The sequence below is a fragment of the Molossus molossus genome, unplaced genomic scaffold (genome assembly GCF_014108415.1).
Source record: "Molossus molossus isolate mMolMol1 unplaced genomic scaffold, mMolMol1.p scaffold_m16_p_4, whole genome shotgun sequence".
NCBI lineage: Eukaryota > Metazoa > Chordata > Mammalia > Chiroptera > Molossidae > Molossus > Molossus molossus.
This window is the reverse complement of record NW_023425377.1, coordinates 88,097,099-88,385,456: the sequence shown is the minus strand read 5'-3', so window position 1 is coordinate 88,385,456 and position 288,358 is coordinate 88,097,099. Positions and strand designations below refer to the sequence as shown.

At 38.9% G+C, this 288,358-nt stretch overlaps 4 protein-coding genes and 1 long non-coding RNA gene across 10 annotated transcripts; 3 read left to right on the top strand and 2 right to left on the bottom strand.

Annotated features, from left to right (window-relative positions):
• The first annotated feature begins 47,305 nt into the window (after positions 1–47,305).
• GALNT7 (polypeptide N-acetylgalactosaminyltransferase 7) lies at positions 47,306–180,632 on the top strand. Of its 4 annotated transcripts, XM_036282101.1 has the most exons (13): positions 47,336–47,486; positions 116,237–116,697; positions 149,093–149,259; positions 160,519–160,649; positions 160,896–160,975; positions 162,950–163,132; positions 163,274–163,456; positions 166,280–166,397; positions 167,863–167,985; positions 171,140–171,358; positions 175,117–175,215; positions 175,901–176,029; positions 180,339–180,632. In XM_036282101.1, the coding sequence occupies exons 1-13, from the start codon at positions 47,361–47,363 to the stop codon at positions 180,474–180,476; spliced, it is 2,157 nt and encodes a 718-aa protein (XP_036137994.1). In that variant the 5' UTR covers positions 47,336–47,360; the 3' UTR covers positions 180,477–180,632. The 4 variants fall into 4 exon arrangements, with proteins under 4 accessions (XP_036137991.1, XP_036137994.1, XP_036137992.1 ...); XM_036282098.1 differs by lacking the exon at positions 162,950–163,132 and having other exon boundaries at positions 47,306–47,486; positions 180,339–180,482; XM_036282099.1 differs by lacking the exon at positions 163,274–163,456 and having other exon boundaries at positions 47,338–47,486; positions 180,339–180,630.
• Positions 180,633–190,676: 10,044 nt separating this feature from the next.
• On the bottom strand, positions 190,677–193,309 carry HMGB2 (high mobility group box 2). Its single transcript, XM_036241484.1, has 5 exons — positions 193,172–193,309; positions 192,453–192,621; positions 192,059–192,204; positions 191,803–191,977; positions 190,677–191,210 (listed from the first exon to the last, which is right to left on the bottom strand). Exons 2-5 carry the CDS (start codon positions 192,600–192,602, stop codon positions 191,058–191,060), a joined length of 624 nt encoding a protein of 207 aa, XP_036097377.1. The 5' UTR covers positions 192,603–192,621; positions 193,172–193,309; the 3' UTR covers positions 190,677–191,057.
• Positions 193,310–195,382: 2,073 nt separating this feature from the next.
• LOC118643723 lies at positions 195,383–201,472 on the top strand. Its single transcript, XR_004962036.1, has 5 exons — positions 195,383–195,433; positions 197,484–197,613; positions 197,703–197,975; positions 198,465–198,583; positions 201,411–201,472. It is a non-coding gene; the product is annotated as an uncharacterized LOC118643723 (long non-coding RNA).
• A 5,049-nt stretch (positions 201,473–206,521) lies between these two features.
• Positions 206,522–280,011, top strand: SAP30 (Sin3A associated protein 30). Of its 3 annotated transcripts, XR_004962035.1 has the most exons (9): positions 206,522–207,146; positions 208,680–208,805; positions 209,209–209,307; positions 212,246–212,347; positions 213,465–213,623; positions 225,467–225,529; positions 237,966–238,005; positions 254,887–254,987; positions 279,832–280,011. XR_004962035.1 is itself a non-coding variant. In XM_036282102.1 (4 exons), exons 1-4 carry the CDS (start codon positions 206,832–206,834, stop codon positions 212,366–212,368), a joined length of 663 nt encoding a protein of 220 aa, XP_036137995.1. In that variant the 5' UTR covers positions 206,522–206,831; the 3' UTR covers positions 212,369–212,583. The 3 variants fall into 3 exon arrangements, 1 of the variants encoding a protein (XP_036137995.1); XR_004962034.1 differs by lacking the exon at positions 237,966–238,005; XM_036282102.1 differs by lacking the exons at positions 213,465–213,623; positions 225,467–225,529; positions 237,966–238,005; positions 254,887–254,987; positions 279,832–280,011 and having other exon boundaries at positions 212,246–212,583.
• On the bottom strand, positions 225,120–251,239 carry SCRG1 (stimulator of chondrogenesis 1). Its single transcript, XM_036282104.1, has 3 exons — positions 251,066–251,239; positions 227,943–228,191; positions 225,120–225,349 (listed from the first exon to the last, which is right to left on the bottom strand). Exons 2-3 carry the CDS (start codon positions 228,176–228,178, stop codon positions 225,295–225,297), a joined length of 291 nt encoding a protein of 96 aa, XP_036137997.1. The 5' UTR covers positions 228,179–228,191; positions 251,066–251,239; the 3' UTR covers positions 225,120–225,294.
• Positions 280,012–288,358: the final 8,347 nt, after the last annotated feature.

The following is a 288,358-nucleotide window of genomic DNA, read 5'->3' as shown; positions in this document are numbered from 1 at the left end:
CTTAGCGGGAACCAAACCCGGGACTCTCCAGTCCGCAGGCCGACCAACGCTCTAACCGCTGAGCCAAACCAGCCAGGGCTGAAATCATGTGATTTTAGATCATATAATTATGTATCCCCATCACATCCCCACACACATGATCATCTAAGCATTTCACCACTTTAATAAGCTTGGAAAAACTCGATTATGGGTAAATTTTGTCAGGATTGACTCATTTTAGCCAATGTCCTGATGTTGGATATTTGCTTTGTCTATTTTGTCCAGGTAAATTTTTTTGGCTATTTATAAAAAACCTGTGAACATTTCTATGTTTCTGATATTCTTAGGGTTCTTTTTTTTAAGATCTTGATGCTTTTATCATTGCTTTCCAGAAGTTTCAGTGGACACAGTAACAGTGTGAAGGATTTTTTATTTGGTTATAGACTCATATTTTGCTAATTTATGCAAATTAAGATAGTAAATTTTGTGTTTGACAACTAATGAGATTGACATTTTAATATTTGTTAGCTGTTTATGTTTCTTCTAAGTTGTCTTCATATTCTTGGCCTATAGGGATGATGGGATTTATAGCCACATTTCATCCATTTGAGATTTGATTTATGAGGTCTACTTTGTTCTGAAATAATTTTTGTTAGAATCAATATTCTACTGTCTCCTAAAAAAAGAAAACAAACACCATGAAAAGAGCACCACATTCAATAAGGAGAGAAACTAATAAAAAATAAGCTAATAGAGCAATCAGAAGAATTCTGAATTCTTTGGGAAGACCAATAAAATAAGCAAACTTTTGACAAGAAAATAAAAGACACAAAGTAAACAGCATTAGAAATTAGAACATAGCATGTCCCTGATATAGACAAGGTTTATTTTTTAATTATAAGAGAAGGTAAAGTAAAATTTTGCTTCAATAAATCTAAAAATCTAGATCACATGGAAAATTTCCAAAGGGAAAAACTGACTTAAAATCAGGTAAAAACTTAATATATGAAGAAAAAAAAAAAACATTAAAAAAATTTTAAGGACAAAACAAAAAATACCCTTAAAAGTATACCAGGACTAGAATGCTTTTAAAACAAGTCTACCAAATAAAGAACAGATCATTTCTGTATCAGATATACCAGTCTAGAGTGTAAAAAATATGAAAAACTTAGCAGGTAATTTTTTTTCTTTATTGATTTGAGAGAGAGACAAAGGGAGAGAAAGATAGAAACATTGATGAGAGAGAACATCAGTTGGCTGCTTTCTATATGCCCCCCACAGGAGATAGAGCCCACAACCTGGGCATGTGCCCTGAATGGGAATCGAACTGACGACTTCTTCCTGCATGCATCAACACTCAACCACTGAGCCACACCAGCTGGGCCTTAGCAGCTAATTTTGACACCAAAGCTGGAAAGCATAATGTAAATAAAAATGTAGACCAATATCACTTGTAAATGTCACAAATAAGAATCATAAATAAGATATTAGCATATAAAATCCATCACTCTACTCATAAGTGGGGTTTATACAAAGAATGTAAGGATGATTTACTATACTAAAGGGGAATTTGAAAAAATAATCATTAAACTTGGAATAAGAAGACTTACATTACGGTCCTAGAACATGCAGAACACTTAGCATGTCTGAGCTGTGGTAAAGTTAATTTTAAAAATCTCATTCAACTATAAAAACAAATGTTGAAAAATAAGATTTTAGAGGAGAAAGACTTTTTTATAATGCTCTCATCAAGGATTATAAAATTAAAATATACACTTATATAAAGATGAAAGTGTCTTCTGAGTGCTAAGTGTAGGGCTACTCCTAAACAATTTAATGAAACATCAAGAATTCTGAAGTAGAAAGAGAATAAGAATTAACGTTAATTACAATAGGCTGATACTCACAAAGTAGTTATAGAAGGTAAGTAACTAGGGTGGACCTGTAAATTAGTAAGAGCTACTCAAGCACATAATTCTCCAGAGTGAGTCTACAAAAAGCCAGATGAATCTGGAAACCATTTAGGTCAAACACTGTATTTTCTAGCCACAGAAAGAAATATCTTTTTGCTAACACCTTCAAATGCTCTAATGCTTCCAAATTAGTCATCTGTCATTGACTCTATGAGACATTGGTAATGCAGTCTTCTCATGTGACTGTATAAAGCATCATGACATCATGTGACATCTGCGAGATAAAATATTATGCAACTGATAAAAATAAAGTTTATAAAGGATAAAAATATATATCTTTAGAGAAAATAGCTCTAAAAGAATGTTAAGTTTTTAGGAAGCCAAATATAAAATTGTAAATACAGTGTGATATCCCTTTATTAAAAATAAACACATGTTTAGATACATAAGATACATTATATAGATAAGCTTTAGGTCTTCATCCACTTTTGAATATGCTTTCCCTTCTTCTACCACCACTTTCTCATCATTCCTGAGAGTATCACTAACATAAGGCTGTTAAGTGTGAATATTTTCACTAAGAGTTGAGAATTACAAAGGGGAATTACTATATCACATACAGGAAATTACCTAAAACTAGCTAGGATAAGAGGAGGTTTTCCTACTATGTATTGTGTGTGTACTGTAAAGCTACAAAAATTGAAGCATTGTGGTACTGCATCCAGAAGAGATGGATGACATAAATATTAATCTAAAAATTAAATCCAATATAAGAATTTAGTGTATGATTAGGAAAGCACCCCCAAAGCATCAGGGAAAGGACGGATAGTCAGCAAGACAACTGGAAAACTCTTTCCTCAATTAAGTTAGATTTCCCTCCCATGTTGCATCCCCGAATAAATTTAAGATGGTTTAAAGATGTATAAAGAGAAAATTAGAACATCCAACATTAAACATTAACAAAAGAGAGCATTAATAAAATTTTGGAGTAGGGGAAGAAATTTCTGAAACACAAAAGAAAAACTGGAAACCTTAGAAAGAAACGAGCAAGTACACTATTATTAGTTTGAAGGAAATGATAAGACCAGAAAACAAAGCTGTACTTAAAAATGATCCTTATCATAGAGCTTATAAATCTTTGGGTTTTTTTTTTATTCTCACCCAATGATACTTTTCCATCTATCTTCAGATAGAGTGGGCAGGCGGTGGGGGGTGGGGGGACATCAACGTAAGAGAGACACATCAATCGGTTGCCTCCCACACGACCCTGACCAGGACCGGGGACCAAACTGCAACCAAGGTATGTACCCTTGACTGGAATCAAACCTGACTCTTTGGTCCAAGGGCTGACTCTCCAACCGCTGCACCAAACTGGCCAGGGCTATAAATCTAAATATTTGAACTAATTTAAACATTCATTGGAATGACATTGGTCAATAAAATTATATAGGTTTCAGGTGTACAATTCTATAAAATATCATCTATATATTGTACTATGTGTTCACCACCCAGAGGTAAGTCTTATTCTGTCACCATTCACACACACACACACCCCCACCCTTTCCTTCTTCTACCTTTCCCCATGCCCCTTTCCCTCTGGTAATCACCATACTGTTGTCTGTGTCTGTGAGTTTTTTTTGTTGTTTTTTTTGGCTTAATCCCTTTACCTTTTTCACCCAGCCCCCAGCATCCCTCCCCTCCAACAGCTGTCAGTCTGTTTTCTGTACCTCTGAGTTTATTTCCATTTTGTTTGTTAGTCTATTTTGTTCATTAGATTCTAAACATAAGTGAAATCATATGGTACTTGTCTTTCTCTAACTGGCTTATTTCACTTAGCATAATACTCTCCAGGTGCATCCATGCTGTCACAAAAGGTAAGATCTCCTTCATTTTTACAGCTCAGTAGTAGTCCATTGTGTAAATGTACCACAGCTTTTTTTTATCCACTCATCTACTGATAGGCACTTGAGCTGTTTCCAGATCTTGGCTATTGTAAATAACACTGTAATAAACAGAGGGGTGCATATATTCTTTCAAATTGTTGTTTTGGGTTTCTTTAGATATATTCCCAGAAGTGGAATTGCTGGGTCATATGGCAGTTCCATTTTTAATCTTCTGAGGTAACTCCATATTGTTTCCCGTAGTGGCTGCGTCAATCTTCATTCCCACCAACAGTGCACACGGTTTCCCTTACTCCACATCCTCACCAACACTTGTAACAACTTGTTCGTTTCTGGCATTTTTATGGTCTTTACTATTTAAAGAAGAATTAATAGAAATAAAAAAAATAGTAAACAAAAATGGCTCATAATTCCACTTCCCAAGACAACCTCCTTTAAGAAATCAGTGTATATACCCTTTCACAATTTATGTCTCTATTTTTTTTTTTTTTTTTTTACAAAAAGTGGCATTATAACAGAAATTTTCATCAGATTAGCAAAATTCTTCTCTCTAAATTTCTTATCAGGAAAATTTAGAACATTATTTCTTTTCAAAATTCTTCCTGCGTTTGACCTAGCAGGTTTGACTCAGCACTTAGAATGTCGGTCCTCACACCGAAGAGTATTGGGTTCAATTCCCGGTCAAGGCACATACCTGGGTTTTGAGTTTGATCCTGGGTCCTGGTGGGGTCATGCAAAAGGCAACCAATCGATATGTTTGTCTCGCATCAATGTTTCTCTTTCTCTCTCTCCCTCCCTCCCTCCTTCCCTTTCACTCTCTCTAAAAGTCAATGAAAAAAATATCCTTAGGAGTGAATTAACAACAACAAAAATCTTCCTGCTTCCTTCCCATATTATACCAAGCATTTGTTTTTAATTTTATTTGACTCCACTCATCAACTCTTCATTTGCCAGGTGCTTTCATTATGAGGAGGCAATACTTCACGGTGATTCAGCTGGTCTGCCAGAGCCTGCCTCTCTGTCTGACTCACGCCTGTCACCCTTTGGACTTTCTCATTACTGGGCTTAAGTTGTTCTAATTATGTATTAATGAGGTACACACAGAAATTCAGTAACTATCTTTTAAGCAGTATCTTAAGATCTGCAGAAAGAGAAGTTGGCTGGTGACTGAGTTCAGTGTCTTCATGAGTTCTGTTTCCCACAATCTTTGTCACAGTGATCTCTGGATCTCAGTTTCTTGAGCAATGCTGATTGGGTGGACAGCAGGAATTTGCAAATTGCGCTACAAATAGTGCTAAGATCCTGAGAACATACCCCAAAGATTTCCACTAGAAGGGTAGAAAAAGAAGTATTTAATAAATAATTAATTAATAGAAAATCATAGTTAATCAAATATCTTATCTTGAAAATTACTGAGAATCATAAGACAATGAATGCAGCGTTATTATCTCTAGTGCCTACCTTACAGGTGAAACCAAATCTCTTATTTGTTAAGGAATAACATTTAGGTACCATCAAGCCTAGTCTCTAAACTGGTATCTTTAAAGTTAAAGTGCATCCTTTGGTTTATCTTTATCTCTATTACCTGCTTCCCTACCCCCTAACCCCACTCCAATCTCTTTCAAAGTACATTCTTACACTAGCTCAGTCTCCTCTGAGTTTTCAAAGTTTCTAAGTTCAATGAAAATAGAAAAAGCATTGGGTTCAACCAGTCAGAGAATTTAAATCTGAGTCTCAATCTGCCACTGATTTTTCACTTGTTACTCTGGGACTGTTCTTTCATGTAATCATTTATCAATTAATTCTGAGCACTTGCAGCACACCTGCTACTAAACCAAATACTACAATTAATATGTCCCAGCCCCCTCTCCAGGAGCTTACATTGTGATAAGGGAAAGATAGAAAGACAAATAACCACAGATGTAAAAGTCAGTGGGAATGAAAGAAAAAAAAGACAGCTTTGAGGGAATATGACCACAGGATTGCCTAATCCCTTTCAAACTCCCATAGTCTACAGGTCCATGGAAAGAAAGTAGCTGCTTTTCTTGTGATCCTAAATACTCTACAAGTCTTCTTCTCAAATGACTGATAAAAGGGGATAACATTACAAATATGTTATGGAGCACCACCTCCAATAGCCCTCCCAAGCTGGTCTAAAACTAATCACACTGGAGGGAGGATCTTATCACAGTGTCTTGCACTTGGGAAGGGCTCAATAAATATCTGTTGAATTGCCCAGCTGGTGTGGGTCAGTGGTTCAGCATCAACCCAGTGGTTCAGTATGCACCAAGAGGTCGCTGGTTCTATTCCAGTCAGGGCATATGCCCAGGTTGTGGGCCTGATCCCCAGTGGGGGGCATGCAGGAGGCAGCCAGTTGATGTTCTCTCTCATTGATGAGTCTATCTTTCCCTCTCCCTTCCTCTCTCTCTAAAATCATTAAAGAAAAATTATTTAAAATATATATATATATTTGTTGAAATAACTCATTAATGCCTAGCAGGCCAAGTAGGTCAAAGCAGAGGCAACTTTTAGCTTTTTTTCTATTGGTATGGATTTGGCAAAAGCTAAGTCACAGAAAATGTGACTCCAGGAACAATAGTGGAACATCAACCTGAGCAGTTGTTACTGTGTTTCCAAAGCTGATTTTCCAGCAAATGAAAATGATGATAATGATGGTGATGGTGATGACACTACAAGCTTGGAGACATTACCAGTCCTTATAGACTTATGGATGAATGTTTTGGCCTATAACAAAGAATTGTTCAAACATGAATGTCTTTAGATCAAGAAGGCATATCTCAGATCTCTAACTCAATAGAGACGTACTTATTTCGGCAAATCATTTACAGATGTCTGTGTGTTTCAGATATGCCTAGGAAGAAGCGATGATAGACTTATCTGTGGCATGCCTCAACCATGGGGTTCATCCATGGCATCCTGGGCTTCCAGGTGTGGCTTCGAGGCAGGAGAGTGTTCTGCAGGGCTGTAGACACAGCAGCTGGCCGCTAAGCAGATTCAAAGCACAGCTGTTTGGCTCAGAGAGCAGCAGATACAAAGAACACTACTGCCTGCCACAGAAGTCAGCTGGGGTATCTGCTATTCTTGCAAATTGGTCTATATTAAATATGTAATTCAAGGGCTAAAATTAAAACAAAAATGAACCCACGATTTCTGGAACCGTCTTCAAACATTCCAGTGCTTCTTTTAATATAGCCAGCCATATTCCAAGGCTCTAAAGGAATTTCCTCTGAGGAGAAAAGTCTGAAGAGAGTTCTTCAAAGATCCTCGAGAGAAACTCATTCTGATAGCAGGAAAGGAAGGCTCAAGATGCCTCAGAGATGACATGGATGGAAAAACACTTTAGACTATCAAGGGAGAGGAGGTCATCTTAAATGGTACATGAGAATACAGTAATCGAGTAAGAAATCCAGACCAAAATTAAAAGAGCAGGAGTACTATTAAAGACATAACTTTGTACAGCAAGGACCAGAGAACACAAATACCTCTACAGAGTACATTATATGTGTGTGCATGTACATCAAAGCAGGGGACGCTAACCAACCAGAATAGAGGTTAGCTAAGCACAGCCATGGGGCATCACCTATGCCAGGTCTGACCTCACATCCTTGTTATCTGAGGATGTGCAAACTGCATAAACCCTGGGATTCATGAAGTCCAGTGTCGGGTTCCTCAAATTTCTCCTGCCTCTGTGCCTTTGCACAAACTGTTTCCTCCACCAGAGAAATCCCTGGCCAGCACCTATGAATTCCTGCCAGAAGATCTCTCGACCCTTCAAAACTGAATTAGGTACATCTCTACAGGTCTTCTCTAGCACTCCGTATTTACTCTTACGTTCATAATTTGGGGAGGAAAAGTAAAGCAGAAAGTCATTGCCAAAGAAGTGAACGTGTTTATCTCACCTCCAAATTCTGAATCAAAATAATCTTATCACAGTTGGTAACATTCTCCAGGGAGCCACTAAAAGCTATCTGAGGCTTCTGTTCATATTTCTAGGGTCCCAAGCAGAGCATAAAAATAAATCTGAATCTGATGATTTCAGGCACAAGAATGAAGACACACTGTCTCTGAGGGTCTGGGCCACAGGTCTGCGCCACGGCCCTGGTAATAAGGAATATTTTCTTCAGATTAAGTTAGGCCATGTTGTCACTGTGACAATAATTACTGTATGTCCTTGAGAGCTGTGATTAGTTAATAAGGCACTGGCAGACCCAGAGCCCCGACGCAGAACTGGAGGGACTTTGTGGACCCTTCCCTGCTCCATAGGCCCATGGCCCTCCCAAGGTCTAGTGTTGACACTGCAGGATTAAGGAAAGAGCCAGAGCTGAACATTCTCCTTCTTTGGAAGGGAGCAGAGTTTACCCAGGGGTGTGACCTGAAGGTGGAACCAGGTCAAGGATGGGAACACCTGTAAGCACTGGATCAGTTAGGGTCCCATTAGGAAACAAATGGCATACTGGTAACAGGAAATGTCAAGGAGAGTTTAATAAAGGATCTGTTTGCAAAGGTGTGGGCAGGGTGTAAAGAAACCACAAGAGATTAGTGCTGGCCATAGTACTGCAGGTGTTACCATCCCTGAACAAAAGGAGAGAATGTTACCAGAACCCAGAGGCAGAGAGTGCTGAGCGGAGAGAGCTCTTTGACAGGAGCTTGGCAGCTGTGGTAGGGGACTCATCCAGTGGGCAGTGACAAGGCAGGAGGGAGCTGGCCTCGCTCCTCTTCTCCCTCCCAGCCCCTGCTAAGGCTCCCCCGGGGGCCAAAGGGTGAGGGAGCCATTGACATAATCCAAGGTCAGTCCCTGGGTGCACACAGCAGAGTGGAGAAATGTAGAGAAGGTCTGGAGGACAAACAGAAGATGACTAGCACATGGACACTCACATTGTGAAAGTCTGGTCACTTCCCTAAAGTGTGCAAAGAAAATTCCAAACCACTTAGAACCTTGGCAGTAGTTCAAAGCTCTGGTGAGAATGCCTAAATTAAAATCTTAGCTCTTTTTGTTGTTGTTAATCCTCACCTGAGGACATTTTTCCATTGATTTTTAGATAGAGTGGAAGGGAGGGAGGGAGAGAGGGAAACATCGATGCTCTACCTGTGGCTCCATCTCACTCAAACCTGATTTACTCACCTGTAAAACAGGCACAATAACAGTACGTATTCATAGAGTTGTTGAGATTCAGTAAGGCAGCCAACATAGTGAATGGTGGATAGCAAGTGCTCAGTAAATGTTAGTATTAATTTTCCAGTTATCGCTATTATTGTGTTTTGATAAATATAACACATGCCTTGTCATCTGATGTTTTTCCAGTTGAAGAGGCTGAAGAGCCAAGAGGGAAAGGGGAAATGTAAAGGAATCTTTTTCATCCCATTCTCTGTGGCCCCAGGAGAAAGAGAAATCGGGTCGTTGAGTGTTTGGACACAGGCCATTGTGTCAGACAAGAAACCTCGCAAGTCAGAGACCCCAGAAAGGATACTTGCAGAACAGACGGTATGGCCAAACTTCCTAATTGACTTGTGTGGTTTAAAACATCCACCCACAGGAAGGGATTGGGAGGCTCACACATTCCTGTTATACCTAAAGGAGGAAACAGACCAGAATAATGAAATCGCATCTGTGTAGGACAATCTCTGTATTACACAGAGAAATTAAATCTCTCCAGCAGTTCAGTGGTGATCTTAGCCTGTGTCTGAAAGCGCAAAGAAGACAGGATAGCTCTGACAACACAAGCTCATGGTCTGCAAAAGTTTTTTTATATATATCTGGTCGGCCACAGCTTGAGTGCATTGGCAGAAATGGATGCCATTCAAGTGTCCCCTATACTTTGGGAGCACAGGATTTTCGTCTCTGTGTCCTACCAGAAGTATAATCTTTTATAGTTAAACTACCTGTTTTGACAATCTGACGTGGGTAAGTTAAAAACAGAGAATTAGTATTGGCAAGTTAATAGGATTCTATGGATCTATAAGTCACCAAGTTCAGCAACAGAAGAAGTCAAATACAGAGAAACCAGAACACAATTTCTGCCAAGGGGTTAGGAATGAATCAGGATCAAACAAAAGACTAATACCAAAGACACACATAACAATCCCTGGGCTTAACGTTTAGTCTTTGATTAATTTACCTGTTTCCATTTACAAAATTTGAATAGACATTGGTAAGTGGTAGACTACTCTTTTTCAGATGATTGGTTTTAGAGTTTTGTTTTGTTAAATAACAGCTTTACTAAAATATAATTCATATACCATGCATTTTATCCATTTAAAACGTGCAATTCAGTGGGGTTTTTTGTTTGTTTGTTTGTTTAGTATATTTACACTTATATGCAACCATCGGCACAATTTTAGAACATTTTATCACCACAAAAAGAAACCGCATACCCTTTAGATCTCATTCCTGTCTTCTCCCTTACCTAGCCTGAACAAACACTAACCTAGTTTCTGTCTATATGGATTTACTTATTCAGGTGATTTTATATAAATGAAATGCTATGAGAACTACTATGGCTATCTTCTTTCACTTAGCAGAATTTTTTCAAGATTTATTTATGTTGTCACATATATCAGAGATTCATTCCTTTCTGGGTAGAATAATACTTTGTTGAAAGGATATACCACATTTGGTTTATCCATTCATCAGTTGGACATTTGTGTTGCTTCCACATTTTGGCTAAGATGAATAGCACTGTTGTAAACATTCTTGTGTGAGTTTTTTTTTTTTTTTTTTTTTAATGGATGTGTGTTTTCATTTTTCTTGGGTAAATACCCTGGAGTGGAATTACTGGGTCATTTGGTAAGTCTGTGCTTAACTATTTGAGAAACTACCAGATTGCTTGTTAAAGTGACTGCACCATTTACTTTCCCATGACACCTTCATTTTTTTCTACCACCCTTATAACTGTGGTCATCAACGTAATATCCAAGTGAAAGTACAAAATACAGGCTTGGTCTCTATGCCAGTCACATCCACAAATAATTCTTCTCACTTCCCCAGCCATTCCCAAATGTGTATTGAGTATCTATGAGGTAAGTCAGAGTGACTCTTATGAGGATTCAAATAAGAACTATGTAGTCCTTTGTGTTATCTCTCTGAGATGAATTTCTCCTATTTATTCTCCAAAAACAAAAAACAAAAAAGTGAGATAGTCAGGATGGGTGTGACTATCTCCATCAATCTTATCAGGAAACAACACACAGGAAAGTGCATAATTTGCCCTAAGACACATCTAAGTAGTGATGCCAGAGATAGTATCGCATATTTCCATTTCTTTCCTTTAGTAGGAATGATAAGATATTAACATAAACAATAACAATACTATGAGTCAAGTGACTAACAAAGCCAACATGTAATGAGTGTTGTAAAAGGTGAGAGCAGGGGGGATAAACATGTACTGGGGACAAAGAAGAAAGTCTTGGACACATAAGAATTTGAAAGTTTGACAAATTGAGTTGAGAGAAGACACCTCTGGCCTACAAAGTAGCAGGACCAACAATGTGGAAACCACCAGCAAAACCAGGGAGCAATGGGTAGTCCAGTTTGAGTGAAAATTATTCCTTTATGTTTAGCTGATTAGTAATAGGTTATGGGTTTTAATACAGAGGTCAGAATCTGGTTTTTAGTTAGTCAGCAGTACAAAAAAATTGACAAATTTACTAAAGGATTTTTATCATCAATGTAGTGCTTTAAGAATATTATTGTGGCAGTATGGTATGAAAACAAAAGTAAAAAGATAGATAATGGAACTACAAACATTAATTAAAAGATGATAACAACAGCCCAAGTGTAATATAACAAATGTCTAAATCAAAAATGTTCAGCCAGAGTATATTTTGCCCCTCCCCACCCCCACCCCGGAGACACTTTTGGTCCTTACATAGAGAGAATGCTTCTGGCATCCACTGGGTAGAGACCAAGGATGCAGTTCATATCCTACAATGCACAGGAGAACACTACACAACAAAGAGGCATCCGGCCCACTTTTTCAATTGTGCCACAGTTGAGAAAATCTGGTCTAAATTAAGGCAGTAGCAGTGAAAATAAAAGCAAAGGACAGATAATAGAATTATTGTCAAGGAATAAGTGATAGCATTTGGTGATTGATTGGATCTGGAGGTAAGAGGTAGAGGGAGCAGGTGGTTTTTAACTTGCATGATTGGCAAAACTATAGTAATAGCAAAACCAAAAATTTTTAAATAAATTAGTATTATGACAAAGAAAGAGTACAGTGAATGTGTTTTTATCTTCTCATTATTTCTTTCTTTGTAAAGAACCTCCTACTACTACTACTGTAATGAGATTTGGATGGGGAAGATCACACTCTCAATCCCATTCCAAGTGGTATTTTCCTGACCTATGTCTGGCCAGTCGGAATCCATTATAGACTTAGCCTAAATGAATGGTTCTCTAGGTGGGTATGTGATCCAAGCAGATCAATAGGGTTCAACCTGGAATTCTACACATCATACATGAAGCCTATCTGAAAATTAAATTAAACAAAGGCAAACAAAGCACTTGGCTTTGGGAGGGCCGGGGGAAAGAGAGAGAGATTGTAAGTGATCTCATTTAAGCTCCCAGATCCAGCTATGCCTGAAATACAAGATTTAGATTCCTTGGTTATAGTAAATTCATTTCCTTCTTTGCTCAAGCTAGTTGAAGTTGGATTTCTAATACTTTCAAATGAAAAGTATCTGCTAATAAGAATGAGATTAGTTTTTGATATGTTAACAGATGGAAATTTTATTAAATAGATATAAGTGGGGGAGCAGCTAGAATTTAGAGGACTAGGTTTTTAGGAGACATATCTTGTCATTTATGTTTTAGAGATGACAGATGCCAGAATAGCAACAATCTTTTTAAACCAGACCATAGATAAAAAGACTTGGTGTTTCTCGCCCTGGCCAGTTTGGCTCAGCGGTTAGAGCATTGGCCTGCGGTCCGGAGAGACCCGGGTTTGGTTCCCGCTAAGGGCATGTACCTCGGTTGCAGTTTGTCCCCGGCCCTGGTTGGTCGTGCAGGTGGCAGCCACTCGATGTGTCCCTTTCACATCGATGTTTCTCTCTCTCTCTCTCTCTCTCTTCCTCTCTCTCCCTCCCACTCTATCTGTACAAAAAATAGAAAAATGTCCTCGGGTGAGGATAAAAAAAAAAAAGACTTGGTGTTTCTTCTATAATTAATAATACATTAAAAGAAATTATAAATTATTATTTAAGAAGTCTAAATTATTAAGCTGTCATCATTCAGAAATAATAGTTTTAGTAAAAGTATTGAAAACAAGTTACTCATGAATTATTTTGAACTATTTGTACCTTCACCCTTATAGAACAGCTTTGAATTTGTTCAGTTCTAGCCTGTCAATGTGCTATCATTGGCTCTTAGATCCCTTTCATCTATTTTCCTTCTCTGTTCTGCACCACAGTGGGTTGATTTCTGCAAAACACACTGACATGGCTTCACTGCCAGTTGGCTTCTGGTTAATTTGGCCAATAAGAATCATTGGCAGGAGTTTGGAGCGTGGGAGGTGGGACGAAGCCAGAACATGTCTCTCCTTCTTTCTTGGCTTTGGCCAGTGTTTCTGGTCGTGTCTCCTCTTTGGTCCCAGTTTCCCCAGGGCAGCCCTACCCTTGCTGGCCTCTGTTCCTGCCGAGCAGACCCACCTCCTAAACTCTGGTGAAACTACCTACCCTTTTTGTCCCTTCAGCCCTGGAGGTGTTGTCAACTTCTCGCAATTGATAATATACAACTTCACTATTTGTGGTTTGCCTTTTTTGCTGTCCCAACACCTTCATCAATAGTCCCCCATCTTAAATCATTTCTATCAAACCACCTACTTTGGGTTCTCTGACTGTACTCTAACTGATTCATTTGCTTAGAGTCTCAATTCAGACTGTATAACAAAAACACCCTAGACTGGTGGCTTAAATAACAAGTAGTTATTTCTCATACTTATGGAGGATGGAAGTCTGAGATCAGAGTGCCAGCGAGGTCAAGTCCCTGGTGAGAGCCCTCTTCGTGGCTGATGGACAGCCACCTTCATGTTGTATCCTCACATGGTGGAGAGAAACATCATCTCTCTGGTATTTTTTTATAAGGGCACTAATCTCATTTATGAAGGTTACACCCTCATGACCTATTTACCTATATAGGCCCACCACCAAATACTATCACATCGGGATTAGGGCTTCAGCATGTGCATTGGGAGTGGTGGGGCACAGACATTCAGTCCATAGAACTTAGTCTCCAATTCAAATCACCAGAACTGGGGTGATGGGCAGAGGAACAAAACAAGCCCATTTACAATTTTTGATCCTTCAAATAAGTAAGATGTATAAATGATTGTGTTGCTGGCAGTGGATATAAAAGTATAAAATATAGCTCATAAGGATCATGTAAAGTCATATAAAAGCAAAATAAAAATATAAAGTAGTATAGATATCAGTTTCGAAGTTCAGAGGAGGGAGAGATTCACGTGAGCTGAACTCCAAAGGAGGGAAAGGCGAATGGTGGGAAGCAGAATTCTAGATCGTGTTATGTGGGGGAAAGGGCAGAGCACCAGCAAAGAAGCAGCAATAAGCACCGGGTGCTCATGGAAATTCTGACTGAAGTTCAGGCGTGTGTGAGTAAATCAGTTCAAATAAGTACGAAAAGGCCACATTGCAGGGGCCTTCGATAGCAGGCACAGAACTGTGGCAAAGTCTGTGCAGTCAGTACCAGAGAAACTGAATGAGTGACCATCCTTCAGAAAATAAAGGCTATATCCCCTTTTTCATCTGGCTCATGAAACACAGAAAAAGGGTCTGAAGCTGGCTTTCATTCCCACTTTCTGACCCATTTTATAATCTTGAAATCTCCGAGTTTAGGTCTTGGTTGCCTAATTGTAGAGGAGTCCATAATAAATATAATTCATCTAAAAATAAAGATTTTAGTTGTCTTGTAGATGGCTAAGGATTTTTAAAAGATATTTAGACACCTAATCTTGTGCTAAGCCTAAAATTATGAGGTCAGTTTTATTTTTTCCAGTGACCGATGTAATCCTTCGTAATAAACATGACTCGACGTGGCATGAGAGTAACCAGGAAGAAGGGTGTTTTTCCCAGCACCCAGTTCTAAAACATGCTAAATTGAGTGGTAACGCTGACCTTACTAAACCAGACTGGAAGAAATGAAGCAATGCTTCAATATAGTCTAATAATTGCTTTTTAAAAATGAAAGTACACAGCAACCCAAGAGAGAGTTGTGACATTCAAAATTTGATGTGTTTTTTGAGAATGAAAATGGAAACATAAATGCGAAGAATAAAATTTTAGAATTTGTAAGTGGGTTAACTTGACAGATGGCTGATGAAAAAAAACTCTACATCCCCTTTTATATTAAGGTGAGTTTGCATCGTCATGTGTATTATGATTCCCATTGGGAAACTAGTAATCACTCTGCTGGTACCTTCACCTTCATTGTGGGAAGCACCTGCTGAAGGCTATCTTCGCTCTCATCCAGGGACAGAAATGGATTGCCGTCGTCAGAACAAACAAAAGACTCAATCGTAGCCTTTAAATGAAAGCAGGAATAGTACACGTGGAACTGAGATCATATCCAAGACAAAATTTGTAAAAGGTGGAGAGGAGAGAATAAAAGAGGTGAACTGGAATTTTAGCTTTGGAAAGAAGAAACTAAATTTAACGTCTACCCTTCTATAAATTGACATCAGTAAAAAAGTAGCTTTGGCATTCGGGGTCTTTGAAAGGATTTTCAACTGATTTTGAGTCTGTTTTGTTCACTTTCTCCCAAATCGTATTTCAGTGCTGATAATAAATAGGATTACAGTAGATACGGTCAATTTAACTTTATGAAAGAAGGACCTATATGACTTCAGCATAGTTGACAAAAAGGTGTAACTTCATTGATGGCTAGAGCTGTGGGGCAAAAGGTGTTTAATAGAAACCACATAAAAATAAACCTGTTAACAGAAGGCAAGTCGAAACTTGCCAGTCACAGACTTCTGTCTTTTGGTAAAATGAGCAGGCCGAGAATGAGGAAACAGGAACTGAAAGGGCGTTTTCACTTCTGGACGAGACGTAGGCAGTTTATTCATGGTTCTTCTACAAGGATGATACTGAGCAGTCTTCCAAGTTCAACAAGATTCTCAGCTAACCCTTAATTGTTAAGTCATTCTAACAACTACTGAGGTGTTATTTGCATTGCAATTGCTTTAGGCTTTTCGCAGCACCTGTTTTGCATTTACTGTTAGAATTAAGAGACTTAACACAAATATAAAATGAGACTATTACTTCTGTTAACTGCATGTATACATTTGTTACAAAACATTTTAAACACACACACAAGACAATGGGAATAATCTCTTAGCACTGTACAGATGAGACCTGCTCTTGGGGCTCTGAAGGTCAATAATTATAAGAACAAAAATAGCCCAGCCCATGTGGCTCAGTGGATTGAGCAAGGTCCCATGCACAAAGAGGTCACCAGTTCAAGTCCAGATCAGGACACATGCCGGGGCTGAGGGCTCGATCCCTAGTAGGAAGCATGTGGGAGGCAGCCAATTGATGTTCCCCTCTGTCTCCCTCTCTCTTCCCCTCTCTCTCTAAAAGAAATCGATAAAAAACATATTTTAAATAATAATAATATAATAAAGAAACGCATGCAGTCAATCCTCAAACAATTTCATTAAAACCTTGAAAAGAGAAGAAAGCAACATTTTTCACATGGGCAATTTTCTGCTAAGGTAAAGGATACACCTCAGTAGCCACTACACGCTCCAGGCCTCCTAAAATGCCTGCTCCCCATCATTACTTATGTGGCCAAGCTTGCTTCCCTCTCAGCCTCATGACCCATGAAAGGACTAGAACACAGAGGCTGAGAAGTCCTGGGAAACCGAGCCGCTTTCCTGACCATGTCTCCTCATCTCATCCCACCCCTTGGTGCCTGGGGACAGCTTGTAGAAAGAACGTCCTTGATAATCACCTTTTTACATTCCTGTGATTTCTCTACAAATAAAAGTTGTCCTTAGCTAGACAGGTTTAAACTGAACATATTCAGAGAATTTACAGAAATATTTTGATCTCTACTGATTGAAGTGAGAGATTGTGGAATCCAACCAGAGCCTCTGTTGTCAAAAGCCAAAATACTATTAGCCCCGAGTAACTCATTTCCACCACAGTATTAAAAATATATGGATCGGGATGTAGCTTAGCTGTGAGATCAAGACACACTTAACTGAGCTTTCCTCTCTTGTCTTTCTCCGCAGAGACAAAAGGCCTTCACTCGGACCACTGGGTCAGCGTGGAGCCACAGACCTGGCGGCTTGTGACAGTACTTCTGTGAGAATAACTGTTATCCTTTAGCCAGACTGACCTGCAGAGCCTGCAGAGTTCACACAGTCCCCCGCTGGGTATCACTTCATGTTGATGTCCCAGAGCGAGTGAACAACTGATCATCCACAGAGGGAAGGCTTATCAAAACGTGGCGGGCTGGCCTCTGGAGCTGAGGTGATCTTGTTTTAGAGCAGATGTTTGAATTCTTTCTGTAACATTAAAGCACAATGGATCAATAGGAGTTTTGAAAATCTGTACACAGAAAGATGTATCTACTCCAGTTCATTTAATCATCACTGGAGAAGAGTTTAGAAAGTATACTTTCTGACATGAACAATCTAGAAAAGAAGTGAAAATAAACTGCTTATAATAGAGGAATTACATTAAAGAGAAACATAATGACCTACAGTGGCTGTTCAGGATCTAATTTTTTATATGGGTGACAAAAAGGAATATGGAACCATGTCAGCGCAGAAATTGTGGATACAGAGGGACAGCACATCTGATAACCAGAAGTAAATAAACTTGCAATCCTTAAAAAAAAAAAAAAAAAAAAGCCTTTAAGCCCGGCGGGTGTGGTTCAGCAAATTGAGCATCCTCCCATGGACAGAGAGGTCCTGGTTCAATTCCCATTCCAGAGGGGAATGTGCAGGAGGCAGTTGATGTATGTTTCTCTCTCACATTGATGTTTCTATCTCTTTCCCTTTTTCTGTCTCTAAAAAATCAATGTAAACATATATTTTTTTAAAAAGCCTTTAGGTCCTGGATGGGTTGGCTCAGCGATTAGAGCGTTGGCCCTCAGACCAAAGAGTTGCGGGTTTGATTCTGGTCAAGGGCATGTACATTGGTGGTGGTTCGTCCTTGGCTCTGGTCGAGGTTGGTTCAGGAAGCAACCAATCAGTGTGTCTCTCTCACATTGATGTTTGTTTCTCTTTCTCATTCTCTCTCTCTCTCTCTCTCTCCTCCCATTCTGAAAACTTTTAAAAATATTTTATTAAGCCTTTATATTTTTCATACAAAAAACACTATGCTGACAGGTCTCGAAGATTTTTTCCTAGTCTTACTGTAGTAGATAAAGGGTAGTATATATTCTACAGAAAGATAAATCAATTCCCAAAACACCACGAGAATAAGAGGATTGCTCAGGATTGCACAGCAAGACCCTTCTTGACTTTCAGACTTCAAACACGCCCCTCTAACCACATTCCTGCAGTTGTTCTAGGCGTCATTTTTACATGAGAATGTGTTTTCTTTCATTGCCAAAGGAAAAACATGAAAGATTCCACTAGACATATAGGAGTGGGTTTAGGTCTTAGAGAAAAAAAAAATCACTCATTTTTTGTTACAGTCGACTTAATAATGCCCTCTGGTCTTGTTTTCTTAATGCCACAAGCCACTAAAATGTATTACTCTGCACCTTCTTGGAAGCCCGTTGAAAGTCAGCAGATGGTGCCTTTCACTACAGCCTTGATAGGCACGTTTTCTGATCTCTAGTTTCGTGATGGATGAGGTATAATTTTTAACACAAAAGTCATATGGCCGACTGTGAGGATAGAAGAAAGAAACAGGTGTTGGGTGATGGAAATACATATAAGATCAAGTTAGACTTGAAATACCATTTCCTTTTTTTTTTTCACTTGAATGCCAAGAAAAGGGCTTACTCAATACAGAGAGGAGATTTTGAAGATGAAAATGCAAAGTTGGAGATTTCAGACTAAAACTGTCTCTCCATCATTAAAAAAAAAAAAAAGCATGTGTTTTTATGGCTTTTGGAGAAGAATAAGGGTGAGATGGGTCTTTGAGAAAGGCCTGTTAAGGATATGAATTGTTACGACAGAACAGTGCAAGAGTGGCAATTTCTTTTATTCTCTGGAACTACTTGGAAAGAGATATATAATTGTGTCTGTGGACTTAAAAGGCACTCTAAAGATTTATGATTTAAAATGAATGTAAAACATGAGTCTAGCAATGTCTACTTTTCTGCAGCTACTGTAGGGTTTGATTTGCAAATGCTTTTGGTTTGGAGAAATGGCACTTTGCGATTTATCCACTGGCATAATAGACGATACAATATTCATTTAGTCCTGTTCCTCATACCATTAACAAAATCTATTATGATTTAGTAAAAATTACCTGGTATTAGGAGCAGGGAGCTAGAGAGATTAGAGGTGAGAAAAGGTTATATTACAGAATGATGTCTTCTACAAAATAACCCTGCCTGAGGGTGATATGAAAGTTACAGAATATCTCATATTTGTGTGTGTGTGTTTTTCGTTGTTGTTGTTGTTTTTCAGCTGAGACCAGTAATACTCAATAGTTGGCATTATCAGTATACACACATAATTATATTGCATTTCCCTTGGTTTTGTTCTTTATTTAATATTTCTTCATAACTTTTCACTTAAAACACAACATGGAGATGTAGAAAGAATATCATATGGATGCATCAATAATTTATATGCACCCGAAGGCATGAAAATCATGCTAGACAAAAACAAGTAGCAAGAAAGGTGAACAAGAAGTTAAATTTAAATGTTGTTTTAAAAAACACATCCTGGTGGAAATCTAACTGAAGGAGTCTGAAAACTAATGAAAAATGACATCACTTTCTCAATGAAGATGTATGAAACCTTACTCTTTGGCCCACATCATGCTAATTGACTAATTCATCAGGGATTGTCTTGAACTTGAATAACTTGAGTGTGTGGAAGATTGTTAATGTTGAGCTATAATCAGTTCTATGCAAAGAGATTTCCAGCTCTATTTACATGGTGTTCTTTCATACATTCTAGGATAATATTCTGATCACTGCCCATGCTCCTTGGACATGCCTGTCAATCCATTTACAAACTTCAATGGCATTTTGTCTCCAGACTTTATAACAGTAGAGTTTCTCATACTGAATGAGAGATAGTGACTTCACTTTTTAAGGTAAGTGCACATATTTAAAACATAAAACTTACTTTGAGGGAGAAAAACATTTAACAGCCTTAGATTTTATGATATTTTGCAAGGCATTTTGTGTGCATTTCTAGAGAGTGGTGATATTAGTAGCTTATTTTCCTATAAGTATTGAAGCATATACAGATATTTAAAAAATAATATATAGTAATAAAAAAACTGAAAAAAGCAAGTGTAGAGATAGAAAAGGCAGCCAAATTGCCTTTTTATTTATTAGTTTTTCACTTCCCTATGTCTCTAGTTTCTTTTATTTTATAGATGATAGATTACTGATAATAATAATAATGGTTAACATTTATTTAATGCTTACTATGTGTCAGGAGCTATGTTAAGTACTTTACAAGATGTATACCTTTGAATCTTCTCAATAGTCCAATGAGTTATCCCCATTTGATAGATGAAGGAACCTAGCATAGGTGAGGGGACCTAGATAAGAAACTTGTTCAATGTGATGAAGCTGGTAAGTGAGGGGGTTGGAGTCTAGTAATCTGAATCCTGAATATATACTCTTAAACACTATGTTATTTTCTGGGCTCATCACTAGCCCTATTGTTATCAAGTAAAATTAGGTCTATGTCGAGTCTGTCTTAGATCCTTACCAATGGATCTATTGAACTGGAAGGACTTCGGTTTTAAGATGATTTTACCTATCAAGCAGTTGTCTCAAAATATGCGTATCAAAGATTGTGAAACTAAAATGATCTGTACCACCATTACCCCCCAATCATACTATATCATTCTTTATTCAACAAGCATTATTGATCAGCTACTATGTACCTGGATTTTTTTAAATGCTAGGAAAGATGGAACAGAAGATACATATATAGATGTTTTATCAAGGTAGACATCTTTCTGCAAATTTTAATGATATTTATATGCTCACCTTTATTTAAAAAGTAATGAACGCTATTAATGACATAATTATCTGGAATTCAGATCCACTACACTTTCTTTGGGCCTTTAATCATTCTTTCTTCCTTACAGTGAAAGATACCTCTAGCCAAGAAAAAGGGGGATCTTGGGAAGTGATTAAAAGGTCACATCCCTATCTAGAATTTCTTTCCCTGTGATGGTTAAAGTTTGTCTCTTAATCACCTTCAAAGTGGGGAAGGAAGAATCAAGGAGAAACAGCTGCAATTCCAGACTCCTCCTGAGGCTGGAGGTACAATGGGCATCAACTGCCTTGGACTGAAGGGAGTAAAGAAAAAGAAAGAGAAAGGGCCAGGGCAGAGAGAACAGTAACGGTGTACAACCACGGGAATACTGCCTAGCTCTGCAATTTCTCTGTGCTGGTCAGTGGAAAACACTTTATCTTAATCCTCGTGAATTCTCTCAAGGATGAAAATATTCTTCTTAGGGAATTCTTGATTTATATGAATAGTTGCTATTTTAAAGCAGAAAATGGAAGTATATTTATGAAAGAGGTGGTGGGAAATTAAAGGGGTATTATGTCCCCTAAAAAAGCAGTAAAAACACAGAAGGACGTCTGAAAAGAAATACAGTGCTTTCTCTTACACACATACACACACACACACACACAGCAACAAGATCACATTAAAAATTACTTAAACCATTCACCAAAGGAGGACAATTTATGAATTCTGAGATTTCTTAATTAATGTCCATCCACTTCTTTGAGAAGGATCGAGGAAAATAATAAATCCTCTTTGTTCTATTCCAATCCTGCTGATAGTGGAAGTGTGAGGCTGTGTTTTGATTCTTCAGAATGAATGTCTTACTGACCAGATCTTGGAAGCTCTAAAATAATAGGGCAGTCTTCTAAGAAAGGCACCTGTAAACTCTTCGGAGAACTATTGAAATTTCTCTCTTGGAAATGGGTTCTAACCACAGGCAGTTAGTCTAAAATACAAATCCCTCCTTCAAAAGTTGGTATAATAGAAAGTGTTCCTAACAGAATCTTCCCGTGCTTTTTACATACTATACCATCATCTAAACTTGAAGCTGGAATTAAAGCAGAGATCATCCAAGCAGGAGTCTCCTCTAAAATTCCCTCAGACACATTCCACCTCCGTAAGATAATCATTTCTTCCATATTTGGAAATAAAGTCTGTCTTCCTTCACGATTCCACTCACAGGTACTAGACTGACCTTTTGCAGCATCAGAAATTTCCACTCTCTGCCACACAGGGTCCCTTAACATTTGAAGACAATTATTTTTGCATAAGCCCTTTAAGTCTTCCTGTTTGCAGGAGAAAACAAGGGACGTGGGCTCAGTTCTACATTCAAAACCCGGCTCTACCATTTACCACTTGCACGGACCTGGATATAATGTTAAATGTCCCTAAGCCTTGGTTTCCTTAATGAAAAAGTAGAAGAAATAACACCCATCCTATCTGGGTGTTAAATGGATCAAATTAGTTCAAGGTATGCAAAGTGCCTGACCTTGGAGGTCCTGAGATAACTGTGACTCATATAATTATGAAAACTGTGGCTTTGGGCTGCCTCCTTCCATCCCAGGTGTTTTTCTCCCAAAATGACACAGAAGACTTCACCAACAGTGTGTTACATGTGTGCCAAATTACTGTCATTTTCTGTGGGTGTCATGGCTTTGGTGTGTGTGTGTGTGAAAGCACCACATTGATTTCCTTGTTCTCTCCTGTGGACCTCAGCAGTTTTTTAGAGTTAAAAAAAAACTTTCTCTCGCTGGGCTGGTGTGGCTCAGTGGTTGAGCGGTGACCCATGTACCAAGAGGTCACTGGTTCGATTGTTGGTCAGAGCACATGCCCAGGTTGTGGGCCCAATCCTCAGTGGGGAGCATGCAGGAGTTGGCCAGTCGATGTTCTCTCTCATCAATGTTTCTATCTCTCTTTCCCTCTCCCCTCCTCTCTCTCCCAAATCAAAAAGAAAAAATGTTTTTCAAAAATTAAAAAAAAGCCTCTCTCCATTGTCATATAAATATTCCTTCATTAGCAGCATTTAAACAGCAACTTTTGTTAGAAATAAAGGATTCTCTAAGAGAAACATGGTAGTTCTTGACAGTGTTTTAGTCCCTCAGCCCCAAGAGTGACCCAGCAAGGTGGTGGTGGTGTTTTTTTACCCACTTGTATCTTACAAATATTGTTTTCTGAGATCACCAAAGTAAAAAAAAAAAAAAGGGAGCATTGGCCAGTGTGATTCAGTGGTTAGAGTGTCAGCCTGCACACCAAAGGGTCGATTCCCAGTCAAGGGCACATACCTGGGTTCAGGTTCTATCCCAGTAGGTTGGGGCGCACACAGGAGGCAACCAATATCTCTCTCTCTCTCTTTCCCTCCCTTCCTCCCTCCCCCTCCCTCTCTCCCTCCCTCTCCTCCCTTTTTCCTTTCCACTCTTTCTAAAAAAAATCAATGGAAAAAATATCCTTGGGTGTGGATTAACAACAACAAAAAAGTTAGAGAAACACTGCAATAGACTTTATTAGTGACGATGGTACTAGAATTAACTAAATACTATCCTCCAGAAGGCTAAGAAAGTTGAATGGATTATATTCTTCATTTGTCCTAGATCTGACACATCTATCACTGCTGTTTAAAATGGCATTGGGGTTTTGGGAGAGCCACATCAGACTGTTACCTAACATCGACCTTACATTTGATGAAAACTTCTAGCAAAAATATAGGTTCATTCATTCATTCATTCATTCAGAAAATAGTTTCGGTCTACTTACTCTGGACACTATTCTAGATACTGCGGACATAGCTTTAAACAAGAGCAACAAAGATTCCTTCCCTCTTAAAGTTAAAATAATCAACTTTCAATAAAGTCAGCAGTATCTACAATAAGAATTTGAATTTTAAAAATAAATAAATAAAAGGACTCCCAAGATGCTGGCCAGGCTCATTTCTGGTAAGGAGAAAAATATCAGAGTCCAAAGGAAATGGGAATAAATTAATTTTAAAATGACCCCCTAATATTTTCTTCCTAATCATTTAACATAAGTAAAGGCAAAAGAATGCTCAGCAGGCCGCCTGATGGGTCATTCTTCCAGCTGTTGTGCACCATCTAGCCCCTGCTTCACCAGTTACAGCTGTGTTCAAGTCAGATAAGTTGACAGTTTCGGATATCTTTCTCCGAGCAACTGCTGGTTATTTATTTTTTTCTTTCTTTATAAAACCTGTCTGTATTCACTCTTGATAATGACGTCCAAGTTTCTATTTTTGTATACTCTCATGGATGGTATTGTGACACCGTGGCAAACTCCACAACTTCAGTGGGTTAAGGCACACATTTTACTTATTTGTCTCTTATGCTATATTTCTATTGCAGGTAGCAAGTAGGCGCCTGCCCTCGATACAGCCTCAAAGCTCCCAGCTGGTTGAGCACCTGCCATCTTAAAAACTGTCAATCACAAAGCCAGAGGGAAGTCCGGTGTGGTGAAGGGGACATTGCCTCTTAGGGCTTTCACTTTCTTTACTCAGAGAAACTACTTGCCACACCCAATTTCAAGGGACAGGGAAATACAATTCTGCCATGTGTTGAGCAAGACGGCCTGGAATTTGTGAACCACCATAATGATTATCACAGGAGCACTATGTGCTCATTATAGTCTCCCCTCCCAAGGTAATATTACTTGCAGCCGCTCAGGATCTTACTTTGACTCTTACTTTGACATTTATGCTAATATGATCAATTGAACAACTTATAATAATGCATTAAATTTAGGGAGTTCTTGCATTATCTGTCAGGTGTCTTCATAAATCTTGAATATATTCTCTAATTAGACATTTCACTTTTTTAATGTTACAGAAGTAAATCATTTCATGCTTTTGTAGTAGACGGATACTGACATAAAATACTTAGGCCTCTGAAGGCATGAATAAGTCTATAATGAGGTGGGCATGGGTTGGAATTTTCTCAACTGCTAACATGAATTAATTAACTACTATATGTGATTATTAAGCAATCTTTGGAATATTTCTCATATAGCTTCAGCCATAATCCATCTCACCCGTGTTTATATGGGGAAAAAATATGAGGCAAAGATAGTTTTTCAATAAATTCGGTTTTAGGATTTTATTGATTGGTTGTGGGTGGTTTGGGATGGCCCTATGTGACAGTGGCAGCACATTTTGGGGAGCTTTTCTGTTCAGTGTTTACACGGTGCTGTTGCAGTCCTTCTAAACTAAACCACTGTCTGGAACTCGGCTTGTGAAGAAGGAGCTGGCTAATAGCCTATTCAGGCTTGCCTTTCTTTTAGAAAAATTCTGTTGCAAATAACACTGCATTTTCTTTATACCGTTCACCTGTAAAACCCTGATTTTGATCTTTCTGTGGTTTCCTGCAGGCTTTCTGGTTTGTGCCTGTTTTGTTTGCGTTGATGCTTTATTGCTTGCACCTTTGATAGAAGTGAGTATTTTTCTCTTATTCTTTTGTTCGGTACAGAAGGCTGCACTGTGCATTCTCCTCTGTTCCTCCAGTGAATTCAAACAGTCTTTCAGAACTCCCACATCGGGGCGACAATGCAAGTCGTCAGTAATTGTTGATGAAAGCTTTGTAACTTCTGCATCGTATAACAAAATTGGATTGTGAAGAACAAAAGCTGGTGGTCCCTTATCCTCCTTTGTATTCGGAGAGGGCTTCCAGAAAGCTTAGGTAAAGTCTGAGTATGTTATTCTGCCAATTTCGCATATGCAATATAAGACACAATCTGATAGAAATTAATGAGATAATTTGACAAATTGAATTCGTAGATAACTAGAAAATATTATCTCTTCTTGACAGATTTGGTTCTGTGTCTGAGATTGTAGGATGTCCAGATATTCCAGAACTGAGTAGTTGGAGATTTATCACTATGTGCATTTGTTACTGGCCTAAAGTCTCCATAAATTATCATTTGTTTATAATAAAATTTTTATAACTTTTTGAAGGCTGGAGTTATAAATACTTGTTTGTTGGGAGCATAAACTGAATCTATGCTTTGTTCAACTTTTACTTATTTATTCCCTACCCCATTTGTTTTTGATGTAACTTACAAAGATACGACAGTACAAAAAGAAAACAATAATTGAGAAAATTCAGGATATAAAAAAAAATCTGCATGAGGAAAATAAGGGTATGACATCCCTTAAAACCAAGCATCACAAAAAATTTTGATTTGGAACCCAGTCACTGATTCTGTATTTCTAAAGTTTGCACCTACATTGCATAAATAATGGAGTTTATCAGTCATATTGCTTTCTGTAAAAATTCTTGTTAGTAATATAATATTTAAGAGCAAGAAAGAGAGAGAGTTCATAGCAAAGCCAAATGTTCTCATCTTTTCTTTTGTGATTTGTAATCTTTGTGTTTTGATAAAGAAATTCTTCCAAGGTCATAAGGATAATCTCTATGTTTGCAGCTAAAATTATTAGAGTTGTGTCTTTCATATATAAGCCCTTGATTCATCTGGGATTTTACTGTTTTAATATTGTGAAGTAAGAATCCATTTTCATTCTTTCTCTACATGGAAAAAATCAGCTGTCCCTAATTATTCTAGTTGAAGGAAAAAGTAATCCCACTTTCTCACTGTGTCCAAGGTTGAAACAATTTAGTACCAAAAGCTGGAGTGCAGCCTCACCAAAGAGTGGAGAACTCTGGTGGTGTAATCCTGGCAGAGACACACACTGCTTAGAACTATTCCTTGACTCCTAATTCATGATTTGAGCCTCTCCAGTTCCTTTATACATAATAAAGCTTCATTATTTGGGGCTTCACTAATTCTGAAATTGTTAGAATTTACACAGGTACACTACTGAAGGTTATTTTTACACCAAAAATAATGGCAGCCCACGCCAGTTTTGCTCAGTGGTTAGAGCGTTGGCCTGTGAGTTGTGGATTCAATTCTGGTCAAGGATACATACCTCAGTTGCAGTTCATCCCCAGCCCTGGTTGGGGTCATGGGGGAGGCATGACCTCCCTCCTCCCTCCCTCCCACTCGATCTGAAGATAAAATAGAAAAATATCCTCAGGTGAGGATTAAAAAAAAAAAAGAATGATGGCAGACATTACAAATGATCTCAGAATATAAAGAAGAATGTTCACAAGACAAATCTATCCTAAACTACCTTCAAGTACTGCAAAAAATCTTGTTTGGTTATAATATCATGCTTAAATATATTTTAAAGTCACTCCATCACTCAGCAACTTCTACTAGACCATTACTATATTATTACACATTGCTGAAAAGAAGTGAGAGTTTTCAGACTAATTTGAAGTAGCTCCTTCCCCACACCAGAGTCAAGTAACATGTTTTTTTAATAGAAACAAATATACTGTAATACTGTTTAATGAGTTTAATAAAACAGAAAATAATGCTGTGGTTACATTTTAATTCCCCAAGCTAATTGTTAATGTTTCTAATGTCCTGCTGGTAACCACTTTTAAGATGTTTCACTGAAGGAATTAACTTTAAGGAAAACAAGATGAAACAGAAATGTCAAAACTTGTCAAATCATCTAATTTACTAATCATTGATCCATATTGCCTTTATTTACATGCTATGTGTTTTAATTATCTGTCGTATCACACATTATCCCAGAACTTAACAGAGCAGCTTAAAACAGCAAACATTTGTTGTATCACATGGTCTCTGAGATTTAGGACTCAGAAGGTGGCACACCTGGGAGGCTCTGGCCCAGCTGTCATTTAAACTGCAGTCATCTGAAGGCTCAACTGGGGAATGGTCCGTTGCCAAGCCCACTCACAGGCTCGTTGGCAGGCCTCCGTTCCTCGCTGAGTCCCCAGTCCCTTGTCACGTGGGCCTCTCCAGAGCCTGCTTGAGTGTCCTCCCACAGGACAGATTGCTTCCCAGAGCGAGAAATTCAAGAGAAAAAGAGTGCGAGTGTCTAAGATAGAAACCACGGTCTTTGTAGAAACCACAGTCTGTGTAATCTAATGACGAACCATTACTTCTGCTGTGTTCTACTCACAGGCTGGGGCAAAGTGGAAGGAGACCTCACGGGGTGAACTGGAAGGTGGGGAACGTTGGGAGATGCTTTGCTATCACAGTCTGGCATTAAACAAGGGATACAGAGCCCTGGCTGGTTTGGCTCAGCAGTTAGAGCGTCGACCTGCGGTCCAGAGAGACGAGGGTTCGGTTCCCACTCAGGGCATGTACCTCAGTTGCAGTTTGTCCCCAGCCCTGGTTGGGTCCTGCGGGTGGCAGTCACTCGATGTTTCACGTGGATGTTTCTCTCTCTCTCTCTTTCTCTCTCTTCCTCTCTCTCCCTCCTGCTCTATCTGAATAAAAAATGAAAAAAAAAAAAAAAAAAAACAGGAATATAGACAAGGGAATAAAACACAATATAAGGAGCAGGAGATGTTCTCTCAAACAGAAGGCTCAGAAACCTGTCCACATAAATATAAAAACATAGTATACAAAAAATGGTAATTATATATGTTTGAATATACTTCTGGGTCTTCTATGTCAATCCATTGGTCTGTCTACCGTGGCATCATCACTATTGTGGTTTTGAGTACCATAGCATTGTATTATTGCAATATCTGGTAGGGGGAAAAAAACACGGAAGGAAATGTCAATTTTTAACGATAAAAAAATTATAATCTTTCAAAGCTGTCTTTTATTTCTATGCTAAAATAATTGCTTCTATCTTCCTCCCCTTGCAAATTCATTAATTTTAAAGGAGTGGTTATCAACAACTTATGAAAACAGAAAATAATATTAACAACTTGGGGAAGGAATACAGGATAGTAAAGCTAGATAATCAAGGGGGAAATGTTGAGTGGAAGAAATGAACAATTGGTTCGCAAGGGCAAGTTCGCAGCCATATGTTTGGGGAAACCTTAATATTGATTGGTTTGCTAACTTTTTGTTTATGTCTGGCACTTAAATTTTTTGGCTTTGCTATTGCCATATCCATTTCACGCAGAGTAGTATGGCAATAGCGGCGAACTATAAAGCAAGGATATTTGCTTTCTCATTCTACTTACCATCTCCCTTTACCAGCTGTATTAGTCATCATGTATTAACTGCTACAATAAATAGCCCCAACCTGACCAGTGTGGCTCAGTGGTTGAGCATCGACCCATGCACCAAAAGGTCGCCAGTTCAACTCCTGGTCAAGACACATGCCCAGGTTGTAGGTCCAGATCCCCAATGGGGGGCATGCAGGAGGTGGCCAATCAATGTTCTCTCTCATCAATGTTTCTCTGTCTCTCTCCTTCTTTCCTAAATCAATAAAGAAAAACAAACAAACAAACAAAAAAAAACCCCAGACCTCAGAGGTATAATGCAATACAGGCTAATTTCTTGCTCAAGTCGCAGTCCAATGTAAATGCAAGGGGAGGACGGTGGGAGGGGAAGTTCACACACTTCTCAGAGTGCCTCTTCCATAGCCTTCATTTCAGTCGCCCCCTGCGTTCTGTACAAGGTTAAAGGAAAAGACAGCACTTCAAGGCCTGTGCCAAATGGCATGTAGAGTCCAGGCCTGCAAGTCGTGTACATAATTTCCACTGGCCAGAAGTCGGTCTCATGACCCCAGTAAGAAAATCTGGGAAATGTGGTGCAGCTGTGTGTCCAGGAAGAAAAAGGGATGGAGGTTGGTGAACACACAGAAGTGTCTACATAGCATCCATATGTGCTCTGATGAAACCACTCCCACAAAACTCTGCTGTTCAGTCCTTCAATTTATAATTTTCTTGAATTTTAGGCTTTGAAACAGTTGTTCTTTAAATTTATACAAATAAGCCCTGGCCAGTTTGGCTCAGCAGTTAGATCGTCGGCCCTAGGACTAGAGAGTCCGGGGTTTAATTCCTGCTAGGGGCACAAACCTCAGTTGCAGTTTGTCCCCAGGGGTCATGTGGGTGGCATCCACTCGATGTGTCTCTCTCATGTCAATGTTTCTCTCTCTCTTCCTACCTCTCTCCCTCTCGCTCTATCTGAAGATACATGCAAAAATGTCCTCGGTGAGGATAAATAAATAAAAAATAAAAAAAAATAAATAAATTTATACAAATAAGAAGGTACTTCACTAGATCTTAGTTAAAACTCCACAATAAGCTTTGCACAGGATGGTAGACGAGAGGTAAAGGACTCTTTTGGAGCTGTTGTGAGTTGAGTGAGGTTGGGGTGCTATTAAAACCACTTGTGCTCACCCCAGCTGGTGTGGCTCAGTGGCTGGAGTGTCGTCCCATGCACCGAAGGCTTGCAGGTTTGATTTCCTGTCAGGGCACATACCCACTGTTTCCTGAGAGGATCCAGGACCAATTGGGAGCCAACTGATATGTTTGTCCCCTCTCTCTCTCTCTCTCTCCTCCCTTCAGAATCAATAAAAAAACAACATGTCCTCGAGTGAGGATTACAAAAATTATAATAAATAAATACATACATAAATACCACTTGTGCTCAAACTCTGGGTTATGAATAAATGCAAGTTATGGAAACTCTAAATGGAAAAGTTCCTCTTTTAATTCACTGATCCTGAAGTATGGGAATGCATATTTAAAATGATGTACAGTTTTTAAACATGCCTACTTGTATGCAGGTATAAATTCTTATTCATAGTACCTTCTACCTGGGCAACCACCATTTTAAAGGAACCTAGGAAGTAAAACAATCTGCACTTTAAAATTTCAATGTATAATACAATGAATTCAATACACTGTCACTTGAGACTGGAAAAACAGAAATGTAATAAAAAATTCTGATATCTAATACTGAAATTCAAAAATTAGAGAAGCAAAATAGATTTGGACTATTTTTCTCCTTGAGTGATTTGGGTTTGTTATCAAGCAGCAAAAGACTAATGAAATAAAACATCACATATTTTTTGCAATCATACATTAATTGCCCTATTTCTAGGCAAGACATAGTTCTTAGTCACTTAGACTTCAGAGTTCACAAGGGCAATTGGTAACTGTAATTTTACTTAATGCTGAATTAAGGAATTGCAACAAGTTATTTCCTCTTGATAACATACACAATTTAAGGTCTTCTCAATCCTTAGCTTTTGTAATTGAGGATTTTCCTTAGATTGCATTGATGAACCTTCTGTTTTTCCAACTTTACTTAAAAAAATAATTCTGATTTGTTGTACCATTCTTTCTATATTTCACTTTTCCTTCTTTCTATGATGCAAAATTGCTGTTCTCAAAATATTTTGCTTATTTTTTTTACTCTTTTTATATATTATCCGTAATTTCATAGGCAGTTTGCTCATTAACATTTCCTTCCTTTCCTCCTTTCTTTCTTCCTTTCCTCCTTCCTTCTTTTCTTTCTTTTTTGCTTTTTTTAAACATAAGAAATTAACTAGGGTGAACCACTGCTTTGTGTCTCCTTGATAAGAAATAACATGAGCCACTGTGGCATGATACTAAATGAAAGATACTCAGAAAAAGAGTGCTTTTACCCAACTCCAATGGGGGAAAAAAAGAGATATTTGAAAATGCATACAAAAGGTAGCCTTAAATGTTTTTATTAAAGGTAATAGTGAGGAAGAATGACCAAGCAAAGGAAATACTTTCAATTACCATAAATCATTCCATTCAGACTTTCCAGGCAGTCAGCTTCTAAGAGCAGGATGTAGTCTCCGCCGTCTGGCACAGTCACTCGATACTTGCTCAATGAATACATCAATGAAAGCATATATGAATAGTGAGGCTTGTAATATCTTTGCATGCTTCAAATACAACCAGAAACCTTGCATGTTGAGATATGAAAATTGGTGTATGGCACGTAAGATGGAGGCTAAACAAATGCTTTTAAAACTATAAATAGGTTAATTAAGTCTCTTAAAGAAAGAAAGAAAACTGGACATTCTTATAAAGTTTTCCACAGAGGCTAGTCCATTGGTTGATTTTCCTTAATCTGTGCTGATAGAAAACTGTCTAATTATACTGAATCAGTCTCCTGATGATTAAAACAGTTTCGTTTGGGGCATGCCATTTGCTACCTATCCCTTTTCTGATTAAACAAAGATTAATTCCCCGAATGGGAAATGATTGATCACTTTTATAATTTTATTAGACATCTTATTCTATTTAGAACATTTTAGAAGAAAACAGGAATGGGGTGGATTTCAAGCATTTTATGTAAAATTGTGTCAACAGAAAAAAAAACTACAAGAAAAGCATTTCTCTCATTTTTACAGTGTGAGCAAACAAAGTAGGTTTACATTGCTTTAGCTCCTTTCTCTGGACTGCAGGCCGACGCTCTAACCGCTGAGCCAAACCGGCCAGGGCTAAAATTTTTTTTTTTATCCTCCCCCGAGGACATTTTTCCATTTTTTGTTCAGGTAGAGTGGGAGGGAGAGAGAGGAACAGAGAGAGAGAGAGAAACATCGACGTGAAAGGAACCCATCGAGTGGCTGCCACCCGCACTACCGACCAGGGCCGGGGACAAGCTGCAACCAAGGTACGTGCCCTTAGCGGGAACCGAACCCGGGTCTCTCTGGACCACAGGCCGGCTTTAGCTCCTTTCTTATTGCACATCTAACAATAATGTACTTGTTCGTATGTCTATAGTTCATGTGTCTAAATACATCACGTTTTTTCTTATTTGTAAGCTTGCCCAGAGGCCAGGGACAATGTCCTCAGTTTTGTCTAGCATATGCTATGCACTCATATTTTTTTAGCAAAAAGTAATTTGGTGGCATAAAACTAAAATTTGTTCTTAATCTTTTTTTTAAAAACCAAAGCCAAAAACTATCTTATTTGTAGATTTAATCCTGATTATCAACTGGCTTGCTTATTGAAACATTAAGCGTTCTGCACAATATGTTTGTAGACAGGCCCCATTGTCTCATTTTGTTTTGTCTTATCTTCCCATCAGATTACTATAAATAAGGCCCTCCAATAATCACAACTCTAAGAGTGTAATGGGTAAGCAGACATTTACTTGCTCATTGAATCTTCGGTAGTGCCTAGTATAAGGTGCTATATGCCCTTGAATACAGCAGCTATTCAATGGACATGTATTGAATACATTGAAGGATAGTATCAAGTACTGACTTCTCTTTCCTCCAGTCTACTATGTGTATTCTTAACACGATCAGATAAGATGAGGTGAGGTCCTCTAAGCTAAATCATGTATAGTCTGGGGTGTTTAGTCAATGTCAAGTCTCTGTGGCTCTCAAATCCACCCTTTCTCACTGTCCCTAGGATTGCTTCTAAAATCCTTGGTTTAGCTAGTGCCCACCCTAGAACACTCACACAAGCCATAAGGACTTGTTTCTTTTCCTTTATCTAATTTCAGGCATTGGGGACATTCTTCTTCCCACCTACCTCCTTGATGGGCAACACCTATTTGTCTGTCAGTCTCCTATTAAACACCACTTCTTTCAGGAGACTTTTTTTTTTTTTTATCAACTAGATTAAGCATCATTAAGTATCTCCACCACATTGTGTCCTGGATCTGAAGTATCTCTCACAATACACATTATATAACTTAATGTCTACCTTCCCTTGGGTCCTATGAACTGCATAAAAACAGAAGATTTTTCTCTGTTGTCCACCACTGTTTCTCCAGTACCCATGCTTAGTTGACAGCCACTTAATTACATTGAACAAAAAATGAATCATGTCTTCAACTTGAAATAGTAGCTCTTGTAGAGTAAAGAGAAACCTGGACTGGCAGTATATAGAAATGGATTCACTTCCGATTACGAACACAGTATATGCTCAGGTCAGTTACTTTGTCCTGGTTCCCCTCTTCCAACAACACGAGCAAAACAGCTTAATTTAGTCTGCTCACATCACAGTTTATGAAGCTAAGAGAGTCTTACATTATGATAAATTGAGGAGAGGTACTTTGGTGCCCCTGAACACACTGTTATTTATGCAATGTAGCTGCAAAGACCAACAATCAAACAATGTCTTTCACACAAAGCAGCGAGGACTGTCCTTGTTGTGCAGCTGGAACTGTCACAGTGCTAACAGCCGGTCTGCAGCTCTGCCTCGTGGGGATACACAGCCCAGTGACTTCTCCAGCTTACTGACCAGAGTGAGCCAAGGGGAACATCTGTCTGTTGCTTCCTCGGCGGTCCATGCAAGAGAGAATCATTTCTATTATTTTATTTATGAACTGCAGTCATTATTCCTTGGTGCCAAAACAACTGAAATATACATTTGTAGGTCTCTGTGATTCCCATTGAAACTCTAATGAGGTCAGTCAAATCTGAGGCCCAATTTACCATTTATAATTCATCATTTGTATCCAACTTCAAAAACGATGAGGCAATTAGAGTAACACGTGAAACAGGCTGTTTAAATCATATATTAAGAGCAGAAAAGATCAGATGCTCTCAAAGGAGAGGGAGGACAGTGTACCAGGACATTTGATCCCTGAAGCTACATATGTAATAGGGGTTAGAATGCAAGCATGTGAAACGTGGGGTAAACGGACATTTACTATGGGCCTTCAATCCTGAGTGTTTCATTCCCCTATTTTTTCCCTCTTTACCTTTATCTTGTAGGTGTATGAATATTTCTTGTTAGATAGCAAAAGAAAAAGAAAAGCAATTCATAGTTCTTCACTAGTAGGACAATGCAGAAGGACTGGTAATTCTTCTTAGGTGTCCTCCTTTCCAATTATTAATTTCTTGGTTCAATAATTAAAATCCACCCAATGGTTGAATCACATGATGGAATGAGTATATGTAATGGAAATTCATTCACATCTAATTTGTGATAATAACAAATAGCTCAGGTAATGTGTTTGTGATCATCAGTATTCAGGAAAGGGCTTATTCCAAAAGTCTGTGCCTCACAAGGAATGCTAATGTTGATCAGTCAGTTGTCCTTTCATGACACAGAGCCTTCAGAGTCTTTATAGATGGGATTTGTGCTGAGATTTTTATTTGTTTTTTTAAAAAACATGGGAAAAGAAAATCTTGTAGATTTTTCTTTTTTACCCTAACCTATCTAAAGTAACTTTTTAATTCATTCTGCTTGTCTCTGGCTCTTAATTATTATTTTGCTGACTTCAACTTGCCTTGCCTTGTTCCCACCCCTTTCTTAATACTTGGCTTTAAAAAAAAAATGAGAGACTTGAGAATAATAACCACAGAGCCAGTAATAACCAAGGAACCACACCCCACTTTTTAGACAACACATAAATCATCCCAGACAGATTCTACCCTAAGGATTTCCTCAAAGTAGAGTCTACAGTTAGTTCCCTCTGTAATTTTTATTTAAGTGTCATAAAACTCAAAGATTGTCTTTTCTTTGCCATGCATAAAGAAATCTTCATCCAGAGTAAAATTATTGACCAACTTTTATTGTTGTTACTTATCATCTCTGGGAACAGGATTATGATCTCGAGAAACAATAGATACTTCTCTATTTTACTTATTTGAGCTATGAGCACACCAAAGAATTCTGGTCTTTAAAAAGTTTCATATATTAACTAACTTACTATGTTTTGCTATAGAAACATTCCATGTCTTATTAGTGGGCTTCCATTGAAAATGGGGTGGATGGGTGGGTAGGAGACAGAATATTCATTGTTTAAAAGAAATTAATTGTTAAAAAATACATTAATCTATACATAGCACCTATTAAACATTCACTTTTGGGTACCTATACATGAATATAAATCACAAAACCAGATCATAAATCATAAAACTCGATATTCTTTCAGGCAGACAAAACCTGTATAATTCATGATCCCTGAACATATAGAGAAGCTTGAACCTAAAATATTAAATAGGTAAATATAACACACAGGTCAGATATTTCTGCAGTAAATATGGGAGTAAAAAGAATAATTAAATAGAATGAAAATATTTTTAATTTTTATAATTATTTTAATAAGTGAAGAAAAATTAGTTCCACAATCCTGTGATTTTACTGGTATCATCATTTAGTGCAAAGCTAAATTTAAGTTTATAAAAGTATATAATTTTAATGAAAAATGTTAAAGTGATAATATATACACTATGCTAGGTATGACTAAAAATGGTATAAATAGTACAAAGACAAATAAAGTTTAGAAAACACTAACATCATTAATCCACTAGCACTGGTATCACACCTACTACAGGATTTAAGTAAAACTGAAATCAAGGTATCAGAAATCAACAGTGGTAATTTGGCTTATCAGCTAACATTTAAATAGGATCACTAGGGAAATAAATTTCTTAACATTTTGCTCTTAGGCTTTTTCCATTTGATTACTCTATTCAGGCATATCGGTTCAATCAATGAATATGTAAAGTATCTACTATGTATAAAGCCTTTGATAGGTGATTTCCAGGAATATAGAAATCTTTTATAAACACACTGTTTTCTTTCTTTAACAAAATTGTATAATGTTTATTTATTTGTTTTAATAATTATTTTTTCTTTATTGATTTTAGAGAGAGGAGAAGGGAGAGAGAGAGATAGATAGAAACATTGATGAGAGAGAACATCGACTGGCTGCCTCCAGCATGCCCCTCACTGGGGATTTGACCCACAACCTGGGCATGTGCCCTGATGGGGAATCAAACTGGTGACCTCTTGGTGCATGGGCCGGGTCAAGGTTCTACCACTGAGCCACACTGGTTGGGCTACAACGTTTACTTTAAAAACTAACACTTTCATCGTTACTAATCTAGATGAGCCCTGGCTGATGTGGCTTAGTGGTTGGGCATCATGCCATACACCAAAAGGTTGATAGTTTGATCGCCAGTCAGGGCACATGCCTGGGTTTGCAGGCTCAAACTCTTAAACTCAATTCCTGGTAGCGGGCCTGCAGGAGGCAGCCCATTGATGTTTCCCTCTCACAGCAATGTTTCTCTTTCTCTCTCCATTCCCTTCCTCTTTCTCTCTCTCTAAAAATAAATAAAAATGCCTGCAACCCAGGCATATGCCCTGACCTGAAGTTGAACCAGCAACCTTTCAGTGCATGGGATGATGCCCAACCAACCGAGCCACACAAGCCAGGGTATAAATTCTTGATCTGATGTTTTCCTAGCCATCTACCTTGTGTGCTTCTGGTTGCAAACCAGCATGAGAGCCAATTTATGATCATTAATTTTTTAGATGGATGGATGGTATGTGTAGAGGGAGGTTTCCCTTCAGGGGATAAGGGGACTGGATCTATTTTTGTTCTCTCTCACCTTGAGGATGGAGCCCTTTAGGGATTCTAAGTTTTTAGGTCTTGTTAGACTTCTCATTTTGGGGTGGGCCCTGAATTTGTTTTCTGTTCTTAAACTCTTCAACTCAGAATACAAATGACCCTCAGGTACCTTAGGTTTGGCTGAAGCCCTTTAAGAAAAAAGCCAGTGTCAGTGGTTAGTACTCAGTTTACTTCCTTTACTCAATCTTTTGACATTAGTATTCTTTATTCTCATGTTCCCATGGATGCATTCAGAAAGATTTGAAAACATTTTACCTAGCATTTCCCATCGTTTTCATCAGGTCAGTTGATCCAAGCACCTACCCTGCCATTGCTGCATGGGAGGCTTTCTTTCCAAATACAGGTTGTTCCATTTGAAAATCTATTGTGTACCTGATACTCTAAAACAAATTGCCGAATAATCACTTACACAGTTTCTTAAAATACTGTGTGCTGCCAGTGTGTTTTAAGTGTTTGTCCTATAGGTTTTTAATTTAACTACTTACAGAGCATATGAAAGCAAAAGAAAAAAGAAAAAAAGAGAAAAAAAAAGCTTAATTATTTGGAACCATACTGGTCAAAGAATAATTAAAATATATTCTTACTCTGACCGATTCTAAGCACCTCCACACTCCTAACCCTAGTCCATGCTACTATGATAGCCCATCCAGACTATTAAAATAGTCTCCTAACTGGTCCTTGCTTTCATCTTTCCATACCTAACCCAGAAACCAGAGGCTGTGGTCCTATTTAGATGTAAGTTGGGTCATGCACACTGTCACCCTCTGCATTGTCAATGGCTTCCCATCTCTCTCTAAATAAAGTCATAGTCATTACTAAGCCCCTACAATCACCCCTCACTTGATTAGCTATAGCTGTACTTATGTCCTTGCTTTTCCTGAAACAAGCAGAAATATTCTTCCTTAAACCCTTCGTTCTTGCTGCCTCCTTCTGCTTGGAGCCATCCCCTGTCAGAAATCCATTTGGCTTATTCCTTCATCCCTTCTGGTTCATTCAGATATTGTCTTCTCTCTTTTTCATTTTTAAATAATTGTGCATAACTTTTATTTAAAAGAAAAAAAATTTTTTTTCTTCATTGATATTTAGAGAGAGGAAGGGAGAGGGAGAGAGAGAAACATCAATGAGCGAGAACAATGACTGGATGGCTCCTGCATGGCCCACAACCTTGGCGTGCGCCCTGCCTGAGAATCGAACCGGCGACCTCTTGGTGCATGGGTCAACACAACCACTGAAGCACACCGGCTGGGCAGATATTGTCTTCTCAATGAGACCTTCTTAGACTATTTAAAACTGAAATCTCCCCTCACTTCCATCCAGCATCCTGTATCCTGTGTCCCTGCTTTATTTCACCCCATAGCATTTATCTTCCATTACTATCTAAATAAATGAGTTCATCTTTGTAAACTCTTAGAATAATGGTTCGCACATAGTGGTTATCCTGTTGATTGGATAACAATAATTTACATATCTGATTTACAATCTGACTCCATGAGGGCAGAGATTTCTGCTTTTAGTTTACTGCTGTATCCCATCATATATAATAGTCAGCACACGATACACGATACATGTTCAAAAATATGTTGAATAAATAGTAACAACTATATACAATAAAAGATCATAGAAAGTGATTCCATTTGTTTCAATCATTTTCCATGGTTTGAAAAATAGAAGCCATTCCGTAAGACCAAGTCCTCAAAGACCATTCTCCAAAAAGAAATGCAATTAAAATTTAAATTTCAAGTCTTTGAAATATACCAAAAGGTACATTTATCTAAATTACAGTATTTTGAGCTCCTCTGAAGAGCAGCATTGGCTCATATCTCCCTGGTATAACTCTCCAAGCAGTCATTTAACATAGAGCCATACAATGAAATAAAGAAAAAAATGTACTTGTTCATTGCTCAGCTGTTAGAAAATAACTATGGAAAAGATGAAGTTTCAGACATCAGCAAGATGTAGTATGATATAGTTGGAAAATATAAGGTTTGAAATGACCAGATATTTACTCCATGTCCAGCCCCTAATTTCTGGATAATTTAGGACGATCTCTCTATAGTCTGAGTCTCAATTACTTTATTTGTATGCAACTTTGCTTCTCTCCTCTGAAACTTCTGAAAGGGCTTCTAGGCATAGTCCATTACTAAAAATAATCTGAGCTTATATATAACTAATAAAAAACATTCGGAAGGTGTGCAAAGCAAGTCTTTGTTGTTTCCATCATGTGCCTTTTAGGCTGTCAGGTTGGCCTTGGACAATCAGAAGAATGTCCCACCTGCTTCGCTCATTACCTCAGGTCTACACATCTTCACATCCCTCCAGAGATCCGTTTATCCAGCTACATCCATTGTGGTCATGTCAGAGATTCAGCAAAATGCATTGCCCAGAATCTCACATTCTTTAATATGGGAACTTGATACCTTCAACACAAAGTAGCCTGTTTCGGTAATCCTGGTCATTTCTTTGAGTATAATTTTGATGCAACAAGAAATGGAAAGAAGCTATGTTGGTAAGAGGGACAGAGACCCCAAACCTGTCATATATAGAATGAAAGATTTGGCAAGCCCCTAACAGAATTCTAATTTCCCTTCCAGTGCTAAAATTTCATGAAATTAAGGTATGACATTCACAGAAGAAAGACTCGGGTTCTCAGCTGAGTGTGGTTAAATGACATGAAAAAGTCTTCATAACTGAAATTTGTTAAGGTATTACTATAAATCCTATTACAGTTTGTGCGCATAATCCTATCCTTCAGTGGGGAGATTGGTAGTTTCAAACAGCTACCAGTTTGTTATCTAAGAATTATAGTATTCACTTTGGTCAGATCAAAATATAGCACAGTGTACCCTCATTTCCCAGCTCCTAAAGAGGGCAAAGCCACCTACCCCTAAAATCCTCCTGTAAAACATTTAGTATCACCTTCTAAGATCTGTTAATTTTAAATGATTAAGGCCTGGGGAAGAAAAAGCATCTCCACTCTATACACATTATCAAGTTGTATAAAGACACTGAAGCTATAAAGACTAGGGAACTAAGGTAAAGAATTTCATAGCTGGGGTGGAGTGGGGGCAACTGTTAGCAAGAAGAGAGCTTCAGTTCCTAAGATTTTTAGTTTTTAGTGACAGGACAAACTGACATACTTTTTGACTCGTTATAAAAAATATATATATGAGTTATTTTTAGCAATGGACTATGCCTAGAAGCCTCTTTAGGCATTTCAGAGGAAATAAATAGAATTGCATAGAAATAAACTCAGGTCCACACTATAGAGGGATCTGCAGGGAGATTATCCTAAATGATCCAGGAATTAGAGGTTGGACAGAGAGTAGATATCTGGTAATTCCAAACCTTTTATTTTCCAGTTGTCATACCACATCTTGCTGATGCCTGGGTACTTCCCCTTTTCTTTAGTTATTTTCTAACAGCTGAACAGTGAACATGTACATTTTCTCTTTGTGTACATATATGCAATAAGTCTTTTATTATACAATGCTTCCCAAGCTTGCCTATGCTTAAAACATGGAGTAAACATATGAAATATATTTTCATTCGTTCACTCTCAAATATGGAGCAGGCTGTGACTATCTAGGAATACAATGCCAAATAAGAAGAACATGGTCCTTGCCCTTAAGAAACTTGGTCTAATGAGGGTGACAGACCATTGAATAAGCAAGTACAAAGTAGAGCTCTGTAGGCCATGAGAGAGAGTAGACGGGGTGCTCTGAGCATGAGAAGCAGGTGTTCCTAAGGCAGCAAGGGGTAGGGTCTGAAAAGAATCCAATATTTCTGAAAGAATTGATGCATAAATTGAAATCAGAAGGATGATCAGGAGTTTGGTAGGAGGGAGTTGGTGCTGATAAGAGAAAGTTCCCGATAAGGGAATATAGTTGTGTGCCGCTTAACGACCAGGATACGTTCTAAGAAATATATCAATAGGTGATTTTATCCTTGTGCGAACATCACCGAATGCACTTACACAAACCTTTATGGTATAGCCCACTACACACCTAAGCTGTATGGTATACCACCTTTGTATGCACAGCCCTCTGTTGACTGAGATGTCATTACACCGTGCATGACTGTAACATGCATGAGGCCTGGAAGTGAGAGAGAACTTGGACTGTTCTAGAAATGGGGAGAAGGTCAATGTAGCCATAGTTTAAGTTGAAAAAGGGGAGGTAACTGACCAGCTATGAGGCCATGGAGGAAAGGAGAGGCAAGCTCACAAAGGTCTTTGTAATAAATTGGGAGTTTGGGCTTAATTTTAGGAGCAATGGGAAGTTGCTGAAGAGGTTCCAAACAAGAGTGGTAAGAGATACAATTTGTTTCAATTACCTCTTAAACAAATGATTATATCAGAAAAGCACTTCTGAGATGTGAGAGTCCGAAAACAGTACTGAATTATGAAGAGGTAGGTTTTTCTTACAGTGTTAAATCTAAGAGGGCTTTTAAATAAGCTCTTTTTTGCCTTCAAAACACTGTTGGAGACCATTTACCTCATCAAATGGAAGCCCTAGTGACAACAGTCTTTCACTCCAGATGAGCACAACCCAGGAATTATCCATCTCTTAAGCTTATGAAATCGTCATCTATGTCAGAAAAAAAAAAGTACAAAGACAGAATGTGACTTTTTTGTATTCTACACAAGTACAAATTTAAAAGTCCCAATGATATATTAACATCACAGGACCATCTCACAATTTCACTGCTGGAAGGGATATGAAAGATCATTTGGTCGAACCCCTTCATTTTACACATGAAGACAGTATACAGAATATTTTTTTTTGCAAGATAATCAGAAGGAAGCAATTATTTAAGATTTGGATTCTTACTGAATGTCTTCAGCATATTATAATGGTAGCTGAATTACCACAAACAATAACTGCAAAAAGCTAGTTTTCTGACCCAGATATTTGATTCCTAATACTATTTTCAAGCCTCCAAAATGGCTTCCAATGATCCTCACCTCTTATCATTCATATCCTTGTGTAGTCCCCTCCCACACTGCACCAGGCTGTGGCTTCTGTCTTGAATTCTCCCGTGTCCCCCCGCCCCTACCCCATACCTCAGATCCTTCACTCCAGTGGAAGCCAGCAGCCAGGTCACGAGCAACCCTAGGAGAGGCCCACGTGACAAAAAAAGTTTTCCACTTTCTAGCAGTGAGGAGCTGAGGCTTGCCTGCTGGCCTTGTGAATGAACTTGGAATTAGGTTCTCCAGGTTTGCTGAGCTCAGCTGACCCCCGAGCGGCAGCATCTTGTGAGACCCTGAGCCAGAACCACCCAGCTAAGCCAGTCCTTGATTCCTGATTTTCAGAAACTATGGGAAATAATAAAAGTTATTTCCTTAAAGTGCTGAATTTTGGAGTAATTTGTTATGCAGTAAGAAATAACTAACAGCCTGGCTGGGGTGGCTCAGTGGTTGAGTGTCGACCCATGCACCAAGAGGTGGTCGGTTCAATTCCCGGTCAGGGCACATGCCCAGGTTGTGGGCCCAATCCCCAGTGGGCGGCATGCAGGAGGTGGCCAACTGATATTCTCTCTCATTGATGTTTCTAAATCTCTTTCCCCATCCCTTCCTCTCTCTCTAAAAATCAATAAAGAAAAAAAATACTATCAAACACTATACAAAATCAATATATGTTTTAAAAAATGTTTTATTCTTCAACTCCAGTTGACATACAATATTACATTAGTTTCAGGTATACAACATAGTAATTATACATATATATAAATTATGAAGTGATCACCTCAAAACAATATTTTTTTAACAAACTTAAACCACACACACTTTAAAAAATATCTAAATACTAATTCTTTTCTAAATGATAAAATACATTTTTAACTTAAATATACTACCACTAGTGCTCTTCTTTGAAAGAGGTGATAAAATAGTTTTCAGAATAAGTAATAGGATATTTAACCATTAATGTATAGATCACCGATTCTAATTTAGTCAGAGTTTTTGGCAACCAGACATATTTAAAATTAAAATTTAGTTGCAGATAGTAATTGCTCATGGCTACATGTTCCCATTTCAATACAACTTAATTTCTTTCTTTCATTTGAAATCTCAGTAAATACAAAAACCTGAATTTAAATTAAACAATCACTTTCTTCTCAGTCCTGAGTAGCCAAGTAGGATGCAGAATGAGAAGGAAACAATCTACTAGCTAATAATGATGAAGACATGTAAAATAATCTTCTAATTAAATAAAAACTCTAGGTGAGGAGAAACAGTAGTTGAAATAGCCCTGGTCCCTCTTCAAAGTTTTACCTTCCCTTTATATTCTCAATCCAATTATTCATTCAGCATTTTATCAGACGATATAAAATGCACACCGGACACAGGAATACAATGATGAACTGGATGGACAAGGCTCTACCCTCATGTACTTTTCTGTGGGGGTAGAAAAAAGCAATTAAGCGATTACAATGCTGTGGTAATTATTAGAGAAGGAAGGTAATTATTAGATAGGTACCTAGCAAGGTACCTATCCCAGTATGTTGGTGGAAAGGGACATGGAGCTTGGGGACATGGGAGGGAGCGTAGCAAACATTTTTTTCTTATGGTGTCACATCAGGCATAAAGAACTGCCTGTTTAAAGGCCTGAAGGTAAGGGGGCTCAAGATACATTTAGAAACAGAAGTTCAGCCTGGTTGTAGCATAAGGAAGGAATGATGAGAGACCAGGGAGTCCACAGCACCTTTAAGTTGCAATCCAAGAATGGGCACAATTTCTTTTGGTGGGTTCCCTTTAACAGGGCAGGTATAGGGAAGAATTAAAAACTAAATATATATATATATATTTAGGTGCTGACCTTTTGCATCTTGTCTGAGAACACTTCTTTATACTCCAGGCCCAGAAAACTAATGGAGTATTGGCAAGGCGTATATGCGTAGTGGCAAGAAATCTGAGGTTATGAAAGCCTGTTTGGAATCCCAGCTTGAAAACAGTAATACCAACCTCACTCAGATTGTTTAGATTAAATGAAATAATTTATGTAAAGCATCTTGCACACAATCGACACTCAAAAAAGTCTCTTTTCTCTTATTATCTTGCTTCTAAGCCCACAGCTGGCCTCATAGCTGAAGGTAACATGTCACCATAGACTATATGTGACCCCATAACCTGGCAGAAGACAGTGCTCTCCTGGCCATCTCCTATGTCTCTACAATTCAGTTCTGGTCTCTACCCTCTTCTTCTGTGAACCCTTTGTTAGAGAAACCAAAAGTATTCCAGCATAACAATCTCTATTATAGGACAACTGTAGCATTCATGAAGAAAAAAAAAATTATACAACTGAGACTTGCTCATCACATTATCTGTACTTTACATTTTTATATGTATTTGACCTCCATTATCCCTTTTGGCAATACTGTGAGGTGAATATTATAATCACTATTTAGCAGATATGAGTCCTGGGTTCAGAGAGGTTAAGGGACTAACCCTGACCAAAGTTGTGAATGTAGCTCATTTTCTAAACAAAGTTGTATTAATCCTACGGTGGGTGCCTCCCAGGAATGTTGCAATGGGTATATATTTTATTATACTTATTGCTTCTTTTAAACATTAAGACTCGGAGAAACATGGGCTTTTACAACTATATATCCATTCCTCAATGTCTAAGTTTGTGTCCTTTCACACATATTTTAAATTATGTGTAAAACTGAAGGGTGTGGCAGAATTTTCCCAAAATACTTCCTTTTCTGCTCAAGAACCATTCCAATCACTTTAGTGATAAGTATCACTTTCGCTTTTCATACCTGCCCAACCATTCTCACAATAGTAAAACTAAAGCTTCCTATTTTCTAGTAGTAAAAACCTGTCTCCGCTGACTGTGAAAAAGAGAGCACAAATGAAAGGTTTCATTACTTCGGGTGGACTTCAGCTGCTAATTTCAAATGGAGTTATTCCCTCATAAGATCTCTTGAAGGTCACCTCTTTGAAGCCTAGTCTATGTTTAAGGAACTGTCGGCTTTACAATGGAGTCCTCCTCATTTCTGCCTTCTAATATAATCTTCCCCTAAGCACTCCTTCCTTTCAGTGTTTCTCCAAAGGTGGTACCCAGATGACCCCAGTCAGATCCACTAGGGTACTTATTAGCAGGTGATTCCTGGGTTCCAAAATTGACTTGAGTCATCACCCAGGAGTGGGGCATTAGTTTTTCACATTACCCAGTAAGTTCAACACATGATCAGTCAAATATTCCAGATGTTTGTTTTTTGTTTTTTGTTTTAAAAAAAGATCTTCATCGCCCTGGCCAGTTTGGCTCAGCGGTTAGAGTGCTGGCCTGCGGTCCAGAGAGAACGGGGTTCGGTTCCCGCTAAGGGCGCGTACCTACCTCAGTTGCAGTTTGTCCCTGGCCCTGGTTGGTCGTGCAGGTGGCAGCCACTCGATGTGTCCCTTTCATGTCAATGTTTCTCTCTTTCTCTCTCTTCCTCTCTCTCCCTCCCACTCTATCTGAACAAAAAAATGGAAAAAATGTCCTCGGGTGAGTATAAAAAAAAAAAAAGATCTTCATCAAAGTCTCCCTTATCTTACACTAAAAGCAACTGGTTTTTAACAAGTGGCTGATAAAAATGCTGAGTTAGACAATGATTTGTATTAGACTCCCGATACCCCTACTCCAGGGGCTCTATATGTTGAGCTTTTATGAAATACTATGTACAGTTATTCAGCCAACCGTGATTATATCCAATTATATTGTCATCCATTCTACATTTCTCCATGTTGTTCACGAGGATAGCTCAAGTATTTTGTGGAAATTCTTAAATTATTGCATTCACAGAATTCCCCAAGATACAAGGTAGTATAACCCAAACAATGAAACGGGTGAAGTTAGTTTGGTACTATTCTTCATTTATCTTGATTCAAGTTCTTTATTTTATTCAAAAAAGTTAAATAACCAGGGTTTACTTGTTTTAAAGTACTTGCAAATATGAGATAATATTAGGAAAAAGGATCAACTTTCACTATTCTAAAACTTAGAATATTAAACACTCTGTTCAACTTAAATCAGGCAGCTTAGTAACCTAATAACATAATGTTACGCTAATAATGTAATTACATACACTTCGTCATACAGTAAAGTGACTGACATCTTTACTGGGAGATATGTGCACAAAAATGATTTCTTCCGGGTGCTGGCATTTGGCTAAACATTTGTCAATATCCTTTCCTGTGCAATTGATGTCTCAGGCTGAAAAGGCGTTTGAAACACAGAAATCAAGGGACCTTGGCAAAAATCTGATCCTAAGAACTGAAACTTACCAGCCCATGAACAAGGTTGATATTGTTTATTGCCATAAGACTAGCTTTCTTGTAATTAGCTCAGAAGAAAGCTCAGGAGATACTGGCTTTCCAAGTGAGCTTCTCCAGTTCAGTAATATTCGCACGTCCCACCTGGGCCTTTTGGTTGCAAATCTACCTCCTTAAGGAGCCAAGTGAAAAAGCAAGAACAATCAATAAGAAAAAAAAAAAAACCACGAAAAAAAAATTCCTCCCAGCTATAAATCAGCCACGTGGAGCTGCTGCAGCAGCAGCGATAGCCCCGACTTCCTGGTTTGCTTCCTGCAAGCCCAGAGGCGGGGGGCTCTGGCAGCGGGTGTAAGAGAGGGAGGGGCAGCCAGAGCAGCTCTAGGACAGCGGGAGGGGGCGGCAGGGAGGCGGGGGATCCTGCAGGGCACGGGCATTAAGGACAGAGTTGTGGTTCACAATTACAATAAAAGTTTGGGAATCTGAAAGCTTTAAGAGCTGAGCTGTGGGGCAAAGGCTAAAGCTAAGGACCAGACCTGGGGAAAGAATAAGTTAGTTACAAGGTAACGGGGGATAGCGAAAGAGATTCGTGTGGACAGTGGGAGAGAGAAGGGGACTGCGGATCTGGAAGGGGGCAGGTAGACAGTAAGGAAGCTTAGAAGAGCGAGACGCACGGGTCGGTTGGAGCTCTGCGGAGGCCGCCGGAGGAGGGGGAGTACCGCGGCCGCGGAGCGCGGTCCGAGCCGCGGGGCCGCGGGGAGGGGGTGGAGGGAAGGGCCGGGGGGAAGGTACAGCGGAGGGGAGTTCCGGATCTGGAGCTGGAAAGGGCAGGCAGCGGAGAGGGCGGCAGCCGAAGCGGCAGGGGTGGGGGAGGGAGGAGGAGAGCCGGAGGAGGGGGAAGGAGGGAGGGGAGAGCAGTGGCGGCGGCTGCGCCCGGCTGTGTGTCTCTAGCCGCCGGAGGAAGATGAGGCTGAAGATTGGGTTCATCTTACGCAGTTTGCTGGTGGTGGGAAGCTTCCTGGGGCTAGTGGTCCTCTGGTCTTCCCTGTCCCCGAGGCTGGACGACCCAAGCCCGCTGAGAAGCACGAGGGTGAGTGACCCGCCCGCCCCCTCCGGTGGCGACGACCTGCAACTTGTTTTGTTTGCGCGCGAGAGTGGCGGGAGCCGGGAGCGGCGGGGTTGGACGCGGCGTTGGCGCCGCAGCTCCGCAGGTGGTGCTGGCGCAGCGCGGGCGGATCGGGGGCGCTGAGCCCCACGCACTCTGTCCCCGCTGCCCGCCGCCGGCCCGCCCCTTCGCCGCCCCTTCCTCCCGCGCTTCCCCGCCCCGGGCTCCGCCGCCGCTATTCGCGCTGTGGCTGCGGCTGCGGCTGCGGCGACCGCGCTCCTCGCCGGGACTGCTGGGTGGGGCGGGAGGAGAGCAGTGTCCCTGGGAGCGGGGTGAGGGGCGCGGCCGCCCAGCCCCCGACTCCTCCGGGCTGGGACCGCTGCGGTCGTGGCCGGGGGGCACGGGGTTGGTCCAGGCTGCGGCCTGTGGCTCAGGCAGGCCTGGAGGAGGAGAGATGCTGCCGTTGCCATCACCACCGGTCGGGACCAGGCCCCTCGGTCCCACCTTCCCTCCCGCCACCGCCCGTCCGGGGGTGCCAGCAGCCGGGTCTCCCACAGCCGGCCTGTCCGCCGGGGAGTGGGAGGGAGATGGCGCCCCGCCTCCGGCTCTTACGGACAGCGCCTGCTCCCCCCTCCACTCCGGCGGCCGGGAGATGGGGTGCGATGTGCGGGCGAGGCCTCGCCCTGGACCGGCCCTTCCTCTGGCTTCCTTGGCAACAGGAGGGGCCGTTGGTCCGGTGGGGGAGAGGGGCAAGGGGTGTTCCTGTCCCGCTCTCCGGCCGGGTCCCCACCGCTCTGGGGAATCCCCGTCTCCCGGAGCGACGTTGCTGTCCGGGGAACGTGGAGCCGGTCCCTCTTCCCTGGCTGCGGCAGGGCTGCTCGGCCAGAAAACTAACTTGTGCCGAAGCCCCGCCGTTCGGCGCGGCTGCCTGCTCGCCCAGCCCAGTCCAACGCTGATGGGCGCCGAGCTCCCGAGGCTCCGCCGGGAAGCGTTTGTCTGCCGCCCGGGCAGCGAGCATTAGCCTTGACACTCCCTTGCTTAGTTTAAAGGGTTTAGTCAGGCCCCTCGGAACAGGAGGGCCCGTGGTTATTGCGACTTCGCGGTGACGGTGACTAGGTCACAGCAGGTTGGAGGGTTAACCGGCCTCGCCCTCCAGCCTGACCCGCTCCCCACCCCCTAGAAGAACCAATACACTCCTCTCCTTCCCAGTCCCGGACCCTGGGGTAGTCCCCTGGGCCAGCTGCCCTTGGGGTGAGGGAGGGCATGAGAAGTTCAGAGCCACCAAGTGGCCAGGGGCCATTGGAAGAGTTGGTACTATTGTGAAGTATGAAGTGCCTTTTGCAAGTATTTTCTGCATTGCATCTGTGTGATCTTTATTAGCTTTCCTTCTGGAAAGTTAGTATCAGGGAGTGGAGTGAGAAGGATTTCTTTCTTGAATAAAAATCCTAGAAGGGGATTTCCTTATCGATTGCACCCTCTGTGATAATTGGATTTACTACTAAGTTTTTGTATCTGAAGTCTTGACTGCACCTGGAATCTCTGTGAAATCTGGGGTGGATCCCCATCCACATCATCTAAATTCAAGTTAGTTAAAAAGTGCCAACTCTTGCTTCTGTGGTTTTAAGCCTCTCAGCTCTGGTGAAGTGGTGGTGACCTTTTTGTGATTTTACTTTAAAAATGATTCATTGACAAAAAATAATTGAATATTACAACTGGTTGAGAGTATTTGTTTGAAGTCAAGTGGCCTCTTACAGAGAGCTGGAAATGTTAAAACCCGTTTCCTGGGAGAGAAATTGAGAAGAACTGACAAAACTAGCCATGTCCAGGGTGCCCTGCAGTTCATATGGCAGGTCTTCTGAAGCAATGGCAGAGCATCAGCACCATCACCCAACCCTGACACATTTTATTTGTGCTGATATGTAAATACCGAGCCACCACGCCCATTTAATAGCTACAGGAGGTGGTGATATCTTCATTTTTGGTTCAAGTTACAGTCATGTACTACCTAATGACATTTCAGTCAAACAGGGACTGCATATACAACGGGTCCCATAAAATTATAATGGAGCTGAAAATTTTCTATCACCCAGTGACATGGTAGCCATGGTAATGTCACAGTACATCGCATTACTCCTGTGTTTGTGATGCTGGCGTAAACAAACCCGTGCTGCCAGTTGTATAAAAGTATAGCACATCCAGTACGGTACATAATACTTGATAATAAATGACTATGGTACTGGTTTAAGTATTTAGTACACTATACTTTTTATCATTATATTAGAGCATACCCTTTCTACTTATTAAAAAAGTTTGCTCTAAAACAATATGTGGTGTGACCCTGGCAGCATCCTTATACATCTCCTGTTTACCTTGTCTGTTGATGGCACCATTTTCTCTCGGGCATGATTTAATCTCGTGTTGTTTTGTACAGTAATGTGCTGCACAGGTCTGTAGCCTAGGAGCAGCAGGTTATAACACATAGCCCAGGTGTGTAGTAGGCTAGGCCATCTAGGTTTGTGTAAGCACACTCTGTGACATTTGCACAATGACGAAATCACGTAAGGACGCATTTCTCAGAAAGTGTCCTCCTCATTCATCGTTAAGCGACGCATGGGTGTATTTGATATCATTTGTCAGTGGATCCAATGTAATTTCATTTGCCAAGACAGAAGCTAGCTTTAAGACTTTCAAACATAATTAACATTGAAAAGAAGGCTGATGGATCAGAAGAGCCAAGCCCTTTTATTAACTTCGCAGGCAAACAGTAACTAAGGTGTAGAATATAGATTATAAGTTGTAAGATCAGAAATAAAAGAACTATTGCCATTAATGTAAACTAAATTAAGAGTTTCTGAGATAAAGCACTAGAAAAATATCTTCTTTATGGAAGATTCTGACCAGTATTCAGTTTCCCTTAACCTCTGGTTATTTTACTTTGACTATGATTGCAGACTCCTCCACCTGCTGTGAGACACCTGCCTCTCTTTTAATGCTGATCCACATATGGACTTTTTTGGATTCCTATAAATGGCCTGAGATAGGCAGAAAAACCCAGTTTTTCAAATACAGGTTCTGCCTCTATTTCAGCCAACTAGTACTGCCCTGTGCCACTGTCCTTGTACTTTCGGTGTTCTAGGTACTAAAGTCTGTTGTAACCTGGTCCTTTTTTTTTACCTGGACTACTTCCTTGCTTTAGATCAACCTAGGTACTATTGCAAAACGCGTTATCCATGGTCAAGACAAGAAAAACATTTATCTTCTTTCTATCTCTGGGCCTCTTGTCATTTCTCTAACGTGAATGGTGTGAAAAATGATTTTACTGTTCAAATTATACTCTGTTGTATACGATTTTATAGTCAACAAACATTTTTGAGTGCCTACTATCTATCAGTGCTAGTTGAGGAAACATTCCTTGCCCTAACCTTAAGGATCTTGCAGTTTAGTGAAAAAGACACATTAATTAAGACTCCACATATCAATCAATAAAAACTGTGCTACACACTGTGAAGAAAAACCATCGTGGGCAGGTGTAAGAAAATGGAGGAGCTTGGTCATAAAAGGCTTACCTGAAAATATGAGTTTTGAGTTGAAATCTGAAGATTTGAAAAAGTAGGGGGGCCCTCCTGAGGGAGAAGGTCCTGAGGTAGGAGGCAGCATGGTTAACTGAGGCACTGGAAGAAGGTCAATGTGGTTAGAACTGGAGAGCCAGGGGAGAGGGAGAGTGAGGATGCAAAGGTAAGTGTGGGTCTCATACACCCTGCTAAGGATTAGGTCTTTAGAACAGTGGGGAAGCCATTAAAGGATTTTTAAGTAGCAGAGAGATGCTATCAGCCTTGTTTTGAAAAGATCACCTTGGCTTCCTGCAGAAAGTATGAATTGGTTTGGAGCAAGAGCAGAAAATAGGAGTCCTGTTGGAGATTATGATAGTTCAGGTGGGACATGTTGTTGCTCGGATTGGCAGGGTGGCGGTGGAAGTGGGGAAAAGTAAATTGATTCGAGATCTATTAAAGATGCAGAGGCACCAGCACTAGGTGACCGGGTGAGGGAGTGAAGGAGAAGATGTCAGGAGGTTTAGGATGATAGATTATTTGTTACATTACTGAAAGTTCTGAAGACAAATTTCGTACATTCTTATGTCGTATTTTATGGTTATAGGAAAGCTTATTTTTTTAGGCTTTCTCCTCTGAATATTTTAAGGTCAGCATTTATTAAGGCCATCTGTTTAGCACTTGCAAAGTACAAAAAGTTCCTTTCATTAAATAAATTGTATTTCTCAGACCATGTATTCCAGATTTATCCCTGAATGAGGGTTTTAAGTTGAATCATAAGGTCTGAAAATAAAGGTTTTTTTTGTTTGTTTGTTTGTTTTTTAATTGTTTTTCTTTCTTAATTTGAAAAAGACAAGAAGGGAGAAGGCGAGAGAGAGAGAGAGGGAGAGAAATATCGATGAGATCGACCACCTCCTGCATACCCTGCTTTGGGGATTTGGCCCACAATCTGGGCATGTGCCCTGACCAGGAATTGAACCAGCGACCTCTTAGTGCACAGCTCAAGGCCCAACCACTGAGCCATACCGGCTGGGCTAAAGGTTTGTAATGGAAATGTTGAAAGATCTTTAGTGGTTCTATTATAGCGAATTCAGTACTGGTGAGAAACTGCATGTAAGCTGATGATTTTCTGTGCAGTTGATACTTTGGTCAAACCATTACTGCTAGGAGCCATTCCCAGGCTAAGACTAGTTGAAAGGAATATCACTTAAACAAGGACTTGATTACCCTGTCATAGTCAAATTTCACCTTACCAAAGCCATTTTAACTCAGTGATGATTGGTTGCCACCTAAGACTCTGCCCTTGACCATGAGATTTTATTTCAAATGGAAGTGCTATTTATACTATTAGGGAGAGAGTTACCACCTAGCAAAAGAGTGTAGTGTCTGAGGTCCTAAGTGGTTACTTTTGCCTCAATTCCCCAGGCAAAATGCCTGGGATTGTTTTTTGTTCTATTTTGCTGTCCTCCCCCAACCCCACAATGAAAAACTCCCCTGTTAACCAAATCTAATAAATTCAAGCTTTGTAGACCTCATGAAATTAATGCATATTTTTGTATACATGTATATTCTTTTGGGTCAGGAATCAGAAGCTTTCATGTTTCTTTAAGGTGCCTGTAAACCACTAACAGAGCCCTTTGGAGGCAGGATTTGTGTTTCCTGCTCATGGGTTATCTCCCCCATCTGCTGAGGTGCTGAACCACTCACAGCCATTCACTCATGACTCTCCCATAGGTCAGGACACCTGGAAATGCAGACATTCCTGAGAATTGCAGTATCTGTGGAAGTGTTTCCCACCTAGGGGTCAAATATCAGGCATCAGAACTGTTACCACCATACTTTGCTCCCTTCCCCCACAATAGGACCCATTGGAAAGTACCAAGAATACCTGAGGTCAAAGTCCCTGCCCTCAAGGGATCACATCCTACTTGAAGAAAAAGGTGCAGTACTCACATGGCCTGGATTCCTTACCCTCTTCCTTAACCCAAGCAGTATACAAAAACAATATGAGAGCTAGTGCAAGGATATGCTTCATTAATAGCCAAACCAGTTGGTGATTTAGAAAAGCCATTCAGGGAGAGCACACTTACTAGTAAAGAATGAAAACTGTTGAACGGTCAAATTTGGATAACTATTTTGTGACTTAGGCTAGCTGCATGGAATGAAAGATAAGGCATGGGCGGCGATTTGGGTTCAGTATAAGCTGCATTAGGTCATTTAATAGTAAATTAGAGACAGAGAGAGGAAATAATGCATCATGAATGAAAATCAGAATTCTGAGCTTGGACCATTTGTACACAGTATTTGTGAGTTCTAACTTCAGAGTTATAAAAAAGTTGGTCAGCAAGTTTTGAATAGCTACTTAATGTAGTAAAATGGCTGTTATCTTCAGCTTTAGCCTAAATCATTATCTTTTGTTCATATTTTGGATTCTAACTTTTATTCCTGAAGAATGAATTTATAATCCAACAGGAGGAAAAAAGTATTTAAATGCATGGTGTGGCAAAAGTAGGCTTACAGTTATTCTATGGAAAGTAATACAATCATTAATAAATAATAACACAAAAATAAACTTTCACATACAACTACAAGCCTACTTCTGCCCCACATGCATAGAATTTAAAATTTCAGAATAAAATGAACATAGTTCGTGGCTATGAAAGAAATGATTTTATAGTTAGATTATGTATGGTGGAAGAGGGAGAAGGGTAAGAAAGTGGAATATATATTAACAATGTGGACGCATTTCTTTGTAAGAATTGGGACATAATAATATAAACATGGCACTTATTCCATCAACAGATATTTCAGATATTTTTTGAGTGTTCAGGGTGTGCCCATCCATTGCCGTGGGCAGTGGAGACACTACACTGTACAGTGGAGGAGGTGAGACATTTTGACATTACAAAGATGTTACTTAGGTTTTGACCTAATAACCACACAGTAGGTGTTGTTTCTGTACTAACAGCAATTTTCTTTTGATGTGTAAAATCAGGCCTTTTTACAGTACCTCCCAACCCCCAACCATCTATTCGTTCAAAATAACATATTGAGGGCTTTCTGCCCTGCAAGATGCTGGTCTGAGTGCTGGAGGCGGCGAGGACACAAGCTCCAACCTCCTCTCATAATTGAGATGAATGGTGTGAATATGTAACAGAAATAAAGAGGAGATTCTTACAGGGCTGTGGGAGGTGGACGTTCAGAGGCAAGAGTGAAGAGTGTGGCATTTGGCTGGACCTAGGGTGTCAGAGGGATTTTGACAAGTACAGATGATGGGAACAACATTCCAGACCAGCAATTTTCAACCGGTGTGCCTCAAGAATTTCTCAAACATGCAATACCTGACTGTGTAGTCAGGGGCACTGACTTCTTTTTTCTTAGATTGTCAAATTAAAAAATGACAACAGCCAACACAACCATAGCCATCTAGTGTGATTGAATCAAAACTATACCTATTTTTTTTGTCAGATTGGCAAAAAATATATTTTTTGATGTGCACGGAATTTTATTAATTAGTTTATGTGTGCCATGAGATGAAAAAGGTTGAAAATCGCTGTTCTAGACTAACGGAATGTGGTGAGATTTGAAAGAAATCTGGTTTGCTGGTGAAAAGTGGTAGAATTTAAGAAAAGTAAATTTGGACCATGCTTTGCAGGGAATTAAGTAGTAGGCTAGGGAACTGGGTTGGGGTTTCTATTCACCAGGTAGAAAAGCACTTGGGCATTTTTGGAGAGTATTTGAGGGATTGGTGACATTCGTTTATTCATCAACTTTTGATTCACTAATTCACTCAACAGATATTTGAAACATTAAGTGTCTACTAAGTACTATTAATTGGTCTAGGCCAGCGGTTCTTAGCCTGTGAGCTGTGACCCCTTTGGGGGTTGAACGACCCTTTCACAGGGGTCGCCTAAGACATAACAGTAGCAAAATTACAATTGTGAAGTAGCAATGGAAATAGTTTTATGGTTGGTGTTCACCACAACATGAGGAACTGTATTAAAGGGTTGCGGCATTAGGAAGGTTGAGAACCACTGGTCTAGATATTGGGAGATACCATAGAGGAGTAAATAATACCAACCACTACAGAGAACATACATTGAATTCTTACTTTGTGCCAGGTACCCATTCTACATGTATTATATTGTTTCATTGCAACAATAACCCTCTGAGGCAAGTCTGATATAATCCCCACTTTATAGATGAGGCCCCTGAGTTACAGAGAGGTAAACTCTTTGCCCAAGGTAATTTACTTAGGGTATGGTAGAGCCAGGATTCAATCTCGGGTGTTCTGACTTCAGAGCTTTGCTCTCTGACCTGCTGTATGGTTTTTACAACATAGACAAGACCTTGTGGACTATGTTGAAAGGGAGACATGGAGATGATAGAGAGGTCATTTCAAATAGCGATGATCACTGCGAAGACAATACAGGATAATATGAAAGAGAGAGAGGCACTGGGGACCACTCCGGAGGTCAGGGAAGGTGATGGCTGAAATGAGGACGAAAGAGTACAAGCCTGTAATTCAATTCTGAGGCAGAGCACTTCAGGCGGAGGGAACACTAAGTGTGAACCCCTGAGTTTGAAACAGGCGCCAGAATGTCTGAGAAATAGAAAGAAGGCCAGCATGGCTGGGGCATGGTGTTTGGAGGGAGTACAGTACTTGATGAGCTTGCAGATGTAGGCAGGGCTCTGGGTTGGATGACAAATTATATGATTATCTCACTCTGCGAGATGGTTCTAGATCAACAAAATGAGCAATAACTCGTTTTGGTCACAGGTTTGTGGGCCAGAGGAACGAACAGCAATTGCAGTGGGTGCGACAGAAACTGTATTAACGAAGTCCACTGGGTCCTGTGGGATCACATCTACTCTGCAGGGCTGGTGCAGTCTGGGAGCTAATCTTAGGGCAGGTGGCAGGGACGAAGGAACTGTGTGCAAAAGCATGAAAGGCTGAAGCACAGCCTGGGGACTTCATGGCTGGAAGATTAGGATGGAGGAGACCCCAGAAAGATCAATAGAGTCTGAACCCCACATGACTGAACACTGAATGGTGAGAGCCAGGGCATAAGGAATGATCTGGAGTCAGGTGCAGGCTAGATTTCAGTGAGGAGAGAAATGCCTATAGAAGATGATGAGACCTAAACTGGGAGAGGGACCAAGAAAAGGAATATGAAGAGAGAGAGTCTGCAAGTAGAATTCCCCAGTGTAGCTGATGGGAGGAGGAATCCTACAAGATGGAATAGGAAAGGAAGGATGCCTTTAGAAGGACCAGAACTGTCTGAAGCAGTGATTTTCAACTACAGCAGGCATCAGAATCACCTCGACTATGTGGTAAAGCTCATTACTCAGCCCGACCGGTGTGGCTCCGTGGTTGAGCATCTACCCACACATCAAGAGGTTGTGGTTCAATTCCTGGTCAGGGCACATGTTCAGATTGTGGGTTCCATCCCCAGTAGGGGGCATGCAGGAGGCAGCCAATCAATGTTTCTATTTCTCCTTCTCCTTTCCTCTCTATCTAAAAATCAATACATAAATTTAAAAAAATAAAATAAAACACATTATCAGCCTCATGCCCAGATGTTCTGATTCAGTTGGTCTGGGGTAGGGCAGAGAAATTGCATGTCTAACTAGCTCCCAGGTGATGCTGATGCTAGTGGTTCAGGGACCACACTTTGAGAAGCAGTGGTGTAGAGAACGTATTGGGTTTGGGAATATGGTATTTTATGGACCGTAGGTCAGTCGAGTGAAGGTGTTTACTCGGTAAATGGAACTCAGAATAGAAATCAATACTGGATGCAAAAGGTCCAGCTCGTTGGCAGGAACATGATGTCTGCAGCTTGGGGAGCAAATTGGTAAATGAAGGGAGCTGGTGTGGATGGAGGAGAGAAACATGGGTAGGAAAAAAGAAACATAGAAGAGTCTTATTTTAGATGCTGGGAAGGGGAGAGATGAAAGAAGGCACAGGCAGAAGTAAAATGCTTTAGAGAATATTGCCCTGTAGAAGACATGGGCAAAAGGTCATTTTTTTTTAAGGGTGGGACCATCAACAATTTCAGATCCTACAAGATTTGAGCAAGATCTGATTAGAATTAAGAATGCAGCAGGTGGCTGTGGAAATACGTTTACCTGCCTGGCAAACTAAGCAGTGATACTGGAGAGGGACTACGGTAGCATCTTCATTGGCATCTCAGTAAATAAGATGACCCAGGAAAACTGGATCACATGAAAAAGTAGTTCAAAGGGTAAAGGAAGGGTTTTATCAGATAACTGTAACTGTCAAAGGGAAACGTGATCCATATGGGGTTGAATTTCTTCTGCCTTCACCTCTCCCTACCCATCACTCTGTGTGGGTTGTGTCTGTGTCTGTATAGACATATGTATACAGAGTAGGGCAAAAGTAGATTTACAGTTCATATGGAAAATAATACAGTAACAAATCATAATACAAGAATAAACTCTGTTTCATATACACTATAAAGCTAGTTTTGTCCCACTCTGTATATATTTTAAGTTGAATCATAATCATATAGTTGTGATAATATGTAACATATACTATATATAATATAGACATTATATTAAGATATGATTATAATACACATTAGATGTTTTTTTTGTACTTTTAGTCCAAAATCCAGTAACTTGTAAAGCTGTGATAAGAACAACATTTTATTTATTTATTTTTTTATCCTCACTCAGGGATATTTTTCCATCTTTTGTTCCGATAGAGTGGGAGGGAGAGAGAGGAAGAGAGAGAGAGAGAAACATCGACGTGAAAGGGACACACCTAGTGGCTGCCACCTGCACGACCACCCAGGGCAGAGGACAAACTGCAACCGAGGTACGTGCCCCTAGTGGGAACCGAACCTGGGTCTCTCTGGACTGCAGGCTGACACTCTAACGGCTGAGCCAAACTGGCCAGGGCGATAAGAACAACATTTTAATATTTGAAGTTGGAAAAGAAAATGCAGAATAGCAAAACAGTATGCTCAGCATTTCAGTTATGTTAGCTAAAAAAATGAGGTCCACTGTTGAATTCTAGCTCAGCCCAGTGATTCCCGAAAGCAACAATGAGACAAGTAGAGCTGCAGTTACCCAGGACTTAAGTCTTTTTTGGGAGAGGGAAGAACTAACTTCCAGTTGCTAAGAATCCAGAGTATTTCAAAATGAGAAATGCTCTCATTTCTGCCCCATTATAAATTCTCTTCTGGGCTTCCCAGCCTTCATTGCATTTTTAAGTATTGCTCCTGAGAAGCATTTAAACGTGCCAACAGGGAGACCTGATTGAGTTCACCGAGTATAAGAACCAGTACACTGAAATTTGAGGAAAAAATTAACTTTGCATTATCTAATTAGGTTTATGGACTTGCTGCAGAGCACCCTGGTTTCCCAACCCTAGAAGGTACAATTAGCTACAGTATTACATCAATACCAACTAGTCTGCTAATAGGCTTCCAAGCAAAGCGATTGGAATTTGTTATTGCCAAGGATATTTTAAACTGGATGAATTAAAATGAAATCACATACTATTGGGAGCACTTCTGTTCGAGAACAGAATAGAATAGATGACCTAATCATTTTTTTTTCACCTTTAATCTTTTATTGAGTCCCAGGATTTAAAAATGCATTTGGGCCTCAAGAGAAATGCTACTTTTTTCAATCGTAAACGTACATGCTTAATGATTATTTGGCTCAAACATAATTTTAGCATTTGTAGTTCTTACCTTTATAAAAATAATATGGTTTGCTGCTTAAGTATTAAGGTACTTATTCTGAAAATATACATTCACTATTATGAGTACATAATTCTTTATAAAAATAATTGGTGTTAATTAAAGAGCAAGTATGTCTTAAATAGACATTAACTGAGAAATTGCCAAACGTTCGTCACTCTGTGCGAGGTGGGTATGTCAGCACTTCTGTTAATTAAACTGTAATTATCTTTAGATTCTTGATTTCCTTTTTAATAACCCCCCCTCAAAAGTAAAAATAAAAATAAAACACTCGTGAAAAGATATTCTCTTTAATTTGAGGAAGGTTTGCAAGTCACTTTTACAACAGTGTGAACGCCTAACCCTTCTCCAGCTAGAGCCCTGTAAAATCTGACTCACTGGGTCCAGCCATTGAAGTGAAACAGTAGACTCAGCTTCTTAATGTAGTAGGAGTCACGTTTGAACAGTTTTACAGAATTTTAAGAATGAACACATGATATCATAAGAGTGCATTATCTTTATGCTTCTGTGAGATTTTTTTTTTTTTTTCAGGATAGTTTATTGATGTTTAGAGAGACGGGAAGAAAGAGGGAGAGAGAGAAACACTGATGTGAGAGTGCGACATCCATCAGTTGGCTGCTGGCTCTCCTGCACACCCCCTACCAGGGATGGAGCCTGCATCCCAGGCATTTGGCCTTGACCAGCAATCGAACCAGCAACCTCTTGGTGCACGGGACAGCGCCCAACAACTGAGCCACACCAGCCAGGGCTGGAATTTCTTTTTTATAAATTCTTTAGAAGGGCTAAATAGAAAAAGTAGAACAATAAGGTACAATTGTACTTTTAGAAAAAATAAAGTCCTTAAGCCATGGTGTTTGAAGTGCTCTAAAGGTTCATTACTTGTCATCATTTACTGTTGCATTTGAAATAATTTTAGTCTGTTGAATTTGAAGTAAATATTTCACCTATAGTTTATTAACATCTATTATGGAAAAATAGTTCCCCATAACGCTAGCACAAAACGAAAGAATTAGTATACTTAAGTTAGTCACCCAAATTTTATTTTGCCAGAATATATCAAAGATAGTTAGACAAAGATGTTCAGATATAGAAAATTGGGAAGGGAGGAGCATGATATGTAGATTCTATTTCTATTTAGATTTGTAGTTAATTAGTTGTATAAACATTTCAAAAATGATTCAGGAACACTCCAGTGGGGTTAAATCAATTAAGATATTTTTATTTGCTTGATTGTTTAATGCTGCTGTGAAAAATAGGTATTTGTGATGGAAAATATTTGCCTAGAAAAATTCACAAAGCTGTATATTATACGGGCGTCTTTGTCAATGACAGCCCATGTACCTAATTTAAACACTTTTCTAAAGTTTTTGGCTTCTTAGGTATAGGTTTAAATATGCTTACTTGGAATGACTTAAATCCAACCCCCTCCCCCCAATATTACTTCTGGAAATTCTTATCGGACAATCTGATCACTATGTTTCTTAAAATTTAATCCGACAAAATTAGTTTTTTAATCTCTAATACAGCAAGGTGTCCCATGTTAATCTTAGTATTTGTTACCTTTATAATCTGCTTGCAGGATGTTTTTTCAGTTATAGTTGACATTCAATATTATATTAGTTTCAGGTGTACACCCCAGTGATTAGACATTATGTAACTTACTAAGTGATCATCTCGATAAATTTTGTACCCATCCTACACCATACATAGTTATTAGAATATTATTGTCTACATACCCTAGGCTGTACTTTATATCCCCTTGACTATTCTGTAACAACCAATTTGTACTTCTTAATAATCCCTTCACCATTTCCAGCTCCCCCTACCCCTGTCCCATCTGGCAACCATCAAAATATTCTCTGCATTTATGACTCTGTTTCTGTTCTGCTCGTTCATTTATTTTGTTTTTTAGATTCAATAGTTGATAGATATGTATCATTTTTTTTTCTTTTGAAAGAAAGCATTTAAAACCCACTGTTCAAAAGTCTGCTAATTCTTGCCAAAGTGATTTAAAATGAATAAAAAACCCATTAGATTTTTGGCAAATAAGCTCTCAATTATGTTACAGAATAAATGACTGCAAGTGCTTTTTAATGTAATGGCCTAGAAATGACTGAAATCTTATTACTTTACACATGGAGATTTTTCTCCCATGGTGGGTGGGGTGTTTCATTTTTAAGCTAAAATATCACTGTCAAGATTGGAAATTTAAAAATATATAATTACATTTTAACATTTAAGCAAAGATCGGTAGAATTTGGAAATATAGGCAGGCAGCTTCATTAACCGCTGCTCTCTGCATGATGGCCTCAGAGGAAATTCTCAGTCCAGTATTTGTAAAAGAAGGCTGGAGAAGAGTGTTTTTATTACGGTGGTCAATTAAAATAAAGTTACTTATAGTCCAGGGAAGTTCTAGTGGGTGGTAAAGAGAAGAATACTTTTAGCAAATAGTTTTCTAAAATCCTGTATTCTAAAAATGTGCTAAAAGAAAGTGATTTCCAAATACCTTGGTATTTTATAGAAGCACATTTTCTGTATGAAATTAAGATAACTCTTACTCTTCTTTTCATAGTTAACTTTTAGACTCTCAAACCCGGCACACATTTTATTGCATGGTTGTTAACTTAGGCAATTTGAAGAGCGATATCAAATCTTCAAAGGTAATAGAGCCTCAAACACTACACCTTTTCCTGGGTCCTGATCTTGAGGAAAGAACTGATATCATCTCAAGTATGAGTCAAAATATGTATAGGCCACCTCGGTATGCTCAGATTATTTTTTCCCAGCATCCTCTTTGAATTCTGAGGAAGGTTTTAATAAATGTGGCTTCATTTTACTTTCCATAAATTACTGCCTCAGGAAGAGTGCCAGGCACTCTTGTTTGAGCATCCTATACTTGTGTCTAAATTGAAGAAAGTTGCAGCCAGACAGTCTAATAAATAACTTCACAGCAATACAGTCATGTTTCATAAGAGGCAGTTATTGTCCCTGACCTCTGCTCAATTAACTGCTTACACCAAGAGAAAAGTAAATGTTAAAATCTTTGTTATGTTTTGGCAAAATTCATTTCCTGACAATCAAGTGAATGGCTTGAAACATTTATTCAGATTTGCACGTACTTTTTTTTTTTTATCTCTAGTGTTAGGTATTTGTGTTTAAAAGTAAACATACCTTTTGTGATGATTTATGACTTGGAAGGGCTGATAAAATGCAGAAGGAGTAGCTAAAAGGAAATTGTTGTAAGTCACAGTTGAGGAATAGGTTTTTAATGTTATAGAAAATCAGAAACTTAAGGTAACTGCAAAGATAATGTATAGATATTTGTTCAGTATTTTTTGTTTTCTAATAAAATTGTGATTCCTTTCCTGCTACTCCTTCCATACTTCATGAAAATAACTGCAATCTATTTAACTTTCTTTTTCTCCCTCTGGACAGAGGATTCTGTTCTTTGATTATGAGACATTTGTTGAGTGGTCGTCAGTTTCTTTGAATCCCAGTGAGTGCTAAATGTGAGAATGATTTCTTCAAGGTTAAAAGGTCAGTCATGTAGCTAGATAAACCAAGCCTGCCATTTGGGCACACAGCATGTAGCCTTTGAAGGATGAGGCTAGCAGCTTACTCATAATTTTCTAACACACTCAGGTTGCATTTTTCTAAATATACCCAATTCTTTTTAATTAAAAATAACTGAAGCTTCACAGTCCTCTGTCATACCCATAATTCTTGTGATGACTCAGTCCTAATGAGAAAGTGTTATATTTATAAAATTAGGTATAATGAACTTTTTTTTTTTAACTGCATGCTCTCCCTGTCATCTCTGGGCACCCCCGCCCCAAAACTCCTCTCACGTGCCTCACTTTTTAAACAGAAGGTTTTAAGAAGCACTTGCTTCCAGTGAAATGGCAACTAGGAATAGGAGACAGATTGGAGATTGGTTTCCGTGCAGGGGATTTTCTGCCCAAGGACTGCCGGTTTTCCTTGGTTGGCATAGACAGTTCAAAATGGCCTCAAATGTGCAGTGATAAAAGTCAAATCACAAGGAAATTACTGAGTCCACTTAGTAATTTTTCTGATAACATTATTTAAAAAATGAACAGCAGATTGAGAACAGTGTTGTTTCTACTTTGAAAAGTTAATATTCTGAAAGTTGAAGTTTCAGTCTCCTCTCTATTTCCATTAGCTCTCATCAGGTTACTGTAGCATTGGTTCACTTCTCAACATTAAGTAGTAAAAATGATCAGAACATATACAGTGCCTTATGAAGTCCTGAGTTGTTTCTAGTGCCTTCCATCTAGATATATATTGGATTTACTTTTTTAGGTCCTAAATCCATGGGCCAGTACTAATGCTCCTAGCTCCTAGCTGTTTTTATTTAGGATATTGCAAAATGTACATTTAAAAACATAAATGGTGATGGAAGGAGACTTGGTTTGGGGTGGTGAACACACAAACAATATACAGATGGTGTATTATAAATTGTACACCGGAAACCTATATAATTTTGTTAACCATTGTTACTCCAATATAGTCAATAAAAAAATAAAAATAAATATATTTGTAATAGATGACTGACACCCAGTAAAGTAAAACAACAAACAAAACCCATCATGCTTTCATCAGTTTATGGTGAAGCCAAAAACGAGAAATTTGCTACGTTTCAGTCTGCTTATTATCATTTGGAAATCAACTTCTTGCCAGAGAAGCCTTTGTTGGATTGAATTCTCATTGCTCTGTGGAATACGTTTACGGAGTGATTGGTACACCGAGTGGCACCCGGAATCCTGAAAGGACGGTGTCATTTAGATGCTTAACTTACTGCTAGGAGTTGAAGATCAGTAAGTTGCAGAAGAAAAGTGGAAAAATTCATTGTGGGGAGGTAAAGCTAGTATAATTTAGGACTTGGGTTACTATAATTACTTCCCTGAGTGAATTCCATGATCATCTACCAATACAGGTACTACATTCATATGATTTTGTAACATTTCTTAAGTGCTTCCTATCCCAGTCTCTGTAACGAATGAAAATATTTGGATATTTAACACAAGCTACAGCTCAGGAATACTAAACTTGGAATTTTGTACTGCCGGCTAGTTACCAGAAAGTAGTAGAGGTCAAAGCTTGGCTGCTGGAGAAGTTTTTAATTTCCTTGTGTAAGCCCTAGTGCGTTCCCATTACCAACTTCTGCTTGTCCTTGTGTGAATGGTAACAGTTTCCATGGTTGTGTAAACTGTATGCTAGTCAAGTAAGAGACATAAACTCTAAGTGCAAGAGATTCAGCAGTCTCATGGTTTTGGAATAATCTGATATTTTAGTGGTTTTCTTTTTTTCTTTTTGTCATTGTCTCATGGAGAATTTGAAAAACTCAAATACGTCCATAATTAATAAAAAAGATTCCTAGGGAAGGTATGTTGACATTGATTATAGCATTCCCTACTAGGGTTTGGGTGTAGGAAGAAGAGAAGGGTGTGCTAGCTAAAAGGAGAAGGAGACTTGCTGTAGTACAAGGTCATAGTTTAGGCCAACCATCTGTGTTGGGGGAGGGGACAGGTAAGAAAGATGAAGGCATCTAAACCACATACATGTTTCTTCTTTTTAAAAATAATTGTATTGATAACTCTGCACATTAATCCCCATGAATACTAAGTATCCTGGGGAAATTCTGTTGATGTTTAATTTACCTTACTGTGTCATATTTAGCTCCCCAAGGACAACCTGGTGGATTAAAAATAAAAGCTGTTAAAATCCTGGTGTAAACACTGTTAATAGCTTTAGTGAGCTTCACCTGATGACTTAACCTCTCCAAGCCTCCTTTTCCTCGTCTGTAAAGTAGGCACAAAAAACACCTCATAGCAATGTTCCTGTGCTTCCATCAGGTTGTTTCTCAGAGCTCCTAGGACAGTGTTTAACCTGCTGTTTTACACACGTTGTTTTCCCTTCTTGGATGAGCATACTAATTTATACATAGTTTCAAGAGTGGTTAAAAGAATGAAAATAATTAAGTTATGCAAATTTGTTATGCGTTCACTGTTTTGAATTATAAGTGAAAAGGTGTTGAGTATTATTGTCTTTTCTCCTGGACTTTCAGGCATTTGCCTTAAAAGTCATATCCTTTGCCCTGCCAGTGTGACTCAGTGGTTGAGCGTCGACCCATGCATCAAGAGGTCGCCAGTTTGATTCCCAGTCAGGGCACATGCCCTCGTTATGGGCCAAATCCCCAATGGGGGGCATGCAGGAGGCGGCCAATTGATGTTCTCTCTCACATCGCTGTTTCTATCTCTCTCTCTCTCTTCCTCTCCCTTCCTCTCTCTCTCTCTAAAATCAATAAAGAAAAAAAATTTTTTTTTAAGTTATATCCTTTGATGCACCAATATTCTAAAATAGGGAAAGGGGAAAATGCTATCATTTATTTACTTTAACAATATAGTCTTTTTAAAAAATGTCACTGTATGTTCATTGTAGAAAATATAAAAAAAGTAAAAGCAAATAAGAAACTAAAAATCACCTATAATCCATCTTATTCAAGGCTAATTTTCATAATCTGGTGTATGACTTGCCCAAATTTAAGTAGCTATAGACCATGAATATTACTTTGTGGATTGCCTTTTTTATTTTATTGTAGAAGATTTTAATGTATATGTTATTTCTAGGGTATATACTATTTTGTAAACTAATCTTTTAATATCTGGTAATTTTAACATTGAGATGGTTTAATGATTAGGGAAAAAAGAAAATCCTCAATTGTTGTGTACAACACATTTGCAAAATTGTTTTTTATCTGCTCCTTAAAAAACATATAGGTAGGATTCTGACGTATAAGATGGTTATAAAAGTTGCTGTTGAAACTAATTTGGGGTGCTTCCTAGCTAAACCAACATTTAAATGGCAAAAAACAGAAGTGATCTGAGGGAGAGCAGCACCAGAAGAGCACCTTTTCTTGGCAGTTACTTAGTGCACCATCTCTTCCTTATTCTTAGCCCTAGCAAAGTCCACGGCTTGATTTTTAGTTGAGGTTACTGAACACCCTGCAGCTTTCAAACTTCTGCTTAGAGAATAAGAACTAAGAAATCGAAGTCACTGTCATGGGGTTAATTATGCTGTGCAGTAAATACATTGTTAATTTTTTATTTGTTAACCTTGTTCCCACTGTTGTGAAGAATTTTTCTTTCTACTTATTCAACTCTGCCATTTCTGTGTTTTCTCAGATATTTTTCTCCATGTTATAAACATTTAAAAAATAAAAATGAAAATCATGCCCTTTGTTTTCAGTCACTGCGTGGCTGCACTACACCTATGTCACTGAGCAGTGATGTGGCTACTTTTCCATGTCCGTGAGTCTTATTTTAAGTTCACACACACACTTGGCTTACATGTGTCTTTATACTTATATAACAGGTCAGCTCTGTCTCTTCCTACCCACGCAGGGAGACACATTCTAGTCTGAAAATTAATGGATAAAGATCAAATACTAATAAGGAACTTTGACTGAATTCTTGCTGTGCCCTCTGCTAGGCATGTTTATATTCTCAATATAATCTTCTGATATTTTACAGATGAGGAAATTTGCAGTTAGAGAAGTTAAATGCCTAGTTTGGGGTCCCCTGGCCTTGTAGGTAATAGAACCAGAGTTCAAACCCAGGCTGACTGCAGAGCTCACCCGCTCAGGAAGGGTTCAGTCCCCCCCAAAAGCATTTTCTGAACTGTGTTGTGTGAACCAAGGTGTATAAGCAGGAAGGACTTTAGAGAGGGTTCTTGGGCCAATGAGGCTGAGCAATGTTGGATGCTGTATCAGCCCCTCAAGGATGCACAGTGCACATTGGTTAAAAGCTCTGAACTGTCCTACAGAAAATAAACTTTAAGAATTTAGCTCATCTTTCACAAACTGACCTGTTCACTGATTCCATCTTAAAGGAACTAGATTGCCATAAGAAAAGACTTTGCAAATAGCTGAATCAGAGAAAGGGAGTTGCCTGGGTGATGTGATGTTGCTAGCCAATGCTTTGTGGATACATGCACCTGTCTCCAAGGCAGGAATCTAGCTGCCTGGGCTTGCTGAATTCTGCCCTTACTCCGTGTCCCTGTTTGGCACATCACCCAGCTGTCTAAATCTTCTCATGTTTCAATATCCTTCCAAGTTCCTCCTCCCCTCTGAAGCTTTCTTGAACAACTTTAGACCACATTGACATCTCCATTCTCAGAAAGGCTCCTCATTATGGTGCATGATTATAAATGTCCATAATACTCTTCAGCACATCGCTGCTTCCCAAGTTGGTCCCTACGTGCCTTGAGGGCAGGCCCTGTATTACACTATTCCCTTGGACCCCTGCTAATTAGCCTCTGGTCTTAGTGTCCCAGAGAAGAGAGGTTCAAGTTTCTAGTGGCTTTTGTTCAGTTGACAAATACTCATTGTCTTCTGGTCATGGCCCCCTGAGATCTGCGCTTCATTCTTAATCCTTAGATTTGAGGAACTCCTGTAATCATTCTACGAAACACTGACCTCAGTAGTCACATTCCCTTTATTGCTTTCCAGTGGGACACAACTCTCTGAACTTGCTGTCTTATCAAAAATTATTTCAGCTCTGTTGTAAATTCTCATACACAGAGACTATTTCACAATTATGGAAAAATCCTACAGGTCAGTTAAAATAGGTTTCTTAGAACAGCCCCTGTGAGGCATTTACCTTGCTGCATAGCCTCAGCAGCCCAATGAGTCTGCTGAGTATTTATATTTAGGAGTTTCTTTTATGCAGGTATTAAACAGAAACCTTTCACAAGCCTAAAGCTTTTCTGAAAGAAAGGATTTATTGATCCAAATGCTAGCCAGAGAAGGACCAGGTCCTGGTGCTTCCATTCTGAACCACCAGCCGCAGGACTGGATGGAGAAGACAGCATGTCTGCCTTCTTGGATTTGGTGGGCTCTTTTATACATTATGTTCTGGGGAAGACGCATGTAAGTTGTTTTGAAAGAATATAAATTGGCTCCGGATAAGGGGGGTGGGAAAAGGTGAAGCAGGGACAGTTCTGGGACAGCAGCACAGTTCGTGAGGAAGAAATAGTTACTGCTTTTTATTGGTTGCGGGCAACAGTCCTGCAAGTTCATGCATTAGCGGGATGGTGGCATCTGGCTGTCCGCTGCTGCTCTCTAGATAGCTGCCTGGACGTTGATTCAAAGCTCCAACGTACATCCAGGAATGTGTGCGTCTGTTGTTAATTGGTCCATAGTTCTTGTTTTTTTCTTTCACTCTCTGGCCTGCTGTCCTTTCATTTAGGACATCTCTGAATTTGTCTCTTGTCACAGGGAATCCAACGAGGTGGTTCCTTGACTTTGGTTGTGAGACAAATGGCCCTAATAGCTATTAGATTGATATTCATCTAGAAATAGACAAATGTTCAGTGTTTAAATTGTTTCAGTACTAGAAACTCATTTCAAAGCAGGTCCCCCAAACTAAATAAATGCTTTTACAAACATTCTTCAGGCACATAGAACATCAAAGCCATTGTAGGGTATATGGATGCATTTGTCTGCATAGGCAAGATGGAGTGAAGCTTCTTAAAATATGAGTCTAATCAAGTTTGCACTGCAAGTGCCACCTTTTTCTTTGGAAGGTCCCTGCAGTAGTCATGGATAGTCTCCTTTGCTCTAAGGAACTTCTGTGTACAAAATTAACATCATCTGTCTTGACCAGGTTCACTCCGTATTCAGTGTGCACAGTGCCCCTGGAAGTCTTTGTATGGTACCTGCTGGGAAACAGATGATGTCTACCACCAGGCCAGCCGTCCCTGGGGGAGTACAGGAAGAGCAGACCAAAAGTTAAATTATCAGTTGGCTCTGTTTTATCTATGTGCATGTTAAGGGGTGGTAACTAGATATTTGGGGTTTATGTCATTAAAATATAGATTTGACTACTATAACAGACATCTAAAAGTTAGGGTTTTTTTCCTCTTACAAACACCCAAACTGATCCAGTAACTCTTCATAGCCCCGTGTGTGGCCTGAGATTTCCCCGCCTTGTCCACACTCCAGCAGTAGGAAGGAAGGAAACAGAGAGGGGCATTTGCTTCCCCCAGGTGTACATACCACTTTCAGTCACATTCCACTGGCCAAAAAGTAGTCACTCTGTGGGAAGTTGGGAATGTACCTTTATTCTGGGTGGCCATGTGTATAGCTGAAAATCAGTGGTTAGGAGGTGGTAAATTAATGAGGAGAAGGAGAGAAAGGATATTTGAAGGAAAAGTAGTCTTTGCCACAAGGTATTAGCATATAAGTTTTTTTTAATGATAAAGTTGCGAAAGTAAGGGTCAAAAGTCACATTAGCTCAAATTTTATTTTTTTTTATTTTTTATTTTTTTTTGTCCTCACCCGAGGATATTTTTCCATTTTTTGTACAGATAGAGTGGGAGGGAGAGAGAGGAAGGGAGAGAGAGAGAGAAACATCGACGTGAAGGGACACATCGAGTGGCTGCCACCCGCACGACCAACCAGGGCCGGGGACAAACTGCAACCGAGGTACATGCCCTTAGCGGGAACCGAACCCGGGTCTCTCCGGACCGCAGGCCGACGCTCTAACCGCTGAGCCAAACTGGCCAGGGCACATTAGCTCAAATTTTAGCTCCACCTAACTTCTCCTTCTCTAAAGAGATCAGCATGATCTTGATATCTGGAGTAGGTTTGATCTTCTTGGCCAAACATAAAATTTGTTTGTTTCTGTATTACTTGATTAACTGTTGACTCCAAAACTCTTTTCAGATTTGTTTGCTAAGTTCACATCAATAGGACCAGGTTTGAAGTTTCTCTTATGTACCCATATCACCAAGCAATGCTTTCTAACATAGGTGTTCATTAAATTTATATCACATGGGATTGTGACAGGTTATTAAAATTCTGCCTCTTATTTATGTGATTGTGAATAGAGTCAGTGGTTCCCTCTCTTTGTCTGCCAACTAGAACAGTAGACTCCCTGCATCAGATCCTTTACCCACTCTCAGAAATGTGGAGGAGATAGGGGATTTTCAGGGTTGGTGAAGATGTGGTATCCCAGGTGCTGACAGTCAAGGGACCATGGAAAGGGTTGTGGGTCATTGGAGGAGGTAGCAAAAGTCTGGATTTGCAAAGCAGCATTAAGAGGTAGGTCTTTCAGTGGGCAGAATGTATTGGAGTGAACTTTGGGGCTCATCTTCAAAAGTAGAAATTTACCAGTCTGAGAGAGGACTGTGTAGGTGTGTGTTGTGGGGGAGGGCAGCAAGTAGAAAATACGAATTTAAGAGGAAAGAAGGAAATAATTACTAAGATGTCATACACTATAGATTTACCAGCTACTATATGAAGTGTTATTTAGCTGCCCTACAAAGAGTCCTCTTTTCGGCTTTAAGGGAGTCTCCTTGTGTCACAATGTTGAATTTGGTGAGCATCCTCCTCCCACCCTGGTGCAGTATGATTTTCTGCACTTCAGCCATATACTTGCTGAGATAATTCACCTTTATAATAAAAAAAAGTACTATTAGTATTATTATTATCTGGGGGAGGGTTAATCCTCACCTGAGGATATTTTTTCATTGATTTGTAGACAGAATGGAAGGGAAGGAGAGGGAGAGAAACATCGACTTGAGAGAGACACATCAATTGGTTGCCTCCTTCATGACCCCAACCAGGGACGAGGAACGAACCCGAGGCACGTGCCCTTGACCAGGAATTGAACCCACAACCCTTTGGTCCACAGACTGATGCTCTAACCACTACCCGAACTGGCCAGGGCAAGTACTATTATTATTTGTGTTTTTTTAAATAATTTTTGTTGTTGTTGATATTAGAGAGAGAGGGAGATAGAGACATTGGTGATAGAGAACATTGATTGGCCACCTCCTGCATGCCTCCCACTGGGGATCGGGCCCACAACCCCAGCATGTCCCCGGACTGGAAATCGAACTTGGTGATCTCTTGGTGCATGGGTCAACATTCAGCCACTGAGCCACACCAGTCGAGCAAGTGCTATTATTATTATTTTTTTTGCTTCATTTTCACATTGAAGCTGCCTCATTTCTGTTTTTTATAGGAGTTGTCCCTCACAGAACAACTTCTGGTTTCTATATGTGAGGTCTCCTTACTTGATGAAAGGCTGTCTGGAGAGGTATGAGAATTACCACCCCATGAAAGATGCCCTGGCTGCCAAACCACCAGAAGGAGACATGCATTTCAGTATTTCTTAAAGGACACTAAAACAGTTCATAAAACGTGTAGGCAGAACAATTCCAAAGATTGAAGGGGATCTGAGTGACTGGCTCTAGTCCGAGGCTAACTTTGAAGTGAGTTTTGTATTTGGAACAGTTCTCTGGATCCATTCTTTCCATCCCGGAAGACCTTTAAATGCTTGGGGTGGTTCTCCATCTTCACTGATGTAAACTTGGTAACTTCTCCAGGATCTTGGGATCATTCTGCAAAGAAACAAAAGTGGCATAAAAACCCCATCCACTTCCTTGTGCCTCCACTGTCTGCGTGGAACTCAGGAACCTGCTTTCTTCTCCCGGAACACGAGATCCTGAAGATAAGTTCTCTGTGTAAGAGCACCGTTGTCCTTACCCCGAGTAATCTCTTTGCACACGCTGTGATTACTGTTAAAAATTTCTGTTTCATTCCATGCTTACAGTGAATGTTGTTCCTTCTAAACAGACATTCATATAAGTTGATGACATGGATGAGGTAGGAAAGGAGCTTCTGCTTGGTCTACTCAGATGCGTCGTCTCTTAGACAGTACTCACTAGATCTGACATGAAATCCAGCGGCGCTTTCAAAAATGCCATGTGGGCCCTGGCTGGTTTGGCTCACCAGTGAGAGAGTTGGCCAAGGACTGAAGGGTCTCGGATTTGATTGCCAGTCAAGGGCACGTGCCTGGGTTGCAGGATTAATCCCTGGCCCCAGTCGGGGTTGTACAGGAGGCAACCAATCCATATGTTTCTCTCACATCGATGTTTCTCTCTCTCTCTCTTTCTCTCCCCACCCCCCTTCCACTCTCTCCAAAAAGCAGTGGAAAAGTATCCTCAGGTGAGGATTAAAAATGTCATATGGGATTTAATAATGAGGATAAAGAATACACATCACCACATGGTTTCTATTGACATTTTAATTTAAACCCTAAAACTAAAACGTGCCAAGAGCAGCAGCCTTCAAGTTAATATGGAAAGTACGAATAACCCCAACTGCTTACTTTGCTTGCTTTCAGACGTGAATGAGATAGTGATGGTTATTTGATAATTCTCTACTTAATAGGAAACAATTAAATCTTGGACAATGCATTACATTAAGTTACATAAAACAACATTACTATTTCCTAGTTCACATTTTAATAACAGGGAGAATCTGAAGTTGGAATGTATTAAAGTTGTTTAAAATGAAAGCATGTATTTGTTCCACAAGACCTTCTAAAAAGAACTTGGAATTTGGAGCAAAGATAGGCATTTTTCATTGGTAATATGAAGATTGTTGTTTGGTTGTCATGAAAACAAATTAGTTTGATGATTATGGTGCAATAGTGTAAAAATGGCTAACGTCAGAACCCTTTCCATATTTGAACTTTGCTTTGCTTCCTAAGGTTCTCTTCATTTATTCCTGTTGTTTATTAAAGTTGAGTTCTTGGCCCAAGCATCTAGAGGTACATTTGAGAGGTATTTTGCATTTCAGAGAAAGTGACATTTTTAGATCATCTTTTTTTGTTGTCTTTGCAGGGAAACACAAGGACCTCTCATTCAGAATTGTCCAAGATAGGTGTAGCAAGGATCTAATTCCATGATTTTTTATTTTTTGGTAAGCTCTGGAAAGTAACCCCAGAATTTCAGACTCTTATCATTGAAGTTTTATTCCTGTCTTAAACAAAATAGCACTACTCCGAAGGATTTCTGTAACCTAAGCTTTAATAAATTTATATTGCATCTGGAGGCTATTACAACACGTTCTCTTAGAACAGTAAAGAGATTTCATGTACATGAGGAAAAAAGGAAGGATAGGAATGGTTTTGATAAATCCTGGACCAGACATTTATGATAAAAAATAATTCATTTCCTAATCAACTTAATTCAGAAATGTGAGAAAAAAAACCTTTCTTTCTCAAATCTTTCCTGTAAAGAGATGAAAAGTGATTATACTCCTCATCACCAGAGATGTTCTTACTTTGTTTTGAGCTTAGATGCCATAGGACCTAATGTTCTGGAATATTAAAAAGAGAATAGAAACTCTCACTATACTTTCTTCTTGGCTGGGAATTGAACCAGCAGCAGTGTAAGCACAAGTAGGCAGGGGGGAGTGTGGTCTCCGCTCTGCTCCACTCGGTCTTAGCTAGCCACACCTCACTCCGTCATCCCAAATCCCAGACTCAGGCATGTCCTGGCTCTGGCTGGGAGAAGGTGGGAGGTGAAGAAGTGGGGTGTACATTAGTAAGAGGTGGATAGGCTTTAGTGCCAGAAAGCTCTGAATTTGAGCCCTGATCCACCCTCTTAGTTCCTAAGTGAATTGGGACATATTACTTAATCTTCCAGAGCCTCACCCTCCCCTGTTTGTAAAGTGGAGATTGTACCACCTTCACGGGGCTGCCAAGAGGATTCCAGGGAGCTTAATGCATGGTTCACGTGTTACAATTCCTGGCCTCCCTCCCCCTGTTGCGTTCTGCGGAATGGTTAGGGGAGGAGGAAGCAGATGAGGTTTGGTGCAGCAGAAGCAGAGGACTCTGCCTGTGAGGAAGGAAAGGAGCAAATGGGAAGTGGTTTCAGGAATGTAAACCCCAACTTAAAGATCCCGATTTCCATAAGATCACAACTGTGGAAAATAAGTCAATGCAGAGAAGTGGCAGATACAAGCCAACATTGTTAGTCGAGAGTAAGAACTCTGTCTTGCATTTGGCTACTGTTATTTGTTCTCAGATATCTAAAGGAAAAGCTCTCCCTTTCTTTTGGTTGGTTTTAAGTTTTTAGACTCATAAAAACGTGAAAATTGGAGGAATCCGACTTAGTTTATCAAGGGGAAGTGGGAAGTTTATCAAGTGGGAGGCATGCAAATAAGTTAACTGAGTCCTCAGCCTTGTGGCCCTGAATTCTCTTCCTAAAACTGCTGTTGTCTTGCTTCAGTGATCTTACAGAACCTGTTTCTTTAGTGGAAACAGTTGAGAAGATCACTTCTTAAAGAAGTATCCACAGAAGTGTTCAGAGTAGATACATCTCTGTGTGGTCCTCTCAGTGTCTTCCTGTGAGGGGCTCCATTAAAAGTACAAGAAATTGCCCTGGGCAGTGGGGCTCGGTTGGAGTGTCCTCCTGTACACCAAAAGGTGGTGGGTTTGATTCCCGGTCAGGGCACAAACTCAGGTTGCGGGTTCGATCCCTGGTTAGAGCGTGTGCGGGAGGCAGCCGATCGATGTTTCTCTGTCACATCAACATGTTCTCTCTCTCCCACACTTTCCCTCACTACCCTCCCCTCTCTCCCCCTCTCTTTCAAATAAAAAACGAAAAGTACAAGAAATTCCCATGGCCAGATAAGCTTGGCAAAAACTGCCTATTATACCCCTGTTTTAAGGATTCAGAAGTCTGAAAAGTCTAGAAGAAATTTCTTTAACCCTGTTATTTCAGTAAATAATGTTTGAGAACTTTCTGCATGTCACAGACTGTCACAGGCTGCCCCAGGGAGACCTGGGGAGAGACAGGTGAAAAGATTATGAGACGATGATTTCAGATAATGATGAACACTGAATATCCTAAATCAGTGTGAATAGTGTGGGCGAGAGGTAAGGCCTGTCCTAATTGGATGGTCATAAAAAGCCTCTTGAAAAGGTGATATCTGAAGTGGCATCTGAATGGTAACTGGAATAGTCCAAGTTGGTACAAGTGAACTTGGACTTGCCAAAATCTCAGAGGGCAGAACCTTCAAGGAAGAGAGAAAAATAAAAAGGGAATTGATGTTCTCTGGAGGACACTGAGGAAAATATGGGCAAAGAGCATATGTATAAGCAGTATTTCCTCATCAGGATTTTGTATATATAGCTCATCTTTATTGAGCCATATGTGCTACATTAATTCAGAGGAGAAAGATGCAACATTTCAGGGACAGTGATAAGCTGTATGATGGAGTTAGCATGTTGTAGTGATGGAGGCTAGAGCCAGACTGTCTGAGTTCAGCTCTGCCACTTACTGGCTTTATAACTGTGGGCAAGTTATTAAACCTCTGTGACTGAATATTAGGGACCCTGATAGTGCCTCTTGCAGTGGATTGTTAGTAAATGCAAAGTTCCAGTGCCTGGAACACAGGCACCATTTGCTAACATAGGTGATGACGGTGTGATACTCCTGTTACAATCATCATTGTGGACATTGTCACCATCACCAGAAGGTAATGGTGATTCGTCATTGTCTTCATCATAGAAGAACTGCCTCGTGTGTGGCACAGCCCAGATGCCTGGATAGCTTCCATTCCCTCCTAATGGGGCCCAGGCTTGCCCATGCGAGTCTGATACTAAATCACCCGCCATGCAAGCACCATCCTTACCCAGGGAAGGAGATTAAAACTTGCTTCATCTGTTTTCTACCCAAGTTAACTTTTTTAATTAAAAAAAAAAAAGTCCTTGAGAATTTATGTATTAAGTCTGGTTATCTCTTCTATTTTGAGCAAGGACAGAGAGGTTGTGGGTTGAGGACACCGTAGACCGAATCAGAATCTGCAATTAGCCATTTGCCCTCAGGATTAGATTAGATGAGAATCCTAGTTCTGTAATGATAATGGACTATCCTAAGTGATCTCAGGGCACTAAATGATATACCATGTTCCTTCAGAATCAACAGAAGTTAAAATTAATCTGGAACAGTTTTAGCATTTTATTGATTTCTAATTCTTAGAAAATTGACAATCCACTTACAGAATAGGAAAGTCTAGTTGCTGCAAACATTGAAAACCTGAAGAACTCATTTCCTAACCATTTAAATAAATGAGAGATTCTGATAAAGCTGAAGAATTTATTACAATTCTATTTGTACATGAAGAAGCCGTTTAGCTAACCAATTATATATCTAACTTATGTAGCAGCCTTTTGGAATTAGTCTAATTGCATCCTACTGAAAGACACTCGCCTTTTGTAACATGCCAGTTTTATGCCAAGAGAATGAAATGTCAGGTCTTTCCATTACACAGAGCCAGACTTCCCCTTGATCATTTAAGGCAAAAAGAAAGCCACTCAGTCAGAGTAAGTTGTCTTAAAATCATTTTCATTATCCTTATGTCATGTGTGCCGCCATGTTCTAAGATCACTTTACTCTTGGATACTGCTTTCCAAAATCTATAGGTTTCTACTCCTTTAAAAAAAAAAAGAAAAACACTATTAACTCGCTTGACATACTATTTTATCTTGGGGGATCCTAATTACGCACTAATGTCGGAGAGCTGACAACCACCTACATATTATTTTAGGACTCTGTGTACAAGGCTGTTATTGCAGTTACTTGGATAGCAAGCATGTATTCTCCACAGCTTGCTAATAGTGGGTTTATTATTCTTTTTTTATTTATGCCAGTCTGGTCGTTAGAGCATGCTAAGGAGTGGGAGGTGAACGTGTGTTCTCATAAAGGATGTTGAAGCAAATTGTTTTGCAGGGTATATAGTTATTTTCTTTTTTTGTACAAAGATTCCGTAATCCTGGGATTCTATATCATAGAGTGTTGAATGTTGCTTTTAATTTCAGTGAGATGAAATTAATATTCTGAATGAGAAAAGGATTAAAGTAGCATTTCTCCAATATCACTTTTGAGCCACAGCTTAAAATAGAGAAATGTATCACAGAAAAGCTTAAGAGAAAGGGGAGAAAAAGAAAATGGGGCAGCTACTGTGTGCTAGGGATTTCATAAAGGATTTAATTCTTACCACAAACCTTCAAGATCTGTGATATTATCCATCTCAAATAAATTTGTTCACGTTAAGTATGTTGCCTAATGGTTTTGTAAATTATTGTTTTGACATTGTTTTATTATCTTTCAAGTTCAGAGCCAAACTTTTTACTTACTTTTACTAACTGTGTAATACTTAGTAGAATGAATGTTGAATTTATCTTCTTTTCCCCGATTTTCCTGCCTTTACTTCTCTTTTCTGCCTGATATTTTAAAATTTTTATTTTTGTAATATGTTTTTAGATAGAACCTCATATGTTTTTCAGTATTAATTAGGATTATTAAATGAATGAATTCATTTATTACAAACTTGGCCAGAGTTGCATATATAGGAAATGGAAGAGCAAAATATTAATATAAAACAGAGTATGAGTAATTGCAAAGTGCTTGCTATCTCCAGTGCGCCTTGCTGCCTTATGGAATCCAGGTAAAAATAAAAAAAATTAACTGCTTTGAATGAGTTCACAGCTATTTGTATGACTAGAATACAATCTATTTTGAGCAAAGAGAACTGGGTTATATTCTATTTCTATGCTGAACCAAACTAGAAAATCATTTTCAGTCTGTAGGATTCAGTTTAACATTGTATTAACTTAATGAAGTTGCCAACTCCCATTCAGGCAGATGACCAGCAAGTGATATCAAAGAGGACATCTTAGGAAAAGCACACCTTTTCTAGTAATTACTGATTGTGTATTACAACCGTCCATGTTAATTGGCTTGGAGTGCTTAGTCATGCTACAGCCAGGTTTCCGGAACGCCCCATTTTTTTATTGACTCCTATTAGGATACCATTTTGTGGCCTTTCCTTAATAGGAAGGTAGAGAACTTTCAGATTTCTATGTCTCTTAATAGCTTTTGAAGTTTTGAAAAAGGTGGCGGTTTTATTGTAAGTGCATGCCTGATCTTATAAAGAGAGGAAGAAAGGAAAATCTTTTTTTTTCGGTACCTGCCTCTAGCGGGAACCGAACCCGGGACTCTGGTCCGCAGGCAGACGCTCCAACCGCTGAGCCAAACCAGCCAGGACAGAAAATCTTTCTTAAACACATACACACACACCCCCAGAAGATCCTATCTTTATAAATTATTTATTACGAAGTCTAATGTTCAAGTTCATAATAGTCATTGATTTTTCTTCTTTATGATCACGATTATTGCTTTTTCAAAGCAGCCTCGGTACTGTATGTTTGTTTGTTTGCTTTTGCCAAAGGGTAACACTTCTGTATTTCTGAAAACTTGAGAAGCAAACATTATTTAAAGTGCTCTTTCTGGTTTGTCCCCAATGTCGGGATGTGGCCTGGTACTAAAGAAAGCTTCTCAGACATCCAGGAGGAATGCACGTTCTCTGAAAGAGAAGCACAGGTCATATGTGTCCAGCCCTGCAGCAGACGTTACAGAAATCAGAGACCACCCACTTCTCCCTGAACTCGGTGGACGGTGGTCGGAGGCGGGAGGAGAGCCTGAGTTGATTCCTAGTGTAGGTGAGCAGTGGCTTGGGCCAGCGAAGTCACTAACAGGGGGGATGGGTCTGTCTTTCTGCCTTTGATCTTGCATGCAGTTGCCTTTTCTTGGGTGACCCTCTTCACTTTTTTCCTGCCTTCAATCCTTATCTAGCTGCCAAAGTCTAGTTCACGTCCTCCTCTTCCTCTAGGAAACCTTCCCGGCTCATTCTAGCTCACGGTGATTTTTTCTATTCCTGGCCATTTACAGAATTTGTTTCGTCTCATAATCTAGACCTTGACTGGATACTCTCTAGCATTTTCTAATAAAAGCCATCAATTTATTGAATATAGACCAGGATCTTGTTTTTATTTCACGGCAACCCCTCGAAGTTGGTACCATTATTATCCCAATGTACAAAATGAACTGAGGTTCAGAAAGGTTTAATCTCTTGCTGCTCACAAAACTGTGAAGTCATGGAGCTGGGTTTCAAACCTAGGTCACTGAGTGAGTCTTTTGGTTCTTCAAGAGTTTTCTTCCTCTTATGTCCTAAGAAATGGGAAATGGAAAGGGACACTGAAGGATGAGGGGGGACTGTCCTCACATCTGCACAACCGGCACTATTCCCTGGAAGTCTGTTGCTGGGGGCGATGGGGTAGGGACAGGTTGTCCTTAGCACCCAGTCCAAAGTCTTCTTCCCACTGGAGTGGTTCTGGACTTACAAAACTTAGCTTGCAGTCCAGATGTGAGACTGTCTCTGCTGCAACTGTCTTTTAGAAACTGCTGCTGTTGCTTACATGGGCTCTCTGTGGAAGAGGGCGTTTTGCTTTCTGTCACTGTGACCATCATCAGCTTCCCTGTGTACATCTGCTGGGGTTTACCAGCCAGTAATGGTCTTCGTGTGGGCTATCTGTATCACTTCGTATGCTGACTTGGAATGTGGTCATTTGCCTTTTCCTTCCTTTTTTTTTTCATCACTGCCCCAATCAAAATTATTTTTGGTACCTGAGACTGTGTCGTGGGCTCTAGAACTTTCTCCAAAGGGGACCTATTACTCTGTCACTGGGGCTATTCATGTGCTACCCCAAATATCAATGATCCTGCCATAAGAGTGTCCATTAATTGATTTTAGAGAGAGAGGAAGGGAGAAGAAAAGAGAGAAACATCGATCAGTTCCTTCCCATATGCACCCTGACGACAAGGGATCGAACCTGCAACCTACAAATGTGCCCTCACCGGGAATTGAACCTGCGACTCTTCAGTGCACAGGATGACGCTCCAACCAACTGAACCACACTGGCCAGGGCATACATAAGTATTTTTCTTGATTCACAAATAATACGTTTTTAGAGAAAATACAAAAATGAGTAAAATAAGAATTACCACCCCAAGATAACGTGCTAAATTTTGGTATATAATAGTCCCAACATTTTCTCACCTCTATGTATATATTTTTCATATAGACTGTATAAATACTTTTTAAAATATGTTTTCATTGATTTTTTTAGAGAGAGAGAGGAAGGGAGAGAGAGATAGTAACATCGCTGAGAGAGAAACATCAATGGGCTGCCTTCTGCATTGGGCAGGGACCCAGCCTGCAACCCTGATGTGCACTCTGATGGAATGGAACTGGGACTTCTCAGTCCATGGGAATGACGCTCAGTCCACTGAGCCACACGGGCCCAGCCATAAATACATTTTTAAAGGGAGGGCTCATTTTACACCTATAGTTTAGCAGTCTGATTTTTTTCTCTTAAAACTATTTTTCATATCATTAAATACTTTCTACATCATTTAGCAGTAAAATTATTAAGCCAAACCTCTCTTTAGGTTGTTTCCCACCTCTGCTGTGGTAAATAGTTCTGAGATGAGACAGAGCTAATCCTTTGTGTACATTCTTACAGACTGTATTTTTCTCCTTTCTTTCTGGTTTCTTTTTTATTTTTAAAATAACATATGTACATCAGAGGAATAACTAAGTTGCCCCCATCCCATTATCTATAGCGTCATGATTTCCTTAGGTTAGGTTTCTGGAATTTTAATTGTTGGGCCAAAGGGTATATAAAATTCTAATAAATCGTTGCTTTTTAGAAAGGTTATATAAGTTTACTCTTCTACCAGTAATTGAAAATCTCATCAACACTGGATATTATTATTTCAGATTTTTTTCATTTTATAAGTAGAGAAAAAAATTCAATTGTTTTTAATTTGTATTTTTTTAAATCGTAGTGAAGTAGAGCACCTTTTTAATTTACTTATTGACCTGTTGAATATTATTTTGAAGGTTGACTGTTTTTCCCCATTATTTCATAGATGTGTTTATTTTTTCCTATTGAGTTGTAAGAAGTAATTTGGAGGGTGAGTTGGGGATAGGATTTAAGAATATTAACACTTGGGTTGCCATATACATGACAAATATTTCTTCCTTCTTTTGCCTTTTATTTGTGGTATTTTAAAATTAAAATATTGCCCTGGCCAGTTTGGCTCAGCAGTTGGAGCATTGGCCTGCGGACCAGAGTCCCAGGTTCAGTTCCCACTAGGGGCATGTACAAATAATAATAATAATAATAATAATAATAATAATAAATAAAATTAAAATATTCATAATTAAAGAAGATTTTAAAACCAGACATTAAAAACTACAGTCTATGCTCAAGTAAAGAAATACACAATTCATCCTATTGATTTAACCATAGAAAATTCCCATTTACTCCTTGATTTAAAAGGTGCAAATCCGGCCCACCCTTTTCTGTTCACCTTTCATTTGGTTAATAGTTGAGATTGTTCAGAAGTTCTTCTCTTGTTTACCTTTATGATGAGATAATGCACCTGATCCTGTATTTTATTACCATTCAACAGCAGCTCTCGACTCCCTGCTTTATAAAATTAGAATATTAGTATCTCTCCCCTTTTGCTCCCCTTCTCTCTCTTGCACGTCTGCACCTGGGGACTCGAGCTCTCCCAGGAGCTGCCCTCTCCTCTGTCGCCCACACAGGACCAGCACCCATCTCCACTGCCTCGCGTTTCAGCTCGGCTCAGCCCAGCCAGCTCTCACCTGCTTCCTGTCTTCCAGGAACACTCCTTTTCTGCCCTCTGCCTTTCTCTTCTCTGTTTCAGGTTTTCCTCCTTTTACCTCTGTCTTTTAAGTGGGTTTTCAGAAAGATGAAAGGAAACGCTCTCTGGCCTGCCATCTGGAACTGAACTTTATGGTGGCTTTGGATGTCTAGAATTTACATTTTTTTTCCTGCAATCAAACCTACAAATGATTTTTTGGTTTCTGTCATTGATGCCGCGTTTAGAAAGCCCTTCTTTAATATAAGATTGTTTTCTTTCAGTACTTCCATAAATTATTTCTTACATTTAAATCTTTGTTAATTTCCAGAATGTATTTTGGTAGGTGCAATAGTTTAGAGATCTATCTGTTGTCCAAATGGTTAGCCAATTGCTCCAATATTATTTATTAAATAATTCAAAGTTTCGAAGTACTACCTTTTATGAAATATAAATTTTTACATACATTCATGTCTGTTTCTGAACTTTGTTTCATTAACCTGTCACCTATCTACACTGGTGGCAGACTTAGTTGTGATTTCAGAATTTATTTTATTATCTGGAGGGTAAGTCTGTCCCCATCTCCCACCATTGCTCTTCTTTTTCCAAATACTCTTAGCTGATGTTGTGCTCTCTGTTCCCTTCTGCATGAAACAAAGGTTTCTGTATTGTACATTTTGAATGAGGTTGCAATGGGTCAGCCCATGTCTTCGCTCTTCTTCAGAAATTTTTTCCAGCTGGGCTGGAGAAATAGAATATCCGTGTTACACTGTTCCCTGTCCCTTTTGGGTTTTGTTCTCACTCACTCCCAAGACTAGGATTGAAAAATACAGTGCATTGCCAATAACTCTAACTCCCTCTGATTTTGTGAACATACACCTTTGCTCACTTTTTTGTGTAGTGACTTGGAGCCAAAAGGAAAAGTGGTCACTTAACCAGATTTCACTGTCAACACTGCAGGTGTTCTTCCACCACCTGGCACCTGCCAGTACCTCCGGGCACCTAATCTGCCCTCCCTATCTCTGGCAATCTCCCCCAGCCTCCATCACTGCCTCCCTCCGGAATGTGTAGATGGCCTTGAGGTCATTTCACGGCAGGTTCCTTCCCCACCCCACCTTGGCCTTCCCTTCCAGGGTGTGAGCACAGAAAGTTCCTGACCTCTGTGCTCAGGCAGAGCTGGGCACCTAGCAGTTCAAGAAATACTTACTTAATTATACTTACACAGAAACATTTTTGCAGCATGAACATGACTCATTCTAGCCAGAAGAATGAGTACTTGTTTCCCGGCAGGAAGGATGCCAGGAAACCTATGCTTTGGAGTCTCTGTGGGCACAGAGCCCGTGTTTGAGGTAGATAGGATTTCAGCTGTCGGAAACTTGCCTTCATTGATTCTTTCATAAACATACTTAGAGCAAATTGAAAAATAGTCACTTTTGCACAAATCTCTACCAGAAGCCATGGTGAGCAGGAAATCGTTTACACTATTTATTTTTCCTTTTACACTTGTATCAGTCACATACTCCTTTTTGATTCTTTGACAAAAAATTAAAATGTTAAAAATAATATTTTCTGTAGAAGATACTTTACTGAAACTCTAGGCTGGTGCTATCCAACAGAAAAAATAAATGCAAGTCACATATACAAATTAAAAATCCTAGTTGCTCCATTAAAAAGCTTAAAACACCCAGGTGAAATTAACTTTAACATATTTAACCGAATAGATCTAAAGTAATACCGTGTTTTCCATATTAAAATATTGAAGTACTTTAAATTGTTTTTCTTTGAAATCTGGTTTGTATTTTACACTTAGAGCATCTCACTTTGGACTCGCCCCATTTCAAGCACTCAATAACCACTTGTGAAATCATCTTCTAAATTTTGGATTTTCTTACTTCGTCCTTGTATCAAAAACAACCATTTCTGGAGTTCTTACCTCTAGCAGTGCTTGTCTAGAACCACCTGGCAACTTTTTCAAAATAGACGTTCCTGTCTGAATCCCCACTACATCTACTGAAGTAAAAATTCACTGTGTGGTCCTGGCAGATGCGGCTCAGCTGGTCGAGCATCATCCCATGAACCGAAAGGTTGCCCGTTTGATACCTGGTTAGGGCACATGCCTGAGTTTTGGGCTCAATCCCCGGTAGGAGGTGTGCAGGAGGCAGTCGATATATGTTTCTCTCTCTCTCTCTGCCTCTCCTTTCTTCTTTCTCTAAAAATCCATAAACCATTCATTAAAAAAAAAAAAAAAATTCTGTGAGTGAGGCTGGACATGTGTGTTTTCCAAAAGGTACATACATAGGTGATTCTGACCAGTACCTTTAATTAAAAACCACTGAGTTAGTCCAGTTTTTTTGTCGTTGTTTAATTTTATGTATAACTAAACACGTTCATTAATGGATAGTAATGATATAGACCTAAGTCTTCCACTGACAAATCTGGCAACCTTTTTGCTGTACCATCATCTTATCATTTTTTTTTTTATCCTCACCCAAGGACATTTTGCATTCATCTTCAGATAGAGTGAGAGGGAGGAAGAGAGAGAGAGAGAAACATAGGTGTGAGAACGACATCACTTGGCTGCCACTCACACAGCTCCAACTAGCGCCTGGGACAAACTGCACCTGAGGTACGTGTCCTTAGCAGGAACCGAATCCGAGTCTCTCTGGAGTGTGGGCCGACGCACTAACCGCTGAGCCAAACCGGCCAGGGCCATCTCATCAAATGTAAAATACCATATTGGTGCATGTGCAAGTGTGTATGTGTGTGCACACATTGTCTAAATACTCTTGTAAATTGAAGTTTCATTGTGATGGGCATCGCTGTGTGGGTTTTATATGTACTGCCATTCTCTTGATGTCTTTTAAGACACTAGCATTACTCTTAACATTATGGAGTGCTATTTTGAAACTGCTTTTAACAATCTATATCAAAATAGCAATCAGGTCTTTTATAACTATTTGAACGTGTCTCTGGACAACATGACCTAATGTAAAAGATTTTCACCCTCTCAGTTTTAAAGTGTGAGAAACACATTCAACTCTTTCAGTCTTCAGATTCAAATTTCATCTTTAATAATAAGACTGCCAGAAGTCGGTTGATGTAGCTTAGTGGTTGAGCGTCGACCCATGCACCAAGAGGTCACCAGTTCGAGTCCTGGTCAAGGCACATGCCTAGGTTGTGGGCCCAATCCCCAGTGGGGGGCATGCAGGAGGCAGCTAGTCGATGTTCTCTCTCGTCGATGTTTCTCTCTCTCTCTTTCTCCCTTCCTCACTCTCTAAAAATCAGTAAAGGAAAAAAAATAAAAACAAATAAGACTGCCAGATACCATCAAGCAGTATGGTTGACTGTGCCGTAACTTTATGGGGATTCTTTATAGGCTGAGCCACAACAGCTTTCTTCTCTTTCACACACAGCTGACAAGGGAAGCACTGCACTGAAGACCATCAATCTCAGAGCGGTCACCCAGAGGTGATGCCAGGGTGATTTTAGATGAGTGGGTGATGTGGAGAAAAAAATGTTTGCTTTTTTTACACTAATTTTGTATAAAATGACTAAACTGAATAGGTTATCCAACAGTTTTATTTAAGGCAAATGAATTTGACAGTGAAATATTTTCACAGTTCTTTCATTGATATCCTTGCTCATTAAATATCAGCCCTGGCCAGCTTTGCTCAGTGGTTAGAGCATCAGCCCACGGACCAATGAGTTACAGGTTTGATTCCAGCCGAGGGCATGTACCTCGGTTGTGGTGCGGTCCTCGGCCCTGGTAGGGGTTTTGCAGGAGGCAGCCAATCAGTGTGTCTCTCTCTCACATCATTGTTTCTCTCTCTCTCCCTCCCTCCTTTTGTCCCTCCCACTCCATCTGAAGGTAAATGGAAAAATATCTTCAGGTGAGGATTTTAAAAAAATCAGTTTAAGTCAACAGAAATAAGTAATTAACAAGGCCTATTAAATAAAATAATGGCACCCATAGTGCCCTACAAATAACTACTAGAGTTTTAAAAAGCATTTTAAAGTTCCAGACTATTTAAATAGATCTTTAACAGTAATCAGGATGGTTATATAGCTCCCAGTTGAGTTGTGAGTTTAGATTATATAGGTTAGCTTTCCTTTTTAAAGACAGTTTTGTTTTGTTTTGTTTTTACAGTAGTTTTAGGTTCACAGCAAAAATGAGAGGAAGGTACAGAAATTTCTCATATATTTTCTGCTCACCACCAAACCTGCATATAGACCTTCTATTATCAGCATCTCCCACCAGAGTGGTATATTGGTTGTAAGTGATGAACCTACATTGACATACCATAATTACAGTTTATGTTAGGATTCACTCTCGGTGTTACACATTCTACAGATTTGGACACATATATAATGGCATGTATCCATCATTATAGTAAATTACATTGTATTTGCACTGCCCTAAAAATTCTCTGTGTTCCACCTATTCATCTTCTCCCTCACTGATCTTTTTACTGTTTCCATAGTTTTGCCTGTAATTCTTGTTTTACAAATGAAAAATTCAGACTGAAATCCAGAGAGATCAAGGGATTAACTCCAGGTCACTTAGAGATTCCTTCTGGTCTGCCACCATCTTCTGACTCACTTCACTGTCTTTTCTTTTTCACTGGCTATGATGACTTTTCTTGTTGGAACGTAATACCATATTAAGGTGTGATATGCTATAACAAAATGATTAAAAATATTTTGAGATTTGTTTGTTGGATTTATAAATACGATAGCATGACGACAATAGCAGCATGACTTCAGTGTTCAAGGTTCAGCTGTACTACAGCCTTCTGTTTGTGTGCCATTGGGCAGTAAGTAGACAATAATTATTCCTTTAAAACAGCTTTCTTATGACTGAAGACAGTAGACAAATTTTAAAACACCTTTTATGGAAAATACTAAAACTTGGGACCACAATGCTGTTTTTTCCTTTTAACATACTTGATCATTTCATAATACACTGAAAGTACAGATTGCTCTTAATTGACTTCTACTATATTAAATATATGAGAAAATGTGCAGATTAATCATTTTAAGTTGACCAAGTGATAAACAGAAAACTCCTTATTGGGAGTGCTCTGTGTATTCCTTGTATTCAAGATCCTTTATCTAAACAAGAAGAAAATACCATTTCACTTCTAATTCTGTGGTATTTTTGTGATGCCAGACAGTGTTTTTATTGTAGAATTAAAACTGATAAGCCTGATCCTTAACACTGTGCTCTTCACGTTTCCCCCAGTCAGGAACTGTTCCCCATAAAGCTGGGCGTTTGTCAGAAGCTAAGCAATTGCCATCTGAGAATGTGAAGGGTGACTAGGCTGAAAGCTGGCAAGAAAAAAGGAGTTATGATTTCTGTGGCAGTGTTTGTAAAACTGGTCAGGCAGTGAGCAGTAGTTTCTAATATAATTGGACTGTGATGCACAAGTATGAATAATCATACATTGTCTTAAAAGAGTTCCAGATACTTAAAAGTGTGTAAAGCACTTAAAACTGTGCTTTACAATCAAACAAGAAGCCTGTTTGCACACACCCTGAAAACTATAATTTGACAACTATGTGGTGATTATTTCTTAGTAATTTTTGAGAATCTGCCAACCAAAAAAATGTGTAATAGAATTCAGTCTTACTAAATTAAGAGTAATTACAAAAAGTACCACTGTTCCAATAAATATTAAAGCACCAATAAGCATATAGCATATCAAATTTCATTGTATTTTTCAACTTTAGCTTTAAAAGTCTTTTTTCTCCTTAAATGAATTACATGGGCATTATTTCCTATTCTACTAAAAAGGATTCTTTGCAATTTTTTATAGCAACTTTGATTTTAGTCTGAGGGCTTTTTGATACATTGAAATGGATTCTTCTACCATGTGATTCTGAAATGTTGACCCTTGTACTTTCCTAATCTTGTATATTTGACTTTATAAAGTGTTAATATAAGGGCTTTTCTACTGCTTCAGGCACATTTGGTAAATCCCAAACAATATCTGGTTCACAAAAAGATCAGGATACCTCTGAAAATAACATACAACCCAGTGTTTTGAAGGTTTTGGCAAGATATAACTAAGATGTAATCATTAGACTATATCATTTAATCTTGATGTTTTAGTAGAAGTTCAAGTGCTGTTTCCTTTAAACCATAAAGTTCAGTTCAAAAGACAGGATAAATACAAGGCTCTTAAAAGAGTCCATATTGTGATAAGTATTTCAGCCTCTGGATTTTGATAACCTAAGAAGCTTTATTTTGAGAAGTCATTAACTTATGGTTTGACCCAGATCACTCTGTAAAGTCCAAGTAGTTTCAGGCTTATCTCTAACTAGTCTTCCCCTTGGGACGCAAAGTATATTTCAAGAGAAAGAGCAAGATCTCAGTGTGATTAAATTGAGTCTACAGGGGACTAAGAACACTAAGAAAAAACAGATTTAAAAAAATCTTCAAACAAACAAACAAGACAAAAAAAGGGTCAGACAGACCCAGATGAGCCCTCAGGAAAAGTGAAATGCTTGGTGCATGTATTCTTTATGTACACTCTGAATAGAGCTGTTCCGACCAGGAATCCAAATCAGGTCCTCCAGCCTCAGAGAGAGTCAGATTACTGGCACCTGGCAGCCGAGAGTGTGTAGTAACCTGTCGCCCTTGCCTTTCATTTGCTCCCAAACTTATAGCTTTATTGATTTTTTTTTTCCCATTACATTAATTCCAGCCCCAATAGTTGGACTGCATTTTCCAAAATGTTATTCCACACCTCTCTAATACCAGAGGCAGTATCAGTACATCCTGGCATCTAGCCCATGGTTGTACTTCAGGAATACACTGGTTGCCTCGGTGATGGTCAGATGCCAGTTCCTGAAGCCAAGTTGTGGTTCATTCCTTTCTGTAACCCTATCATAATTGCCTGCTTGCTTTCCCCACCCCCACCAGAATCTAAGCTCCTAGAAGGCAGATGCTATGACTTTTGTCTCTGTTATCGCCAGAGCTGAGTCCACCAGGGACGTGGTGGGTGCACAGGGAAGGTAGGTTGTAAGGGGCAAATCCAACTATCCAAAAGGTTCTGAGTCAGTCCCCTCAAATCCCAGTTTTTCTTTGTTTAATACCCTCAAGTCCTAGGGATTACTGGATTGAGTAAGGATTAGAGCTGCTAGCTGGGGGAGGTCCCATTGCCAGCCCAATACCTGACAAGTGCTGGATATGAGACCTTGTTGGGCTCAAAGAATCCTTTGAAGGAGCATCTGACAGACCCTTGGGCAGTCAACTTTTGGGCTCCTAAAGAAAGTCCTAGAGTTGGTCCACGGGCTGGAATTACAGTTCCAGCAGCAGTGATAATTGTATCTCTCTCTAGCTGTAAAGACAGTAATCTTATATTTATTTATTTATTTATTTATTTATTTATTTTTTATCCTCATCCGAGGACATTTTTCCATTTTTTGTTCAGATAGAGTGGGAGGGAGAGAGAGGAAGAGAGAGAGAGAGAGAGAAACATCAACGTGAAAGGGACACATTGACTGGCTGCCTCCTGCACGGCCCTGACCCAACCAGGGCTGGGGACAAACTGCAACCGATGTACGTGCCCTTAGCGGGAACCAAACTGCAGGCCTACACTCTAACCGCTGAGCCGACACTCTTAACTGCTGAGCCAAACCGGCCAGGACAGTAATCTTATATTTAAAACAAGCAAAACAACCAAACCAAAATTTTGAAAAAGGCTGTGTGAATCTGTTTCTCTGGACAACCTAACAAAGGCATACAATTAAAATATGCCTTAAATTTTTATTTCTGAGAAGGATAAAATTACATAAAAATGAAATCAATCTGAAAAATTCAGAAAGCAAGTTCATTTTGTTGTAGAAATTTAATAGTGCTTTAGGTTTAATTGTCATTGATAGAATGCAGCCTCAAGCCTCCTTCAGGTATGTGATACAGTGAACCTTTACCTTTTTAAATTAACTGAGAAGCTCATTTCCAGTTAATGAAATGTTAGAGTTATAGAACCATCTACAATCTTTTTGACAGTTCTTTTCAAATTGTTACAGTATTTAGGAGTGGGCTAGATAATATAGACTGCATTTTTATAACCATCGGTCTTTGGAAGACTAGCTTCAGTTACTACTGAGAATGATGTTTATATGTTGCTTCTACATAAGATGGTTCAGTATGTTAACTTTTCCCTCCTATAATATTTTTTTCAACCCCTGATTTACTTTAACAAACACTTCATAAAAAAGTACAAAGGTAAACTTAAACCTTTTAAGTAATAAACAATTCCAAATCTGTAAAATGTAAATAAATGAAATGTTTTCTGCATCCTACTTTAATTTTTAAAATGTCATTTTCATATTTTGTGGCAACTGTCTATTTATTAATTTGCCCTACTAACCAGTAAATATCTGACATCTACAAGAATGTAAAGTTGAAGTGAAAAGCATTATTTAGGCATGCATTTTATGGTTTTGCATTTTAAAACAATCTTCTACAAAAGAAAAAGAAAAACAGTCAAAATTACCCTTCTTATTTAAGTCAGATTTAATATCTGCATTGCCCAAAGATTCAGGTGTTAGTCTTCTGCATTTCTTTGCCTAAATGATAGGAGGTGATGGTTTTGCCATTTGTATTTTTTCTTAAACTTGTCTACCCATACTTATTCAAATATATTTCAAGACCCACAGTAAGGAAAAAATGAATTCACATTGAATTTCTGTGCAGATATAGTGAGGCACAGATAGTTTGCAGCCTGACTTTATTCTTTAATTAAGGATTTTGCTGATCAACTTGCAACCTTTTTTATAGAAGATTGTCACTACTATTAAGATGCTCTGTCTTAAAAGAAAAAAAAAATGCTGATGGTGGTGACAGTCGTTTATAAAATACCATCATAAAGCCATCAGGCTCCCCCGAGTTCTCTGATTAAATTTTATAATAACCTTAATTTCTCTAACTGAATCACTTCATTAAATGTTCTCCTGGCTTCTGGAGATAGGGTAGGAAGATAAATTAAATTCCAATACCTTATACTATTCATTGGGCTTGGCAGAGTTTCTTTAAAAGTTCAAATGATAATAAAGATAGATTACAAACTCTGGTTTATCCTCAAACCTTAGCATAGATGTTTTCTGTAGATTAGAGATCATTTCATTTGTGAATGAAATATGGCTTTTGATATTTAAAAAAATGAATCTTACTCAACTGCTCCAGGCTTCGATGAGATTGTTGGAATTTAGGGTTGGATGAGTAGTTTTATTCTAACTACTTCTCTAATTGAAGAAACATGAGAAAGGTTTTCTGAAGGCTCAAAAGCTTTATCTTAAAGTAAATTTGAGAGGATTTTTTTAATGTGGAGAACAAGATAGTATCACACTTACCTAAAATTCTCCCTGCATATTTTGTTTCCTTTGCTATAGAAACAACATCCAGTGGTGGCCATGGAGAAGGATGTGTGTCTATTTTAATGGAGGGCTATTGGAAGGAAACTATATACTTACTCTAAATAGAGCAACCTGGGCAAATTTCTCAGCCACTTAGATTTCCTGTTTCTTTTTAGTTAGAGCCATACTATTCCACTGTGTTGATTGTAGAAGGATTGATAGTATACAGCACAAATAATAATAGTAAAATAAAGTTTTTCTGCTCAGAATTAATTGTAAATATTAAAATATTTTAAGTGGAGAGTGAGAAGCATATGTGTACTTTTCAATTTTGGCAGTTGTCCAGTGCTTTTATTCATGCATTCATTCATTCATTCATTTCAACAAACAGTTACTTACCCCTGCTGTTCCTAGCACTGTGCTACATGCTCAGCAAAGACGAATGAGACGTGGTCCCTTCTCTTAAGGAGTCACCAACTTCCAAATGCTTGGTCACTTTGATTGTTCTATTTTAAACTTCTTTTCATCATCTATGTTCCTGCAGATCTGTTAGGTACTAGGGCTATAGCAGTAAAAATACAGTAGTAGTTGTTTCCTTTATGAAATTATTCTCCAGTCCAGTAATAACAGATAACATAAGTAAAGTAAAGAAGCAACCAATCCTGAGCTGAACTTTTCAAATAGAGTAGAGCTATCAATCATACTAGTACAGAGATCATTCTTTTGTGAGAAGCTAATTAATAATGAAAGAAAATTAGAGGTTTTCTTAAAAATAGACTTTTTTTTAGAGCAGTTTTAGGTTCACAGCAAAATTGAAAGAAAGGTACAGACGTTTTCCATATGTCCCATGACCCCACACATGCATAGCCTCCCCCATTATCAACATCCCCCGCCAGAGTGCTACATTTGTTATAATCAGTGAAACCTATAATGAGATGTCATTATCACCCAAAGTCCATAGTTTATATTAGGGTTCATTCTTGGTGGTGTACATTCTGTGGGTTTGGACAAATATATAATGACACCTATCTACCATTATAGTATCATACAGAATATTTTCACAGCCCCCCAAATCCTCTATGTACCACCTATTCATCCCTGTCTATCCCCGCTCCTGGCAACCACTAATTTCACTCTCTCTATGTTTTGCCTTTTTAAAAATGTCATCTAGTTGGAATCATACAGTATGTAGCCTTTTAAAACTGGCTTCTTAATAATATGCACTTAAGATTTCTCCATGTCTTTTCATGACTTGATAGCTCATTTCTTTTTAGTACTGAAATATATTCCATTGTCCTTATGTAGCACAGTTTATGTATCCATTCACCTACTGAAGGACATCTTGGTTGCTTCCGAGTTTTGGCAATTATTATGAAAATAGCTGCTAAAAATATATGTGTACAGGTTTTTGTGCGGATGTAAGTTTTTAGCTGCTCTGGGTAAATACCAAGGAGTCTGTTTGCTGGATTGTGTGGTAAGAGAATGTTTAAATTTTATAAGAAACCACCTTATTTTTTTAAAAGAAAAGAAAAAAGAAACCACCAAACTGTCTTCCAAAGTGGCTGTAACATTTTGCCTTCCCACCAACAACGAGTGGGGATTCCTGTTCCATATCCTCACCAGCCTTTGGTGGTGTCAGCGTTTTGGATTCTGATCATTCTAATAGGTGTGTAGTGGTAGCTCTTTACTTTACTTTACTTTCTCTGCTAACCTGTGATGTGGAGCATCTTTTCATGTGCTCTTTCCCATCTGCATATCTTCAGTGAGGTGTCTATTAAGGTCGTTAGCTCATTTTCTTTTTTTAATTGGGAAGGGTGATTTTTTAAAAACTAGTTTACATTCAGTATTATTTTGTATTAGTTTCAGGTATATGACACAATGGTCAATGTATTCCTCCCTTATATTTCCAGTACCCACTACATAGTTATTATAATATTATTGGCTATATTCTCTATGCTGTGACTATTTTTGTAATGACAGTTTGTATTTCTTAATCCCTCACCCTTTTCACCCAGTCTACCAACCCCTCTCCCCTCTGGCAACCATCAATTTGCTCTCTATATCTATGTGTCTGTTTCAATTTTGTTTGATTATTTATTTTTTTCTTTAGATTCCACATATAAATGAAATCATATGGTATTTGTCTTTCTCTGACCGACTTATTTCATTTAGCATAATACCCTCTGGGTCCATCCATGCTGTCACAAATGCTCAGATCTCATTCTTTTTTATGGCTGAGTAATATTTTATTGTATATATGTAAGAAGGGTGATTTTTTTTAAAAGAGACTAATTTAGTTATAGAACCATCAATAGAAATAACAAAACTACATTCTAAAATAGCAGTTTCTAGATTCAAACTTGGGATATTTCTTACTTAGCATTTGACTTATTAAGAGCTTTAATATTTCAATAATACTTCAATAGTATTAACTATTAAATGGTTATCAAATTGACTGACTTTATTTGAAAAAGGTAAAGGGCAAATACCAGTTTTAAAATTCAGCTCTGGCCCAGCCGGTAGGGCTGGTGTGGCTCAGTGGTTGAGCGTTGACCCATGCACCAAGAGCTGACCGGTTCGATTCCTGGTCAGGGCACATGCCCAGATTATGGGCCAAATCCCCAGTGGGGGCATTCAGGCAGCCAGTTGATATTCTCTCTCATCGATGTTTCTATCTCTCTCCCTCTTCCTTCCTCTCCCTAAAATCAATAAAGAAAAAGAATTTTTTAATAAATAAAATTCAGCTCTGACTCAAATGTTGGCATGTTCCACTGTCACATCAGACTTTATTATTTAGGGAAGGACATTAATTAATTGCAGTTACTTCAATGTTGTGTCATTCAGATTTACTTGACTCCACCCTCTCTTTAATTACTACTGTTCAAAGGGATTGATCTAGTGAGAGAAAGGTAGACTTAAATTTTACCATGAGTCATAAAAGGGCCAGACACTTTGTTTTCCTCACTTTAGGCTTTACAGTACTACTTCTCAGACTCTCTGTGTGGAGGAACTACACCTGTATTTTTTAGTTTTTTATTTCTACCCAGTCACAAATCAATACTTCTATACAATAGAAAAATAAAAAAAAAATTTTAAACATGCAAAATGCAAGTCCTAATTAGGTTGCGAAGATACAAAACTGAGCTATCAGATTGCTGTAAAGTTTCTACTTGCTGCCTTTTACCTTCTGTACCAACCTCCTTATGGATCCATAGCACAGTTCCCTCAGTCTCCCTGTTCTGCAGCATCAGCACGTTTAGTGGTCCCTCAGCACATGTCTGCATGAATGGAGCGTGTGTTCCCAGAGAAGATAGCAGTATTGTAGCAGTCTGTTCCCTACACTTATGTTTGGTATTGGTTTGTTGTAAAATCAGTTGTTTGTTTTTTTTAATTATGGATATGAAACTGCCAAAATTTTTACCTGCTGAGCACTTCTTTCAAAATTTTAAGCTACCCCTCTCCCTTCTTTTTTTTTTGTTCTTTTTGTTTGTTTGTTTGTTTGTTTTATCCTCACCCGAGGATATTTTTCCATTTTTTTTTTTTTTGTACAGATAGAGAGGGAGAGAGAGGAAGGAGAGAGAGAGAGAAACATCGACGTGAAGGGACACATCGAGTGGCTGCCACCCGCACGACCAACCAGGGCCGGGGACAAACTGCAACTGAAGTACGTGCCCTTAGCGGGAACTGAACCCGGGTCTCTCCGGACCGCAGGTCGACGCTCTAACCGCTGAGCCAAACTGGCCAGGGCTCCCTTCTTAATCTGTTACATTTAAATAGGTATTTTCATAGAAAGTGCTCTCCCAGGCATTATCTCACTTGATCCTCTTGACAGCTCTGAGGTTGGATACTTATTATTTCCTCCATTTTGCCAATGAGTTGACTGTGATTTCTCTGAGATTTTATAGTTAATTAGTGGAAGACAAGGGCTGGAAACTAGAATTTCTCACTCCTGTTTTAGAGCTGAGACCAATCTCTTTCAATCATTGACCTCCATCAGTGTTTTAAATAAAATTGCTCCTGAGGTCAAAGCACCAGACGGCTGGTTTCTGGCTCTGGATCTTTTTTGGCAATCGTAATATAATTTTTTTCACAGTGAGAATCTTCCTTTAAAAAGAAATTTTATCCTAGCCTCAGCACTTCTAAATCAGTTCTAGGAACTACTGTACTTCAAACCTTTCTTTGTTAAAACACCCCCTTTTAACACTCAGCATCCGTTCTTCATCCCATGCTTTTCTGATGTAGGAAGGTACTGGCTTTGGTAGCCTGCCCCCCACCTGTCCCAACAGTCTGTCCTCTCTATGAAGTTGGAGGCAGAAGGGATGCCTGCTCTCTTACCCCCTGTTCACAGAGATCCACTTCCACCTGTTTGCTTTGGCTCTGTGGATGCAAGGTATCAAATATGATGTCACTGATGACTGCCTGCCACACACCTGCCCGGTGTACCTCGTCCCTTTTGTGGGGGAATGAGTGCAATGAGTGCTTGCAGCCAAAAAAATGCCTCATTATTTTCATTTGACTGTATATTGTTAATGTCCTATTCGTTAACTTCTTGCTTTAGAGGTATATCTCTGGCCTTCATTTTTATTGGAGGATCTTAAAATACTTTCAATATGTCTGTTGTATAGTTTTAAAAATGTGGTCATTTCTCAGTGCACTGAATTTTGGCACCCAACAACATACTTTCTTTGCTTAACAGTATTTTCTCAACTAGAAATGAAATGCTTTAAAATTAGGAACGTCAGATATATTTTAATACGTGGTTAAAAGAAAATATAATTTTTGAAATGACCTCAAAATTAATGCTGAAATCCAATCGTTCCTTTTAACTCCTTCTTTCTAATTTACCATGAATACCTTCTGCTCTAGAGAGAAATCAAGATGAGGACTTTTCATTTAACCGCTTTAATTTTTTAAGTTTAATTTTTAAAAAATTTAAATTTAACTTTTTTTAAAGAAGTATCTTGAATATGAATTGGGAGCAGGTGTAAGTAGGAGAGATCAATAGAGAACAAAATGTAATAAAGGATTTAAAAAAATAATCTGCATCTTCACATCAAGCATGAGGGTGTAGGACTTGGGCTTCTGCCTCAGGAATGTCTCCTTTTAGAACGTATCATATGACATAAGTCACTCTTCTTGGCTTTTCAATGATTGTTAATTGATTGAGTGATTAATAATATAGCATTATGTTTTTTGTGCTTTTTATAAAAAATCTACTAAAGCCCTCTCTGGTGAGGCTAAGTTGGTTGAGCATTGTCCTATGCACCAAAAAGTTGCCTGTTCAGTTCCCTGTCAGGGCGCATGTCTGGTTTGCCAGCTCAATCCCCAGCAGAGGGCATGCAGAGGGCAGCCGATCAGTGTGTCATTCTCACATCACCGTTTCTCTCTCTCTCCCCCTCTCCCTTCTCTCTCAGAAAAAAATCAATAAAAAACATATATCTATCATTTTCACATCTCTGTTTCTCTCTCTCCCCCTCTCTCTCAGAAAAATCAATAACATATATCTATAGATGATAGATAGATACATAGATAGATAGATATTTTAATTTGATAAAACTGGGGGTTTTTGTTTTGTTTTTGCTTTTTTAAATGTTATTTAAAGTTTGGTTCTATCCTCGAATGAAAAATATTCCTAGCTATGCCCTGTGTATGAACTTTCAGCTTAATCCATTTGTGATTGTATTATTTCTCTGAGCCTTCTCTCAACTGTGCTTGGTATGTGTTCTCTCTTTGTACCATGATTTCTCTGGCAATCAGCCAACTTTATAGCTCACTGTGATGTAGAGCCTTATGGGGGAAAAATCTTCACTTACTATATAAATAGTTTTCTAACAGGTCTTTTTTCAAATAATTTTTAAAACAAGTTTAAGAGGAAGCTTGACAATTTTTAAAAACTTTATTCAATCATATGCTCAACATAGGAAATAAGGAAAACCATGAGATAAGAAAAATTATCATCTCACTACCAGAAGCAACTACTACTTTTAACTTTCTTTGCTTCTAGTCATTTCTATGCCTTTTTTTCTTTTTCATATTTGAGAGCATATGATGCAACCAGTATGTATAGTCAATGGATGTATACTGCTTTTATTTATTTATTTATATTTAGTTTTTGCATTTATTGAGATAGAGTGGGAGGGAGAGGGAGAAAGAGAGAGAGAGAGAAACATCGATGTAAGAGAGAAACATCGATTGGCTACCTCCTGCGTGCCCCCTACTGGGGATCGAGCTCGCAACCCGGGCCTGTGCCCTGACCAGGAATCGAACAAGGACCTCTCAGTCCATGGAACAGTGCTCATTCCATCGAGCCACACTGGCTGGGCAATGTGTACCACTTTTAAAAAGCTAACATTATAGCATAAGGATTTTCCACAAGAATTATTTTTCTTAAATACCTTTATAGTTTTGTACTATTCAGTCATGTAAATGCAGCATAATTTTCTTGACTATTCTCTTATTATAGGCATTCTGTTTGTTTCTAGTATATTTTCTGGTATATGCTGCAGTGAACATTCATGCATAATGTCTTTTCTGTAATTAGAATGATCTCCCTTGCATATATTCCCAGTTCTGACATTTTGTAGTCAGAAGGGATGAATGTTTTTGAGGCTTTTGATACATACAGCCAGATGGTTCTACAAAGGACTCTACCAACATTATACTGTTTGTCCTTTTTTTCTAAGAGAAGGTCCAAGATCTCTGTCACCCCTAAAAAGGTTGAGAACCACTGATGTATGTTTATAAAAAGAGATTTTCTGTTTCTTGAAGGTCCCTGTCATTTAACTTTCTAGAAGCCTAGCAACAAGCATAGACTGAAATAAAGTGCAAGAAATTTGTTGAAAACATGATCGTAATGAGACCTACATGTGATCTCCACTAAGGATGCCCATCAGGAATACCAAGGTGCCTCAGGGAGTAGAAATGGTGGTAACTCTTCCTTAGTGTCAACTTGATAAACCTTATATTATTTACTTCATTTGTCAGTGGCAGACAAATAGATTTTTGAAAACCATTCCATGCTTCTGTGAAATCAGAATAACAAGCATAGTGGATCGGTTTAATGTTTGTATATGCTAAAGTGACTAACCGAAAATAACTTCTTTTCTGTTTTTCTCTGTAGGAATAAAATCACATGAGATGAGCATACCATTCTAAGATGTGCTGTATTACATTTTCCTACATCCTGATAGTTACCTAAGCTACTGGGCCTTATTGTTAGGTTTTATTACTCTTTGAAGTACTAATGGGAAGTTTAGTAGTTTCAGAAGCTTAGCCCTTTCTGGGCTATTTTATTATTAATTCTAGTTAATAGCATTGTATTGGTTTGAAAATAAAGGAAATTTTTATTGAAATGAAGTTACTAAAAGTAATAGTGATTATAAAGAGTATATTTAGGTTTTTGCATTTTAAAAATCTTGAGGGTAGTTACCAATTTATATACCTAAAAGTTATGAAAAACTTGTGGCTGCCCCCCTCCCTGGAGAGAAAAAGTGGTTAACATGGGCTCTGGAGTCAGAGACCCTGGGTTTGAATTCTTCCTCAACCACCTCCTCAGGGTATGGCTTTCAGCAAATTACTTAAACTCTGTGCCTCGGTTTTCGCCTGTGCAGAATGGGATAATGATCATACCCAGCTCAAAGGGTTATTCAAGCGTGAAAAGAGATAGGTATAATGCAGTTGGAACAGTTCTTGTTACATTGTAAGGGTTCTTCTACCTCTTCCTCACCCTATCATTATTGTCATCATTGTGGTCTTTGTCTTGGAAATCAGCATAAAATAAAACACCTTCAGCCCAGATGGTGTGGCCTGAGTGTCGACACAGGCACCAAGAGGTCACTGGTTTAGTTCCCAGTCAGGGCACATGCCCAGGTTGTGGGGCTTTATCCCCAGTGAAAGATGTGCAGGAGGCAGCCGATCAATGTTCTCTCTCATTGATGTTTCTGTCTCTCTCCCTCTCCCTTCCTGTCTCTCTAAAATCAATAAAGAAAAATATTTTTAAAAAAACAAAAACACTTTCAGTGATAAATTGATCTACCTCTTGGTTTTGTTTGTCTGTTTTTTATCTCTTCTATTTTTCTTGCCAAGCCTTGGGGAGTTCTGTACCAACTTTGACAATGCTTTGACTGACACCTTGCCAGGCTGTCTTTGGTGTGGGCCATAGCAACAGGGAACTTCTTTTTCTGTTCATTCATAGATACCAAGATAAATATGCTGCTTACCTTCATTGTACAAGGTCAAAGAAGAAAATCCTTTTTTTTTTTTTTTTCCTAATTTTTTTTTCTCTTTATTGATTTTTAGAGAGAGTAAGGGAGAGAGAGATAGAAACATCAATGAGAGAGAACATTGATTGGCCACCTCCTGCATGACCCTTACTGGGGATTGGGTCCACAACCTGGGCATGTGCCGTGACCAGGAATCAAACCGGCAACCTCCTGGTGCATGGGTTGACGTTCAACCACTGAGCCACACCAGCTGGGCAAAGAAGGAAATCTTTTTAACAGAAAAAAATACTAAGTGACTTAGTGTCAACAGAAGATAGTGGCAAAATAAAACTGATGTGTTTGGTTAGATTTGGCTGTTCCAGGTACTGTGCATATTATTTGCCAGAGTTTCACCCTTAGTTGCAAAGGGATATCAGCTTTCAGTTGTACCACGTTGGCAGCTTTTGTGTGACCAACTGAGATGGATTGGAAAGTGTCAGAGCTGCTAAACTTAGTGTATCTGATTGACTGGCTTCTCTCGACTAATTGATAGAATTATTTCCTGTTGCTCACCAGCTGCTATGGCTCCTTCTCCCAAAGTGCCAAAAAGTTTCTTGAAATGATCTCTCTAATTGTTTATAAGGTTTTCTAGAAAGAAATAAAGTAATTATGAATGTAGTTGTGATAAAATTAGAACATTGCTTTCCATTTCTAACAGGTAGAGGTTAGCAAGATTAAGAAATGGAATTGATAAGATTTCTTTTTTGTGGCCAATAACATTCCATTGTGTGTATGTACCAGCACTTCTTTATCCACTCATCTATTCGTGGGCACTTAGATTGCTTCCGTATCTTGGCTATTGTAAATAATGCTGCAGTGAACATGGGGGTGCATATATTCTTTTTAATTCCTGGTTTGGGTTTCTTAGAAAATATATGCAGAAGTGGAATTGCTGGGTCATAAGGGAGTTCCACTTTAAATTTTTTAGGAATTTCCACACTGTTTTCTATAGTAGCTGCACCAAGTCTGCATTCCCACCAACAGTGCATAAGCGTTCCCTTTTCTCCACATCGTTGCCAGCACTTGTTTGTTGATTTATAATAGCCATTCTGGCAGGTGTGAGGTGATATCTCATTGTGGTTTTAATTTGCATTTCTCTGTTGATTAGTGATGTTGAGCATCTTTTTATATGTCTATGGGCTCTCTGTGTGTCCCCTTTGGTGACGTGTATATTCAGGTCTTTGCCCACTTTTTAATTGGGTTGATGGACATAGAGAGTATTATGCTAAGTGAAATAAGCCAGACAGAGAAACACAAATACCATATGATAGTACTTATATGTGGAATCTAAAGAACAAAATAAATGAACAAATAAAATTTGAAACACTTATAGATACAGAGAAAAAAGCTGATGGAGGCAAGAGGGGAGGGATTTGGGGGGCTGGGGTGAAATAAGGTGATGGGGTTATGAAGTACTAACTGGTCATTACAAAATAAGCATTGGATGTAAGGTAAAACATAGGGATATAGTTAACAATATTGTCATAATTATCTATGGTGCCAGGTGGGCACTTCAGTTATCGGAAGGAACACTTTGTAACCTATATGAATGTTTGCTGCGCTGTACACCTGAAACTAATACAAAATAGTGTCAAATGCAAACTGTACTAAAAAATAAAATAAAAAATGTTTTAAAAGAAATGGAAAGCTAATTTTAAGTGAACTGCATCGTATTTGTAATGTTCCCATGTACGTATAATCTCTTTACTTCATGATAAATCAGAGAATAAATTAGGAAAGCACCAGGTATTGTTCTCTGTGAAAGCAGATATGGTACAGGATCCTGATACTTCTTTGCATTTCATAGTCTGCATCCTCATATGTATCCTAGAAAACAGACGGTAGTGTTTGTGGATATATACCCCGCGGGGGTTCCCTTGCTCCTTTCCCTAAATGTTACTTCTTACACCATGGAAAGGAAAAAATGGAGCTCTGGTCTTATATGTGGGCCGCTCCTCTGAGAAATGTAGTAAGTTCCTCTCTGATGATGTAATTATTCTCTGTCTTCTTCACAGAGCCATTCACGGAGCCATTATTTGATAAGTTTTTGGTTAGAGTAGAATGTCATAATCATGAACTTGATTGTGAATTATTTGATTTTATTTCATGGCCGCAACATACTTTTGGTCACAAAAAGGCAAGAGTGTCCTTTAGTGGGGGTTTGAGCAGCTCGGAATTCACAGCACTGCATCAGTCAGAAGTCAGCTCAGCGGAGGGCAAAAGCACCTTAGTTCTTACCTGTGAGAGAGACTGACTCAATTCTTTATGTAGAATTAGTTCAGAAGGCCCTGGCTGGTTTGGTCGAGCAGTTAGAGCGTCGGCCTATGGACCGAATGGTCATGGGTTTGATTGGTCAAGGGCAAGTACCATTCCTCCTATTTCACGTGCTTTTGGGGGAAACCATAACCTATTACATTGAAGGAGAAAAAAAAAAAACAAAACAACCTAGCCCATTAATATCTCATTGTTTAGAGTGTCAGAAATGGTTGTTTCTTTTGTGTAAGGACTTGCCAAAGACAGACTTTATAGTGTGAGGGGAAGCAGAACAAAGAGCCATTAATGTGTATATTAATTGGACATTTTTTAAAGGCCCTCAAATTATATTTTTGTAATTTTGTTTTGTAAATTTCTAGAAAATAGAAGTCATCATCAAGCAAATTTAAGTCAAGTGGGTTAGCATTGTGGCTAAATGCTCAGGATTAGGAGTCACACAGACCAGGGTTCAAGTCCTAGATCAAGCACTTACTAATTAGGTGACATTGGGCATGTTATTTCATCTCTCTAACCATAGACTTTCTCTATTATAAAATGTGAGAATAAAATTACAGAACCTATCTTAAGATTGTTACGAAGACTGGAGTATATAACATACTTAACAATGTCCAGCTTTTGTATTTTAAAAAAATCAACATTTTGTTGTCTCCCACCCCACCACTAAGACCCATTAAAAATAATAATAATAATAAAGTACACTGTCCTTTAGAAATGGGGAGCCCAGGAGACATCATGTTTCTTCTTGAACAGGTATGATTGTTTTCACGTGGGTGTAGGAATAAGGAAAAAAGGAATGTCAGAGAATTTAGGAGAAAAGACGTTATTATGCATAACTATATAAGATTCTTCTCAGCTAGAACTTTTAATCTGGATGAGGAAGAAAAAACTAACACATAGGATAGAGGATTATACAAGTATTAAGGAGCAGAACTTCATAAGAGGAAAAAATATCACTGGAAGTAGAACAGATGGCAGGGGCTGAATCTTTATAAATGGAATTGGAACTGAACCTAGGAAGAACGAGCAGGAGGAAACCAGGCCAGTGCTGTGGGCTGAGGTTGATAGCATGAGCCAAACTCTAGAAGCAGGACTGAGAACGCTTTTTTAAAAAAAATTTATTATATTTATTGGGGTGACATTGGTTATTAAAGTTATATAGGTTTCAAGTGGACAATTCTGTAACACATCACCTGTGCATTGCATTGTGTGCTTACCACCCAGAGTCAAGTCTCCTTTCATCATCATAGAGTTGACCCCCTTTTTCCTCTTTTACCTCTCCCCTCCCCCTTTTCTCTGGTAACTACCATACTACTCTCTGTCTGTGAGTTTTTGTTTGTCTTGTTTATTCGTTCATTGCTTTCAATGTTGTATCTCACATATGAGTGAAATGATATGGTTCTTGGCTTTTTCTGTCTGACTCATTTCGCTTAGCATGATGTTCTCAAGATCCATCCGTGTTATCACAAATGGCAGTATTTCATCTTTACTTGTGGCTGAGTAATATTCCATTGTATGTCAGTTATTAGCTACATAAAGATGTCTGCCAAATGTCTATTCTCCAGTTCAGACCCCTTTACTGAGATACATAATATATGTTCCCATCTTCTCTTGAATATTTCAGAAGCACTTCAAACTCAGCATATCCGAAAGGAATTTGTCATCTTCAATTTTGGCCCTGCTCAATATTTCTTCCTTCCGTGAATAGCATCCAGATGTACAAATTGGAAGCCTTAAAGCCATCCCTGACATCTCTGTCTCCTTCACTAGACATATCCAGTCCATCATTACATTTCTTCATTTCCTAATTAGCCCTCGTCCACTCTGGCCTCCTTCCAGTCTGTTCTCAGGCTTCTCAGCCAGTAGGCTCTTTTCAAAATGCTGCTGCCCCTTCCAGGAGCATTAAAACTATGAACTGGCTTTTCTTTGCTCTCATGTTAAGACCACACTCATTACCATGGACACCACACCTTGCTTGGTGTGGCCGCTACCTACCCTCAGCCTCACCTGGCACCAGATCCCCCTGACTGCACTCCAGCCACAGTTAGTCCTTCTTACTTACCGTAGGCCTTTTTTGTTGCTGTTTAGCAAGAGTTTTATTTATTTTTAATTAAATTTATTCTGGTAGCGTTGGTAATAATATTATGTACATTTCAGGCATACAACTTTATAATTCATTGCCTCTGTATTGTGTACTTACCAACCAAAAGTGTGTTTCCTTTCCATTACTATCCATGTGACCCCCCCCACCCCCCACCCTTTATCCAGTTTGCCCTCACCTATCCCCCACCCCCTCTGGTAACCAACATTCTGTTGTCTGAATCTATGAATTTGTTTTTGTTTTGTTAGTTCATTTGCTCCTTTTTTGTTTTAGATTCCATGTATAAGGGAGATCGTAGCATAGGCCTTCTTGCTGTAGGGACTTTGTAAAAAATGCTTCCTACCTTCCTGGAATACTCTTCCCTCCTCTCTTTACCTAGTTAGCTCTCCTCATCCTTCAGATCTCTGCTCAGTAATCCTTCATTCTCCAGGAAGCCTTCCCTGCTTCTTAGATTAGGTCAACCCTCCTGAAAGACCCTTATAGCACCATATTGGTGTGATTATTTGATTATACGTCTCCCCACTGGACAGAGCTGCACAAGAGCAGAGGTGCATTTGTTCATCCTTCTAGCTCTGTGGCCTGGCACAGAGAAGATGCTCAGTACATGTTTGTCAATCAATCAGACATTCCTTTCAAATGTCGAGGGCAGAACATGAGGATCTCAGAAATGCCTCTAGCACTCTAGATAGAAAATAGTAGGATATTCCCCTCTGTAGCTGGGTAGGAGATCACTGCGAGCAGTCCTGAGGCCCCTCCGTGCGCCTGGGGCCTCCTTCAGTGCTGTGTATCAGCTGGCGAGTGAGCCCTGCCGCAGAGCCTAGACTGAGAGACTTCCTTGCCTACACCGGCAAGCCTGGGAGTTCTCATTAATTTAACAACTTGCCTGCAGTTTTTAGCCCTGTTGACCCCTCCTTTCTTGAAATTCTCTCCCACATAGCTTTTCCCAGTGTTTTATTTCTGAATATTTTTTTTACCCACCTGAAAACATCTCGGCTCCTCTCCCCATTCATTTGCTCCATCAGCATGCTCATTCCAGAATTCGCCCGAGCTGGCATGCACTGAGCTGGCAGGCACCCCTCTCACGGCTGCCGTTTCTAAGAGGATGAAGTCTGAACCTCCGGCATTTCGTAAGAGGCGCTCTGAGGCACTGCCAGTATCTCCAGTCTCATCTCCAGCCACCTCCCCATCTGTCCCCTGTACTTGTTACACAAAACCGTTTGGAGTCTCCTGTATATCCCATGTTCTTTTATGCTTTTGCGCCTTTGCCTCAATCCAGAATTGCTGCCAAAGCCCCCGCACCCATGCCCTTACCTCCCAACCATTCCCACCATCTACGTGCTGGGGAGTGAGTGTCTGCTGTTTGTGGAAACATAGATCATGTCACTTACAGCCTTCTTAAGCACCCCTTTCCCCAGGCTGTGACTCCCTCAGAGGCAGGGCCTTTTTGTGTAAGTCTTGAGAGTGCTTGGCAGATATTAGACCGGTAATAAATATTTGGATAACTGAAAGGACAGTTCTTTTATCTTGTAATGATGCGTATAAATACTATTCCGAATGCCAAGTAACACTCATGACAAACTAGAGTATCGCTGGCTGAGCGTTCGCTCCTGAGATCAGGCTTGCTGATAACGGAACAGTAAAATGTCAAGTTTATTACATAAATAACCTTGATGTGCTCTGAATGTGTTTTTTTCTGTCTCACATAGTTATGTTTCCTTGTCACACCCTCCTAAAACGGGTTTCTAGTCGGGACATGGTAGTAAAATGTTGCTTCACACTTTAAATTGATATATCTGCCCTGAAAACATTGAGGAATTTTTTTCTTGAGGTGATTTTTTTCTTCTCAGATTTGCAAGAGAAGATTCTTACACCAATCAAAATGAATGTGTTCCGAAGTCCCACATGGCAATACTTTTTTATGAGCTGTTACGAAAGCCAAGCTTCAGGGCAAAGCAAGGAAGCTCTAGAGGAAAAGCTGTTTTCTGCATTTCCAGCTGCAAAACGTAGTAACATTTCATGTGGGAGTGATGTATTCATCCTAGAATTTCTCCCCTAGAGGGATAATAGGACATTGCTTTTTCAGCTTTCAAAAGGGTATTACAAACATTCTCTCCCAACACCAATAGCGCATTTGACCTCATTCTGCTCTCACTCACTAAAATGTTTTTTCCTTGCTATCATAAGAATTATTAATGATTCTGTCGGTGATGTGATTTCTGATAAAGTTTTCAGGGGGCTTTGGAAGTCATTATGTGCTTTCGCTGGGGTTGCCAGATGTGGAGCAGAATTAGAATTAAATGGTTTTGGCTTTGGCTGATATTACATTATGAAATGCATTGCTATTAGAAATGAGATTCAAGGGAGAGGACTAAATAAGCACTTTCCTGGTTTAAAAAAAAAAAAATGTCAACAGTGTGGGCCCAAGGGTTGATATTGGGATTGCTCTCTTAAATATTTCACAGATGACCTAGAAAAGAGAGTGAAAGGAGATTTTCAGCTCTTCTAGGTAGGATAGTAGAGCTGATTGGCACAAGCTGAAAGAAAGTTCCACAACATTATGTGAGTGGGCACAAGAGGAGCAGATGGGACCTCATTTCAATCAATTCAGCATTTAAGTCGTTCCGCCTTCTCCACCTGATGAAATGCTGTGATTGTTCTGTTGAAGCGTCTTATTCAGCAGGGTTAATTTCTTATTTCTTATCCTACTAAGCTATTTGGCTTTAAAACGTATTATTTTCTCTCTCCATGTGCATACATGACATATATGCATATATAAATTATTCAAATGTTTAAAAGTTTTCATAGATTTTATTTTTTAATCCTTTTCTCATTGCTTTGCTTTTATTTTTTTGTCTCCTCATTCATTTCCCAATACCTTTCTTATTTTTAGACAGGTCATTTTGTAGAATTAACAGGGTAGATCATTTACGATGAAATACTGACGTTTTTTATTATTTTTTATTTTTTATTTTTTTGAGAAAGAGAGAGGAAGGGCGAGAGAGATAGAAACATCGATGTGAAAGAGAAACATTGATCAGCTGCCTCCTGCACACCCCCTACTGCAGTGGTTCTCAACCTTCCTATTGCCGGGACCCTTTAATACAGTTCCTCATGTTGTATGTGTGCGCATCTGCATGTGGGCAGACCCGCCTGGAGACCGATAGAGGAGCGATGTCTCGGTTCCTTAGACCATCAGAAATATGTATTTTCTGATGGTCTTAGGTGACCCCTGTGAAAGGTGGTGCGACCCCCCTGAAAGGGTCATTCGACCCCCAAAGGGGTCACGACCCACCGGTTGAGGACCTCTGTGGGTATCGAGCCCGCAACCCAGTCATGTGCCCTTACCAGAATCAAACTGGGACCTCTCAGTCCATGGGACGATGCTCAGTCCATTAAGCCACGACAGCAGGGCTGAAATATTGACATTTTTATTACAATATTTTGTGTAACTTTTTTTTAAGAATGAAAATACCACTCAGGGGCTTTCTTTTTAAAAATGTCTTAGCTCCCACCCTGGCCGGTTTGGCTCAGCGGTTAGAGCGTCCACCTGCGGTCCGGAGAGACCCAGGTTCGGTTCCCGCTAAGGGCATGTACCTCGGTTGCAGTTTGTCCCCGGCCCTGGTTGGTCGTGTGGGTGGCAGCCACTCGATGTGTCCCTTTCACATCGATGTTTCCCTCTCTCTCTCTTCCTCTCTCTCCCTCCCACTCTGTCTGTACAAAAAATGGAAAAATGTCCTCGGGTGAGGATAAAAAAATAAATAAATAAAAAATAAAAATAAATAAATAAATAAAAATGTCTTAGCTCCCAAACAGAGAAAGTTAAAATATACCCACTATATCCTTTTATGATATATTTAAAAATATATGTTATATATTTTAATATTTTATATATTTTAAGAGATAGTATAATCTGCCTTTTACTACCAGCGGGAGATGGGGCTTTACTTTTTTTTCAATTCTCACCAGAGGATATTTTTTCATTTATCTTCAGATAGAGTGGGAGGGAGAGAGAGAAACATTGATGTGAAAGAGACACATGGACTGGTTGCTGCCCACACAACCCCGACCAGGGCAAGGGACCAAACCACAACCGAGGTACAAGCCATTGACTGGAATTGGACCCGCAACTCTTCCGTCTGTGGGCAGACGCTCTAACCACTGAGAACAGCCAGGGAAGAGATGGGGCTTTTAAATGACATTGCTGTACCTTGAATATATAGCCCTTTCTTAATGTCTATGCTCTCACAACTGCAATAAATAATGGCATAAATTTGACAAATAAGCTTCATCACCTTTTGAAAAATACTACAAAATTATTTATCGATCATTTGTTTCATATTCATGTTTGATTCTTAAAATTCAGTTCAAATCAGCTAAAGATTTAAGATTAAATATTCACGATGAGAAAGTATATATTCATGAGCTGAGGCATGACTATTTGTTAAGATCTCTGAAATAATAGAAATTATTTGGATTTATAAATGTTTAAATTTCATGTGTTTCATAGACTTTTGGCTAGCTGTCTATGATAATACTATAACTTTGATCTGGGCTATTACCCAGTCTTATGAATAAAAGTTTTCATAAAAGGATAATCAATTTGTTGGTGTTTTTTTCCCCTATTGTAGGCATTAACCTGTTTTTTTGTTTGTTTGTTTTTGTTTTTTGGGGGGGATTAATTGCCCATTTATTTTAATTCTCCCTTGAGTATTACCAGATATTTTTCTGACTTGACTTAGAATCTCTTTCCTATTACTGTTTTACAACAAGAACCATATTTAGCAGGAAACCATTTGCAAGATAAATTGGTCTGGAGGACCAAGACTAACTGCCGAAGATTTACCTTCTCGTGTTTAATTAAAGCACTCATTTGCCATATTTTACTTGCAGATATGCATCATTTATCCAAATCTGAAGAAAAGAAGAAACCAAAAAAAAGGATTGTTCAAATTTTAGATTTGTAGGGAGAGTAATGTTTTTTAGCTATCTCATTTGGAGTCCCAAAATGCTAGCTTAACCCAAACCAAGCAGTGGCATAGACAGGGTGTCCGAAGTCAGTTTATAGTGCAGCAGGTATTAACAGCTGACCCACAGCCAGGTGTTCTCCATTCCCTTAGTCCATGGACAAACACGCCCTGAGTACCTACTGTCTACTCCGTGCTTGTGACACATGCATGGATTAGTACACTCATGATTTTCAAAGAGCCCTCTATCCAAATGTTAACAGACACTAAGGCAGGGCCGGCCCAAAGGGCCCTGCTAGAAACATTCAGAGGACTGGAAGGAGACAGGGAGGTTACCTGGAGCCCGTTCCTGCATTATAGACTGCTGGCTTGAACCAGTGGGTACTTAAATGGTAATTTCACATTTATAAACTAGAACATTAGAGATTATAGTATTAATACAGAGATGGATTTTGTGTGAAATCTCCTTTTTTTCTATTGTAATTTTAATTTATATGATGAAATTGACTTTTTTTTATTACTAAGAAATTTGCAGTTTACCCTGATACCTTTAAAATTGCAATGCATTGACATGGTTTTTCAAATTTTTAATTTTACTGTAATTTTAAGTAGTTTGAACACTTACTTTAGCTTGGTTGAACTAAACTTTGTTTTTAATTATATTATTATTTCTGAGGAAATGTAATGGATTTTATTACCCATGCTTACTGATACTACTGTCAAAACCACTTTTAAACTATATCTAATCACTGGAATAATCTATAGTATAGAAGATCAAACATAAAAATTAGAATATTTTTGTATTTCAGTTTCCCTTTTTAGTATAGCCTCTTAGCTCTCAAACATTTTATCTCTCTCTCTCTCTCTCTTTTTTTAAAAATTGATTCGTTGTTTCACTTATTTATGCATTCATTGGTTAATTCTTATAGATCCCCTGACCAGGGATTGAACCTGCAACCTTAGCATATGGGGTGATGCTCTAGCCAACTGAGCTACCTGGCCAGAGCTGAATCATTTTAAATAAATGTATATTCTGTAAAGAAATTCATACTTGTTCATTCAGTATGGCTTCTAGTGAAATAAAGGTAATATTTCTTATCAGTTGAAGAGTGATTTTCCTGAACCTTGAATGAAAGGGCACCTTTTCATAGAGATAAAAAGAAAAATATACTCATATATAATGTTCACTGATATGAGTGATATTACATATCAAAACTTATTTTAAGAATTTAAACTTGAATACTTTAAGAATACCATATGAAAATCCAAATCTGCAAATGCTTAGTAACTAGTTGCACAATCATGAAATTTATTGGGAGACTTTTATAATGGAAATCTCTCTTTTATTAAGATGATTAACTGAATCTTCAAAAATGTGATATAGCTTACTTTTTAGAAAGAAGGCATTAATTTCAGTTTATTCACAATAGTACAGAATAGATCTGCATTATGTGCTGTATTTTATATTTTGCTTATTTGCTTAAGGAGGGGTGGCATTTAATTCACTCAGAGTGCCTTTTTAGGAACCTGGTAAAATCTCTCCAGCAGGTGGTTAAAACTGCAGCACTGACTCACCCATTTGTAACTGTGGTTGTCATAGTATGTCATATGTTTTGAGAGTAAAGAACAAAAGGTATAATCATTAGCTAGTATGCAATAACAGGTCTCCATAGTCCAGAGTCTCAGTGTTTCAGCCCCTACAGTAAGTCTGGGTCAGGCTGGCTTACTGTGTAGTACTTAGCCTTGGACTAGTGGTTGCCCTGCCAAAGTCTAATATATAGTGCTAGAGCTGCTGACCTGATCTCTGTTGGTGGAGCAGTTACTGTAATATCAACCATACTCTATTCTCCATTATGTTACTTTTTGGCTTATATCCTGGCCTGATACTTAGGGGGGGGGGGGGGGAAGAATAGGAATTTCTCCTGAGTCTCTTTCATGGGATAATTCTTCTATCAGAATGTAATTGTTTTTCTTACTGATAAGCCACACCCTTCTTTTATTTTCAGTTCTGCCCTAGCTGCCAACAGAGACATTGCCATTGGCTTAAATCTCTTCCTGGTTTACGGGTCTTTAAGTGTACTTGGAATAGGGTCCTCTTCCATCAGGGAGGACCTCCTAACTATTCTGTTTAATCTCGGGTTTATCCATTTTAAACCCTGATTAAACAAAGATAAAGTGCTTGCCCCTTGCCCTTCCTCCCATGCCCAGGAGGGCCACTGACTCCCAATGCAGTCAACTCTCAGTTCTCTGAAAGGAGCAAAAGTAGATGGTCTTCAGACTAATTTTAGCATCAAGTCAGCGGGGGACAAGTTAGCGTAGAAGCCAGCTCTGGGTAACCAGAGAGAAACAAAGGCACCAAGTCTGGAGCACCACACCCCCCACCCACATCCTGCCGCACATCATAAGAGTCTGGGCAGGCCCGGCCTACACCCTCACCCTGTTTCTTCTGAACTCCAGCCCCTCTTTGTTTTGATCACCTCCCTCCCTGCTCTCTGCCTGTTTCTTCTGCTCCTCTAAGGTGAGTACGTGCACCTAAGGAAAGGATGCTGATGTGATTTTTCTAAATAAAGATGTTTGGTGGTTGTTCTTTTTTATCAAGAGGGTTTTTAAATCATAGAATTAAATTTAGCTTGTTATGATTTCAAGTTCTGTGGCACATGAAGAATGATAAGCAAAGAGTGTGTGTCTTATTAGCAGTGGCCACTTTCTAAAAGTTAAGTTGTAATTTCTCAGTCCATCATGTGACTGCAGAAGCTTATCATTAAGAGCTTCGTTTTCCAGGGTTTCCCTATAATTTCAAATCCAAACAGGCTCATATTACTTTCGCTCTAAAGACCTTGTTTCTAAATCACTTCATATTCATATAATTTCTGCCAAGTCATGGACACACTGGACAAATATCACATCTGAGTAAGATAAAGGGTGAGGGAAGAACTTTGTAAATTGCTAGGTGTAAAGTGAACAGCCTGGCCTGATTTCTGATAATCCCATATTTCCATCTGGTGACAAGTGATTGCATTTTTTTTTTAGTACATTTCCACTTTTATGAACATACTGATCTTAGAAGATTATCTACCAATTCTCTTTTCCATTTCTCGTCCCCAATGATTCACTGATTTTTACTGTAAATCAGCGGGTGCTTATGAAGGTATCACAGTACCAGTGAGTCCTAAAGGCATCTGCTAATTTTCATTCACTCTCAGGATGGAGTAAGTAGTTTTCCTTCTCAGGGTATATACTGAGAGTGGTTATACTGCTTTATAGCCATCTTTTTAAATAGTATAACATTAAGATTTGACATGATTATTCTTGACTTGGGACTAGACAGACAAGTCTCATATTTGGGTTTGCCTTCGAATTTAATGACATACAGGCTTTGAGAAGTGAGCAAATGCTGTTTTCTTTCTGGTGAATATTACATAGCATTATTAAGAGTACAGTACTGTGCAGAGAACATAAAGTTATGTCCCATTCTCTTGCTGAATCCAAAGTATTGCCAAAAAGGTTATCCAAGCCCCCTTTCCCATTCCATATCCCCCGTTCTCTCTTTCCCTTTTCTTCTTAGAGTCGGTCTCATACCCAAAGAAGAAATTTCAGGATTCATTTATTTATTCAGTAAACAGTTACTGAGTATTTACACGCCAGGATAAGTACTGGTAGTCCGTGGTGACAGCCAGGATCCTTTTTTTTTTTTTTTTTTTATCCTCACCCGAGGACATTTTTCCATTTTTTGTTCAGATAGAATGGGAGGGAGAGAGAGGAAGAGAGAGGGAGAGAGAGAGAGAAACATCAACATGAAAGGGACACATCGAGTGGCTGCCACCCGCATGACCAACCAGGCCGGGGACAAACTGCAACCGAGGTACGAGGTACGTGCCCCGAACACGGGTCTCTCCGGACCGCAGGCCGACACTCTAACCGCTGAGCCAAATTGGCCAGGGCAACAGCCTTGATTCTTACACTTTTGTAGAATTTACAGTCTAGTACAGGGGACAGGGGTGGGGCTGGGGGTTGTTCCCATCACCTGTCTTTGTAAATAAAGTATTATTGGACTACAACCATATTTACATATCCATTCGTTTCTGTGGCAGCTTTTGCACTGTAATGGCAGACTTAAATAATTGCAGCAGGGACCCTACAGTCTGCAAAGCCTAACATGTTTTCATTTGCCCCCTTGGAAAAGTTAACCAACCTCTGCTCTAGCGGGTATGGTGGAGAAATCAGTGCAGGCTGACGCCTGGAAAGCCTTATCAACCTTGTTAAGCAGGATAAATTCTCCTGAGGGAAGTGGGCCAGTGGTGGAATGTTGTAAGCAGGGAAAGTAACATGTTCATATTTCAATTTTAGAAGTCACTGTGGTTGCTGTGTAGAAAAATACTGAAGAAAGACAGTAAGTGCATGGGTTAGAATGAGAAGCACTAAGCATAGTGGTTAAGAGCATGGGCTCTTGAGCCAGACCCCCTGGATTCACATTTTGACCCCACCATGTACTGATTCTGATGTTAGGTGACTTCTCTGTCAGATTTTCTGTCTATAAAATAGGGATGCTAATCATAAACCTAACTCTTGGGGTTAAATAAGTTAATATATGTGAAGCACTTAGACCACAGTGTTTGTCATCGTCACTGTTATTGCTATTATAGTAATCCTGTTAAGAGGTGAGAGTGGTGGAGAGAAGTGGGCAGATTCAGGAGCTACACAGGTGATAGAATTGACAGGAATTAAGTGAGGGATGGGATGTTGGTAACGCAGATACAAGAGAACAAGAAGTGAGGGTGAAATTCAGGTTTGTACTTGATCACATGAGTGGATGGTGGTTACAGTCCCCACAGTAAGAAAGACCATAATTGAAAGAGGTTTGTGATATGGGGTCAATAAGAAGTTCAGCTTGGGGTGTCATAAATTGAAGTACCAGATTGATATTAAGTAGAAATGTTCAGGAAGCAGTTGGCTATAAGGTCCAAAGATCAGAAGTGTGTTGTGGGCTGAGGAAATGGATATAGAAATGATCCATATAAATCTGGTCTCCCAGCTTGGAAGAGAATCAGATAACCCAGAATGAGGGTGGAATGACAGGTAGACTTTTAACAGAACTGAAAAGAACACCAACATTTAAAATTCAGATAAAGAACCCTTAAGTCAAGAAAAAAATCAAACAATTTTTGGAGGAAGATAAGCATGAAGTTTGAGTCTATTAAATATTCTCTTGTTGATGTGGCTGAATTTGAGAAATATTTCAATTTTCAATTTTTATGTTAGCATAGGCCATCCTACACAACTTGGCTATCTTGATTTCATGTACTAGCATATTCCACATTCTTTGCAATCTTTTCCCTGTGGAATATTAGGCAAGACAGTGGATGTTATGGTTATGGATGTTGACCTGTTCAATCTACTTTTCTATATTTTTGACATGGCTTTCCTCTCTTTTCTTTTTACCTCCCTAGTTAACCGATCCCCTAGGGCTTTAATGCAAAAAAAAAAAAAATTGAAGTTGGGGAGAATGTGTTTCTCTTTTTTGTGTTATATTTGCTTCAACATCAACAACTTGTGTCCAGGATCTTAGATTTTTGTAATGATTTCTCTATTTTAATTTGTTTACAACAATACCATACGTGAGTATAATTTTGTAAAGAGCCGGGAGATGAATTGGAACAATGGACCCTTTTTCCATCATCCAATCACTTCTCAGCTTCGGTGCCTACGTCTCTGTTACAGTTAAGCTTGGCTTCCTCTCCTTAGTATGATTTAATTCTCATGAGAACCCTCAGTACTTCATGAATACGAGATTTCTGGGAGGACTGCCTCCTACCTCTTCACCTCTGACCCTTAGTGGGGCTCACAGGCCAGGCTCCAGCGAAGTCCCTCCTGGAGGGTGGCTGATCAGAAAGGCCAGATCCAGAATCCTAATCTACCTATAACACATGCCTGAAGAAAGGCATCATATTTATAGAACCAGGCTGAGTGTTGCACTCTATATTTAGTTTTGTGTTATTAGAAGAAAATTGTGGAATAACTTTGAAATGGACCACAGAGATTACTGGCTATACTATCTGACTCAGCTGTCTACGTTATCTCTCCTTTTATTATCTTTGAGCTATTTTACAATCCTGTAAATGATAGAAAACTGATAGTAATGCAAAAATATTCTTATCCATTGAAAAGGAAATTGTGTACTGTGGAATACAGTTGGTTATTGCCTTCTATGTAGCAAACAAGTTTACCAGTTTTGCATCTATTTGCAATTCTTTGCAGTATTTTTTTTTTTTTTTAAGATTTTGTTTGACCCAAAATCTATTCCAATTGAGCAGCACCAAACTGGAAGTGGTCAGGAGCTTTCTCTCTGCAATATTCTTGATGTTTATGTATTTGTCTGTTTCGTAATTTACCTTTTGACCAGTTGTAACATCTTATGGATTCCCCATTTAATTACGGGATCAACTGAAATCTATGTCCCATGTTTAAAAAAAATTATCTTATTATAGATACACATGTATATTTATACAAGCATATAACCTCTGTAGAAAGATTCACAAGAAATTGCCGGCTATGATGGCCTCTACAGAAGGGGAGGCAGGTAAAATAGCTTTTTACTCTATGCCCTTTTGAATCCTTTGAATTTTGTATCATATGCTTATGTTGACTCAACAGATAGATACAGTTTTAAAATTCATTTCCTAACCCTCCAAAATCAATTCTTAGCTAGTCTTTACCAAAACATCAACATCAACTAAATTCCCATGTGAATTAACTGACTTTCTAAAAAGAAATTTTTGTCCCTAAACAAACTACCAGTAAATAGCAACCTACCTGTCAACGTCATACCCAGAGCCTTACTTCTGTACCTTTTAAAACAAAGTTTTTAACCTTCTTTTTAAGGTAGCTCTAACATTGTAGAAACATTTTGGTCAAATGGTACTAATTCTCTTTTGAATCCATTAAAGGATCACAATCTTAGCATGGAGTGAGGTGGCCGACCAGTTAGCCTATTTTGCAGTTGTTCTAAATTCACCTTGCCTCTTGCCCCACTAATGCATACTCAGTGATCCCCTTGTCTAATTATAGCTAGCTTCTCTCCCTTCAGCCTAGAGGTTCTCAAGCTCAGATGCATGGTGAAATCACCTGAGGAGCTTTTAAAACTAGATGCCCAGACCAATTCTGAGGCTTTTAAAACTAGATGCCCAGACCACAAGGTCTGAGGGGTGAAGCATCAGTATCTTTTAAAGCCACTGGGGTGGTGCTCAGGTTGAGAACGCTGCTGCATACAGAGAACCGGACTGGTTTAGCAGGAACTTCATGTGCCATACCTCAGGAGCAGGAGCACTGTGGATCTTTGACTGAAAATCTGCATACGTGATGAGGAGGGTCCACACAGAAAGGGGGGACAGCCTTTACCGAGTCTCTTTGCATATAAAATCTGTTTCTACCCGGGCTACCTCTGGAGTGGGAAAACTTAGGTAATGAGTGTGATGTAAAAGCCCAGAGTGACTTGGTTGCAGTTACTAGAGGTTTTTTTTAAAAAAAAAAAGTTATCAATTCAGCTGAGGTCTCACTGAGTGGAAAATACAAAATTGGGACTGTTGGGTACACGTCCCTGCCTTGTTCCTCTGCCACCACGGGCACGAAGCCAGCCTAGTGATGGGTGGCACCTAATACCACTACCCCACATGGTTATATCACTGACACAAAGCTGCGTTTATCGAATACCAGTCAGCTGCGAAACCCACATACTGTACAGCCTGACCTATTAAGTGTCTGTTTCTGTGAGAGATCCCAGAACCTCATTGCTCTGACCCACAACAATGTGCTTTATTCAGAGGTCTTTGGTAGAGAATTCGGTTTAGGAGGGGAGAAGTAAACCATGCATCCATTCATTCATTTATTTGGGGATGGTAAGGCAGGGAAACAGTCTCTCTTGGTATGCCCTTCCCTCCCTGAAAGGTATCTTTTAATGGGAAATCCTGATTACTGGCTTGCTTGTTTCATGCTTGAAACCATTTTATTGTTGCCTCAGCCTTTTTTAAAACATGCAAATTGGTATCATAAACTCTGCTGTGGTTTGCCTTCATGTACTCATTGTATATCCCCTCCCTTTTGTATAGGAAGACAGAGATGTCAATAACCCCATGCCTAACCGAGGAGGCAATGGATTAGTTCCTGGGGATGACAGATTCAAACCTGTGGTACCCTGGCCTCATGTTGAAGGAGTAGAAGTGGATTTAGAGTCTATTAGAAGAAAAAACAAGGCCAAAAATGAACAAGAGCACCATACTGGAGGAGAGAACCAGAAAGACATAATGCAGAGGCAGTATCTCACTTTTAAGCCTCAGACATTCACCTACCATGATCCTGTGCTACGCCCCGGGATCCTCGGTAACTTTGAACCCAAAGAACCTGAGCCTCATGGAGTGGTTGGTGGCCCTGGAGAGAATGCCAAGCCATTGGTTTTGGGACCAGAATTCAAACATGCAGTTCAAGCCAGCATTAAAGAGTTTGGATTTAACATGGTGGCAAGTGACATGATCTCACTGGACCGCAGCATCAATGACTTACGGCAAGAAGAGTAAGCACACATCCTCTCCTTTCTAAAATCGGGGCTGCTGTTGTTTTCATAGATATTCAGGTAGATGCTTAGAATGGGAAAAAATGTTATGCCTTTCTTTCAAGGAAATAAGAGGGTCTTTGGTCTGCAAAATGGCCAGAAGGAAGAGAGCTCTCCATTTGTGACATGATATTAAAGGTATGGCGTTTGGAATTTGGGGGTCTTCCTCGTGAGCCCTGCTCAAAATCTGGTCCTCAGACTGGTAGCAGTCTGTGAATTTTCTGTTACCAGTCCACAGAGAGAAAATGAGCTTGTAGCAGGATGTGAATCAACTTTTAGATACCTTGTTTAGTTCAACTGACAATTTCTTAGCACCAAAAATGTCTTGGTGTGTTGCTTTTCATTCTGGACCTAGCTCCTTATTTTGTTGTGGAACCATAGTAAATAGTACCACTGCTGTAGATGTCTTATATGATTAACTAGATATTTATGTTTCCTTTGCGGTTTCTTCCTCAGCACTGAGACTCTTGAGTATGCAAAGGGAGCACCCAGACAGATAAAACTATGGCCTAAACTTTCAAATTCTTTCCATGTAGTTTAATTTAAAATAAAGAATTTTCAAGTCTTAGCTTTTGATAGGTGGCAATTACGGAATGAACTCAAAGTTTCTCTCATTCAGTTTATTCGATAACTGGTTCTACTTCTCTAAGATCTAAATGGTGTCCATTAATGTGGGTGTGTATTTAATTCACTGCTACTAGAAAACTCTCAAAACGTATCCCTGATGATGCATGATGAACAAATCCTCATTTTAAAAGGTTAACCCAGCACTTGCACGCACACACGGCAGCATCCTTTGTGGACACAGAGTAAAATTCTGTGCCTAATGGAGTGCTACTCAGTGGACTTTGGACATTCATATGTTTATTGGAAGAGTGGGGGTGGGGGTGAATGAAATATGCACAAATAGCAGAAGGCATAGAAATATAGAGCTACGATGCTGAAAGCATAACCTCTTTTTTTTTTTCCCCTCACCTGAGGACATTTTTGCATTTATCTTCAGATAGAGAAGGAGGGAGAGAAGGACGAAGAGAGAGAGAAACATTGATGTGAGAGAGACACATCGAGTGGCTGCCACCCATGTAACCCCAACCGGGGCTGGGACAAACTGCATCCGAAGTACCTGCCCTTAGCAGAAACCGAACCCAGAACTCTCTGGTCCGCGGGCCAACACTGCTGAGCCAAACCAGCCAGGGCGAAGCTTAACCTCTTATACAGAGAAGAGTTAGAGAATCTCAAAGGACTGTGAAGGAAGAACATTGGAGCAATTCATTCCTAATCAAAGTAGAGATTTGCCTAGTCATAGGGTTGCCAGATTTCACAAATAAAAATAGAGGTTGCTCAGTTAACATTTGAATTTCAGATAACAATGAAAAGCAGGTAGTATAAGTATGTCCTAAACACAGTATGGGACATAATTACACTTTAAAAAATTATTATCTTAAATTCAAGTTTAACTGGGCGTCCTATATTTTATTTGGTAACCCGTCCAGTCAGCAGGGGTGAGGGTAGTTATTACAGAGTTAGAGCTGCCCTGGACGGACTCATAACGGGACCTGCAATGCCTCCTCTGGGGTTACCTAAAGTAGTTATCTAAAATATAGTGCTCAGTCCTGGCGCTCATCTCTGTTACAGAAGGTCCCCTGAGAACCTGCTGGTGGCGTGCACATCACTATACCGGGGAGAGGGAAGGGATGGGGGGAGTCTGACATGATTGACTTTCCACTACATGCCGGGACTTACTGTAAGTTATCTTACTAAATTCTCACAACCAAACTGTGAGAGCGTTCTTACGTGTGTTTGTAAAGTCTGAGGCTGAGAGCTGTGCCTGCTCTGTGCCTGCCTAGCAGAACGGCACAGCTGATCCACCCCAAGGCAGCGTGGTGTGAGAGCCTGCTCCTTCCAGCACACACTTCCACACGCCGTGTCCTCCGTGCAGTGCTGCAGTCACAGGGTGCGCCTAGCCTAGACACTGAGATTTTAGCCCATGAATTATTTATGAAAGATGTTTTTTTTAAAAACACCAATATGAATCTAGTTCACTTTTCTGTACAAGGAATATGCTAAGAAAGTCAAATGATGTATGAGACGGAGCAGTACACAGGATTAGAGTCACCCTCTCCGCCTCTCTCTCCTTCACCCCTCATGTCCATTCTAGCTGTAAGGTCTCTTGTTTCTACCCCCCCCACCCCCACCCCAGAATATGCCTCAGATCATGTCTGGGTGCCCTTCTTTCATCTCCACCGCCACCACCCAAGTCCAAGCCACCGTCTCTCTCGGGGTCCTGCAGAAGCCTTCCTCCTGGTCTCCATTTCTCTTGCCCCCCACCTTACTCCTACAGAAGCCAGTGTGGTGTTTGAGCCCAGAAATGTAGCTCACCCAAAACCATTCTTTGCCTTCCCCGTGCACTTGAAATAAAACTCGAACTCCTAACCAGCAGCGGTCCCCATGACGGGACCCTTCCCGCCTTGCCACCTCCTCCAGCGGTGCCAGCTTCTCCCGGTGCCTTGCACCTGCTCTTCCCTCTCCCGCGGACGGTTTTCACCTTCTTAAGGCTGTCTCCTTCCCATCATCTGGGTCCCAGTCGAGCCTCGGTAACCATGCTGTCTGATTTGGTGATGCCCAACTTTATTTCCTGTTACTGCTCTCGGGCCATTTCTTGCATAGCATTTGTCAGGTTTTATAATTATATATTAGTTTATTTAGTTGATTGTTGATTACCTTTCTTACTAGATGATAAGCTCCTGAGAGCAAGGAATATGTCTGTTTTCTTCACCAGGTACTTTGAATAACTGACGAGGAGCTTAGTAGTACTCAGTTGGTAAATATTTGTCGAGAGGAGAGATGAATGGGTGGATGGAGGAAGTCAAGTTCAAACCTTGACTTCGTTACCACATAGGAGATCTTAGACCAGTTACTTACCCTCTCTACCCCTCAATTCCATAATCCTTCAAACAGGTCTAACAATACCTTGTCTCTGAGGACTGACATTAGATGTAAATGACATAATGGACTAAAAGTCTTTTATCAAAGGCCTGATAGAAACTTAACTGTCATTGTCATTGATGTGGTACTTTCTTCAGGTCACATGTCTTCTTGTCACATTTGAATGTTTTCAGTTACTACTTAACTTTGATGTGTCTGTTGCTTTTTGAAAACGTAAAATGTCATACACTGCCTTATCTACATCATCTTGCTTTTACCTGTACCTTCCCCATTGGCAACGCCTTCCTTCGCCTTCGATAATTTCAGACACAACACTGCACCCCTCCCACCTCCCTGAGTCTTCTTTGATCTCGTGCAGTTCCTTCCTTTCTTTCATTTTTTTCTCCCTCCCTCCCTTCCTTCCTTTCCCCATTGCATCCCTCTTTCCTCCTTCTTTTCTTTTCTCCCATGTTTTGCCAGTTGTTCTCCATGTTCTTTTTTCTTGCGCAACTGGAGCAGTACCTGGAAATAGGGTCATTGCATGTCCCCGTGTATCATTCCTGTCAGTATGTGTCTTCAAGGGCCCAAGTATCCCTTGACAGATGCTCCTAAACCCCTCTTTAAAATTCTCTTTTCGAGAGAAAAGTTTTTTTTATACTTCAAAATACTCAAACTTAATAACCCTGCCCCCGAAATTTTTAAAAAACTGAATCCAGGTTATTTTTTAAACTTGATTCTTTCTCACACTTTTTAAAAAATGAAATGAGCTGCATTCCTCTGTGAATACTTAAAATTCAACATAGAGCAATGAATCATTGCTAAGAAAAGTTATTCATAAATTAGAATGTGGACAGCCATAAGAATTTTCTCTGAAAGCAAAAGGCCAACAACAAAGAAAACATCCCTAAGTTTTTCACATTATCCAATATGCACATTAGCACGTTTCTGCCTTTACTGGCAGCATGTTGAGAACAGAACACACGTCCACATCTCTCTCACACACTCTCCCTCACGCTCATCCCTCGTGGAGAATACGCACAGGGAGCCCACCAGAGACTGGCGTGGCATTGCTGACGTTCTGAAGCTAGCCTTGTCAGCCCTGTTCTCTTGCCTGTGTCAGGCATAGGGAGAGCCACCTGCCATGCGTGGAACCCCTGCTTGGGCAGTTTGTCCAGCTGTGACATCTGACGCTGTGGTTAACTTGTTCGTTTTTGTGGCTGCTCCATTGTCTTTTCAGATGAATGTTCTTTTCCTCACAAGCAGGACAGGGCTGCCCAGCTGCCAGCATGACTCATAGTTATGTATGTTACAGCTTTGGATTACATTCTCTGGCTGAGTAATTTACTGGCTGTTGATTACTTGTTAAGAGTGAGTAACAGTATTTTGAGTGAACTGGAGGCCAACTTCTTTTTTAGACTTGAGCCAAGAATGACTTCACTTGCCTTCACACTTATTTTCTATAAAAATATATATATGATTTTCTTCACAGTTCAACAGATACTGAGTATGTCCCATAAGCAAGGAGCTGTGCTAGCCCATCAGGGGTTGTACACTGGGAAAACATAGTCGCTGCCTTCCAGGGGCTCACCATCTGCCCCTGGGGAGAAGGGAAAGAATACGGTACTATAAGAGCCCTAGGAAAGGTGTGAGCAAAATGGCATGGTTCAGAGAAATGGGAGGTCAGGGGAAGTCAGAAAAGGATTCGTGGAGGGGACACTAGAGGCGGACTCTGAAGAATGAGTAGGGTTCCCCCAGGAAGAGGTTACAAGCATTGAGGACATGAAGGTAGGCATTGACTAGGAGGGAAGCAAGTGACATCAATTCCTTGGGTCAGGAAGTGTATGTGGAGAAACAAAGCTGATAGGTAAGGTCATGTTTAGAAGACCACTGTGCCATTTACAAAGCCTATACTGCACTTGGTAGTCAGGGATGACCCACTGAAGGTTTATAAAGGGAATTTAGGACTGTCAGAGTGGGCAAGGTATCAAGAGTGGACCAGGGGGTGGAGACCTATTGGAAGGTTAGTAGCATTAGAGTGGGGACTTCAGTGAAGGGTACAGACCAGAAAAGGAGACTCGATGTAAGAGAACAGAAGAGTTAGCATCAGTCAGCCTTGGCAGCTGTGGAGTGGAAGGAGGAATTAAAGGTAAATCCAAACCTTCAAAGCCTGATAACACGAAGAAGAATGGTGCCATTTACAGAAATAGGGTGGACGGCATTGAACAAGCTTCTCTGCCCAACACGTGGTTGCCGAAATCAGTTTGTGCCCTGGTTTTAGGTGAGTTCCCGCAAAGCCAGTCAAGAGGAGGAGCCTGTTTGTGGGAAGAGGGGGAAAGTTCTATTTGCAAATATATTACATTTTCTTCTAATAAAGTTTGGGATTTTATTTCCTTTACTGTGAACTAACTGCTGATGAAAACGCATGGAAATTAGTTTGCCCTCTTTTGGCCCAAGAAGACAAGACAGTCAGAGGTATATAATCCAAATGATTTTGTTTCAAACAAATGAATTAAATATTTTGACTTGTTGAACAAATTCATCTGTTTTTAATATTTAACCTTTCCTCCGACCTACACATCTATTGCACTTCTACACTGTAGAAAGCTATGTTAGTTGCATTTACAAGGTGAAATAATAGATATTAAGGTGCTTCAGAAATTCTAAGAGCTATGCAAATGTTAGCATGATTTATTATTTATAACTTTCTTAAGCTTGTCTGTGGGAAATTGAGGGGTTTTTAAAAAGATATTTTAGATGACACGTATGCTTTATACCCCAGAGAAGTCTCTTCTTACCTGATTACAAAATGTTGATTTTTATATTCTTAATTTTATTTAAAGTGAATTATGGTCATGAGCTTTTTTCTTTCTCTTTTCATTATAAAGGCTCTCCTTGATTCCTTTGTTTAGAAGATAGTGCTATAATTATAGAATAGTGACTATTTTCAAAATACTGATTTAATTGAAATGCTAGAAATCCTTTTTTGTTTTTATCCTCCCTGAGGACATTTTTTTTTTTTTTTTGCATTTATCTTCAGATGTCCCATGATGGACATGTTGCTTGTTTTATGTCCAAAAATTATTATTTTCTAACTGGCCTGAATATTTTTAGTCTTAGAAGCTACTAATTTGAGTTCAGAGGTTTTCCACATTAACTTTAAAGGAAAATTGTGTTCTGATGCCTAGTTCCTTCTTTCTCCCTAACACACACACAGACACAAACACACATGCATACGTTGGGATTGTCTTCGTTATGAGGGCAAAGGTCCTGGCTGATAACGAGAGGTGTATTTAGTCAAATTGAAATTATTATAGTGATCAGAGAGCAACTGAGTCACCCCAATTTCCACAGCAGTTTCGAAGGGCACCACATTCATAGAGTAAGCCTACAAAAGGTGGAAACAGAGGTGATGTCCTGCTCTAAGCCACCATTAGAAAGTAGCAGCCGTCTTGCACCTCCTCTCTCCTTGATGGTGTTCTGGGGTGGCTCACTTCCCTTGGTGGAAACATTCTTCTAATGCCAAGACCTCATATGTTTGAGAAGGTGCTTCCCACTCTCTAGTCATTTTCTAAGTTGCTCTATTAAAAAGAAACTTAGCTCCATTCCCCCTCCCCTTCCCTCCCCTCCCCCAACCCCCAATACCAATGTTACGAAAGTATAAAGTACACCTGATTTTTTTAAAAATTACAAACTCAGGTTACTTGTTTTGTTTTGTTTTTTTGCAGTTCTTTACGCCCAACCAGGATTTAAAATAAGTTCCCTGGAGGCTAGTTAGAAAAATACTTATGGAGACACCACTAGATGTCCCATAACATCCCACATCAATGATGCAATTTCAGGAAAAACCTGACCTTTTTTTCAAGCTAAGATTCCCACCCATCAGGAGCACTGACATGGAGACTAAGGGGTATTTTTGTACCTCTCCTACTGGCATCTCAGTTTTGGAACTAACAGTCATTTCAAGGTGTTTAGTCATTGTCTTCTGCTAAAAGGTATTAATTCCTCACCAAAGAGAGCCTCTGCCAACAGACCCAGACAGACCACCATCCAGCGTGGGTGTCGGAACACAAGCCTCTCCCTCAGAAAGTTAGCATGGCCCCCCTGGTGACGCTCAGACTAGTAGACACAGCCTGTTACTCTGATGTGTGTTACCCTGATGCATATTGACTCTCATGTGTTTAGCAAAGAGGAAATGGTACCAATTCAGTGTGGATGTCCTGGTGTCCCTAGATTTCCTCCTGCGTGTTAATGTGATCAGGAATGTGGACGTGATCAGGGCAAGGTTTCTTTCAGTGAAAGTGACCTCCATAAGAATAAATTCATGAAAAGTAAGAAAAATGCTGACAAGCCTGCAGAAGTCTTTCTCTTTAGTGTGAGAAAGGGGAGGGGTCTAGTGGCTGAGGTGCCCCTGCACTGTGCTGAGCTGCCCAGGAGGCTGCCGAGTGGAGGGGAAATTGATGGGTGAAAAAGGCTCTCTCTGGATCATAGTCTTAGCTTTGGTAAAGTTACTCTGTATTAGAAGTGAATGTCTCCAAGGACCTACAAAAAGGAAAACACAAATCCTTGGGTTTAAAGGTTTGTGATGCAAAGTGCAAATGTCAGTGGCGATTTTAACTGTACTGATTGATTTTCCTTAGGGCTCTGGCCCCAAAGTTCCCTCTGTTTTGAATGGTCTGGTCCTATCCCTGTTTTTCCTTTAAATCCTATTGTTTTCTTTCTTTCTTTTTTTTTCTAAAGCATGATTTAACAAAAGAGAAGGTTTACCAAGAACAAATAATATGTGTGGCACCATAGCAGAAGCGTCTGTATTGTATCTCAAGGGCAGTCGAAGCCAAACTGTTGGGCATCGGACAGAGTATGATTGCAAAATTATAACATAAGGTGTTTTCCACAGTTAAGATTAGTAAGTTATATGAAACTGGTTAGCTGGTTTTGTTAAGCCAAGCATGAACCAACATTTAAGAAAAAGAAGACCCCCCCCAACACACACACACACACACACACACACACACACACACACACCTTTCCATGTATTCTAGAAGCACAGCAACCATTCTGAGAGACTGCACTCAGCGAGTGAGAACCCACATTGGGCCACACATCCCGGAAAGACTGTCGCTTTAGAGCCAGGTCTCACTGCTGTGGTAATAGGCTGTAAAAACCACAGATGACACCCTCCTCCCATCCTATACACATGTAGATTTTATCTCTAGAATATCTGGTGAAAGGACTTGTTAGGAGAGAAGCAGAAAGTTGGGGTGGGGTGGTGGGGTAGAGAAGCCAGTCCTTACAAGTGGATGAACCAGGCCAAAGCCTTCCTTTCCCTGAGGTTGAGTTTCAGGCTGATGCCCACACCTCCATCCATGGAGCAATGTTGACAGCGCCCCCATGGCAAGGGCAAGTCCTTGGAGATCTATAAAGCAAGGTCATCACTACCAATTGTTTCTTTTTTTTTTTTTAACTTATCTTTATTGTTGAATGTATTACAGATGTCCCTCCCTTTTTTTCCTCATTGACCCCCCTCTTCCCCAGTCCTGCCCCCCCCCTTCCCCTCACTATTGTTTGTGTCCATTGGTTATGCATATATGCATAGAAGTTCTTTGGTTCATCTCTTCCCGCCCTCCCTCCCCCCTTCCCTTTGAGGTTCATCAGTCTAACACCCAATTTGTACTTCTTAATTCCTTCATCTTTTTCACCAATTCCCCCAGCCGCCACCCATCTGGCAAGCAACAAAAAGTTCTCTGTATCTAGGAGTCTGTTTCTGTTCTGCTTGCTCATTTTGTTTGTAGATTCAATTGTTGGTAGATATCTATTAATTCCCATTTTATTGTTCATATTTTTGTTCTTCTTTGCCTTCAAGAAGACCCTTCAACATTTCATATAATACTGATTTGGTGGTGATGAACTCCTTTAGCTTTTTCTTGTCTGGGAAACTCTTGATATATGCATCGATTCTTTTTTCTTTTTGCTGTTCTGATTGGGTGTTTTTTGCTTCCTTATATTCCAAATCGATGGTTTGCTTCTTGGCTTTACCTACTCTACTATTGATTCCTTGTAAAGTATTCTTCATTTCAGTTAGTGCATCCTTCATTTCTGACTGGTCCTTTTTTATGTTGTTGTTGTTCTCACTAAGTTCCTTGAAGGTCTCACCAAGTCCCTTGAATGTCTCACCAAGTTCCTTGAGCAACCTTATAATCTGTGTTTTGAACTCTGCATCTGATTGATTGCTTATCTCCATTTTGTTTAATTCTTTCCCTGGAGTTTTTTTCTATTCTTTCATTTGGGACATGTTTCTTTGTCTCCTCATTTTGGCTGATTCCCTGTGATTGTTTCTATGTATTAGGTAGGTTGCTATGTCTCCTAGGCTTCATAGGGTGGTGGCCTATTATTGTAGGTGTCCTTTAGGATCTAGTGGCACAGCCTCTCTGATCACCCCAGCTGGGCCCTCAAGGTGTACCCCTAGTGTGGACTGTACACCCTTCTGTTGTAATTGAGTCTTGATTGCTGTTGGCACATCAATGGGAGGGATTTGCTCAGGCTGATCATCTGCAAGGACTGACTGTGCCCACTGACCACTGGCCTCTGACTACTGTGGAGGATCAGCTGTGCAGGAGTCCATCACACAGAGCAAGACTTACTTCATCAGGGCTCTGGTACCCACTAGTCCACTCGTTGAGTGTGTCACTTGTGGAGGTGGTTGGGTGGTGGTGTTTCGATGTGGTCTGAAGCTGTCCACAGAGTGTGCTGGCTCTGGGGCAAGGTCAGCCACTGCCTGTGCTGTATCCAGGGCCACCAGGCATAAGCTACAAAGTGATCTCCAGATGGCTGCTTCTTGTGCTGGCCTTGGAGGTGTCCAGGAAAAGCCAAGTTGTGAACCAAGGCTGGCTGCTTCTAGGCCACATAAGGAGATGTATGGGGCTCACTGAAACTAGATGCTGCTTGTTTGAGAGATTTTAGGAAACTCTGAAGCAGGATCCTAGACAGGCCAATCCTATGGTAAAGCCTTTGGAAACAGCTTGGGTGGGCCCAAAAGTTGGGTGGGGTGGGGCCTCAGGGAACCAACAGGGCAGGACAAACTGTGTGAACCAGGTTGCTGGAGTCCCAGATATGGCAGCTTATCAAAGGAACAAAGGCCTCTACCAGCATGTCTGTCTGAGAGAAAGCTGCCTCTTCAGCCAAACAGCTCAGTTCTTCCCTGTATGTCTCTGGTGCCCCTCAAGCTTCCTCCCCTCTGAGCTCAGAGGGAGCAGGTCTGAGTAAATACATGCATGGGCCCTTTAAGAGGAGCTGCCTGGGGCTCCTGCAGCAGCTGCCTCCCTCAACCTCAGTTCCTGCTGGTGTTTACATCCAGACATTATGGGAACTTCTCTTCCTGGCACTGGAACCCTGAGCTGGGCACCTTGTGTGGGATGGGGACCCCCTCACTCCTTAGGGAGGACCTTCCCAGCCGAGGTGTCCCTCCTGATTTTTATCCACCACACGTGGGTGTGGGACCAGCCCATCCAAGCTTCCACCCCTCCTACCTGTCTCAATGTGGCTTTAATTCCATTCAGCTCGATTTCAGAAGTTCGGAATGATGGTTGTGTTGTAGTTTAGTTGTAATTTTGATGTGGTTGTGGGAAGAGGCGAGACCATGTTTACCTATGCCACCATCTTCCAACTGTTTTTCTTATTCAAGGATTGGGGAAGCAGTAATACGTTGTTGTACAACTTCTTTAATGCACTTATAAGTTAATTATCTTTGTTCATTTTAAGCTGAATATATAAAAAATGCACTTTGTATATTATAAACAGAATTATTCTTTCATCATTCTTATGACATAAGAGGAACATACTAAAAAGTAAAAGGCCAAGCTAATTACGTGAGTTAAAATGATATAAAAATAGAGTTTAATTCAGTAATCTCTTGTAGTGTATTACTGGGAAATGGCCCATAGTTTTGCTTTCCTCTTCACTGAATCATGTAGTTCATGTGTAGGAGGAAAATCACACTTTTGATAACTTAGTAACTTATTTTAGAATGAGCACCGCCGTTTTAATCAAAAGAAAAATATCCATGCATTCTCCGGAATAGCAAGTCCCAGTGAGCAAATCAAAAACCAGGATAAAGGGCTCTGGAGAAAGACTTGAGAATTTAAACTACACTTTCTTAAGACCCTGGAGATACACAACTGTCACTTTAAAGGAAAGAGTTGTAAAGTCTTCCGTGAAGGAGCATGTGAACAACCAGCTGCTGCCTTTGATCTTTGTGAGGCAGGAGCTCCCTCCAGAGCTGAAACATGCTCAGCTGCAGGCCTGCTGGCGTCGGTCCCGTCCGAGGGAGAATTTTAGCACTGGTGTCTGCTCTGAATGAAAGAGTGGGAGAGCAACGCTCTCCTAAAAGCTGTGTGTGTGTGTGTGTGTGTGTGTGTGTACCACAACATATTAGGTAGTAGCATCCGATATTCTTATTTAAATCAAAGAAGAGTCTGTTTTCTAAGCAGGCAGCGAAACAACCTAGATTAGGGCTTGGCTGGTTCTTGATCTTCTATCATATTCTGTCATCGTGGCGCTACTCTCTGTCCTCACTGTCAGAGACACATCCCATAGACACAGAGCGGCCCAGACAGGCAGGTTCCAGCCCTAAGGCGTTCTTTTACACTTGTCATGTGGTTTTGGGAGAAATAGTTCTCACTCGCTTTAAATGAAGGATAAGCTGTGTCTTCCACTTCCGTGTAATTAGCTCTGTCACCGTGATGGTGCTCGGTTCCCGAAAGAGAGCGGGGTCCTCAGGAAATGACAGTGGGATCAACAGCATCGTTGTCCATTTACTGAGCACCTACTATGTGTCTGGCAGTGTGCTGGCTTCTTTTTTTTTTTTTTTTTTTTTTTAATCCTCACCCGAGGACATTTTTCGATATTTTGTTCAGATAGAGTGAGAGGGAGAGAGAGAGAGAGAAACATCGACGTGAAAGCGACACATCGAGTGGTTGCCACCCACACGACCCAACCAGGGCTGGGGACAAACTGCAACCAAGGTATGTGCCCTTAGCGGGAACCGAACCCGGGTCTCTCCGGACCGCAGGCCGACGCTCTAACCGCTGAGCCAAACCGGCCAGGGCTGTGCTGGCTTCTTTAACACACTATCTCCAGTCCTTACAACCATGCTGAAGCAGCATACATTCTTTGCACCGTATTTTTAGACAGTGGAACTGAGGCTCAGAGAAGTAGACAAGTGGCAGTTCATAGAAGTAGAAGATGGTGGCACCAGGATTCAGCTAAGGCTCCCGCAGGCATTGCCTCATTAGTGGTGCTGAACTAATGGCCAAGGGGTACATTACAGTACACCACAGTACCAGAACTTTTTGGAAGAGAAAAACAAAGCTAGAAAAAGGTAACATGCAAAGGCTTTCTCCGTCATTTATGGCAGAACTGTTTCCTGCCTCTGAGGCAGGATTTCTCTATCTCAGCATCGTTGGCTCTTTGTCATGAGACTGTCCTGTACATTGTAGGATGTCTAGCAGCATCTCCGGAATCTACCCACTGGATGCCAGGGACACATACACACACCCTCCCCGTCCCTGGCTGTGACCACCAAATGTCTCTAGACTTTGCCACCTGTCACCCTGTGCAGCAAAAGCGCCCCTGATTAAGAAGCATTGCTCTAAGAGGTCAATCGAGGTGATGTTGGGGGTGGGGTGTAACACAATTTAAATAACAGGTGGGATTTACAGCCTTGTGGGGAAGAAAAGAGAGAGCTGTTGGTGTTTTTTTTACTTGTTTTAGCCACAGAATCCCCAGAATCCTTTCTTCAAATGACTTCCTTATGCTTTGATTCTTTCCATTTCCCGGGCTCCTCAACCCAGTTCAGAAAACACGAGACAATGTCTTCCAAGGTCTCTTCTGTTTGAAAATTCAGTTTTTCTATGTTTCTGCCCCCCCCCCAACTCCCACCCCCTCAGGTCTTGCGTGATGTTTCTCTAGATACAAAACCTGCAGAGCACCAGCCCAGAGCAGCTGGTGTGCAGCTGTTGTCCCTGCAGCTCAGCGCCTGCTTTCTGTTTGGGTTTTGCCTCTTCCTGCTTCCTGGAAGGGCTGAGCGGCCTGGCAGTGCCTGGGCCTGGGCCAGGTCTCACAGCTCTTCTTGGAAAGTAACAGTGGATATGGTGTCTATTAACTTAGCTGTGTGTGTCTGCAGAGGCAAGCCCTGCTTTGCTTCCAGCTCTTCAGCAATATGCAGTTTGGCAAAACTTGCAGTTGGTGTCCAGCCCCTGAACCTTATGCACGACCTGGCAGACAGAACAGCAGACTGGCTGCCAGGATACCAGGCTCACCCTTCTTCAGTTTCTCAGAAGCAGGAAGGGGACCAGGATGCATTAGCTAGAAGACAGTCAGCTACTTTACATTGCCAAGCTTAACCCTGCTAGCAGCCACATGCTTTCTACACACACACACATGTTTTCATGGCGTTTAGAATATCACAATTGGTTCTGACATGGTTAGCACTCTGTGGCACCTGGTCAGCAGCAAGGCTGCCAGCTGTTTATAGTGATGAGGTGGTACAGGCACTTCTCCCACCTCCTCTCCCAAGCCATTCAGAGTTGCCTTGAATTCTTCCCACACGCCCACTCCTAGTTTCCGCCTCTTCCATTCCATCCTTGGGATCCAGTTCTTTGCTTTCATCTCACTCCTCAAATGGCCCAGATACAGGGCTGATCAGAATGGATGCGAGCTGGGGGCATACAGTTGAACTTTGGGAGCTGCATGGCAGCTTTTAATGGGAATGGCTTAGACACTTCAAACCTTGCTCGTAATGTATTATTTCATAGACTCACAGAATGTTAGATCTGCAGGGGACCAGAGCGATCACTTAGTACTATTCCTCCATTCTGCGGATAGGGAAACTAAAGTCTAAAGAGTGATGACTGTCCAGCATTATATGACTGCCAGGAGTGAATCCATGTCTTCTAGGGCCCTTCGCCAAACCAGATAAAAGACTAGGAAAGTCTGCTTCCCAGAACAGTCATTCTAAATGTAGTATTTGCGGTATGCATTCATGAAACACTTTTATAGTAATAAAATTTTTACTTAGGAGCACAAGAAGTATGTTAATCAATCCCAAAGTGACTTTCTCTTTAAAATGACCACTTAAAATTCCAACTATTGTAGCGAGGGCCACTACTACAATCTGAGTTGAAAGGCTCCCTCCTAAGAAGAGAGCAGAAGAGCACCGAGGTGTGGTCCCAGGGCAGATGTGAAGGCAGTGGGCACATTTTATCATTGCACCATGCCTGTCACTTAGGTCGTGCTCCAGGCCGGCCTCGGAAACACTCACTTGGATACTAAGGAGAAGCTGTGAAAGAGCTTTTTACTAAAATGTCTAGAGCTCTGGGAGGGCAGTTTTCCACACTTGAGGATTTTTGGCAGATCACCATGCAGTGGGTTCTGCGGTGACAGGAAACCACGGCCATGGCACAGGCTGGCAAGCATCTTTGGCCGTGGCCTTACCTTAGAGTGGTCGCCGCAGTGAGACCAGCATCACAGGCCTCTTGGCAGCAGGTACCACCTCAGTGAGCCCGAGCTGGAGGAAGAGGGGGGCCCTGCATGGTAGCTGTGGCACCAAGTTCATGAGTGCACATGAGGTTTACCTTGGGATCCCACGCAGACTGAAAAGGGAAGGATGATTACTAACATTTAGAGACCTTTGCTTGCATCTTCGGGCAAATGTGGATAATACTTTTGGCTCATAAAGTTATTGTGAATATTAAATGATGTGATAAAGAGGATAAAAGGTAAATATTCACCAAACACAGTAGGAAACATGAGCCCTACTGGTTGGAGGTCACAGTGGTTGGAAGCCGTCCTTGTCCCTGGGGTGGCACAGAGAACCCTACAGAAGCTCTTTCTCCTGCGTAGGTCTCTCCTCGTGCCAGGGATGTAGTATTCAGACTCGTCTTTAGCGTATTTTACCCTTATTATTGTCCTTCATCCTCCTATACAAGAGGAGGAGGAGTCCTCAAGATAGGGAGAAAACACCAAGGTGTCCTTAATGTCAACATATGATAAAGAACTACTTGCGTAAAAGTACTGAGTGACTGAGTTTATGATTTGCATCGTTAAGTGAAGGAAAAATTGAGATACATCAGTGCCGTGGGGTTTACCATGTAAATAAATACTTCTTAATAGTAAACACCTTTGCCATTTCTAGAAATATAAATCTTTTTTTCTATTTTACCCTATATTTCTTTTAAGAATCTTTGTAGCCTAGTCTGACATCTAAGCAAGACACCACGTTGTCCTTTAAAGAGGTTTGTCTGTGAAAAGGCTCGTGGCTGGCTCTTGGTTACTACTGCTGCTCAGTGTGACTCAATCTCTCTCTCTCTCTTAGTTTTTATTTTTGGCAGCTTCCTGTAATTTTACAGAATGTTCCTGACTTACCCTGGCTTTTCAGAACCTTGCTGATTACAATTCTCTTTTCTGGCACCGTCATTGTTTTAGTTGAGAGAAAGTGATTGTCTGTCTCTTACATCTTGCAGGTTACGTTGGCAATCAGATCACTTGCCCATAGAATAGAAATCCATCCGCCTAGCATGCTTCCCCTTTATAGGGGGCAGTCAAAAGGTGCAACAAACTTGATGGCTGACTTTTTATAACTGTCCTTTCTTATTGGTGAAAGGCATGTGCATTTTGATATGCAGTCAGTTCTTGCTGTTAAGGTGGTTACCATCTCTAAAGTCATTGTGAATACTGGATTAGAATAACAGAAGCACTACTCCTGGGGACATGCAGGTTTAGGTTCCTGTGAGTCTCATTTTCATCAACTGGCCAATATATAACCTTGTTTTACATGTGCTTCTGTTGAAATGCCTTATTTAATGTATACTGTTGAGTCATAACATTGAACTCTTGGCCAGAGCTAGTAGAACTCATACCTGTGGGAAGCCTGCCTAACACATTTTCTCCATAAGGCACATCAGAGCCTTCTTGTGGTCAGAACACTAGATAGCACTTGAGCACTATGTTTCGGAGCCAGCGAAACCACCACCAAAATACACGAAAACAACAGAAACATGGCACTGAATAGTCTATGAGAAGGACAGCGTTGACAGTACCAGTGGGAAACAAGAAGGCAGGGACATCTTCTTGCACCTGCACGCAGGCAGCTCAGAGTGCGGCTCACGTTTTTCTTTTCTCTATGCATGTTCTCACATGACTGCAGAAGTGTCCGAGGGTTGATTTGTGGGTTACAGATAAATGTTAGGGAGTAGACAAGTATGGAATCCATGAATTATAATCCACTGTATTTTTGTATACTTGAATACAGGGTGCAGATGAATGGCAGAAATATTCCGTATATAGTTAATATATGCTGAATATAGTCCAATACCCCATTATAGTAAATGCAGATCTCAGTAACACTTAAAATGGTAATTCTAATAGACTTAATATGTTTTACCTGTTAATTTATGTCAAAAAGAAAAATCTGATAATGGCCCAAAAGCATAGAATATTAAGTTATTCCATTCAAAGAGCAGAAATAAACTGGCCTAGTTATTGTTCAGTGTACCCCCATAATTCCTCACCTCACCCTTCACCTCCTTAACTGTGTTTTACTGCAAAAATGGGCTCGGGAAGGATGTTGGAATCAAGCCAAGATGTGCTCCACGGAGGCTGCTGCAGTCAGCGGCATGACCAGTGCAATGCGGGAGGTTTGCTGCTGTTTGAATATGTATTAGATTTAGTGCTAACATCGTCCCTGTTGATTAGCAGGCCTAATCTGAATCTCAGAGGTACTGATGACCACATAAATGTGATGGTATCTTACTCTCAGGCCCCAAGTACATCACCTTACCTAAAGGGTTAGATGCTGTATTGAATCTGTTTAATTTCCTGGTAACTAGCCTAGACCTTTATCTTAAAAAGAATATATGAACTATGTTAATAGTTACTTGCTAAACACTTACTAATTTAGATTGTATCTCCCCTCCTCCTCCAGGGAAGTGATTTAAATTCTTTCCATCTAGCACATAAATGAAAGAATATCACACCTGTTTCTTACAGCAGTCTTGGTCTCAAAGAAACATACAACAAAGTCTAATAGAGCATGACCAGGAAGTCCGGTTGGAATAACACAGGAAAAGAAATGAATGGTGTTTGAGGATAAAAAGTTGCAGGCATGATGCTGGGAGGGGGGTTTTCACATATTCTTGGGATCAGTAAAACTAGAGATATTTAACCTCTGGCTGATTGTGGGGAAGGTGTTTACAAAAGTCCTGTGAAGAAAACAGCAAGATAACAACAAATGTGTGCATATTTCTAATATAAAATGCTAATAAAATGTACTTTGAAATATAGCTACAATTTTAACAATTCTGCAGAGGCACAGAGCTACTGTTATTGACAGTATGTTAGGATATGGATACTTTTGTGGAGAAATCTTTAAAACTAAATTGGGAATAATTTGGAGGTAACTATAGGCAAACTCTTTATTTCCTTTAAACTGTAACAGTAACCCTTATAGTTGACTGTGGTCCCTGGAGTCAAGACTTAACAGATTGACATCAGCTTTAGAAAACTAGACCTGCAATAGCCAAGGGATTCAGTTAAATTGCTTCTGAGGTCTTGAGTTTAGCAACTTGATTTTTTTTTTAAAGCCGTGTGTGTGTGTGTGTGTGTGACAATTGTTTTGTGACTAGAAATTTTAAGTGTTCTGCATTCTAATGTCTCAGGTAATAAGGAAGCTGCAGAAACAGCTTCCTTTCTTTCATTGAAAACTTTGGTGTCAAAGGTCCCCAGTGGAGGTCGTAGTGGTGACTCTAACCCGGGGCAGTCACTCCCAGAGCAGGCAGTCAGCACGTGGCCTGGGGGCCTGTCAGAGGAGCACTCTGGCTGCAGAGGAACCGAAAGTCAGTTTAAATGTATTACATCTGCAGTTTTTGAGATTACCGTGAAGTGATGTCCACTTACAGCTATTTCAAGGAATTTAAACCTTTTTACTCTTGAGAAACATAATCAAACATCTCTTGATTGCTTCAGAATGTCTAGAATGTTATAAAACTGCTTCAGAATATCTAGGATTTCCTACACCTCTTGGTAGATGTTCAAGAGGTATAATTTTTCCACCCCATGAAGTACTTTATTTCCAAAATGGTGATAATGAAACACACTTAGTAATAATATTGGAAACATTATACTGGAACTCGAGGAGCTGGCCTTTCTGTTGCATTTATAAACTTCCAAAAGTTGGCGGCTGGCCCTCATAAAAGATTTCTTCCAACAGAGCTTATATCTTTGTTTGTGTTTTCCTGTTCCGCTTGAGCACGTTTATCTTTGCTTCTTGCTGCTCCAGCTCTCTGAGAAACGGTAGTGTTCTTGGCACTCCTCTCTGTGTAGGCTCTATCAGTATGACATGATGGCAGCTATCTGGAAGGGTTACATAATTAGATGATAACAAGCCAGTATCAGGAGGGGGGAAAAAAAACTGGCAGAGGTGAAATGCAGAGGCACCTTCAGTATAATTTGCAAATCCATCCAATATCCTACTATTGAATCAAAATGAGAATAGGTGTAAATAATAATGTTTTTTTGAAAATGTGTCCTAACTTAGAATAGATGACTTCCAGCAAAGCCATCGACAAAGTGAATGCCAGAATTTGGTCTAATTCTGTTAGTAAAGGTGGAGCTCTGGTCCTAGGGACTTACTGTAATTGTTTTAATAAGAAAAGAAGTACCAAGGGTTTTTTGCTGATTATGAAGCTGCCAAGTAATGTTCTGTTCACTTGTGGCAGACTTGAGTAGCATTTTTATTTTTAAATGTTTTGCAAAAGGAAAGTTTTTATGTTTAACAGTCTATTTTTAAAAAGAAACTAAAGCCCTGGCTGGTGTGGCTCATTTGGTTGGGCGTCGTCCCGTGCACCAAGGGGTCACCTGTTCGATTCCTAGTCAGGGCACATGCCCAGGTTTTGGGCTCAATCCCCGGTGGGATGCCTGCAGAAGGCAGCGGATTGGTGGTTCGTTCTCTCTCTCTCCCTCTCTCTCTCTCTCTCTCTCTCTCTCTCTCCCCCCCCCCCGTCCCTTCCTGTCTCTCTAAAGTCAACAAAAACATATTTTAAAAGAAAGAAAATGAAAATCACCCAAGTAGGGTTTTTTTAAATATATAACATAGATATTCCGCTGCGTGGAGGACCACAGTTGATTTCACTAGTCCTTTATTTTGAGACATTGGGGTTGTTTCCAGTTTCTCACTATTATAGCCAATGCTGTGATGAACAAGGTTATAGGTCATCTTTGTGCCCACCTTGATTATTTCCATAGGACAGACTCCTAGTGAAATTACTAGACTTAAGGATTAAAAACGGTTTCCTTTTGCTTGGTAGTATTTTTTTCGTCTCTGGAGTAGCATTCATTTTTTGAAATGTTTTGCAAAAGGAAAGTTTTTGTTTAACAGACTATTTTTATGTCTGCCATATCCCTGGTCCACACTGATCTGTCAGCTTTCACCTCACACAGATTTGTTTTGCCCTTTTTCTTTTTTTCAAATGATAGTCTCCCTTGCATATGGCCAGTCTGTAGCCCTATTAGAAACCCAGGGACTCTGTGGAGAAAAGGTAGCAAGTTGATGATACACTGTCTCAAGATGACCACTGATTACATACCTCACTTACAATGTTCATGTGTGTTCAGTCCTTGCCAGATTTAATGAACTAAAATGTTTTCCAAAATTTTGTTTTGAGATTTCCTGGCACCTGCCTTCTTTAGGGAGAGAATTAACATACTCTTTCAGTTCTTACCTTATAATTTCATCCCAGTTTTGAGCCCTAAGCTTTTTTTTTTTAAATCCTCACCCGAGGACATTTTTCCATTTTTTGTTCAGGTAGAGTGGGAAGGAGAGAGAGGACCAGAGAGAGAGAGAGAAACATCGATGTGAAAGAAACACATCAAGTGGCTGCCACCCGCACAACTGACCAGAGCCGGGGACAAACTGCAACCGAGGTACATGCCCTTAGCGGGAACCGAACCCGGGTCTCTCAGGACCGCAGGCCGACGCTTTGACCGCTGAGCCAAACCGGCCAGGCCTGAGCCCTAAACTTTTTGATAACTAACTCCAACTCACTTTTGTGACTCATTAGCCTCTCAAGAGGATTTGATTTTCTGGAAAATTACAATGAAGCAAAGACGTAAGAGAAGTAAAGATAATTTAGTTAATGCAGGAAAAGAGGCAGACTACTTTAATGATTCCTTGAAATGCTATCACCACATTTTCTCCTCCACAATATTTATTCAACATCTCATATCTATCAATTATGTTACATGCTGAATGAACAACCTGGCTTCCTAATACCTTTAATAAGATAAATTACTAAACATAGTTAATGTATTCTTATTAGTCCCAGAAATGGCCTGCTCTGTGAATGAATAAATGCTAACTATCATGGATTCGTACTCTTTTCCACAGCTATATTCAGAGTTTTGCAGCTGAGAGAATCTTCAAAAAATGATCTAGTACATCTCTTCATTATGCTGTAGAAACATTAGTATCAATCAGTGTTTAAGGCTTCCATAAGTAAATATTTTATGCAGCTTATATTAGTAGGTCCTCCAATATCTAATAATTCTCTGCTGGGAAATTATTTACTAACTCCAACCTAAAGTTACCATGCTGCCACTGCAAATTCATACCTTTTCTTCAAAAGTCAAATTTTGCTTTTGGAAATACAAGCCCTCCATATGGTCGGTAAGATTTCCTTATTGTGATTAGAGTACATTGAGAAGACTTATAATCTCTCACTGAGTGATGCAACATTGAATAAGAGATGACTCACACATCTTAAGGAATGTTTGCAAAGTGTGATTTTCAAATCTGTGTTGAACTTAAATTCCCAGCTTGGTCTCTGCACAACTGTTCGTACTGACTTATATTTTGGTATAATGCCATTGGTCTCCATTGATATCCTCCATAAAAAATAGCCCAGTGAAACTCATTACATCTACCATAAGGAAGCCCCCTAGGAAAAAGTCCCATCTGGTCTTCTCACCAAGAATATTGTACTTCCTCTGAACAACTGGTTTTTTTAAACATAGTCCTGACCAGGTTTCCCTGCTAGAAAATTCAAGCTAAACTGTAAATATGAAGCAGGGGGCACCCGAGGCCACTGTATTGCCCAACTCAGGGTGGTGCTGTTCATAGTGTATTCTTTGCAAACGGTGCTCCAGAATTGTGCACAGAGTCCTTGACCCTCTCGTATGTATTTTTAATGCCTCATTCTTGATTCCTCTTTCTGTTCCTCAGTCTCTCTGCTGCGACTTGTACAGCTAGTCAAATCAGACCTGAGGAGGGGTGCCAGGAGATTAAGAAAGACACAGAGACATTATACAGAGAAAAGCTGGAACCTGGTGGGACATGGCTCTCGGATGGAGGAACCGTGACCCAGAGCTAGTTCAGCATGTTTATTATATAGCATGATGAAGGGGAGGAGGTTCACATGCTTCATTGTCTTCCGACAAGGGATGTCTCCATCAGCTCTGAGCTCAAGGTCCAGGCTGTCAGTACATTCTTGTCCATGGAACAGAGTGTTCCTGGGTGAGCCTTGCAAGCTCCGCAGGCTCAACAAGAGACCTTGGCTCAGCCGCCCTCCACAGCGCCACCTTTTTTGTTTGTAAAATTTTCCCCTTTTTTGTTTTTTTTAAAAGCATGCAGTGAACATCTACCTGGGCTCCTCTAAGTTGGGCTCAGAAGATCCGGCAGCTGATTGACAGGAGACAAAACAATATTATTAGAGCAATAACAAATCCAAACAAGTGCCATACAGTATGTTCAAGAAGATTGAAAGGGTTGAATCCTTAAGTTCATCTAAAATTTCTTTAGCTGGTTGTGCTGGATTAACAATATCATCATGGCTATTTTGAATATTTTGTATATGTCTGTGCAGTTGCTGCAAATCAAGACTGGTATTATTATGAGTCCATATTCCCTGGAAGTGTAACTTAATTTTGTCCCAGTTCCACTGGGTTTTATAGTATGGGACTGAAGTAACACAAAACTGTAAGCAGCATGGCAAAGTAACTTTTGTGGAGCATTAATGCTCTCAACTTGATTTTCTAGCCCTATAACTGTGGTTTCCAAAGCATTTAATTTTGCTTCTAAGTTGGTGTCAATATGTTTTTTGATTGTGCAGAGCAGCAGAGGTATTTCGAGCTAAATCATTCACAAATTGAGCAGTATGTATACTTTGAGTCAGGGCTAATGAAGCAGTTACAGTAGAAGTAATATGACCCACAATAGTGGTAATGCCAAAAATAATCAATCCTAAAGCTCTTTTATGGTGAGTCAGTTGGTTTTTATCTCTATTAAAGCTTGTAGCCCAGTTTCATGATACCATTCTCCTGATATGTTAGTGGGGAGCATAACAAAAGAGGGCTGACATAGAATTAAAACATCATCATACTTATTTTCTCTTGTTACACAGTTAGTTAATGTACACTCAGGGCATGAGACAGAATAATGCGTGGGAAGCTTAGTAATATTTACAGAGCCTGTCTTGCCTCTCTCAGACCCATCTGTAAGGGAGACAGCACAGGGGTACTAGAGGATTTCCTTACTTTGGACCGAGCCCCTGCAACCCCTTGGGATGGTCAAGAGGTAAGAGCCAATTCTGCAAAACTTTGGATAAAATTAGACACCTCATCTGAACCTTCCTCGGTGGGGTGTTGCCGATCTCGCTCCGCCTCTCTTTCTAGCTCTCTCTCATACTCTGGGGGTAAAGTCTCATCAGGGGGATCAACCTTTCCCACAGCTGTAGGTGGAGGAGCAGAAGGTGGAGGGGGAGTCTTCAAGGACTCAGGCTTTCACGGTATTCGTCAAGTCTTTCACTGTACCTTGCCCCACCCCCTTCCCGAGATATTAGCCTCCAGCGCAGGATCAAGGCAATCTCTGATTAGGGTCCAAAGAGTAAATGCTTGCACAGGAACCTTGTTCGGGCCTCCTGCTGTATATCTATCTCGCAGGCACTTCCCTACATTTTCCCAGGTTTCCACATGGACTGTCCCCTTATCAGGAAACCAAGGGCAAGTTTTATTCACATATTCTAAAAACTCGAGGAGTTGATATTTTTTTTATTGAGCATCCTCAAGCCTTAAGCATAGCCTTAACAGGGACGCATAGAGATTTCTTTCTTGCGACCCTGAATTTCCCATATTTTACACCTAACTATCAATTAATTGTGCTCCTTACCTTACTTTCGTTTCTCAGCGTGCACACTCCATCTCCTCGCCTCGGCTTCAAGTCCCCCTGTGCTCAGGTCCCTATTCGGGCGCCACTTGCCGTGACTTGCGCAGCTAGTGGAACCAGACCTGAGGAGGGACGATGGGAGGTTAAGAAAGACACAGAGACATTATACAGAGAAAAGCTGGGACCGGGTGGGACACTGCTTTGGATAGAGGAACAGTGACCCAGAGCTAGTTCAGCATGTTTGTTATATAGCATGATGAAGGGGGAGGGGGGGCAGTTCAAAAGCTTTATTGTCATCAGACAAGAGATGTTTCCACCGCTCAAGGTCGAGGCTGTTGATACATTCTTGCCTGTGACACAAAATGTCCCTGGGTGAGCCTTGCAAGAACCATATGATCAACAAGAGATCTTGGCTCAGCCGCCCTCCACATCTCTCTCTATCCGTATTTCCCCCTCCTATTTTTACTTTTTGTAATATTCTTGCACTCTTTGTGTCTGGAGTCCTTTAAGGTGCTGCAGAAATTAATGACTAAGGAGCACATGCAAACCTGTACTGGTTCATTCTGTTATATCCGTGCGTGGCCCCCAGCCTTGATCCTTAAGTGACTGTTGTTTCAGCTGAAATTGATTGGTGTTTGATAAGCTGGTACTTCTGCAAAGTTAGACTATGGTGTGCAAGCTCATTTGAAATGAAAATCCAATACAGCAATAAACATATGGCTCACACTGTGAAATGTTCCTTTTTCTTTCCTAGGGAGTTTTGCAGAAATGAACAAGAATATGTGTCCAGTCCTAGGATTTTCTGCCAGCATTTTTTTTCTAAATTGTGGTTTGACATTTTAATTTTATTTTTTTAAATATTTTTTTCTTTATTTATTTTTGGGAGAGAGAGAGATGGAAACATCGATGAGAAAGAACATAGATTGGCCACCTCCTGCATGTCCCCCCACTGGGGATCAAGCCCACAACCTGGGCATGTGCCCTGACTGGGAATCAAACCGGCAACCACTTGGTGTGTGGGTCAGTGCTCACCCACTGAGCTACACCTGCTGGGCTGGTTTGACATTTTAGATCATTAAGTAAGTGGACACATGTGTCTGAGTATATTTTCCTTTTCAAAAAAAATAAAGAGTATTTGAAGACAGCCACCCAACGACATAGTTCAACATTCTCCCCAAGGTATTTAGTGTTCTCTACCCTTAAAATCAGGCAGAAATCTACAGAGCTGTGTGCAGTCATTTTGTTAGAGGCAATGTATTCCCTGGGTACCAAGGAATTCATTTTCCAGTTTTCTTTAAGCACATATTTGTGAGTAACTCTTAACAAATAAAAACAGTGGTTTAGGGGAAAGAAACTTACAGTCAGAGGTTTAATTTTAAATCTTGCCTCTGTCACTGTGGCTTTGAATAAATCATATAAACTAATGTAGCCTCAGTCTCCTTATGTATAAAGTAAATAATACTAATGCTAGTTCCACCTACCTCACAGAGCTTTTAGAACTGCATTCCCCCAGTCTGGGATAAAATACCACAATAAGTAATAGAAAAAATGTCATTTATTTGGTTCCGGTGTGCTAGAATGTTAGCTCTCTCAAACTTCTCCCAGCTAGTTCTGGGAGTCAGCTGAGATTGTTGACCACAAGCTTGGGAATACGTTGTCTTTAGGGATTCCTCGTGGGCTTTTCCTGTGTTCCTTCTCTGTGGCTCACCACAGTGGGCTTTCCATGGTGTGCACATAGCCAGTGCTCACTCACCCCTTGGCATGAGGTCCCTGGTGCCACTAACGTCTTCACCAAAGGGACATGCAGTCATCCCTGCGTAATCACTCTTGACACCTGTCAACTGTGAAGTTCTCTCCTACATCTCTCTAGTATCTCAAAACGGAGATGACCCCCAACCCTGCCCTGCATACCTGGCTGGCTAGCAGCAGTCTAAATGAGGAAGGGAGCATCGGCAGGATGGCTGAGATGGAGGTGTTCTCTAAAGCCAGACTCAAAGTGTCCTGCCCCAGAGTCTGTGGCACGTTATTTAAGGTTGCTTCAGAGACTGCAGTGAGTAGCCCAGAGCTGGTGCGAGCCTTTAGGGGGCCTCTGGCTGTTTGGGATCTGTGAACCCATACCATTGAGTGTGTGTGTGTGTGTGTGTGTGTGTGTGTGTGTGAGGATCACTGGCAGCTGAGCTGATGACTGGACAGCTGTCTCCCCACTAACTGAGGGAGGAAACTAGCTACCTCAGAGAAGGCTAGAGAAGATGGAACTGAATACAGGTACCAGCTTTTCAGACAGCCCTACGTCACAGGAGGCCACAGTTAGTCTAGGCAAATAATGGTGCTGTTCTTCCTTACATACGCTACATAAAGCCATGGTTTTTATAGTACTTTTTGTAGTTTCTTGCCTTAGCACTCAGCCATGATGAGCCAGACAGTTTCTGGTCCTGGCCATTCTGCTTTGTTAAGAATATCCCCCTTTCCTCCAACACACTGATTATTTGGACGTGAAATAAAACTTTAAATCTCAACTGTCTACCTCAGAAAATGAAATCCATCCCAGGAGAAGTTTAGGTGCAACTACCTGGTTGGACCTGGGGGCATTTGTCTTAAAACCTTGACAAATGGCAAGCATGGTTTTGTTTGTTTTTTAGATTTTGCTTATTTGGAGGGTGGACCTGATAGAGATTATAGGCATGATGAGCTGGTTTCCTACCTTCCAAATATAGCACCACGTAGTATACTCCAAAACAAGTATAGCCAACAGCTGTACTGTCTCAGTTATATCCTGAAATGTGGTATACCTGAAAAACTTTTGTAGACCCAACCATTAATTTGGTGTTCATTGATTTTTTATTTTTAACCCCAATAGAGCAAAAGTTAAAGATTTATTATTCTCCTTTTCATTGATATTTAATTTGTTAAATAGATTTATTGATTAAAAATGATGAAAAGCTCTAAGTTTAATTCTATGAAGACATATACATAATACACAATACATATACATAATAAACTAAATTTACAAAAATATCAAGAGTAGCATGTTAGACATGGATTACCTGCCAGAATCAAGTCTACTCGGCTAGCTCAAAAGGGAGGTAGAGAGAAAAGGGGTATGAGCAACTCATTGAAAGGATATAGGAGTACCTCATAGAACCCAAGGCCAGGAAGTACACCTCATTGAACCAGGAAATGAAAAACTGAGAACCGAAATCATATGCTCTTTCTCTCTTAGGGTTTATGAACTCGCATCTCTACTGCTCTCTTTCTCTGCTTCTCAATAAAAATAGCTGCCCAGCCCTTGCCTCATAAGATCATTTAAGAGCCCTACAGAAACCAGCTGGAGTCTCAGAAGCCCAGAGTCCAGGGAGAGGGCCTGTGACTGGCCCAGCTTGGACAAGTGTTCACTGCTGAACAGGAGATGGCAACATGCAGTCTCTTCTACGTAGTAACTGCTGTTTAAGTAGACTCTTAAGGAAGGGGCCTGGGCAGAATACATTCCAGTTGTGCATCTCAAGTGGTGCCTTCCAAAGAAACCCACTCCCCAAAAAATTATTTTAAAAATATGTTTGGCCCTGGCCGGTGGGGCTCAGTTGGTTGGAGCTTCGATCCATACACCAAACGATTACGAGTTCGATCCCCAGTGGGGCTGTGCACAGGAGGCAACTGATCGATATTTCTCTCTCACATGGATGTTTCTCTCCCCCTTCCTCTCTCAAAATCAGTAACAAATAATTTAAAAATTATGTTTGGAGGAAAATAAAGAAAAAGCAAGGTAGGCAGATTATTAGGGCGTATTACATGATTTTAACATGAGAGAAAACAGATGTGTAAAATACTTTTGTTAGCTCTCTGCAGGAGTGATCTCCATATTGAAAGTTTTATAGCCAACCTGCTAAGAGGGAATTAAATTCTAGTATAATGAGCAAAGAAGAAAGCATTCGAGTACATTAAATTTGTTGGAACCTTGAAAGACTCTCTCTCCTAAGACTAGATAGCGAGGTGAGTTTGAGAAGAAGTGCTGTCAGTAATCCAGAGGTATTGTGGAGAAGAGGAGAACTTTTAGGAAACTGACGGTGGGGAAATATTACCTTATATTTTCCAAAGGGGAAAGAGAATGTTTGGTTCTGGAATCTTGACATTAATACACTATAAAGACTCTTGCAGAGCTCACTTATACATTCTTAAAAGAGAGCTGTCACTGCATGCCAGCACAGGTCTATGAAAAGGAGTCAAACCACACTAAGTAACTAAATATCTTAAAAAAGACATGAATTTACCTTAATTGACCAGGAGATTACGTGATACCTAATGCATCTTGATTTAGCAGGATATTTGAGTAAAGTCTTTGGATCCCTGTGGACAGATAAAGAAATGTAGTATGAATGACAGTGCAGTTAGATGAAATTGTTGAGTGCAGTGATAGCAACCTCTCAAGGATTACACCTAGCTTTAAAATACTACACTTGAACTCATATTCGTTCACATAAAAGGTAGATGCAGAGATAGCAGTTTTACTAATCCAAATTTCAACACACAGAAAACTAGGAGGGATGGTTATATACACCAATTGTAAAAATGGTCAAAGAGAGCAGAACCTGCCGGACATGCACCTAAACCAACAGTAAATGTAAACATGGTATTTTATGCTGAGTTCAAGTGAAAAATACAAAATGAGAAATGTTGGGCTTAACAGTAATTTGGGGAGAAAAGTTCTAGGGACTTGTCAGTTAGCAATATTATGTTTCAAAAGAAATACAGTGTCAATGTAATTTTAAATGATATACTCAAAGGAATTATATCCCGACTAAGGGTTGTAATATCACCCTATTATATTGGCAATATTATGAATTATTATTACAATCTTTTCTGGGAAACACATTGACAAAGTGGAGCATATCCAGATGATCAGGAAGTGTAATTTATACATTTCTTTGATGCGCAGATTCCTTTTTCTTTTTTTTTATTCCTCACTCAAGAATATTTTTCTCCTTATTATCAGATAGAGTGGGAGGGAGGGAGGGAGAGACAGACAGACAGAGAGAAACATTGACGTTGTAGAGCCACATCCACTAGTTGCCTCCTGCATGACCCCACCAGTGCCGAGGACAAACCACAGCGGAGGTATGTGCCCTTGACCGGAATCGAACCCATGACTCATTGGTCCACAGGCCAACACTCTAACCATTGAGCAAAACCGGCCAGGGTGATGCTCTGATTCTTTATTTTGCTATGTGGAATGACCTCTAAGGAATAAAATCTGCCATAGCGAGTTTTCAAGGAGCTTACTCTGTATCCTTCCAGTCAAAGTGCATAGGAACTGAAAATGGGCAAAATCCACTCCCCTCAATCTGTTGAGCTTGAATGAACAAATTTAACAGTGATAATTCTCTTACTGAAAATATATATTGGTTTCTGAATGTCAAGTTACATTTTATATTTTGTAGTACTAATTTATTCACCTGCTGGGTGTCAGCACTGCTTCATGTAAACTGTAAGATGTCTCCACTTCCCTTCATCTCAGGAACGGACAGAAGTGGTTTTAGATGGAGACAGGAAAGATTCTCAATTTATTAAAAAATAAAAATGGGTAGCCCAGCCAGTGTTGAGCGTTGACCCATGGACTGAGTGGTCCCAGTTCGATTTCCAGTCAGGGTACATGCCCCGGTTGCAGGCTTGATCCCCAGTAGGGGGTGTGCAGGAGGCAGCCGATCTGTTTCTCTCTCATGTCAATGTTTCTACCTCTCTCCCCACTTCTGTCTCTCTAAAAAATCATTAAAAACATTTTTTAATATCTTAAAAATAAGATAAAAAATTGGTAGTTTAAAAAAACCAGTGTTTCTCGGATTGAGAAATTGTTTTCTATGCCTAAAGACTATTCCCTATTATAGAATGCAGAATCAAAGGAAGAGAATCCCAAATGACTCTATTTATTGAGACTCTCAGGAAATGATCTGGAAGTAAGATACAACCTTTAAAAGGGACAAGATGAGTAACTTCCACACACAAATACATACATGTGTACACACAAACACACATTACTGTAGATTAACGATAGTACATATGGATTACAGGAATTTGCAGCCTAAAATGTTTTTTGAAGTCTGCTGAATGAATGAGTATTTTTTGGTGATCAAATCTAAATACAATAAGGCTTTATATCAAACTACAGAAGTTAAAAATCATAGCTGATTAACAGAGAGTAAGCAAGTAAATTATTCACAGGCATTTTGTTTTTGGTTTTTAAATCTACTTTATTAAGTTATTGAAAAGTCACTATGAGAATTCTTTATTCCCATCTTTTCTTCTGATCCCAAGCACCTGGCTCCCATGAAAATGTCTGTGAAGTTTTCTTAGGCATAACTTTATAGCTTTAATCACTGCAGGCCTATAACCTAAATGTGGGTATTTGCAGCCAGAGCAGTTCTGTGACAAAGTTAAGGCACTACTGTCCTGGATGTCACAGCAGAAATTAGTCAAAAGTCTGTACCAAAACCCATTTATTTAAATGTGGCATTCTATTTTTAGTTAGTTTTCCTTCTCATTAGAGCCTATTACAAATTCTGTGTCAGCAAAGTGAGAGGACGGATGCAAACTAGGGGTTTCTGCCTCAACACCATGGGTGATTCTTAACATCAGGGTTTGTATGTGAAAAGCTCTCCTGTGTACTCTACCCAATGGACTCATCTCACAACGGAAAATCAGAAAAATGTTGCCTGAGCTTCAGTATGGGTTACAGTTTGTTGGTGTGGTGGGGATAATTATCCCTACCCATCTAAAAATCACATGCCCAGGATAGTTGATCTCAATTCCTCCACTACTATGTTTTTGAACTTGTTATTCTGAAAGAGCATTTGACCCCTCTCAACTGTGGGAAGCCCTCTTTGTTTAGCTGGTTGTGAAGGGTGACCTGCCCTACCATTGCTTCCCCATTTCTGGGGTCTCTCCTGGCCAAACAAGGGCAGGGAAGAGGTGGAGGAGGGAAGAGTGCTCTCATCACATAACAATAAGCTCTATAAGTGCCTTGTATTGAACTGATATTTAGTGTCAGTATCTATTCTTAGATCCTAGATCAAGTTTTAGCCATTCATTTATAGGTATCACTGGGTATTTGTTTTTCTTTTTCTCTTGTTCATGTTAACAAGATTTCTTATAAACTCAATGTAGCCTAGGTTTATTTCCTGGCTGTGTGATCTTAAGCAAGTCATTGATCTCAGGCTCATATCTCCGAGCCTCAGTTCTCTCATCTGTAAAATGGGAGATAATAGCACTAACCTTATAGTGGTGTTGGCATGTTAAATAAGTTTATTAAAGGAAAGCAAATAAAATAGTGCCTGCCACATAATAAGTATGTGCTATTATTTGCTATTATACAGCAAATGCCTTTCCTTGTAATTTTTTCTATTCAACTTGTTTGTTTTTCATAGTTTAATTATACCACTCAAAGATATAGATCTTCCATCTATTTTTTATTTCATTTTATTTTTTGTTTATTGAGTAGAGAGAGAGCACAAAACATCGATTTGTCTTTCCACTTATTTATGCATTCATTGTCTCTGATCCTTGTATGTGCCCTGACTGGGAATTGAACCCACAACCTTGGCATAATGTGATGATGCTCTAACCAACTGAGCTGCGCAGTCAGTGGCCATCTGTTTATTTTTAAAGTTCTCATAATTTCTGAATCATATGCACACCATTCATTCCTGTGCTTTTATCTCTTCCTTCCTACTCCCTCCCCACTTCCTTGGTCTCAGTACTTCTTTGATCATCTTTTTGGTTTCACCCTCCAAAACTGGCTCCAGGAGGCCTTCCTGACCATGCCTAAGTGGGGTTCACCAGTCATATGCACCCTTTTTTTTCCCACCAACACACTCAGGGAAAGTAAAATATTTGCTCCATGTCTCTCGTCTCTTGTAGGACTTTGGGCTTCATCAGGTCAGAGACCACATGTGTCTGCCTCAGTGCTGTGGTCCAGTGCCCAGCTCAGAGCATGGGCGTAGTAGGCACTTACTACTTACTCATTCAGTGAGAAAATGCAGATGGATTACCAGACTCAGTCTGCATTTCTATAAAAACAGCTTCTAAGAGCACAATTTAGAACAATTTTCAAAGGTAAATAATCCCCTGGAGAAAAGGTTGTCTCCATCTATTTTGGGCCAGACCCTATTTTAGAAAACAGTTACTATTCCAAAGGCTGGGATAGGTTATCAGGCTGATGATGTGAAGTATTGCTTTTATGCTTGTGAATGTAATCTTGGGAACAAGCTTATTTACTAGTTCATGGAAAGCTTTGGGGGGAGGGAGCAGAAAAAGCTTTCCCTTCCACTTACCAAGAAGGTAATAGGCTCCAAATGCTAGTTCTGTAAATTAACTCCTGCAAAAAGAACATGGGTCTCAAATTGTCCTCATTATTCTGTCTCATTCTTACTATCTTGTTCTCATTCCAATAAACAAATAAAAAATATATAGTATGTGGGTGTACATATACATAGGATATACACACAGATGTATATGTGTATATGCACATATGTATCACACTCTGTGAAACTCACTGAGCCTGCCCTGGCTTCCTGAGTCTTTATCAGGCCCTGTTTTGAGTTTCCTTCGAATGAGAAAAAAGGTTTCTGGCAACTTCAGTTCTGTTACATTTTCAAATAGTTCTGTGTTGAATAGCTAAAGGTCCTTCTTTAGCCAGTCTGGTTACTGTAAACAATATAAGATCTTTGTTTATTCATTCAAGTTAATTTTTGAATGCCTGCTACATGCCACAGTTCACCTTAAATTTTTTTTCTTAATATTTTAGCCATATTAGAATAGGGTGGCTTTCGAACACAGTTATATATTGGTTTATTCACAGCAAGTGAAATAAATGCTTTGCACCAGAAGCTCAAGTTTTAAAAACTGAGCTCTAAGTCATAGGGGGGGAAAAAAACCAACTGATATCTGTAAGTAATATCTTTAAGGATCTCACAGCTGAGAAGTATAAACTCACAAATTACTTCTCTATTACATAAAAAGTGCTGGTTGATTAAGAAGTACCTTTGTCTCTGAATAACTTCATCTCATAGCAGCTCTCCTATCTTATGTTTCTGTAAACTATAAAAAGTTGTGTTTCATTCACTTACCTTAGTTAAATCCATCATATTTATTCCAGTCAGAAAACATCATGATAATAAGTTTGGCACCAAGCATTATAGATTACCTCTAAATAAATATGATGAAAATGTTCTTTTGCAGATGCAAATATTGGCATTATGATGAAAACCTGCTCACCTCCAGTGTTGTCATTGTCTTCCATAATGAAGGATGGTCAACCCTCATGAGAACAGTCCACAGTGTCATTAAAAGGACTCCAAGGAAATATTTAGCAGAAATTGTGTTAATTGATGATTTCAGCAATAAAGGTAATGACTATGGAATTGACATTATGTCCATAAAATAAGTTAATTACAATTAATTGCAAAAGTGATTTCAAAATAATTAGTCTTTAAAAAGTAATAGCATCTATTGATAGCATCTATTATCAACAAGTGGGCACTGTACCAAGCATTGTATAATAATTATTTTGTTTAATCCTGACCATAACCCTTGCAATGGATATTGTTATTATCTTCATTTTACACACGAGGCTCAGAAATGCTAAGTAACTGCCCTGGCCGGTTTGGTTCAGCGGTTAGAGTGTTGGCCTGCGGAATGTTAAGTAACTTACCAACATTCACAGAGATAATAATTAATAGCTAGAATCAAATCTATATGCTCATAAGTCCATGTATTTTACCACTGTTTTACACTATACCAATTCTTTGGGCCTTGAATTTTGCAAAGATTTAGTTATGGAGGTAATTTATTAAAAGATTAAAAAAATGCAGTTGCGTGTATACTATAATGCCAACTGATGTTCCATCCATGGTTGTCTAACTGAAATCCATATACCTATTTAATAGCCATTATTTTGCATTTTAACAATGATACAATATTGAATTTGACCAGAAACTATAGACTCTTTTTATTTATAATAGAAAGTATCCACTAAAGTTTATTTTGTTCTATATTTCATTTAATATATTGAATAAAAGGATTTTTTTAAGGAGCTAGCTATTATAGAATTTAGGGAGGCATTGGTAAGTCTTGGTTCAACTTGGCAAGAGAGATTGAGCATTGATTTTTCCCGATAGTGGGCTTAACATTTTTTTCCTTACATAGATAAATTATCATAAGCTGAATATATCTTCTTAATGACATGAATATCAAAAGATAGATAATGCTATAGCTCAAAAGATAGATAATGCTATATATAGCTCAGACCAGAAACCATTATGTTAAATTAAAATTGTAATTGTGCTGCTGAAACACACATCTGCATATTTATTCTTTGCTTGTCACAAGCGTGAAATGAATCCTTTGAAACTTGACCAGAGATCTCAGACTAAGTAACAACAGGATTTTGGGCATATAAGTTTTGCACACAACTTTTGTATACAAGTAGTAAATTCTACTAACTGTAGGTCGGAAGACAGAACAGGGTAGCATGAAAAAATACCATTCAGAATTGCTTTATAAAAGCTTCCTCCAAAACTTCATTTAGAACTCTTGCTGTCTGGGTAAACCTCTTCTGTTTATGCAAGGACATACCAGATCTTGATCTTGTCCACATATGTTGGCATGGAGAAGAAATAGAAATATGGCCTATTACCTTTTCCCCTCCTCTTTGTTCAGCTTATCACTTTTTTCAACTAATCACTTTTTTTAGGGAGGGTAAAAAAAAAATATATATATATATATATATATATATATATATATATATATATATATCTCGAACATTTTTTTGCTTTGGTTTGGTTTTGTTTTGTTACAGATGTTTCTCCTTTTTCACCCCATTAACACCCTCCGCCCCATCTCCCCCACCCCGTCCCTAGCTTTGTTTTCCATGTCCACTGGTTATGCGTACATGCATATAAGTTCTGTGGTTTATCTCTTCCCTCCCACCACCACCCCCTCTCCTCAGGGTTGTCAGTCTGTACCCTACTTCCATGTCTCTGGGTCTACCCTATCCCTCAGACTGTTATGTTTATTATATTCTACAAATAAGTGAGATCATGTGATATTTGTCTTTCTCTGATTAGCTTGTTTTGCTTAGGATAATACTTTCCAGGTCCTTCCATGTCGTCTCAAAGGATAAGAGATCTTTCTTTCTTACAGCTGCATAGTACTCCATTGTGTATATGTACCACTGCTTTTTTATCCATTTGTCTACTGATGGACACTTGGACTGTTTCCAGATCTTAGCTATTGTAAATAGTGCTGCTATGAACATGGAGGTACATATATTCTTTCTGATTTGTGTTTCAGGTTTCTTATGGTATATTCCTAGAAGTGGGATCACTGGGTCAATTTTTAATTTTTTGAGGTAACACTATGTTTTCCATAGTGGCTGCACCAGTCTGCATTCCCACCAGCAGTGTACTAGAGTCCCCTTTTTTCCATACCCTCGCCAACACTTGTTTGATGGTTTGTTGATGGCGGCCATTCTGACAGGTGTGAGGTGATACCTCGTTGTTGTTTTAATTTGCATCTCTCTGATGATTAGTGATGTTGAGCATTTCTTAATATGTCTCTTGGCCATTTGTATGTCCTGTTTGGAGAGATGTCTATTCAGCTCCTCTGTCCATTTTTTAATTGGGTTCTTTGTCTTCCTTTTGTTGAGTTGTATGAGCACTCTATATATTTTGGAAATTAACCCCTTATCTGATGTATCATTGGCAATGATGCTCTCCCATACAGTAGGTTGCCTTTCCATTGATCGTTGTTTCTTTTGCTGTGCAGAAGCTTTTGAGTTTAATGTAGTACTAATTGTTCATTTTCTCCTTTGTTTCTGTTGCTTTATGTGATGTATCAGTGAAAATTCTGCTGCGTATGATGTCTGAAATTTTGTTGCCTACATTTTCTTCTAGGATTTTTATGGATTCACGGGTCACATTTAAGTTTTTTATCCATTTTGAGTTTATTCTTGTGTATGGTGTAAATTGATGGTCTAGTTTCATTTTTTTTGCATGTAGCTGTAGAATTTTCCCAACATCATTTATTAAAGAGGCTGTCTTTACTCCATTGTATGCCCTTGCCTCCTTTGTCAAATATTAATTGAGCATAATGTCTTGGGTCCATTTCTGGGTTCTCTGTTCTGTTCCACTGGTCCATATGTCTGTTCTTGTGCCAGTACCAGGCTGTTTTGATTACAGTAGCTTTGTAGTATAACCTGATATCCGGTATTGTGATCCTACCTACTTTGTTCTTCTTTTTTAACATTGCTATGGCTATTCAGGGTCTTTTTTGGTTCCATATGAACTTTTGAAATATTTGTTCTAGTTCTGTGAAGTATGTCATTGGTATTTTGATGGGGATTGCATTGAATCTATAGATTGCTTTGGGTAATACGGACATTTTAATGATTTTAATTCTTCCAATTCATGAACAAGGTATGTGCTTCCACTTCTTTATATTTTCCTCTATTTCTTTTTTCAATGTCCTGTGGTTTTCTGCAAATAGGTTTTTTACTTCTTTGGTTAAGTTTATTCCTAGGTATCTTAATTTTTTTGCTACGATGGTAAATGGGATTGTTTTTTTAGTTTCTCTCTCTGTGAGTTCATCATTGATGTATGAGAATGCCGTCAATTTCTTGACATTAATTTTGTATCCTGCTACTTTGCCAAATTCATTTATTAAGTCTAGTAGATTTTTGATGGAGTCTTTAGGTTTTTCTACGTATAATCTCATGTCATCTGCAAATAATGACAGTTTACATCCTCCTTTCCAATTTGGATCCCTTTTATTATTTCTTCATGTCTGATTGTTGTGGCTAAGATTTCCAGTACTATGTAAATAAGAGTGGCGAAAGTGGGCATTCCTGTCTTGTTCCTGTTCTTAAGGGAAATGCTTTTAGTTTCTGCCCATTGAATATGATGTTGGTTGTAGGCCTTTCATATATGGCCTTTGTTATGTTGAGATATGATCCCTCTATTCCCACATTGCTGAGCATTTTTATCAGAAATGGATGCTGGATTTTGTCGAATGCTTTTTCAGCATTTATTGATATGACCATGTGGTTTTTATTCTTCATTTTATTTATGTGGTGTATCAAATTTATTGATTTGTGAATACTGTACCAGCCTTGCATCCCTGGAATGAATCCCACTTGGTCATGGTGAATAATTTTTGTGATGTATTGCTGGATCCGATTTGCTAGTATTTTGTTCAGGATGTTGGCATCTATGTTCATCAGGGATATTGGCCTGTAGTTTTCTTTCTTTGTAGTGTCTTTTTCTGGTTTTGGAATTAGAATTATGCTGGCCTTGTAAAACGAGTTTGCAATGAGTGTTCATTCTTTTTTGAATGTTCGGTAAAACTCCCCGGTGAAGCCATCTGGGCCTGGGCTTTTGTTTGCTGGGAGAGTCTTGATTACCTCTTCAATTTCCTTAGTTGTTATTGGTCTGTTCAAGTTTTCTATCTCTTCCCGGTCCAGTTTTGGGAGACTATGTGTTTCTAGAAATTTGTCCATTTTGCTTAGATTGTCAAATTTGTTGCCATATAATTGTTCATAGTAGTTGTTAACGATCTTTTGTATTTCTGTGGTGTCAGTTGTTACTTATCCTCGTTTCTGATTTTGTGTATTTGGGTTCTGTCTCTTTGTTTCTTGGTGAGTCTAGCTAAGGGTCCATCAATTTTGTTTATCTTTTCAAAGAACCAGCTCTTTGTTTCATTGATCCTTTGAATTGTATTTTTGGTCTCCATGTCATTTATTTCTGCTCTGATCTTTACTATTTTCTTCCTTCTACTTGCTCTGGGGTTTTCTTTTTGTTTGCTTTCTATTTTTTTAAGTTGTGAGGTTAGATAGTCTATTAGAAATTTTTCTTACTTCTTGAGGTAGGCCTGTAGTGCTTTGAACTTCCCTCTCAGAACTGCTTTTGCTGCATCCCATAGATTTTGTGCTGTTGTATGTTCATTTTCATTGGTTTCCAGAAAGTTTTTAATTTCTTCCTTGATCTCCTCGGTAACCCATTCATTGTTTAATAACATGCTATTTAGCTTCCATATGTTCAAATGTCTTTGCATGTTCTTGTTGCAATTGATTCCTAGTTTCATGCCATTGTGAACTGAAAAGATGCTTGATATGATTTCAATCTTCTTGAACTTGTACAGACTTAGTTTGTGTCCTAACATGTGGTCTGTCTATGAGAATGTCCCATGTGCACTTGAGAAGAATGTGAATTCTGTAGTTTTGGGGTGTCATTCTCTGTAGATATATATTAAATCCATTCGGTCTAGTGCTTCATTTAGAGTCTCTGTTTCCTTGCTAATTTTTTGTCTAGAGGATCTATCCAGTGATGTCAGCAGGGTGTTGAAGTCCCCTGCTATGATTGTATTGCTATCGATTTCTCCTTTGAAGTCCCCCAGAATATTTTTAATATATTTTGGTGCACCTATATTGGGTGCATATATGTTTATCAAGGTTATATCTTCCTGTTGGATAGATCCTTTCAATATTATGTAGTGGCCTTCTTTGTCTCTAGTTATGGCCTTCATTTTGAAGTCTATTTTATCAGATATGAGTATTGCTACCCCAGCTTTTTTTTCCTTTCCATTTGCTTGGAAGATTTTTTTCTATCCCTTCACTTTCAATCTATGTGAATCTTTTGTTGTGAGGTGGGTCTTGTAAATAACTCATATAGATGAGTCATGTTTTCTTATCCAATCAGCTACTCTGTGTCTTTTTATGGGAGCATTCAATCCATTTACATTTAAGGTGATTATTGATATGTACTTAGTTATTGCCATTTTTGTTTGGTGTGGTTATGTTTTCCTTCCTATTTCTTCTACTAATTACAGCAGTCCTTTTAACATTTCTTGCAGTGCTGGTTTGGTACTAATGTATTCCCTTAGCCTTTTTTTTTGTCCGGGAAGCTCTTTATTTGACCTATTTTGAATGATAGCCTTGCTGGGTAGAGTAGTCTTGGATTCATATTTTTGTTTTCCATGACCTTTATTACTAAGTGCCACTGTCTTCTGGCCTGTAGTGTTCCTGTTGAGAAGTCAGCTGAGAGTCTTATGGGGTTTTTTTTTTGTGTGTGGGTAACCTGTTGCTTATCTCTTGCTGCCTTTACGATTCTGTCTGTCTTTAATTTTTGGCATTTTAATTACTATGTGTCTTGGTGTGGGCCTGTTTGGGTTCTTCTTACTTGGGGCTCTCTCTGCTTCTTGAACTTGAATGCCTTCTTCCTTCACCAAGTTAGGAAAGTTTTCTGTCACTATTTCTTCAAATATATTCTCTAACCCTTGCTCATTTTCTTTTTCTTCGGGGACTCCTATGATGCGAATGTTATTACATTTCCAGTTGTTCCAAAGTTCTCTTAAGCTGTTTTCCTGTTTTTTAATTGTTTTTTCCTTTTGTTTTTCTTATCAGTTGATTTTTTGTACCCTGTCTTTTAATTCACTGATCCGGTCCTCAGCTTCCTCTACTCTGCTGTTTAGATCTTCTAATGTGTTCTTTATTTCTGATATGTCATTCTTCATTTCTTCTTGGTGGTTTTTAATTTCTAATTGGTTGATTTTCAACATTTCTATGTCTTTACTCATGGTTTTGATGTCCTTACTCATGGTGTTGAGCTTCCTCAAGATCATCGCTCTGAATTCTAGCTCTGTTAACTTACTTAACTGCTCCTCATTTCTCTCATCTTTGGTAGAGGTCTCTTGTTCTTTCATTTGGCATTTGTTTCTTTGTTTCACCATTTTGGCTATCACAGTGGACTTTGGAGCCTGCCAAATTTTGCCTGTGGGTGTTGGTGTTCTGCTGTTTGTGGCTCCCTCTCCTGAGTTTGGATGAGTGAGGGAGGACCCATATTAAACACCACTGTCAAGTCTTACTTTCCTGGTTAGAGTTGCTAGCCCAGAAATGGTTCAATTATCCTCCAGCTTTTTGCCTGAAGGCTCTCAGTAGTGGTTACTTGAAGAGCCTTGGGTTCTCAGTTGAATGAAAAACTCCCTCAGGTGCTAAGTGTAAGGGGATTTCCTGAGGGTGGGGCAAATGCTGGTTAATGAGCCTCAATTTGCATTTCAACGGCCCACCGGGTGGGGTTGAATCTCCAAGGGAGTTGCCGCTGACTCTCCCCAGAGCCCTGGGAAGGAGTAAGAAGGCCACCGTCCTGTGTGGCGGCAACTCAGCAAAACTCTGAGTGCCCTCCAAATCCCGAGTGTCCCCATACAGTTCCTGTCCAGTCCGCCTTCCCTCTGCCAGAGCCCAAGGTGAGTGGCTGTGGCTATTTTAGCGTCTGTCCCAGCTCTGTGCTATGGAGCCACTTGGGAGTGTACCCCCAAGGCCGCTGCTCACAGCTAAGGCCGCTGCTGTCTGTGGGCTACCAGCTTCCCTCTCGCAACTCCATAATCCTACCAGGATCGAGTCAGTGTTCCTGGTTATATGGTCCTCACAAGCTGCTTTTCAGTTGCTTTTTCCCAACGATTTGTCTGTGTTTTAGTTGTTATTCCAGTTTGGTCCTGGGAGATGGTCTGTGTAGCTTCCATTCACTCCAACGCCATTTTGGAATCTCGTAAAAAATATATATTTAAAGTCATTCAGTTAAGTCTAGAAGCGGGCTCCTGCCATGACCGGTTTGGCTCAGCGGTTAGAGCGTCGGCCCGTGGACCAGAGAAACCCAGGATCAGTTCCCACTAGGGGCACATACCAAAAAAATAAAAATAAAAATACAGTTGGTGACCTGGCCGGTTTGGTTCAGTGGTTAGAGCATCAGCCTGCGGTCCCAAGAGACTCGGGTTCAGTTCCCGCTAAGGGCATGTACCTCGGTTGCAGTTTGTCCTTGGTCCTGGTTGGGTCCTGCAGGTGGCAGTCACTCGATGTGTCCCTTTCACATCGATGTTTCTCTCTCTCTCACTCTCTCCCTTTCTCTCTCCCTCCCACTCTATCTGAACAAAAAATGGAAAGGTGTCCTCGGGTGAGGATAAAAAAAAAATAACAAAAATACAGTTGGTGCCCTGGCTGGTTTGGTTCAGCAGTTAGAGCATTGGCTTGTGGTCTCGAGAGACCCGGGTTTGGTTCCTGCTAAGGGCATGTACCTCGGTTGCAGTTTGTCCCCAGTCCTGGTTGGGTCATGCGGGTGGCAGCCACTCGATGTGTCCCTTTCACATTGATGTTTCTCTGTCTCTTTCTTTCTCTCCTCCCACCCTACTCTATCTGAACAAAAAAAAAAATGGAAAAATGTCCTTGGGTGGGGATAAAAAAAAAAAATACAGTTGCTTGGAGCATTGTCCCTCACACCAAAAGGTTGCAGGTTCGATTCCCAGTCTGGGCACATGCGCTGTGTTGAGGGTTCAATCCCTGGTCATGTCATGTGCAGGAGACAGCCCCTTGATGTTTCTCTGTCACGCTGATGTTTCCCTCCCTCCCTTCCTTCCTTCCTTCCTTCCTTCCTTCCTTCCTTCCTTCCTTCCTTCCTTCCTTCCTTCCTTCCTTCCTTCCGTCTCTCTGAAGATCAATGGAAGCATATCCTCAGGTGAGGATTAAGGAGAGAAAGAAAGGTTAAAAAAAAAAACCACTATCCCTGTCTCAAGTTAAATACAGGATGGGGTAAAAGTAGGTTTACAGTTGTTCATGTGGAAAATAATATGATAATTAATAAATAATAATATAAGAAAAAACTCTGTTTTACATACTCACAACTATAAACCTATTTTGCCCACCCTGTATTTAAAAATATGTTTTACAGTGATATTGTTGGTACCAACAATATTTTAGATTTTGAAAAATCTAAATCTATAAAAATGACTGAGAAATCCCATGTCTGTGATTGTTCTGATTTTAAGAAGCCCTGTGTTATTAACATAAGTAAAATCTTAGTCTAAAAAAAAAAATTGTGAAGATATACCAAAAATAACTGCTTGGGCCCAGAAAAGGAAAACAAAATTTTGGATTTAAGTGTTTTTTGTCCATTTTACTTGAAATTTTTTTGTAATCAGAGCTTCTGTTGTTAAAAACCTCTAATATTTAATGTTGTATAACACATTTCCAAATCAATCACCTGCAGGGGCTGCTTAACTTATAGCATTCAGGACAGCGGTACCGAGATCTTTAATTAATTTTCCCAATTTCAGAGCAACCTTAAAATCTGTCAGTCCCATTCTCAGTAAAAGTAAGTAATCTTTGGTAGATCTGACTGGAGTGAAAATTTGGTTTGTTCCCCAATAGATTCAGAAACTAGAACATGGAGTTGTAAGTTTTCTTTGAAAGACATAATGCTTTACTAATACAAAACCTCACAAAGGAGTTGGCTGCTCATTGCACTTGGGTTTCTGGAACTTAGAGTATCCTCTCAAAACAAGGTTTTGGGCCTTTAAATAGAACACACCCCTGTACACAAGTGCATCAGCCAACTGAGGCTGAGTAGGGTCAAGGTCAAATGCACCCCACACTGTCAGTGGCTTGTAACAGCAAAGGATTATAGCACCAATCTCTCGTTCATACATACCGTACGTTCCCTGCAGGTCGGCTCTGCTCTGCCCTACATCTTCACTTCAGGGCCCAAGCTGGCAGAACAGCCTGATCTCAGACATTGCCTACCTAATGGTCAGAGGAAAAGACAAGACATGGTGAAGCACTAGTGGGATTTCAACAATTCCGTTCACAAGTACCTCAAGTCATTTCCACCCACTTCTCTCTGGCCACAGCAAATCCCATGGCCCAACCTGACATCAGTGGGTCAGGAAAGATAATCACCCCCCAAGGAAAGGGGGTAAATACTTTGAACATTAATATAGTACAGTCTGCCATAGTGCAAGGTCCCAAAGAAACCAGAGGTCATTTGCTTCACCAACTTCCCTTTGGGGCCGTCTTTACAAAGCATCTCAATGTGAAGAACAGGCCATCAACTTGTTTTTGGCCGTAAAAATTTGTAACAGATTTATTTAGATTGCATATACGCAAAGTACCTAGTGCAATTCAGAAGGGGCTTCAAAAAAACTTAGGATCGTATTGGGCTTTAAAAAAAAAAGGAAGGTTAGAGGTTTTTAGAAAATTTAAGGTGAAGGGAAAATAGATTTTCTGCGAGGGAAATATAATTATGAGGATTTGTTTATAATTGTCATTAAAACTGGATGCCAAAATAGAAAAAGGGAAATTTTTTGCTTCACAATTTTTATATTCATGTGTGGGTGTCTTGGTAATTATAAGTTCCCTAAAAATGAGTCAAGTATTAAGTACAGTCTGATTTGCCCATTTAACCACTAGTTCATCACTAAATACAGCTAGCTATGTTTCCATCTGTTTTTTGCCAGAATTTTTAAAAATTTACTGATAATTTTTGTGTCCACGAGAGATTTTTAAGGACCCAGGAGTGAGTTGTGGCTGTGATGAGCCAGTTTCATGGGCTCATAGTGATACAAATAAAAACTGTTTTCTTGCAACTGGGAAGCCAAGATGGAAACTTTGGCAAATGTATCCTCTTTTATAACACAAAATTTTTTCTATCAAATTGCAAATATACCACCCAGCTGGTGTGGCTTAGTGGTTGAGCGTCAACCCATGCATCAAGAAGTGGCTGGTTCGATTCCTGGTCAGGGCACATGCTCGGGCTGTGGGCCAAATCCCCAGTGGGGGCATGCAAGAAGCAGCCAGTGGATATTCTCTCTCATTGATGTTTCTATATCTCTCTCTTTCTTTCCCTTCTTCTCTCTCTCTAAAATCAATAAAGAAAAAAAAACTTTTTTTAATTGCAAATATATTATTTATTATATAAATGTGTAAATATTTATTTGTAAATATGTATACATTCTCCTGTTCATGCTTAAATTGCAGAGAAAATGGGGTCTTTCCGTTGTTTTTTGCCAACTTGAGTGGAACTATATTCGTTACACCAAGACCACAACCTTGGATACTGGGAGGGCCCAGAAACAAATGTTTACCTATATCCTTTGTGGATTCCCAAGTCATACCGTGTTAGTTATAAGCAGTGTATCTTCAGAAATCCTGAACTATTGCTTCTGCCAAAAGCAAACAAAATATTATCCCTGAACGCTTTTAGATATGAGAGTAACGTGAATTTTTAAGGTTTTATTTTTTTTTTATCCTCACCCCAGGACAGTTTTCCATTTTTGTTCAGGTAGCGTGGGAAAGAGAGAGAGAGAAACATCGACGTGAAAGGGACACATCAAGTGGCTGCCACCTGCACGACCAACCAGGGCCGGGGACAAATTGCAAACGAGGTACGTGCCCATAGCGGGAACCGAACCTGGGTCTCTCTGGACCACAGGCCGACGCTCTAACCGCTGAGCCAAACCGGCCAGGGCAGGTTTTAATTTTTTTTTTTTTTTTTTTTTAAATGCTTAAGTTTTTGTGTCAGTTGGCATAGTCATCATTTATTTAATGTTTAAAGACACATTTGATCCTTCTCAGGCTAACCAGTTCTCTATAGGCATATTAAGGTCAAAATTTAACCCAAATAATCACCTTCACCTTACTTCCCTATAGATTAAACATTTCATCTGATCTGTGTAAAATCATTGCCTAAAATACCTTTGCCTATCCCTGTCTCTTGAGAAAAATAAAAGTTCAATTGGTTTATATATATAAATATAATTTATAATGCTGATTGGATTTTTATTCACAGAACACTTAAAAAAACAACTAGATGACTATATTAAGCTGTGGAATGGCCTGGTGAAGGTATTTCGAAATGAGAGAAGAGAAGGTTTAATTCAAGCACGAAGCATTGGTGCCCAGAAGGCTAAACTTGGACAGGTAGGAAACTTTTTTTACCATTATCTACAATGCCATCCTTTTGGATTTGGTAACTAAATGATCACATGCATTTTTAAGTACCTTTTATTTTTAATTGAAATGAAAATGCTGGCCTAAACAGATAAAACTTATATGTAAAAATTGACTCTAATGCTAACTTATGTTAGCGTCTATTTTAAATTGTGTATGATATATGATGTACCATATATGAGTGTTCTTTCACCCTGCCTCTTTTTTTTTTTTAAGGTTTTGATATACCTTGATGCCCACTGTGAGGTGGCAGTTAACTGGTATGCACCACTTGTAGCTCCCATTTCTAAGGACAGGTAACATTACCTTGCTTTTTTGCTTTCCTGGTTGAAAAGTAAACCTCCTTGTAGAAGGACAAATAACATTCTTGTTTTTCTGATTCCAGTTCAATTCAACATATCAAACTGTTCTGTTCTAGGTGTTATCACTCACTAGGTGTTTCTTGGAGTGGAGCCAGACTGAAACTTTGGGCTGATTCAGATGCACCAGTTGGGCATTTGGGATAAGTGTAGGGTGTCTGATTCGAGAATCATCTGTGGTTTAGAGACTTCCTCTAGCTCCAAAAGTTTTGTCTAAGAGTAATAGTAATTGCTCCTTCTACAGCATAGTAACAATTCTAAAGATTTAAAGGAACAAGCTTTGAAATTATGCGTATTGGTCTTTTTAATGCCCTTTGTAATTATTCCTCTAGAATAGTAAGGAGCAGTTGTTACTTGTGTCAAGGCTTTGCGATCCTATAGAAACCTTAACATTTAGAAATAAGTGACTATTCAATGGAAATGTAATGATCTCCATTAACTTTACAGAAATGTCTGAAACCATAGAAGGCAGCATTTATCTCCTAGTTCCAAACCTTCCCTGCTTTTAGTCCAGAAATGTGACTAGTTCAGAATCTAGGCAAATAAGACATGGCCCTATGGTGAATGGCATGTGTCAAAGGAAGACCTTTGGAGGATTTAATCAGCAGAAGATGTAATGTGAAGGCCTATTATAAACAATTTTTTACATGCTGTCAGGTTTAATCCTCACAGCACCCCTGCAAGAGAGGTATTATTAGCTCCATTGTACTGATGAGGATGCTGAGACTTAGAGAAGTTAATTAATTTGCCCCAAATCAGACAACTAATAAACTATCCAACGAGATCTCTCTGGGATACCTTACAATGCAGCATTTATAAAGAAATCTGAGACTAATGGGAAGTGAGGAAAGAGAGCAGACTTTCACCTCTCCAGGTGAAAACTAGCTTGCCTCTGGGCAAGGAAGTGGTAAGGAAGTGGTTTTCCACAGGATTCTGTGGCAATCCCACGTTTCCCACAGTGACTCCACTTTCCTATGGGAGTAATTCCGGAGGGAATGACACACCCTTCTGAAATCCACTTCCACCGTATCAAAACCTTAAGCTCCCTTTCCTTGGTTTCTAAACATCTAAAAGGCACGATAACTTGATTATGAAAAGCTTGCAATCTCCATTTTAGGAAATGCCCTGGAAGTCCTGTCTGATAAGCTGCGCAATGAGACAAGCAGGGGGCAAAGTTATCTTAGTAGAGTTGGCTCTGTAGTTAGTCATATAGTACTAGCATATCCCTGAAGTCAAATACAAGGGATATTTTTGTTGTTCCAAATTCTCAGGCCACATTTAAGTTCTTTAGGTTTTGCGGGATATTTCCCCCTCATTTTTCCAAAAAGGTAGGAATACAATACAGTACTATTTTTTGCAATGAAAGCTTGTTTTTGCAATAAAAAGGAGTAGGAAAAAAGATCAAGAAAAAGATTTTCATAATAACTACTTCCAAGGAAATAGAAAGCAACAAAGAGTTGGAAGAACTGCTAAAAATGTAGCAGGTATTTTCCTTTTATACACACGCACACACAAACTTATTTTATAATGGAGGATTATAGAGGAAAAGTAACAGGCACGAAAATCTTGTAAGCAATACAAAGCCACCAAGAAAAAGTTGCCTATAGGACCAAAGTGAAAATGAGAAAACACGATTAAGCTAAAAGACATGGCTCTTTGTCCCTGACATTTGTCTGTAAGCTGAGAGATAAGTCTTCTCTATCCTTTCCTTATGAAAACAGGCTTCCTGACTTTTATAGCACATTTATTTACTTCTACTTCACATTAGATATTTAAGTTTCCTAGTGCAAAAAACAAACGAACAAACCAAAAAAAAAAAAAATCAATTACAAAAAGATAATTTAGCTAGGCATGCTAAACTAGTCAGTTTTGGGTTCTTAAATGCTTTTTCATTTTCTGTAAATGTTTCAGAACTACATGTACTGTGCCTCTAATAGATTACATAGATGGGAATGATTATTCCATTGAACCACAGCAAGGTGGGGATGAAGATGGTTTTGCCAGAGGGGCCTGGGACTGGAGTTTACTATGGAAACGCATTCCTCTAAGCCACAAGGAAAAGGCCAAAAGAAAACATAAAACTGAACCTTATCGGTAAAGATTACTCCTTTATTTTCTTCTGTGGAATTTTTATCTAAGTACTTTTTTTTTTCCTTCCCCATGTACTCGTATATCTGTGTGGGTCCATGCCTACCCTTCCATTTCATCTTTGCTACCATCATCAACAAAATACAGAACAATTTGCACTGTGCCGATTATAGATGTCATAAATGGCAACACTTACGAAATTATACCCCAAGGGGGTGGTGACGAAGATGGGTATGCCCGAGGAGCATGGGATTGGAGTATGCTCTGGAAACGGGTGCCTCTGACCCCTCAAGAGAAGAGAATCAGAAAAACAAAAACTGAACCATATCGGTAATCACTAAGTCACTTACATGTTTTTCTTTTCTCCAGTTGCTACTAACCTATTAACCTCTTGCCAAGCTAAAACATTTGTTACTAAAACTTGTTTTAGATTCTGAAGAATTCTTTCCTCACACTGTTTCACAGATTTAAACTCACATTAGCCTCTTTGTAATTGTTTTTTTTTTTTTTTCCCTAAATGCAGCATCCACTTTTTTTGGGGGGGAGGAGGGGGTTGATATATAGCATTAGTTCCAAATTCAAGTGAAAAAAAGAAAAATTATTCTGTAAATTGACAATTTATAAATTATTTGTAATCCATGTTTTATATGCACTTTGGTGCCTTGGGTGTAATGTTAGCAATGAAAGCAATAGCAAGAGATTTTTTCTTCTTCCTTTTGTTTTATATGCTAACTCTTAAATACTAATTTTGTAACAGTTAAGTCTGATGAATAAAAATATATGACTTTGGCAAATGTTACATAGGCTTCTTTATTGCTTCCTTCTGAGAAGAGCACTTGATTAAAAGGAAACTGTATTCCAGAATCAGCCTTTGTCCTTCTTGTGGCTCTTCAAATAGAACAATGTAAGCTGTTCTATTCTTTTGGGGTCTTTTAACTGGAACATTTGACTGTCTTTCAAAGAGTGACTCCAAATGAAATGTGTGGTCAAATGTTAGTGTAGGCTGCCAAGTGTGTCTAATTTTATTTTTCTGATCTTATGGTTCTGCTTTTGGTCTCTCTCCGTTACACTGCTGATAATATTAGAACTCAATTTGGGGAAGGTATTTCCACTCTCATGCAAATGCTGGTGGGATTTGGGCATGGCACCATATCAAGATACTGAAATGGCCAAACATAAGGGGATTATAGAACTTTAAGCTTGATTCCACATTTTCCAAATTTCCTTTTGAAGTTCTTTTTCAAAATAGTTTAGGAATTTACTGCTTACCCACTTACCTGACTAACATAATTCTGGGAGAAAAAAAAAAATGAAGGGTAGTGATTATATTTTTATTTCTGACAAGTCCATAGGCTAATAAAGATTTTTTTTTTTTTTGAAGTGGGCTAGAAAAATTTAAGGGAGGTTTCCCTTTAAAGAACTCACTGGTTTTCATGTTAAGATACATTTTCAAATATATACTGAGATAAGTGGGAATATATTTAAAGATCAAAAAGGCAGAGTTATAATAGAGTAATTTTAAAGAGCAGTTAAATAAATGTGACATGAAAATATAACCAAAAATGTAATAGTGCTAATGTTTAGTGAGTTAGGCAGTATACTCTAAGAAGAAAGGGCCTAAGAGAATAACTCTGCCCCAATGTGATTTTTCTTTAATATTGATAATATTACTTGATTCATTATTTATCCACTTGACAAATATTTAATGAGTACTTACTATGTGCCAGGGACTATTTTCTGGGAATAAATTTTTAAAAGACTGGTTCCCTCGCGGCACTTAAAGTATAGTGGGTGAGACAGAAGTTAAACAGAAAGCTACACATATAACTGGAACAGCAACTGCCATATGTGGTAGGAAGAAAAATGGAGTTTAGGGAAAGGAGAACCTCATCCAGCCTGGAGGATCTGGAACGGCCTCCTTGACCAAGTGTCACTGGAGCTGAGGCCTGAAGGATGCGGGGTCAGCCCTATGGGGGAGGAGGAAGAACATTTCAGGAGCATGAACAACAGCATAGGTGAAGGCCCTGAGACAGAAGAGAGTTTGGCAAGTTCAAGGCAGGAACAGAGCAGTGAAGAACTCTGGACAAGGGAGCCAGCAGAGCCTCCCGGTGGAAAGAGGCCAGCATCCTGGGACCCACGTTGAGTCCACGCTGCCTGCTGTGTGATTAGACCTGGATGGGGGCAGAACAGAATACAGGACTCAAGTTGTGAAATTACTGTAACAGTCCAAGCAGTGGTGCCTTGGTCTAGGACAGTAGCAGTGAAGCTGGAAGGAAGTAGACAGATTTAAGTATGTTTTCAAGGTAGAATTAAGAGGAATTGGTGAAAGATTAGATATTAGGTGTGATGATGAAAAAGGTACCCTAATAGAGGCATCTTAAGAGTCAGGATGCATTAATAATTTATTGTTCGAAGTGGGGGATGTAGACAACAGGATACAAATTATTCCCCTATCTCTTCTAATGATGGGAGTGGCTTGTCCCTGAAAAGCTACCACATCTTTTTTCTCTTGTCCCTAAAAAGTACCAAGTTCAAGATCCCACTCAAGAAGCCGCCCAGATCGCCCTTTCACAGCCTGCCTCCTGGCACAGTGAAGAGCTGTGTCTAATTCTCCTGTGTCATTTCTGCACTACATTTGCAAACTCTGAATGAACTGTGACTGTTCTAAGATGAATTATACCCTTATTTGGCAAGCCCCTGAGCTATAAAATTAAAAAATGACAGACTACTTCCATGGTGTATGGTTTTGCTCATCCCGTAATGACTCATGAATCATTGCAGGAGCAGTTAGCAGACCAGGGCTGTATGGCTCAGTATTTTTAGGAAGTGAAAGAGAGAATTCTACGTTGACTAAATCTAAAGGCTTAATTTTTAAATCACCAAAGGAACCAAGTCTCCCTCTAATGGTGAAATGATGCAATGCTCTAATTTGTAATGAACTGTATGTATATAATTCTATTTCAGTTAGAAATTTCAGTAAATTCATTGAGGAATTATGAACGGATTGTTTTGCAAAGGTTTTATAATTTCTTAATGTTTGGCCATCAGTTTTGCCTCTTCTATGCATTATTTAGATTGTATTTCAAAAGGGCTTGTTGTATGTTGGTAAAGGGGTTTGTCTTTAATAGTTATTAAAGTGTTTCTTTTTCTTAGGTCTCCAGCCATGGCTGGTGGATTATTTGCCATTGAACGAGAATTCTTCTTTGAACTGGGTCTGTATGATCCAGGTCTCCAGATTTGGGGTGGCGAAAACTTTGAGATCTCATACAAGGTAACAGTTCATTTAAGTAAATGGCGTTTTCTAAGTAGTGACTGACTTTTGTGACTTTCTGGTAAAGGCTGGGTTCTTTGGGGAAAGGGGGCTGTTTAATGCATTTCTTCAAATTATAAGGAATGACTAACAAAAATGGATACCTTTGGAGGAAAGCAGGCAAAATACAAGCTGCAAAGTTTCTATGTATTTACATGGCGCACCTGAAAATTGAGTCCTTTGTCTTAAGAGTTTTTATCTGTCTTCTAAAGGTGGGAACTTTAGGGAAGCTCTCAGGGGAGGATCTCAATACAGTATTTATCAGCTCTCCAGGTGTGTTCTTTAATATACTGATGCATCAAAATGAGCTTAAAGGGTCAGGGTCATGGTCTGTACTGATTGGTCTGCACAAGGTAGGGGGTCATCAGTCATTGCATCTGGTCTTGATGTCAGCCAGGGCATAGCTTGGTCTGGTTTTGCTACTTTTCTGGGCCTGGAGCTGTAACACAACTGAGACCTAGGTGGTACCTCTAGTTTGACCAAAACTCTGTCTGTGTGGTCAACAGACCTGAGGCTTTGTTCCTAAGATTATTTGATGCTGATCAGAACCTCACTGTCCTGAGGGCTTAATGCTTAAGGGAGGAGTGGTTGTGCAAGGGAGAAGGAGGCAGGTGAGTCAGGGTGCTAGATGAGGCCAGTTTGAATCAGCTATCTGTCTCAATTTCCCCATTCCACTTGCCAAGGAATTTTCCTGGCTTCTCACTATCCTGCCTCAAATGGAGGGGAGGGCGACTTCTAAGCAATTAGAACGGGGAAAGGTACAAAGGTGAAATTTAAAGAATGCATTCAGGAAACAGTGAGGAGCACAGTTTAGCAGAATCTGACAGCATGAATAAGACAGACATCCAAGAAGATAAAGTGGACAGGTATATTAGGACCATACTGAAAAGAGCCTTTCATGCTGAGCTAAGAGATTTTTACTTAATTTGATAAGCAACGGAAACCCATCAAAGATATTAAGTAAGGGAATAACATGACCCAAAGCTGCCCTTCAGCTAAGAAAAAAATCCCTTGCTATAAATAAGGATAGCATGGAGGAAGAGAAGCCAGAGGTGAAGAAGCCAGACAGGAGAGTATTATAATAATCACGCAGGTGGGGAATATATTAGCAATGGAAATGACGAATGGTGTTAGGAATGGAGCATCTGCATGGTTTGGCAAGGTTACATTGCGAGAAGTTTGCTTGGAGCTACAAGTACATAGGAGGAGGCCCCTGAGCAGCAATACATTACTGATTTCCCTACTGCCTCCTTTGTTATTATGAGTTTGGAAAACAAGCAAGTTATTTTAAGATTTGTTTAGTTTACAAATTCCCTGTGGACGCTGTGTATCTAATTAAGATTTCATATTTACAGTTACTAGAAAACTTTCCAGCTATAATTTATTTTGGCATTTGTAACAGCGTCCATGTGTTTTTCCTGGATAGATATGGCAGTGTGGCGGCAAATTACTGTTTGTCCCCTGTTCGCGTGTGGGACATATCTACCGTCTCGAGGGCTGGCAAGGTAATCCTCCGCCCATTTACGTTGGGTCTTCTCCGACTCTGAAGGTAAGTCTTTTGGTTGAAAGCGGAGAAGGCTGGGGAACTAACATTTATGTACCGCTTGCTGTGGTAGTCAAGTAAATGTCAGTTCACTGAAGGGGAAAATCTCTAAGCAACCACACAGGTCCTCACTTTTACCCCAGACTAGACTTATACGTGAAACATCTTATTGTTCTTTGAGACTATTCATTGCATCCCATTCAGATTAAGATGACTATATTGAATGTCCTCCATAAAGACATCACAATTGCATTCAAAAAGGACCGACACTGTAGGAAAGTAGTGGAAAGGAAAATACCAACTTCTATAGTCACAAAAGAGTAAAGTATTATATATGTACATATTAAATACATCAAAATGACAAACAGCCATATCCCATGAGGCCTGATCTCACAGCAACATGTGCTACAGACATCTATCCAAAGTGCACTGTGGTGGCTGGTGGGTTTTGTTTGATTTTTTAAAATTAATTTTATTAGGAGTGTTTTTAGTCAACAAAATTAAATTTTGAGTAGTGCTTGCAAAAGATTAATGTCTTTTGTCCCTCAGAGCAGGGACAGACCAGGGAAGCTTCATACAGAGGCCAAGTGTTCCTCTGCTGGGAGGACAACGGCTCTGCCCTTGACAGCGTAACTTGTGTCTTTGGCTGGGCTGCCGTCATACGTTCTGAGAGCCTATAACTCTGATGCCCTTCACTCTCTGGAGTCCTTAACCAGGTCAAGAGCAGGAGGAAGATCAGTATTGGCTGCAGATACAACTTGGGACAGACCCCCAAAGAGGAATAGATAATGGAAGCAGAGATAGCTAGGCTTTAGGAACCAACACAGAGCTTTCTAACTGGCCAGATTACGGTGAAATAGAGCCCCAGCTACAACAGGGGTGAGATGAAACTATCCACAATGAAACAAAGGTAGCACCAGACTAGCTCCTGGCCCGACTGCTCTGACAGGAAATGCAGGGAAAGAACTTGCCCTTGTTTTTCAGTCGGACTACAATCACAAAGAATCATGAAAAGTCAGATTGAGTCCAGAAGGTCTGTGCTGCAAGGAAAAGGAAAAGAGATGAGAGGGAAATACTTGCCCACTCAAAAACTTAAATGTAGACCTCATAAAACTACCCAATAAATGTCATGTTCGGCATACTCTTCGTGAGGGCCCCGAATGGGCCAGACACTTTCTTTTCTCCAGTTGAGGCTCCATGCACTTCAGCCACCAGGGTGCCAATGGATGTATCCAGCCCGTTGGTCTTCTCTGAGAGTCAGACCTTTGTAGTCAATTGTGTTCCAGAATTATCCTCTTAGATACCTCAAACTCAGCATGGTCAAACTTTTAAACTTTTCCTCAAAAGCAATTCATTTTCCTGTCTTCTCTCTTTACCCCTGAATGAAACTCAGGGGGCATGTTAGGATTGGCCAGCTCACCCCTCAACCTACCAAGCCCTGATGGTTCCACCTCATACATGTCTCTTAAATCCATTCCGTTCTCTGCTTAGTACAGGTCTTTGAATCTCTCCCAGGGATATTAAACAGCCTCCCACTCTACCATCAGCTTCAAGGTCCTTCAGTTCACCCTCCACTCACCACCAGTGTTATTCCCTTGAAAATTAAATCTGATGTCTGTTACCTGCTTAAAACCTTTTAGGTGATTCTCCTTTAAAGGATAAAACTCAAAGTCCATAAAAAATAACAATAATATTAATAATAGCTAACACTTTTTTATTGCTTACTAGGTATCAGACACAACTCTTTATGCTTTCCATAGATTAATTTTTTATTCTCACAACACACTCTTAAAGAAAGACTATGATTATTCTTATATTAAAATGAGGAAAGCAAGGCAAGTTTTCTCTCTGAATCCTGCATTCCACTTACGGTGAACTACTGGGAGGCCTTCAAATGCACCATGATTCCTCATACATCATTTGCATTTCTTTTTGCCCTCAATGCTTCCCACTTAATTAACCACTCTTTCAGGAATGAGCCATCCAGCATCCCTCCATGGTGCCCCTCTGGCCTTCTCCACCCCAAACCAGTGTTCCTTCTTGTTGCTATAACCCTATGTGTGTGCACTTAATTCTTCATATTCATTAATATTTAGAAGACATGACTGTGTCTAATTTCGGATGGATTTGCAAGGATTCAAAAGATTTCACTCCAATATCACGTGCTTTTTTAGGATACTGCTACTTAAAACTTTGTTGAATCCACTGGCTTTTGCAACAACATGCCTGTAAGAAGAGCGTGTTCACCCTTTGGTAGTGACCTTGTATTCTAGAACCAGTGTAATAGGAGTTCTAGGTTTTCCTACTCCTGCTGGAACACAGGGGTCAGCTGCTATAGCAGATGGGCCAGATCCAACCCTTTTCAATAAGTGAGGTATATTGGAGCATTTGTTTATACATTGTCTGTGGCTACTTTCTCAGCAGAGTTGAGTATTGCAACAGAAGCTGTGGCCCACTAAGCCAAAAATGCTTACTCTCTGGCCCTTTATCGACAGTTTGCTGATACATTATAGGGAAGACCAAGGGGCTAGATTGAGTATGTACTAAACCTGTCACATATATTCAGGCCGACATGCAGCATTCAGTGAAACCTTAGAAGTTCTTTGTCGATTGTCACAATGTCAACTGATTTTACTGTTCCTTAGTTGCTTCTTCTTACAGTGCACCAACTGGGAGAAATACCCAGTTAATTCTGGGTTATGGTCAAGTGGTCCTATTACAGTTGTAAGAGGACCAACAAAGCCACTTATAAAGATGTATTTTATTGAATAGAGCTGTTGTTTTTCATGATTTTTCCCTACATGTGCTAATAGTATGGAGACAATTCTGGGAGGAGCACCAGCATCCAGGCTGCTTCTCACAAACCCTCTCTAGGCAGCAATTTCTTCCTTTCAAAGCAGGATAGAATATATTATCTTAGCATAGATATGCCCTTGCAGCTAAGAGTCTCTGTCCATCTCTTTTTAGTTGAACATGGATGATAATTTTATCCTTGGCAGTTGACACATTACAGTCATTAGTTCAGTTGCATTTGTTGCTTAATTAAATAGTAGGTCTTAAGTTTGTTGTATGTTGGTCATATTTCATTTGTCTAAGATAAGCTGTTTATGACATCACAAACATTTTTAATCGTCATGATATTAATTTTGTTTTCCCACAGAATTATGTCAGAGTTGTAGAGGTTTGGTGGGATGAGTATAAAGATTACTTCTATGCTAGCCGTCCTGAATCAAAGGCATTAGCGTATGGGGATATCTCAGAGCTGAAAAAATTTCGAGAAGATCACAACTGCAGAAGTTTCAAATGGTTCATGGAAGAAATCGCATATGATATCACCTCACATTACCCTTTGCCACCCAAAAATGTTGACTGGGGAGAAGTAAGTATCAGTGATATTCAGATCTCAAAGTATATGTGTGTGTTTGGAGACTGAGTTTGGGAGAATGCAGAGAGAGATGAAAATGTATGAAGGAGAAGAATTCTTGGGGGAAAATTTGGGTGAAAACTGCCTGGTACCTCCCCCACCTTTCCACCAGGCAGTTACAACTACCCTGGCCAGCCTGGGTCCTCCTCTCGGCCTTTGCGCATTGGGCTCTCGTCTGGAACACGGTCCACTCTCTCCTGCTTCCGCCACTCCGTTACCCTCAGTCTGACTCCCTTTCTTAGCGAATTTCAACGTATCCTACTGCTCTCAATATAGAGATCACCAGTTGTGAAAAGTTTTTCCTGTTCTTGCCCACTCCATCAGACAGACTCAGTCCTGTGGTTTTTCCATGAATTCTCATAACACTCAACATTGCCTCTCTCTGCCAGTCTGGAAGTGCCCATTTACCACTGTGCCCCCGTGAACTAAGGCAGACGCCCATGTACAACAGGCACTTAAAAAGCTTGTCAAGGAAATGAATGAACTAATGATAACTGAAAATAATTAAAATCAAAGGCACTGATCTGTGTTGTCATTTCTTTGTTTCTTCAAACTTGCCTTTGTAGGTGACTGCATTTCTGATTCACCCACCTTGAGGGTGCTGCCTCGTAGCTGTATTAAACATGCCATAAACTTCCACGTCTGTGTGCTTTTGCTTAATTATGTATCCAATAAATGTTGGCTGAGGACCTACCATGTGCCAGTTACTCTTCCAGACAGAAAACAAGACAAATAAGGTCCTTTTCCTTGGGGAGCTTGCATGCTAGTGGATGAGAGACCAAAACAACAACAGCAACAAACAAACCAAAACAACAGGGAAACCAAAGAAGATAATGACAGATGGTGGTAAGGGCTATAGAGGAAATAAGCAGGTGACATTCAAGAGGCCATAGGGACAGGGTAGGGAAGGCTCCTCTGAGGAGGTGATATCCAATCTGCGATCAGAAATCAGAGAGCTAGGAAATATTCCAGGAAAAGAAAATGGTGAGTCTGAAGGCGCTGCGTCAGGAAATGCTTTGCGTATTTGATAAGCAGAAAAGAGCAAATCAAATAAGGCGAAGTGGCAGGCAGGTGAGAGAGAGGCCTTGTACCCTAAGGGTGTTGGGAAGCCATGCCAGGGTTTCAACAGAAAGCTAACACGGTTTGATTTATGCTTTTGTTTTTTGTCACCCTGCTGTGAGGATTTGGCAGAAACAAGGGTGATGATTTAGGCAGTCAGTAGGGTACTTCCCGTGAGAAGTGGCAGCTTGGGCCAGGGTGCTGAGGACAGAGGTGGAGAGAAGCGTAAGAAGTTAAAGTCTGGAGGTCAGTCACTGATGGATTCGTATGTGAAGGATATGGGCCAGGATGGCGTCTAGCTCTGTTTTATCACTTGAGTGGTGGATGAGGTGGCGTCTGAGGTAGGAAGCTGGGAGCAGGATGAGTGAGAGGGGTTGGGATAGTAAGATCTCTGTTGGTGTTCTGGAGTTGGCCCCAGTGGAGGTGTCAAGTAGATCTTAAGCTGAGCAATACTAAAACCCAGAACAGAGCCCAAAGGCACATCTACGGGGGTGTGTTCTGAGCCATCAGCAAGTGGATTGCTTTGTGGGACTGAATGAGAAAACAGACAGAACAAAGAAGACAGGATCCTCAGGGACTCCGACATGTCAGGTTTGGGAATGGGGGCCAGCCAAGGGCTCCGTGCTGCTCTCTCTGCACCTCCAGTTTCAGTGCCTCTATCCTGTGCGCTCACTTCAGCCCTGTGCTCTTCCAGCAAATTGTGCTTAACTTCCAACCTGACCCTGGCAGTTCAGATTCCATTGTGCTTATCTTGTCATCTCTGAGAACACCTCATTAGTATAGTGCCTTCTGTGTCAAAGGAAGGAGTTCTCTTGGTGATTTGGACCAGTCTCATGGCTTTAAAACCATCTCCAGGCTGGTGACTCCAGTTTCTGTCTTAAACCTATATCTCTCTCCTGGTATATCCAGCGGCCTGCTTGACCTCTCCACTCTCACAGGTATTTCAAACTCAGTGTATCCAACATTGACCTCCCTGTCCTCCCTCCCCAGCCTATCTTTGCTGATTGCTCAGGCCAAAGCTTTGGAGTCTTTTTTTTTTTTTTAATCCTTTCCTTCTCTCTCACTTTACATCTAGCCCTAGAACCCGATCCTTTCTTACTCTGGTCTAAGCCACCACATCTCACTGAGACTAACTTTGCCTTCCTACGTCCTGTTCTAAACATAGCAGTCAGAGTGCTCTTTGTAAAGTGATCCTGTCACTCTCTGTTGGAAACCTGCAGTGACAACCCCTGACCCTCCGAGGGAAGGCAGAGTACTTTCTAGTGGTCTGCAGGGCATGCATGTCGGCCAGTTCCTCTCTGGCCTCACCTGCTACGACTCTCCTTACTGCGGGAGCTTCAGCTGCCCCTCTGCCTGGACTGCTTTCCCTCTGCACGTGTGACTAACTTGTGCATGTACCTCAAGTCTGCTCACCTGTCACCTCAGTGAGATCCACCCTGCTAGCCCCCAAACACTCCTAGCCACCCCCCCCCCAACTTGCTCTTTTTCTTTTCTGTTCCACGGCATCGATCACTGTCTAATGTGTCTATTATGATCTTGGCTTATATTCTGTCATTCCTTCCCTAGGATATAAGCTTGCTGGGGCAAGGATCTTCATCTGTTTTGTCCATGGGTGTACCAGAGCCAACAACACACCTAACACAGTACACACTTCATATTGGATAAGTAAATAAATGCGTAAGGGAATAAATAGATGAATTTTCTGTCCGCCCTTTACAATCTCACTCTGAATACATCTTCAGTTTAACCTCTGCCCATTCTGGCCCCAGCACCTTCCACTTCACTTCTCAGCCTTCCCTGCACAGTCCGGGCTAAAGCCCACCAGCTCCTCCAGAGTTCCTCCAGGTAGCCGGGAGAGGCTCCTTCCTCCGCATGTTCATCCCTCCGACCTGACTGACGCCTGCCCTCAGCCTTCCTGCAGACACGAGGGTCCTGAGGACCATGACTTGCTTCTCTTTGTGTCTTCTAAAGCTCTTACATGGTCACAGGTGCTCAGTCAGTATATATTGACTGAATGAATAAAACATTTTATCCAAATACTGTGGTAATTTATCATTGAGATATATAATATATACAAAATGTGTATTCCAAAGATGGAAACCTGTGTTGGCTTTTTATCTGCATTATCCATAGTCAGAGAAAAGTCACTGCCTGGTCCAGTTGCCATGTCTTTCGCCCCCAGCTCACAGGGGGCTACCAAGAGTGTCACATAGCCATTTGAGAGCGTTACCTTACAAAATTTAGTTCTGGTCTAGACATCTAGGGCCCATGTCTGTGACCACTGTGGTTGGTTAACTCTACTTGCTTTTCATGCAGATGAATTATCACGAATTTGAGATTGTATTAATAGTATCTTTTCATTTTTTTCTTCTGTGGTATTTTATCAAAATCTATAGGCTGATACCCTTTGTTAGAATGAGGCCATTCCAATGTTGATTTAAAGACTATACATTATTTCAGAGATGACTACTATGCTCTAAACTGCTCCAAGACCGACAGCACAGTAATAACCTGGCATTACACAAACCCAGACTTCCACTGTGAATGGCAGTATTTAAGGTGGAACTCTTTTACTCTGCTGTTAGTGCTTCAGAAAAACTAAAGGGTTGCCTGCTTTTTGGTTCTTTGTTCATTTTTTTTTTTTTTTTTTTTAGATCAGAGGCTTTGAAACTGCTTACTGCATTGATAGCATGGGAAAGACAAATGGAGGCTTTGTTGAACTAGGACCCTGCCACCGGATGGGAGGGAACCAGGTAAATGACCTCTTTTGGTATTTAAATTGGTCCTGCAGTGAGAGCTACCAAGTTTATTGATCATGTGTTTCCTTTGGTTTTCACTTTAGTAATTTTGTTTGTTTGGTAAAATAAAATATTCTGTAAAAAACTGACAATACTAAAACTTTTAGTTAAATGAGGGTATAATAGCAATACTGCTTTTCACATAAGCAATCAGAATGAATGTATAATTTATGTCTAATATATGATTAGAATATTCGGATGTGCGTCAAAGCTATGTAAGCCTAGCTCCCTAACAATGTTATTTGCAAATATTTACAATTCCACACTTCCTCCCAATAAACTGGAATGTTACTGCCAGTAATGTATATTTCACTAATATATTTTCATACTCCTCATGTATATTTCTTGCCTCAGATTGTAAAACATCAGGTCTGTTTTCACTTTTATTTTCTCACATTGCTGGTAAATGATAAAACTATGTGTTAATGACCCATTCTGTATCTAAGTGGCTAAAGAACATAATCCTTCAAGTGTTAATAGAGGTTTTTGCTAACATAAGAATGAATATAATTCCTGTCTTTGGATTTATAGTTCTGAACATACAAAATATTTGTAGAAAAATAAGATAATCATTGGGTTCATTTGTTTTTGTATATCAGCAGAGAGTGCCCGTTATTTTTTTATTTCTTTTTTTAAATAGCTTTTCCGAATCAACGAAGCTAATCAACTCATGCAATATGACCAATGTTTGACAACCGGGCCTGATGGAGCAAAAATTATGATTACACATTGTAATCTAAATGAATTTAAGGAATGGCAGTACTTCAAGGTATTCAACTTTTGAAATAATAATTATGCTATTTCAATTCAATAATACCTACCATGTGGAATTTAGATGTATACATCTTATAACCTGCATTCAAATTTCCTTCTCATTTAGCCATTTGTTTTCCTGAGCACTGTTGACTCCATTGTTCCATAATGAATCATTACTTTTATTCTCTGGTGCAATATTATCATGTAATGAGGTCATAAGATGTCCACGAAGACCCACTAATTTCAATAACCTGGGAAAATCAGTGTTCCGTGGGAATACATACAACATAAAAAAGTGTTTATATTTCATGATGTCCAGCAGATGGCGTCAGAGACAGACAAATAACACTTGGAAATCGAGGCCTTCACAACTTCATCATTGTTGTTTGCTAAATACAATAGATAAATGTTGACTGTTTCATGTTTTAAAGGTCATATTTAGTTATTTAGCTGGCTCTATGGAGGAGAACAGTTTTTCAATTTTAGCTGTGAAAATTTAGAGGTCTGTGCCAAGTTGAGGATTCCAACATATTGATGGATTTATGTATAATTTTCAAAGTATGAACTTGGCTAAAATAAATTTATTGTAAGATATAAAAAGCTGCCCCAAACTGAAAGAACCTGACAACCCTCAACTTTATTTACTCATCTCATATTTGTTATCATACCCTATTATGCAAGCGCTTGTTTGCTGTGTATGTTATTATGACCCAGCTTAATATTCTCAGTCATCATCATTCATAGATAATTACTATGAAGTGGTGAGTATGTGTCAGTTGCTGATTTTTTGTTTTTAATAACAAGTTAGGAAGGAGAAAATCAGCATAAATCCTGAAGAACAGAGTATTTATTTCCACAAAGAAATGAATAGCAATAAGTGACAGCAGTCAGTGAGAACAGTATTAGTAAATAGTAAAAAGAAGGCTAAGAGACCAGAAATTACCGTTGAGAAGTTATAGATAAAAAATGGAATGTACATATTTTAATCAGACATTACTAAATATACAAGGGTAGGCAGAAGTAGACTTACAGTTGTGAGTACCTGAAACAGAGTTTATTTTTGTATTATTATTTATTTATTACTGTATTATCTGTATTATTGTTTGTGTTTTGTTTTGTATCCTTACTTATGACTTATCTTTTAGGTAATGATGGTTGGTGATTTAACCAATGACCAACAAAAGTAGATATTTAAACCTACTTTTGCCCACCCTTGTATACTGGGGCCAGATGATTAATGACTTCAAAAAACAGCTAAAGTACATTATACTACAATAGTAGAGAAGAGAGAAGAAAAAAAAATGCAGGAATTAAAATAAGCACATGCCATAGGACAGCAGAAGAGAGATTAGTAAGAGGAATTATTTCTGATGAGTTTATAGAGGAAGTATCATTGTACCAGTATCATTGAGGTATAGAAAGACTTTTCATGGAGGATAAACAAGAGAAATGAGTAAGCAAAGGCATGGCATGAAAGTGTGTAGAAAATAATTCTGGGAATCACATTTAGTTTGATATCCCTAAATTGTCCTTCAGATGAAAGAAATTGAACTTCATTTTGTAAGTTTTGGAGAGCAGTGACATTGAGGACTGCAGTGATAGGAAACAATGGATACTTTTCAGAAAATAATTCTGGAAACATTGTGAACTGATAAGCTTCATCAGGAGTTCTCAAACTCTCCAATCTCTGGGTTCCATTTACACTCTTAAAAATGATTAAAAATGTCCTCAGACAGATTTTGTTTATTTAGATTATAGCTAATAATATATTCTAAATTGGGAATTAAATCTGAGAAATTTTACAAGTATTTATGTATTAATTTATAATTTATGTAAAACTAATAGTAGCCCTAATGCATGTTAATATAAATAATACTTTTAATGAATAATAACTATTTTCCAATAAAAAAGTGAGAAGAATGGCATTGTTTTATAGTTTTGCAAATCCCTTTAATGTCTGGTTTAATAGAAGGCAGTTGAAGTCTCATGCTGCTTCTGCATTCAATTTGAAATATGTTGTTTTCATTGAAGTATATGAGGAAAATCCAGCCTCACATAAACATGCAATTAGAAAAGAGAGAAATAATTTAATAGCCTTTTCACCCGAGGACAGTTTTTTCCATTTTTTGTTCAGACAGAGTGGGAGGGAAAGAGAGGAAGAAAGAGAGAGAGAGAGAAACATCAACGTGAAAGGGACACATCAAGTGGCTGCCACCCGCACGACCAACAAGGGCCAGGGACAAACTGCAACCGAGGTACGTACCCTTAGCGAGAACAGAACCTGGGTCTCTCTAGAGGACTGCAGGCTGACGTTCTAACCGCTGAGCCAAACCGGCCAGGGCTTAATAGCCTTTTCAGATAATTGTGGCGATTCTTCAATGCTGCCCAAGTCGATAAGTGGTAGTTTCCTAAATATTTGCAGCCTGGCCAGTGTGGCTCAGTGGGTTGAACATCGTCCCATGGATTGAGAGGTCCCAGTTCAATTCTGGTCAGGGCACATGCCTGGGTTGCAGGCTCGATCCCCAGTGTGGGGCGTGCAGGAAGCAGCTGATTGATGCTTCGCTCTCACATCGGATGTTTCTCTCTCTCTCTCTCCCTTCCTCTCTAAAAAATCAATGAAAACACATTTTTAAAACAAAAGTTATTTGCAGTATAGAATCTGAAATCATATAAGTGAACATTCTGTCCTGTTACATTAAAGTCCATTGGTCTTTCTTACACTTTGAATGGATTTTTTACCCACGTCAGCTTTTGTAACATCATGCATTGCTCATTTAGAAAATACTGGTTCGCTTAGTTATGATCTTCCAAATGTTGACACATTTCATTATTCAATGTCAAAAAATATAAGTATTAGGAAGCTATCAAGTTCATGGTGGTGAATACAAGTTTTTAAAAATTCTTAATTTGTGCTTGAAAACTCGAATTGGATCAGTGGCAACAAATACTGTCAGATTGGGGGGACAGTTTTATGTGTTTTGTTTTGGTTTGTTTTTTTCTTAAAGGGACGGGCTCACTTCCTTTTCAAGAAGATGTCTACAAAGTCCCAAGTTTGAATAATCATAGTTTTTCTGTGAGTTGACCTTTCAAGTCAAAATGACTTGCCATGAAAAAAGCAGCCAGTTCAACTCTCAAGTCAAACTATTGTACATGTGTTTTCCCTCAAGCTACCCATGGTACTTTATGCCTGTTTCCCATTTCATCACAGAATGTTTTTAAAAGTATACTCGAGGGTCAAGATTTAATTTTTTAAAATAATTTTAGGGATTTGTAGAGGGAGAGGGAGAGAGAGAGAAATATCAACCAGGAATCAGGAATCAAACTGGCAACCTTTGGGTGCACTGGATGACACCCAGCCAACAGAGCCACACCAGCCAGGACTAAAGGGTTAAGATTTAATAAAACTAATAAGTTTTACTGCTTCATCAGGCACCTTCTTAAGTGAAACCGGCATTTTATTTTTTAACTGAGTGTGGTCATGAAGAATGTGACTATGAGCAGTTTTGTGTCACTGCTTAATTTACGCTGAGGGGCCAGCACTTTTATGCATGGTCGCTTTTGTGTCATCATAATAAATGTCAATACAGGGAAAAAGGCAAATGGAGTCTTTGTGTTATTATAAAAATAGTTTTGACTTTACAGACAAAATCTTTATAGTCTGAGGACCACCCTCTGAGAAGCCCTGAACTATGTGAAGAAACCGACAACAGATGATGAGGGCTAAACTAGGCTTGTGCATTGGGGATGGGAAAGGGTGTATACCAGAGACCTTTCGAATGTACCTCAGTGACTGCTCTACTGGAGGGAGGGAGGGAGAGAAGGGAGGGGAAAAGAACGGAACAGAATAGAGAGACCAGAAATATATTCACAACTATTTGGTTAATCTATGACAAAGGAGACAAGAATATAAAGTGGGGTAAGGACATCTCTTCAATGAACAGTGTTGGGAAAACTGGACAGGTACCTGCAAAAAATTAAACTAGATCACTTTCTTACACCATATATAAGAATAAACTCAAAATAGATTATAAGACCCAAAACCATAAAACTCCTAGAAGAAAACATAGGCACTAAACTCTCTGGGATGCTACTAGCAATATTTATTTGGATATGTCTCCTCCGGCAAGAGAAACAAAAGAAAAAATAAACAAATGGGCCACACCAAACTAAAGTTTTTTCACAACAAAGGAAACCATCAACAGAACAAAAAGATAACCTACTGATTTGAATTAACTTCCTTTGAAAGCCAAATAACAACCTCCTCTAATGTCAGTGACATCAAAAAGTGCTAATTTAAAACTTCTTTTTCCTCTGTTTTCTAGAACCTGCACAGATTTACTCACATACCTTCTGGAAAGTGCTTAGACCGCTCCGATGTCCTACATCAAGTGTTCCTCTCCCATTGTGACTCCAGTAAAATGACTCAGAAGTGGGAAATTAATAACATCCACAGTGTTTAGAAAGAATAAAAAAAACCCAATAACCTACCTACTGACAAGTAAATTTCCCCAGGACTGAAAACCGCCTGAAACCTGCTGCAACTATTATTAATTCTGTACAGCTCCAAACCCAGAACCTCCTGATCAGTTCGAAGGACATTGATAAACTGTGATTTTACAATAACATTATCATCTGCAGTTACTGTTTACAAAACTGCTTTTACCTTAAACTTTGTAGATGTTTACATCTTTTGTTTTGTTTTAAGATGATGTTGGTAATTTGTGCATTTAGCTCTATTTAGAACAGAGTTAAAGCATTGTTGTCTTCTTTGGGATTACACTCAGGGGTCTGAAAGGCAGTTTGATATTTTTTTTTTTTTAACACACTTGAAAAAAGGTTGGAGTAACCAGACTTTCATATATAACTTGGTGATTATCAACCTGTTGTGTCTTTATTTAATTTTACATCTTTTTGAAGCACTGCCACAGGTTATTAGCCAAGGTGGCCTTCCTTCACAGTCATGCTGCTTTTTTGAAAGGTGAATTTCAACACATTTAGTGCCTCTTTCATTTCTCAGTATATACTTCAAGAGCTTTCGGTGAAATGTATAGGATGGTAATGATGGAATTGTCACCGGTATGATGAATACTTTTACTACTCAGAAATGAATATATGTGCTAACCATTTGCTCTGAAATCAAATGTTGTATGGTTTGAAAAAAAAAAACCACAATATGAACATCCCAAGGCCCTTCCACAGGGATTGAAGACTGTATGGCATGTAATCCCCTTACTTGCTGGCATTCTCACTGCCCTCTAAATAATACCAATTCCGAAGAGAGCACAAGGGCCTACCAACTAGAGAAAAACTGTCCAGTGACTTTTAGAATTTACTTTCCCCCAATACCTGTCATTATAGAAAACTATAAATATTCTCAGTTTGAAACCTTGAAATGGGAGTAATAAAAACAAAACACCTCTGTAAACAAACACATCAAAGGTTCATTATGACTGAGGGAAGAATTTCTGAGCCCTTGTTAGGTTAAGCCTTACAAAGCTCCTGTGCATTATAACCTAAGCTGTGCAACCTTTCAAGTCAAGAGTGAGTGGATGTTTCATTTGTATCTTCATCCGAATGAAATTCCCTGCACATTTTTTAAATTATAAAAAAAAAAAAAAAAGGATATTTAAAAACACAGTTTATTTACAAATATGAACTCCTTTCTGTTCAATTAGGTGTTAGTTCTCTAGTGTTTGTTTTCTTTTTCCTTTTCTTTTTTAGGAAGTATATTTCTATTCATATTTTTCCAGTGAAAAGAAGACTTGTTTGGATTTAAACATTTATTAAGACAGTATAGGAAAACCAAATATTGCAAATGGTCAATAAGATTTTCATTTCTAAATAATAGTCTTTTACTACTCAAAATATTAAAATGCTACATTAAGTTGGGGGGTAAATAACATGAGATGGGGAATGGTAAGTAAATTAAGCATTTTTGATCCTGTAATCATGATGTCATTACAATGAAAGGAATTCACAAACTACTGCCAGAAGGAAATATTTTTAATTAAAGCTTAAAAAACAAAAAACAAAAAAAACCCTACATTTGTTTAAAAGCCTACAAATCTGTTTCTTCCAAATTTAGTCCTTAAATTTGGAGAGTCAAACATCCTAAACAGAGTTTTATTTATAATTTTGAATTGTCTATTTGTATTTTGCTACTGATCTATGATCAACCATTTTAACTTCCATTCATCTCTAGAGATGTTTAAAAAGGAATACATTTATATGATTATATAATTGCAAAATAAATCAACTATAAAAAAAGGTAAGAGAATTGGTACTTTAATTATTTGTGTGTTTGCAAATAGGCTCCATTTTTCTTGTTAAATAGATTATAACCTTGTTAACTATGCATAGGCCTAAGAAAGGTGGCACATAAACTGTGCATGTAAATTTTAAATGGGTATTTTGTGCAATTCCTTAAGATACTCTATGAAAATGATTCTCTATGTTGAAATCAGAAACCTTACCAAACACAAAGAAAACATCAGAAGCTGCTGCCATAATGACAATTTTCTACTGTAGGTTGCTTTGGAAATAATTCCCATATCCTTGCTTTGTAAGTTGATAATATCACTATGCATTTCTACACATTTTATAAATTTGATTTGTGCAGATTTTGATACACTGTATGTTTCTGTAGAAATTGTATAAATATTCAAAATTTTATTAGGGATAAATTTGAGAAGTTTATGTATATCTTAATTCTGGGTTGCTTGTTTTTTAGGTGAGAAAAAAATAAAATACTGTATTTTAATTCATGGGTGTTTTTCATTACTTGTAATCATTACTAAATCTAAACACTTCACATTTGAAATAATAACTGGATTTTATTGTTTATAAGATAAACATAATAACTAAAATATAAACCATAGCTATATGTTGAATATGTGCTTGAGTGTTGGTTAGAATCCTTAGTGTGTGCTTAGAATACTCAGAACATACCTATCTATAGGAAGGAAACAAAGGTTTATTATTACCTCTGATTGCCTATGTATAGCAATATTTTTTAAGTCACTTATCTAATTATAAAAACAACCTCAGTAACATATCTTTCTTGACAGTATAATACAATATAATTGCCTACTGAAAGCAAATATTTATTTTACATCAGAATTCTCTGCAACTGACCAAGTGAGTAGAAAGAAGGGAAGCCTACCAAAGTGAAGTTAGAAATAGGCCATAGGACCTTGTGTCACAACATGGCATCACAAGAAGATATGACTACTAACGTCCAAGTAAGTGACCATGTTGATTTGGGAAACTTACTCTAAACTGACTTGGTTATTGTTGTGTCTTCCAATTCTCAGCTGCTATGCCTAAGAAATATGAAAAAGTGGCATAGCTCCAGACTGGAGTAAACGGGGGCTCACGTATTTCTTAAGATCATATCTCATGGGGATCTTGAAATAAATTTCATTTTTAGACAGAATGTAATTGGAAAATAAATCTGCTTATAATTCAGTGGAAAAGATGATGAGTATCTGACCTGGGCCAGATACCTAGTAGGCCAATAGTTTGGGTATGTGAAAATTAATCCATGTGAAACACTTTTAGAAAGTATTGAGCATTATGAAAATGCATATTATTCATTAGAATCTGTTGCAAGAAAATGGACAAAAGTCAGAAAGATTTGGGTTAACAGCATCCCTGGAATTAGAGAGTAAAGGAGGGACTGTCTCTAAATTCAATAATTACTTTGCAATTCTCATTTTTTAAATTTTGAAGTACCATAATTGAGATTGTTGGATGTCTGTTTTCTAAGTGAATAAGGCCTGGCACCCGCGTCTGAGCAGAGGTGGGTTGAAGGGTTCTGCAATTTTTATAATAGAATGATGCATAGTGGGATTTGTCTGTATTGGAATCCCTGTTCCACTACAAATTACTTGTGTGAACTTGGATAAGTTATTTAACTCTACGCCTCAGTTTTCCCTTTTGTAAAGTGGGGGAAATAGTGCTTATTTTACAGTATTGAATAAGTTAACGTACATAAAATACACCGAAATTTTTATAGCACTGTCATTTACACTAACAAAAGCCCCAGGAACAACATAAATATCCATCAACAGGACAATGTATAAATTATGGTATAATCATACAATGGAATGTTATACATCAATGAACATGAACTATAGTTATGAACAAGTCAGTAGGATACTGTTGAGGGACAAAGGCAATTCCCAAAAATCTGTATTCAGCAAACATGTCCTGTAAAATTAAGAGCACCTAAAATAGAGAGGTTAAATAACTTGTCCAAGTTCACAAATCTAGTATTGGAGTCAAGGTCATAAAAAACTCCAATACTCCAGAACCCTATGGGATGAATTTTTTCTCTGTTTTCCATGTTAACTGCAGTTTTCCTCTTCACCATGAATGTCAAGAATCTCAGAACAGAATCTAATATTCTTACCATAAAATATTAACCCATACATACTGGTATAAATTAATATTTACTGAATATTTACTATTTCTGGCCATCAGGATAAGTGTTTTAAATGTACTTATTTAATTTTTTTTTTTAATTCTCATTTTACAGATGAGGAAACTGAAAGGTTATATGATTTATTGGATGTTATTAAACCAAAAAGAAACAGAGCCCAACTCTGACCCGATTCCCAGGTTTATAAGCTTTATCACCTTACTCTTAATTTCTTTCATAACCTTGTTTTTCCTTTTGTATGTTTGTATTTTAATTTGTTATTTGTATAAGCCATCTCATCTTTATTGGAAAAATGTGGAGAATCAAAGAATAGTACATAAATGTGAATGAATTCATATTTTACTGTCTCTTACTGGCTGCCCTAGGACATTGTCCTAGTTGACCACCATGTTCTCCTGAAGAAAGGAGACTGGTCCAATTGCTATAAAGCTCATTTCAAGTTCTGAAATCTGGTAATATATATTGTTTAACAGTTTTTCTTGCCCTGCAGGTGTGGCTCACTTGATTGAGCATAGACCTGTGCACCACCGGTTCGATTCCAGGTCAGGGCACATGCCCCAGTAGGGGGTGTGCAGGAGGCAACCAATCAATGTTTCTCTCTTATTGATGTTTCTCCCTTCCTCTCTATCTAAAAATCAATAATAATAATAATAATAAACACATTTTTTTTTTATCCTCACCCAAGGACATTTTTTCCATTTTTTGTTCAGATAGAGTGGGAGGAAGAGAGAAAAAGAAACACCAACGTGAAAGGAACACATCGAGTGGCTGCCACCCGCACAACCAACCAGGGCCTGGGACAAACTGCAACCGAGGTACGCGCCCTTAGCGGGAACCAAACCCGGGTCTCTGGACCGCAGGCCCACGCTCTAACCGCTGAGCCAAACCAGCCAGGGCAAAACACATTTTTTTAAAGTTAATTTTCTTTCCTTTTAATATGGCAACCTAATTGTGTTCCTGAGCCACTATTCTATAGATGTAACTCCCAGGATGAGAGTCACTGAGAGAGAAGTCTGCACTGTACCGAAGAAAAAAGGCCCAGGAGCACAATGAAATTTCATTACAACCTCAGAAGCAATGTCTATATTTGTTTACTACAAGATAGGAAGATAGATGAGTTTCCAATCAGGACAAGAAGGGTTTCTTAGACAACTATATAAACAATGTTAAGCTGGTTGGTATACATAAACTTTCTCAATGACCTTATCTCAAGTAAATAGTAATCTTATACTCACCTTTACTATTTAATTTATAGAAGTGGCAATGTGGTGACACTTGGGCAGGATCTTACCTGCAGACATGTTTTCTTTGACTGGACATTTGAATTCATTGCTAATATTTACAATTCAGATTTCATATTATTTTTAAAATCTAGATTTCTAGTTCCACTTAAAAATTTGGGAGATTTAGGAATCCTAAACCCATTTCCATCCAAATAGGACTGAGCTAAATAGTGGTTGTCCCCTTTATCCTGGGCATTTATGTTTACAAATGTTTATAAAACACTTATTATGTTTCTGGCACTAGGTATAGAGTAATACTGTAGTCAGTCCCCCCCTTATCCGTGGGGGATACATTCCAAGACCCCAGTGGATGCCTTAAACTACAGATAGTTCTGAACCCTATATATAGGTTTTTTTCCTATACATATATACCTATGATAGTTTAATTTGTATTAGGCACAGTAAGAGATTAACAATAGAACAGTTATAACGATATACAGTGATACCTCGGTTCTCGAACGCCTCGGATTTCGACCAAATCGGTATTCGACCAGGAGATTCGAGAAACTTTTGTCTTGGAATCCGAACAAATATTTGGAACTCGAACTTCCGAGATGAGCTGAGTTGAGCCGAGTTGAGCCGAATGGTGTTCATTCGGCCCAGCGCGCCTTGCTTGCGTCATCAGTGTGAGTGCAGAGAGAGAGTCACGCTTTGTGGAGAGAGTCACGCTTTGTGGAGAGTCACGCTTTACACTGAATTTAACCCTTAGACATACTGTACACTTTTATTTCTTGTTGAGACTTATGTTTTTCTACATATTATATACAAATTAGGCCAGTAAATAGGCATTTTCTGGGGCTTGGAACGAATTAATCCAGTTTCCATTATTTCCTATTGGGTTTCATTGCTTCGGTTCTCGAACAATTTGGTTCTCGACCGTCCTCCTGGAACGAATTATGTTTGAGAACCGAGGTATCACTGTACTGTTATGTGAACGTGACCACTACTGAGTAACCAGCAGGTTGCATATACTGAGTGGATATGCTGGACAAAGGGGTGATTCACATCCAGGTGGAATGGGCGTTGGGGGTGGAGGGAAGAAATTTCATTATGCTACTCAGAATGGAGTGTATTTTAAAACTTATGAATAATTTATTTCTGGAATTTTCCATTTATGTTTTTGACCAAAGGTAACAAATTGTGGAAAGTGAAACCAGAAAAAATGGGACCACAGTATACAAAAATAAAAAATTGTCCTCATAGAGCTTACTTTCTTGTTCCTCACTTCACTTTATCCAGTCAGGAAAAGGAATCCAGGAGAATCTCGTAAGAACTAGTCCACAAATGGCTGATTTCTAGAGATGTTTTATTTTAAAAGGACTGGATGTTATGCAGTAGCAACACAGCTCCTTTAGCTTTCTTCTTGCTATTCTCAAGAAATAAAATCATGCTGCTTTGTAAAAACATTTCAGTGATATATTCAGTAATAGAAAGTCAGGTTTAAGATAATGCTCTATTTATACTATCCTAAGACAAGCTTATGACTTACTAAAGAGTAAATGATATTGTTAAAAGCAAAATACTTGCCCTGGCTCAGCGGTTAGAGCGTCAGCCCGCAGTCCGGAGAGACCTGGGTTCCGTTCCCGCTAGGGCACGTACCTCGGTTGCAGTTTGTCCCTGGCCCCGGCTGGGGTTGTGTGGGTAGCGGCCAGTTGATGTGTCTCTCTCACATCGATGTTTCTCTCTCTCTCTCTTCCTCCCTCTCTTCCTCTCACTCTATGAATGCAAAAAAGTGTCCTCAGATTAGGATTAAAAAAACAAAAACACAAAACAAACAAAAAAAGCAAAATATTTACAAAAATGCATGTCATCCATTAAGCAAGTTTGCAAGTGACTGCTTTGATGTGTAAGGGCCCTTAGGATCTTCTAACCCAGCACCTTGGTTTTATAGATTAAAAGACCAAAAGTAGTAGATACCATATAGAAATAAATTTGAGCCCCTACCTCCATCCTTACACCAAAGTTAATTCCAGAAGGATCAAATATATAATTAAATAATTTTTAAAAGTAAGAAAACAAAGACAATTTTTACATTTGAGTGGAAAAAGGCCTCCCAAGACCACTAGAGAAATTTGTCTACATAAAAATAAATTTTTGCATGACAAAAGCATCATAAAGTCAAAACACAAATGACAAAGAAAAATATTTACAATGCATGTCACAAAGGGTCATTTTCCTTAATTCCCACTAATTACTAATAAAAAGACCAATGAATCAGGAAACAAAAATAAGCTAAACTCCTAATAGGAAGAACCATCTTTAATGTGTCAGAATAAAAATTAAGTTTGAGAACTATTATGCTGCTGAGATGAGGAAATAGGTACTCTAAAACATTCGTTGCTGTGGACTACATACATTAGTATCGAGAGAAATTTTGGCAGGCTTCAGTAGGTTAAGAAGAGCAGTTTCTAGGATATATCAATACAGATTTTAGCTGTCATTATTAGCAAATTAAAAATGTACAAGCTTTTAAATGTTTTTATAGGATTTCTTGAAATCACATATAAGGATATTCCCAGCAACATTATCCTTAAAGCAAAAAAAAAAAAAAATACAAACAACCTAACTTTAGGGACCTGGTTAAATTATAATCTATTCAATATAATACTACACAGATAGCTATTTAAATGAATGTGACAGCTTTTTAAATCAGTAGGGTTCCATACAGATAGCTATTTAAATGAAATGTGTAAGAACAATCTCTATAATGAGAGTAAGCGACTGAATAATATATTTAGTAAGCTTCAATTTATGGAATATTAATATAGTTATGTTGAAGGATGTATTATTGCATTATTGGGGTTGCCTCATGGGAGAACCAGGTAGCTGGGAATAAAGAATATAAACTTTTACATTTTGTACCATTAAGAAATTATCTATTTTATAAAAGGGAAAGGGGGGGTTTTCATAAATATACCCCCAACAACAGGTTTTTTATCATTATTTCAGAGATTTCCAACATAACTACTCCTTTAAGTCACCTAGTTTTAGAAACTTAATGGTCTAATCTTCAGAGGGACTTGAAATTTTGATCCATACTTATAAAATATCAAATATGACTCATCTCAAATCCTGAGCTTATTTTGGAGCAACTTTTGATTAAAATAATGAGTCATTCTTAGTTTGGAAACTTATATTTTATATAAAGAAAATGAAAGCAGTCACAAAAACTCCCAAAAAGGTACCAAGGAACCTGATATGTCTCCCTCATTGACCTAATTTATAGACTTAATCCTTAAGAAAGCATACTTTTATTCTATTTCAATTTTAGAAACTCCTATTTAACATTCCTTCTATGTACTAGGTGTAGTTTTAAATACTTTATAACATTCTCATTTAGTCATTAAAACACTGTGAAGTAGGTTATTAACCCCAAATTACAAATGGGGGAAGCAAATTCTGAAGTAAAGTTCATGCACTTTAGCATTTGGTAGAACTGGGGAACTGGGCTCCAGATCCAGACCAAGCTATGTCTCCAAAATGTTACTGCCAATTTTTTTAGCATTAAGTCACCTAACACCAGAATATATATTTTATTTAAAAATATAGAATTAGCCCTGGCCAGTTTGGCTCAGTGGTTAGAGTGTTGACTCATGGACCAGAGTCCTGGGTTCAGTTCCCACTAAGGGCATGTCAGTCAGTTGCAGTTTGTCTCTGGCCCCAGTTGGGGTTGTGTGGATGGCAGCCACTCGATGTGTCTCACATTGATGTTTCCCTCTCTTTCTTCCTCTTTCCCTCCCACTCTATCTGAAGATAAATGCAAAAAAAAAAAAAAAGTCCTCGGGTGAGGATAAAAAAAAATATATATATATAAACATAGATATGATATATATATATATATAGATATGTTTTCATTTTATGACCAGCAAAAAAAATATTTAAATCTATAACCATTAGCATTATGATTAATAGCAGACAATTATAGAGGTTTGGAGATTTTATTTGAATCCATTTGCTCTGGTCATTCTAATTAATACCTCACTTCCAATTAAAAGTGGTATATATTTCATTTATGAAATCATCTTTACCAAATATTTACTCCAAATAGGGCATAAGATAGACAATAAAGGAGCCCATGGTTGGTTAAGAATTTGGGCTATTTTAAAACTTCATAGGTAACCAAGATTGTCAGTTTAGCTATAAATCAGTAATTAGGTTTCTTCTGTAATTAACTAACAGATGGTCAACTTTCACAAATAGCCTCTGATAACTATTTAAAAGTTATCTAAATTCAAACATAAGCAACTGCCTTCTTTAAATGAACATTCCTCAAAAACCTTTTTTCCCTTGTATAAATCCTAGTGAAATTTAGTCAAACTTGTTATAGATCACAACCACCATCACAACTGCATTCCTAAGTAGAATTATAAAGCTTAAGACCACACTAATTTTTAAAAGATTTAACTCAAAATTCACCCCGGTATTTTATCTTGACTAGTTCGTTATCAAAACGTAAACCTTTTTACTAACATTTTTTCAAGTTTGTTTTTAGGTATAGACTCACTATAACTAGTTCTCTGCCTCATATTATTAAAGATGCCCTCAAGATGAACTGTCAGTTTAAAAAAAAACAAAAACAAAAACCTGAGTGTGGACAAGTTAACTAATAAAAGAACAGAAATGTCAAGAAAACTTACTCATTTTATAAAACTGCATAAATTTTTAAAGTTCTTTAAATTCCAGATCTGATTTTTAAAGAACACTTTGTAAACATGAATCTGGCATGTTTGATTTTCTTTTAACCAAACATTTTACTAAATCAGGTGTGTATAGGAACTGAGACAGAAATACAAAAAAGTTGACATGGTTCCAGAACCCAAGTGTTGTTTTTTTTTAAGTGAAAGCTAACTTAGTATATTAAGGCGAAAAAGTTGCCCTTGTTCCAGATACTGAGTTTTTAAATTGAAAGTTAATTAAGACAAAGACAGTAAGTATAATATACATAATTTTATTACAAAAATTTTTTTAAAAAACAAAATGCAACAGTCTAGAAAACCAAAAATTTACTATTGATTCTAATTCCTATGAGTTTGCTGTGCTACCATACACAATTCAAAAATTAAAGAAACCATTAAATATTTAGAAACATTTAACATCAGAAGCCTTAAAATCTAACTGTATGTAGTAGCCCCTCAAAAAGCTACAACCTGCATTTTTATAAAAGTATTTTCTCTACAAAGAATCTTAGCTATACAAAAATCTGTACAGTTTTTATACTGAAGCTAATATTGAGCTGCACTTGAATTCACATTCTTAGCAAAACAATTGCCTGAGAGCACACACACATACTCCACACATCATTATAGGATAGCCATTTATTCTTCATCTTCATCCTCTTCCTCCTCATCATCTTCCTCTTCTTCCTCCTCCTCATCTTCTGGTTCATTCTTCTTCTTTGAGCCTGTTGGCCTGCCAGGGCCCTTCTTTCCCACTTCACTTTTGCCCTTGGCACGGTATGCAGCAATATCCTGAAATATTGTCAAGAAAATAAAATCAGTATCCGGTGTCATTTCTCAACTGAAAACCACTACGTTGTAAACAATCTAAGATTATTGACCAATAACCCTGGTGACTATCTAAAAAATTGTTCAGTCTAACTCAGTTTCGAGAACATTTGTTCCCTCTAGGCTTTAGAAAGCTAATGATATAAAATGATAAGGTGGTATTAATCAATGTCAGTACTTTTCACTACCACCATCCATTTACTTAGCCCCGGACTACCACCCTTCAACTTCACATTTTAGAAATATCTACCTAAAATACACTTGGCCCTCCACATTTTCAAACTCAGAGGCCTATATAACCACAAAAACCACAAATTAGAGTCTATTTGCTCGAACCTACCAGTGCTACAAACACTGGTTTCAGTCTAAAGAAGGGAGATTTCTCAATTCGTTTGTGTTGCTTAAGTGTACAATTTTCACTAGGCCTGTTCAAAACACAGCTGACAGCCATACAAGGTTATCTACACTTCCCAGCTTTCTACACTTTATGCCTACTTCTAACATACTTGTTTAGAAAGTATCTACCTGATTTCAACCCTGGCTTTAAGAGGCATACCTTTTCATATTTCTCCTTTAGCTTAGCTGCTTTTTGTTCATAGGGTTGCTTATCTTTGGCCGACTGTTCAGACCACATTTCACCCAATTTCTTTGCAGTATCCCCAATGGATAAGCCAGGGTGTTCACTTTTGATCTTTGGGCGATGTTCAGAGCAAAACAGGAAGAAGGCAGATCTGAAAGGAAATAACAGAGTTAATAAACTGAGTGAAAAATCAAGGGGCAAACCGAGTGATTAAAAAAACAAGAACACTTACGGAGGCCTCTTAGGAGCATTGGGATCTTTCTTCTTTCCTTTCTTATCCCCTTTGGGAGGAACGTAATTTTTCATCTCCCGGTCGTAGCGAGCTTTGTCACTCTTGGCCATATCTTCAAACTTTGACTTTTCCTTTGCAGACATGGTCTGTGGGCAGAAAAGGAGCAGTAGAAACGCAGCAAAACTAAGCTGCACACATCCGAAAGGCCACGTTTCCCCTCGGTGACCAGCATTTTGCTTTAATCGTCTTCAACAAAAACCTCCGGGCTCCTGCCTAAACCTCTAAATAAAACATTCGGGCGAGTCGTCAGGCCAGGAGTCGCAGGTCCCCGGCCGGCCGTCCTCGCCCCACTCACACCTGAAAACCCTCGGCTCACGGCCGCCCCCCGGCTCACCTTCCATCTCTCCGAGCATTTCTTGGAGAATTCGGAAAAATTGACGGAAGAGTCGGGGTGCTTCTTCTTGTGCTCCTCCCGGCAAGTCTGCACGAAGAAGGCGTACGAGGACATCTTGCCCCGCGGCTTGTTGGGGTCTCCTTTACCCATGGTGACAGGCGGCGTCCACCTAGCCGGGGGACAGCCGGTGGGTGGGCGCCCGCGGGGCTCGGCTTCCCGCCCAAATCCGCGTCGGCTCGCGCCCCCCCCCTCGCGGGGGCGGCCGCCGGAGACCGGCTCCCCCGCCGGCCCAGCCGCCCCGGGCCGCGGCGACACCGCCCCCGCGCCCGACGCGGCAGTCCCGCTGGGGCCGCCTCACCCGCCACCGACCCCGTCCCCCCAGAGGCCGGAACCGCCGCCGCCCGGGCCCCGGCCCCCGGCCCCGGCGGAGGGAGGGAACGCCGCGGGCGTCCTCGAAACTCCTTTCCTGACAGAAATGTCCCCTGCCTTCCACGTCGCGAGCCCCACTCAGAGTTGTCGCCTCGCGACCGACATTAAAAAACTAGCGGAACCGAGCCCGGACGAGCTTCCCGCCCGCCCTCCACAGCCCGAGGCCCTCACCGGCCCGCACCCTGGGTTCCGCTCGCCGGGGCAAACGGCGAGAGCACAGCGCCAAGTCCGGCTGCGAGGGAAGGGGGACAGCAGGCCCACAAACCCCAGGGGTCGAAGGGGATTCTTGCCTGGTGGTAGGTGTTCCTCAGAGTCCCGCCGTGCGGCCGGGTGCGTCCGAGACACTTCCCTCGCTGGGCTCCGGCGTGAACTGGTTTATCCCTAACCCAATCCTCAGCCTCTTGTTTTGCAGAGTTCTCCGCGCCACGGCAACTTGACGAGCCGGACTACAGGCCACACCCCGCCTCTATGATTGGGTCTGGTGATTATTCAAACTATGGGAAGCCCCGCCCCCTCCCGTTGGAGGCTTCCTATTGGTCAGAATCTCGCCGGGTCCGTCCCTCCACCCCCAGCCTAGCAGGTTCGGTGGTTCGCCCAGGTCGTTAACTCCTAGACCCGTTAGAACCGGTCAGGGGAGGAATGTACTGCTCGATCCTGATTGGCGGCAAGGAGAGGGTTTGAAAAATGGCGGGCCTGGCGCTGACTGGCTAGGGCAGTAAACGAGGGGGAGTGGTTGGCCGGAAAAGGAAAGCCCCGCCAGATTTTAAAACACCGAGTCGCGAGCTTGGGGGTCGTTCTCAAGGGTTGGGGGCGGCGACTAGGTTTGCGTCGCTGAGGTAACAGAAGCAGTCGGCCCTGCCCCTGCTCCGACCAGTTTCCAGGTCCTGTTTCTCCTCCGCCTCGTCCAAAGAATAATAAATGGGGAAAGACCGAGGGGTTTGCCTTGCGGACCGGTCTCCGAGCTCCGCCCGTGGTGCTTGGGTTGGGGCGGAACCCAAGGAGGACAGGAGCTGGCGGAGAACCTGAGAAAGGGCGCGGGAGGGCAGCTGTTCCCGCTTCCCGAGGGGTGTTACAACCCCACCTAACCGGGAGGCTTTCTGCCGGCGGAGTTTCCCTCAGAAGGCCCCTCCCTCCCTTCCTTCCCCCTTTGTCTGGAGTGTCAAACACCGAGAGGTAAACAAGCGCGGCCTCCCCTGGCCCCACCCCACCGTCCTGGTCGGGATTCCCAGCTGCTGCCGCCGGGCTGGGACCCGCTCCACCGGCCGCGGCGTGGAGAGGAAGCCCTGGTGACCTCCCCACCTTGGGGTGGCCCAGCTATCACCTTATTATTCCCTGTCTTGTCCCTCCAATGTTTTTTAAAGTTTTCAATATCAAAGAGACTCCCATAAAAGCAATGTGGGTGATGCTCCCCACCCGCAGTTGCATACATTCGCCAATCCGCACCCAGCAGCGTTCTGCAGACTCCGCCAAGCCTATGTGACCTTCGTGTTAGCGGCGAGCGAGAGCGCACCCAGACTTCACTTAGTGCTTTCTAGCGTCACGCTGCTTTTTCCAAGGGGGAAGGAGTTTCGCTGACAGGATGCTATTTCTGCATTATATTTACTTTTGAAGGCTATTTTTTCGTGTTGGCCCGTATGTTGCGCTGATAGTTGGGTTTCAACAGATTTTAAATAGCCTTATTTTCTCGGTAGCTTTGCTGTCATTTGTTGGACTGTGTGCTTCTGCTTGGTTTGTAATTGATCATACTCAATAGAACTTCAGAACCAGCAGCTACTAATCTAGACGTACTAAGAATACTGGGTTGTTGTTGTTTTTTCATGTGTTTTCCTTGGAAATAGATATAAGTTGCACAACATTATCCATGTACTTAATGCTATGAATTTAAAAATATATTTTAAAGGTGTAATGCATTAGTGATCTGTTTACTGCTATTTAAATTCATGCAGTACGATTTATTTTGTCAAGTTGAATTTTTGAATGTTTTTATAGCACAACTGGAACTGACCTTATTTGAGAACAGGATCATTGCAGATGTAATTAGCTAAGATGAGGACATACTGAAGCTGGGTGGGCTCCTAATCTAATATGATTGGTGTCCTTAAAAACAGGGAAAATTTGGGCACAGATAACAATCATAGAGGTAAGGTGATGTGAAAAGACCCAAGAGAAGGTGGCCATATACAAGCTAAAGAGAAAGGCCTGGAATAGATCCTTCCCATGCAGCTGACAGAAGAAACCAACCCAGCCAACACCAATTTATATTCTTTACTCCATTATAGCAGAAAACAGGAAAACATTTCTATATTGAATCTACTTTTACCAATGATGCTAAAACTTCACTCTCATGCTGAACTTCCTGTCCTAGAAGTAACATTGAGTGTACCGTGAACTGATAAATGAAATAAGGTTTAAGTGTGATATAGACAGTTGTTGGTTATAGAGCAACCCTTTTCTTTTCTTTTTTTTTTTTTTGTACGTGCCCCTAGAGGTAACTGAACCCGGGACTCTGGTCCTCAGGCCAATGCTCCAACTGCTGAACCAAACCGGCCAGGGTGAGCAACCCTTTTTTAAAATAAAAATTATGTACAGAATCTGTTAGCACAAACAAAAAAAAGTCTAATCCCAAATGTAGTTCTGAAAAGATGGATTAAATATACAAGAAGCCTAGTTCACTATTATGAATTACTTGGGAGACTATTATAACTATCAGAAAACTGAAATGTCTTATAAAGAGGTAATACTAAAGATGTTTCTCATTGTTTCTAATCTTGTATGGTTCTAAATGGGAAAATAAGATTGTATTTCTAAAACTCAACTTCAGAACCATATCTTTTCAGGAACACATCAATTTACTCTATTCTCAAAATAATTTTCCAGATTTATTTTTATTAAAATGATGCATCTTTCTAAAAATGACAAAGAGGAAAGTGTTTACTATTTTTTTTTTTTTTTTTTTTTTTTTTTTAGTGTATAAATTACAGTCCAGCAAGGGCTTGTGGTTTTGATTGAGAAATTGTAAAATGACATTTGGGAAATAATCTCTAAAGTACCATTCAACTTAAGTGTATGATTCTGTAATTCTGTGAATGTGATCATAATGTGGGAAAATATATATTTTAACTTTTGTAATTATTAGGTGGCCAAGAGATTATAATTAAAAATTCAAAAGATAACTTGGATTCTAGGAAATTCTTTGGTTATGAATACCCATTAGTTGTGAGCCCTGTAACTTCAAAACAGTATTTGATGAAATAAAAGATTATAGCTACCCAAATGTAATAAACTATATAGACCACTTTAGGTACACAATATTGTTCAGTCATCTTAGTCTTCTAGGAACATGATCTTACTAGATAGAGTTTTCCCCCACTTAAATGATAATAATACAGCACTTTATTTGCCAAACTTTGCCTGAGTTCAGCATCTTACAAATTTTAACAACATAAATATTTAGCAATAAAATAATTACGAGTTAGGCTTGAAGCTGTTTCCAAAGTAGGTCCCTATCCTGTAGATATAAATAGCTATTCTGTAAACTAGAATTCATCCATAGCAGTGTCAACCTGGCAGGATTGTGTAGAAAGGATCTGGGTTTTGCTAGCTATTGAAATTCCTATCATTTATTCAGTCAGTTATCCTCAGAATTTGGACTTTTCATAATCTGAAAGAAAATAGCATTGTACATTTTTTGGTAACTGCCCCTCCCTCGCGCCACTACCCCCACCCCCACAGAGCAGTAAATAAGTTCTAAATAATTATTTCTTATTCATTTTTTTATTTATTGATTTTAGAGAGAGAGGAAGGGAGAGGGAGAGAGAGAGAGAAACACTGATGAGAGAGAACATCGACTGGCCGCCTCCTGCATGCCCCCCACTGAGGACCTGGCCCACATCCTAGGCATGTGCCCTGACCAGGAATGGAACCAGCGACTTCTTGGTGCATGGGTCAACGCTCAACCACTGAGCCACACCGGCCGGGCTTATTCTTTATTGATTAACTCATATAGTTAGCCAAAATATAGTATACTTTACATAAGATTAGTTGCATACAAATAAGTATTGTTCTCTCCAGTTGCATGATGTAAAAAACTGAAACCATTACTCTGCACACATGTTAGCTTCTCAAAGATGATTCTTAATGTAACTTTTTCAAGTTGTTTTAAAGGCAGTGAGAGGAGAAGGATAAGTATACTGAAGTATTATCAAACAGGCACATCCACTTACTGTACAGGGAGATCACTGGTTCTGAGGCCTAACTGCATACTCACTTCAGAGATTCAATTTAGTGACATAGTTAAACAATGTATTTTTGAAGAAATGAAAATTCAGGTTAAGAAAAAACAAAATAATTCCACTGCTAGCATTTTCAATGAAAAAAAAGTGGTAAGCAAAGTTACTTGGTTTTTCTTTAAAAAAAAAAAAGCTGTTAACTACTTTTTTTGAATCATTATGAATTAAATGGCAACCCAAAAATGTTATTTACTTTCCTAAAGCCTCCATTGCTACAATGGGGGGGGGGGGGAGTGCAGATTGAAAATTTTATGTTTTTAAATACATTGGAGACCTGTTGAAGCAATCAAAATAATTCAAACTAAAATTTCAGACAGTGAAGAGTTCTTCATAGGTATGCTGATGATTTTGGGGAACAATCTAGATTTTAGACGTGGAACTGAGAATCAATCTGATTACACCCAGGTATAAGGATTTTTATTTACAAAGGAAAAGAGAATCTAGTAAGTTTTTGGCAATTGTGTGGGGTTAACACAACCAATTGGAAACTAGAGAACACCTAAATGTACATAATGATCTATTTCCCACACAGGCTGAATTCTCAGGTGGTATGGGAGGCTAGAGAATTGTGTCAAAAGCTTCTAAAAGACAAAGTGAAATCTCCTAGCGTTTCATGGTACTTTGTGGACAAAAGTCTGGCCTGAGTGAGAAGGTCTGCCAAAAACACATCACTGGTCTCTTCCTGAAGATATTTGCTATATTTTGAAGCTGTGTAGACAGAAATGTGGAGAGACAAGCTCAAAACTCCCAAAGAGCAGAAATGAATCTTCTCAGGGATAAGGAGACAGACACAGACAACACTATGGTAAAGGCCTGGGTTGGGGCAGAGGGTGGGTGGAGGAGGGGAAATGGGGGAAATCTGTAATACTGTCAGCAATTAAAAGAAAATTGAAAGTTAAAGAAGCCCATGTGACAATGTCTGAGAAATAGGAATGAGCCAGAGGTGAACAACATCATACTAAAACTTAATAACCCAGCCTGGATACATACAGCTTAATTTCTCACTGGATTGAGATAATCAGCCCCTTATCCTTCAAGGTTGATTCTGCCTAACAGGGGAAAGATCAAATCCTATCTAGTAGAAGAGATCATCTGGAATATATCATAATGAAAAATTTTAAAACTAAAGACAGAAAATCTTAGGAACCAGAAGTAGATGACACAGTAATCTTTAAAAAGCAACAGTAAGTCTGAATGCTGACTCTTCAACAGAGTGAGGAAATCCAGAAGACAATAGAATGACATTTTTAAATTACTGAAGAAAAAAAATGCTAACCTTAAGTTCTATATCCAGGGAAAAAGTTTTCAAGAATTAAGGCAAAATACAGATGTTTTCGGAAAAACAAAAGCTGAGAGAATTTATTGCTTAAGGAAAATGGTCCTAAATCCTCAGGAGGAGAAAAAGAGCACAGGGTGAGTATGTAAATTTTAATAGTATTATTTGTTTAAAGCAGCAATAATAATAATGTTCTGTGAGTTTTTATAATGTAGGAATAGAATATATAACAACTGCACAAAAGATAAGAGGGGTAAGTAGAGTTAAATTGTTTTAAGGGTCTTTCATTATTTAGAAAGTGATAAAAGTAGTAATTTGTATTAAGCTGTAATATGTCTAGCATGCTATACTTCGGGGTGCTAGTTACATAGTTCTATTACGTATTCATATACATACATACATATATACATACATACCTATGTAGATATATGCATGTGCAAAAATTCATCTCCTTATGCCAGGTCTTAAATTTGTCTCTGAAAATTCGTATAACATCACTAATCATTAGGGAAATGCAAATTAAAAAAACTACAATAAGATACCATTTTTTGCCCACTAGGATGGCTATAATCAGAAAGAAAATAGCAAGTATTGTTGAAGATGTGCTAAAATTGGAACACATACATCACTAGTGGGAATGTAAAATGATGGTTACTATAGAAAACAGTTTGGTAGTTTCTCAAAATTTAAACATACATTTACCTAGAGATCCCACTCCTAGGCATCTACCCAAGAGAAATAAAAACCTAGGTACACACACACACCCAAAAACTTGTATGCTGTTGTTTTTTTTAAGGCAATGACTTTTTTTTCACTTGAAGAACAGTGCACTCAAAATAGTCAAGAACATTTTAGATGTTAACAATATGAAAATAAAGGAATCATTTGATAGAAAGTGAATACAACTAATCTATTTTAGGAAATAGTAGTTAAGAGTGTCAGAAGGTCTTGAATTGTATTAGCATTGTGATTTGGCTCATATTTAGCTGAATATTGCTTTCATACAATAGGCAAATAATTCTTTTGTAAATATTTTAATCTATTTTTTGTGTTTCCAATTAAATTTGTGATATATGAATACTGTGCTGATTTTATATCTAGCCAATGACAGTTTCAAGTTTGTTAATGACTGAAAGCTGCAAATTCTGGTGTAAATACTCATAAATATAAAGGTGATATATTTACAACTTTATTCCCTAAATAATTTTGTTACAATGCTTAATAGTTTGATTATATTTAAAAATCTGTTCACAAACAATATGAGATTTTCAAATATCTAAATTTAAAACCCAGAATTCTATTAGACTAAAAAATACACTTATACATAGTTGAAGATTAGACTAATAAATTAAGAAAAAGAAGTATTTACACCTTGTAGGACAAGCTGAAAGATTTAAGGGCAGTAAAAATTGAAGCAGTGATCTTACTTTGTTAAAAACTTCAACAGAAATTCTAGGAATTTCTGAAACCAATTCTCTGGACAATAATTCTATCCATATACAGACACAACAGAATTCTATCTATTCAGTAATCTCTAAGCCTATCTCATTCCCACTTTTTTAGTTTTGGGGGGGAAGGGGAGAGGGGGCATTGTCTTTAGGATCTTGGGAATGGAGTACAGGTAGCCCTAGAATCAGTCTTCTCTCCCTGCTGACTATGAGATAAAAAACAAGTCTATTTTCAATATCCTAAAACAGAAGTCAATGAAATAACTCCATAAAATGTAAAATAGTTAATGTAGACACAATTTAACTAAAATAATCTGTATTTCTCAAGCCTTTCTCCTACATAAGGTTCCTGACATCCCACTATGAAGATTCTGGATTCATCTTCAGGTTCTTTATCTTTTTTTTAAATATGTTTTTGATTTTTAGAGGGAGAAAGAAACATCAATTGGTTGCCTCTTGTATGCACCTGACCAGGGATCAAACTCACATCCTGGGCATGTGCCCTGCCTGGGGACCCAGCTGGTGACCTTTCAGTGCACAGGTCAACACTCAACCAATTGAGCCACACTGGCCAGCGCTCCAGGTTCTAATATAAACTATTATCTTCCAGTGCTGCTTCTCACCCTGCATACCCCTCTCACCACTGCAGCATCCTAAAATATAATAATTTCATAAAAAGATTTAATCCTACAGACCTCCAACATGTCTATATTATGTTTGAAGCAAGTGAGAAAAAGACACTGAAAAATATACATGCTGTTTTATGACAAAAGATATGAGCAAAGGAGAAAGAAGGCGTTAGGCATGAAAGGTAGGGAAGTGATAGTGATAAGCAGTAATGAGGGAGGATTATGGGGCAGATTGCACAACATGACAAGTATATGGAGCTGGACATTAGATTTTATAAATTGTATTAATGCCATTTGCATTTAACAATAAAGTATGAAACAATACCATTTATTTAACAAACAATGTCCACTTTGTGCCAGGCACTGCTCCAAGTGCTCTAAAAATAATCCATTTAATCCTCCTAACAATGCTAATGCTTTTTTTCTTTCTTTCTTTCTTTCTTTCTTTCTTTCTTTCTTTCTTTCTTTCTTTTTTTTTTTTGTGGTACATGCCCCTAGCTGGAACCGAACCCAGGACTCTCTGGTCCGCAGGCCGACACTCAACCGCTGAGCCAAACTGGCCAGAGTGAGATAGATATACCTTTTCATATTATATAGTAAATCACTGAAGCAAAGAGAATAAATTACCTGCCCATGGTCATATTGGGTATTTCAGAGGGAATGTTATTACCTCTATTATTGGGGGAATCCTTACAGAAGGGCTGGAGGAGCAAAAAGGGGTAGGAAAAGTATTGCTATCCAGAGGTAACTACAAGAAGAGTTACCATCCTAGCACTGGGGAAACAAAAGAGAAAGTAGTATTATCCAAAACCCACAAATACTGTGCTTCTCGGGCTTTTGGAACATAGCTGTCGCATGATTAGAACTATCTATTCTCTGCTTTGCAGGAAGCCAGTTGACTTCTTCCGCCCCCCCCCCCCCAACTGCTAGAGCTAGAGTTGAAAAGTACAGTGCTGCTGAGGCTGCTGGAGCCTGAAGAAGAAAAGTGCCTTCTATCCTCCTCTTTCCTTTTAATCTCCCATTAGCAGAACTGAACATGAGACTAACTAGCAAGTGAGTCTGGAAAATGTTTTTTGGATCCCAGTACTCTTGCAATACAGAGGAGAGAGTAGAACGAGAAAGGAGCTGAGAGACAACAGACAAATAACCAGCACAGTCTAACAACCAGCAAGTGGCAGAGTTTAATTCTCTAGCATCTGGCTCCTGAGTCCATGCTCTTAACTATTATGGACGATGCTATGACACTATGACATACTATAACAAGAGTATTTCAAACATTTAAAAATTAATGTCTCATCGTAAATGTGGTAAATAGCTGTAAAAAAAAAAAAATGTAGGAATTGTATTCATTGAATATTTAGGAAGTTCCTACTTTGTGCTAGGCACTGTTCACTGGAAATACAATAATGGGGAGATTTAAAAAGAGAGAAGAGCCCTGGCCAGTTTGGCTCAGCGGTTAGAGCGTTGGCCTGCGGTCCACAGAAACCCGCGTTCGGTTCCTGCTAGGGGCATGTGCCTTGGTTGCAGTTTGTACCCAGCCCTGGTTGGGTCATGCGGGTGGCAGCCACTCGATGTGTCCCTTTCGTGTCGATGTTTCTCTCTCTCTCCCCCCCTCCCTCCCACTCTATCTGAACAAAAAATGTAAAAATGTCCTAGGGTGAGGATAAAAAAAAAAGAGAGAGAGGAGACCTTTCTTTCTTCCTGTTTCAATTGAACAAAATTGCCTAGGAAGGATTCAAACTGGCGGCTTGGCTTGAATCATGTGCCCACCCATTGAACTGACACTGTAGCTGAGGGATGGGTATGTGGAAATAACCTAGTGGAAATGCCCACTATAATCTTGAGAAAAGAATTTGAGTGCAGGTAGTTTATCTGGAGGATTCAGGAAACACCTGTAGGAGGTGGGGAAGTGAGACAAAGAAGGAAAGGCAGTAAATAAAGAGTGCCTTACCAAGCCAGCTACCACTAGCAATGACTGAAGCATAAGCCTACAGGAAAATTCAGGCAAATTGTATGAAATACGTGCCTCAAAGTTATCCCATGTGAGGGGCAAAAGAGCTAGGGATATCTATATAACATTGCATAAGGGATGCTGAGATGGAAGGTTGATAGTTCTCAAGCACTTCCAAGTTGCTCTGACTACACTGGCATATGACTTTCTTTCACTCTTGGCAGAGACTCCAGGCAAAGGGATGCAGATGCTGGCAGCTGAAAATTTGCCCCAGAACATTAAAGTGGTAAAAGCCAGAGAGGTAGAAGCAGGGATCTAGAGGGCCTCCTATTTATTTATCAGATAAAAATTTCTTATGTACAGAATTGTTATGATTTCTAAATATGTTCCTGCCTGTGAAAGAGTTTTATAAAGTATAAAGAGTCATTGTTTAGAAGTTTCTTGAAGGCAGGAAATGTATATCATGTTTTATATCTCTCATGGGACCTAGTACAGTGCTATACTAATGTAATTGGCTCAAATATTTACTGAGTGAGTTTGTTAATTTAATACCTGAACATATTTTCTAGGTTTACAAAAATGGAATTCTTTTTTTATTATTATTTTTTATCTTCACCCGAGGACATTTTTCCATTTTTTTATTCAGATAGAGTGGGAGAGAGAGAGAGGAAGAGAGAGGTGAAAGGGACACATCGAGTGGCTGCCACCCGCACAACCAACCAGGGCCGGGGACAAACTGCAACCGAGGTACGTGCCCTTAGCGGGAACCGAACCCAGGTCTCTCTGGACTGCAGGCCGATGCTCTAACCACTGAGCAAAACCAGCCAGGGCTGGAATTATTTTTGTACTTTCATTAAAATCAATAACTCATTTCTGTTGACTTCTGAAATAATTTTTCATCTGTTTCAAGGATTTTAAGTAGCATGGTCTTGTTCTATTCTATCATATTTCTTAAATCTAGACCATTGTGGCCCTGGCTGATTTGGCTCAGTGGTTGGAGCAACGGCCTGCAGACCAGAGAGTCCCGGGTTCGTTCCCACTAGGGGCACATACCAAAAAAAAAAAAAAAAAATCTAGACCAGTGTGTAAATGTAACAAAGAAGGAACTCTTACCCTTTGCAACAGCATAGATGGACCTGGAGATTATTATGCTAAAAAAAATAAGCCAGTCAGAGAAAGACAAATACCACATGATCCCACCTATATGTGGTATCTAATGAACAAAATAAACTGATGAAAAAGAAAAAGGACTAGAGGCATAGATACATGTAACAGACTGACAGATCTCAGAGGGGAAGAGAATGTGTGGTGGGGAGAGGGATTGAAGAGATTAGCCAAAGAACACACATGCATATATGCATAGCCCAAGGACACAGACAACAGTGTGGTGAAGGTGGTGTGGGACTGGGTGGAGGGAGGCAAAGTGGGTAGAATGGTGGACATCTATAATAGTGTCAACAACAACAACAAATCTAGACCATTGTAGATAACTGTTAATTGTTTAGCCAATAATCATTCTCTCCTTCCTTCTTACTGTAAAAAATACCTTGATTATAAATAACTTACTGATAAATTATTGCTGGTTCAAACCAATTGTGAGAATGCTGCCCTGAGTAGCATGAGGGAAAAGCAAGAAAATCATAGAGGCCAACCCTGACATTGTTGAACTACAGAAGCAATACCAGGAGCCATCTTCCCTCAGCTTTCTTACTATGTCAGAAAAATAAACTCCTAATAATACTGTTAAACAAGTACTCTGTTCTATGTAGTCAGTGATTCATAACTTTTTAAATAGCATTTTTCTCCTTTTCAATAGCAATGCCAAGACAAGGCACTTTAATTTTGGAATAAATTATTTAAGACAGTAACTCATCAGAAAACCCAGACAAACAGTGTTTGGCCACACTAGTTTTAATCCTTCTGAACTTCCCTCTAAGGAAAGATCACAGTGTTCCCCACAGCTCTCTACCTGTGCTCTCCCCTTCAATATTTACTTTGATATTTTAAAATGTCTAAAGAATCTTAGTAGGGCTCTATCACCGAAAAAGTTGTAGTGAGATGATGGTACAAGTTACTTGAATCTCTCTGCTATAGTTTGGCCTTTCTGAGAGATGATCACAACCCTGAAGGTGGAATATATCCATCCTGTCCATATGTTCTCATTTTTACCATTTAAGGAAAATATATCCATAAACAGGGTAGTAGTATTCTGTTTTCACACTTTAAGCCAGCATTATCTAATGTCAGCCACGTGTATAGTTTTAAATGTTCTAGTAGCCACATTAAAAAAATGAAGTAAATTATATTTTGTTATATTTTATTTAAACCAAATTATAAAGTATATTTCAACATATAATCAGTATAAAAATTGTTAATAAGCTATTCAATATTCTGTTTTTAAATTTCTGCTACTAAGTCTTTGAAATCTCACTAGTAGTTTATACTTACAGCACATCTCAATTCCAATGCTGAATTTAGATTTCATAAAGTTTAAGTTGAAAAAATAGATTCATATACCCAGGTTGTTTGAAACATACTTAAAAGTTTTTCAATAACTGAAATTCGTTTCTAAAATTTAAAATAATTAACATTACATTAACAATTCCACTTTTCAGTCACAATGACCATATTTCAGGTGTTCAATAGCTACATGTACCTAGCGGACACCCTGTTTTTGGACAGTGAAGATCGAAAAGATAACACAAGACACTTACCATTTCACATCTTTCTTTTGTCTACTCAATTTATGTAATATTTTAATTCTTTTGTTTTCCTTTACCATATCCTAGAACGGAAGTCCACAGATGGACTTGGGTGGCTTTGAATTTTAGGGCAGATGACATTTTATATTTTTAAAAAATCATCGATCAATAAATTTACTCAGGAATTTTAAATGATTTAAAAAACCTATTGCTTTGTATTTTTTTTAAACAATGGAATTGTTAAACAAGGTATATTTACTGATAAGAACATGTAACTAGCAATAGTGCAGGTTTCCTATTAGCCACTCCTCCTCCTGCCCAGCCCTCCACAAGCACGCTCCCCAAGCACGCACTGTGCATGTACACACATACACATACACACGCACACGCCAACGGCGTGCAACAACCCCGGAAACGCGGTTTATTTATCCCCAGTGGAAACTTCCCGAAGTACACTCTAATTCGGTAATGGTAGGGTTCCACGTTCCCTTTTAATAAAATATATTAGACTCCGCCCTCTCCTGGTTCATTCCTGGAGGAATGAAAAAGATTGGAGGTGGCGGCGAACACAAGGCCTGTCACCGTCAACTAGTGAGTAGCTCCACCTCAGGAAGCGGCAGACTTTGTGAGCCCAAGAATAAAACGTGTTCCTTCCAGAAAAATATGCTAAAGATTTCGCAACGGCCTTCGGTCGAGGCATTTGTGAGGAGACCGTCACCGGAGAGATGACGGGCCGGGCATTTTCCCTGAAGCAGACGCTCTTATTAAGTCGCGTCAATGAATGAAGCTGCTCTTCCGCCGCGGTGTTGACTGCGGGACCTCCAGAACCCGAAAAGCGCCAACCCGCCTGAGTTCTCTTTGGTTCTGGTTTCCCATAACAACGTAGTCACACCAAAAACTCTTATCAAAAATAGGATAACGGCCCCGAAACTTTTATTTCCAGCACCCTCACTTCCCTCCTACTCCTGCCCCCCTCGTTTTGCGCTTAGCTTCCGGAGTTGAGTGACCGTCGTCGTTTAGAATGCCAACTCCGCAAAATTCCAGGAGCTAACCAACCAACCAACCAACGTCCCGGGAGAGATAAACGAGAAAACGTAGCAAACCCCAACAACACGCCCCTGTTTTTCCCAAGCTTTTAAAAAAAAAAAAAAACAGCCCGGCCCATCGTAGCGCAATGCATGCTAGGATAAGTAGTTCCCCCAACCGGCGAGGCGCGGGGTCAGAACAGAGTTTAGATTGACTCCCCAGAAGAGTACTACAATTCCCGTCTTGCCTTGCGGTGGAATGGAAGGGGCGGGACGGGAGAGGGCTCACTGCGCTTGCGCAGGTCCAGGGGCCGGAGGGAGGCGGAGACGCAGCGGTCCAACTGCTGAAGAGTCTCCATGTGACTGAGAGCTGGGTCCCAGCTCCAGGCGCCGCCCGACTTTGGTCCTCGACCCCAAGCTCTGGACAGTGTCCCGGAGCCAGTAGACAGCAGGACGCGGAGGACGCTTGGTGTTTGGCCGGGCCGCCAGAGGACTTGGGGTGCGGAGTGAATTGCCGCCTCTGGGGCAGGTGCCTAGGGACCCAGCCAAGACCCCGGAGTCTCCAGACGAGGCGGAGCGGCGAGGCGAGCGGGGATTTCTGTCAGTGCCGGCGTCCCCGAGCGCGGAGTCATGAACGGCTTCACGCCTGAGGAGATAAGCCGCGGAGGGGACGCGGCCGCTGCAGTGGCCGCGGTGGTCGCTGCCGCTGCCGCCGCCGCTTCGGCCGGGAACGGGGCCGGGACGGGTACAGGAACGGAGGTGCCCGGCGCCGGGGCAGTCTCGGCGGCTGGGCCCCCAGGAGCGGCCGGGCCGGGACCCGGGCAACTGTGCTGTCTGCGGGAGGACGGTGAGCGGTGCGGCCGGGCGGCAGGCAACGCCAGTTTCAGCAAGAGAATCCAGAAGAGCATCTCCCAGAAGAAGGTGAAGATTGAGCTGGATAAGAGCGTAAGTGACGGCAGGACGGCCCAGCCCTGCCCGCCCCCTTGGGGCTCCGGGAGCCGTTCAGCAGGGGTTGTTGGGCCGGAGGTTCGGGGCTCCCCCAGACCTATCAGCAGTGCAAATCCATTGTGGGGACTCCGGTGGGAAGGAAACAAAGTCGCAGCAACTCTGACTGCCACCCCAACAGACACACACTTGCACGCTGCGCTTCCTCTCTCCCGCAACCCCCCACGCCCCGCCCCCCGCGCCCTTCCCGCTCCGTCTTCTCCCTTCCCCCTTCGCCGAGACCAGGAAACGAAACAAAGGGAACAAGCGCACAGAGGGAGGGCCTGGAGTAGTTTTCTTGTCGCCCGGCAGCTCCTTCTGGAATGGAGGCGCCTTCTTTGTTTTGGTGCCCAAGCTGGCGTCTGGCCTCAGGGAGTAGCTTCCCTGGTCTCGGGAAAGTGGAATCCTGCAAAGACCTGACATCGCAGTCAAGAAAGATCCCGTTCCTCATTCCCCAGTGTACGGGATGAGAGGGAAGCCGAGCTGCCCCTCCGCCTTGCAGGGACCCGGGGTTGTGAACGGTGGCGCCGCTGTCAGCATCTAGGGCAGCTCGCCGAACGTGGGGAGCACGTAGTCTCTGCGGCTTTGCCATCCGTTGGGCAGCCATCAGGTTTTCTTTTTCTGTCCTTTTTGCACGTCTGTCCTTTTGACCATCTATGAGACTTTTAGAAACAACCATTGCCACTTTCCGGAGCTCTGGCAGGTGGTAAAATTAATAACAAGATGTCAGAATCTAGCACGAGTCCTGCTTAATTTTAACTTGCAAGAAGTAACTGTTACTGTATGCAGCCAGTATTTCAAAAGTTACTGTGCAGCTCCCAATACTACACGTAATTAACATTTCGGAAGATTTGTGATACTTTCTGCTTGTTTCAGCAGTTCTTCAGTCACGTTCATGAGAAACTTTTTAGGTACACCTGAGTAATTTCGCATTGCTTTGTTGGGAAAACGTATTACATAAATACATTTGAAACGTTTATAATTTCAAATTTAAATATAGTTAGAATATGAATAGCTCATTTGTAAATGTATCTGGATTATAATTTAAGTGTTAGATTAGAAAGCATAGCATATATTATAATACTAACATGCTTTTTAAGTAAGAAAAATACTATCAAATAGCAAAATCGCGGGCAACATCATTCCCCTTGTTAGCAAAATAGCATGACTTAACTCATCTAGTCCATCCTCATTGCAATTTGATGACAGAATTGAGAGGGTTGGAATTTCTCATTCTTTCACTGTTTCCCTCCCCTCCCTTATCGTCGTCACTCCTCCCCACCCCACTTCCTAAGCCTCTTAACAGCATTGCTAGACAAGGCGTGTTTTAACTGTGTGCAGGACTTTAGAAAAAACATGCTCTTGCCTTACAGTGCCTGTGTTTTAACTTTTTTGTTTTTGTTTTTAATGATTCACTGTGGCCTATGTATTTTACTAATACATAGACACATTTTACTGTAATTCTGAGTAATCTGTGAAACTTTTCTGTTTCAGGTAAGGCATCTTTACATTTGTGATTATCATAAAAACTTAATTCAGAGTGTTCGAAACAGAAGAAAGAGAAAAGGGAGTGATGATGATGGAGGTGATTCACCGGTTCAAGATATTGATACTCCAGAGGTGAGGAAAAGTTTTGCATATTAAATGTAAATTCTAAATAGTCCATTCTGAAACTTTCATAAAAACATATGAACATATTTTTAAAATACTTAATGCATTTGAAAAATCTGAAAATGAAAGCAAAATTAAATATAACCAGTAACTTACAGTTATAGTTTGACTTGTTGTATTTCAATTGACAATTCTTACAATGCTGTTGTCTTACAACTTTTCCCCTAAACAGTTCTTAATATTTATCTTCAGAATATTAAAATGTTTATTACATAGTTTTGATTCTATAACAGGCTTTATAATTAATAGGATGAAATTTTTATTGTGCTGTAATTGAAATGTTATTAAACATATCAAAGATAAGTGTCTAACAAGTTACTTGAAGTAATTCATATATGTTAATTTTTTCTAGGTTGATTTATACCAATTACAAGTAAATACACTTAGGAGATACAAGAGACATTTCAAACTACCAACCAGACCAGGACTTAATAAAGCACAACTTGTTGAGGTATTTATGAGTTTTAAACTATTTAAAACTTTAAAGGACTCTTTCATACAAAAAAAAGAGTCATTAAATGCTAATGAAATTGTTAACAGAGTATATAAAACAATATATTTTAGTTAGAAAGATCAAAGTTAATAATTTTAAAACTCTATCATGAAAGTGTCTAGTTACCTAAAAATGTTTGTCTCTTAGAAAATCTCTTTAAGTAATGACTACTCAGTGGATTGTATATAGTTTTCTAAGCATCTTCCAATACTGGGTTTCAGAAATATTGAGTGAAAATTTTTAATTCTCATTCTAGGAATTAATTTAAAAATTCTATTTACTCAGTAAATATTTATTGAACATCTAATTGAGGGATAATAAAATAAATTAATAAGCTTTGATGTCTTTATTAGAATTTTTTTTTTTTAGTTTCAGATGAAATAGGTTTACAGATTCCCCTAACAGTATTTCCATAACTTTCTAATTTAACCATTTCACAATTTGTTCTTTTTTTCCCCCCACAATTTGTTCTTATAGATGTTAGTTTGTTTTATTTTAAGTATCCATGTTTTATTTATTTTTAAAATATGATTTTGTTGATTTTTTTTTTAGAGGAAGGGAAAGAAAGAGAGGGAGGGAAAAACAGATTGGTTGCCTCCCATACACACCCAGACTGGGGACTGAACCTGTAACCTGGGTATATACCTGATCAGAGCCTTTTGGTATAGGGGATTACACTTAACCAACTGAACCACACAGGCCAGGCTAGGCACCCATGTTTTCTTCACATCTAGAAGCTCCAAACTTTTACTTAAATAATTTGTTTTGATATAGGACTTCCTAGTCCTTTAGTGAATCTTGAAAAGTTGAGTGAGTGTGTATGAGAGTGTGTGTGTGTGTGTGTGTGTTCTCTCAGGAAAAATAGAACCAAGATATTTGTTTATGATATTAAGATATTTATTGGTTTATATATTTATACTTTAAGCATAATTAAAATAAAAATGGTTAACCTACTAGGCAGAATAGAAATGTAAATATATAAATAATTTTTTCCATATTCTATATCTTGAATTAAGTAATTTAACATTTTGTAAAATGTGCATATTGCATAAGATAAAAGGTGAATAGAAGGTACAATTCTTTGGCAGAATGGAATGCTTTTTAACTTTGTTAAGATCCAGTGTATTAACTTGTTAGCCAGAATTTTTTTTCTTCTTGCCTAGGCAACAAAAATTTAATTTGTCTTAAAATTTGATTTAAAACATCTAGTCTTTTTGGATTGTATAGCACATTACTATAATATAAATATAGATTTTGTCTACCGTGATGAAATGATATCAAAATGTACAGAAACTAATCAAGTGGAAGTACTTTGTTTTGGAACAAATGAGAACCGAAGAAACGATTAGTTTAAATGTACATATTCTTGCCCAGCTGGTGCGGCTCAGTGGATTGAGCATCCTCCCGTGGACTTAGAGGTTCGGGTTAGATTCCCAGTCATGACACATGCCCAGGTTTCTAGCTCTATCCCCAGTAGAGGGTGTACAGGAAGCAGCCAATAGATGTCTGTCTCTCACATCAATGTTTCTGTTTCTCCTTTCCTCTCTCTCTAAAAAATCAATAAAAACATATTTAAAAAAATAAAATATAAGAAATATACATATTCTTTAAGTATATAAATCAAACCTGTAGTTTTTGATAATCTAATCTAAAAAATCATTATTACTATTTTTTTAGAAATGGGAAATAGCCATGAATGTAGCCCTGGCCAGGTAGTTAGAACATTGTCCCGATACACCAAAGTTTTGGGTTCAATCCCAGTTCAGGGCATATACAAGAATCAACCAATGAATGTATAAATAGGTGGAACAATAAATCTCTCTCTTTCTATCTCTCTCTCTCTAAAACTAGTAAATAAAAGAATAAACAAATAGCCATAAGTGTTGTAGTTTATTTAGTCAGAAATACAGATAATAAAAGTGATTCCAGAGTTGGATAATGATCCTCAAGTCTTTTAATTATCATTTGGATAACCTTTTTCTAAAATTTTTTTCCCTTTATTGATTTTAGAGAGAGAGGAAGTGAGAGGGAGAGAGAGATAGAAACATAGAAGCCTCCTGCATGCCCCCCACTGTGGATCAGGCCCACAACCTAGGCATGTGTTCTGACCGGGTTGAACTGGCTACCTCTTGGTTCATGGGTCGACGCTCAACCACTGAGTCACGCCAGCTGGACTGGACAACCTTTCTTTGAGAAGTTTTATCTTCTAGAATCTAGATTTGCCTTTGAGCATCCCAGTTCTGTTAATTGTACTTATATTGGTAGTTGCAGTGCACATGTGAGATTAGTGGAAAAGCAAAAAAGTAGGTAAACATTCTTCAGTGAACATCCCCCTCTTTCCCCTCTCGTTTTCTCCATTTATAATTTTTATCAGTTTTCAAGAGAACTTAAAAACAATATTGCCCATGAATAAATGAATGAATATAAGTTGTAGCAAACATATTTGTAAGATATTTCATGGTTTGTTTCTATAGTACCAAACTTTCAACTTCATATTCTTTTTCTATGAGTGGGGCCTAAACCATTACATGATGCATGTGGACTCTTATATTCTGTTTTATTTCATTGATATTTAAAGTTTAAAAGTAAAAATATTGCTTCTGAGCTAGATTCCAATCATGAAATTTTAAATAAATAAAAGGAAGTATACATTCTAATTAATGTATATTTAATTGAGTGGGCTGAAGGGTCCTTTGACATCACACTGTCTCTTGTTCATGACATCTTATTCTTATATGCTTTTTGCTCTGTTGATATTTTGTTGAATACAATTTATTTTTAAAAGGAAATAGTTCTTATTATAGCGCTTTTTCTTTTGATGAAAGTGTGTGTTACTTAGTTTATGAAATCTGTTAATACCTATAATTTAATTTCCTCAATTTTTTTTTCTTTATAGATAGTTGGTTGCCACTTTAGGTCTATTCCAGTGAATGAAAAAGACACCTTAACATATTTCATCTACTCAGTGAAGAATGACAAGAACAAATCAGATCTCAAGGTTGATAGTGGTGTTCACTAGGAGAGATGGAATTGAGACTTAGACTTGGATATTCAGATGTTAAGACTGTTTACTGTTTTTCATGTGTAGAAATAAATGTTCCTGTGTATTTTTTCTACAGAGGATTTTCTTTGGTTTTATTTTCTTTGTTTCTGACTCTAATAATTAGTTGGAAACTCATGTAAAATGAGCTTTCCTAGATTAACAAATATTTTAAATAAAGATTATTACTATTATAGCTGCTTCAGTGTATTTATTTTGGGAAACTTGATTTTTATTTTACACTGACTTTAGGGACCTGTATTAATTGAGATTTTAATATAAAAATAATTTTGTTATCCCCTGCCTGCCCCTTTTTTATTCCAAGAAATTAACAGATTAAGGAGAAGTAACAAATGTACCACATTTGCTTTCTCTGGGACAATCTGATTTGGAATGAAGGACATCCTAAATAACGTTTTTTTGTAAAGTGCTTTTGAGTATTAACAAGTTTAAAACAGAGTTCCATTGGGATGTAATTTTTTTTTCTTTTTTATTATTATTTCTTGATGAAGTATTAGGAAGAAAAAACAGTTTAATTTAACGTCTACCTCCTTCCAAAGCAGACTTAATATGCCAGCAAAAATAAGCACAATGCTGAAAGTTCAAATAAGAACACAGAATTAGTTATAGCTGTTTATTTAAATTTTATTTTATATAAAGGTATTTATATGGCATGAATATAGAAAGAATCTCTGCAGTACCCCTTAATTTTCAGTCATGTCCTGTACTGTTTACATTGCAAATTAAGTGTAACAAGATCTTTACATTTTGGTCATACATAGCTGTGACTTAATTTATATTTTATATTTCACTCTGTCAATTTTCTATTGAATATTTTTAACTTCTGCTTTTCTTGAGATTGTATTGTTTACCTAAGTTCTTATAATTACAAATCAAATTTACATCTTGTACATTAAAACATAATAGCTTCAGTGAAGTATTCTGAAATTGTGATATAGATTTAGGCTGGAAATGGATGAGACCAGTAATGTAATGTAGCTCAGGGATTCTCAAAGTTAACATTTGGGACTGAAATTCCTTATGGTGAGAAGACTGTCCATTGTGTTATATCTAGCATCATCATTGGAGGCCTCACAGTAGTGCCAATAGCACTATGAAGATGTCACAAACAAAAAATACGTGTCAACATTGCCAAATATTCCTTGGGGGGCAAAGTCACCCCTGGCTAAGAACCACTGATGTAGCTAAATATAAAGTACTGGTTCATTAAAAGGTGAGTCTATATTTTTAAATGTTCTCAATGTATTAATAGCTAGAAAACATGGTGAACAACAAAGCAATTGGTCTTTGTTTTTGCTATGACCTTTTAAAGATTTGCTTGTTTCTTTATTGATGAGCAGAGGCTGTGATCTTTGGTATTATAGAATCCTCTCATATCTGGCATTCCAGAAATCTCTGTGAGAACCTTTTCCTTAGCTATATTAAGTGAACCACATAGCAACAAGCTATGTGGTTTATTTGAATAAAGGATTATTTCTAAATTTTATATTTTTACCTTAACCTATAAAGACTTCATTTAAAAACTGTATATTTTTATTGATTCTTTTAGAGAGAGGAAGGCAGAGGGAGAGAAATGATGAGAGAGCAAAGCATTGATCTGCTGGCTGCTTTCATGCCCTCTATTGGGGATTGAGCCTGCTACCTGGGCATGTGCCCTGACCAGGAATGGAACTGGCAACCTTTCTGTGCATAAGACAACGCCCAACCAACTAAGCAACACAGGCCAGGGCAAGACTCAATTTTTAATATAAAAACTTGGCTATTAGGCTTGCTATTTCCTAAAAAACACACTTAGTTCTTGTGGGAAAAGTTTTAAATTACTTATTTCAAAGTGTCTATAAATATAGCCTTGGACTAGCAATATTAGTTTCATACAGCTAATTATTTGCAAAAGATGTAGTTGGATAAAGAGTCAGTAAGAGTTCTGTGTGTTGATTATCCAAAGAAATTCTTGTTAGAGCAATTTAAAACATGAAAAATTCAGAACTTAAGAACCTTATCAAAGCTGAGGAACTCAAGAAGGTGCAATATAAAAGTCAATTTTTAATTCTTTGTTGTTGGGTTTTAAAATTGTGAATTCACTAGAAATATTTTTACTTATCTATATCAAAACAAAAATTCGATAGAAACTCATATATCTCTACAAGGGTAAAGGTTACTTTTAATGTTAGAGCATCAGAAGAAAGATTGCCTTTGGGATAGAAGAAAGAACACAATGAATGACTAGCATGGCCTCAAGAAATTAGTTCTTCAGTAACTACCTTTTACTGAACAATTTAGGAAAAAGCTAAAAATTAGTACCTGAAATATATTTAAGAAATCAAGCTCTATTATTTTTACCTAAGGCTTTTTTTTTTTTAATCCTCACCCAAGGATATTTTTTATTTGTTTTTAGATAGAGTGGGAGGGTTGGAGGGAGGAAAGGACAGAGAGAGAAAAACACTGATGTGAGAGACACATCGACTGACCGACTTCCACTTGACCCCGACCAGGGCTGGGGACTGAACTGAAAAACCTCTCAGTCCATGGGATGGTGCTCAATCCACTGAGCCACACAAGCCAGGCTAATTAACCCTTTTTGAAGTGTACAATTTGGTGGTCTGAACTATATAAGGATTGTTATATAGTGAATAGACTTGAAATGCTTTTGACTCTTGAACAACACAGAGGTTAAGGGAACCGACCCTCCTCACAGTAAAAAAATCCACGTATAACTTTTTTTTTTAATGAAGTAGAAACTTCTTTCTTTTATTATTATTATTTTTTTAAATTGATTTTAGAGAAAGAGGAAGGGAGAAGGAGAGAGAGAGAGAAACATCCATGAAAGAGCATCGATTGGCTGCCTCCTGCATGCCCCACACTGGGGATTGGGCCCACAACCTGGGCATGTGCCCTGACTGGGAATTGAACCATCAATCTCTTGGTGCAATCACTGAGCCACACCAGCTGGGCCCACGTATAACTTTTGACTCTCCAAATACTTAGCCTACTGTTGACTAGAAACCATACTTATATTATAACATAGTCGATTAACACATTTTTGTATGTTACATGTATTATATACTGTATTCTTATAACAAAGTAAGCTAGAGAAAAAAATGTTATTAAAAAATCATAAGAGAAAATACATTTACAGTACTTATTGAAAAAAATCTGCATATAAGTGGACTCACCCAGTTCAAACCCATGTTGTTCAAGGATATATCAAAGGATATATATATCCTTTGGTGTCTAGTTTTTTCACTTAGCATGTGATTATATATATATATATTTTTTTTTTTGGGGGGGGGGGTTTCTACCTTTGGCTATTGTGAATAATGCTGCGGTAAACATTAATGTACAAGTTTCTGCATGGACATCTTTTTATTTCTCTTGGGTATATACCTAGGAGTAGAACTGCTGAGTCATATGATAATTCTATAACATTTTGAGGAACCTCCAAACTTTTCCATAGTGGATGTGTCATTTTGTATTCCCACCAGCAATGTATAAGGGTTTCTATTTCTCCAAATTTCCAGTACTTGTATTTCCTGTTTTTTGTGTGTTTTTTGTTGTTGTTTTTTTTTTTTTAAATTAAAATCATCCTGGGTATAAAGTGTTATCTCATTGTAGTTTTGTTTGCATTTTCTTACTGATCAATGCTGTTGAATATCTTTTTCTTTGCTTGTTGGCCACTTGTGTACTGTCTTTGGAGAAATGTCTATTCAAGTCCTTTGTTCATTTTATAATTGGGTTATTTTTGTTGTTGTTGAGGTGTAGGAATTCTTTATTCTGGATATTATTCTGGATATTTAATATACAATTTATGAATTATTTTTTTCCCATTCTGTAGATTTCCTTTTCACAATCTTGAGAAAGATCTTTGATGCACAAGACTTTTTAGTTTTTATGTGGTCTAATTTATTTATTTTTTGTTTTTTGCTCATACTTTTAGTATCAGATCTAAGAATTCACTGCCAAATCTGAAGTTATAAAAATTAACTTATTTTTATTTCTAGGAATCTTATAGTTTTAGCTCTTCAATTAAGGTCATTGATCCATATTAAGTCAATTTTTATATATGGAGTGAAATAAAGGTCCAACTTAATCCTTTTGCATGTGGTTATTTAGTTCTTTGAGTACCATTTGTTGAGAAACTAGTCTTTCTCTACTGAATGGTTTTGGCACCTTTGTCAAAAATCTGTTTGCCATAAATTTTTGAGTTTATATCAGTATTCTCAATTCTATTTCATTAGTCTATATTTCTATTCTTTTGCCAGTATTACACTCTTTTGACTACTGTAGCCTTGTAGTAAGTTTTAAAATCAGGAAGTGTGAGTAGTCCTACTTTGTTTTTCTTTTTCCATATTGTTTAGGTTATTTTGACCCCTTGCAGTTCCTTATGAATTTGAGTATCAGTTTGTCCATTTCTGCCCAAAAATACATTAGACTTTTGATGAGGAGTGTATTGAATCTGTAGATCACTTTAAGATTGCTATATTAACAATGTTTTTTTTTTTTTTTTATCCTTACCTGAGGACATTTTTCCATTTCTTGTTCAGATAGAGTGGGAGGGGGAGAGAGAGAGAGAAACATCGGTGTGAAAGGGACACATCAGTGGTTGCCACCCACATGACCCAACCAGGGCCGGGGACAAACTGCAACGGAAGTACATGCCCTTAGCGGGACCCAAACCTGGGTCTCTCTGGACCGCAGGCCGACGCTCTAACCACTGAACGAAACTGGCCAGGACTGTATTAACAATGTTAAATATTCTAATTTGTGAACATGGGATGACTTTTTATTTATTTAGGTCTTTAATTTTTTTCTGCAATGTTTTGTTTCCAGTGTACAAATCTTTCACCTCCTTTGTTAAATTTATTCCTGATATTTAATTTTTTTGATGCTATTGTAAATGGAATTGATTTCTTAATTTCTTTTTTGGATTGTTCATTACTAATGTATAGAAACACAACTGATTTTTGTATGTTGACACGGCAACTGTGCTGAATTTGTTTATTAGCTTTGGTAGTATTTTTGTGTATTCTATGAGATAGAATATGTCTAGCACATTGATGTCTCTCTCTCCCTCCCTCCCACTCTAATGATAAATGGAAAAATATTCTCAGGTGAGGAATAAAAAATAATAAATAGAGATTTTCTAACTATAGAATCATATCTCTACGTAGAGATAATTTTACTCTTCCTTTCTAATTTATACACCTTCCATTAATTTTTCTGGCCAAATTGCTCTGGCTAGGACTTCTCAGTACGATGTTGAATCAAAGTGGTGAAAGCAGCCATCCGCCATCCTTATCTTGTTCTTTTTTTTTTTTTTTTAAAGAGGAGAGCTTTCAGTCTTTCACCATTGAGTATGATGTAAGTTGTGGAATTTTCATAAATACTCTTTATCATGTTAAAGAAGTTCCCTTTTATTTCTAGTTTGCTGAGTGTTTTTTCTATTAAAGGGCATCAAATTTTGTCAAATACTTTTTCTGTAACTATTGAGGTGATCATGTGATTTCTTTTTTCCCTTTGTTCTATTAATGTGGAGTATTATATCAAGTGATTTTATGTTGGGTCATCTTTGCATTCCTGGGATAAATCTCACTCAGTCATGGTGTATAATACTTTTAATGTGCTATTGGATTTGTTTTGTTTTTTTGGAAGATTTTTACATCTATATTCATAAGGTATATTGAGTTGGAGATCTCCTGTGCTATGTAAGACTCTGAAGTATCAGGGTAATTCTGGCCTCATAGAATGTGTTAAGAAGTATTCCCTTCTCTTCTATTTTTGGGGAAAATTTAAGTGGGATCGATGTTAATTTATCTTGAAATGTTTGATTGAATTCACTAGTGAAGCCATCTGGTCGAGGATATTTCTATGATAGAAGATTTTTGACTACTCTTATAATCTCTTTTCTTGTTATAGGATGTTTGAGATTTTCTGTTTCTTCTTGAGTCAGCTTAGGTAATTTGTGTGTTACTAGGAATTTGTTATTTTTATCTAAGTTATCTAATTTGTTGTCATACAATTATTCATAGCATTCTCTTATAATATTCTAATTTATGTAAGGTTGGCACTAATGTTCCTGCTTTTAGTTTTAATTTTAGTTATAGTCATGCCCCACATTCTGACATTCTGGTCAGCAACAGACTGCATATAAGACAGTGGTCCTGTGAGATTATAATGGAGCTGAAAATTTCTATTGCCTACTGATGTCATAGCTGTAGTAACGTCACAGTGCAATGCATCCTTGTGTTTTGGTGATGCTGGTTAAACAAGCCTGCTGTGCTGCCAGTCACTAAACATATAGCACATACAATTATGTACAGTACATTTGCTTGATAATGATAACAAGTGACTATAGGGTGGGGCAAAAGAAGGTTAACAGTTATGAGTACACAAAACTGAGCTTATTCTTGGATTATTATTTATTAATTACTATATTATTTTCCAAACAAACAACTGTAAAGTTACTTTTGTCCCACCCTGTATGTTACTGGTTTATGTATTTAATATACTTTTTATTGTTATTTTAGAGTATACCCTTTCTACTTATATAAAAAGTTTGCTGTAAAACAGTATGGTGTGTTACTCTGGCAGCAACCTCATACATCTATCAAGTCTCTCTCTCTTTTTTTTTAAATATGATTTTATTGATTTTTTAGAGAGAGAGGAAGGGAGAGATAGAAATATTGATGTGAGAGAGAAAGATCCGTTGGCTGCCTCCTACATGTCCCTTACTGGGGATTGTGCCCTAACCTGGAATCGAACCAGGACCTCTCAGTCCATGGGAGGGCTCAAGCCACTGAGCCACATCAGCTGGCCTCAAGTCTCTTGATTGCATCATTTTCTCCTGTGCTTGATTTAATCTCATGTTGTTTTTGTACAGTAACATGCTATATAGGCTTGTAGCCTGTTTGCACAACTACAAAATCTCCTAATGACACATTTCTTGGAAGGTATCCTCATTGTTAAGCAGCACATGACTTATTTGTGTCTTCCTTTTTTCTTAGTAGTCTAGCTAAGGGTTTGTCAATTTTGTTGATTTTTTATTTGGTTTCATTGATTCTATTGTCTATTTCATTTATAGCTGTTCTAATTTTTATTATTTCCTTCTTTCTGCTGGTTTTGGATTAAATTTGATCTTTTTCTCCTAGGTTCTTTTTTTTTTTTTTTAATTTAATTTTTATTTTAAATCCTCACCCAAGGATATTTTTCCATTTATTTTCAGATAGAATGGTAGGGACAAGTAGAGAGAGAGAGAGAAACACTGATGTGAGAGAGACACATTGACTGGTTGCCTCCAGCAGGATCTCAACTGGGGCTAAGGACGAACCAAAACCAAAGTATGTACCCTTGACCGGAATGGAACCTGCAAGTCTTTGGCCCATGGGGCCAACACCCTAACCACTGAGCCAAAGTGGCCAGGGCTCTACTAGGTTCTTAAGGTGTAAAGTTAGGTTGCTGATTTGAGATCTTTCTTCTATTTTAACGTAGGTGTTTACATTATGAATTTGAACTTCATTCTGATTATTTCTTTCATCGCATCCAATATGTTTTCTTTTTGTTTTCACTCATCTCAAAGTATTTTCTAATTTCCCTTGTGATTTCTTCTTTGACTCATTTGTTGTTAAGGATGCACTGTTTCATTTCTACATAGTTGCAAGTATCCCAGTGTATATTCTGCTATTGGTTTCTAGCTTCATTTCACCATGGTTAGAGAACATAGTTTAAATTTATGGGGAATTGTTATATGATTAATCCTAAAGTATGCTTAATGTGCACTTGAGGAAAATGTGTATTTTGCTTTTGTTGGATGGAATGTTTTGTGTATATCTAGGTGGTTTATAGTGTTGTTGGAGAACTTTATTTCTTTATTAATCTTTTGTCTAGATTTCTTTCTAGCCCTGGCTGGTTTGGCTCAGCAGTTAGAGCCTCGGCCTGTGAACCAATGAGTCGCAGGTTCGATTCTGGTCAAGGACATGTACCTCGATTGCGATTCATCACCGGCCCTGGTTGGGGTCATGTGGGAGGCAGCCATTGGATGTGTCCCTTTCACATCGATGTTTCTCTCTTTCTCTCTTCCTCTCTCTCCCTCCCACTATATCTGAACAAAAATGGAAAATGTCCTTGGGTGAAGATAAAAAAAAAATAGATGTCTTTCTGTTATTTCAGGTAAGGTATTGAGACCTTCAACTGTTATTGCAGAACTGTGTATTTCTTCAGGTCTGTCAATATTTGCTTGATATATTTTTTGGCACAGTTGTTTGATGCCTGTATGTTTATAATTTTTATATCTTCTTGTGAGTTGAGCCTTTTTGCTTAGAATTTATTTTGTCTGAGATTAGCATAGCCACCCCAGCTCTCTTGGCTACTATGTACATAGATTTATATAAAGTTTAGATAACAAAATTCAGATTATGATGTTGAGGCAAGTGATGATAGTTCAAAAATAAATTTTTATCCTGTTATTGCTTATTTATTTATAGTTAATTTTTTTTAAATGTCAAGCAATGTGTTGCTTATGTATGTATATATATTCTTTCAAATGTAACTACGGTTTACTATAAAATTATTCCTTTGAGATTATGGAATTTCTTTCTACCTGAAAGTTGATGCTACAAACTTTAATTTATGCAGCATGTCCCAGTTGCATTAATAATCTACATGGCCAAAACTATAGTCCTCAAATAATAGTCACATTAACTGGTACCGTATTTTCATATATGTGAATATGTATATGTGTTTGTGTATTCCCTTTAATGTATACTTAATGTATCAAGTCAGTTTTTTACCCATAATACCCAGTAGACTTATTTTTTTTTTTACTCCTAAACCAGAAAAATAGATCCCATATACTTTTTTTATTGAAAATTTAGTCAATTTTTATTTGTAAAATTCTTAGTATATATGGGCTACATATATGCCACACATTTCCCTCTAGATATACCACAACAAAGATGAGCATGTTATGCTGATACCATTCTATAGAACTAAACTGAGAAAGCTAATTCAGTGTCAATTTACTATAATTTTCTAATATCAGTTTGTCTTCAATTCTTTTAGAGAAAAGCTTAGGCTTAGGCTGTTAATGCAAGATGATTTATAAATATATGAATTTGATTTTTTTTTGCCTTTTGGGAAAAGTATTTTAAAGCCTACAGTGCTTTACTGATGAGAATATTTGCATTTTAAAAGCACATGCCACAATATTTTGCAAAAAATGATTTGTTATGGAAAGAACTCAAGTGTACCTGTTGGCAATTATAAGGATCTTAACTTTGCAAAATGATCTGTGAATGTTCTTACCTGCCCTTCCCTTCTTCCAATAGTTATTGCTCATTGTTTTGGTTCTCCATGTTGCTTCCAGTTATCTAATGGTCCTTTAGGATTAGTACCTAATCCTAACACACAAAAATATTCAAGGAGTCCTGGCCAGTTTAGCTCAGTGGTTAGAGCATCGGCCTGCAGTCCAGAGAGACCCAGGTTTGGTTCCCACTAAGGGCACGTACCTCGGTTGCAGTTTGTCCTCGGCCCTGGTTGGTCGTGCGGGTGGCAGCCACTCGATGTGTCCCTTTCACGTCGATGTTTCTCTCTCTCTCTCCCTCCCTCCCACTCTATCTGAACAAAATATCAAAAAATGTCCTCGGGTGAGGATAAAAAAATATATATAATCAAGGAATACCTATGGATTATGATGAGGAAAAGAGAAATGTTATCAAAAAGACATGAGCTATTATTAAGTCAATTTTGTGCTCAGCACCATAGGATTCACAGTAAGAACAAGGATATAGGAAATCAAATAAAAATATAGAAATTGTTATTCAATAAGCATTTAGCATGTATGAGCTATATGAAATGTAAAATCATGTGCCTCATACAAGTTAAGGTTTGCTTTCAGAGAAAGAAAATAGATTAGATGATGCCATTAAATAATGGAGTGGTTAAGACTCTAGATGCTAGAGGAAGACTGACCATATTTTAAAACCTGGTTCTACTGCTCTGATAATATAACCCTAAACAAGCTACTTAATCTCTCTAAACCTTGGCACTTGTCCATAGAACAGGGACCATAACAGTTTGTATCTTATTCAGTTGCAAGACAGTATGTACAACAATAGTACATTTTTGGAAAAGTTTAATTGTCTTTTCTTTTATCTAAAAGCTATTGAAAAAATAAATGATCTATTTATTAATATGATTGAATGAAATGTTTGCTTTCAAAATGTAATGACCTAGTCAGAAAAAGCTAAATAAGGTGTGTGAACATTCATGTTTTTACATGTACTTAGTAGTATAAAGAAGAATGTGTGGTTCTATAATATATCTATTTCTAAAAGTATGTAATTGAATTTCATATTACAACGTTATTTCCAGAAAAGAGAGAACATGCGAAAGAATAATCATAATTCTAAAATTCCAGTTATAATATTTAGTTTTTTTTTCAAATACTATTTTTCTCATCAGGTTTTGATTGCAAAATAAGGGATCACTTACTCAAAGCCATTGTTGCCTTATATATGCCCTCATGCTGAGACACTGAATCTTTATCACTTTTTTTTCCCTTAAAGAGAGTTTATACCAAGTAGAAAATTTAAATGGTTTACTGATGATTTTCTTTATTTACCTATTCTATGTACCATTTCAGAAAGGCCATAAGATGTTTATTATTGAGTTGGTTCAATTTTATTTTACTTTTTTACTATATTTTTTTCTTTATTGATTTTAGAGAGAGAGAGAAAGGGAGAGGGAGAAAGAGATAGAAATACCAATGAGAGAGAACATCGATTGGCCGCCTCCTGCATGCCCCCCTAATGGGGATCAGGCCCACAACCCAGACATGGGCCCTGACCGGGAATTGAACCTGCGACTTCTTGGTGCATGGGTCGACACTCAACCACTGAACCACACCGGCTGGGTGAGTTAGTCCAATTTTAATACCAGTCAATTCAGTGAAGGAAAAAGCTGAATCAAATCATGTTATATTGATAAAACAACAAATTTGATGTTTTATAACAATTACACTTCATGCATTTCTGTAGGAGGTAATATATTTAAAAACAGGTTTTGACTTACGTTTGTGCAGATTTTATGAGGAACTGAATTCTGACTACTTCAAAATTGTTTGGTCCAGCACAGTACTTATTGAACATTGAATAAATACCAAATACTGTTCTGGGTGTGGTCTTCAAAAACAGATTAGGGACCTCCAAGGATCTATTTCCATTCAATAATGTCACTTTTATTTCACAAAATATCTTCGAAATTTACTACAGGTAATATGCTTCTCAAACTTTTCCTCACAACAATACTTTGTATAGTGCCCTATACCTTTCCTCTGTAGCAGGCTTCACATTGATAAATAATAATTTGTTTGTAATTCTTACACTTCTGTTAAAATACAATTTCCAAGAGGCAAGTCCATCTTATTCATTACTATATGCCCACACCTTAGTAATAGCTGGCAGTTAGCAAGTATTTAATAAATTTTTGCTGCATGAAGAACTTCTGATATCACCTTTGATGGCCACTAGTCAATGCATACCTCTTAAGATATGGGGGCATAGTCCAAAGCTGTCTCTAACAATCAGAAAATATCTTTGAAGCCATCTGTTTTATTTATTTATGTATTCATTTATGTATTTATTTTTGTTGTTGTTAATCCCCACCCGAGGATATTTTTTCTTTGAGTTTTTTAGATAGAGTGGAAGGAAAGCAGGGAGAGAGAGAGAGAGAAATATCAATGTGAGAGACACACATTGATGGGTTGCCTCCCACACGACCCTGACCGGGGCCGGAGATCAAACCTGCAACCCAGGTACTGCTCTTGACTGGGAATTGAACCCATGACCCCTCAGTCTGCAGGCCAACACTCTAACCGCTGAGCAAAACCGGCGAAGGCTACTTTATTTTTTAAAAAATTTATTTGAGCCCAGCTGGTGTGGCTCAGTGGACTGGGTGTCTTCCCATGGACTAAAAAATCCTGCTTCGATTCCCAGTCAGGACACATACCTAGGTTGTGGGCTCAATCCCCAGTAGGGAGCATGCAGGAGGCAGCCAATAGATGTTTCTCTCTCATATCAATATTTCTCTCTCTCTCTCCCTTCCTCTCTCTCAAAAACCCAATAACAAAAACATATTAAAAATGCATTTGACTTTTTAATTTTCATCCATTGCATATGGTTTTTTATATGTGCTATTCTAAAAAAAAATCGATACATTGGGGATATGCATCATAGTTTTAAAGCTACAGCTGTTGTATGTGTGGGTAGTGTATGGGTTTTGGAATTACTTTGTTCAAATTCTTGCCTTGACTGTTAGCAAATATCTTAAACTTGAGTCAGCATCTGAAAAATGGGTTTAAGAATACTTACCTTGAGGGTTTTTGTTATTGTTTCTAAGAGAGTAAAATGAAAATGTACTTAAAATAGTTGGTATGCATACTATATATTCAAATATTGGCTTCCTTTTCTCCTCTTACTAGAAAACTTCTAGTTCTCCTTCCAAAAATCTCAACTTATATATGATTCTTTCCTTTAAGTATTAGATGGTCATTAACTGTCAACTAAGAACTGAAAGTTCTCAATCTTTGAGCCAGAATTACGGCTGTTCATCTGGGCACAGAATTCTTTTACTGAACGTAGTTAACACCTCACTAGATGAAAATTTTCTACCCAGTATTTTTAACCAGTGTCAACAATGTCCACAGAGAAAAATTAAGTTGAAGTAATTTTTATTACTACTTATTTAACACAAGTTTACTTGTCTTAGAAAAGTAAGAATTTGTAGAATCTGTGCTTTATTGCACTGGATAGAAACTAGAAATGCAGTTATACTTGACATAGTGTGGTTTCTGGGAAATCAGCAATGGTGCTCTGCAGAATACATGAAGATTCTCAGTGCCTCTTGCAAGGAATCACAAAAGAGATCTTTGGTCCAAAGAAGGCATCCCTGAAAGAAAATATGACTTCAGTTAAATCTAGCTATAAACTAAGGTGTATATTAGTCTTTTCTGGGTTAAAAATGAACAGTGATTTGGAGGATTTCATCTATGGTTATTCTTTTTAGGTGAATAAAGTACAAAGAGAGTGAGTGGGAGGACTTGCCGCAGGAGCAACAAAGACCAATAAGGTAATCATTTCTTCTACTTTCCCTCCATTTACCATTGATAGCTATCATTTCTTTATAAAGAAAAGGAAAGATTAGGTGATTTCAAAAGCTTATGATCATACCAAAAAAATTAATTCCTCTGATATGAGTAGGATGGACCATAAAGTTTAAATTTATAGGTAAAACAGAGAAGATTAAAAATTTCTTAGAAAGTCAATAAATACATTTCTAGCTTTTATAGGGAAAGGATAAATGTTAAGTTACTCTATTCTTGTTGGAAAGATCATATGAGGTAATGTATAAAAATGAGTGGAATAATATAAAATTGTATATAGGTGTAAGATAGTATGATAATGATTATTTAGTATGTGAGGTACAACATGATAACTATTATTAGCTCTGCTGTATAGTATATTTGAAATTTGTTAAGAGAGTAAATCTAAAAGATTCCATTATTAGGAAAAATAAATTGGGGTTGGTAACTATATGAGGTAATATCCATTAACTATAACTAAACTTATTATTAACTATAATAAATTTATTATAAACTAAACTTATCATAAACAAAAATAAACTAAATTTATTACTATAATAATAAATTTATTGTTAACTATAACTAAACTTGTTATGGTACTCATTTTTCAGTATATATCTGTCAAGTCATTATGCCATATACCTTAAACTTAAACAGTGCTGTATGTCTTTTTTTTTTTTTAAGATTTTTTAAAATCCTCACTTGAGGACTTTTTTTCCCATTTTTTGTTCAGATAGTGTGGGAGGGAGAGAGAGGAAGAGAGAGAGAGAAACATCGATGTGAAAGGGACACATCAAGTGGCTGCCACCCACATGACCCAATCAGGGCCAGGGACAAACTGCAACCAAAGTATGTGCCCTTAGCGGGAACTGAACCTGGGTCTCTCTAGACCGCAGGCCGACTCTCTAACTGCTGAGCCAAACCAGCCAGAGCCTGTATGTCAATTATATCTTTTTTTTTTTTTTTGGTGGTATATGCCCTAGCAAGAACCAAACCCAGGACTCTCTGGTCCACAGGCCGACGCTCAACCGCTGAGCCAAACTGGCCAGGGCTGTCAATTATATCTTAATAAAAATGAAAAAAATAGGATGACAAATTAAACTTTGTGATTACAGGGAAAAGTAAATTACCTTACTTAGCAAGTTAAATTTGTTGTTACTAGGAAAAGGGTAACCTAGTATCAGATAGAAATTACTTTTGTATATCTATACTTCTATTCTTATCCATTAACAGAGACAATCAGAAAATTATATCATGAAATAAATACAAGTACATTTCTGTAAACTGGATTCAAGTCTTATAATTATAAAAAAGCAAACATGGTATTTTAATATTAGATGATATTTTATTTATGTGACCTGGGAAAAATTAAGTCATTTTGTGGAATGAGTTAACTCAAGTTCTTGATATCATCATTTACTACAGTAATTCTGAAACTTTATCATACATCAGAAACACCTAGAAAACTTGTTAAGCCATTATTACTATGCCTCACTTCTGAGTTAGTACATCTGATCTGGGCCTGAGGAGGGATATGCATTTTTAACAAGAACGCAGGTGATATTGAAGCTGCTGTTCTTAAAGCCACACATTAAGAACCAACTGGCTTGAAAGAAAAAATATCTGGTGCAAATCAGAAGACCTGAGTTTTAATGTCAGTGCTGATATTAACTAGTCATGTGAGATGGTGCTGGTCATTTTACCTCTGTACGTTTTGCTTGATAAGATGGTTATATCTGCCCTTTCTACTTTCCAGGTTTCTTAGAAAAATAGAAATATGATGACATTTTAAAAGTAATTTGAAAAAGCTAATTTACGTAGGAAATAGCAAGATCATAGTATTTGATCTTGAGTTAGAAATATTTATTTACTTATCTATATTATATTATACTTAAAATACATCTACTTTCCAAGTCAGTGGAAAATTTTTATTTAGTTTATTTCTGGTTAACTCATATATAGAGCTAGAAATTCTTTCTTTGACCCTTTCCAAACTTTTCTGTCCAGTTAATTACTTGATCCTGTTTACTGAGATCTTTTTTCTAAAGCGTTTTATTCATTTTCAAGTTAGTTTATAATATCAACCTTGAAATTGACCGCTGCTGCTGATAGATTTTTTTGTGGTAAAAATCTGATAGGGAATTTCAATTTTAATAGATCAGAGTGTTATTCATTTTCTGAATTTCATTAAGTTTTTAAAAATATCTGCCAAATTCTGTTTCTTAAATGGAAACATTCAATTCCATACATAATGGTGGTAATTCTAGAAAATAGCTGAGATTTCAACAGGATTTAATAAAAAAGACCATTATTTTCAGCAAACTCATTATAAAGGTATCAAAAAAGAATCTTTATACATATACTTCATAGCATTATATTTTGTGATTTGCATTTCCTTACCTTGGGCAGCATAGCAATTCGCTGAAGTTGCAGTAACAGACCATCTCACAATCCTGTTCTTCTGAGACATCCTGGGCTTTTACTTCGATCTTTGTCAGGTCATCTCCTTCTGGAAGGCTGTGGCACTTGTTCTCTTTAATTACCTTTCTGTAGCAAGAGAGGCGATTTGCAGGCATGGTTTGGACTTCCAGCAACAAAGTTAGCCCAACGGTGAGAGCAAGTACTGTGAATTTCATTTTGTGTCTGGCCCTGAGATAGAAGAAAAAACAAAATGTGTCAACGTTTGTTTTGTTTTGTTTTACTTTTTTTAAAAATTAATTTATTTTTGTTACAGATGTTTCACCTTTTTCCTCCACCAAGCATTGTTGTCTATGTCCATGGTTACGCATACATGTATATGAGTTTTTTGGTTTATCTCATCCCTCCCTCCCTCCTGACCCCCTCCTTTGAGCTTTGTCACTCTGAACCATACTCCTTTCTATGTCTCTGGGTCTGTTTAGTCATCAGCTTATTTTGTTCATTGTATTCCACAAATAAGTGAGATTATGTAGTATTTGTCTTTCTCTAATTGGCGTATTTCACTTAGCATAATACTCTCCAGGTCCCTCCATATCATCTCAAAGAATACCAGATCTTTCTTTCTTACACCTGCATACTTTTCCATTGTGTATATGTACCAAAGCTATTTTTATCCACTCATCTATTGATGGACACTTGGGCTGTTTCCAGATTTTAGCAATTGTAAACAGTGCTGCTATAAACATAGGGGTACATATATTCTTTCTGATGGGTGTTTCAGGTTTCTTAGGATATATTCCTAGAAGTAGGAACACTGGGTCAAATAACAGTTCAATTTTTCATTTTTTGAAGAAAAACCATAGTGCTTTTCATAGTGGCTGCACCAGTCTGCATTCCCACCAGTGGTGTACTAGAGTCCCCTTTTCTCCACACCCTCTCCAGCACTTGTTTGATGATTTGTTAGCAGCCATTGTGGCAGGTGTGAGGTGATACCTCATAGTCATTTTAATTTGCATCTCTCTGACGATTAGTGACATTGAGCATTTTTTCATGTCTCTTGGCCATTTGTATGTCCTATTTAGAGAGGTACCTATTTAGGTCCTCTGCCCATTTTTTTTATTTTTTATTTTATTGGGTTCTTTGTTTTCCTTTTGTTAGGTTACCACTCTATATATTTTGGAAATTAACCCCTTATCTGATGTATTGTTGGCAATTATGCTCTCCCATATAGGGGGTTTTCTTTCCATTTTGATGGTTATTTCTTTTGCTGTGAAGAAGCTTTTTGGTTTGATGTTAGTCCCATGTATTAATGTTTTCCTTTGTTTCTCTTGCCTTAGGAGTTTTATCAGTGAAAATTCCGCTATGTGTGATGTCTGAAATTTTGTTGCCTACATTTTCTTCTAGGATTTTTAAGGATTCACGAGTCACATTTAAGTCTCTTATCCATTTTGAGTTTATTCTCGTACATGGTGTAAGTTTATGGTCTAGTTTCATTGTTTTTGCATGTAGCTGTCCAATTTTCTCAACACCATTTATTAAAGAGGCTGTCTTTACTCCACTGTATGCTCTTGCCACCTCTGACAAATATTAATTGAGCATTATGTCTTGGGTCTATTTCTGGGAACTCTGTTCTGTTCCATTGATCTATATGCCTATTCTTGTGCCAGTACCAGGCTGTTTTGATTACAGTGGCTTTGTAATATAACCTGTTATTCGGTATTGTGATCCCTCCTACTTTGTTGTTCTTTTTCAAGATTGCTATGGCTATTCAGGGTCTTTTTTGGTTCCATATGAACTTTTGAAGTATTTGTCCTAGTTCTGTGAAATATGTCGTTGGTATTTTGATAGGGATTGCACTGAATCTATAGATTGCTTTGGGTAGTATGGACATTTTAATGATGTTAATTCTTCTAATCCATGAACATGGTATATGCTTCCACTTTTTTATGTCTTTCTCTATTTCTTTTTTTCAATGTCCTGTAGTTTTCTGTAAATAGATCCTTCACTTCTTTGGGTAAGTTTATTTCTAGGTATCTTAATTTTTTTGCCACAATGGTAAATGTGATTTTTTTTTGGTTTCTCTTTCTGTGAGTTCATTTTTGGTGTATAAGAATGCCACTGATTTCTCGATGTTAATTTTGTATCCTGCTACTTTGCCAAATTTGTATATTAAGTCTAGTATATTTTTTTTGGAATCTTTAGGATTTTTTAATGTATAATATCATGTCATCTGCAAATAATGACCATTTTCACTTCCTCCTTTTTAATTTGAATCCTTTTAATTTTCCTTCATGTCTAATTGCTGTGGCTAAATCTTCCAGGACTATGTTAAAGAAGAGCGGCAAAAGTGGGCATCCCTGTCTTATTTCTATTCTTAAGGGAAATTCTTTTAGTTTTTGCTTATTGAGTATGATGTTGGCTGTAGGTTTTTAATATATGGACTTTATTATATCGAGATATGATCCCTCTATTCCCACATTGCTGAGCGTTTTTATCAGAAACGGTTGCTGGATTTTGTCAAATGCTCTTTCAGCGTCCACTGATACGATCATATGTATTTATCTTTCATTTTGTTTATGTGGTGTATCACATTTATTGATTTGTGAATATTGTACCAGCCTTAGCATCCCTGGGATGAATCCACTTGGTCATGGTGAATAATTTTTTTAATGTATTGCTGGATCCAATTTGCTAATATTTTGTTAAGGATTTTGGCATCTATGTTCATCAGGGATGTTGGCCTGTAGTTTTCTTTCTTTATAGTGTCTTTATCTGATTTTGAAATTAGAATTATGCTGGCCTTATAAAATGAGTTTGGAAGTCTTCCTTCTTCATGAATTTTTTGGAATCGTTTGAGGAGAATGGGTGTTATTTCTTCTTTGAATGTTTGGTAAACCTTCCCCATGAGATCATGCAGGCCTGGGCTTTTGAAAGCTGGGAAAGTCTTGATTACTTCTTCAATTTCCTTTGTTGTTATTGGTTTCTTCAAGTTTTCTTTTTTTGTTTAATTTTTTTTCTTTATTGATTTTATTTATTTATTTATTTATTTTTAATCTTTATTGTTGAATGTATTACAGATGTTCCTCATTTTCCCCCCATTGACCCCCTCCTCCCCACTCCCACCCTCCTCCTGCCTTTTCCCACACTGTTGTCTGTGTCCATTGGTTATGCATATAAGTTCTTTGGTCTATTTCATCACGGCCCCCAACCCCCCTTCTCTTTGAGGTTTGTCAGTCTAGCAACCAATTTGTTCTTCTTAATCCTTTCACCTTTTTCACCCATGCCCCCAACACCCCTCCCATCTGGCTGCCAACAAAATGTTCTCTGTATCTACGAGAATGTTTCTGTTCTGCCTGTTCATTTTGTTTGTAGATTCCATTGTCAATAGATATGTATTCATTGCCATTTTGTTTGTTCATACATTTTATCTTTTTTTCAAACAGACCCTTCAACATTTCATATAATAATGGTTTGGTGATGATGAACTCCTTTAAATTTTTCTTGTCTGGAAAAGTCTTTATATGGCCATTGATTCTAAATGACAGCTTTGAAGGAGAGAGTAATCTTGGTTGTAGTTTCTTGCTTTTCATCACTCTGACTATTTCTTGCCACTCGCTTCTGGCCTGCAAAGTTTCTTTTGAGAAATCAGCTGACAGTCTTATGGACACTCCCTTTTAGGTAATTAACTGCTTTTCTCTTGCTGCTTTTAAGATTCTCTCTTGGTCTTGAACCTTTTGCATTTTGATAATGATGTGTCTTGGTGTAGGCCTCTTGGGGTTCATCTTATTTGGGAGTGTCTTTGCTTACTGGACTTGTATGTTTGTTTCCTTCACCAAGTTAGGGAATTTTTCTGCCATTATTGTTTCAAATATGTTTTCAATTTCTTGTTGTCTATCTTCTCCTTCTGGCATCCCCAATATGCAAATGTTGGCACGCTTGAAGTTGTCCCAGAGGCTCCTTACACTATCCTTATTTTTTTGGATTCTTCTTTCTTTTTGCTGTTCTGATTGGGTATTTTTTGCTTTCTTATATTCCAAATCGATGGTTTGCTTCTTGGCTTTACCTACTCTACTATTGAGTCTGTGTAAATTATTCTTTATCTCAGTTAGTGTCTCCTTCATTTCTGACTGTGCATCCTTCATTTCTGACTGGTCCTTTTTTATGCTCTTGATGCCCTCACTAAGTTTGCTGAGGTTCTCACTGAGTTCATTGAGCATCCTTATAAGCAATATTTTGAACTCAACATGTTAGGTTGCTCATCTCCATTTCGCTTAGTTCTTTTCCTGGAGATTTTTTCTGTTCTTTCATTTGGGACCTGTTTCTTTGTCTCCTCATTTTGGCTGCCTCCCTGTGTTTGTTTCTATTAATTACTTAATGAGAGGTATGGGGCTAGCTGGGACCAGGTGCTGCTCGTGTGAAAGGATTTAGGAAAACCTGAAGCAGGATCCAAGACAGGCCAATCCTATGGTAAAGCAACTGGCAACAGCTTGGGTGGGCCTGCAAGTTGGGTGGGGCAGGACCTCAGGGAATCACCAGGGTGGGGCAACCAGTATGAGCCAGATTGCTGGAGTCCCAGATATGGTGGCTGTCTGCCACCCCAGAGAAGGGCTCACCAAAGGAACAAAGGCCTTTGACAGCATGTTTGTCCCTGTGAAAGCCCCCTCTCTAGCCCTCGCTCCAATGCCAAACAGCTCAGTTCTTCCCTGTATGTCTCTGGTGTTCCTCAAGCTGCCTCTCCAAGCTTAGAGGGAGAGAGTCTGAGTAAGTTCATGCGCAGGCCCTTTAAGAGGAGCTGCCTGGGGCTCCAGCCACTTCAGCCTCCCTGAGCCTCAGTTCCCGCTGCTTTTTCCAGCCAGAAGTTATGGGGATTTCTCTTCCTGGCACTGGAACCCTGAGTGGGGCACCTGGTGTGGGACGGGGACCCCTCAGTCCTCAGAGAGGACCTTCCCAGCCGAGATACCCTCCTGATTTTTATCCACCACACGTGGGTGTGGGACCAGCCCATTCACCACTGCCCCTCCTACCAGTCTCAATATGGCTGCTTTTTTAATTCCGTAGTTGTAAGACTTTCATTCAGCTCGATTTCAGGCGGTTTTGAATGATGATTGTTCTGTAGTTTAGTTGTAACTTTGATGTAGTTGTGGGAGGACGTGATACTGCGTTTACCTACGTTGCCACCTTGACAGGAAGTCTGTTCAAGTTTTCTATCTCTTTCTGGTTCAGTTTTGGGAGACTAGGTGTTTCTAGTTATTTGTCCATTTTGTCTAGATTGTTCAATTTGTTGGTGTATAATTGCTCATAGTATTTGTTAACAATACTTAATATTTCTGTGGTGTCAGTTGTTACCTTTCCTCTTTCATTTCTGATTTTGTTTACTTGAATCTTCTCTCTCTGTTTCTTGGTGAGTCTAGCTAAGGATCCATCAATCTTGTTTATCTTTTCAAAGAACCAGCTTTTTGTTTCATTGATCTTTTGAATTGTTCTTTTAGTCTCTGTCATTTATTTCTGCTCTGATCTTTACTATTTCTTTACTTCTGCTTGGTCTGGGTTTTTCTTTTTGTTTGCTTTCTAGTTCTTTAAGTGGTGAGGTTAGGTAGTCAATTAGAAATTTTTCTTGTTTCCTGAGGTAGGTTTGTAATGCGATGAACTTTCCTCTTGGGACTACTTTCACTGTATCCCATAGATTTTGTGTTGTGTGTTTATTTTCATCGATTTCCAGGAAGTTTTTAATTTCTTCCTTGATCTCCTTGGTAACCCATTCATTGTTTAATAACTTGCTATTTAGCCTCCATGTGTTTAAACGTTTTTATTATAATTGAGTTCTAGTTTCATGCGATTGTAATCTAAGAAGAGGTTTGATATGATTTCAGTATTCTTGAACTTGTAGAGACTTAGTTTGTGTCCAACATGTGGTCTATCTTTGAGAATGTCCCATGTGCACTTGAGAAGAATGTGCATTCTGCAGTTTTAGGGTGTAATTTTCTGTAGATATCTATTAAATCCATTTGATCTAGTGCATCATTTAGAGCCTCTGTTTTCTTGTTAATTTTTTGTCCAGAGGATCTAACCAGTGATGTCAGCAGAGTGTTGAAGTCCCCTGCTATGATTGTATTGCTGTTGATTTCTCCTTTGAAGTTCTCCAGAAGTTTTTATATTTTGGTGCTCCTATATTGGGTGCATATATGTTTACCAAGGTTATATCTTCCTGTTGGATAGATCCTTTCAATATTATGTAGTGGCCTTCTTTGTCTTTAGTTATGGCCTTCATTATGAAGTCTATTTTATTGGATATGACTTTTGCTATCCCAGCTCTTTTTTCCTTTTTGTTTGCTTGGAAGTTTTTTTTCCATCCCTTCACTTTCAACCTATGTGAGTCTTTTGTTGTGAGGCGGGTCTCTTGTAAACAATGTATATATGGGTCACGTTTTCTTATCCAGTCAGCTACTCTGTGTCTTTTGATCAGAGCATTCCATACATTTACATTTAAGGTGATTATTGATATATACTTATTTATTACCATTTTTGTTTATTGTGGTTATATTTTCTTCCTATTTCTTCTACTAATTACAGCAGTCCTTTTAACATTTCTTGCAGTGCTGGTTTGGTGCTAATATATTCCTTTAGCTCCCCCCCTCCCTTTTTTTTTGGTCTGGGAAGCTCTTTATTTGACATTCTATTTTGAATGATAGCCTTGCTTGATAAAGTAGTCTTGGATTCAGATCCGTATTTTTCATTTCCTTGATTACTTTGTGCACTCCCTTCTGGCCTGTAGTGTTTCTGTTGAGAAGTCAGCTGATAGCCTTCTGAGGGTTCCTTTGTAGGTAACCTGTTGCTTATCTCTTGCTGCCTTTAGGATTCTCTCTTTGTCCTTAATTTTTGGCATTTTTAATTATGTGTCTATGTGTGGGCTTGTTTGGGTTTTTCTTACTTGGGGCTCTCTGTGCTTCTTGTACTTGTATGCCTTTTTCCTTCACCAAGTTATGGAAGTTTTCTGTCACTATTTCTTCAAATATATTTTCTAACCCTTGCTAATTTTCCCCTTCTTCTGGAACTCCTATGATTCAGATGTTGTTATGTTTCATATTGTCACACAGTTCTTTAGGTTGTCTTCCTGTTTTTTAATTGTTTTTTTCTATTTGGTTTTCTGATTGGACTGTTTTTTCTACCCTGTCTTTTAATTCACTGATCCAATCCTTGGCCTTCTCTACTCTACTGGTTATTCCTTCCAATGTATTCTTTATTTCTGCTATGTCATTCTTCATTTTCAATTGGTTGGTTTTCAATGCTTCTATATCTTTACTCATGCTGTTGAGCTTCCTCATGATTATTACTCTGAACTCTCCCTCTGATATCTTGCTCAATTCCCTTTCAGTTTTCATCTTCTGTTGAATTATCTTGTTCTTTTATTTAGGATTTTTTTCTTTGTTTCACCATTTTGACTCTCTCAGTGGGTTTTGGAGCCTGCCAAATTTTCCCTGTGGGTATTGGTGTTCTTCTGGTTGTGGGTCCCTCTAATGGTTTTGGATAAGTGTGGGAGGACCCATGTTAAACACCACTGTCAAGTCTTACTTTCCAGGGTATATTTGCAAGCCCAGGAAAGGTTCAGATATCCTCTAGCTTTTTGCCTAGAGGCTATTAGTGTCGGTTACTTGATGAGCCTTGGGTTGTAGACCTCAACTGAATGAAAAAATCCCTCATGTGTTCAGGGTAAGAGGATTTCTAGCCAGTGGGACAGATGCTTGCTGGCTGTTAATGATCCTTAAGTTTTGTTTCTCTGCCCTGGCTGGGTGGTGTTACATTCCTGAGGGAGGGGCTGTTGCTTTTCCCTGTGGCTCTGAGAAGGGGCTCTTTAAGTAATATGGCTACTGTCCTGTGAGTGAGTGATTCAGCACAAAACTCCTAGTGCAGTCCCAGCTCTCCAACCTCCCAAGTCTCTCCTCACAGTTCCAGTCCAATCTGCCCACCCTCTGCCAGAGCCCAAGATGAGTGGCTATAGCTAATTAGTGCTCTGTGCTGACCCTCTGCACTATGGAGCTGGCTTGGGATTTTAACCTTGAGGGAGCTGCTCACAGCTAAAATAGCTGCTGTCAATGGGCTCCCATCCCACCCTCTCGTGCCTCCGCAGATCCTACCAGGTTCAATTTAGTGTCCTCTTTCTGACTGTGGTTTTATGGGTCCTCTCCAGCTGCTTTTCCTAACAATGTGTCTTTATATAAGTTGTAATTCCAAATTGGCTCTGGGAGATGATCTGTGTGGCTTCAGCTCCCTCTGCCACCCTTTTGGAATCCTTGCTTTGTTTCTAATGGAATTTATCTGAACACAAAGTTCTTAGAATTCTCATAAACTCCTGGGTAGAAAGTGTCGATCTTTTCTACTCTCTTCTTTGTGTTTCTCAAAGCATAGTTTAAAGACCATCTACAATAAACATCACTTAGAATATTTGTTAAAAATTAAATGGCTCCATTTCACAAATAAATATTGAATGAGAAATGCTGGATGAGAGGAAGAGGTGGTGGTAAGACCTAGAATTTGCATTTTAAATACCCAAAATAATTTCTTTTGTATGTTCAGTGCAGAAATATTGCTTTTTTAAGGTAATAAAACTCTGATAAATATCTAGGACAAATAGCATCATCAAGTATAGTGGTTCTTGACCTTGCATATCTTGACAACATTGTCAAAAAACTTGGGCCCCATTCTGATGGAAACAAAAAGCCCATTAATCCTCACATTGATGGTAATATTCTATAGATGTATTTTAGTTCAATGAAGTTTTTAGAATAATCCAAAATTACTTTTGGGACCCATTTTGTTGCAAATTTTTAGTGATATTGAGAACTTTTATTCTTACGTAGATTACTTCATCATAACTTCAGTTGAAAACAGAGGCATGAATTTCCCCTAATGAACATGTAGGTTGTTCTTAAAAACCTACCATGATTGAAGAACTCATTATTGACTAAGTCGACATATTACACTGCTACAGTTCTAATGTTTTCCTTACTGTAAAATATTTTTCTGTAGTTACTATCCATCAGTCATAATTTGAACTCTTAGGGTCATACCAAACAAGTCTAATTTCTCCTTCAGGAAATAACTCTTTAAGTACAGTATTTGCATATAACTATTGAATAGTTATCCTCAGTATAATCATGCTTCTCTGGCATCCATATTAGACATGAAAAGAATGGGAATTCTTTTAGTAATGGAAGACTAGCAAGATAGTGGAGAGACCAGAATCAGAATCCATAGCCATTTGGGTTTTCTCTTGTTGACAGGTGCCAAAGTATCTTTCCTGCTGTGGAGTATTAAAAAGAAGGGAGTGGGGTAGCCAGTGTAGCTCAGTGGATTGAGTGTCATTCCATGGACTGAGAGGTCCCAGTTTGATTCCCAGTTCAGTTTGTGGGCTCAATCTCCAGTGGGGGACAATCTCCAGTGGGGGATGTGCAGGAGGCAGCTGATTGATGTTTCTTTCTCACATCAATGTTTCTATCTCTCTCCTTTCCTCTCTCTCTAAAAAAATCAATAAAAACATATTTTTAAAAAAAGAAAAGAAAGGGGGGAAGACAGATAGGTTTTATGGTACTTTGAAAGAAAACAGTATTGTTGAAAGGAATTTAGTATATATTTTCAATGATTAGCTCTACCAAGGCAGTAGGCTGGGGGAAATTGTAGGGCTCACTTCACTTGTTTCCTATCTCTCAGGAACCAATGTTCTACCTTGCTTAAAATCCAGTGTTTTGGCAAAAGTTGTTTCATATATTTTGTCTGTGTTTTTGTTGTTTTAAGGAAGTGGATAAACCAGATTCTTGTTACTCCATTTGGAGCAGAAGCAAAGCTTTCTATGTAACTTTTATTATTTGGAGTTATTTTTGGAGGAATATGGAGGACAGATACACAAATCTTATAGATTCTAAAAGTGAATTGTGTGGTACTCTGATGATTTTGCTACTTAAGCCAAATTCTCAAAATGGTGTTTCTCCCTTCTTCAACTCCTTTTCCCAGACTGAATTGTGGTTCCTCTGACTCCCATCTCTTGAACTGAGTAAGTAGCTATTAGGTCCCAAAATATAACAAATAACATCCTTATGGTTTGAACGAGGTACCATCCAAGCTGCGTTTCCTATTTCTGGAGTGATGCTTGTATATTTTGTTCAAATGAAATAGGCTACTGAAATATATCTTGAAATCATACTCTTATCTTCAAGCATAAATCTTCATGTACTTCCTCAGATGACTTAGAATCTCTCTCCCCACCCCAAGACCAAACTGGCGAGGGTAGGCAGGAGAAAAGCAGTCAATATTGGGAAAGTGAGGAAGTCAAAGAATAGCACTGATGTAGGATTCACTGATAAAGTGATTAAGTAATTATGTGAGAGAGAGGAAAATAGGAGTAAACTTGTTAAATTTGATTCAACATAAACATTTTTTTTTTAGTGTTTCCTTCATGCCAAGTACTACTCCAAGTACCAGGAATACCAACAGAATTCAGGAAAATATTCAACAACTATACCTATCCTCTTCCAATAACTCCAGTTTCTTTGAGCTAAAGCCAGTCATTGCAATGAACTCCATATGCACTCTGGCTCCCCATTACCTATCTGAAATCAGTTACTTTTCCCCCTTGGTCATTCTGTTTCAGCTGTTCCTACAAAGTTCCAGACAGCCCTGACTAGTATGGCTCAGTTGGTTGGAGCATTGTCCCACACACCAAAAGATTGTGGGTTTGATTCTGATGGGGACACATACCCAGGTTGTGGGTTTGATCCCCAGACAGGGTGTGTATGGAAGGCAACCAATTGATGTTTCTCTCTCTCTCTCCCTCTCCCTTCCTCTCTCTAAAACCAACAAAAATGTGTCCTTGGGTGAGGATTAAAATATACATACAACCAGACACATCCTTGACTTAGGGCCTTTGCACTGGTTATTTCCTCTGCTTGGAAAGCTCTCCCACCAGATGTCTGCATTTCTAACTGCCCCTTCACATATTCTTTTTAAAATATATATATATATGTATCCTCACCTGAGGATATTTCTTTCATTTATCTTCAGATAGAGGGGGTGGTGGTGAGAGAGACACATTGATTGGCTGTCTCCTGCATGCCCCGACCAGGGCCAGAGACCGAATTGCAACCGAGGTACATGACCTTGACCAGAATCGAACCTGTGATTCTTTGGTCCATGGGCCAACATTCCAACCTCTGAGCCAAACCAGCCAGGGCAGTTGTTCTACTTTTCCATGGCATTTATGAACCTCTAAATTATTATAAAACATTCTTATTATGTCTCCTCAAACTTGAATATAAGCTCCAGAAAAGCAGGGTTTTTTCTGATGTGTATTCCAAGCACCCAAAACAGTACTTGGTATGTTAGTAAAAAAACAGATAATATATCCTAGTCTCCAGATACCTACAATAAGAGAAAAAGAAGTTTTTCAGATTGCTAAACTCAGTATCTAGTTGCAGGTATATGTTTATTACTAAAAGAAGTTAGTGAGCTGTCAAATCTTTAAATTTGCATGTCATCAGATACTATTGTTTTAATTTAATTGTACTATATTTAATTTTTTCTAAATAGCCTGACTTTATTTATTTATTTTATTTTTTTTTCTTTATTGGTTTTTAGAGAGGAAGGGAAGAGGGGGAGAGAGAGATAGAAACATGTGAGAGAGAACATCAATTGGCTGCCTCCTGCATGCCCCGCACTGGGGATTGGGCCCACAACCTGGGCATGTGCCCTGACTGGGAATCGAACTGGCGACCTCTTGGTGCATGGGTCGATGCTCAACCACTGAGCCACACCAGCCGGGCTAAATAGCCTTACTTTAAAATGTACTTCCCAATTTCTGTTTTGTTTTCCCTTTTTTGGTTACAATTAGAATTTATTCTGGTCAGATAGCTCATACCTGACTTAAAAATATTTATCTGTATGTGGTGTACATTTATCAGAAGATTCAACAACAACAAATACCTACTACCTTTAACCTCTCTTAACATATTCTTCCCTATTGAAAGGTTGGGTATGTAGGGAGATATTGGGGGACACTTATAGAATCTTTTTAATCTATTTGCCTAATAGGTTTGAAGATTTTTATTTTTATTGTCTGACATTTTAAAAATATGTTTTGCAGCTTTGATCTTTCTAGATTTTTTATTATGTAGTAATGTTCTTATTGTTGGTGATCTACATTAATTTTGCCTAGTTTTTATGGCTGTTGGGTATTATATTTGCATATTACATTTCCTGCATATAGGTGTAGTTTTTTTCTGAGCTCATTTCATGACTGTTAACTGCTGAAGCTTTCTTTCCATTAGATGGTTCTAATTAGAGCCATAAACCTGGTTAGATATTTTTTAAGAAAAATATTTTTTTCTCAAAAAAAGTAATAATACTCAGTGTAAAATATGGAAAATACAGAAAAGCACAGGTAGAATAACAGTCAACTAGAGTGTCAATGTAGAGAGAACTGTTGTTAACATTTTTATGTGCTTCTTTTGGGTATGCATAGATAAGGAGGAGAAATTAGGTGGCCAGGAACAGGACACTGGGAAATACTAACATGTATGGACTGGGTGAAGGATAAATCAGATAGAAATTACAAACCAGTAAAGAAGACTGATAAGGAAGTACAGACTCATATGGTAATAAGAAAAGGGGGAAAGTGAATAGATGGTGGAGGCGTGTTTGGACAAACTCATCTCAAAGATTGATATTTACTGAGGTTTATTCCTCAGAGTATCTCCATTATACTCTGCTACATACAAGCAGATGGATTCAAAATCATATACTTCAGAGAAAGACAAATATCACATGATCTCACTTATTTGTGGAATATAATGAACAAAATAAGTAGATGAACCCAGAGACATAGAAGTAGGGTTCAGACTGACAAACCTCAGAGGAGATGGGCAGGGGGGAGGGAAAAGATAAACCAAAGAACTTATACGCATGTATTCATAACCATGGACATAGACAACTATGCTGGGGGTGGGGGGCATAATTGGGAGGAGGGTGTCAATGGGGGGAAAAGGAGAAACATCTGTAACAAAAATAAATTAATAAAAAAATAAAACAAAGAAAATGAACCATTCTACAAAAAAATAAAATATAAAGTTAAAAAACAAAACAAAATCATATACAAGCACTCTTTGACCATTTTTACAGTCCTATGTCTCTGATATACATGTATCACCATATTTAACATTGTTAAAATATGAGGTTGCCATATAAAATATGGCGTACCTAATTAAATTTGAATTTCAGATAAACAATGAATATTTTTTGTGTATATACCCCCAATACTACATAGTTTCTACCTATTAAGTTAATATTTTTAAATCATTTTTTATTTTATTTATTTATTGTTATTTTGCTTCTTTTTCCTTTTTATTCTTTTTCTTTTCTTTTTTTTAACTTACCTTTATGGTTGAATGTATTACAGATGTTCCTCATTTTTTCCCCATTGACTCCCTTCTCCCCATTTCCACCCCCCTCCTGCCTTTCCCCACACTGTTGTCTGTGTCTATTGGTTATGCATATATACATATAAGTTCTTTGGTTTATTTCTTCCCACCCCCACCCCCCTTCCCTTTGAGGTTTGTCAGTCTAACAACCAATTTGTACTTCTTAATCCCTTCACCTTTTTCACCCATCCCCCCCACCTCCCCCTCTGGCAACCAACAAAATGTTCTCTTTATCTATGATAATGTTTCTGTTCTGTTTGTTCATTTTGTTTGTAGATTGAATTGTCGTGAGATATGTATTCATTGCCATTTTGTTTGTTCAAAAATTTTATCCTTTTCTTCAAGAAGACCCTTCAACATTTTATATAATAATGGTTTGGTGGTGATGCACTCCTTTAGCTTTTCCTTGTCTGGAAAAGTCTTTATATGGCCGTTGATTCTAAATGACAGCTTTGAAGGAGAGAGTAATCTTGGTTGTAGGTTCTTGTGTTTCATCACTCTGAAAATTTCTTGCCGCTCGCTTCTGGCCTGCAAAGTTTCTTTTGAGAAATCAGCTGACAGTCTTATGAACATTGTCTTTTAGGTAATTAACTGCTTTTCTCTTGCTGCTTTTAAGATTCTCTCTTGGTCTTGAACCTTTTGCATTTTGATGATGATGTGTCTTGGTGTGGGCCTTTTGGGGTTCATCTTGTTTGGGACTGTCTGTGCTTCATGGACTTGTATGTCTGTTTCCTTCACCAAGTTAGGGAAGTTTTCTGCCATATTGTTTCTTTCTTTTTTATCCTCTCACGAGAACATTTTTTCCATTTTTTGTTCAGATAGAGTGGGAAGGAGAGCGAGGAAGAGAGAGAGAGAGAGAGAGAGAGAGACCTCTATGTGAAAGGGACACATTGAGTGGTTGCCACCCGCACGACCCAACCAGGGCCGGGGACAAACTGCAACCGAGGTATGGTATGTGCCCTTAGCAGGAACCGAACCTGGGTCTCTCTGGACTGCAGGCCAACACTCTAACCGCTGAGCCAAACCAGCCTGGGCTCTGCCATTATTGTTTCAAATATGTTTTCGATTTCTTGTTCTCTGTCTTCTCCTTCTGGCACCCCCAAGATGCAAATGTTGTCACGCTTGAAGTTGTCCCAGAGGCTCCTTACACTATCTTCATTTTTTTTTGTATTCTTTTTTCTTTTTGCTGTTCTGACTGGGTGTTTTTTGCTTCCTTATATTCCAAACAATGGTTTGCTTCTTGGCTTTACCTACTCTACTATTGAATCTGTGTGAATTATTCTTTATTTCAGTTAGAGTCTCCTTCATTTCTTTTTATGCTCTTAAGGCCCTCACTAAGTTCACTGAGGTCCTCACTAAGTTCACTGAGTATCCTTATAAGCAGTGTTTTGAACTCAGCATCTGTTAGGTTGCTTATCTCCATTTTGCTTGGTTCTTTTCCTGGAGTTTTGTTCTGTTCTTTCATTTGGGATCTGTTTCTTTGTCTCCTCATTTTGGTTGCCTCCCTATGTTTGTTTCTATGTATTACTTAATGAGAAGTATGAGGTTAGCTGAGACCAGATGCTGCTTGTTTGAAAGAATTTAGGAAAACCTGAAGCAGGATCCAAGACAGGCCAATCATATGGTAAAGCAACTGGCAACAGCTTGGGTGGGCCTGAAAGTTAGGTGGGGTGGGGCCTCAGGGAATTATGAGGGTGGGGAAAACAGTGTGAGCCAGGTTTCTGGAGTCCCAGATATGGGGGTTATCTGCCATCCCAGGGAAGGGCTCACCAAAGGAACAAAGGCCTCTGACAGCACGTCTGTCCAGGAGAAAAGCTGCCTTTCCAGCCCTTGTTCCAATGCCAAACAACTCAGTTCTTCCCCATATGTCTCTGGTGCCTTCAAGCTGCCTCCCCCACACTGGAGCCTGAAGGGTGGGAGTCCAAGTAAGTCCATGCACGGGCCCTTTAAGAGGAGCTACCTGGGTCTCCAGAAGTCTCACCTTCCCTCTGCCTCAGTTTCTGCTGGTTTTTCCAACCAGAAGTTATGGGGACTTCTCTTCCTGGCACTGGAACCCTGAGCTGGGCACCTGGTGTGGGACGAGGACCTCTCAGTCCTGAGGGAGGACCTTCCCAGCCATGGTATCCTTCTAATTTTTATCCAACACACGTGGGTGTGGGACCAGCCCATTGCACCTCTGCCCCTCCTACCAGTCTCAATGTGGCTGCTTCTTTAATTTCGTAGTTGTAGGATTTTTATTCAGCTTGATTTTAGGCAGTTTTGAATGATGGCTCTTCTGTAGTTTAGTTGTAACTTTAATGTGGTTGTGGTGGGAGGATGCAATACCACATTTACCTATGCCACCATCTTGACCGGAAGTCTCTCATTTTTTATTTTTCAATTACAGTTGACATACAATATTATATTAGTTACAGGTGTACACCTCAGTGATTAGACATTATAAAACTTATTAGGTTATCATCTCGAAAAATCTCATACCCCCCTGACACCATACATAGAATATTAATGACTATATTCCCTATGGTGTACTTTATACCCCCTTGACTACACTCTAACTACTAACTTGTACTCCTAAATTCCTTCACCTTTTTAAGCCATCCCATCTGGCTATCGTCAAAATGTTCTCTCTGTCTATGAGTCTGTTTCTGTTCTTGTTTATTTTGATTTTTAGACTCAATTATTGATATATATTACTTATTGCCATTTTATTGTTCATATTTTTAATCTTTTTTTTTCTACTTTTTCTTAAAGAAGACCTTTTAACATTTCATGTAATACTGGTTTGGTGGTGATCAACTCTTTTAGCTTTTTCTTGTCTGGGAAGCTTTTTATCTAACCTTCAATTCTAAATGATAGCTTTGCTGGGTAGATTAATCTTGGTTGTTGGTCTTTGTTTTTTATCACTTTGAATATTTTTTACCACTCCCTTCTGGACTGCAAAGTTTCTATTAAGAAATCAGCTTACAATCTTATGGATACTCTCTTTTAGGTAATTAACTGCTTTTTTCTTGCTGCTTTTAAGATTCTGTCTTTATCTTTAACCTTTGGCATTTTAATTATGGTGTGTCTTGGTGTGGACCTCTTTGGATTCATCTTATTTGGGACTGTCTACACTTCCCGGACTTATATGTCTATTTCTTTCACCAGGTAAGGGAATTTTTCTGTCATTATTTTTTCAAATAGGTATCAATTTCTTGCTCCCTCTCTTCTTCCAGCACCCCCATGATGCAAATGTTGGTATGCTTGAAGTTGTCCCAGAGTCTTCTTACACTATCTTCATATTTTTGTATTCTTTTTTCTTTTTGCTGTTCCAAGAGTGTTGTTTCCTCATATTCCAAATCTTTGATGTGTCCTCTACTCTACTATCGATTCACTGTGATTATCCTTCATTTCAATTAGTATATCCTTTATTTCTGACTGGTCATTTTTTATGTTGTTGATGTTCTCACTATGTTTCTTGAAGATCTCACTAAGTTCCTTGAAGGTCTCACTAAGCTCCTTGAAGTTCTCAGTAAGTTCCTTGAGCATCCTTTTTTTTTTTTTAATCCTCACCCAAGGACATTTTTCCATTTTTTGTTCAGGTAGAGTGGGAGAGAGAGAGAGGAACAGAGAGAGAGAGAAACATCGACGTGAAAGGGACACATCGAGTGGCTGCCACCCGCACGACCGACCAGGGCCGGGGACAAACTGCAACCGAGGTACATGCCCTTAGCGGGAACCGAACCCGGGTCTCTCTGGACCGCAGGCCGACGCTCTAACCGCTGAGCCAAACCGGCCAGGGCGAGCATCCTTATACTCATTGTTTTGAGTTCTGTATTTGATAGTTCGCTGGCTTCCATTTAATTTAGTTTTTTTTTTCTGGAGATTTCTCCTGTTCTTTTATGTGCAGCATGTTTCTCTGTGTATGCATTTTGGCTGCTTCCCTGTGTTTGTTTCTATGTATTAGGTAGAGCTGCTATGTTTTCCAGACTTGGTAGAATGGCCTTGTGTGGTAGGTTTCTTGTAGGGCCCAGTGACTCAGCCTCCCCAGTCACCTGAGCTGGGCACACCAGGTGCACCTCTGTGTGGGATGTGTGTATTGTCTTGTTATAGTTGATCCTTGATTGTTGTTGGCATCACTGGGAGGGACTGACTTCCAGGTCAGTTGGCTATGAGGATGAGCTGCAACTACAGCTGAAGAGCTGCTGTGTAGTAGCCAACCCTACTGAGCAGGGCTTGCTTCAGTGGGGCTTTGGTGCTCATCAAGTCTGCTCCTTGAGTGTGCTGCTCATGGAGGTGATAGCGTTGTAATCTGGTGTGGTCTGAAGCTGACCACTGGGTGCAGTGGTTCTGGGCTTCCTGGGAGGTACAAAGTCAGCTACTACCTGTGTCCTGCCTGGGGCTGCCTGGCATGAGCTACAGAGTGATCTGCAGATGGCTGCTACTTGTGTTGGGCTTGGAGTTTCCCAGGAGAAACCAAGCTATGAATGAAGGTGGGCAGCCATGAGAGGTATTGGGCACGCTGAGGCCAGCTGCTGCTTGTTTGAGAGATTTTAGGAAAGTCAGAAGCATGAGCCATGACAGACCATTCATATGGAAAAGACACTGGAAACAGCTTAGATGAGCCTGCAAGCTGGGTGGGGTGGGGTCTTATGGAATCACTGGGGCAGGTGAAGAATGTAAGCCAAGTTGATGGAGACTCAGATATGGTGCCTGCCTGTGGGCTCTGTGGTGGGGAGGGCTCAGCCAAGGAACAATGGCCTCTGCCAGCACTATTTTCTGGGAGAAATCTGTGTCCCCTACCCCCACCCCACTCTTGCCCTGATGTCAGAGAAGTTAGTTCCTCCCCATACGTTCTTGGTTTATTTCAAGCTGCTGCCCCAACACTAGAGTTCAGAGGGTATGAGTCCATGGAAATCCATGCTTGGGCCCTTTAAGAGTAACTGCCTGGGACTCTAGAAGCCTCCATGTCACTCAGCCACAATCCCTGCTGGTCTTTACAGCCCAAATACATGGGGACTTCTCTTCCTGGCACTGGATCCCTGGGCTGAAGGGTCTAGTGTGGGGCTGGAATGCCTCACTCCTCAAGAAGGACTTTCCCAGCTGAGGTATCCTCCTGATTTTTTTTAAATCCCCACCCGAGGACACTTTTGCACTTATCTTCAGATAGAGGGGGAGGAAGAGAAGGAGGAAGAGAGAAAGAGACAAACATTGATGTGAGAGAGAGACACATCAACTGGCTGCCACGCACACAACCCCAACCGAGCCGGGGACGAACCGTAACCGAGGTATGTGCCCTGAACCTAGAATTCTCTGGTCCACGGGCTGACACTCTAACCACTGAGCAAAACCAGCCAGGGCAATCCTCCTGATTTTTATCCTCCACATGTGGGTGGGGACCAGCTGTCTGAGCCTCTGCCCCTCCTACCAGTCTTGATGTGGCTGCTTCTTTAATTCCCTAGTTGCGGGACTTCCATTCAGCCAGATTTCAGGAAGTTCTGAATGATGGTTGTTATGTAGTTTAGTTGTAATTTTGATGTGGTTGTGGAAGGAGGTGATACTGCATTTACCTACGCTGCCATTTTGACCTCCCATTAAGTCTTGAGTTAATTTTGACAATTATATTTTTTTAGGAAATAGCCCACATCACCCATTTAAAAATCTTGCAATAAAGTATTTATTTTCTTATAATTAAAAGAAAATTTTTCTTCCTTTATTAGGATCTTTCTATAAGCTGCCATCTCTGTGAGAAATACTTTTTACTTGGCTGGCTTCTTCTTGACTATTAGGTTTCAGTTTATTTATTTAGTTATTTATCCTCACCTAAGGACATTTTTCATTTTTTTGTTCAGATAGAGTGGGAGGGAGGGAGAGAGAGAGAGAGAAAGAGAGAGAGAGAGAGAGAGAGAAACATCGACATGAAAGGGACACATCGAGTGGCTGCCACCCGCACGACCAACCAGGGCCAGGGACAAACTGCAACCGAGGTATGCATCCTTAGCGGGAACCGAACCTGGGTCTCTCTGGACCGCAGGCTGACGCTCTAATTGCTGAGCCAAACCGGCCAGGGCTAGGTTTCAGTTTAAATGTCATTTCTTCAGAAGCCTCTCCTGAACATCCAATCTGAAGTAGTTTCAATCTGACTCTTTCATAGTGTCCACTTCTTTTCCCTAATGATATTTATCACAATTTTAATGATATATCTGAGTTTACTCATTTTATATCTATCATTCCCATTCAACAGAAAGCATCACTAGGGCAGTCTTTTTTTTTTTTAATCACCACATACCCAATGGCTAATACATGCTTGGCCCACATTTGTAGTATTAATGAATGCTTCTCTGAAAACATATTTTTATTACTGAGCAAAAGCTTATGGAAATGTCATGTTGTCTAAAAGACTGTGAACTTCTTACGGCTAATCCTCAGGTCTTCCTTCCACTTCTCCACACAAATCATTCATTATTTACAGTTAGTAGGCAGTCAGACCCATCACCTCTTCAATCCTATACATGTCTTTTTCTTATTGCTCCCTCTAACCTCTTCTCTTTATGTTAATTTCTTATCAAACCATCTATTAAGAACAAACCTCAAACTCATCTTTCCTAAGAAGTCTTCCTTGATCCAGCCCATATCATTTGCACAACTCTCTTACTTTCTGTTTCCATTGCACTTATGTATAACTGTGCAGCAAAAACTGTGAACTTGACTAAATAGCTCCTTGTCATTGCCAGTTAACCATATGGGGAATATGGCTACAGTTGGGAGTGGGAAATCCGCTGAAAGCCATTTGGCCATTTATTGAATTGGTTGTTTTATGAATTTATCTAGAACCAGGAAGGAAGATCTGGAAAGATCATAAAGGGCATTATAGGACATGATAAAGGCTTTAAATTTTATTGAGTGTATTGGGAAACCATTGGGAGATTTTGGTAGAAAGGTAACATGATCTGATTTATGTCTTAAAAATAATTTTTTTTTTAGCTCTATGAAGATGTTTTGTAGTGAGACAAGACTGTAAGTAGAAAAAAGAGGCTATTGGTGAAACTTGATAGACAATATGATGCAATAGGGAAAGAATAAAAAATGATTCATAGTTTTTTGTTTTTTTTTTACCTGAATGCTACTGATGATGATTGAGCTGAGAAACAATTGAATGGAGTCAATTTGGGGGGAATGCAAGAGTAAATATTTGGACAAGTTAAGTTTGAGATGCCTACTAGACATCTAAGTGTTAAGTAGGCAGTTGAATATGAGTCTGAAGGTCAGGGCTGGAAATACAAACTTGAGAGTCATCAGGATATTTATTGATAGTATTTATAGCTATGAGACTGGCAGAGTAGTGAGTATAGATTCAGAAGAGAAGAGGCAAAGGACTGACCTAGGATGAGGCAACATTCAAAGGACTGGAAGAGAAAACGCCAGCATCATAAAGGCAAAGACTGTGACTTCTACTTTTTTTTGCCTCTCGCTTAGAGTGCCTGCTTCAATGCTGGACTCACAGTAAGTATTCAAAAAACATTCACTGAAGGAATGAAAAATAAATTGCAGGAAAAGTAAGTCCGTATGTTGCCATACCACACACCTCTTCTGACTACGTTCATGCCAGAGCATAAAATAGTGTTTCTGTCACAGTCTCAGTCACATACTACGATGGAAAGTTCCACATCTGGCAAGCGCTTATTGGTATTTTTTTTAACACTTTAGAAATTACATGTTTGAACTGAAGTCTTATTTTCTTCCTTTACTTAAGTGCAGATAAATAGCTTTAACTCTTATTTAGCAAGTGGAACAATGTCTGAGCCAGTATGTTCCTGTGATGCATTGATTAGTTTTTTCAGTAGAAGACACCAACCTTAATCCTTGGCAATCCATCAAGACTGTATATTTTCAAGTTCCAACATGATGAAATGACTTTGGCAAGTTTGAAGCAGATTGCTCTAATTTTTTTTCTTTCACTTGAAGTACATGCACATAAAATTCCTACTGGAGTACATCCAAATTACAAAATAAAACAAAGCAAAAAGCTGAATATCTGAAGAAATAGCAAGAGGTCCTCAAATAGTTTTCTATTGTGTTTTGGGACACAATTTTATGTAATTTTTATTGTTCTTAATGTATGATACTATTCCTATACCAATATTTAATTTATTGACATAATATTGATGGCATAATATTTAAAAGGTGGGTGCAGAACATAAAGACTTCTAGGCAAAATGTTTCCAATTAAGCAACAAATCATTGCCACCATACATGTAGGGAATTGCAAATCTTGATTGTGTCGGGGTATTTGGCACTAGCAAGCTTTTGAATGTTGGAGTTAGATGGAGACTTAGAAAAATTATCCCATTTAATGGCCAAAACTAACATGGCTATGTAGTTATAGTGTTGAGACATTTATGGTGCAATGCTCATATAGGCAGCTGATGTCAGTTCTAGGAACTGGTATTAAAAATAGTGGAATGAAACAGAGTTGATGAATTAGACAGAAAGGGCAGTCCACTTTCAGATTTCTTCCAAAACACAGCAAGAGAGAAGCAAAAGCTACAAAAGCAAATGAAAATTACAGCCAGAACCTGACATTTAAAATATCAAAATTATAGTTGGAAGAGATTAAAATTGCTGTCCAGTCTGTCATGTTTTCCATCATCTTTCTTGGAGGATGAAAATCACTGATATTTAAAAAATTCTCTCTCTTTCCTATTAACTGTGATAGAAGAGGTTTGTGTTAGAATGACTGAGTCCTGAGGTGAAACTTCTCAAAGGGCATGTTAAAGGAATCAAAGTGGTGTTAGAAAGTGGAAAAGCCTTTTAAACATCATTAAAACAGACACAATTAGCCCAAATAACCAAAAGACATTCATCAGAGAAAACACAAAGTCCATATCCTCCTGAAAGTGACCTGCCTTCAGGCTTCTCAGAGAATGCTAGAAGATGATATTAATATCCAGTCTTGCATCATTCTAATTGTTTTCCTGGCCCCAGTAGATCATCATCATGGAGAAAAGGACCAGCATTTGGGAGAGCTTTCCATAGACTATATTACTAAGTGAAGGAATTTTAAAGGGGAATTTTTATAGGTTCCCAAAGGGAAAAAAGGTTCCCTTTCTCTTAGTAGCACAGACACTGTGTTGTGCTCCATGGTGAGGACACCATGGATGAATTCAGTGAATTCCCTCTTTGTATCACACATTTATACTAGTTTCTTTTTAGGAATCAGAATTTTTAAAAAGCAAAAAACATTTGCTTTCCTAGACCTTGCAGTTCATGCTTGAGTAGGTAATATAGAGATATAGCTACTGCATTAAAAAATTTTACATACTTCATTATCCTCACATAGTTCTGAGAGGTGGAATACTATGGTTCTATTATATGGAACCAAATTCAGAGTGGACATATACATTAATAAGAAATAACAGAGAGGCAGCTGCCTCCTTTAAACCTATGATTAAGTGACTTTCCCAGTTAAGGAATGTACATTTTTTATTCTCTTTAATCTGATTATTTTCCTTTTTCAAAGTACATATGTCATCTCTTTAGAGGTTCTCTCTCTGTCTTTCTCTTCTGACTCAACACATAAATACATTTCTGCTCTAATCTATAGCAGTAGTTTGAAGTACAAAAAATGACATAAAATAATTTTTAAGAAAAAAAATTACATACCCTCTTCTTCTTTCCTTTTGGTCTTCTTGGCAGAGGACTCTTTTAAAATGCTCCAACTCACTGGGTGAGTTTGGGCAGAAGGAGAAGAGAGGAGGTGCTGGAAGGAGGTTCTTTACAAATGAACCTTTGTCTGCCTTTTCTCTCGCCTGGGATTGACAGACTTGCTCTCCAGCCAAGACTCGCGAGGAGGGGAGTGGAAGACTGGGCTGCAAGAACTGCCTCCCTTGGGTTCTTACACGCCAGGCGAAGATGAACTAAACAGCTTCTTTACAGAGGGAAATAACGAGTCTATACAAGAACCTCAGGGAGGCAGACTCGGAGCAATAAAATGTAAAACCTGAGGGATTTAAAAAGAACACAGCGAGTGATTATTACCTTGAGAAATGTGTGTGCACATGCTTGCATGTGTGTGAGAGAGAGAGACAGACAGAGACTCAGAGATAGGGACAGAGAGACAGAGAGCTAGGGAGAGAGGCAAGCAGAGGGAGAAAGAGGTGGAGGAGAAATGGCTAATGTGATTTAGGAATATAGCTGAACACCTCTACCTCTTTCATAGTTTCTTTGTGTCTTGTCTGTTTTCTTCACCATCTAGATCCCTTCTTATAACATTTTGGCTGAAGATATGTTCCAACTCTCATTACCAGAAAAGAAATCTATTCTATGTCTTAGAAATAAAGTCACAAAAGGAATTTCACTCTGTGCTGAGCAAACTGTACTGAAACTATAGCATCTGTTAACTATCCTTCAGTTGTGTTTTTTAAAAATTCAATTTGGAATAGTGTTGCTGGAGTTGGAAATGTTATGATAGAACAGGGATTATCTAGACAGAAAGTGGAGGGAAGGTCATCCTAGATTGTGTTTACAAAGGCATGAAGGTGAAAGAGAGGGTCACAAGTTTGGGGATTATAGGTAGTTTTGTGTCCTGGAACTGGCGAGGTGGAAGATACAGTTAGAGGGATAGAGAGAGCAAGTCGTTGAAGTACCTCATACACTATGCTAAAAATGTTGGGTTTTATTCTGGAGGAGAATGGAAGGATGATAAAAAATATTTAAAAGGTTGAACCCGTGACTGCAGTGTGAAAGAAGAGTGGTGTGGGGGGAGAGAGACCAGAGACAGGGAAACCAGGAGCTCTTGCAGTAATGTAGGAGAGAAGCTAGTTAGGAAGCAAAACTGAAAAGATCTGGTGACCAGTTAGGTTTTCATGCACAGAGTAGAGGTAGTTGAGAGAAGGGTAGGAGACTTTATTCAATTTCAAAAGTTTGGAGCTTTGGATAAATGATACTGTTCTTCATCTTGGAGAAAAATTTCAAAAAGAATAGATTTGGCTGGAACAGGAGGAGAGACAGCAATGAGTTAGTGAGTAAATGTTGAATTTAAGGAGCCCTAGATGCAATTGGAAATGTTTAGTAGGCAGTTGGTTAAATGGACGTGGAGCTCAGAAAAAAGTATGGGCTAGAGAGTTAGAGTTAATCCACTAATCAACTAAATAACTAACCGAGTTATTCAACTACATGATAGTGGAAGCCATGGCTGAACAACTTAAAAGTTACTGAGCTCTGAATTTATTTACTCCTTCTTATGATCCTATGAAGTTGTTACAACTATTAGTCTCACTTTATAAATGAGGAAACCCCAGGAGGCATTGGGTAACCTGCCCAAGATCTCACACACACAGAGCCAGGAAGTGGCAAGACCCTGAAAAGTGGTTCTAGTGTCTAGGTTCTTCACCATCGTGCCTCTTAGAATGAATTATAGAGTGAGAAGGGAATAGTGCTAAGACCAGAATCTTAGAACGTAATGGTGTTTAAGGGATAAGTAGAGCACAAGAAGTAGTGGAAAAATTAGGAGAGTATTGTCATGGAAGTCAAAGGAAGAGCATCTCAGGAAGAATGGAGGTGAGTGGAAGGCCCCTCATGACAGCTGTTTTATGGAAAGCCATTCATGCACACTCCAATAAGGAGGTACCTAGAGAAATGGGAAGACCAGCAAAATCAGAAGCAGTTACCAGCACTGAGGGAGATTGAGTCTCTGGTCTCCCTTCTATTGGAGCTGGAAAAAGTGGCATGGAATGAGATGAGAGGCATACATACAATTAACTCTACATTTAGCTTTGCAGATTTATAAATAACTTCCTTGTGATACTTACTAAAGATTATGTCACAGATAGGGTTAATTTTTATGTATGACTTAAATGTGTAGAAATATATGAGTATGAGAAGGAAAATGGAGACTATTCAGCTTTTACGCCATCTTAAGAGCTGTCTGTCTTGTTTACTCCATGTCAACCTAGGCCAGAAGTATAGTGCTAACACAAATTGACTTTCCTGTAAATGGATTTGTCTCTTTTCCTCTTGTTTTACTCTTATTTCCCTGTGTGTCTGTTTCTCTTTTGTTTCCTTTATTGCACTGTTCATTTTTTCCTTTATTTAATCCATAGCTATGCAAAATAGTGGATTCATTTTTATATTCAGCAGTATTGAAATTCATACAATAACATGGGACTGTGTTTCTGCATGTCTGCTTCACGTGGTACACAACAGCTCTTTGGTAACCTCCAGTGCCTCTAGATCATGTTTCTAGCTGCTTAGGAAAAATTGCCTCTCAAAAGCACATTTGGATCTTGGCTTCCTAGTCCTTTGTTGCATGTCAAACATTTATTTATTACTAGTTGGGCTTCCCATCATTTCAAGGAAGAATTGTTGAATATTGTTAAATTTTATTTATTTATTTTTAATTATTATTATCGTTATTTATTTATTTATTTTGAGAAAGAGAGAGAGAGGGAGGGAGAGATAGAAACATCAATGTGAGAGAGAAATATTGGTCAGCTGCCTCCTGCATGCCCCCTACTGGGGATCAGGCCTGCAACCCCAGCATGTGCCCTGACTAGGAATCAAACCAGGACCTCTCAGTCCATGGTTTGATGTTCAGTCCACTGAGCCACACCATCCAGGCAAATATCATTAAATTTTAAAATACCTGCTGCTATTCATCCTGGTGTCTATTACAGGGAGCTGCCCATTTGAGAAGCAGTTGAGTTGCAAACCAAGGCCTGCAATTGCACAGGTTGCCCTTATGACTTTCAATTTGGGGCCCAACTCTAAAACCACTGTTTGTTTTCTTGTATGTAGAAACATAGGCATTTTGTTTTGTTTTGTTTTCTCTCCTGATGGCCTATTACTCAGACCTCTTGTTGAACCCTGGTTTACGTTGCTCTGGAGACCACCGGTCTCACTGAGACAGCCCCTGGAACCTCCCAAAGCAGACCTTGTATTAGAGATAGGTAAGCCATTCAGACAGTGTCCAGATTTCTAGAAAACATGTCCTGTTATATTTTTATGTGATACTCTCTCTATATATGTGTGCATGTTTTATTTGTAAAGGTATATGTTATCATTCTTATGTTTAGTCAGGTTTGTTACAAATAGGAAATCTCCACAAATTGGTGACAGAGCCCATTCACAAGTAGAGAAACATTTGATCTAGAACTTAGGAAATTATGTTAACATTTATAAAATTTATGAAAATATATGTTTAACATTGGTATTAAATTTGAAAAGCAAACTGATTAGTATTTCCTAAAAACAAAAGAAAAAACAATAACAACATGAAAATCATTCCAATCAAATGAAATCTCAGAAGATATTTTGGATATAAAAATGTTGAGACATCTGACATCTTAAGCTTGTGGGGAAAATAAGGGGGGAGGAGGACATAAATTCTTCCCCTGATTTCCACCTGGGAGCTCATGCATGTGACCTGATTTAGAATCTGCTGCTCCTGTGTTCTCTAATTGACCCCTTTCTCTCATTTCCCTCAGGCTTAAATCCTTCTGGAGTCACCGAGAGTGGCAGTGTGGGAAGTAGCAGCCGGTTCCAACCTTCAGGGTCCCTCCCAGGAGAGAGGCAGGACCTGTGTTATGTGAGTATCCTTGACAAAAGGACTTTCTAATAATAACACTAATGGAAAACTAATTCACAGTATGTTTGTTGAAATAATAATGAGCTACAGATGAAATTACCTTTTAAAATTCCTTTAAAATAAGTTAAAAAGAAACAACCTGTTTTATTAACTTAATTATTTTTGAACTCAGTAAAAGAGTATTTTTTTTTTAATTAAAACTATTTAAAGTTTCCCTTAAGATTTCCTCTGAATTTGGACCATTTATGCTGAGAATGGGTTTTGCAACTCGGTTGAACAAGATCACCTCTATTGCCCAAACTTAGCTTTCTGCCACTAAAGTGAGACTTAAGAAAACAGACTCCATTGAGGAGTCTCAAGTGAGGCCCTTGAGAGAGCAGAATTCCCAAGGAGCTGTTGTGTAAGATGTTGCACTGCCACTACAACTCCTGGATGAGAACTACTTTCTAGTGGCATTCATATTGGAACGCAGTTTCAAAGGTAGGATGTACTTGGGAACTGCCAAATTTCAGACAAGCAGCCTTGGCTATCATGAACATTACAGGGGGAGTCTTCTTGTTCAGAATCTGTTAGTCAGAAGAGCGAACACAAGATCTCTTACCGGGATCTAGAGAGTATGACATCCACTGGGCATGCTGGGCTTGTTCATAGCATTTATACATAGAGGTTGTGAGCACCCTGAAGAAATATGACCTTTAAATACGATAGAAATGAAGTCAGAAGAATGAACATCAGGATTAAAGTGTGTTAAGAAGGAAAGGGCCCTGGCTGGTGTGGCTCAGTTGGTTGGATCATCGTCCTGTAAACTAAAAGGTCATGGGTTCGATTGCCAGACAGGGCACATACTAGGTTGTGGGTTCGAGGCACATACCCTGGTTGGGGCCTGTACAAGAGGCAACCAATCAATGTTTCTCTCTCTCCCTCCCCCTCCCCTTCCTCTCTCTAAAATCAATAAACATATCCTGGGGCAAGGATTGAAAAAAAGAAAACAAGGAAAGAAACTTGAAAGTGACCCCTTTAGTTTCCTGGAAATCTAAAAGAGGCATTCTATAGTAAATAGAATCATAGCCCAGATCCCAACAAAAATTTTGTGGTTTGTTGGAAAGGACCAACTTATCAAACCTAGAAAGATCAAAAGCACTATTAAGAGTGCCAACGTGTGTTCTGCAGATCCTGAGTTATTGCCCTAAGTTTCCCGAAGTTTTTTCACAGGTACAAGCATCTGGTTGGTTGGTAATGATAACAATAACAGTATTGATAGTAGTAATAATAATGTCATTGCCAAGTGTGCTAAACACTTTAGAAACGTTGGCTTATTTCATGCAAGCAACATTCTTTTATGAAGTAATTTGTCAGATGGGGGAACTGAGGCTCAAAAAGATTAGGCAACTTGGCCAAAACTGTGAAGCTGAAACTGGAAAGCAAAATAAACCTATGCTCTTAGCTTATTGCCTCAATAAATAGTGAAAGCGGTAATATAAGAGCAGAGAATCTAAAATAGCAATACTGTTCAAAAAGGTTGTAGCCCATAATTTGAGTGTAATTGGATCATAAACTGCATTCTCTGTGCCTCTTAGAGTCATCACTCCCTTGATGTGTCTCCTCTATCTATTTTCTGTTACTACTGGCTTAAAGCAATTCTTCCTTGGACACTTATAGTCTTGAATCAGCTAAACAGAGTTTCCCACAAAGTCAGATATGGAAAATTGCCAAAATGTCAGTCATTTGGATAGAGTGTCTAAGTGATTGTAATTCTAGAAGTGAAATTGTAGTGCCAGACACTCAGTAAGTATTTACATGAATAAATGAGTTAATAAATAAGTGAGCAAAAGGATGAATACTTGGATAGAGGATTTGTTTGGGGGAATTAGTTACCATTCAATAACTATTTCTTGTGTGTCTACTGTGTACTATGCTTGATGTTTAGTGTCACTGAGGATGTAGTTCAGCAGCTAGACTATCACTGTTTTCTCAAGACCATCTCCAAAGTGCAGGCTACTGAATCCTACTACGAGTTCTGAGTCTTCTCCTTGTAAATAAAGGGTTTAATTGATAATTTTTATATTTCTTTCATGTGCCACTCTCTATTAGTATATGATTCTCAATATCATTTTTTAAATAATTTTTTAAATGTTAGAATAGTTTTTCAATTGGAAAAAAAATGCTAACGGTACACCCAGTTTCTTTTATTAGTTACATCTTACATGAACGTGGTATATTTGTTAATTAATCAATATTGATACATTATTAACTAAAGTCCATAATTATTTATTAATTTTCTTAGTTTTTACTAAGAAATGACTGTCCTTTTTTCTGTGCAAGGATGCCCTGCAGGACACCACCTTATATTTACTTGTTGTCTCTTTAGGCTTCTCTTGGCTGTGATGGTTTCTTATACTTTCCTAGTTTTGGATGACCTTGACAAGTTTTGAGGAATACTGGTTAGGTGTTTTGTAGAAAGTCTATCAATTGAAATTTGTCTAATATTTATCTTTTTTGTTTTGTTTTGTTATGTTAATACTCACCCAAAGATATTTTCCATTGATTTTTAGATATAGTAGAAGGCAGAGAGGGAGAGAGAGAAACATCAATGTTAGAGAAACACATAGATTGGTTGCCTCTCCCATGACTCCCACCAGGGCCGGAATCAAACCTGCAAGCCAGGTACATGCCATTGATGGAAAATTAAACCCATGACCCTTTGGTCGGAGGGCCAATGCTTTAACTGCTGAGCCAAACTGGCCAGGGCTCTAATATTTATCTTATGATTCGACTTAGATTATGTATTTTGGAGGAAAAGACCCCACAGATAAATTGCTATTTTCATCATATTATATCAAGGGTATCTACAATGAACATGACTTATCAATGATAACAGGAACCTTGCTTACCTGGCTGAGGCGGTATTTATTAGGTTTCTCCACTATAAAGTTGCCTTTTTCTCTCCATTTCCATATAGCACTTTTTGGAAAGAAGTAATTGTGTGCAGCTCACACTTTGGAGAGGAGGGTTATGCTTCACCTCCTTGAGGGCAGACTGCAGACATTTTCTTAAATTATCCTGCCTGTGAGATTTGTCTATTCTCCCTCACTTATTTATTTACATCAGTATGAACTCATGGGTATTTATTTTATACTTTGGATTGTAATCCAATATTACTTAAAAAGGTTTTTTTGTTGTTGCTCAAACTGTTCCAGCTGTAGCCACAAGGAGCTCTTTTGGTTGTCTCCTGGTTCTTTCTGTAAATACCCTCATCAGGTGTTTTTGTTTGTTTGTTTCCCAACACTTCCTTACTTTCTGGCACTACAGGTTGCTCCGGTCTTGTCTTGTACATTTCCTGTCCCAGTGCTAGAATCAACCATTTCTCCAAGCAACCCTGGTTCCTTTGGTTGGAGAGCGGATTAGAAACCAAGATCCAGGCACTAGATAGGCTCATTGCTACTGCTGTGTCACAACGTCTAGGTCCTCTCAGCTGACAGAGCAAGGAAATATATATGTGTGTACTAATCTGTATATAGGTACACAGGTCTATCCATATTTCTCTGTGTAGCCGTTTACATCTATATCAAGCTAAACATGAGTTTGTACTGTCTCCAACTCTAATCCATTGCTACATGAAATGTTCTAGCCTCCTCCCCTTTCTTATCTGTAACCTCGCACTCCAACAGTTAGAGACCTGTCTCCTACCATCTGTCATTCTTCAGTTGTTCAATCCTGTATACATGTACAGCAGTATCAGAAATGCTAGGTCATATTCTGTAATCAATAACTTTATCAACTGGAGTCCAGTGTTTATATACAGTGCTTTCTGGCTTCAGTTTTATAGACTCTATCTCCAAAGTTATTTAGGTCAGCACCTTTCTCTCCACCACATTCTTCAGTGAGGTGGTTTCATTCATTTGTAATATAGTTAGATTTTTTTGTCACATTCTGCATTCCATCCTGTAACATCCAACCTCTTCAAAAAATATATATATACATATATATATATAATATATATATAATGCATTAAGTTCCAGTCTTTGTGCAGTGAAGGTCTGTGGGGTTTTGGCAAATGCATCCACCACCATTCATGTATCCATCATTACATTATGATACATAATAGTCTCACTGCCTTAAAATATCTCCTGTGCTTCACCTATTCAGCCCTCCGCCTATCTGAAACGCCTAGTAACCACTGATCTTTTTAACCATTCCTATGGTTTTACCTTTCCCAAATGGTCATATAGTTGAAACCATATAGTAATGAGCTTGTATAGACGGGCTTCTTTCACTCAGCAAATATATATTTAAGAGTGATCCATGTATTGTTCATGGCTTGATAATTTATTTGTTTTTTATCACTGACTAATATTCCATGGTAGAGATATACCACAGTTGTTGTTTTTTAAATCCTTTCAGTTGTTGAAGGTCATCGTGGTTGCTTACAGTTTTTGCAATTATGACTAAAGGTGCTATAAACATTTGTATGCAGGTTTTGTGTAGACATAAGTTTTCAAATAAATTGTTCAGTATCTGTTTAACATTTAGTTTTCAGGTTGATTGTAATTATTGATTTGTAATTATCAGGCTTTTATACGGCTTGTCAAATATAGCTATTTAAAAATAATAAACACTTTCACATAATAAATCTATTCAGAATCAGGCACTTTTTAAAAATAAAAGTATAAACAATGAACACATAAATATTTCATAGAATAAGAGAAATTTAAATATAGGACACTTTAGAAGTATGTACATTTAATAGTCTTTAAAACATGAGCAGACCTGTGGTCTTCTGTGGCCATTTCAAACAGGGAGATTTATAAGTGTCAACTTAGCTGCAAAATTGTTCCTTTATTGCTCCCTCACTAATAAAACATGCTAAAAATTACACGTTTGAAAATCCAAATAAAAGTATTTTCAAGTTGGAGTAATAAATACAACACAGTATTGGAGTAACAAAACCAGCTCCCTTTATGTGTCTACATATCAGATAAGACACATGAAATGCCACAGAATAGTAAGAAATAAAAATAATTTCCCAGGGTATTTCATCTCTAAACACGTGATGTGCTTTACATACAGTATAATCCTATTAAAACACAACTTGTTATTCCATAGGATATGGGTATACATTAGAGTGGGAGTGAAATATGTCACTAAAAGTCTAAACACAACAATTCTACCAAAAAAATAAATAAATAAAAGGCCTTTCTACAACACTATCTTCTATCAAATGGTAAATTGGTCTTTGTCTTTAATACCAGTATTCCAAAGAGTCTCCTTCTTTGGAGATGGATCAATAAAAATTGTCCCTATAGTCCTGGCCAGTTTGGCTCAGCAGTTGGAGTGTTGGCCTGTGGACCAGAGAGTCCCGGGTTCGGTTCCCGCTAAGGGGCACATACCAAAAAAAAAAAAAAATTGTCCCTATATTGTTACCACCTTACAGAATCTTCACTGTATTTTCCCACAGTATCCAAGTGACTTGTGTTATCTAGTCTAGTAAGGCTGAGTATAAAATATCCTGCTATCAAGAAAGCTTTAACAGTGTGTGCTATATTTTATTTTGTGTCTTAAGGTAAGATATTTGAGTAAATGGAGAAGGCCAAGTACCAGTGAGAATGAGGGACTTATAGACTATCATACTTGTTCAGTGTATTTCTCCTCTCCATAAAATTGTGGCCTTTTACCCAGCCAGTGTGGCTCAGTGGATTGAGCGTTGTCCCATGGACTGAGAGGTCTCAGTTTGATTTCCAGTCAGAGCACATGCCCGGGTTGTGGGCTCGATCCCCAGTGAGGGGCGTGCAGGAGGCAGCCGATTGATATTTCTCTCTGTCATCAATGTTTCGATTTCTGTCTGTCTAAAAAATCAATAAAAACATATATTTTAAAATTATGGCCTTTTTAGTGTTTGGAAATTAATGAGTCTAAAGCATGCTGGCAAATGCTGGGATTTTCTTCTCTGACTGAATAGGTTCTGTGATTTCTCCATTAGGAGCCTGACTCATTGAGAGATAAGGACTGGCTTACCAAGAAGCCCGGAGGGTTTTAGGGCCTTTTAGTTCAGTGGAAAGAATTCAGGAGAGAATTCTTGGGAGTCTAATTCTCTCTGAAGGAGAACATACCTTATGATGTATTAGGTGGGGGGCTCTGTAGATAGATTACACCCCTTTTGGTACACAAAATTATAATAGGAAAAAACCTTTCTCTTTCATTGCCCTGCTTTCCCCCATGTGACAGGGGGCCCTTCAGATACTTAATTACCTCCAATATACTAGTCTCTTTCTATCCTTTGCTCCCATGAATCTTTATAAGTGCTCCTTCCAGATTTTAGCTACCTATCAAATAAAAATTCAATAAACAACTTGGGCCAAATTATTCATAACCAATGATTTTTAAGTATTCTAACCCAGAAACATTTGCAGTGATTTGTAACTTAATACATATGCCAAATTAAACTTACCTAAAGTCAAGCATCCTCAAAAAGGAAAGGGATCAAGATCCTATCTCCTTTTATTTTGAGATTCAACTTAATTAGAACTTTCTAAATGGCTGAGATATCCCTGACAGAGGTCCTCTGGTAGCAAAAAATATTAACATTTCCCCAAGAAGAGAGAGGGAGTCTGGCTCAGTGACTTAGACCCAACACCAGGACCCTGAGGTTTGTTGGAGACAGCGTGTTCTAGATACAGTGTACAGCTGTGGTTAGAAACCCAATTATATGTGGCCACTTGGGCAAAACTGTCATGTTTGGTGAACAGTGGCTGATTGTGTGAGCCTAATTCCAATAAACTGTCATCTTGGGAGTCCATGTTCTCAGTGACATCCTGCTGCCTGCACAGGGTTCTGCAGCAGAAAGGATGACCTTAGGGTAGGACAAGGACACACTGGAGCCTGTTGGAACCAGTTTTCAGCAATGACAACATGCAGAGGTGATTAAAATCAGAACTTTTAATGGACTAGTCAGTTCTTTCCACATGATACTTTGAAACAAGATTGCTCCTTTTGGATTAAGTAAATTTCCAGGGTTTCTGGACAATTTGGGGAATGGGGGAGTCTTTAAGAGAGATGCTGAATTATCTCCAGTACAGAAGAATGAAGGCTTAAGGAAGCAATTAGAAAAATAAAGACAGATGACCAAAGTGTGAATCCAAAACTGATGGAGGTCATACAGATTAGATTTAATATGCCAGTTCATTGTGAATCTTCAATCTGCAGAGCTGAAATGTTTGCCAACTCTGTTTAAGCAGAGTTTCTTTCTTTTCTTTTTTAATCCTCACCCAAGGATATTTTTATATTTATCTTCAGACAGAGTGTGTGTGTGGGGGGGAGAGAGAGAGAGAGAGAGAAACATCCACGTGAGAGAGACACATCGATTGGTTGCCACCTGCATGACCCCAGCAGGGGCCGAGGACAAACTGCAACCAAGGTAGATGCCCCTGGCTGGAATTGAACCCAGACTCTTTGGTCTGTGAGCCAACGCTCTAACCACTGAGCAAGACCAGCCAGGGTTGAACCTTTTCTTTTTTAACTAAACATTTTGAGGGACTAGATTCCAAGGAACACTTGTTGGAAAGTGCTTTTTGAATGGCAGATTTAGATACTATATAATTGCTTATCTGTCCCAGAGTAGATTAGCTCCTAGTTCTGTGGTGTTCATCACAATGTGCTAATGACTAACCCAAGGAAGGCAGAGTGTGCAGGAGAGGGCGCGGAAATGAGATCACAACTTTCTCTTTGGCTTCATCTATCCTTTGCCTTTGACAGATGAGCACCACCTGCAATCACTTGTTGGCTCCATAAATAAGAGTTTTTGTCTATTTTATTGTTACATATCTTCAGTGCTGGGAACTGTGCCTGGCACAGGTGCTCAATAACTATTTGTTGAATGCATAAACTTCTGGCCTTCACTGTCTTGGCAAAATTACTAAAAACCGAACATTGCCATTTCTTTTGCATAGTTTGTTCCTTGCAGCTGCAGAACAGATCCTTCTGAAGAATTAGGAAGTATGAGAACAGGAGTGACAGCTCATTTGTAAATTAAATGAAGCCCATATTTGCCCAAGTCAGACCAACCTGGGATGGGGACAGGGATACAATGAAGCCATTTCAAACCCGCCAGCTGAATCACTATCCCCCAGTTCCACATTGTCCAGTCTAAAGATGATATTTAATAACTTGTATGGCAATGTAAGTTTTATAAGTAAATGTAATCAACATATAAATAATCAGTATATAAATAAAATTTTGAAATATTTTTTTTCTAAGCCTGGAAAACCAATCAGAGAGAATATATGTATCCCTATGTTCATAGCAGCACTATTTACAGTAGCTAAGATCTGGAAACAGCCCAAGTGTCCATCAGTAGATGAGTGGATAAAAAAGCTGTGGTACATATACACAATGGAGTACTATGCAGCTGTAAGAAAGAAAGATCTCTTATCCTTTGAGACAACATGGAAGGACCTGGAGAGTATTATGCTAAGCGAAACAAGCCAAGCAGAGAAAGACAAATATCACATGATCTCACTTATTTCTGGAATATAATGAACTAAACAAACTGATGAACAAAATAGACCCAGAGTCATAGAAGTAGGGTACAGACTGACATTCCTCAGAAGCGGGGGGAGGGAAGGGATAAACCACAAAACTTATATGCATGTACACATAACCGGTAGACATAGACAACAAAGCTGAGGCCGGGGTTGGAGGGGATAGGGGGGAGGGAATCAATGGGGAAGTGGGGGAGAAACATCTGTAACAAAAATAAATTAAAGAAATGAAACTACAACAATTCATATAAAATAAAATAAAAAAATATTTTCTTTCTGTTCTCTAAACTGTATGTTGTGAAACTACTTACCATGTGATCCAAGGTGAAATGATCATCAAATCACTCTAATAATTTCTAAATAATTATTACATTTTAGACAGTACTGGTGTAATCTTATGTTTGATGAGCTCTCATAAAACTAAAAGTGGCTTGTCTCTAAGCACAGTTTTGTGGAGTAAACTGTGCCAAACTCTTCCAGTGACCTCCTCATGAAAGTAATAGTCATTAGATCTGGGGCCAGGCACTTGCTACAGTGGGAGGGTGATTGGGTAGGTTGTCCCTCATGTTCTGGATGCTAGTGCTTCTCACACAGCCTGGACCTGGAGGGCCTTTCCTTCCCCTCACCTACAACACTGCCATCAACCAGGCCTGTCCCACCACTCCTGCCAATCCGGGCCCCTCCTCAGTAGCAGGCAGGGACTATGTTCCCTTCAGCTATCACCTTGGTCTGCTCAGCTAATGCCCCAATGTCCAGGTGCACCAGTCCCAAGCCCCATCACCACCTATGCAATGGCTATTGGATGTTGTCATTCTGTGACGTGTCTAATTTAAGCTATTTACCAATCATCAAGGCAGTATTTCTGTATTTGAACCTGCACTAACACCATGCAGTGAGTATTAGCTGAATAGCAGCCATGGCCCAATCCCTTCTGAGTAGTTCAGAAGGTCTCAGGTCTTCTACTACATATGTTAGAATAATGTATGGATGCTTTTTTTTCTAACTCATGATATCTATCACTTCTTCTGCCTCTTAGCTCCATAAAATGGGTCCCCTATTTATGTGTTGATTCCTGGAAGCAATTTTGCTTTATCTCTTAAAGTCAATCAAGCAGTGTTGCCCTTGCTGATTCTCTCTACTCCTGAGCTGCATCAGGATAAAAACCCCTCTATTGGCTTGAGTGGCTCACAGTTGCCAAACTAAGGCTGCCTTATTCTCGTCATCTCTTACTCCTTACTACAACCCTGAGTCTCTGGATAACAGTATTGAAAACAACCTGAGTATTGAAACAGTATTGAAAACATACCACCCTGACTTTACTGTTGCCTTCCGCAGTTCATGATTCTGGGTTAAGCCTGCTTATTTTTTTCCAGTTTTGTTGACATTTATTTGACATACAGCACTGTATAAGTTTAAGGTGGACAGCACAATCACTTGACTTACATATATTGTCAAATGATCACCACACACAATTTAGCTAACATCTATCATCTCATGTAGACTTAAGAAATAAAAAATTTTCTTCTTGTGATGAGAACTCTTAGGATCTACTCTCTTAAACAACTTTCAAATGTACCATACAACAGTGTTCACTATAGTTATAATGTTATACATTACATCTCCAGTAGTTACCTTATCCTTGGAAATTTGTACCTTTTGACTACCTTTATTCAATTTCCCCATCCCCTCCCTCCATTTGCCACCTCTGGTAACCATAAATATGATTTCTTATGAATTTATTTATGTTTTATATTTCACATATAAGTGAAACCACGGAGTATTTGCCTTTGTCTGACTTATTTTATTTAACATAATGCCCTCAAGTTCCATCCAGGTTGTCACAAATGGCAGCATTTTCTTCTTTCTGTTTTTATGACTGAATGTTCTATTGTATTAATATACTGCAACTTCTTTATCCCTTAATCCATTGATGGGCAAGTCTTGGGTTTTTGCATATCTTGGCTATTGTAAATTATACTGCTAGATAGTTCTTCAACATAGTGATTTTGTTTCCTTCAGATACATGCTCTGAAGTGCAATTGTTTAATCATGTTGCCTATTTTTTATTTATTTTTACTAAAAATATTTAGTTTTTAATTTTAGAAAGAGGGAGGAAGAGGGAGATGGAAGCATCATCTAGCTGCCTCCTGCACACCCCCTACTGGGAATAGCCTGCAACCTGGGCGTGTGCTCTGGCCAGAATCTAATAGGCAAACTCTTGGTGCATGGGATAATGCCCAATCAACTGAGCCACACCAGCCAGGTGTATTGCCTATTTTTAATTTGGATTATTTGCTTTTTTGCTACTGAGTTGTATGAATTTCTTTATATACTTCAGATATTAACCCCTTATCAGATATATTATTTGCAAATATTTTTCCCATTTTGTAGGTTGTCTTTTCACTTTGTCACTCATTTCTCTTGTTGTGCAGCCTGTACATTTTGACACTCTTTCTGCCTTCAGTAATGTTTTACCCACCAATAGCTTGGAAACTTAAGAAGAGGTCTCTGATCCCCACTAGTTTAGGGGAAATTATTCTCAACATGCTGGGCATCAGAAGCAGCCAGTGAGTGGTACCAAGGCATGAAGATTGAAAACTCTAGAAGTGAACTGGATTTTCATCAAAGGTTGAGAACCCTTAGCTAGGGGTCTGCTTTGGGTCCAAAGCAAGTACTCAATTTCCCCCTCCATTTAACTGGCTCACTGCTGGATCTGCCAACATGCCTCAATGGGATTCTTAGGAAATTCATATACAATTTGGTTGTTACTTTGGGACCCTTGCCACTCTATGAACCACCCCTGTGCACAGTGATGCACAATTTCCTTTGGGTTAAGTCCTTAGGTTGCATTTAAAAAAAAAAAAAAAAGGTCTGACATCACAAGGAAACCACTTTTAGTTGCTCCATTTCCTGGAGCCTTCAGCTGGCAAAATGCCTGGGACAAGAAGTATTCAATTCAACTCAAAGCAGAACTGTATTAGAAGAAACAGATGGCCCACCTAAAGTGAAAAAAAATTGCTTTTTTTGGGGGAGAGGTAAGGTTGTTTATTCACCTCTTCCTCTAGGAAGGCAGGAATGTATAGAGGCAAAACAAATAAAACTTGTTATAAATGCACTCCGCAGATGAAGAGAAAAATTGGTGCTGAGCAGGGCTACAGGAGGCATCTTTCTGCCTCCAGTCAGGCTGTAGGAACTTGTTACACGCGTATAAAAATGCCCCCGGAACTTGAAAATCATTTCATCAGAGGAAGTAATAAGAACCAACACATAATTAAAGAAACCAACCATCAGTAACTCTCTCTGAGAGTTGGTAATGATGGACTGAGAAGATGGGGAGAGTTAACATGGGCCAGGATGAGGTTCAGGAAAATGACTGAATAGAAAAAAAAGCAGTGAGCATTGTATTGTATCTCATCTGAAGAAAATGGGGGTTAACGTGGTTGGAGATGTAGTAGAGAGGTCATCTGCATTTGTTTAGACAAGGGGAGACAAGGCAGTGAGAACACTTGCCAGAGGAGAGACACTTTTCCTGGAGGTCCCTGGTGTTCAGATCACCTGAAAAACACATTCCACTCAGAAAACTGTCCAATACCCGGATGAAACATTCCTTAAGTTTATCCAGCTCTTTTGTTTGGAATCTTTGTTCAACAAATAACATTCTGATTATGAATGAGGTCTCCCAACTACCCTATTAATGGGCAGGATTGAGTTCACTGGAAAGTTATTATATAGCTTTTACAAATAAATACATTTGTGTTCTGTTAGATATGTCAGTCTTTGGAGGGTTTGGTTAGCACAGGTTAGCCTGCAAACAGATTGCCCAGCAGTTACAGACAAAATTGGGTTTTTGGACCTGCACAGCGGAGTGCCAGACCCCAGAACACTGGACCACTCCTCTGTACTGCCATCCTGCGAGTCTCCACCCAAGCAGCCCCAGGCTTGCTTCCCAGATGTCTGTATGTCTCTTTAAATTCAACACAAACCATCCCAAAGAATCATCTCTCCTCTTGCTTTTTAAAAATCAGCCTGGGGAATAGCTAAGATCTGGAAACAGCCCAAGTGTCCATCAGTAGGTGAGTGAATAAAAAAGCTGTGGTACATGTACACAATCGAATACTATGCAGCTGTAAGAAAGAAAGATCTCTTATCCTTTGAGATGATATGGAGGGATCTGGAGAGTATTATGCTAAGCAAAACAAGCCAAGCAGAGAAAGACAAATATTACGTGATATTAATTATTTGTGGAATATAATGAATTAAACAAACTGATGAACAAAATTGACCCAGAGACATAGAGGTAGGGTACAAACTGACAGACCTCAGAAGAGAGGGTGTTGGGGTGAAGAGATAAGCTGCAGGACTTACATGCATGTATGCATAACCAATGGACATAGACAGCAAAGCTAGGGATGGGGTGAGGGGGTGGGGAGGAGGGTGTCAATGAAAAAGGAAAAATATCTGTAACAAAAACAAATTAATAAAAAAATAGATAGATAGATAGATAGATAGATAGATAGATAGATAGATAGATAAAATCAGCCCAGGGAAATTCTAAATTATCTTCTCTATAATGCATCCTAGTGTCTTAGAGCCCTGAGCCTTAGGAAATGTATTTTGTTATCTGTAATCATACTGTGACCATCTAGTTTCACCAACTAACAAACAGCTTCTTGTGGTCCTTGCTGTCCTCTTTATCTTGAGAGGGTGGGCCATGATGAGACCAACAATGGTGTGCCAAGGGTCCTTCAGCAAGGGGTGAGAAAGGAAGAATTATGCTACCAAACAGTTTGTACCCAGACCCCTCATACCCCTTGATCAAGTAGCTTGAAAGGGGGAGTGACTTGAGTTCAAGGAAGAAAGGATAGAGTGTTGTCATCCATGAGAACGGAATTCAAATAGTATTTCTTCCTGTCAGCTGCGCTCACTGTAGCTATGGGAGGGTGTAGCGCTTTGCCCATTTCCCCCCATCAGAGAGAATATATGCTTCTATGACTTCCAATGGCACTCTCACCCCTGACTGTTATAAAGGTGGAGCACCATCTGTTACCCTTTCTTAGTTTCTTTTCTAGGGAGTAAGTAGTGAACACCCCTTGGTGGATACTGCACACTTGCTTGCTGTAGGACATTTGTCCATTGGTCTTTTGGTGACTCATAATTTTTACCCATCTTCAGGGTGAGATGGAAGCAGCAATGACCCAACTGGGGAAATGATCTGCTAGCCTTACACCCCAGAAATTGCCCTGTATCCCTTGAAAAGAGCAAGCTATCTTCCCTTTAAATGAAAAATAGAAAAATTAATACTGCATGTGAATTTCTTCATTACTCAATTTGGAAAGTTGGCCAAAGGACTACAATTGATAACTATTGTGAAAATTGTCTCAAAATAGTAATTCCATAAATAAAGTAAGAGATACATCCCCTGCTACTGAGATTTATAAAAGTTCTGAGAAATGACAAAGTGGGGTTTGCTCTTCAGTATGTTTACTCCTTTCAGGGGCTGTGGCTGACCTCTCATGAAGCAAGGAGTTCAGTTGGGTAGAGATTGAGTAATGAGAACAGAGATGTGTTGTGTAACTCCTTCTTCCCCTTTACTTATTGTGGACCAGTAAATATCCGGTCTCAAACTATAAGCCAGCCGAATAGATTTAATTTTTGAGTATCTCACATCATGAGAGCTCAGCATTTCTTACAAAAAGTGGCCGCAGATAACCAAGGCCACTATATCTGTCTCTGTGCTGATGTTGAGTTTGTCTGACAGATTCACATCAGGTGACTTGGATGGCCTTTTTAAAAGGAAAGAGAATTGACTTTTACTGATTACTTAACGCTGTAGCCACACTACCTTTATTTCTCATGGCAAATCTGTGAGATTGATGTTATTTTCCTAAGGTTTTGGATGGGATTGGATTGGGACTCTCAGAGACACTAAGTAACTTGCTCAAGGCAATATAGTATCTTAGAAGCCTAACACAAACATGCTCTCTTCTGGTCAAGTTTACACAGGAGAAGTGAGTTGCTGTGGACCTGGATTTTAGGATTTAAACCTTAGCTTATCTGGCCCCAAAGTTACTCACTGTTCCTTCTGCTGTGCCAGGTAACAACATTGCCACATCCACTTACAAGAGGCTAGAGAAATATCAGGGAATTTCTCTTTTCTTTTTTAGTTTTGCTGCTGTGTATTTTGTTCAATTTTTTAAAATTGTGGTAAAAAACGCATAACATACAATTTACTACCTTAACCATTTTAAAGGGTACAGTTCAGTGATTTTAAATACATTCGTATTGTTGTGCAGTGATCACTACCATCCACCTCCATAACTTTGTATCTTGAAAACCTGAAACCCTGTTCTTTTTTTTTTTTTATCCTCACCCGAGGATATTTTTCCATTTTGTGTACAGATAGAGTGGGAGGGAGAGAGAGGAAGGGAGAGAGAGAGAGAAACATCGACGTGAAGGGACACATCGAGTGGCTGCCACCCGCACGACCAACCAGGGCCGGGGACAAACTGCAACCGAAGTACGTGCCCTTAGCGGGAACCGAACCCGGGTCTCTCCGGACCGCAGGCCGACGCTCTAACCACTGAGCCAAACTGGCCAGGGCTGAAACCCTGTTCTTATTAAACAACTGTTCATTCCTCCCTGCCCCCAGTCCCTGGCAACCACCATTCTACTTCTGTCTCTGTGAATTTGACTACTCTAAATACCTCATATAGATGGAATTATACAGTATTTGTATTTTTGTGACTGCCTTATTTTATCATAATGTCCTCAAGGTTTATGCATGTCATAGTATATTGTCAATTTTCTTCATTTTTTAAAGGCTGAATAATATTCCATGTATGTACAAACTACATTTTGCTTATCCATTTGTCAGTGGACAATTAGGTTGTTTTTATGTTTTATCTATTGAAAATGGGTATACAAATATTTCTTTGAGAACTTGCTTTCAATTACTTTAGGTATATACCCAAAAGTAGAATTGCTGGATCATATGATAATTCAATTTTTAATTTCTTGAGCAACCTCCATTACTGTTTTTTATGGCAGCTGTACCCACCAACAGTACACAGGGGTACCAATTACTCTACACCCTTGCCAACTCTTGTTTTAATTTTTTGATAGTAGCCATCTGAATCAGTGTGAGGTAGTATCTCATTGTAGTTTTAATTTACATTTCCCTAATGATTAGTGATGTTGAACATCTTTTCATGTGCTTAATTAGTCATTTGTATATCTTCTTTAGAGAAATGTCTGTTCAAGTTCTTTGCCCATTTTTTATTGGGTTGTTTGTTTTCTGTGTCATTGTGGTTTAGGAGTTTACTATGTGTTATGGATATTAATCCAGATATTAATTAGATATATGATTTGCAAATATTTTCTCCTCCGGACTGCAGGCCGACGCTCTAACCACTGAGCCAAACTGGCCAGGGCGCAAATATTTTCTCCTATTCTATAGGTTACCTTTTCACTCTGATGGTATTTTTGATGCACAAAACTTTAAAATTTTTATGATGTCCAATATGGTGTCATCCAAAGAATTATTTGCTAAATTCTGCTTGTGGAGCTTTTGACTTATGTTGTCTTCAAAGAGTTTTAGGTCTTATATTAAGGTCTTCGATTTATTATGAGTTAATTTCTATATGTGGTGTTAGATAAGAGTCCAACTCTTCATGTGGATATCCAGTTTTGCCAGCACCACTTGTTGAAAGAGTCCTTTCCCTCACTGAATGGTCTTGGCATCCTCATCACTTGCCCATATATGCAAGTGTTTATTTCTGGGCTCTCTATTCTGTTCCATTGGTATATATGTCTGTTTTTATGCCAGTTCCACACTGTTTTGATTACTGTAGCTTTGTAGTTGGTTTTGAAATCAAGTGTTGATCCTTCATTTTTGTTCTTTTTTTTTTTTTTCCTTTCTGTCCCCCAAGATTGTTTTAGCTATTCAATGTCCCTTAAAATTCTGTATAAATTTTGGGAATTTTTTTTTTATTTCAGAAAAAAAAAAAAAGTCATTGCGATTTTGATACAAATCGCATTTAATCTGTAGATCACTTTGGGTGGTATTGACATTTTGACAATATTAGGTCTTCCAATCCATGAACATGGGATGTGTTACATTTAGGATGTCTTCTTCTTTTTTTTTTAAATTTATTCCAGAGAGAGAGAAAAGGAGAAGGAAGGAAGAGAGAGAGAAACATTGATGCGAGAGAGATACGTCAATTGGTTATCTCCCACATGCACCCACCAGGATAGATCATGCAACCTGCATATTTGCCCTGACCAGGAATTGAACTTGTGACCCTTTAGTGCACAGGACAGCACTCCAACCAACTGATCCACACCAGCTAAGGCTATTATGACTTAAAATTTATTTCAACCTGGCTGGTGTGGCTCAGTGGTTGAGCATCAACCCATGCACCAAGAGGTTGCTGGTTTGATTCCTGGTCAGGGTACATGCCCAGGCTATGAGCCAAATCCCCAATGGAGAGCATGCTGGAGGTAGTCAGTTGTTGTTCTCTCTCATTGATGTTTCTATCTCTCTCTTCCTCTTTCTTCCTCTCTAAAAAATAAAGAAAGAAAAAAATAAAATAAAATAAAATTTATTTTATCAATGTTTTATAGTTTTCATTGTATAAGTCTTTCACCTTTCTGGTTAAGTTTATTCCTAAGTATTTTATTCTTTTCATGCTATTAGAAATGGAATTGTTTTATTTCCTTTTCAGATTACAACTAATTTTTGTGTGTTGACTTTGTATCATGCTACTTTGATGAATTCATTTATTACTTCTAACAGTATTTTTCTATGTGAACTTTAGGGTTTTCTACATATAAGATCATATCATATACAAGCAGAGATCATTTTACTTCATTTTTTCTAATTTGTATGCCTTTTATTTCTTTTTCATGCCTCATTACTCTGGCCAGAATCCAGTATTGGGTAGAGAAGAGTGGTGAATTTGGGCATCTTTGTCTTGTTTTTGATACTAGAGGAAAAGGCTTCAATTTTTCACCACTGGGTATGCTGTTTGCTGTAAATTTTTTAACATATAGCTTTTATTGTGTTGAGGTAATTTCCATCTATTTCTTGTTTATATAATATTTTTACCATGAAAGAGTGTTGAATATTTTCAAATGCATTTTTAGGCATCAATTGGCATAATTATGTGTTTTTTTCCTCCTTTATGCTGGTATATCACCTTAATTGATTTTTGTATGTTGAACCATCCTTGCATTCCAGGAATAAATCCCATTTGGTCATGGTGCATAACCATTTTAATATGCTCTTGAATTTTATTTTCTAGTATTTTGTTAAGGATTTTTGCATCAATATTTATAAGGGATATTGCTCTATCATTTTCTTTTCATTTAATGTGTTTGTCTGGCTTTGGTATGAGGGTAATAATGGCCTCATCAAATAAATTAAGAAATGTTTCCATATGGCGTGGTTGGTGTGGCTCAGTGGACTGAGTGTCGTCCCATGGACTGAGAGATCCTGGTTCGATTTCTGGTTGGGGCATATGCCTGGGTTGCAGGCTCAATCCCCAGTAGGAGGCATGGAGGAGGCAGCCAATCAATCAATGTTTCTCTCTCACATCGATATTTTTATCTCTCTCTCCCTTCCTCTCTCTCTAAAAAATCAATAAGAACATATTTTAAAAAAAGAAATGTTACCATACAATATTTCATAATACTCTTACATCCTTTTTATTTCTATAGAATCAATAGTAACATTCCTACTTTCCTTTCTGATTTTAGTAATTTGACTCTTTTATCTTGTTTTCTTAGTTTGTGTAACTACAGTTTTGTCAATTTTGTTAATTTTTTTAAAAGCCAATTTTGGTTTTCATTGATTTTCTATATCTATTTTGTTTATATCTGCTCTAATCTGTATTATTTTCTTCCTTCTGCTTGCTTTGGCTTTAGTTTATTCTTCTTTTTCTAATTCCTTGAATTATAAAGTTAGTTTGTTGATTTGAAATCTTTCATGTTTTGTTTAAAAAAATTTTTATAGTACTGTATTTGAACCAAACTGATGACATGCTTTAGAGCATGATCTCAAATGCTCCCAGATCTTTCTTGTTTTTAATGTAAGTGTTTATTATAAATTTCTCCAATTAGCACTACTTTCACAGCATCCTATAAATTTTGGCATGTTTTAATTAGTTTCTAAGTATTTTCTAATTTCCCATGTGATTTCTTCTTTGATTCATTGGTTTAAAACTTCAACAGTTTTGTAAATTTTGTATTCAGTTATTGACTTCTAAATTCTGCCCATTGTAGTTGGAGAAGATACTTTATATGATATCTGCCTTTTAAAAATCTACTGAGACTTAATTTGTGGCCTAACATATGGTCTGCCCGGGGAAATATCTCACGTACACTTGAGAAGAGTATGTATGCTGTTCTGTACATGTCTGTTATATCTGTTATATTAAGTATGTGTTTCTTTACTACTGTCTGTTCTATCCATTATTATGATAATGGATGTTGAAGTCTCCAACTATTACTATAGAACTCTCTCATTTCTCCCTTCAATTTTGTTAGCTTTACTTCATATATTTTTTTTTTTTTTTTTTCCTCACCCGAGGATATTTTTCCATTTTTTGTACAGATAGAGCGGGAGGGAGAGAGAGGAACAGAGAGAGAGAGAAACATCGATGTGAAGGGACACATCGAGTGGCTGCCACCCGCACGACCAACCAGGGCCGGGGACAAACTGCAACTGAAGTACGTGCCCTTAGCGGGAACCGAACCCGGGTCTCTCCGGACCGCAGGCCGACGCTCTAACCGCTGAGCCAAACCGGCCAGGGCTACTTCATATATTTTGATGGTCTCTCTTTAGGTACTCAAATGTTTATAATTGTTATATCTGCTTTTTGTATTAAAACTATATATATATATACACACACATATATATACATATATATACACATATATATAGTTTTAATGCATATATATTATATATATATATATACACAAAATCATTTTTTGACTTACGAACTTTTCCCAACTAAAGTTTATTTTTCCCAATATTAATATATCCACTCATGCTATCTTTGGCTTCTAATGCATAAAATATCTTTTTCTATCCATTCACTTTTAGTCCATTTGTGTCTTTGGATCTCCTGTGGATAACATATAGGTGATTCATATATTTTTATCCTTTTTGCTAATCTCTGTCTTTTGATTGGAGAGTTTACTCCATTTACATTTAGAGTAATTACTGATATGGAGAGATTTCTTTCTGCCATTTTGCTATTTGTTTTCTAAATGCCTTATAGCTTTTTTATCCCTCATTTCCTACATTACTGTTTTCTTTTGTGTTTAGTTGATTTTTTTGTAGTGAAATGTTTAAAGTCCTTTCTCATTTTTTTTTGTATACAATCTATTTTCTTTATGGTTACCATAAGAATTACATTTAATTTTCTAATGTTATAACACTATAATTTGAATTTATATTAGCCTAACTTCAATAACATACAAAAACTGTGTTTCTTTACACCTCCATGTCCACTCCTTTCAGCTGCTGATGTCATCACGTTACATCTTTGTACATAGTGTACTCCAAAGCATAAACTAGTAATTGTTTTAAAAGCATTAGTCTTAATGTAGAAAGCAGGATTACAATAATACTAGGTTTTAGACTACACTTTTTTCTTTAAATGTATTAGTCTCTTGAATCGTGTAGAAAACAAAATGTGTAGTTATAAACCATTATTACAATAATACTGTTTTTAAAATAACTTTCCATGTATTTACCTTATTGAAATCTTTATTTCTTTGTACAACTTTGATTTCTGTTATAGCTTTGGGTGTTCTTTCATTTCACCTTACAGGACTCCCTTGAGCATTTCTAGCAGGGCAGGTCCAGTGGTAACAAACTTCCTTGACTTTAGTTTATCTTGGAATGACTTGATTTTTTCCTTGCTTTTGAAGGGACAACTTTGCCAAATACAGGATTCTTGGTTGACAAGTTTTTCTTTTAACCCTTTGACTATATCTGCCCACTGCCTTCTGGCCTTCAAAGTTTCTGAATAGAAATCTGATCATAATTTTATTGTGTATCCTTGTATGTGATTATTTACTTTTTGCTGCTTTTGAGATTTTCTCTGTTTTGGGCTTTTAAAAGTTTGATTGCAGTGTGTCTTGCTGTGGGTCTCTGAGTTTATCTTATTTGGAGTTTGTTGAGCCTCTTGGATGTTTTTATTTATATATTTCATCAAGTTTGAGAAGTACAGCTATTATTTCTTCATATATTCTCTCTGCCCCTCACTCTTTTTTCCTTTTGGGATTTTCACGATGTGTATGTTGGTCTACTTGATGGAGTCCCACAGGTCTCTAACGCTCTGTTCACTTTTCCCAAATTGTTTTTCTTTCTGTTTCTCAGACTCAATAATTTCCATTGTCCTTTCCTCAAATTTGCTGATATTTTTCTTTTGTCTATTCACACCTGCCTTTGAATCCCTCTAGTGAATTTTTCATTTTAGTCATTGAACTTTTCAGCTCCAGAATTTCTCTTTGGTTTCTTTTCAGGTTTTCTGTCTCTTTATTGATATTTCCATTTTGTTTATACATTGTTTTCTTGATTTTCCCCCCCACATTTTTCTATAGTTTTTTTTTAATCCTCACCTGAGAATATTTTTCCATTTTTCTTCAGAGAGAAACATCGATGTGAAAGAGACACATTAACTGGCTGCCTCCCGTTTGACCCTGAACAGGGCCAGGGACAAACCACAACCAAGGTACATGCCCTTGACCAAATTCAAACTCATGACTCATTGGTCTGAGGACCAACGCTCTAACCACTGAGCAAAATTGGCCAAGGCTTCCTCTAGTTCTTTAAGACAGCTATTTTAAAGTCTTTATCTAATATTTTTGCTATCAGATCATTTTTAGGGACAGTTTTTATTGATTATTTTTCTTTGAATGCACCAGACTTTCCTGTTTCTTTGTACACCTTGCTCTTTTTTGTTGTTGTTGGAAATTGAACATTTGAATCTAATAATATGATAACTTTGGAATTCAGATTCTTCTTCTTTCCAGGGTTTGCTGCTTTTGTTATTGTGTTTATTCTTATTTTACTTATTTTTTTTTTTTTTTTTTAAAATATGTTTTTATTGATTTTAGAGGGAGAGGAAGAGAGAGGGAAAGAGAGATGGAAACATCCATAATTGGCTACTTCCTACACGTCCCCTACTGGGGATCAAGCTCACAACCCAGCCATGGGCCCTGTCCAGGAATCCAACCGGCAACCTCCTGGTGCACGGGACAACACTCAGCTAACTGAGCCACACCAGCCGGGCTACCCTCTTCCTTTTCTTTTTCCCTTCTTGGTAGTCAGACATTAAAGAACAATTGCATATTAGGGGAATATTAGAAAGTAACTGGGCATGCCCAGGGAAAGGCTCAGAAAAGACCCAAGAAAACTCTGAGTTTATACCTGGGGCTGACCCTTGGCAGAGAGACAGCCTATGCAAAAAAAAAAAAAAAAAAGAACAGCCTGGCTGTTCAGTTAGTTGAGCATCATACACACAAAACCGTTGTTGGTTTGATTCCTGGCCAGTGCACATGCCCAGGTTGTGGGTTCAATCCCCAGTAGGGGACATACAGGAGGCAGCCCATTGCTGTTTCTCTATTACATCAATGTTTGTATCTCTCTCTCCCTCTCCTTTTCTCTCTCTGAAATTAATAAAAACAGATTTTTTTAAAAAAAGGGGGGAAGAAAGAAAGAAAGAAACAAAGAAAGAAAGAAAGAAAATGAAGGGAATAAAAAAACAGGAGGTGGTCATAGGCCCTTTAAATCTCCTGTATCTCATTCAGCCAGATGGGGCAGGACTTGCATTGATGGAAGGGGTTGCAACAGCAATGGCTGCTTGCCTCATTGTCTTCACCTCTGTGATCAGAAGCAGTAAGCACTGATGGGGGAATGGGTACCTGAGCTTGGAGGACAGGGTCCTTTCTGTCCACCCTGGCTCCTGTATGCATATGGAAGCTGCTCCAGGATCACATGCACAGCTGCCTGCCCATGACTGAGGTGGAAATGGGTAGCTGCTACTGTGATGAGAGCTGAAAATGACCAAAGTCTCCCCCTGGAAGTTGCAAGCTTTCAATAAACTGTCCAGGGTTCCAAAATTACATCATACAGATTCTGCCAATGCAATTGTTGTCTAGTAGGAGAGACAGATTCTTAGTGCTTCTTACTCAATCATCTTCCCAGAGTCCTCCAGGATTTTAAAACATAGATTTTATCTTAGAGAAGTTTTAGGTTCAGAGCAAAACCTAGTGAAAATTATAAAGATTTCCCATATACCCCTGCCCTACACACATGTATAGCCTCCCTCATTATCATCAGAAAAATGCCTCGGGGGTTTTACACTACCACTAGTAAAGTTGTGTGTAAGAAAACATTTTTTGAGAAAAGACCAAATGCCACATTGGGTCATTTCAATGCTCTGCGCACAGGCAAGTCTGGCCTTTTAGCCCCACATTTGCACATCAGGAGGTGGTCTAAGTCCCTAAGAGGGCATGCACACTCATGGTGTCTTCTCTTAGTATACGAGAGGTGCAGGAAGAGCAGCAATCCTGCCATTCCACAGTCATCTTGCCACTTTCTGTCACTGGTTATCCAGGAGTCATTGTTCATAACGACTTATCCTACTTGAAGCCTCTTCATGTAAATAGTTGCCAAATTCTGGACATTCTGTCACTGCAACATCTTATCGCTTCTATGCTCACTCCCACTGTATTTCGCTCTTGCATGCGGACTCTGGTATGTTGTAAGAGCCTCCTGAACAACTTTCCCCCTTGCCAGACACTCCTTGCTTCCATCACATGGTTAGTGGATGTGTCGTCCTAAAGCAGAGCTCCAGTTATCTCAGACTTCTGCTCAAAGAGAGGACAGCTCCCAAACTCAAAGTCGACCCCTAGAAATTGTCTGGGGTTCCTGAGGTTGTCTTCCAAAGTATGAGGTTCTAGGACAAGAATGTTTATTTTATGTTTTTGGATGCCATTTCATCAGAGTAGTGCTTTCTGAGGAACTATTATATGCAAGAGTTCTGTTTCATAAACATCTATAAGAAGAAAGTAGTAGTCTAGAACTCTTCTTTTTTCACCACCAAAAAAAAAAAAAAAAGCCTTTTTCTTTTTCATTTAAGTTGTTTTCTTGCGCCACCTGGTGTTAAAACTAAACAGTGGCTCTGGAGAAAAAGGAGGAACATACTGTAAATGTTTTAGCCCCAAATTGAGGATCTTTACCATTGGAAAGGAACATTAGGGATCATTTAAACAGCTGCCTTGCCTGACTGGTGTGACTCAGTGGTTGAGCATGGACCCATGCACCAAGAGGTCTCCGGTTTGATTCTCGGTCATGCCCAGGTTGTGGGTCCGATCCCCAGTGAGAGGCATGCAGGAGGCGGCCAATCAATGTTCTCTCTCATCGATGTTTCTATCTCTCTCTCCCTGTCTCTTCCTTTCTCTCTAAAATCAATAAAGAAAAATTATTTTAAAAAATAAATAAACAACTGCTTCATTGTATAGATTAGTAATTTATCCAGGATTCACAGGAAGTAAGTACTGAATCTAGATTTTTTGAATCCTAGTCTCCTCAATTTTCCAACACACCCCCGTAGCCTCTTAAGTAAGCCTCCAAAAGAATTGGGCCAGAGTGATGATGCCACCCGTGGAAGAAGGCAAAAACAGGATACTAACATTTACTGGTCTCTTATCATAAGCCAGTTATTGTGCTAAATACATTTATAAACATCTCCTTTATTCTTCACAGGTCGTTCTTATTTCTATTTCACAAATTGACAAGCAAGATTCAGACAGGTTAGGTAACTCATTACAGTGATAGTGTATTATCTGTTCATGATTATTCATTCCCTCCTTGCCTTTATCTTACTTTTGTATATGCACCAGATATATACTGCCTGCTCACAGTGACTTTGGGCTTGGCCAAATCGACTATCTGTGGTCAATGAAATGTGATGGGCCTGATAGGTGCCACATGTGAGCAAAGCTTTAAATTTCGTGGTTTGGCCCTGGCTGGTTTGGCTCCGTGGTTAGAACGTCGGACCCATTGACCAGAGAGTCCCGGGTTTGGTTCCCGCTAAGGGGACGTACCTTGGTTGCAGTTTGTCCCCGGCCCCAGTTGGGGTTGTGTGGGTGGTGACCACTCAATGTGTCTCTCTCACATTGATGTTTCTCTCTCTCTCCCTCCCTCTCTCCCTTCTGTTCTATCTGAAGATAAATGCAAAAATGTCCTTGGGTGAGGATAAAAAAAAAAAAATTAAATTCCATGGTTTGATTAGGCACACGTCTTCCTAACCTCCCCTGCGAGAACAACATGCCTTAGAGAGGCGTTGTCCTTTCAACCCTGGCTCCTGGAATGAGATGATACAGGGATCTGAGCTGAAGCCAGCTGAGCTGAGCCCATCAGAGTCACACCTGGCCCACAGGTAACCTGCAACCCTCATGAAATGTAACAAAAAGTAAGTAGTTTTTTTAAGCCACTGAGAATTTGGGGTTGTTTGTTGCTCTAGCAAAAGCTGACCAATACAGGATTTGAACAAATGTCTGACTCCAAAATCTCCCTGAGACCTCACTGTGAAAAAGAACCTTGCTCCCAGGATGATGTCTACTTTAACTAATTTGAGAACCTACGTGTTAGGTCTTAAGTTGCTGACGTTCTCACCTCCTTCTACTCTTTGCTTGATTCCACTCTTTCACTGACACTTGCCTTGAGCATCCGTTTTAACTACACAGCCTGCTTCTCTGGCTCTGCCTGCTCCATGCTCCATACTCTTGATTTCTTATACCTTAATTTACTTTTTTTCTCTTTCTAAAGGCAATTATTACCTCCCAATATACTCTACAATTAATGTATTTATAATGCATATAGTTTAATGTCTCCCCAGCTGAATTTTAAGATGGAAGGTGTTTTTGTCCATTTTGTTTACTGTTGTTCCTTAAACAGTGCCTGCACATACTAGGTGCTAAAACGTTTCTGTTGAATGAATGAATGAAAACACAGAAACACTGCTGAAAGAATGGAAGCTGTTGTATTTTAATAACATGACCAGTAGAGGTCATGGATGAGTTCTTTAAATATCTTGGACCTGCAACTACTTTTGTGTCTGTTTATACATGGATCTGTTCACTCTGGATGTCTCAGGGATTAGTGTGGATGGCCACATGATCAATTTGGTGGTGGTAGTTGGCAAAGATCATAAGAACTGCGGAAAGGTAAAAACTGATGATGGCTCAGATTGTTTTTTCCTCCATATGTGACCTAGTCATGGGAGCTAAGCCAAAAACGAAAAGAAAAAGAAAAGAAAAAACAAGTCACATAGAAACAGATGGGGCAGACATTATTGGCTTTAATGTTGCATCTACTTCTATAAATTCATGAATTGCTTATAAATAACAGTTGAATTCAATCAATCAGAAAAGATAGTAAATGCTTATTTTTTATTGCAAAGCTATTTGCCTGGATTAACAACACAACCTTCCAAAAGTGTGTTTATGTGTGTGTTTACAGATACAGTCTATTACTATTAGGACTCTTGACTGATCTTTTCCTTGCCTCCTTTACAACAAAAGGTGGCAAGCCAAGAATCACAAGCTGCGTGTGGTTTATTCACCCTGGCTCAGTAGCTCATACCTAAGTGTTATAATATATAACTACTCTGAGGGAAGGTATAAAGGAATGCTGACACTGGATTGAAAGCAAATGATTTTCTTTAAATTGAATATTCATTTTGATTCATTGATTAGTTCAAGCATAAAAATTTGAGAAGAAAAGAAATTTAATTTTATTGATTTCCTCCCACACATCAGGCATTGTGATAAGTAGTTTTACATGTTATCTGGCTCACTCCCTGAAGTGAACAATATCAAAGATAATACCTAGAACTTAGTAGAAGGTCAGTAATCACTGAATAAATGAGTGAGTGAGTGAGTAACTATTAGGAAAAGGATTTGTTTCTTTGTTTTGTTGGAGGGGGTTGATTTTATTTCCTTGATAGAACTAAATTCAATGTAAACCTGAAATGTGGGTACATAGATGTTCAATGTTATTTACATATATTTATTTCATGTGTCTATTTACTGGGCACTGAAATGTATACGTAGAGTATGGCACCAGTCACCAGATACTGGAAAGTAGGCATGGATAGAAAGCTGAGTGGATGTTATTCTGGTCCTGCTAAGAAATGGACCTTTCCTTCAGATTCTGTACAATGAAAAAAATAATTACATAATTATTACCTATTCTACTTTACAACATGTCATGAGATAAACATGGGATGCCAAATCTGAAAAGTTTTGAAGTGACTAAATTGGAAAGTCAGGGAATAATTGGGGAGTTAATAATATTTTTTCTATGATGCCCTTGGGGAGGGAGTGTGACTGAAGTCACAGACTCCATCCTGTTACCCATGTCGCTCTGGCTGTCTTTGTCTAAACGAGTGGAAGAGCAAAACCGAACAGCAATCTCCAATATCATCTACTACCTACACCTGTTCTGCCTCCATGGGGGGGGGGGGATTTCCAGACCGAAGAACTCCAGTGTGTTGGAATATTAGCGATGATGATTTTCTTGAGCTTTGTGTTTGTAAATAGCCAGATAACATAGGTTTGTTCCATTATGAGGCTTGTAGCCAGATAAATTCAAGGGCAGATTCTCTTAGGTGATAATATGAAAGAGAATACACAAAGTACCAAAAAATATTTTTAGCGTGCAGCATGTTGGGTGGGAGAATGGGGAGCAGCAGACATTGGACGAGCTCCCTCCATGAGTTTACGGAGGTTCATTTTTACTCCAACAGAAGTAATAAAATAGGACTTCTTGCTTCCTCTCTCTTTTCCTCCTTGCCCGCACTTCCAGCTTTAGTTAACTAATAGGCATGTAGTATATTCACTGCAAGCAAAGTCACCACACAGAATGTAAAGATGCCAAGGGTGCATGAACAAATTAGAGGTTCTTAGTCAAATCCAAACAAATATATACCTGATAATGGCTTTGGCTGAGATATATTTTTATATTTTATAGCATGTTCACATTTGCCAGTGGTTAGCAGAGATTAAGCTTGCCAAACCTTAATGTGGTACAAATGCCATGTTCAAGGCAAAGTAAGTGGACTGTTACAGGATCTGGCAAATCAAAGGCATTATCAACAGCTGTGGTTTGCAAATGCTTTGTGAGGCGGAATAATAAAGCACATGTGCACTTCGAGTCGGCATTACTTCTCCCATTAATTTTTTAAATGTAACTGTGATCACTGGTAGTTTCAGATGGTTTTATGGTTGCAATCAACTCCCAATTAGATGTGATAATAGCCAGAAAGCAAAAACTGATCAAGTCCCCAATTAATTAATTAAGAAGTTATTGAGAGACTACTATGTGCAGCGTCATGCACTTGGTGCTAGTTGTGGCCAATAACTTCACACCCCTCCCCATGCACACTTTTGCCAAGATTGCCATGGGTACAAGTGTTCATTTGAATTTCACCTCTTTCCATTGATCACCGTTAGAGGACACTTCTTTAGAAATGAAAAGGTCAAAAGGGAGAAGAATTGTCATAGGGATAATGAAGAAAAACAGTGATTCTAAATCGTTAAATAATTGACCTCTATAGAGTAGGATTGTATGTATGGTTCCAGCTATCTGATATAGAAAATCATTTGAAAAGTGATAGAATGACATTTTGTTTTATCTAGTGGCTTCAATTGACAAAGTTTCACCATAAATATGACCACATATGACACAGATATTTATTTATCAATGTCTTGGCTTTCTATTTTATATTTTAAAAGTCAAATCCACTCATCATAATTACGACTCTGTACAATCCATTGAAAATTGCCCGTCAGAGATTATCTGAAGTCTAGGATGTCTGTGTAAGGCCAGAATTTACTGTTTTATGCAGAACAGGCTCAGAGGATCCTTCTTCTCCTTTGGTGCTACCTGCAGGAAGACCTGAGTGATCTTGGTTTACTTCACACAAAAACTGAGGAGAAACTGCCATGAACCTCATGACATTAAACTAGTTGAGACAAAAAAATATTAATTATTAAAGTACTAATTGTGATTTTATTTTTAAAAAGTAATTTTATTAATTTCAAATATTTTAACAACACACTTGGTAGGTACGAAGTTGATTTAATCACTAACATTGTTGCCTAGTAAAAATCCTTTGCTGTTTTTTTTCTTTAATCCTCACCCGAGGACATACATTTCCACTTGTCTTCAGACAGAGTGAGAGAGGGCAAGAGAGAGAGAGAGAGAGAGAGAGAGAGACACCGATGTGAGAGAGAAACATTAACCAACTGTCTCTTGCACACCCTTCACCTGGGACCGAGCCTGAAACCCAGGCATGTGCCCTAACTGGGAATTGAACTGGGACCTCTCAGTCCATGGGACGATGCTCAATCCACTAAGCCACACTGGCCAGGCCTTTGCCATTGTTTTCAATGCAAAGATAAGACTTGATCCAAGATTTGCAAATCTAAGTTCCTGCATGGTCTAAACTATCATTATTCTCTTAGAGGTAAATAACCTAACTGGACCTATTAATTTTCTTTTAATTAAAATAAAACAATGTTGCTGAGAAGAGTTGGTTAACCTTTTCAGTACTTTAACCAGTCTTCCCTAATCAGTGTAGCATGTTAATTTATGTAGTTGAAGAAGAAAATGTTTGCTGAAAACATTAAATATTAGGCAGTCTGGGAAAATTACTCTAAAATTGAAAATTAGTTAAAATTATTAACAAGAAGACCTTGTATTTATATTTTCCTTTAATGTAAATATTTCTCTTTTGGTAATATTTTCCTTATAATCTCACTGTTGAAAACTTAACACACAGTTTGTATTGAGGTAGGATCTTTGGGAAGAACTTGAGTGGAACACAAAAACTTGAGCTACCTGAACATAGCACAAACGGTTTATTAAGCTCTGTTTTATGGCATTCCATACTGTTGACAGTTATATTTGGTTTCATGTCTCATTTATTAACAAAATCAAAATTGCTTTTTTTTTCTCTCAAAGTCAAAACCATGATGTAAAAAATTTACAGTAACAATTCAGTCTACTACAACGACATATCTCCATTCTGTGTTAACATGTCACTAAAAAGTATTAGCTGCTTCTCCTAGCCTACAATAGCCTCACTAAAGCAAATGATGTAAACTTGGGATATGTCGGTCAGGGTGCACATGACTGACACCATGCATTGCTCGGAAAAGCAACAGAGTAGGGTTAACCTTTGGGATCATCAATATGCAAGGCCACTTTGTATACACTGAGCCTAAAACATGTGTGGAGTCCATCACACTGAACGATTTCACACACCATGGTAGACAAGATGCTGTGAAGAAATTGTCAGTCATCATTCATTTCTGCCAACTATCCAACTTCCTATGCCAATCATGAGAAAGAAAGTTACATATACATGTTACGACTTCTCAGCTGACAAGAATTTACTGCTGTGGAAATACTTGCATGGTTCTGTAACATCATTTGAAAATTTTAAGGCTGAGTAAACCCAGAAGTGAAAGTATATTTAAAGAAAAAAAAAACAAATAAATAAGCAGAGTTATCAGTAAGTTGCCAAATCCATGACCACCATTTTGGCTTACTTTTTTTGGTCTTAGGCCTTTTTTTGGTTTTGCATTTTCCAAAATAGTTTTCATTACTAATTAGGAGGATTCAGCTATAAACTCAGAAGGCAAAACTATTCAAAAAGATTGCTTTTCTTGAGTTTCATTCAACAGCAAGAAATTTTCCGGTTGTTTTCATTGGTAGCTGGCTTTTCAGCAGTTTTCCAAAGCAATAATACCAGTTCACTCCATTTAATTTACAAGACATCCATTTCTGTGTCTCCCACATCTTCTGGATTTCTTCTTGTTTCCCCTAAGGGAAGTATGGTGAGCTACTGTATTTCCCAACCTGTATAATTGTTGGTGCTCTGTATTCTCTTATTCCATTAGCTTAAGGCCCATTGAGACTCACCAGACTGCTGGATTCAGAACAGTCATCCCTTCTCCCAGCATGCCTTCCCAAGTTGTTATCTTACATCAGCCTTTCCAGTGCCAACCCACCCCTGGAAAAACGACATTAGCCCCTTTCCTTTTCTTCTGCTTTCTGCATTCCCTGACCCCTATATCTTCTCCAGGGACCTAAGAGGGTGCTTTACAATGGCTATAATGATACTAATAGGTAATATTTATTGAAATCGGCACCATCTAAGAATAAGATTCCTTCCTAGGTCTTAGCTATCAAAGCTCCTGCTGACACCTCTGTGCCATCGTTCCCAAGCTATTGAGGGCTGGGGCCCCCAATTAAAAGTTCCCCTGGACTAGAATTCCCAGATTGAGCCAGTGAGATTACAGGAATCCCAGTTAAATGGAAATTACAGACAAACAACAGAAAAAATTTAGTGTGTGTCCCAAATATTTTTTAAAAATTATTTCTTGTTCATCTGAAATACAAACTTAATTGGGCTTTCTGTCGTTTGTCCTACAACCCTATCTGGGAGCCTCCCTGTGTTGCACAAGGAAGTGAGCCATAGACCCGATGTCCTTCTCCACACCCGTTGAGATGTTTGAGGTTGGGCCCTAAGAAATGGGGCAGAGAACAAAAAGACTCGTGTCTGACTTCCTCTTCTTTCTTTCCCTCATTTTTGGCTTTACCTCTTCCACATCATATCTTCCTACTCTCTGCTCCAGGTATGCTTAAAGTTTTACTTTAGTTTTAGGTTTACTAAAATCTTTAGTTTTACTCATTTAAATGTCTAGCATGGATGAAATCATTGTAATTTCTCACACTAGTAGAACTATGAATGATCAGCATAGACCAATTACATAAACATTTTGTCAAGTTTGAAGACAAAATTGAATGTACGTTTTTCCAGTTTCATAATGGAGACATAGTAACTAAAATTCTACATTGGTTAATTAACACTTATTTTCTTACAAGTTTCACTTGTTATAAGAAATGTCTATAATTATATCTTTATAAGTTAATGATTTTTTTTATATTCATATTTTAAATATCAAATGTAAAGGTAAACACTATAAAAACTAATTATAAAAGAAAAAATTCTATGATCTATTTAGTCAGTCCTCTTCATTGGGTTTTCTAAAAAAAAAAAAAAAATCCCTGGATTTTAAGGATTACTATCTTACTGTTGACTTGGAAATCCTATTTGATGTCAACAACTAAATATTAAATCTTTAAATCATTTTGCATTCCTACTGCATTACTGTATCCCCTTCCCTTTTTCTTGGCAGATAGATGGCCCTGGCTAAGAAGTATACCAAGAAATAAAAAAATAAAATAAAATAAAGAAATGCCTATTGATGTATTTGTGGGGAGAGAGATTTCATCCATTAAATTATACATATATTTTAACTTATTGTCTGTCTTTTTCCTTTCCTCCCACCTCAATCTAGAATTTAATCTCCATGAGAACACGGCCCTTGCCCTGGAAATAATACCAGGCACATAGTAGCCACCTAGTAAATATCTGTCGGATAAATGAGCAAGCTCTCATTTTACAGTGAGGCAAATGAGACTTAGGAAGTTAATTTGCCTGATTTGCACTGCAGAGCTGGGCCTCATATGTAGACCTCACTAATGGGTGAGCGCCAGCACTTCATTACTGCCTATTTCTGCCTGTCTCCTGTCTAGCAGCTCATACAGCCCTCCTGGCGTGTTCCTTCTCTTGAAACTTTGGTCCCGATGTGAAAAAAAGCAAAAACACAAATTGCATTTCTTTACTTTGTTAGTTAAACAAAAAGGACTTCCAGACAACAGCAACAAAAAGTAAAGAAAAACTTTAAGAGAAACAAAAAAAATCTCAAACTTAAGTTGTTATCTTAAATCTCAAAAGCATAAAACCATCAGGTTTCTGATCCTACAACAACCAAAACCTCTGTTGTATTCCACAGAACAGAGGAATGATCTCAGGGTTTGATACAATGCCCCAGTCTTGAGATAGTGATTTCTTGGTCAGGGCCACAGGTAGCCTAGGAGATGCCTTTGTGTGAATAAGATGCAGCCTTTGCTGACCAGGCACAGCGCAGCTCCATGGCACACAGCTTGGTAAAGGGCATGCAGGCCGACTTCAGTCCACATTCACCACTCTGGCCAGGCTCCTTCATGGAGTGAATGAACAGTCCACACCTCTGAAGGTAATGGCTCATTTCTTGGCTTAGCTGGCCCTTGGACTAGGGTTTTGTTAAAAGTTGGGAAATCTTTCTTTCTTCCTAGGTATTTGTATGTTGTTTTGTTTGTTTGTACCACCTGTTCTTTGGGTATCTTACTGCCTCCCTTCCAACTTAAGCTGGGATACTCTCCCAGAAAAATTACTCAAAGATTTCCTTTCATTTTCCATGTCAACCTCAATCAGGCAGTCAAGCACAAAGTCTCTCAACTTCCTCAGCCCCTCCCACATGTCTGGTTTCACCTTTCCAATTCTCCACTGATGTCCAGGGCAAGGTGACCGTTGCCTTTGGCACCAGTGGATAAATAATCTTGACTTTCCAGATCAGGTCTACTGAATGACTCTACTGAACTTTTGAACTTTCTGTGATAACTCACTCCCAAAACAGAAAAGCGGTCTTCAGAAAGTTTCCTTAAAGTAAACCATATAAAAATATGTTGATTGTGCAATTCTAGGTGTACTCTGAAAGCCCATGTGAAATGTGTGTGTTTCTTAGACATATAGATAAAAATAACCACTTAAGTTTGGAGGCAGCATGATGTAGTGCAAAGATCTAACACAGATCTTTAGAACAAAACAGATCTGTGTTAAATGACAGTCCCCCCACTTACTA

Bases quoted from the DNA above. Each gene is read 5' to 3' on its own strand.
- GALNT7 (XM_036282101.1), top strand. From the start codon at position 47,361: ATGAGGCTGAAGATTGGGTTCATCTTACGCAGTTTGCTGGTGGTGGGA. The intron at 163,457-166,279 runs GTAATCACTAAG...TCTTTTTCTTAG, and splicing joins ACAAAAACTGAACCATATCG to GTCTCCAGCCATGGCTGGTG. The intron at 166,398-167,862 runs GTAACAGTTCAT...TTTCCTGGATAG, and splicing joins ACTTTGAGATCTCATACAAG to ATATGGCAGTGTGGCGGCAA.
- SAP30 (XM_036282102.1), top strand. From the start codon at position 206,832: ATGAACGGCTTCACGCCTGAGGAGATAAGCCGCGGAGGGGACGCGGCC. The intron at 207,147-208,679 runs GTAAGTGACGGC...TTTCTGTTTCAG, and splicing joins AGATTGAGCTGGATAAGAGC to GTAAGGCATCTTTACATTTG. The intron at 208,806-209,208 runs GTGAGGAAAAGT...AATTTTTTCTAG, and splicing joins AAGATATTGATACTCCAGAG to GTTGATTTATACCAATTACA.
- HMGB2 (XM_036241484.1), bottom strand. From the start codon at position 192,602: ATGGGTAAAGGAGACCCCAACAAGCCGCGGGGCAAGATGTCCTCGTAC. The intron at 191,978-192,058 runs GTAAGTGTTCTT...ATTTCCTTTCAG, and splicing joins AATGCTCCTAAGAGGCCTCC to ATCTGCCTTCTTCCTGTTTT. The intron at 191,211-191,802 runs GTATGCCTCTTA...ACAATATTTCAG, and splicing joins TAAAGGAGAAATATGAAAAG to GATATTGCTGCATACCGTGC.
- SCRG1 (XM_036282104.1), bottom strand. From the start codon at position 228,178: ATGAAATTCACAGTACTTGCTCTCACCGTTGGGCTAACTTTGTTGCTG. The intron at 225,350-227,942 runs GTAAGGAAATGC...ATTTTCTTTCAG, and splicing joins GAATTGCTATGCTGCCCAAG to GGATGCCTTCTTTGGACCAA.